This window comes from Lepisosteus oculatus, chromosome 24, assembly GCF_040954835.1.
Source record: "Lepisosteus oculatus isolate fLepOcu1 chromosome 24, fLepOcu1.hap2, whole genome shotgun sequence".
NCBI lineage: Eukaryota > Metazoa > Chordata > Actinopteri > Semionotiformes > Lepisosteidae > Lepisosteus > Lepisosteus oculatus.
Window position 1 is genome coordinate 1,000,527 of NC_090719.1, and position 230,527 is coordinate 1,231,053.

At 49.1% G+C, this 230,527-nt stretch overlaps 2 protein-coding genes and 1 long non-coding RNA gene across 8 annotated transcripts; 2 read left to right on the forward strand and 1 right to left on the reverse strand.

Moving 5' to 3' along the window:
• Positions 1-16,016: 16,016 nt before the first annotated feature.
• Positions 16,017-107,199, reverse strand: pbx3b (pre-B-cell leukemia homeobox 3b). 4 transcript variants are annotated; one of them, XM_015366769.2, is made up of 10 exons: positions 105,257-107,199; positions 104,109-104,182; positions 38,732-38,973; positions 35,894-36,084; positions 33,696-33,831; positions 32,400-32,429; positions 23,685-23,850; positions 22,615-22,727; positions 21,178-21,267; positions 16,017-18,015 (listed from the first exon to the last, which is right to left on the reverse strand). In XM_015366769.2, the coding sequence occupies exons 1-10, from the start codon at positions 105,451-105,453 to the stop codon at positions 17,923-17,925; spliced, it is 1,332 nt and encodes a 443-aa protein (XP_015222255.1). In that variant the 5' UTR covers positions 105,454-107,199; the 3' UTR covers positions 16,017-17,922. The 4 variants fall into 4 exon arrangements, with proteins under 4 accessions (XP_015222255.1, XP_006640563.1, XP_069039367.1 ...); XM_006640500.3 differs by lacking the exon at positions 32,400-32,429; XM_069183266.1 differs by lacking the exon at positions 22,615-22,727 and having other exon boundaries at positions 17,925-18,015.
• Positions 107,200-107,316: 117 nt separating this feature from the next.
• On the forward strand, positions 107,317-110,438 carry LOC107079812 (uncharacterized). Its single transcript, XR_001480718.1, has 2 exons — positions 107,317-107,609; positions 110,064-110,438. It is a non-coding gene; the product is annotated as an uncharacterized lncRNA (long non-coding RNA).
• Positions 110,439-114,858: 4,420 nt separating this feature from the next.
• Positions 114,859-205,829, forward strand: mapkap1 (MAPK associated protein 1). 3 transcript variants are annotated; one of them, XM_069183286.1, is made up of 14 exons: positions 114,859-115,060; positions 115,466-115,907; positions 121,045-121,479; positions 122,544-122,597; positions 125,904-125,993; positions 126,598-126,740; positions 143,573-143,745; positions 148,758-148,934; positions 158,729-158,838; positions 175,348-175,455; positions 176,124-176,264; positions 189,147-189,284; positions 201,445-201,542; positions 204,630-205,829. In XM_069183286.1, exons 3-14 carry the CDS (start codon positions 121,197-121,199, stop codon positions 204,753-204,755), a joined length of 1,641 nt encoding a protein of 546 aa, XP_069039387.1. In that variant the 5' UTR covers positions 114,859-115,060; positions 115,466-115,907; positions 121,045-121,196; the 3' UTR covers positions 204,756-205,829. The 3 variants fall into 3 exon arrangements, with proteins under 3 accessions (XP_069039387.1, XP_069039386.1, XP_069039388.1); XM_069183285.1 differs by lacking the exon at positions 115,466-115,907; XM_069183287.1 differs by lacking the exons at positions 115,466-115,907; positions 122,544-122,597.
• Positions 205,830-230,527: the final 24,698 nt, after the last annotated feature.

A 230,527-nucleotide genomic window follows, 5' to 3' on the forward strand; every position in this document is an offset into this window, starting at 1 on the left:
ACAGCTACCTTTGTTAGCTCTCACAGTGTGTGTTTTTTCTGGGGTAGAAATGGCATCCCTTGAAAATTACACTTTGTATTTCTAATCACTGCAAAAATATTCACAAGCTGTCAGCACACAACCCAGGGCTCATGCGAAGAACAGAATTAAATATTAATCGATACTTTAAACAAAACCCTTTCAAAGCCTCTGCCAGCAGTTTCTTTTTTTAAATTTATTTACATGTCGCAAGTAGACTAAGCAGAGCGCGGAGGCCGGTTTTCAGAGACAATGTTTTGCTAATCAATTGCAGATTTTCTTTACCAGAGCTCCGTAACCTGACCTGCTTATGGGGGAAAAAAAGGATTGTAAGGAACGTATTTAGCTTTAAATCTGAACAACAGTTTGGGATTCAGTTGCTCATGAAGACATAACTGCATTGATTATAGAACAAGAGAAACAAAGAGCTAAACTCCATCATTAAACCTGTATAACTGGGACTATATATATATACTGTAGGTCCTCCAGAGAACTCACTCGTTCTATAATCCTTGCACATGAATTTTATCAACTGCATAAATTTAGTTTTTTTATCACTCATGTATCATTTCAATATTGCTTCACATTCCAGACCCACAGAAATAATGACAGGCATTTGAAAAAGATGTGTACAAATAATTTGCAGCAGTGAGGCAGGTCAATACTGTTGAATTCTTTTTTTTTTTCCCAGTTTGAAAGCAGCTTTCTGCCCGGGATGCAAGTGGTTGCTCTCTTTCTTCTGCGTTTGGCTTTGAAGGGCTCGGGGAGCTCAGTGGTGTCCAGCACGCTGCAGAAAGGTCACATGGAGTTCCCGAATGTCGGCGTGACCCTTGACCTCAGCGCCACCTCTGTCCATGCAGTGGTGGTCACGCCTCTGAATGCTGCACCCTGCACCAGTCAGATCTGGGATGGAGCACCGCTGTTTGAGCACAGTACTTCACTCGGAACGTTCCAGCAAATGGGCCTCTTAGTCATCATTGCAGTAGAAAATGTATTCTCAATTAACTTGCGTGATTTAATAAAGGATTATAAAAATCAGGCTGGCTGCTCCAGTGTCATTGCTGGTTTGCTGCTCCATGCTGGGCAGTTGTCAGTGTGGAAGTGGGCATCCCCAGCTGTCTCTCATACCTCTGTCCTTCTTTCTCTTCCCTGCCTGGGGAAAAAAAGTCATTAACCTTCCAGAACAGTCAATGTGTACCACTAATGAGAGGCTGGGAATGTGCCTGATATGCTCTGTCATATTTCTCTTTTCTTTCTAAGAGCTGAAGGGGGACAAGAGGGTTCTATTACATCTTCTTCTTGTACAAGAAAATCAAAGAGCTGTTTTATAGGCAGATTTCCTTTATTTTTTTTTTCCATTCTAGTTGCAAAAGCTGGTCATGGAACAGCCTTGCGGATCTGTATCAAAAACCATGACCAAAATGCTCAACCCGATGTTTTTATGGCCTACCGAATAATAACATGGCTGTGTTTCAAATACAAAACTAGGATGAGGCCTTTCCTGTTTTTTTGTTTTGTTTTAGCTACACTGACCTTAACCTGTTCGCTTTGAGTCGGCCTTTTCCAAGACGTCCGGTACAAATTCATTGCTGGAAGAAAACCAGCACCAAAGGGGAGGGGTGTGTGTGTGTTGGGGTGACCAGGGGTCCGCGGGGTTCCATGAACAAGCCTGACACCCTCTGCACCCAGCTCGGCCGTTTCCAGCGTCAGACGCCAGGCTGGAGCTGTGCTGCTCACGGCGTCTCGCCTTGCTCTGTCTGCTCCAGCCAGGATGCTAATAGGATAACGACTCGTCTGTGCTAATTTGGCTTGATAGACTTCAGCCTCCATCCCTGCCTCTCCCTATGGCCACGTCTCCCCCAGCAGAGTGCGACGGGGAAGGGTGACAGGGCTGCAAAACTGAATATTTAATTCCTTCGCTCTCGGGCTGATGAGGAGAGAGCCAGGCGCGGGAGCTCACTCCCCTCGCTGAGCCCAGGCTGGCGGAGAGAGACGGTGCTGCCTGCCGGGCTGATCCTGACGCGGAGGCTGGTGGTAAAGGATCATTGCCTGAGCAGGCTGACGGGAAGAGCGATGATCCTCGTGATTTCCCGTCGTGATTGGCGGGATCGCTGCCAGATCTCCGCCAGGCCTCCAGAGGGAGCCAGAGAGCACGGCCGCACTCCTGACTACACATGTCCTTCATTATTCACACAGTTTGCAGGTGCTTCTCCCAACTGTTTAGCATTCTCCCTGTCGTAGGGTTGATGGAAAGATCTGGTCACCCAAAGACCGGAAGTCAATCCCAGTGACCCGGGCTGGATTAGGCTCCTCTTGAGTGCTCCGTTGCGGTGGTCCCCTGCTTCCCAGGGATCTTCAGGGAGTTTGGACAGTTAATTCGGAGAATTAATTCAGGTTATTTCCGAGACAACCCTATTTATCTCACCTGTTCATTTTAGACTTGCTAAGGTGATTTAGTTAGGATAACAAGCCATTGTGCTTATCTAATGCTTTTCATCCCAAAGGATTCCTGGGCACTTGGCACACAGGAGGGGACTTGTCCTGGGTGACGCGCTCAGACGCTCTGACCCAGGGTGCTCTCCCAATTAAAGAGAAAAATAGGTACTGACAGACAAATTTTACCATGAGTTGCATTTTCCACAAAATTCGAATAATGTCCCAGGTTTTTTGCAGGGGTGAGGAAGTGTCCATATTGAAATTGTCCGTATTAACTGGGGGGGGAATCGCTATAAAGTCCAGAATAACTGGCTAACTAGGAAACATGGCAAATGTACAAAGATATCAAGTCTAGAAAGCTGTAGAAAATCTAAGAGAGGTGGCAAAAAGACCCCCTATTATTCAGCAACAATAACACACGGGGGTCTACAGACAGCCAAGGGTGTTTTTTCTTAAGCATGGTTGTGCTAATGCTCTCAGATCAGGCAAACCATTGTTTTGGGTTTTTTTATAGAGAAAATGCAATGCCAGGCAGTATGAAAATGTCACTGTGAGACAGTAAGAGCGCTCCACGTAGCTGCCTTCCATTAACAAGATGAATTAGCCGAGTCCACTCGAGTGACAATGGCTACACATGAAAGCTGATCCTGGAGCCTTCAAGACCTGGGCGTCCAGACACAACCAGGAAACAGACACAGGGGTTAGAGCAAGCCCTGGAGACCAAGCAATCAAACACACACACACAAACTGAGGCAGGCCGCGCACACACTGCAGAATCAGCACTTGTAACAGGGAGGTTGTGGGTTCAATTCCTGGGTGGATTGTTGCTATTATACTCTTGAACAAGGCACTTCACCCAGATTGCTCCACTAAAAGCCCTGCTGTATAAATGAGAACAATTGTAAGTTGCTTTGTATAAAGTAATTAATAACTGCTCTGCACTTTGCACACATCAGGACTGTGGACTTTGCATGCAGTGTCAATAATACAATTAAGTAACTTCTATTAACAGAGGTTAAGCTTGAATTACAATATTGGCTCGTCCATGTTTGTTGATCAGGCTGTCCTTTTTATCTGGGCCGTGCAGGCTTCCTGATGTAGAGGCGGGTGTCGGGGACGATCTGCCAGGAAGGGATCCCCCGGAAAAGAATCAATCCTGAGAGCTTGTGGGAAGACACAGTTCGTGTTAAAAAAAAGCCCCCTGATGTGTGCGTCTGCAAAGTATTGGCTGGGTGAGCCGTTCCTCCCCCGCGCTCCTCAGCTACACGTCTGGCCAATAAACACAGCCACGCAACCCACTGAAGTCGAGCTGCCGACAGACACACAAGTCGCCACACTCTCACATCCGCGCAAGAGCTGCCGCCACCCGCTCTCCATCCTCACATCCCCTCCTCTGAACCTGAGCCTGGAGACGGACAGGGCGCACACACGCTTCAGAGCTGCTCCAGGTCTCCCGGACGCGGAGACAAGGCGAACATCCAGGGCAGCAGCCCGAGGGCTTGGAACGGAGTTTTCCACGTCATTATTGTACAGTATTTCATTTGTTTTGGTCACTTCTGCCACCCAGTTCCAGCTCTCCGCCTGCTCTTTAAGGGACCAGGAATCAGACCGCAGAGAAAGAGCTGAGTCATGCTGCTTTGTTAAAGTTTCGTCATCACAGGATATAGAGTACCATCCGGGCCTGGGCTCCAAAATGAACTCCCGCCAGTGTTTCAGAAGAGAAATTATTTTTCCCCGTGACAGTTTTTTTTAGACCTTCTGATTTCAGACATCTTGTGGAGGGGGGAGAAAGAAATCATTGTCTAAGTGAACGAGATTCCCATGGGGTACCAGTACATACATCTCTTTATAATGTATTAATATCTGCCCCATCGAGCACGACGCCAGGCAGCGGCGTCTGATCTCTCAGAGCCCAGAGCCAAATCTCTTCACCTCGCTGCCACTCACTTCCAGCCAAGTGTAAAGAAAGGTCAGGCAGTGGCCTGTGCAGGGAACGGGACGCTCGGTGCACACTGCCGAACAAAGAGACGACTACAAATTAGTTTCAATAATGAATTCAGGGCTGACGCCAGAGCACAGACCCAATTATTCAAGAGAGTTACCCGCTGCAGTCTTGACATGTGTACTGGATCACAGGGAGTGGAAGCTAGGCTTTTAGGTTTCGTGTAAAGAAATTAGACAGCCACTCACGTTGGCGTCACACACCTCAGACAGAGAGCTCGAGCGAGAGGATAGTATTCCAGTTTCTCCCGCAAATTAAAAGGCTGGTGGAGAAGCGTCGGCTTCCTGGCTGAAGCTGCAGTTCCACGGGAGGTGCAAGCCGACTGCATGTGTGTTAATTACCTCGCGTGTGTGTGAAAGCTAAGCGCTTGGAGCGAGACCTACTCCGCCAGTCTCTCATGTTCTTCCACAGCGTGTCAAACGCAGGTTGCCGAAAAGCCATGTGCTGTTCAACTGCTAAATCTTAACTCCACTGACGAGACAAAAATGAGGTTTTCGGACAGAGTAATGTATGTGCGCCCACGTGCCTGGGATTGCGAGTCTGGAGCTGGAATGACTTTGACATGTCAATCTGGCCCATCTAAAGCTCCCCCCTAATTCAATTGCCAATACCCTGGCCTCTTTAAAGAGAAGACTGAACGATACCCTCAGACCAATTAGCTGCGAGCAACCAAATGAGTTTTCCGTTCATGGAGCTCAACCAGCTGATGCTTGAAAGAAGCCAGGGTATCCGCTACAGCAGCATGCCTGGGCTGCTTGTTACACGCTCCCACAACTCTTAGGTTAAGGACCTGCTGTTCTGGGTTGTAAATGCCCAAGTAGCTTCTACCTCTGTCTTGTTTCATTGTTAAGACTGAAGAGATCCGCTGGGTTGACTTTGTCAGTGTCTTTGAGGATTTTAATTGCTTGTGTCAGCTCCCCTCGTAATCTTCACTGTCCAAGACCGAAAAAAGATTCAGTTCCCTCAGCTTGTCAGGGTAAGACAGTCCCTTAAGCCCCAGAGTGTATCTGATTGCTCTTGTCTGGACTGATTCCAGAGCAGCAAAAAAACTTTTTTGTAACTCGGTAACCAAAACCGTACACAGGATTGTAAATGAGACTTTTCTGGGTTGTTATACATCGTATACCTTGATTTAATCTCTGCACTTTTAACCATATGTCCTGACATTTTGTTTGCATTTTAATTGTTCCCTCACATTGTCTATAACATCTAAAAGATGAACATGAGATTCATCCCTTGAGATTTTTTCATAAATAAGAGTTGAAGAGTTTTCAAATCAAGATGCTCTGCTCCCAGCAGCCCAACGACACAATGCTCACTGAATCCTAACAAGACTCTCAGTCTCGCTCCGCCGGTGTGTGGGGTTTTATAGAAGAGAGGAGTTCTGTCTGCTGCTGAGGGTCCATACTGGGGGAATGGGCAGTCAGCCTGCCTGACCACAAGCTTTTCTGCAGCTGCGTAGGTCACTGCCAAGACTGTCCAGTTCCCCTGCATGGGCCCAGTGCAGAGCCTTGTGCTGCGAGTCCGGTATTTTCCCCGGCTCGTGCTTGTTGTTTCACCCCATCTGAGTCACTGGTGGCCTCAAGCTGTCTTGATAAATAGCTACTCTGGGAAGGCAAGGAGCTCCGCTCTTTGACATTGTAGGTCATGTCACCTTGTTGGCGGGCATAAGACTAATACAATGTGATGTGTCAGGTTATTACACTCCGCGCAGAGGGGCCGGCGAGCGCGGGGGGACGGCGAGGCGGAAAGATCGCGGGGGGGGGAAGGTCGCGGGACAAGGGGATGGTGGTGGAGGAGGAGGAGGAGGAGGAGGAGGAAGAGGGAGCACAGAAACAAAAGCGATGGCTCGCGCAGAAGGGCAGCGAGGGACACAATCCAGGCGGGAGGTCTCACCGGAAGGACCCCTCTCCGGCCTGGTCAAGAGATACAGGGCCCCTCTCCGGCGTCTCACACAGCAGGGAGAGGCGGAGCACGGGGATCGGCTCATCACACTCCATAGGAAGTGAGGGAGACCTGCTCCACGCAAGAGCACCGGCATCTAACAAAGGACGGTCTGGGAATCGTGTCTTCTGAGTCCGAGTCAATGGCCTGTCCTCCTAACTATTTAATGCTTTATTGAATTTAAATTTGTGTAAATTGTAAATTGAAGCGGCTGACACTTGTAATAAAGCACAACCCTAACGCATCTGCACACAAAACGCAGACAGGAAACGCTGGGACATGACATTTTAAGACCTAATTAAGATTTTTTCAAGTGAATAAACAGCAGCACAAATCCCTGGATTCAGTCAAACCGCACAGCGGCCTGCCAGTCCCAAATTCCAAGCCCACGGACAGGAAAGCGGCCCTTTGTTTTCCCGCTTCCGATGGAAACCAGCGAAGCAGTTCTGGGATTGGCGGGTGGGTCGGGGTTTGGGTTAGATCCAAAACGATCTCGGTTGTTCGTGTAAGTGAAGGCAGGCAGCCAGGGAGCTGCTTTGCATACAGTAGCTGTGGAACAGCCACAGAGTGAGAAATCATCCCAGCAAGCAGAGAAATGAAACACCTGTCAGACAGAGCTTCAGTTCCTTTAAAGACAGATGTAAAAAAAGATGCTATTATTATAAAGCCCAATCAGACGCATAGTAATTGTTTGCAGATGGCGGAGACAAACTGCAGATGTTAATATTGTGTGAAACATGCAATATGAAATAGAAATGCTGCAGCAGGGGAGGAGGGGGAAAAAAAGAAGAGAGAACAACTAATCTCGAGACAAAATGAATTCGTTCATACAGGGACTTGCAATAAAATGGAATTTTACTTGATGTTTGCTATTATTTTAAGAAGTAGCGCCATCAGACTCCTGCGCTGACAGCCCAGAGCCCGCTTCACACACTCTCGCCAGCGCCCGCGTTTCCCTGCTCTTTTTTTTCCCCCACAACTTCATTGTCAGTGTACTTTAGCAGTACAAAAGCATCCCATTCTAACTGACACACTTCTGCTGTGAGGTAAGGAGAACAGCTGTCTGCTGTCACAAGCCTTCACAAGTCTGCCGTGGCAGGGAGGCAGGAGAAGCTCTGTCAGTTTGGGAAGGAGGCAGGAGGCCTGGTCCAACAGGTACAGGCTATGATGACACCCCGGGAAACCATGGTAACGGAGAGCACAGGCGCGGTACCAGCATGGTAAAAACCGTCACTGGGGTCTAAGTGCAGGTTTTCATAACCCCTGAGAGCACTGGTGTCATCCCCTGTGCAGAAAAGCTTTGCTGTCTCGGTGAAAACGCAGCCAAGCAAATTGCTTTGAAAACCTTTTAATGGTTGATACACAGCACTGCATACGGTTAGATATATATATTACAGCTGAAAAGAGCACATGGTGTGTTGCTCCTTTTTTTTTTCTTTTCAGTGTGAAATAAGCTTATGCTTGTTCAAATTGTCTGCTTCTATAGTATAGGTGTATTATATGCAGCACACATTTTCCAGCAGAGTTTACAGTGGTTAATTGAAGACGGGCTGGAATATCATTCAAAATGAAGCAAAGGCTTTTCAGGGTTATATCCAAAAAAATAATTTAACAGCAAAGTAGAAAAAATGTCTCTTCGGGTCATAAATCTCTCGAATGCATAAATCATTCCTAAAACACCTTCCGATTGTGAACGAAGGTACAGTACAGGACTTCAGAGCGCGGCTTAATGGCCAGACCAAAAGTATACACCGCCTGACACAGTCCGTCATAAATCACTCACTTCAAACCCAGGTGGTCCTCCAATAACATTCACGTTTTAAAAAGACATTCCTTTTTTTGAATGCGCTGAGGTATTAAATTGTGGTACAGGGACAAAAAGGGTGTAACGACGTCCAAACAACTGTGTTTTCTACGATTGGATCCCACGTTGATGAGTGCCAGCCATCTTGCTAATGATCTGCTGCTGTGTCCCATTTCCCAGAAAAGCAGGCCTGATTGAAGCAGACGTCATGAGTTCTATCGCATGCTTACTCTCTTTCTCACAGTTAGCACCACCTAAAGCTGCACTGCAGTCCAATTCTGCTCCGAGTTTCTCTGTGCCTTTGTCGGGAAAGTAAAAGTGTGTTTTTACACTCTTTCTGTGGATATCTTGCCCCCTTGAGCAAGCATAATGCACGTGTATGTATTCCTCTGGACCAGTGTATGTACACACATGTGTAACAGTCAGTGTCTTGGCTGGTTCTCAAAAATACTTTACATAGAGAAAATAATAAGCTTTGTATAACAAAGATTTTGTTAATTTGCTGTTAACGCTCAATACGTTTGGCTGAAAGAAGGTGATTTTCAGCCATGTGTTTCTCGGAAGAGCGAGCCGACAGTTAAACTGATGAGGCTGCTGGAATGCAGTCCTTGTTTCACACACCTATATCTGTGGAGGGAAACCGGAGAGCCACAACTGCAATAAGGAAAGAGAACATGAGGAAATGAAATATTAAAGCAGCCTAATGAAAAATAGGAGGTTTGGCTTTCTTCTTGCACTTTCAAATGTGTTTATTAATTTATGTTTTAAATCATAACAATTTCATTTGGTGTGAGCTGTGCAGAGTAATAAGAAAGGTTTAAAATATTAATGCATAAACAATATTTCTCTATTGAAATGTAACATGGCTCTTTGAACAATGTACCACCAGCAATAAATCAAAAACAGTAGAAAATTACATTTCATATTTAATAGAATATGAACTCTGCCTTAATAAATGATATCTTCCTTTTATTTAATTGGCGTCAGCTCTGATCTAGCAGATTGCTAATAAAAATCAGGATTTCCATATTTAATGATGCATGCTTTGTCATGCTAAATTTTACTAGGAAAATTCTGTCTTTAATGAACCTTATAGGGAGCTCTAATAGGCATCTTCTTTAACAAATGTAGCCTCTCTTATTTTAAAGGTCTTTTGGTTAATTTTGCTGATTTAAACAGATGTAACCAATTGGTCCCCTTAGTAACCAGAGTGCCTTGTGTTTTTCATTCTCATCTTCCTGAGTAATGCAACTAATAATTAGCCTAGCATTTGATAAAGGCACATGTTTTGAACAGCATACACATTAGAACAGCTTCACCCTGGCAGACAGACACTCATTTTTGCGGAGACAATCCCTTGAATGTTCTTCCTGTGTAGGTGCACGAGGAGAGGGGGCGATTCCGCACGCTGGCGAGTGGTTTAGTTCTCCCTGTAGTTTCACTTACAGCATCAAACATTCTCCCCGAGTCTGCAGAGAAAATGGTTACAAATGGACATCAATTTCCATTTTAAATTGGCGACCAGTGACCCATACCCACTGGCCGCAACACCACAGACGCACAGAATCGCTGGAATTGGAGTCGCCTGACGTGCCCCGCATGCTGGCTTCGCAGTCACCCCCAGACCAGGTTCAATTAGGTTTTAACTTCCTTTCCGCTGGAAACGTGAGCTAGTGGACTGCTACAGGAGGACCGGGGGGGGTGTCCACTTGCTGCATAAATGAGCCAGTGTTCTACTATTCTAACTGCAGTCGAAAACAATTGAAAGACTTCGACAACATGATTGTGCTTCAACTTAAATACATTTCACGTTGCTTCACTTCCATCTTCACAATATCGTACAGGCTGTCAGTCGTAGTGTACAGTGTAACATCTACCGGTAGAATAAGTCAGACGTTTTCATGCGCGCCAGAGTTTGGCAGTTCCCAATGATCTGAAGCAGATATTCCAGCAGGCAGACAAGCAATTGATACACATGAAGCAGTCAGAGATGCACGAGGTTCTGACCCAGTTCTGACCCTGTACAGTAGCTGGAATATTGCACATTTCACTCTTCTGCTTTTCAGGTGGGAATTTGTCTCTGCTAGTGCATCTTCAGTTTCTGGTGGACACGCAGATTGCAGTCTTGCAATTGTTGCAAAGTTCACAGTAACATCCATGCAAAACATTATGCTCAGGACTGGAATGTATCTTAACAGTGCAACAGCGTATATCCAGCATGAAGTCTGGACTGCTGCTGTCTGCTGGTGTCTGGGAGCAGGGGTAGTAGAACTTGTTCCAAAGTCAAGGGTGCATTTTGGATCAATTCTTTTAACATTTCAGAATCCATGAAATGATCAAACGGGCTCTGATCGCAGGAGGTGAAACACCGAATGTGCACCTTGCAGCTCTCTCTCCTGGCCTCCAGCTCTCTCCAGGCCTGAGGCACGAGGAAAGAGCTGGGCTACAGAGTGAGTGCTCTGACTCCCTGCTCGAGCAAGACTGCTGGGAGTCCCTCTCCACACACAGGGGGTGCAGTCCAGTTTAAAAGGCAGGTTTGATGTTAATGCGTCACTGTGAAATGTTGAACAGGGCTTGGAAAGGAGGCAGCCACAAGCAATCCAAAGACTTAGATTTTTATTATTCTGTTTTGTGAATGTGTGTATATTTCAGATAGTACAATGCACTTATTTGCTCTCGTCGCAGTGGTTGAAAGGGGCCGTTGATGCCCAGAATTGTGAAGAACCCAGGAGAAGCAGAGCTGAATGAGCAGGCCTGGCCAGTGCTGAGCACAGATAAATCAGGCTCCTCACAAAGCCAGGCTTTCTCCAGCGTGAATGGGGAGAGCTCCGGGAAGAACAATGAGCTTGAGCTCCGCAAACAAACAATCTTGTCGTCTCTTCCAGATACGGGCTTCCATGAATGGCCTCTCCATACATCACGACCACGAATCGCCCTCGCACCTCTTTCCAAAACACAATTCTGCCAAAGCCGCAGCAGGCCTGCAGAGGCTGAGAAACCTGAAGGAGCTCCGTGCCACCGCTGCCCGTGTGCCTGGGCTGGCGCTGGCGATACAGGCCTTGGTGATGGGCTTGTCAGTGACATGCCATCCTTCACGGACTTGTGCTGCCTGCGATTACCCTGCCAGCCTTCTCAGGGGGCCATTTGTTTCCAACCTGGAGTTGCAAAACCCAGAGAAGAGGCTCCTGGTGTCGATCCCGACAGGAATACTGAGCTTTTGTGCAGAGAACACGCTTTCACTTTTTGTTTCCTCTGTCATCAATTAAGCCTCGCGAAGAATTGAGTTCAATGCTTTCGGCTTTTGGAGTGCACATTGCGTACACCCGGTGCCGATTCTCCAGGAAGCAGGGGCTGTTGGGGTTGATCGCCTGCTGGGCCTGGGCCAGGCACTGCTCAGCCAGGTGGGTCCCTTGGGTAACGGGGAAGTATATCGGCAGCTACACTCGTCGCGCTCAGCCACCCATGGGGTCTGTCGGCTCGCTGGCGGGAAAGGCAGCCGGCGTGCTCAAAACAGCCAGTCTCCCGGCCTGAGGTTATCATGTTCTGGCCTTTCAGTGCGCTGCACGCAAATATCTTCCCAGGGGTGAGAACCCGGCCGATATGAAGTCCCTGATGGAAAGGATCCGTTGGCAGTCGGGTTGCTTTAGCAGGACGATGTGGGCGCTGTTGGAATCCGCCGTCACCGGTCGAGGTTTTGCACTGGGGAGCTGCCAGCCGGCCCTCATCGTGAAACGCCGGGACCAGCCGAGGGCCGCTCCCCCGGGGCCACAGCTGGCAGCGACACGCAGGGCGGCTCGGGCGCCCCGCTATCCTGAGGGCCCAACGGTGAAAGGTCCGTACCGGAAGGCGTTTTGAAAGACGCTGCTCCCAAAAACGCCGGCTGAATCTGAATCTGTGACCTGGGTACAGATGGGAGGCGTTTCCTTCTCTGCAGCACCTTCAGACTCTCTCGGGGAGGAGCTGCTCCCCTGAGAGGGTTGAGCAGGTCGGAACGGAGCTGTGGGGCAGAGGGGATCTCGATCCTGCTCAGCGTCCAGTCAGAGACGCAGAACAATTGAAAAATAATGAGCATTTCCACCGAGGAAAATGGTCGGCATCCAGGCAGGAGGGATGCCAAAGAATGTATTTCATTGTTGAAATTTCTTCAATAGAACCTAAGAAAGGGTGATGTAAGGCTGAAGAATTACGCGTCGCTCTTGCTGCTTGGACACACAAGTTGAGGATGTCTCAAGCTCTGCCCTGAGATTTCGACAGGTCTCCTGGGTGATTTGGCACAGGTTCCCCCCGTCAGAATCCCTGCAGGCTTTAGCCGATAGAGGAAAGAGCCTTCAGGTAGACTTCTGTTGAAGGAAGCAGTACAGTTATTAAGAGTCCATTCCAGGTGTAAGTCTCTTAAGAGGACACAAATAAGCAGGAAATAAATCACTTGCAAAATAGTGAGGCAGCATGCATTATGGGATTGCACCGAAGAACTGTGAAATCGCTCTTACGGTTTTTTTTTGCACTGAAGAATTAAGAACACTGAGGGAGTGCAGACCGCTGTATCGTCGGGGTTAAGTGAGACGGGAAAATCGGTGAGGAAGAGAATCGTTTTCTTTTGCGGGGAGCATCCAGGCGCGTGAGTTTTATCGGGTTGGATAGGACAGCAGCAATTGTGGCTGTAATTCGAGGAGCCCCTCATGCCTAATGTTGTGAAGAAGCTCTATTAAAGGCGCACTAATAATGCCCGATAGGCTGAAACCGGGGAAGTGTGGCCGAAAGGATTGTTGATGGCCTTCCTCTGAACCTCATCACGCTGTGACAGGTCCTTGCCTGTGGCTACCGGCAATGTGATCAAAAAGAAGGCTGTCTGAGTGTTCATTAGGCTGCCCTGCGCCCGTGCCCACAGAGCTCCCTCGTCAAGCTGCGCCGCCGCGGCGAGCACCGGGCTGAGCCGCTGGCGCGGGGGGGCTTGCCCGGCTCCGGGTTCGAGCCGTCAGCGGCTTGTAGGACTCTGTCACCTGTACCCCCCCCCCAGCTCACTCGGGTATCGGTCCTCCTGCAGAGTACTACTGGGCTCAGATGGGCCCTGCTGCATTTGCATTCTTCAAACTGGAACGGCGCGGGTCCGCGCACAGGCTGAGCTCTAGGGTCTCGGGTTCCATCCCGGGTCGTCTCATGAGCTCACCAATGGAGGGAGGGTAGGCTCCTGCACCTCCTGCAGCTCCCCTCTGACGGCAGGGGGCCTCTGCCTGGTGGGTGTAACAACAAATTCTCAATGTTAAAGTGCAGGACTTGCCCACCATCTACTTCTGGCCCTGTACAAAGTAGCAGCTGTGCCTGGTCTCCATAGCAGGGGAGGTGAATTCCAACAGGAGCAGAGGTCTGCTTGTTTCCTGAGCTCGCCGGTCAGTTCAGCACTGGCTGTCTAGACCTCTTAGAAGAGTTCCTGGTGTCCCAGAACTGACTTTGTGTATAAGAAATCTTCACATTGCCTTGATGATAGATATTTTAATAGTTACCTAAATTGCAGGGCTATGAGTCACATCCGCTAGGTAAAGAGCCCATTGACAGTTACTGCATTGGCTTCAGACAATTTTTAAAATCCATGTTATTAAAATGTAGCTGATTATGCATCTGGTCATCCGTCGTGGATTTTACGTGAAGCAAAACTTTCAAAATCCTCTGACTGCAGAGTTGGTGTACCCCGTTTTGTCCCCCATAAAAAGCTGGAAATAACTGAGAAATATATTTGACCCTATGCAGAAGAAGGCAAACAATTAATTTATACTAAACACAGAATAAACTAAGAATGAGATATTTGTCGCGCTGATGCAACTAGAAATATCCCTCCACTAACGAAAATCCAAATTTAAATTAAAAAATAAAAATGTTAAATGAATGGCAAGTGTGTGACTGGTCGTCGGTATTTTTTTCTCGTTACTGCGGAGAAGCAACTGACTTGAATTATTCATCGGTTGCGCCCTGTATTTTCTTTTCTCTTCTATGCCAATGAATTGTAGCTGCTGTTTGGAAAGCTCTGAGATGCTTAAACTAATTTACACAGCAGTGCCTGGGAATGCCTGAGTGCTTTTTCCTTTTGTACACCTGTTCAGGTGACAGCGGCTGGTAGCGAAGGCGCAACGATGACCCCGAGAGCCGCTGTGTGTGTTCAGTGTTCAGTGTTCAGTGGGCGGCTGTGAGCGCGTTCTGGAGAGACCCGACAAGCCGAGCACCACACGCGTCCCCCGGCGCAATCAGGAAGCCTCTCGCGTGGTGAACGGTTCTGAAAACCGGTCTGCACTCGTACATTTCCTATCCAAAAATCCATTGCGCAGGAGAGGAATTGCAGCAGCGAGGAAATAAATTCGAGTAAAACTCAGACCTCAGAGACACCAAGAAAGCTACCTGCCTCCCTCAGACACAGCGACATGCAGCACGTTTGTTTTTTTTTGTGTGTGCAAATCTTCGCTTTATTACGACAGGCCTATGTACTTATTATTTTATTAAATCTGCCTTTATTGTCAACATGCATTCATCCTCACCCTGTTTTTGCTGGTCTCTCCGCTGTGTCTTCTGTGCGGTTGTGACTGCCGAGCGCAGTTTTCTGGCCCGTGGAATTTGTGGGCATTAGGGTCACCGTCTGTCCGTGCAGAGTGTCATTTCAGGTTGGTAAAGGAAGTGCTGTATAACGTTTCATCGTTATGGCAAGCCTAGAAAATACAGCTTCTTTGAGAAACGTAGTTTTCCTCTAACGAACTGCGATTTTGTTATGAGTTTTTTCTGGAACTCTGAATGCCCTCCCCGGGATGACTGGGTCGCTGAGAAAAAGAAATGATGGCACTGTCCAGAAAAATCACGTCCCTGCTTTTTTTTCCCAGAAAGCGGTTCCTATGGATGAGCGCAGATCCGCGAACACTCCCCAATTAAGCACAGTGATTAATTTAGTTGCCTTTGTCAGATCACTGAAGCCGCGATTAGCGCTATTAAAACAATCTTATGTTCTGTAGTAACGCACACACCATTTCAGACTGGACGGTGGATTTCTATCAGACTGTTGATGTTTGAATACATCAGCAGGACAATTTCAACCTGCTTCCTATGCCTTAACAACTGCATTCATTTCGTCGGATCCCAAGAGAGCCCTGAGTGCCAGGGTCACACGTTTTTGTAGAAAGTCCTGGGAAATCAGGGATGCTAGTTCCAGCTCTGTCAACCCAATGGAGGTTGCAAAAGTCAGTGGCTTCATACAAGCATTTGGGAACTGGAGAAGCAAGACGAGATGTATGCCCAATGATCCATTTCTTATCTGTACAGCTGTGTGCACAAACAACACACGTGTGTGTCCTCGACAGGAGGCACTCAAGAACAGGAGGATAGAAGCTCAGGTGAGGAGGGAGAGCCGGGCGAGTGTGTACAGGTCCCTCAGCCCCACAGCGCTCAAGCCGCGCAGCTCAGGGGCAGCTGTGCTTGAGGCCCTTCACACAAGGCACACAGACACTGCGCGCGCAAGGCAGTTAGACCACTTATTCACCTCCTTTCACTCCTCACTCTCTGTCTGCTGCTCTCCCTCATCCCAGCCAGTTCCTGCGCCAGAGCCCCTCTCCCTCTTGCTCTGCATCTTTGCTTGGCGGGGTGGGGTTCAGACCCACCTGCAGAGACCCCCACATGCACACACACACCTCAGAGGTTCAGGCCCACCTGCAGAGACCCCCACGTGCGCACACACACACCTCAGAGATTCAGACAGGGGGTTTAGGTGCCTCAAACCCAGCTTTCACTCGGCAGTTTCAGAAATGGAAACTTTGAAAAGACAGACCCGCACCAAAGCCGTCCTGTCATGAAAGCAAAAAGTTTATTCATGTTTTGAAACTACACTTAACTACCACAAGGAAGACCTTCCAGTCCAGGGTGTAGTCTGGTTAGAAAGTAACACGAAACATTTTAATACATTAGAATCACTGCCACAAATCATCTTTTTCATGACGTAATCAGCTTCGCATACAATACAAAAGAAAGAAGAAAACCGAAAGGAAAATTAAAGGCCTGACCCTGTTAGACAGGGCTGGAAATATACAGTTCCGAATACTGAAACCTCTATGCATTACAGTCATTTTATTTTTTATTCTTTTTAAATTTTTTTGCGTGGAATAGTAACAAGATGAGCAACATTCAAAATGTTCTTCAGTATTTACAACAGTTTTACTGTTCGGTGTTAATTTATGTATGACCACAGCCCCTCCTCCCCCCCTCCCCCTCCCCCCCCGCGCACACACACACACTTTTTATCATCAGTCTTTTTTTTGTTGTTTTTTTTTGTTATTTTTTTTTAAAAGTTGCACCGCCGGCAACTCTAAATTTTCTTAAAAGATTAAAATATACATTAGATTACACGGAGGGAAACAAAGAGTTTATTACAAGATGCAAAAAAAAAAAAATCAAATAAAAGTCTTTTTTAAAAAACCCAAACAAAACCATGGTGCTGATATTGTTCAGAGGTAGTAAGTGAGCGCTCTAAGCTATAGAACATGTTGAGTCGTCTATTGGTATGTATGAGTTTGCGTGAGGTAATAAAGCTGTATCTCGATTGGTGGGATGTATAAATACTCTTTAGCTACACTATGTACAACTCTTGTGTGTGATCCGTGCCTTGTGTTGCCAAGTGGAAGTATCGGAATGAGTTGCCTTTACTGTAAGACCCAGGCCATTTCCATAGCAACGAGGGGTTTAAGTCATGTAGAGCGAGGTCTCTTTCCCGTCTTGGAAGCGCGTGACGTTCAACTGATGGCAACGAATGGCCGTGCCTGTTCCCCCGTTCGTGACCTTTCTCTTCTGCGTGAAAGCTGGAGTTCAGTTCGTAAAACGTCGCTGTTTGTTGTCTTTTTTAATTTAAAAAAAAAACCCGAACGGTGGTCCTGGAGACGTGAAACTGTGCCTTTGAGCCACAACCAAGTCCGTGCGCCCAGAGCAGAGGGGAGAGGAGTCTTCCAAAGCCACCTGCAAGTGCAGTGCATCAGCCCCGTTACACAACTCAGTTCGCCAGTAATTGTCACAAATAGGTCCTTGCTTATTGGAACCACACCGATATATTGAACTTCATGATGCCAGATTTGTAGAAAAAAACCTCATAACAAAAGGTCGCATGAAGAAGTGCATTCAACAAGCTGGTGACTGAGCACGGGGGGTTATTCGCCCGATGTTTAAGTATTTTCCCCGCAAACAGTTCAAAAGCTCAGACTAACGCTCAAGCGACCCGGGTCTGTGGAAACCTCCCCGGCTCCCCACAGCGCATTCCGAGGTCTCCCAGCCCGGGCTCGGTGCAGAGGGGGCTTTGCTGGTGGGATGGAGGGGGGCTGTGAAAGACGATGGCGGCGGGCAGACAGATCCGGGGGCAAAGCAGCTGCACCTGTTGCGCCGATGCCGGGCTCCGGGGAGCGGACACATCGGCACCAAGCGGGGCCCGCAGGGCTGTCGGGTCCGAACAGATAGACAAACGCTTCACAACGTGGTGGGGTGGGGCGGGGGAGGAGCACCGGATCCACTCCTAGCAGATCGCCGAAGGGCGAAGACCCTCGTGCTCGAGTCACAGAGGGGTCCGGGAGGAAGGGGGAGGGTTTTACAGTAAAACGCGGCAGACGATGGGTTTCGGAAGTGGTGACCGTTCGGCTTCTCTGGTTGGTCCGTCGGTGCGAGTGAGGGCTCGGCAGCACGCAGGGATTGGACGGCGTCGGTGAAGGGATCAGTTCGAGGTATCGGAGTGCACACTTCCGGGACCCTCTGTCGGGGACGTCACAGAAGATGGAGTGGTCGCATCCTGCCATCCCCCGTTAGCCTGGCAGAGGAGGAAGAAGGAGGAGTGTCAACTGGGCTGCACCGGACAGTTATCCACACAAACGAACCCTCACATTGCTCACCTGCCTTTCCTGAAACCATTACTGTGGCTTAAAATTTGAAAGCAGCCCTAGCCAACATCTTCATCTTTATAAGTTTTTTAGTAGTTTACTGCAGACGCCCTTCCAACACCAAGGCCTTAATTAAGGGGCTGAATTTTGAGGCCCAGTCTGTGAGAGAGAGCGGAAGGGAGGGGTGTGAACGATGCACGGCGAAGGATGGTCTGTGACCAGAGCACGTGTTAGACATAACCGGAGCACGGAGGGGCACAGGCAGGATTTTTGTGTGCGAACGGGGGACAAGAACAACGCCTCTGAGGTGAACCGAGGTCGAAGAACATAAACGAGGTGCCGAGCAGGGAAGTGTATCACCCAGGTGGGGAGGGGCGTGTGGGGGGTTGTGAGTGAGTGTTGGGAAGGGAGTGCAGAAAATGGAAAGGCTCCCGAGCAGAACTCCCCTTCCTGCGTGTGTGTGTGTGCGTGGGCGTGCTCGGAGTCCTGTAGGAGAGGGGGGGGGGGGAGTGAACCATTTCTCTTTGATGCTGGATCAGCGCGCCGACAGCCTCTTCTGCATTAGCCCGGCGTCGCCGCGGAGAGGCTCTCGGATACAAATCTGCCTCGTGTCCCAGCCCATGGAAGCAGTTGCTGAAATCCGCGTCTCATCGGATCTCTGCGGTGGCAGACAGCTTGCCGCTACATCTTTTCCCGTCGGTCAGGGAGGCGGGGGGGACGCTGAGCTGAGGTGACGGGACGGGCCCCTCCGAGGGCGGGGACCGGCCTCAGCTGGAGCCCCGGCCCCTCGCCGCCACGCGGCTCCGTCCGCGAGGCGAAAGGTCACGGTACTGATGGACATTACGCCGCAGCTCGTTATCAAAACAATCCGTCTGCATCACTGCAAACGATGAGCTACGGCCCTCCTGTGGCTCGTCCCAGGAATCAGTATTTTGCTGATTTAGTCTTCCTGGAATAGGTCAATAAACAGATGAATCTGCTTTCCTGTGGGCTGCGGTGTCTGTTGCATTGACTGGCTCCCCCCCTACCGCAGATCATGCCTGTCATCTGGGCTCCTGCTCCTGTTTTTCCTCACTCGTTCCCTAACTTTCTTCACGTCAGAAATTCTTTCAGATACTGCCACGTGCCGGCCCGATACCGCGTCTTCTTTCTTTTCCCAAACAAAGTGAGAAACGAGACGGGCTGGCGGACAGGTTTGCTCTTGACAGTGGTTGCTGTCACCTACATTTAAGGTTACGGGCAAACGAGAAACCTCATCTTTGTGAGGCTGGCTGGCACCTCCGGTCGGGCACAGGGGGTATTAGGGCACAGAACGAAACAAAGGTCTTTGGCTGCAAGAGACCGATTTTACTTGCTGTCTTTTTTTTTAAGGAACACGTTTTTCATTCATCCAAAAACGGCAGCAGTCTAAAGCTTCTCTTTCGCCCCTGCTTCACAACTGTTTATTCTCTTGACACATTCCAGAGCCCAGCCTGGAATTCCTGCCCTAAGGGGGGACTGTGGGGTCCCGGTCACAGTCAGTGATGACTCCCCCAGAGCTCCCCAGGGCTCTCCGGGACAGTGGGGGGACATCTAGGGTGCTCTCTGCGGCTTGTGTGCAGTGAGCAGGCCTGACTCCTGGAGGTGCCCGAGGAAAGGCAGGTCCAACATCAAAGGATACCGTAGCATAGATTCCCATCTCGTTGTTCAAACACAGGGAGATGCTAAAGATGCGTACCAGGATGTTTTAATGAAAGAATAGGATTTGGAAAAGAAGCGCTGACAGGAAACTACAGCTGACCCCTAGAGAATACTATGCGTACCGAGTTTCCCTCCAACAACTGATGTGTTTTGAAATTTTTGTTTTATTTTTTCTGGAATCAAGAAAAAGAGAGCGCAAAGCCTTCAAGTCACTACTGTCCCTTTCATTTCCCCAGTAAAGCAACAAATGCAAATATTTCACTTCAGCAAACTGCTGAAGGAAAGATTGTCAGCAAGCATTTCTCTCTCCTGCTCCCCTCTTCTCTCTCTCTCTCGAAATAAATTAATCTTTACTCTGGTGGTTTCAGATTATGCACTGTATTATGAAACAGCGCCTTATCAACCCTCATCAGGGAAGATGGAATTCATGTCTGTAAAATGCTGCAGGCAATCACAGTTTCATATTTTATCATGTTGATAAGGATATGGCAAATTCTCTGAAGCATTTCAAAACAGTTCAATGAAAACGTAGATACGCAACTAAAAGGCTTTTTATACCATTTTGCTATAGGTTATTATGAAATGTTTATAAAAGCAAAAAGGAGGAAAGCTCTGACATATTCAAATGTAAAAGATTTCTTCACTCTCTCATTCTTGCTCTCTCTCCCTGTGTGTGTTAATATTAAACGATACTTTTATCCTTGCATTAACAAAGACAGCCGTCACTTTTGCAATCTGTAATCTGCCTTGTCATTTATTTGCCTCATGCTAAAAGCAGCTCAATCACCAGGGACACTGCTGCACATACAGTACTCCTTCCCTTCGAGTCTGGCTGGGCTGGGGTACAGACTGTACCCCTCTGCCTCATTCACTGGCGCAGCCCTCAGAACCCATCCTGCCCAACTGCAGGAAACGGAATCAAGAACAGCTTTCGAAGACATTCGCTCCCAGGCAAAATGTGCTCCAGTTCATTTATTATTCCAACCAACTTGCCAAAGACATTCAAGTATTTAAAACTGTTTACAAGTCTCCTCATTCCTCGAAGGCACTAATAATGTCGACCCATTGGACTTCTTCAGAATCAACAGTGAAACACGAACCTGAGGCCACAAAACGAAACTACAGGGGATGTGTATTTGAAACAAAGAACTTCAACCAGAGGGGTTCTTTGGTTGTGCTAATTTGGGGAGCTGTGGACACTTGGCTGTCAAATCCTGCTATTGTACCTATTCAACTTTATGTTGGGGTTCTTGGGAGTTGGGTACTGAGGGAGGGGGTGGTGGAGGGGAATTGTGTGTGTGTATGGGGGGGGTGTCACTCTGTTTTGCTTTTCTTCAGATCTCTTTTTGGAAACATTTCAAATTCACAAAAACGCAGAGGTTCTCCATAGAGGCGACAAAGGAGAGACTCACGTTCAAGCCATGTGGACTGTACAGAGAGTTCCCTCCCAGGCCGTCACTGTATCCTGCCGTCTGACTGATAACATGGCGCAGGGTATCCACCTGCAGCGAGAGGGAGACAGAGAGAGCCCCCGTCAGACCTGCCAGGAAGCACCGTGGGGGTGTCACACAGCACCTTTCGCATTAGAAGGGGAAAAAACAAGTGGAACAAGTAACAGGAGAAATGGAGCCATGATACTTGTGGGATGGATGATCTATAGATGTGTCAAACTGTCTATTTTATTGGTTGGTTCTCTTGAGGAGTTTTAAGGATGGCAATAACAGAAGCTGCAAGGATTGTGCAGGATGTTGGCCAATCGGAGGTGAGAGCGTCCCTTTGCAGCCCCAGAGAGAGGGGCTGCAGCTTTTCTCTCCCAGCTCTCGGGCCTCTGCGCCGCCCGGTCAGGCTGGGTCATGCCCAGGGAGCTCAGGAGGCGCTGGTCAAAGTTACTCGCCAAAAACCGGTCGAGTGTGAACTCGCGCACACAAACCTACCAAATGGCAGTCAGTTCCAGGCTCTTACCATGAAGGGCAACATCCAGTTTAACCCCAGATCGCTTCAGACTCAGGGTCCTGCGAAAGAGCCCTCCTCAATACTATCATTTTAAACGCTGCACCCTGACGGATCCCGCACACGGCCTCCATAGTGGCCCAGTGCAGTTCCAGGTGGCGCTCGGCTAGCCCCGTGACACATGGAGGAGAGAAATGACAGCATGGCGCAAAGCAGAGACACACAAGCAGGGCAGGAACAACTTCACGGAGGACAGGAAAGGAGGGGGAAATATATCTCGGTACACCGCACTCCCACACCCAACCCTAGAGCTCAAGTCAGAGCCGAATGCGTTCACATAGTATCGACTTCAATGGGGGTCATCGGCACACTGCAAGACCAACGAGTAGGTTGCGAACAAGTTAAGTATCATTAAATGTTTTGGAAACACGTCAGGTAATGAGATACAGGTCATATTTTGCAGATCAAACCTCTCCACAGATCAGAGTTGAAAATTTCGAATGAATGGTTCAAGGGGGAATTCTGGGATAATTGAACAGGGAACAATCTGTGTCAGGGGTCGGGGGTAGGGGGGGAGGGGTCAAAGCTGTCCTCCCTTGGCCAGAACGAGTCATTGACGTGAAACTGCAGCTGGGGCCACGCAGACCGAAGCACAGCTTCCAGGCGAGAGGTGGTCTTGGCTGCGGAGAGCCAACCGATCGCCCCCAAAAGGTGCGCGTCTCGATTTGAAGGCAAGCGCGTGTCGGGGTGCCCTTGAAGGCCGAGGTCCCCGCAGCAGTTGCCTGCGCGCCCCGCAAGGCGGCGGGGAGCTAGAAGCAGCTGCTGCCAATGGCTCAGTTTGGTCAGGGTCAGATCAGCCCCAGCCTGGGTTCAGCCCTGTCCCTGTTCACGTCTCCTACCTGTGACTGCACATTGGCTCCGACCTGTGCCCCCTGGTAAGAATCCCCATTCAGACTCTGCATGCTCATGAACATGTCCCCAGAGTTTGGGAGGTTAAAAGAACCAGAAGAACCTAGAAAGGAGAGATTTAAGTCGCTGAATCACAAGAGATGCTGCAAACACATCCCCCCTCCTAACCAAAGACCCCACCGCCCCCCACCCCCACCCAGGAAGAAGCTCCAGAGAAGATAGAGAGAGGAAACGACAGAAGAGGAACATGAGGTGCAGGACAGGGCAGGGCAGGGGCCTTTCAGAATTAATCAGCGCTCCTCCTCCATGATCCAGAGGCTCTTAAAGCTCTGCTCTCGTGACTGCGTCTTCAGAGATAGACCTTAGGGACTTCAACCAAACCCCCTCGCTGCCTAACCACTGTGACACCCCTAGCTGGTTTTAAGGAGCCGACCAAGCCAAGGTTTTGCTGTCTGTAAGGAGATTAGCAGATGTGTGATAACCCAGTTCGACGTATTGTCCACTGACTGGATTTCTCTTTGCTCTGCGGAGGAATGTTCATGGCTCCAAGCACCAATTACAGGAGGGGGGGGTCCAGATGAAACGAGTGACCACAACTCCGTCCATCTGAAGGTATTTTCTTCCTGTCTCTATTGAGAAAATCCTACTTTTTACAGGCGGGTTTCAAAGCTTCCCCTCCAGAGCAGAATTTGCTTCCCGGCGTAGTGAGATTGTGCATTGCACTGCAGCCGTCTGAGCTGGAAAGCCAAAGCGAAGAGATCGCTTTCCCCTCAAGAAAAAACAAAAACAGCAGCTACGGCGTTTTAAAGAGGATCTCTGCGGAGGATAAAAGCCGGGGAGCAAATTTCACACCGGAGCACAAAATGCTTTGCACGCAGGCGAGACGGGAGACTCTCAATCATCTTCGCCGCGCCGCCGTGCGCCGCGCACAGCGAGCCAGCCGGTCTCTCGCGGGGGGCTGCGGCGCCGGCGGACACGCTCCCCCGCGCCGTCGTGGCCCTGCGCGTGCGGGGCCCCGAATCGGACACCTCTCTCCCCCAGCCCCCGCCGCCGTGCCTACCGGAGTTCGGCGTGGTGGGCGAGTTGGTCTGGCTGTTCTGGACGGCGGCGGCGGCCGCGTGAGCGGCCGTGACGGCGGTTTTGGCTGCGTAGAGGTTCGCCTCCTCCTGGAACTTGCCGATGTTCTTCTTGTACCTGATGCGCTTGTTGCCAAACCAGTTCGATACCTGAGGGAGGAGAGGAGAGGGGAGGAGAGCGAGAGGAGAAGTGTCAGGCGTCAGACAGCCGAGCTACTGTGCACTGAGCAGTGTGATTGTTTCAAGATGTCACGTTTAGGTCCATCAAATACACAATTCCCAACCTTCTCAGTAATGTCCGCTGGGTATCCAGACTAATTAAGCAATAATCAAGGATCACTTGTGCGTTATTATGGATGTGAGCATGACATGGTTCTGTTTGTCTCTTGGCAAAACTGATACACCAGGGGTTGCTTGTCTGTGACAACACACATCTTAAAGTTTTCTGACGTGATTGCATTACTAAGCCTGCTGTTCATAATGAGGCTTTAGTCACTTTGTTAAACTGGAAGAGGGGGGGGAAGGGAGACGAGACCGCGCCTTTTGTTTCTGTCGCGGGCAAGGGAAAACGAACAGGGAGAGAAGGGAGGTGTTGTTCTTTGTTTCTGGGCTAAAACAACCTTGGGAGCTGTGCTGAAGTCTGAACCTGGGCTGTGCAGATAGGTCCAGTGGAGGCGATATTAATCAAAGGCCAATGAAATGTTGCTTTGTCTCACTGTGCCCTGATAAGCCCTGGAATGGAGACCAGCAAGCAAGTGGCAGACATGATCCTTCCCTTCTTTCTTGCTTTAGAAAGTCACACTGCAGACAAAGCCACACGCAGCCTTTTGCAACTGCGGAGGACTTGCTTTATCCATGTGGAGGAGAAGTGAACTTCAGTAGCATGCTAGAATATTTTATGACGGGCGTGTCTCGTTACGGACCCTGTGACTCACTGCTACTCTGCCATGTTTTCATCCCAGAGGGCTGCTACAGAAAGTAAAAGACTCTGCAATGCTCGTTCTTGAGCACATGCATTTGACAATGTATAGGTCGGTCATTTGTACAGCCTGCATTTATGGCTGTTGGTTGGAATTACAGGATAGGACCAAGCATCGAACAAAACAGCATAGGCGCACGCAACTGAGAGACTTTATTGCGTGAGGTGTTTGATTCTGCAATGCTTTCTAGTCCCTTCCTGCAGCATCGCCAGGTGCTCGTGGTTGGAGTGGGGTGCACAAGGAGCGCAAGCAGTCATTTCACCATCAGAGCCCTCTCCATCCTCCACCTGCTCTGTTTGCCAAGACCTGTCCACCCAGCATGTCTACAGCTGCCCTGTGCCGAACTGCAGGAGCAGTCAACCCCCAGGAAGGCAGAGACTGCTCCCCACCCCGTCTCTAATCTGCTCGGCTTAGCCTTGGCCAGTTAGTGACCCAACTAGAAGACGTCTCCGCGCACAACAGTGCGGCATTCCTCCATCACACGGCTGCCGCTGGCACTATTCTCACGAGCTAGGGACACCTCCATGATGTCTGAAGGAACTGTACTGTACACACGCCTCTCGGTTTTCAAACATAGCTCGTCCCTGGAAAACACTCCATGTAAAATTCCCCAGGCCTAGAAAGTCACCTGGTGTTGCTTATTGTTTCCCTAATGGAGCACAACTGCCGGATTGTTGTAGTTCGTCAAACTGCTCACTCATGTGCAGTACCGAGAGGATAAATACAATGTGTAAAAATACCCAGAGGGCAGATGCACTGACTGGAGGATATGCTATGAGGATGAGGATGACATTTCCCAATCAGCTACGAAGGACACAGCGTTACTGCAGCTAAAAATCTCCTCATGACTGCGAAAAAACGGGTGTGAAAAAGTGCGCTTTGTTAAAAATTGGTTAAACCATTATTTGTAAGTCGAAGGATGGGTGTAGATGCTGTCTTAATTGGTTTCGAATAGCAAAAGTATTAGGACCTGTACCTATGTTTCAAAGTCTTGGGTCTTGTAGGGCCCATCATTAAAGAACTTTAATGCACACTGCATTCAGGGTATGTAGCTGTTTCTGAAATATCAGCCATGCATGTATTAGAGAAACAGATAAAAATGTTAAGTTCTGAAAGAAATTGTTTCTCCCCACATATATTCCAGGGAACTGGAGGTAGAAAACCATTTATCTCACGTGGAGAATAAATGTTTTTGAAGCCAGTGGTTAATATGCTTAATAAAATTATCGCTATGGGCGGCAGAACAGAAAAATAATGAGCACATTCTTGACATCCACAGACAAACACTACAAAAATACTGTTACATGAAACTTTTCCAAACGTGAAGAAGGCTCCCGCTTAGGAGAGTCACCGTGAGGAAAGGCCCAGATTATGTCTGTTTTCCTTAATTGCCCAAGAAATTGAAGAGCCTTGTTGTCAGAGAGAATTTCCACAAGGTTCCTCATCTTCGGAACTGAAGCCTTCCTTGACCAAGCAAAGAGCAGCTGCCCTTAATGAAGGTTTATTTCATTTCCAATCCCCGCGCTTAAATTTTAATATCTGCCGCAGCCCGGCGAGGCTGTGGAGAGTGGATTTGCATGACATCAGATCGTTTCTATCCTGCAAGTCTCAGTGCTTCTAAATCTTTAATATCTAGGCAATTAAAATTAATGACCATTCAAGCGAAGCCACTGTTGGCAGTGTTTCCTTGACATCAATTGTTTGATGGGTTTACCTAGAGGTTAAACTAACAAGCAGGGTTTAATTGGAAGCAATGAAAGGGCTAGCCATCATCCTTTATACTTAACCTGCTTAGGGATCCTCCACCAAAAGAGCACCAATCTCTGTCCACAACCGCGAAAAACCCCCCACCTGAGCTTGCTGAGGAGGCAGGCAGGCTACAACATACATCTGATCTACAACTGCGGGATTATTGACTCCATATTAAAAACTCCGTAATGAAAGCTGCTTTTAAATTCAGCGCAGATCCCCAAATAACCGGATCACGAAAATCTCTGTGGCGTCACAGCCCCTAGCCATAAACAGCTAAGTCTTTTGGCTTATTGAAAGTAAAAGTCACATTAAAATATGTAAATATAAAATATATCACAAAACCAAGCATTCCTTGTGCAGTATACAAGAGACCAGAAAACAGCCCAAAAGCACAGAGCACAGAGCAGAGTGTAAGAGGGGCACAATCGGGTGCAATTTAGAGACACCACTTAACCTAAACAGCATGAGGGCAGAAATTAATCGGAGCAGAAGACAAGACTGACATGCAAACTGCAGGGAAGAATCCGCAGCCCGGACTCGAACCCTGTTCCCAGGAGCACAGACTGCCACCCCTTAACAACGTGGGCTTTATTTATTTTCTCAAATTAAATTTCACATTACAAGTGATTTCCTAGTTTAAGATTCAGCCGATAATATTTTCCAAAATTAAAACTGCTGTCTGTAAGTGAGATATGTGCATATGTGTAAATATATAGTACACATCAGCCGTCATCCCTCAGTGTAGAAGTGTTTAAACACAGCAGTAACGTTAATGCATATTCCAACACATTTTAGAGGGAAATCTTTAGAAAGAGACTGAGTGGTGCTTAAATCTTTTTTTCTTGTTTTTGAGCTAATAACAATAAATATTATGGTGCTTGTATCTGCTGCACGGTTGATAACAGCTTTGTTCAGTTTAATCCCTCCTTTCCAAAAGAAAATCCAGGAAGTCACCGGCCACAGTGCCTGTGGTAATGACTTCTGTAGGCATCTGGAAGACACCGCTCACTGCCAGTGCAGTGTTAACACAAGGGCCCTGCAATAATGAATTCTACTCAGCTTCGACACTGCAAGACACTTTTATGCATTCCATTTACAACATTATTGTGCATAATTATCGTGCGGATTACAACGAATGAAAATCTGCATAAATTAGCAATCATTTACTGGTCCTATTTTGGTCTGATTTTTTTTCTTTCTGTGCAAAGTTGTTTTTCTGTTTTGTGCGAGCTCTTGACATTTTTTTTCTTGCTCCTTTTTTTCTTTTTTTGCACTATCTGTAATGATGAAATCCGTTGGAAGTTTGTCTGCTATTGAGAACGGGGGTAATTACTGCGGGTTTAGTATGATGTTTACAGCTTTGAGCTACTGCATGTCTCTCCTTTGTAATTGCTGCTGTTCTTCCTTTGTCAATACCTCCACCCCTTACACTCATGACAGCTTTAATTGGCAGCAGAGCTTGGGAAATAATGAAATAAACCTGATGGAACTGTATTTATTAGGAGAGCAGCATCTTTAAACAGACAGGAAAATCCATGATCTACAGTATAAAAAGCAGGGGAAAATGTACCACAATAAAAATATACCTTTTCCTCCGTATTCACATTAAACAGTGGTAAAAATGAAAAGTCTAATATGTATTGTAAATATTTATTGCAGTGAAAGGCAGGCTGGGAAGGAGACGCAGCAGGCAACTCTGCATGCTCAATGCAACACAACACTCCCTGGTTATCTAGAATACTGGGTACCTCTTCCTCACCCCCCCAGGAATGAACAGGGTAGAGGAGCAAAACTCTACATACACAGCTCTAAACACACCTCAAAATGTGTACAAGAGGGCACTGTCAGCAGGACAGGTGTAATCCTGAGGGGTGACCAACCTAATGAGTCGTAGACTACGGTGCACGAGGAGTGCATGATCTGTGCACTCCATGAGGAAAATCGGCTCCGATCTGAATGTGAAATAAATAGTTCTGACCAGTTTTCAGTAGGACCTGAAACTGGGAAGGAGTCCTGTTTCAAAGGTCATACCAGACAATAACCTTTCCGGTTGTAGGTGAGCTGCACCCACAGGGTTTATAAACAAGGAGTGGAAATTCCTAGAAAGAGATAAACAAATGGCTCAACAGTTACTGCCTTGAAAAAATCGAGCTTTATCTTCTCCCTTCTCTTAAGATGCCATATCCAAGAGCCGAGCAAGCAGGTGCATCAGTGTTTCTAGACTGGCATTTGCATTGAACAAGAAACAAAACTGAATGAATGTTTGCACTGCTTGTGCTGAAAGACTGCAAAGACACTAAGTTAACAATGGGGAGGGATTCGGGGTCTTAGCACATAGCATTCGCCGGTCCCTCCAGATCAGCGTGAGCTCAAGATTGTGATCATCATCAGCAAATTAACTCTATCTTGCCAAATTTTGTATTTCCCGTAAACAAAATGAAAATGATTTTCATTGCTCCTTAGTGCTGCTGATGCCGTTGAAGCAGCACAAGAACGGCATTGGTGCCTCAGCGGTAAATGTTCCTAATGGCACCGGTGCCTGTCCACAGTGGGATGCTGTAGCCTGTGTCCTTTATGCTGAGCACCTTTACTGCAACACAGCGACAGCGTCACCAAGCCACAACAACAACACCGGCCCTTCGTCCAGCACTAAGGCTTTAAAGACATTGTGGTCTCGATCGAAAACAGAACAAGACTCTACTCTTGAATCACGAGCCGGAGAGCTGAAAAACATCCCTGTCCTTTGTGTTAGCAAGAGAGGCGCAAACTGGCTGAAACAAAAGGAATAAAAAGGAGAATAAATAGAAAGAATTGAAGGGGACAAGTGTCACACAAGGTGTGTAAGGTTTGTCTCTCAAAGTGACAGGCTTAGAAAAATTCTGCACCAGAACCCACGACAGGAAAAAAAATGCTCCTTTTCTTCTCAATGTGATACAGTGGGGAAAAAATCCCTTTTCTCCTTTATTGTGTACAGATTATTGTCATTTGTTTTCAGTAAACCTACAAGCACTGAGAAGTTTTTTTTTTTTTTGTGGTACCAGTATGTACTGTGAATGAGCCCTGCGCTTACTGCACAGGAATAACATTTATTCGACTTCTGAATATGGAGTTTGAAGTTTGCGCCGAGGAGGGATTTGAAGAGTAAAACCGAAGTGTGGAGTTCATCCAAAAATATTTCACACTTGCATGGTTTTTCCCCTCCTTTTAATTGCCAAGGAAAATGACGCAGCATCGTGTTTATTCAGGGCCATAAGAATTTAGTACCATGATTTAATTAAACTGACTACGACTCACATTTTCTTATTTAATAAATCTGACAGTGTTTTTAATTAAAAAGCCATCGCCACAGAATTTGACAGCATCTCTGCAGAAAACAAGCTTTTTATCTGTACACAGAATTTAGGATGTGTTACTACAGATTTCTGCTGGGACTGACTGGCAACAGTCAGTGTGAGTCTTTTTAGCCATTAATATTCATGGGGGCTGTTATGCCTCTTTTTAGCCACTACATGGTGTTGCAAGCTAGCCCACATACCAACCGTTTCAGAGAATAAGCTCTCCTCATGATAAAGCTCAGCACTTAGTGCTCACACGGGTTAATAAAAAGGGGTCTATAAATGTAAAAAAGCCGTAAGAGAAGGGGAAACATACAGGGATTTTAACAGCACGTCTTTTGCACCAGCAAGCGCATTAAAATCTCCTGTGCTGTGTGAGACAAAACCGGGCAGAGAGCTGAAGTGACATGTCTGTACCTCGACAGCACAGCCCTGGGTGAGGGCTTGGAAAAACAATGCATTGCTGGGGAAAGGAACTCGACGCCAAGTTTATTCTCTCTGTCACTGGAAATGGCCATATTGCCGCACTTAATAATTCACCAGCTTTCCCACCTCATCCCAGGTCAATTGACTTCTGTTGTCATTTAAGGTGAATGGATTTCCTTCCGTGCTCTCAATACCACTGGATTAATAACGTCTGCCTTGGAGACCCCTTAATGAAACCTCAAACCAGGTCTTAATTATACTGCTAAAGGTTGTTTCAGAAGCCTTGCTGCTAATATTATCAATAATAGAGTAGAATTCATTAATACTTAACAAATTAACCTCAGGCATCGTTCCTCTAAATATATCATGACTTAAAATATTGATAAGCGCCATTCATTTGAACTGTTAGTGATCAGAGCAGAGGAGTCACAATCTAGGAGATAATTCAAAGTCTGCCTTTAAATTCTCACCGCCCCGGCATTTTAATAACACAGCCGGGGAAGCACGCGCGTACATAAACCGAGCGACTCGCAGTCCGGCTTTGTGAGATTATATCAATTCTCACATAAACACTGACGGAAACCGCTGGCCCAAACAGGGCGCCTGTGTTTGTTTATTTAATGTCACACGTCGGAGTTGAGCCAGTGAAATAATAAGGCTGTGTGAGACACTTGCCGCACAATTGTCTGATGAAGTGCAGAAACTGCACGATCAACACCATTAGCTTCTCTCCGATCAGCAATGGTGGCGACGGCGCCGAAGAGAGCAAGGCCTTATTAAGGGAATCCTGCACTGCCTGCCTCTCTGACAGCTGATCTGCGTGCCTTCAGTGTGTCCTGGCTGGCTCCAACCAGAGGGAAAACAAGCCGGGGTTTTTTTTCTGTTTTCCTGGCTAGGACATGAAAGTGACTTTTTCATCATGCTGCATAAAAGGAAACATCACAACGGCTACCGCTGCCTGTTCTGCAGTTGCCAGCTGAGCCTCTTGAACACAGCCTGTGAGAACGCACTTGACACCTGAGTGAACCACCCAAACAGCAAGGCCGCAACAGTTGCAAAGCCTGCAGCTCTTCTCCTGCAAAGACAATTTCAGGATTTCAACCTTCTGAATATTTGCCAGGAGCAACTTACACAGCGGGTTTCCCGAGGCTTTGTCACACTTTAGTGTGCAATTTTCTTTGCAATGGTTTCCTTCCGATCTGCCGTGTGCTGTACTAAATCTCCTTGAGCCCTTTCCCAGAATTCATGCATGCAAATATCCGGATATTTCACATTATTCCATATTTCAGATTGGGAATTCAGCCCAGTGTGGTGCACTGGAAAATTAGAAATTGGGATCCTGCAAGCCAGAATAAGGATATTATCTCCCGTTCTCCAATTTGTGTTTATTTCTAATTTCCTCCGATGAGCTGGATTTCCAAGGATGAAGCCATACAGTTCTCAGGCATTAAGCACTTCGCTCAACTGGAGAGCTGCATCCGCGGCCTTCGTTAAGCACCTGAGTTCATCACACGGCCTTCGTTAAGCAAACCTCCACTGGAGGAACACAAGGTGTGTACACAGATTGCTAAGGAGGTCTTAAATGAATGCAGAGAGAAAAACAGCTCATGTCACAGGAGCTCTGGATCAGTGCTTCTGGGGCCTGTGTGAACCCTCAAAGCCTCAGAGTGTATTCCACATCCGGAACACCCTGTCCCCTGTCTCACCAGCAACCTTCAAGAACAGGAGATGAACCCTGAAGTGTATTTATCGCATCACGGATAGGCAGGGTTAACCAATGTTTAAAACAATGAGCAGGTAAATCCACAAGCATACATTTCGTGAATAAGAAAAGGGTGTTTTCTTATTCGGGGTCACAGCTAGAAAGCAAAGCACATCGTCTGACGCCACAGTGGGAAGAATTTGTGAGACACTGTATGAAACGGACTTATCAAAGGAGGAGAGTGGAAATAAAACTGCTGCTGACACATTAAAAGGGGGGTTTTCAGGGCCACGTAACGCTACATGAACTGGCTGGGGTTTACCATGTCTTGTTCGCAGAATGCTTTATCTGCAGCAAAGCCCAGAGCTGTGGGCATGTGCAGACACACCCTGCCTTGAGCTGCTTGCTCGTGGCCACTGCTCTGCTCCAGGAGTCTCCAGGAAATCGCGTAGGTGCACATACATACATATGAAACAACAGCAGATCAGGAGGCGCATGACATACCTGTGATACTGTGATGGTGCTTCCCAACCCCTGAAGGCAAAAAAGAACGGCTTTTACAGTATCTGACTCTCCAGTCCCCTCCACACCCCCTCCCCACAGACAAAGACAAACATTTCAACCTGAATGGAGGTTTTCATCTTTCATCTCCTAGATACAGGTATTGTGAGCTGCAGTGCTCACGGACAGCATCACCTCTGCTTTCCTTTGCAGAAGTGCCACACAGAGGCCTGCCACTTTAATATGGGCACGCCCCAGAGCCCCCAGAGCACAGAGCCGGGGTCCGGTTTTCCGACAGAACTGGAGGATCTGTCTTCTGAGTGACGGCCCGCTGCGGGTCTCGCCCAGGGCAGAGGGCTCTGCGTCAGGGCTGCCCCTTTTATTTTGGCTTGGAGCCTGAGTAGTTTAAGGTGATCAGAAGGCTCCCTGTGTGATGCCTGGAGGGAGGGGTGGCACAGGCAAGAGAGGTGCTGGTGCCATTCAGGACCAGCATGGAGGCAAGAGCCCAGCTGCTGGCCGTTGAGAATATCTAGGGGGACACGTCGTGCTTGACCTGTGTCCCCCGAAATTCAGGTGGTTTTCCTGCATCAGCTACTTGATCAAGTTCGTTACAGTTTGGGTTTTTTTCTCCAATTGGCCTGGCGGTGGAGGGAAAGCACTGTCTCTGAATGTCAATTGTCATGAAAGGCCCAGCATCCTGGAAATGTCCCCTGGCCACACGAGGAAATTTCCAGTGACGCGAAAGAAGACCTCATAGCTCTGGGGCCCAGACTCTCCGTGGAGAAGAACAGTGGCTATGCGCTTCCTGCAGCAACAAGCGAGTGGAGGTTCCTCGTGCTGGGGAAAGGACTTGCTCACCTTAAAGTTCACATCCCCCGCCCTGGGCGACTGTGTGAGGCCCCCAGCCCATACACCCCCCCACGGGTGAAGCTCCATGAGCAACTACATAAGGGGTCTTGGGTCTAGGGAGCAGAGCCCCCTTAGCAAGCTACACGGCCTTAACATTCTTGGCTTCTGTCTACTTTCCAAAAGAAAGATTTTGCATGTCATAAAACTGTGCTTCTTGGACTCGGCTGAAGGAAAACGAGCAAAATGGCGGCAGGTGGGATGGAGAGGAAAGGCAGGGGGGCCCCAGCGCGTCTGTAGGTCTCTCTCTTGGACCACGGCTCGCCCCCTGCTCTGCACGGCTGCCCGGGGCGAGTCGTGAAGCGGTCCTGCCTGCGGGCCCACCTCCTGCCCTCCTGACGCCGAAGCCCAATAGCCAGGTTCTCTGGGTCAACCCAGGGTGGCGCCGCCTACCTGTGACACTGTGATGCTGCACTTCTTGGCCAGCTCCTCTTTGGCTTCTTCGCTGGGGTACGGGTTGCTGAGGTGGGAGTAGAAATACTCGTTCAAGATTTCCGTCGCCTGCTTGCTGAAGTTCCGTCTTTTCCGTCTGAACAGAAGAAAACCCCACATAAAACAGAGGCCTGGGATATTAGCTACAGGAAACCGGAAAGATTGATCAATGACCAGATATATGCTTTTGCTTATACAAATTGGCACATCTTTAATGGTGATGCTCTAGGTTTACGGGTCTGAATAAAAACCTTTTTGTGTGATAAAGTTTAGGATTGATATTCCCTTTTCTGGCACGACCTGCTGCCTCATCGCATGATAACAATGAAGGAAGGCCGCGGTCAAGATCCCCTTTCTGCACCTGCAAAGTGCTTTTGTTTTTTTTGCAGCGCCCCAGCTGAGCTGGTCAGTGTCCAGCACGCCCAGCTGGGGGTCGACAGCTGACCGCAGAGCATCGGGCTCGGCTCCCGCAGTCCTCCTGCGGAGCTGCAGCCAGGCGGCGCGATCTGAGGCATGTCGATGGAGCTGTAGCAGGCCTGCTGGGGGGCGGGGGGGGGGCATCTTGGTGCATTATAGAAATTACTCCACGCACAGCTGAGCACTGCTCCCAGCGCACCCGATCCCCAGAGTGCCCCATTGTTACTAACTACACTAACTAGGGGCTGGTCTGGCTCCTTCCCCAGAGCTCTACTTATCTTGTTATTGAGCGTTCGCTTATTTTGCCTTGTTTACCTTCCCTCACGCGAATAATGTGCTCCAAATGTGCTTCTGCCCGATTTACCTTTCAGAAAGTTGCTAGAGCTCTCCAAAGACATCCACCAACTGTTTGTAATTACTGTAATCCAGCGCACCTGCGGATGACCTTCTTCCTGCCGAAATTACTTCATTCTTAGCTCATTTTGACTTTAACTGCTTTCAGGTGCGCGGCTAGATTGACTTAACGAAGGCGGCGCCGCTAAGTGTGATAAGAGCTTTGTCGAGCACGACCGCGCCGAGGCGCTCTTGCTGGCTGGAGTCTCTCCAGCCCGGCCGCTGGTGTTGTGGGCCGTACAAACACGTGCATCTCAGTCCTGTGGGCCGCCATCCTGTACAACCCTAGCTCTAGACGCGCCGAGGAAATCCCAGTTTTAATACGCGGGCTTTTCCCTTCCTCCGCAAGCGAGAATTGGCATGGTGGGAAATTCTTTTTTTATTTATTTTTAATGCATTTTTTTAGATCCTGGATAAGTCCCCCCGTTAATAATAAAGAATTACTCCACTAATCATCGCTTTAGTGATAATTTGTGCCTATGCAGCACCACTAATCAAATTTCTGCCTGCTGTTTCAGTCTACTTCACACCAAAGTGCTTTTCAGAATGAAAGACACTGTACCCCACTGGTCTCCTGAAAGATCTGTGCAAGCCGGCAATTTGTTGGATAAGCAGCAAGCGCAAACACCTACTGTACTGCAGTCGAGGGGTGAGCTTTTCACACCCGTGTCTGCTGAGCCCTGCACACGCACACACACACCGACACACGTTCGTTCAAGAGGCTTGTGGTCGATAAGCTACTTAAATGCTTGTGCCAAGGTGGAGTCTAGAATGGCTCACTTCTTCTTGCACTCCCTAATAGCGGTGTGAGATAATCATGTTGTCGTAGTTGGCTATATGCGAGGCTTCTAAAATGTGGTCGCTTCTTACTAAGGCTCACTAAAACCCAAATGTATTCTCTCCCCACTCAGTGGTGCACACATGTGCCCACATGGATACTTAACTACAGTTCCCTTTAGTTAATTACTGCCATGCCAGGCACCCTGCATTACCATGGAGTACAGGAAACTAAAACCCCATAGATCCAGGCTGGCGTACAGTAACCCGGGCAGGACCAGGATCGGCAACTCTTCGGGGGGACCCCAGTCCAAACCCTCAAGCCAACCACACATTTAGACATGCGCCCGCCGGGGTAGAGCTCTGCTTCCTGTGCAGCGCCGCCCGCCGTGGCCAGACCGGCCCCAAGCCTGACCGTGGCAGCGGAGACACGGATCACGGGCGAGGGGCTCGGGAGGGGCCCGCTCACGCCAGGGCGGGCCAAATGCGCCACGGCAGAGTCTCACGGTGTCGCGTCTTTGCCCTCTGGTGTCGCGCGGCCGGGCGCGAGGAGGCGCGGGGGGAGAGCGCACCTGGCGTCCAGGAAGCGGGAGCGCAGGATCATCACGGCCTCGCAGGTGCTCTGCTTCAGCTGCATCTGGATGGAGCTGAACTTGCGGTGGATGATGCCCACCATGCGCTCGATCTCCTTGGGCGAGATGGGCCGGGTGCGCGACTGCTCCCGCAGCAGGTTCATCACGTGGGTGGTGAACTCGTTGCAAGCCTGCAGGGGGGGGGGCGACAAGCAGCACAGTGCAAACACGTCAGACTTCTGGTGGCGCGGGCCGGCGGAGAGGAGAGGCCGAGCTGCCGGATTGGAGCTGCTTGTCGGCCACTGGCCGGCCCCGGGTGTCAAAATCTCAGCGTGTCGGCAGAGATCTGCTACCTGTGGCCCTGGGGCCCCGCCGCCGAGAGGTTCTGCGTTTGCATTCTCAAACAGGAACAGTAGATACTCCACGCTGAGGGCGTGCACAAAAATAAATCGTTCGGCATAAAAACAGTGCAAACCAAGGGCCTACTGGTGGAGGGACATCAGAGCAAATGAACCCATTAAAAATAAAATATAGCGATGATGCCTTTCCACGCGTTCGGTCCAGTGGCGCAATATTTATATTAAGCGCCGCTGTGCATTCAAGCACCACGTCCGCACAAAAAAATTACGGCAGCCCTAATGCTCAAATGCACGCCTGTGTTTTTGGGGGGTTTAATTGGTGTCCTGAATCAGTGTGGTGGAAGGATGGAAATAACCAGAGAGCCTTAATGATAAACTCAGTGTGTGATTTCCTTGTTCTGCTGGCCCCATCTGTGTTTGTACTCAGTGTGATGCTGCGCACTGCAGAAGCCCCCTGCCTCTACAAAAACACAAACCGACACATCCCTGGATTTCTGCGACTGCTTAACATTTCACAACTTAATAGGCGAAGTCATCTATGAATGCAAATGCCGATTTGCAATTTGGCATTAGCCCAGCATTCAGAGAATTTAAACAGCTTTTCGTTAAACCAGTAGTTCATACATGATTAATTAGAACATCTCATTTATGTAGTGCACACTTTAGCTCATTACTCTAAGTAAAATTCGTTAAGTATTTACATTTAGATAATTAAAATCTGGATACACCCTTAAGAAAGATGCATTCACTCCAGGCAAAGTGTATTTTTTTTTCTAGAGCACAAGAAGTAAATTAGTCTAATTTACAAGCCTGCCTGCTTTAGTTGTGCTGTGTTAGTGCCATCAGAGCTGGACCAGAGCTCTCTGACCGTTCGTCACAACTGAAGTCGGAGTTCGGGCATATTTATCCATGCTTCCTGTTTGTATGCAAAACTTTAAATTCATTCAAATATCTTTTTTTCCATCATCTTATTTAATGCATCTGCATTCACCCTGAAGACACTCTTGCACCCGAGAGGAGAGCATGTTTCTCTTCACTATGCAGTGTGAAGGGAAGGGAGACAACTGGAATTTGTAATACACTAGTTGCTCTGAGGGCTGGTCAGCACAGCCTGTCCTGTGTGTGCTGCGTCCTCATGCCTGGGTATGCGTGTGCAGGGTTATCTCACCCTCGTAGTTTGTATTATTAACTTTATTTATACCCCTCCATGTCATTTCCTTTATTGTGCATTTTTATCAATGTACAATGATCCACTAATTTAATTTTCATTTACTTGCAAAAGCCATAAAAGCAATTTTAATGAGTTTGCAGAGAAACTGTATTAAGGCCATTAAACGAGCTTTCAGATGAGCTAAGCATGACAGGTGCTATACACTGTGTCTCATTAATACTGAAAAGACAGATCAATATGTCTAATGCGAACTTTGAACCCATATTGCATTTATAATGGATTTTAAAGACATTTAGAAATTAATCCAATACTTCTAACCTTAATCACATTTGGTTTTACCGCTAGAGCTGATTTGTGGTTTGGGTTTTTTGACTTGCTCACATTTTACATAATTTTTTTTCTGAGCTGGCATTGCCTACTATTAAATCAAATGCATTTATTAATTTACAGAACATCATCTGAATTTCCACTCTGTGTTAATGAGAGTCGACTGGTGAGCTTATTTTGTTCTTTTGCAGGGAATCAACACTTTTTTGCTGATGACCCACATTTAAAAGAATCCGTTCAGATACATTAGGCTTTTTCATTCAGAAATGCACGTGGCTTTATAAAACCAGTGGCCGTTTGGAGAAAAACAAGTTAGTCAGAATTTAAACATTAAAACCCAAAGCCTGTACTTGTGAAATTTAATTCGCAGCCTGTTTCGTTTTTTTTTCTAAATGTGTTAGGCTCAGCAACTTTGATTATGTGTTTAAAGATTTCATAGACGGGAAAAAAATGAATTAGAGAAAATGGTTTATTCCATAAATCTGTCGCGTTCAGACTCGGAAGATGGGAGATCTATCGTTGTTTACATGAGCACTCAAAAACCCTCTTTGCTGTTTCACTATCTGAGCAGACCTGAGGATAATTTTGAGCACCCTTATTCCCTTGGCTGAATTTTAATGAAGCATTTTACACCACCGAGGTATCCAGCCTCGTGCATCAGGCACCTATCCGTCTCCACCCAGGGATTATCCCTAAAAATAGGCTCCAGACGGAGCTGTCACAGGGAAATGCGCCTCCCTGCCATGAAACACTGCCCTGAACTCCAGAAGACGGCTAATATTCCAGGTAGCCAGGGCCTCAAGAGCTTGTCTTGTAGCGACACTGGAATCTAGGTATCATAAAAAAGATGATGTGAAAATTGCTTGTAATAACACGATAATAACCGGTCTATGACACTTGTATCTGGGTGTTCCTAGGTAACTACCGTGTCGTTACAGGGGAAGCCCCTGTATGTGGGAGTCTGGCAGCGGTAGCTCTCACCTGCTCGTACTTCTCCAGCTCGGTGTGGTAGATCTGCCGGATCTGCGTGAGCTTGGCCCTGTAGTCGGAGTGCTCGATGGAGTTGTCGGCAGTGCCCCCCGAGGCGGCGGCGGCGGCGGCGGCGGCCGCGGACCCGCCCCCCTTCTCCGGCCCCGACACGCCCTCGGCCAGCAGCATGTTGTCCAGCCGCATCAGCTGGGGGTCTGGGGGGTCCTCCTCCTGGGCCCCCCGGATGCTGAGGCCTGCAAGGCAACCAGAAAGAGACGCGTGAAGGGAGGGAGCGCCCCCTTGTGGGCAGAGCCCAACCCACCGCACACACAGAGAAAACCTGGCCCCAGGGTTCGGAGCCGAAAGCGCATCTTGCTCATGTCATTCCCCAACACAGCTTCAATACCTTGCGTGGCAAATTAGGAACCAACCCCGCCAAACGCTTTCCTCCGTGTAAAGCCGCTTGGCGATTTCACAGTATTTCCCTGCTGCTCCCTTGACTCAGTAACCTCATCCCTGGCATGTCACCGGTACCACTTAGTGTTGTACTGTGCCATACCGTGGTAAGGATTTATAAGACTGCCAGGGCTGATGTTTCTGTTAAACACGGCAGCTTGGCATCAGTGCCGTTGGATTATCCCGGACCTGTTATTTTGTGTTTGTTTCTCACAATGGCACCAAGCCAGCCTGAGTGAAATGACCAGAAGCCCAATAAAAATGCCCCCCCCTCCCCCCTCCTTCAGGCACCTCTGAGCCACGCATCAGAGCACATGACCATAAAAGGACGCCTCACTGAAGAAGTGAAGTGCAGTATTCCAGCGACCAATTGATTCTGGGGGCGGCACTGTGCGAGGTTTAGGAGAGCTCTGCACTTGCCTTTGGAGTGAAAGTATTCTACTCGTAACACGCTCATACACACCCGTCCCAATTAACATCTCTGCAGCGACTCGAAATCAGGCGTGCCCCCTCCGGTTAGACACGGCCCCCGCGGGCACAGAGCTGGCACCTCGCGTCTCGCCGCCGCGTTCCTGTCGCCAGCGCGGAGCCTGTGTGTATTTACACAGTGCAGTGCACACCGTGTGTACACACACAGGCTTACATGACAGCAACATCTATAAGCTGCCAAATGTTCAGCTAAGATGTGGCATTTCTATTTTCTGAGAGGATGCTAACCAGAGAGAATATCCGCCACGTTGTTTTTATTCTGCACTGTGCCTCGCAGCTCGGCGGTGAGATGGAGCTGAATTCCTCTTGTTCCGCCTCGGCTGGGGGAGTTTATTTCTACCAGGAAGGTGGTTTTCATCCCGACTTGCTCTTGCGAGAAACACGCGAAGCCCGACCTCACCCGATCACAGAATACACCCGCCAGGTCACGTCTGGCTGCATTTCTGATCACACGTATGCAACGTGTTTCCCAATTAGGTCGCCCTGAATGATTCTGAAGACTGACCCTGGGAGAAAAATATTTATTTGCACTGCTTTTGTCAGCTGGTTATTACTACAAGCAGAGATATTTTCTACGATCTGAGTACCTCCAGTGTGGGGTGACATTGAAGGCCCACAAGCTGTCAGACACCAGCATCTGCAGTCAAAATCCTACCATGTGCACTAATTCTCAGGGGCTGTATCTTGCTAGAGATTCATGCAGAGGAAAACAAGGTATCCACATTGCAAAAAAGATCTTAATCAGTCGGTAATCACAACATCCAGTTCATTGTGCCAGTGCTTTAGGAAAAACCCCAGAAACAGACACTATTACATTGTTGAACGTTGCCTCTGGCTCTGTTATCGGGCCCTGCATTTCTTTTTTTGCATATCTTTCAACAAACCCTAATTAGCCATCTTTCAAGGCACAGTGCACCTGCCCAGGCAGACAGTGCCAGAGTCAACGTGCGCCGAAAACGGGCACAGCGAGAGGCCAATAAATAAATTGCAGGTCAAAATTATTACAGAGCTCGTTTCCAAATAAGCTCGCATTGTGCGGGGACACAAAGGGGGCAGACGCGGAAAAGTACCCCGCGCCCACTCACGCGCTCCGATTACAAGGGCTGTTTGAGTTCGATAATCCGACGGCAATTCAGGGGATTTTCAACAGCTCATTAAGGTGTCATTAATATATGGTGAGCCCATGAATTATAGATGAGGTTAGGAACCTGCACTGGCTCTATTGTGCAATAACCTACAACCAGAGAGGCTGTGCCGGGGCACTGAGTATTTGACCTGCTGGGCAGAGGGCGCCAGAGCAGAGCAGTGCCGCAGCTTCAGGTGTTGAGCAGAGTCGGCACCATTGGAATCACCTGGTTGGTCAGAGAACCACCTGAGGGGCCAGCCCTGTTGAAAATGTCAGCATCCGCACACGACACGACATGGTGAGCACTTCGGCCTCCTGTAAAAGCGAGAATCGCCCGGTCACCCTGCGCGCTCAGAATGCCAAAGAGAGAGAGGCACAACTTCCGCCTTCTCCGAGAATAAATGAAAAATCCCCACGTCACAAGGCTTTAAATACGTTAAAAGTATCTGGGCCCAGCCCGTCTAGGCTGGTCGGCCATCTTGGACGAAGGAGACGATAGCAGGAAGGCCTTTCAGTGGAAAACCAGCCGATACAGCAGCCGGGGGGGATATAGTCCAAATGGTCAACGAGAGAAGAGTGATAGAATTAAAATCTGAGAGCGGGCGCTAGCCCCTCTGCCTTTCCTCCTCCGGAGCTCTCCAGGTGGCTGGGCGGCCGTGCGCACGTTCCTCGCGTCAGGTATATTAAATCTAACACCCAGCCGCGCTGCACATGTCTGGGCCAGCCGGCTTGTCACTTTCTCTTGACTCGCTCTCTATTGAGGAAAAATGCAGCGGTGGGAATTTACAGAGCTTTTCAGTTAAATGGACATAAATCACGGGTTTCATTCAAACCAAATAATCACAGGCCATAAAGAGCTACTTGTCTCTTACCATATATTACAGAGAAGTTCCTGTGAGCAATAATGCAGCCATTCATGGCGAAGAAAAACAGAGCGAGACATTATCGAGTGACATGTAATCCTGTTAGGGAGCTGACGTGTGGAGTGGGGCTGACATTTTTATCATACATGTCCATTTCTATTTAGGAATCAGCGGAATAAAAATGATTACTCCGCCGCCCAAACCCCTGCTTCCTGAAAGAGCCCGCTGGGGTCTGTTTGTGCCAGAACATTAGTTAAGAGACATCCATAACTAACGGATTCGGGAGCGCTCCCCCGACCTGCAGCAACCTGAAGAGAATCCGCAAGCAGACTCCACTCCTGCTGCTCCTCTGCCCTCAGAAGAAGCCGACTTCCTTGGGCCTGTAGAGGCAGGGGCTCGTTCTGCTGGGGCCGCTGACCGTGTGGTTTATCTACCTTTTTCAAATAATAATAATACTAATAATAAACTTTATTTTATTTAGTGCCTTTAAGGGTGGCTTCTCAAAGCGCTTTACAGAACAACAACAACGATAAAAAAAAATACAATAAAAATGTCATCCCAACCCTCATGTTCTGTTACTGCAAATTGCTTAATTGAATATAATAATTAATGAATTGTTTTTTTACCAATTAAGGTTTGCTAGATGTACAGAGACAGCAGATCATCATTAGTGCGAATGAAGGACTACTATCGGGTGTTTTTTTAAAGGGAGTGCGAATATTACAAAGGGGCCTTGTGTTAAGACATCAATCCAGATCACTTGGCTGTGCTCCTAACTTTTTCCAGACAAACAATGTTTCCCTTTGAGCCCCTTGTGTTTTGGAAATTTGATTTCTTGGGTTTCCCTGCCTGAGGTTTTCTTTCTACTCGCATACCTTCTTAGGTACATGAAAGAGAACACAGAAAAGCCACCGAATTGGCCATTTTGGTCACTTCCAGGCCAGCAGAAATTTCAGTCACCGAAACGATACTGCAGTGCCAGACCAGGGTCGATTCTGTACCGCAGCTGGCATGAGCTCCAGAACATGCAGAGACCCGTCAGCACATCTCCATCTCTTCCTTTACAGATTTCCGACTCCGAAAGAAAATGAAAAGAATTTTAAAAAAAGACTCCACGCATCCGGTCAAACGGGGCGATTTGCAGAGGTCTGAGACTTCAGTGACGTTGCACTAAAAGACCCTTGCTAAAAATCCGTCGGGAAAGCAGCCTGGACAGGTCGGGCGATAACAAAACCCCATCGTGCGAAATCACCCCACCTTCCTTCCGGTGCAGTACTGTTGAAGGCAGCAGCGGTACCCCAGTCGTGCCCTGACAGAGCAGCCCCCCCCCCCACACACACACACACACACACACACACACGCTTCCAGTTCAGTGGGATTAGTTGACCTTTACTCTGCAGCTTGTTCGCTCTCATCACTGGAGCGCAGCGAGGGAGCCGGGCCGCAGAGACCCCGCTGGGCTCGTGCGGTCCGAGACGCCGGCCTGTCCTGGAGGCAGGGGCGAAGAGGAGCTTATGCCGTCCTGCACTGTCAGGCACGGGGGAAAGAAAAGACAATCAAACTGCTTTTATTGCCCTGAGGCCTTGCGCTCCATCGAAGACAAAAGCTTTGCAGCGCAGAAAGAACATGTTCCTTATTGTTTTTTCCCCAATTTGCATCGAAAGAGAATGGGAGTCAACGTATGCATGTATCTTTTCATCAATAATTGCCAGGACGCGTGTTAACAGGGCAGGCTCAGGTGTTAAGGACAAAATCAGGCGTGACAAACGGGCAAACCAGCTCGTGTTCTCAAATTCTGTTGTGGGAAAAAATCAAGAATTTGATATCATTTTATAATCATCGAATATATTCAGATTTAGTTATCGTTTTGTCGCTGTTTTCCACACCCACCCCTCTCTCGCCTTTTGCAACGTTACCTGATAGACTTCGCCCTCTTCCACGCATTTTCATCTCCGAGTGCGGATCTCAGTATCCAGAGGGAAATATCCACACACTCGGCACCTAATTGCATTGATCCACTGTGCCTCCAAATGCAAGCTAATCGAAGCTGAATTCATCCCCATTCGTATATGCAAAGGTCATCTCTCCTAAACTGGGTGACGATCCCAGAATTACGATGCGCTGTCGCAGATACGAGAGCACAGGTGCGTTTTAAAAACGCAGGAACGGGGATTTTCAATCCTGCATAATACAACAGTTGGCGGAATCATGCATCATCCGATAGATATCAAGTGGAATAGGCTGAATTAAAATTCTCACCACAGGCTCCTTTCTCTGTAAGATACAGTATGTCTGCTTTCACATTGTTTTTCAAAAGGGTCCAGTGTCAGAGGACTAACATTTTGTAGGCACAAGAGATCACTGCATGAACGCCTTTTGTTCTGCGAAACAAAAACATTAAAATTCTCTTTCATTGATGTCCTTTAAGTCTTTTTTTAAGCTTGGCCTACATCCACATGGCGCCATGAAGCTGAGAAAGTGCCTCAAGGCTCATCCTAACATGTACAGTAATTAACACGCCATTAACACATTAATACACATTAGCTATTCCCAAAGTTAATGGCAGAATAATTACCATACCTGATACCGTGTCAGGATGAGCAGGAGGCTGCTTAAAAAAATATAGTGCAACAAATAAACTCTTAAGCTCTGGGCCAAGAATGACATTTTGGCAGAGTGCTGCTTCTGGGTGAAACAGCAGGAGATCTATATTGTGTAAATGACATCTACCCATCCAGCAAAACAAGCTTCGAGTTCTGGGAAATACCTGTCTTTGACTGTATTCACACAAGCTGGACCGAGTTTGCCTTAAGTTCAGCACTTAAGATAATTAAAACTTGGCGGGTTTGTCAATAAGGTTGTGGACTGCAGCTCTTTGGTTCCGGACTCGTTCGGTAGCGCGTCTCGTAGACAAGTCCACGGGGAACGCTGAACGAAAACTCGGGGACCAGCCCGAGGTCTCTGCAAGATGGGTGCCCCGAAACCTCAGCGCTCCGGAGGAGGAGGATCTCACAGGGGACTCCACCGCCTGGCTTCGGGTAATGGGACACAGGCTCCCCGCTGGCACCCCGAGACCCAGTAGCAAGTACCAGGTGCTCGACGTTGAAAGGCACTGGCCTGCAGGAGCCAACAGGGATTGTCCCGGGTTCGAGGCTCCAGTTTCAGGGGCGCACCAGGCTCGGTCGGTGGGAACACTATGGTGGACCACCAGGCCGAGGCCCAGAGGAATGTGGGGCGACAACCCCTGGGGCTGCAGGGGTCCACAGAGGCCCAGCCAGGGGCGCGGAACGGCTCCGTTCTGCTGGCTTACACAGTTTGGAGCAGAAGTCCGCCAAGTGGCGTCAGGAGGGACTGTGCTGGCGGTGGTCCCGCAGGGGCTGGAAACTGTACTTTTCAGAACTCTGCTCTATGAACTTCCTCTCCCTCTCCTCTCTGTTAAAACGCATATTTCAAATGAGCTTCTGACCACGGATTTGGAGCGTTAACAGGGATTATGAAGACGTTTCCGAATCACAAAATTAAAGAGAGTAGGGCCGGTACTATTTACCGATTTCTGTAGAAGCACTTCAGGAAGCAAGTTTGCCACATCCATGCGAGACGCGTCAGTTGCAATGAACTCCTGAGTTAATTAGCCTGGTCAGCAATGAAGCCGTCCTCCAGCACAGACTCAGAAGGCTCTGTTACATTTGCATCTTCAGAGCTTGTCCGTGAAAAAGGAGCAGGGAGCCGAGAGAGACACGTCCTGGGGATGAGGGCTCTGTCAGATCAGGTAGCCTCTCTGCAATACTGATTCACTCTGAGTCCCGGCACGCAGAGGGCCTGACAAGCAATGCGCGTGTGTGTGGGGAAACACACTTGCAGGGATAAGATAACCGAAACAAACATCTTGTAGACATTTCGCCAAGCGCACCAAAATTAATCACTGCCCTGTTAGAAGCCTGACGTTTGTGGAAAGTGACACGTGAAGGGGCAGTCCGGAGGGGGGCCTGAGGAGCGCCCGGTAAACAAGGCCTGCTGTGGCCGAGAAGCCCCAAGAGCCCCAAGTCCGAGCAGGCGGGGGGCCAGGGGGCCAGGCGGCAGAGATGACCGCTACTGGGGCCAGGCTTGACCGGGAAGACCTAATGAGCTCTGTGGGCACTGGCTGCGATCTGCACAGGCACTCTTGTCTCGCTTCTGTGCGTCCGTTTTTCAATATTCCACTCATTTACAAAGCATGGTCTCCTTTCTCAACCTGCAGAGTATTCTCAGGCCAGTACTGTACCGAGCGTTCCCTGTGCCATCCCTCTCTGCCCTTTGCCTTGCTCCTGCCAAGACCTCACCTCGTTCCAGCCCACTGTCCTCGGATCCCGGCCACAGTAAGCGTTTAACAGGGCACTTTGCACAGATCTCCAGGGTGAGGTGATAAGAAACTGATAACCGAACAACACCTTTAAGTCATAAATCCCCGACGTTGCCACTCTTCATTGGCAGTAGGGCTGAGTCCTGGGGGGGCTCATCGCCACCGTTCTCCCATGGTTCACCTCTGCCCGGGCTGTTTGTTCTCTCCAGCTCTGCCAGGCTTCACCACAGGGTGGGTTTCTTACAAGGATGCCCGCCCGCTCTCTGCCAAGACCGCTGCCCACCTCGCCCACCCCCCACCCCCCCTCTGCCACGGGCCCAGCGTCAGAGGAGAGCTTCCGGAAAAAATAAATTATGCATCAACATATATACCGCGATTCCGTTTTTTAAAACCCTCCACTTTTCACACGGTTTCCAATTAATCAGAACAGTTGCACCTTATCATTCCCCCACCCTGCCAGGGCAAATCTTCAAACGAGCCCTTATAAATCATCCGGCAGCGCTTCCGAAGAAGACAGGCCACAGCGCAGGAGGCAGCCCTTCAAGTAACATTCACAGGAGCATTTCAATAATATCGGCCCTACATTTTTATAACTGCGGAGCTGTCAAAGGAGCAGCTGCTCAAGCAGAACCTTTTTCCTTTCGCCCTGGATGCACTTTTGTTTTTTTTTAAACAGGTGACATCTGACTGCTCTGAGACGATGGCCTAATTGTATTCGGGTTTATTTATTTGATCTTATTTTTCTCCAGCTTTATTAGGCAGCAGACTCTCTGTTGACGGCAAAGGTGCTGTGATTTTCTATTCAGACCTCAGGCAAGTAATGCAAATGCAGCACAGAAAACCACTCATGAAATACCCACAGGCTACTAATCTCTCCTACACTCGTCCCCGGACTTTTCAGAGCACCCTAATTAGACGGCAGAGATTGCAGAAAACCAGGTCAGGCAGCCTAGCAGGTCTTGTACAAATGTACATTCATGCAGACATTTAGCCGCAGAAATCTGCAAACTGCAGCCTCCTGGAAGCATCTGTGAGTGTTGGGCACAGCTCTGCGAGGGCGAAGGCCGCCCTGATCCCGAGGAGCCGGCTAGCCTCGTCGTGAGGGGCTGGCGAGTCTTGCGAGTTGGCGTGTCTACGAGCTGTGAAGTAACACAGCAAACCGGGGTTCGGTGCCGGATGAATTACTCCTGGCAGTGGCATGCCCACTAGAGAGGTGACAGTCCATCATTTAGATTTTGTTTGGGTGTACCCACAGACTCGGCGGTGCAGCCCAGAGGGGCTGGAGATGAGAAGCCCCCTACTGCGGTGTAATCCGTAAATCACAATTCGACAATCCGCTCTCACATGGATTAACATGGCCTGGGGTTCTGGAACAAACACAGAGGCCACGGATTGCACTCCCGACCACAACAAAAGGATCCACCGTCGACCCTGAATGAAAGATTTGTAGAATATGTGGGTTTCCCCTGCTTAGAGGAAGGTGCCACGCGTATCGGGTCGATAGGGGGTGTGTTCTGTGCGGTCCAGCTCCGTGCAGCACCGGTGGGGCTCGGGCCTGTCTCGGGCCTGTCTCGGGCGCAGAAATCACCGCGCCGGTGGCGCCAGCGAGTGACAGAAGCAGGGCAGGGGAGAGAAGGGGCCAGAGAGCCCACTCTCTGCACTGGCCGCCTGTTTTCCCCCGGACAGCTTTTAAATCTGGAGCAGATACCGTTAATAATTAATTAAGACCGTTAACCTAACCAGATACCGCTCTCTGGTCGTCACGCGGCGCTCAGGCCGCCAGAGGAGGGCGGGAACACGCTGCACGTCTGCGCTGTAAACGGAGTGCGCTGGGCCATCAGTGGCTGAACCCGGATGTGCGCCATATTTGTGTTCTTCCCAGTCCCTTCCTTCAGGATTCGCAGACTCCCAGACAGGAAGCCACTGGCAAACACAGAGCAGGAGCCAGGATATCAGTGGAACTGCTCCGGTTTAACGAACCCAAGAGGGGAAGGAGTTAATTCCGTAATTACTGTAATTAACAGTTGCCAATTTAATTGGAATGGAGCACATTAACATGGGTAACATTTGCCAGCGAACGCAGTATGAACCTTTACTGCAGAGGTTTCGTTCACACACATCTAATGGAGCCCTTCCCCACTCCACTCTGTTGTCAAAATGCTGACACAACAGCGGTGGGTTCAGACAGAGGGACCTGTCAGCAATCAGACAGAGACCGGCTAATTAGGTGCCAGGTTAATGAGAGCACAGGCGCTTGACAGCGTTTTGTTACTGTATCTGAACAATTAATGATCACTTAAACATTGCACAGAACTTTTTTTTTTTTCTTCTTCGGGTTTCAACGCACACCTCGCCACACACACAAGCCAGCCCTTCTCTGTGATCATTTCAGAACGGATTAACATTCCTTTTAAGAGAACACCCCTCACCGGGCTTATTTGTTTTTGTGCTGGCCAAGACATGAAACGGGATGTCTTGCATTTCACAAAGGTCTACCTTCACAGTTGCTTGGGAGTCTTAATGCATCATGCAGAAAGAATCTGTGTTGTTTGCTGAAAATACAAATTCTTTATAATCCCTGACCCACATAAGACCTAATAAAATGTTGCTGTTATATGTTATGGCTTAAGACAACACACCGAAAAAGACTAAACCATCCAGTTAAAAGGCAGTCCATAATCCCCCACACCCAATTTTTTCCTTTCAGGGTAACGGACACATGTCTTAAGTGTTCATTCAATGCACAGTATCATCTTTCTGAATGCGTTAGTGAAATTCCATACTGCTAACAAAAGCATGGCCTTTTGAAATTTCACGGGACTAAAACTAGAGTTTTAGACTGAGAGCTTTGATTTCTCTCCAGAAGCACAGCTCTCCAATTTTAAAGGCTACTGCTCTCCCATTATATTTACAATCCACTTATTGTACCTGTGACAGGACTTGCACTGTGCAAATCATCAGCTGTTTTTCCATTCTGTTGAGATCTTTTCCTAGTTTGTTTTTTACTTACTGTGCAGTTTGTGAAGACCCAGTGATATGAATCACAATCCTAATCACGAAAAATCAAGGAACATAATAATGATTCAGGATTAAAAGAAATAAATGTATTGGTATTTAAAACACACACCTGAGTGACACACAGCAGCCCCAGTGCATCACAGCAATTACATTCCTGGTCGAATTAAGGGGGGCTTTAAAGACTAGACCGAATAGGACCAGTGGGACATTCACCCAGGACACTGGTATAACATCCCAGGAAATTACATAAATGTCATGAAAAATGAATAAAAAATGTCTTCCAGGAAGATCGCACAAATAAGTTAACATTTTTTCAGATGAGATTAATTTTTACTGTTCTGTGCCAATTTCAGAATCGTAACCCAGGATTTCACCTGCTTTTTATTATCAGTATCATGAGTTGCGTCGCAACAACAGAAAGCTGTTCGTGCCTTCCCTAAGTTACACAGGGTTTTTTATTTTCTGCCGAGAACAAGAGCTCAGTGCAGTAAATATCACGCTGCCCAGAAACACTGCCAGTCCTGCACAACCTCCCTAAGAAAACCTGAGAAAACAGAAATAAAGTGAGAGGGGAAGATCGGCAGGGATCTCCGCCTACTTCAAATAACTTTTAACAGCCAGGGCACAGATTAAAACAGAGTGATGATGAAATCATTATTTCAATAATGCAATAACATCCCCCCTTGCTTTTCAACCCTTTTAAATAAAAGCAGGACTGCAGAGACCCCCTGGGAATTTTGTAGCCTGCCAGCAGCACAGTGAAAGGAACCCGGAGACGTGGTGGTTCTCTCTCAACAGCTCCAGGGTTCAGATGACGAGCAAAAACTGGCATTTTGTAAATTAAAAAATAAAATCCTTCAGCAAATATTGGGATGGGAATTTAAAAGGATATTTACTTTAATGAGAAAGCGCTTAAATGCAGGCAGGCTTTCTCATTTCTGATTCAGGCACACAGAACGTTTTAACACATAAGGGTCTCAGTTCTGCAGATTTGACTGAAGTCCGCTAAGAGAGATCCCCCCCCGAAACTGCAGTGAAATTCAAGGCTCTTAATGTGAACAGGAACTGGTACACGGAGCAAGTACAAGCCATGAAAGATCACGCTAGGCTGTCTTTCTCTTGGCCCTGCGTTTGCACGGGTGAAAATAGAAAGCACTTCACACAAAAGCATCAAGATGTGGGAGAGAAGGAGTGGGGGCTTTGAATTTGCTACGCAGCAATTCTCCGTTTGTAAGGAAGGGTTCATAAGCAGAATGAGCGCGCGGCCCAGGTCCAGTCCTTGCAGATCTGTTGGCCTGGCCAGGGAGAGCAGGGAGCCTGCATGCTGCGCACAGGGCTGCAGGAGCCCATTGTCTGAAGTGCTCCAGTATAAAGCACCATGTTCAGAGCTAGTAAAACAAGTCAATAAATACGCCTGCGAAGCCCAAGCTGTCTCGTACGCTTTCCTCAATGAAAACAGAGGTGAGCTGCTTATTTTCTGCTGCACACTATAAGATGACAGCGGCATTATGACTGCTCATACATTCTGACTATCATTTGCCACAAGCTATATCTGTCAGCGTTAAATAAGCCTGCATTATAAATGTAAACAAAACTCCCACATCTCCAGAAAGAGCCGTCCAGCTCTGCGCCTGCTGATCGACTCTCTATTCTCCTGCGGGAGACGGCGGCTTCCCTAGCCCCTGGACGAGAGGAGAAGGTTCGCCCTGCCCTGTTTGCGGTTTAAATGGGAAGGTGATGACACTGTCGCATCTAAATGGAAACGCCATTAAGCGGGCAAACAGTGCGCTGGAGAAAAAAAAAAATCTGTTCTCTGATTACAGGTCTCTCTCCCGGGGTCAAGGCAAGTGGAGCCGCTAACGAGTATTTTCTTTTCACGAACTGACGCACCAGAAGAGCAAATATTTTAGCAACTGCTGCCTCTTTTATCTCGTCTCCCGCTCCGTATCGTTTGCAGTCACAGATGTAGGCAGATCTTGAAGCGGTCCTTAATAATGCGTATTAAAATCACCGGGAGGAACCGCTCGACTTTGCAGGATACGCCATAACCTATCAGTATATGGAATCTTAAATGGGCACTTTCCACATCAAAATCTTTTACAATCCCTTAAGCACCGAGATCCTTGTCTTTTAATCACAGCGTAAGGCCATTTTTAAGGGACAAATATATGCCTACCCTGCTCATTTCGGGTACCACACTGCATTATGCATTAGATTTCCACTTTTATCCTCCACACACAAATACGTGTATATACAGAGAGATAAATGTACACACAGACGCTGGTTTCCGTATGTCACAGAAGAAAGGGTTTGGGGAGAGGTGACTGATGTTCTTTTCACTGGCGGTGCTACTGTGTCTGGGCCATGTCACTTACAAAGCCTACACGGGCTTGGTAACTGATGTCGAGCACCAAAAACAAAATGAAATGTTTTAAACATGTGTCCGCTTTAGACTCACAAAGCGGATATATGGTACTTTAAAACACAGGCCTGCAAACTGCCAGCACAGCACAGACTGTGGTGTTGCAGAGTGCAGGACTGGGCTAGACTTACCAGTGAGCTCCCATTACAGGAGGCTGTTTACACGCAGTGTATTCAAAGGCAGACTTGGACAAAATGGATAAGCCAAGCACTTTCAAATCTATACCCCTGTGGATCTGACCAATTAGCAGCATGCTTACAGCAAACACACTTCAGAAAGGAAAGCAAGAACGTCAAAAGCCCTGCACCCATCCAGTTTTATACGCAGGGTGGCCAATTCCTGGCTTTAAATTACCAGGGATTGTCGATTCTTTTCTTCTCATTCTTGGAGTGACACAAACGCTTCATTGCCATTGCTCCTTAAACGCTCTGCTAAATGTAGATCATTGGAAATGAATCACATCTGCTCTGATCGCGATCCTTCTGTTTGTTCAATGGGTGACAAGAGCCTATTGATTGTATTGCTCTGGGATCCCCCCCTCCAGCATCAATAGCAATCCGCGTGCCTCTGCGTTGACACAGCCCCTAAAGAGCCCCGACCGCACACCGCTTCTCAAGCGAAATCTGGGTAACTCGGCTTGAAACGTCAGATTGCATTCTCCTCTGCACTGGGGAGAAGGGCCAGCCTCGTCGCGGACCAGATGCACAGACGCGCTGGAGACACCCACACGTTGAAGAAAAAAAAACCCAAGCCTCTCTGCTCCTCCTGGGGCTCCTGCAGACTGCGGTGTTAAATGGCCAAGAGGGACTCTTGTAACCTTGGAGTCTGATTCAAAGGTAGAGGCTGCCTGTGGCACCGCGGGCAACACACTCTGCTACTGCAGAGCCCAGAGCCAACACTTGCTCGTGGGCTTTTCTGCTGAGCTCCCGAGCACCCCTGGGGGCAGCGAAGGGCAAAATGTTTGAAGCTAAAGCTGCTTTAGGGATTTCAGTCTTAACACCAGCTCTTACTGGAGCCCTTCGCTCCCTGGTATTATTGCAGGGCCTGACTGTGTGCTGCCTGCAGAGGCTAATTTCACCCTGCAGGATTGCTCACACCTGAAGACTTGACAGCTGAGACACTGTGTCTTTTCTTCCTACTTTTCAATGTGGAATAACCCTTTACTCTTCTTTTCTTTGTAATTATCATTTTTTGACATGATTTATATTAACGTCTAACTACCCAATGGGCTATATAGGCATAATAGCCTCTCTGTTCTGACCTCTCCTGTGTTCTCATGTGATTGTCTAACCTAGGACCTCCCTGTACTGGTGATTGTGACCCTAATAGAACTAAGAATGTGATTGATCAAGGTATTTTTAATTGTCTTGTGCTCCTACAAAGTTGCTGTTTTCAAGTTACCTGCAAATATTTCTAAAATAGTACGATTTTAGACCTGAAATATCAAGATTGGAAATCAAGGCTCTGCTCTGCTCTGGGATGCCTTTGCCCAACCCCTTCACTGTGTTAGTGTCACTGCCGATGTCTGCAGGAGCAGTGCAGTTTCTGAAACCAGCTTTGCATGTGTCAAAAAACTGAAGTTTGCTTGTGTTTTGGGTTTTCATTCCTGCGATTGCGGGATGAGGTCTTTCTGAAGTGTTAACGAGCTGTTGATGGGGCTGTAGCCTGAGGGCACGACCTCAAGAGACTCACGCTGAATTTCTGGTTCAGGCGCGAAAGCTCTATGAAGGAGGAAGGATCAGACCCGTCGCTAATTTCAGACACTGTCCGTGTTCATTCCTTCAGACAAGGAAGCTGCAAGGGGCTGTGCCAGATGCAAATGCATGAATTCCAGCTGAGCTCATCCCGAAGTTTATGACATTAAAACATAAGAAAAGTTACAAAGGAGAGGAAGTCATTCATCCCCTCTGGCCTGTTTGGTAGTTAGAAGTTAATTGATCCCAGGATCTTGAAAGAGGCCAGGGTTTCGGCTCCAAACACATGCCCAAGTAGCTTGTCCTACACCCCCACAGCCCTCTGGGTAAAGAAGTGCTTCCCGTTCTTTGTTGCAAATGCAAGACCGCAGACAGTAGTCTTTTATCCTGCTGCATTTTCTGTGTTTTTTCCAGCGCGATCGCAAGGCATCCATGTGCCACACAACACAACACAACACAACACAACATAGACGCACAACGGCCCAAAGGGAGGCGATGGCTGTGCAGGAATGCAGAGTGGCGAGGGTACACAAACACTGCACCAGCAGGAAGGCTGTTAAAGACAGGACCCATTTCCACTCCGCGTTCTTTCAAATAAGCCAGGGACCCTGCGCGGAGCCCGTGCGCGACAAGGCAGGCCGCCAGGGACCGGCGGTTTGCTCTGTCGGCAAAAACCGGGGAAAAAGAAATAAATAAAGGGAAACCAAACCCCTTTTCACTTGAGCTCCCATTATTACTTGTGCAAAACAAATATACAGCCCACAACCTTTAAATCACTTCAATTCCTATTTCCAAGTATAATTTAATCTCTTTCTGCAACACTTGACACTTACTTCATCACGGTGTAATGACAGATTAAAAAGTTGTCGAATTAAATATTAAAGAGGACTGCAGGCAGTTGTGAATTTTTTAAGGAATAACACAGATTGGAGATGAAATGAGAAGCCTGAATGCATATTTTATACCATAAGGAAAGAATACATACATTTTCCTCCAGGCCACCTACTTTGTAATAAAGCATAGAGCTGCTCTGCTTTTATTCAGTCTGCGACATGATAAGCCAACGTTGTGCGATTCATATCAGGAATAAATTGTTATTAGACTTTGTTGTCAAAATAAATGAGGCTTCATAAGATCATGTGACAAAGAGATAAGGATTTATTCACTAAGAGTAAGTAAAACAAATTCACTTTGAGACACATAAAGAGACCAGGCCTTTTTATGAACCTTCAATAGCCTGCTGTTGGAATAGCTGTAAACAAGACTGTGCGATTTTTTTTTCCTAATAAATGTACAGATCGATAAATCAGTGTCTTTTATTCCGGCTGGATTTAAAATAACATATCTCATATATATTTTTACGTTTCCGAAGACGCTGAGCTGCACGGATGCACAAACTCACAGTATAAAAGCACTAGATTAACATTTCAAAGGCCAGGTGCTCGAGGAACTGCTGGAAACAGCAAGGTTAAATCTTTGTAAAGGCCATTACTGAGTCGCTGGTTCTGAGCACTGAGATCATCAATTCTGCGAAACAATGTCCAATCAATACAGAGAAAGTCCCTTTCCATAATATAGTCACATTCCACAGAAAGCACCGGTCACTAGCTCAGCTGGGTCACTCGGCTGGCTACCAGCACCTGGGGCTCTCACTGCTGGGTCAGCGGGAGGTTAAAGGTCATAGGTGACAGGAAGTGCTTTATGTTCTTCCTGTGATCCAGTTAGGTGAGTGCTGATTCTGGGTTACTTTCTGCATTCCACGTGGGTCGTGTTACAATGCTGTAATTAGTATGTAATTACCGACTGGTGTGAGAGTCATAATTCAGCTTTACTGGGAAACGTCTGACTGCAACTGCATGAGTTGGTAGAAATGCTATAAAACAAAAGAGGTATTTGAGTGGAGTTCTTCTACTTTGAATCGGTGACAGGGCTCACGGACTGGGCTAGTCACTGGGCCTCCTTGAGCTCAGTTGTGTTGGACTGACATCTGGGCTTTACCATGGTTTTACCGCAACGGTCTCTAGCCAGTGACCCTGTGGTTTGGACACAGTCCTTGTGTGTAATGTGTCCAGCTCATCGCAGCTGCAGACATGCCCAGTGTTTATTCAGTTATTTTCTACCGGCGTGGAGCCAGAGGTATCAGGCCACACGGTTTTGCTCTCTGTGCAAAAACGGTTTTGTTTTCTACATTTTGTTCCCATTTAAAAGATCATTCCCTTGATCAAAAACAGATCAATTTCCTTTTTTTTTTTAATTTGAGCTGGATTAAAAAAAAAGTGTGCATCCGCTCTCACATAGAAACCACGCAAAAGCGAGCAGAGAGCTCAGTGCCCCTCACCTACCCCACCCCTCTACCCGCTAGCAGATGCCTCCGCAACCCTCGGTGCCCCCAGACGTTCGACAGCTGCCCGGTCCATGACGATCCACGAAGCCTTTCATTCTGGCTGCTAAAACCGGTCCAACAGTCTTGTGCAATCGCCTGCGCAGCACAGATCATTTCCCACAAAACGCCATGGCTGACGAGGAAGACTACTGGGGAGACCGGCCCCTCGCCCTGCCCGAGACGACGTGGCTGTGCACTGGCTGCCACATGCGAGCTCGCGTCGTTCCTGAGGTCCTGGGATCGCTCTGAGGCAGCGCTGTCGCGCGAAAGAGCAGGACTTGGCTCGCTTAAATCTAGGGCAGGGTTTAAAATTAGCACCTCTGCTTCTGCGCCACCGGCAACCTGGTGCTGCCACTGCGTTTTGATCTTACTCCTCTCTCTCTCCCTCTGACCCGATATCCCGGCACGCCACTCCTCCTCTCTCTCTGACCCGATATCCCGGCACGCCACTGCTCCTGTCTCCCTGCATCCCTTAATCCCGGCACACTCTCTCCTCTCCAAAATAAACTTTTCTTCACACCCATGTCGTCGTGAGTCACCATGCCTGCCATTAGCCCTCCGGATGAACATTAGACACCAAAGATCCGGCAAGCCATGTTAAAACACACACTTAACCCGCTGGCCCTGCGCGCCCAAGTCGGTTCTGCTGCAGTGACGGTGTCAAAGGAAGGCTCAGGCCAGGAATCTGCAGCGCAAGCTCATATCACATTCGCGACTGCTCCACGAATGAAACTCCCCGTACCACCGCAAAACGTGCTAGCAGTCCCCTTTGTCCTCCATGTCATTTTACATCGTCGGAGGCTGAAACGCTACAACCCCGGTGCTGCCGAGCTCTTGCAGGCAGGAAGGTTCGTGCACCAGCAAGTCTCCATTTTCCCTGTCTTGCTCTGGCTGGTTCTGGCCTCTCCGTTATATCGGAATGACCAGGAAAAAAATAAATAAAATGCCATTGTTCTCTCCCTCTGATGCTGCAGGCGCTGCTGCCTCGCTCCTTTCTTTTTTGCTTACATGTAAATGAACTTTAATGCTTCTCGCCCAGGCTGGTTTGAAGAGCTCTCATTTTGCCGGCGCGTTCTGTCACAGTTGTTTCTCACCAGCCTCAGACTGCATAATTAATGCAAATCCTGCCGGGGTGTCACGAGCCCGGGTGGCTCCTGGTTCTTGCCTCCACACAACACTTTGCCGAGGAACATTAACTAGAGAAAGCAGCGTCGCGCCGGGGATGGGAGATCAACCTGTCAGGCCCTCATGCGCAGCGCCATTGAGAGAGCTGTTGCAGGATTGTTTCATCAAGGTGATTGAGAACAAAAAGTACTGAAGCAAATTCGAGCTTCCAGTTAAGACCTCGGCGCATATATTATTTATGCCCCCCCCGGAATATGTCATCGTCTCATTCTCGGATATTTCTCAAGATTTCAGCAGCTTTAAGCTATATCCTTTTCGCATCAGCCTCGCCAACCATCAGACGCCGGGCTGTTTTTTTATGTAATACAGACCTGAAATTATGGATGGGCGCTTTCGCGCGGCAACAGTGTAGCTGATAGGAATTTCCTGCGAGCGGTAAACAGTGGGCCGCGCTCCGCAGCGCCTGGAGTGGGCTCTGCGGCTCGGGATGCGGGCCCGAACCTCGCTCTTCCCCTTCGCCGGGCCGGGAGTTTCTCCCTGAATTTTGTTTTTAAGGCTCCGGGCCTGCCTCTTCAGCGCCGCGGGGATGACTGAGGAATCCGTCCGCACAAGCAGGCCGGATGCAGGCCGGGGGATAGCCCTACATACGGCCAGCGTGCCTTTTCCACCTTCGGAGAGCTACAGGCCTGTTGCGAGTGGATACGATGAACCGCCAGGCACTGTCACCCTCACCACCGCTGGCGTTATTGTTAGGAATCACGATTCATCTGCCTGGCTCTCGTGCTATGTAAACGTTTTTTTTCTAAAAAGGCAGAGAATGTGTTTTACAGAAAAGAACAGAACTAGTGCTCGACATCTGATGTCTAACAGAGTGCTTTCATTGTCGACTCAAATACGTCAGGATAACATCTAATTATTTACACTTTTAGTGCCCTGCAGAGTTAGTTTTTTCCCCCCAGAGTGAACGTTTAAAAAAGTGACGTTCACTAGCAAACACTGGGTGGACTCTCTGATCGCCCAGAACCCCGTCCCAGCGTTTGCTGGAGATGCCCGGCCGTGTGTTAGACAGAGAGGGCAGGAAGGGCCTTTAGAGAGCTGCTGGCCCTGTGACACCACTGGTGCAGGACAGGACAGCAGATGTGCCATTACAGGAGCAGGCAGCCAGCAGGACCTTCCACAGAATTCCACACCCTCCCCCCGTTCAGAGGACAGAAAGGGACGGCAGAAAAACAGAGAAGGGCTGTGGAACCTTATATTTCATTGCCGGATTTTGAGCTCTGGTGTCCTTGAATCGTGCATGACTTTCCACTCAAATTGCTTGTTTGCTAAAATGCTGTGTTAGGAAAGCGATAAACCATCACGCACAGCCCAGATTATAGCTCTGAGTTTAAATAATTGATGGCCCCTATACACGTACTGTACACACATATAGGGGTGGAAACAGTATGTCACCTAGTATCAGGGAAAGGCACTGTTGTCTTAAAGGAACGGGCCCCACTAAACTGCAATTTTAAGTTCCCAAGTGTCCTAACGTCTCCAGTGCTCTGCGGCAGTCTGGCATCAGACACGTGTTCCAGAGCACACGTGTCCTGTCGTCGAAACCCCTCGCTGTTGCCGCATTCATTTTTCATTCGGACTTTCAGTAAACATCACTGTTTCTGAACCACTCTTCGTCCCTCAGTGAAAGGGCTGCCGCAGATACGAGATGTGCAGCATCCTTATCCCTGCTCCCCGAATGGCGCTGTGCGGTACTACACAATGCCCGCTAGCAAGAAGCTCCCACCTTCTTTCGGACTTTGAGCCATGATTCAAAGTTCTGAGCGTGCAGTCTATATGAGGAAGACCTGCGCACATGGCCGTGCCCGCTGTGAATGTGCACAGATTTCTCTCGTCCTCTGCACTCCTGTGGAGAACCACCTCCTAGGATTCGGTTCCTGGAAGAGGCGGACTCGCCAGTGTCTGGAATCAGGAAAGTACTTGGTCTCTTTGTTAAGACTGAGTGACTTGGAAAGCAGCCCCTGGTGGAAAAGTATGGGGTCACTGCAAATTCTCGATCACCTCCTGGGAAAAGCATACTCTTGTGTGCTCATTAAACAGTAAACACCACCCTTCTGCGGGTTTGAAAAGAATTGGATCTTTTTTTTTTTAATAGCCCAGCTATCTGTGCTCCCTTTCTCCTCACCCTGCATTTGCCTGTAGGCTTTCAGTAAATTACTCTTCACGTAAATGACTGTAATTTGCTCCCTGCATTCCCCTGCTCATGTGCAGGAAAGTTAAAAGACACAGCTGTGTGTCTGTCACTCTGCTCCCCGAACACGAAGGACAGAGTGTGTGAGGTCATTTGGAAACGCACACACAGACTCGGTTTCGACTAGCTAGCAAATTGGGTTTGAGGGCGTTTTTAACCCATCTGAACCATTCAGGAAATCCGTTCAAGTGAGTTCAAGGATCGTCTGTAGTGCTTGCCACCTCTCTGCCCTGAGCTACGAAAGTCCTCCTGTCCTGTAGCCCGAGACTGATCCCGAGGACGAAACTACAGTCCTGTTCTTCCAGTCAGGAGCATAATGTCTTATTCCTCACTTGAATGCCCAGCCTCCTTAGAGTGTAAAACATGTCTAAGGGCTATGATGTATTAATTCAATAAAAAAGCCGGGATTTCAAGTTAAGATTCAGGAATCATGACAATTTCTAAGCCCAGCTTTTTCAAAACACATTTTATTTAACACTAATTGTAATAATAACAGCTGCTGGTTCCATGACTACTCTTCCTTGGGTAGATAGGGGAGAAGGACTATTTGAAATATTAGTGTTTATGACAGGGCACCCAGACCGAACTCCTGCTGTCTGCAGTGGAGTCCAGTGGCGTCTTTATATTCTGTTTATCAAGAGATAGATTTATTTCACACAGAAGTCTTCTAAATCCACATTACTCTAAACAAGATTCGTAAACGCTGAAGAATGCCGAGGAGAACGGCCCCTTTCATCCTTATAACAGCCTTTCAGGGAAGGACAAAGCAGTGTGGAATACAGCTGTCACAGTCAGAGGTCTCTTCCAACCATTTTACCTCCCTATTAATAAAACCCTCCGTCTCTACACGCAAAAATTAATATGGAAGCCAACTCTGCAATCAGGGGCTGCACTTTGCAGTGCTGGGAATGATCTATTTCTCACTTACTGAAGCAGAAACACAGAAGAAGGAAATAGGAACTCAGAGATGTTGTGTTTTTTAAAGTGTTTTTTTTTTATTTACTCGGGCGGGGTACACTCTGACCCAGTTGGATGGATAAGTAAAAGAAAACCGTCCGTAAAATATTTGCCACGGTTCATCTGGCCGAACGGGCTCTCGGATTAAAAATCGAAATAACGGAGTAATTTGAAATAGCAGTAGCGAGACCAGGAGGGAAATTCTTCGGGCAGGCATGGAGCACTGCAGATGAGCTCTGGGCAGCATCGGGCAGGAGCTGACAGACTGGACAGAGACCAGATCTGAGGCGAAACCACTGTTGCACAGGCTCTGTGCTGAAGACTTCCACCCACGAGGAAGTAGGCAGCGTTGGCATTCACAGGGAACCACGACCGAACACGCTTGTGTTTCATGTAATGTCAAGATAACTGCAGAAGTACCCTGCCTATTTACCATGGTACCCCTGGAGAATGGCTGAACTGTTGCAGGCCCGTTGCTCCGTGTAAAGAGTCAGGGTGCAGCCAAACTGGGTGTTAATCCCCATGCTGATTTCCTGGGGCCCCCTCAGCGCTGTCAGTCCCAGCGCACGTCCTTATTTATCATGAACCTCCTGAGCCAGCGAACAGCTTGGCGCTGTGAAATCGCAGGGACACGGCCCTTCTTCTCCCAGGACGAGCTGGGGCGAACCAGCCGGCCAGCGAACCGGGCTCTCCGGTTCCGGCCTGGGCCGGCTCCGCGCTGGCGGGTGGGCGCCAGGCCCGGCTGGGCCTCGGCAGCCCGGCGCCAGCGCTCCTCTCTGCCCTGCTGCCAGCACGCCTGGCAGGGCCTCTGCTGTTGCACTCGTTCTGAAGTAGCTTTACTGTCACTAAATGGCACATTCGCTCAGCCCCAGTCCTCTCTTTCCAGGCACGGGCTTCTCCAGCTGCAGCTTAATTTCCTGTGACTTGCCTAATTACTGTAATTAAGGATTAATTGCCATTAATTATTCACACATAAGCTCATCGCAAATCATGGGGTAAATGTCTTATGAAAGCTGCCATACAAAACCATGTATAAACACACTGGGATGCTCCAGGCTGCTGAATCTATCACTCAGCCCTCGAGCAACTCTCCTTGCTGCTCTTATGAAAACAGCTATAACTCTCGCAAAAATCAACAGCCTATCCAGGTAATGGACAAATTAAATGAAACAGCTTTCGTTGAAAGAAAACAATTATTTAATTATTTCAATTTTTCTCCCCCCCCCCACACACACACTACCCATTTATTCATTTCCCCCACGAATAAATAAGCACGTTAAGCCAGGTAATGAAGCTGCTGTGTAATGCGTCATGGCCCCAGGAATATGGAGGGGTCTTTATTTCTTTCCTGGCACTCTGCACCCCAGGAGCCCTCCTCCTCAGCGAGGCAGGAGTTCAGGAGGGGGGGGAACACCCCCAGCAAGAGTACATCTCTTCTTCAAGCCCAGCCCACACCAGCGCTGACAGAGGCTCATATTCAGGGGAGGGGGGGGGACGTTTTTTTCCTCCGATTTTCTATTGCCCACGTCTTTAGGAAAGACGAGCTGTGAAAAGACCAGCGCCAGAGCTCAGGCCAGTCTCAAAAGTGTTGGAATGTAAGTGTGAGGTTTGAAAAAGAAAATACATTTATTGGCAGGCGGCGAAAATGGACGCAATGACTAAAGGATGAAATGTTTAACTGTTTGGAGACTCTAAATTCTATTTCGAATCAAGTACTTTAGGTGTTTCTGTTTCTGGATGAGCTACAGGTTGTTAAGAATGGAGAGCACTCATTTATAGGCAAAACATTCTTGCCATCATCTAAACAATAACCACACGCACCCAACAACTTCCTAAGACAATTAAAAATACCGGAAAAGCAAGAACTGGTGAAATATCTCTTACACATGAAAGATACATTTACCTCTGCTGTAAGTGGCGAGTTACCAGAGACAATATTCTCCTACAATCTGCAATACACAGTGAATTCCAAAAACACGTTTCTTTCTTTTGAGTAAGAACAGTTCCATGAGATCAAGTTACTTTACTGCCGTTTACAAATAGAAAGACCCTTTTCTGTGTGCCAAGACAGCCCCCTCTGCAGTAAGTCAGTGAGGCAGCCGGTTCGTCTGAAGGAAATGTGAAGCTCGAGGACTCTGAGCTCTTTAAACACCTACTGGAGTGGCGCACCCCAATTAAAGATTTGAATTAAGAAAGTAAAATGCAATGAGAGGAGGCCCTTTCGGCCTATCCAGGACGTCCGGCAGTTAGCAGCTAATTGATCCGAAGATCTCACCCGGTCGATTCCCGGAAGAGGCAGGAAGCGTCGGATTCGGCAACATGGAGCCCGGGGAGGAAATTCGATTGAACGTTCTTCACCCTGGAGGCAGGTCCTCTGTGCGCTCATGAAGAAAAAGGGGCTGACAGCCTGTTTTATGGGCCAGACACTCCCCCTGAGTTCCAAAAGCCTTAGTGGGCAGTTGATACATGGGCAGCACTGCTCACACTGGACTGTCACGCTCAAGGTTGTAGAGCAGACAAGCCCTTAAATCACAGCACATCCTTCTGCGTGCTTCACGTGAAATATGGAGAAGGGAAGGGAAGGACAGGGCCAGGCCCTTAGGTGAGCTTCCATTAAACATCGAGACATCTGTCACCGCTTGGCACTTCTCTGTGTAGCAGCCCTACTCAAGCTTTACCATGGTAAACCCGGAGGCGAGCAGATTAAAGCTCACGCCGCGGTCAAAGAGCAGAAGAGCACGGAGAGCCATGACCAACCGATGGGTGAAACCGACACTGTGGTATAAACGCAGAGAGCAAAGGAGAGACAGCGAAATCGCGCAACGCAAAACACCGCTCGGCGGTTCTGAGTGAATTTTCTTACAACCCGCTTGCTACTTAGCTACGCCTTCGGTTTTGGCAAATAAATGCATGGCACACCGCAGGTCTCTTCCTTCGTGCTCTTTGAAATTCGTTCTCGAACGTTTTTGCGAATTCCAGGGTTTGTGGTATAGGAAAGGCTGCCATAATGCCGATCCCTTCCAGCTAAAATATGTTGCTTGGTTGTAAAACACAGAACGATATGTGTATTAATTAATGATTCATGTAAAAGCTTTATTTTATAATCAGCTACGTTTAGTAGATCCCTATCCCAGATTATGAGAAGGAACCTGCAGAACAGGACCACCAAACCTCAGACATCTACTGACAAATTCAGTCAGAAAACACGGCTGACAGTTCCTTGAAATTCTTCAAGCAGTCCCGCAAGCTCGCTGCGTCAGCACTGACGTGTGTCTCCAGAAAGTGCTGGCCCAGGTATTTTCACCACGAACACAGCAGCGTCGGCGTAGGGGGGGTCAGAGGAAGAAGGAAGATATTGTGCTAATTGTTATGCTGCTGCCTGTACCAGCAGATTAATGCACGCAACATTTTCATTTGGGTACATAAGTTTGTTTGTCTGATTTAAACATTTATGTTAATGGACCTTCTGGCAGGTCTTTAATGTTTTACACACTCTTGTAAACAGCTTCTTAGCAAATACATCATTTAGCAATTCTATCCCCATTATCTAGCAAAATCGAGGCAACAGAGTTCCAAGGAATCGAGAGCACTGCCTGGAATTTAACAGCACCGAGACCCGAGCTGAGGACATTTTAGACAGACACGAGCTCTGCTTCCAAACCGGGTTACAGCCGTTCCCTGAAATGCCATATAAGCGAGTCGGAATCGCCTTTCTGCGGGCAGGGCCACTCACACGGCTGCATTGCCCTGTGCACATGACAGACAAACTGAACTGAACTGCTGAAGCTGACCCCCTGTACGTCGAGGAGAGGCTTCGGGAGAGCGTAGTATTTGAAGCAGAAGCACGTGGCAGACAACGGCTAAAAATCCATCTCGCAGGGTCGAGGTCTCGGCAAACCTCGTCAGACGTTGAAATCGACAGCATTGCGTGGCCATTTTTGGAAGGGAATCTGTTTTATTCGGAGCGACGAGAGCTGCTCTGCCCGCCCCTGGGAAGCCTGTGGAGGCTGTGCTAGTGTTGGGGTGTCAGCGTGTGAGTGGCGAGACCCCACAGCCTCTTCTCCCCTCCATCAGCGCGCGCTGCGTGTCCCAACACGCGCATGCATCACCATCACTGTCGTCTAATTGATACTTCCCTGTTCGGCGTCACCTTCTCTCCCTGTCAGCTGCCAAGTCTTTCCATGTCATTCCCCATTTATGGACTCCCAACTCCCTTGATCTGGGTAATTAGGGTTTATGTGTTAATTGCTGTAAATACAAAGATGGGAGTTGCAGGCGTAAATTTCAAAGCGCAGCCATAAATTGTGACTCTGATGAGCAAGGAGTGGAGGGCTGGAGGGAGATGGGGGGGTGGGGGGTGAGTGTTTCATCTGTTTAAGGCAGGCAGGCAGAGAAGAAAACGTCTCACAGGTTACGGGCTTGAGCTTGTTAGCTAGGTGCTGAAAAAAAGGCAGATTTCTTTTTCCTGCGGAGCAATAATATCTTGTGGATGTGCAACGCGTGCGTGCATGCTTTGGAAAAAGGAGGGAGAAGCTGTTTTAACTAATGCAGCAGTGGAGTGTCGTGGAGTTGTCTGACGGCCTGACAGCGAAACGCAGACATACACCAACAAAAATCCCAAATACGATATTTCTGCTTTTACTTCTCTATCCTTCTTGCACTGCGAAGCCTTGTCTGGGAGAACCTGATCAAAGCACAAGAAGAGGTGTTGTGAAATTGTCTTGTAGCTCGCTTCGGTGCCGTGAACCAGCGATTTCTTCAGCACAAGACAGATCTAGACGAGACTGAATGAATGAAGCAGTGTCAGATACAGGACAGATTGGCAGCTTAATGCTTTTACTGTCTCTTACATGGCAGGTAAACTCCATCTGGCACTTTTAAGTGTATTAAATATATATACAGGGAGAGAAACCACGCCAAAGGCACAATCGGAATGAACAGACACAACAGCAATGCTCACTGCTGTCTTGATTTGTTTTTCTAACATGCAGAATAATCTCTTAATAGTTACACTGAGCGAAACGTTTTCAAAAGCTACACCTCTGGGGTCACTAATTTAATAAATCGGGGTTACAGTGTTTGTCTGCCTTTTATTGATGGTGTTAGCTGTGGTCCAAGGCACTTGTAAAGGTGCCCTCGTTTGTGTTGAACACACACACACACACACACACACACACACACAGGGCTGTTTCCTCTCAAGCTTGCCTTTTTTTTCCTCTCTCCCACTCTTCACGTGAGCAGATGTCCTTCTGGTGGGGTTTGAAACAAAGAAACGAGAGGGAGCTGCATGTCATCAGCATTGCAATGAGCTGCTACTTGCGGGACCCTTTAAGGCACATCCTGAGCAAGGCTCCAGCCAGTACACTACCTTTTCAACTTGCAAATGACAGTGTCACCAAACGCTATCCTTCCATCAATCAAGCGGGGGTCATGAATATACAAAAGGCGGCACAGAGACTGGCTACCTCCTGCCGTTCTGCTTGGCCCAATTACACAGGCCTGCTTCTCCTATTTCTCTCTCTCTCTCTCTTCCTTTCTTCCTTTCTTTTCTGTAGCAGTCTGAAGGGTACAGTCCCAGGCAGCCTGGGGCTTAATCAAGGTAGGTCACGCATACTGGCCCTCGCGCGGACGCAGAGAGAGAGAGCAAGTTCGGTGTGGACACCAAATGTCATTCTTCTTCTCCATCATTACTGCAGTGGCGGGGCAAGCGAGGACCCCCACAGTCACCCCTGTGCTGCCCCCCATTGCCTGCAAGCCCTACTGGAATACCAATGTGCGGCCATTTTCAGATACCCCCCCCCACCCCCTCCCGGCCCAGCCAGGCCCTCTCCCCCACTCTCAGGATCCCCCCACCCCCACGCCCCCCCCTCTGCCCCAGCTGTCAGCTCGCAGGGGCGGCTGCCAGCGCGGTGAATTAGCATGCTAACGGACGCGCCGCCGCTCGCGGATGGATCGCAGGGGAAGGGAAACTAATGACCTCCCCTGCAGAAAGTGCAACTGATCGATACGGGGGCTGGGCCGGCGCCCCCCGAGAGTGGGGACCCTCGCCCAGGCAGGGAGGGGGGGAGCAGGAACCGAGGGACGGGAGAGTCACCCCAAGTTCCAGCCCAGCTGGGGGAGGGTGCATCAGCTGCCCTGCAGTGTGACCTGGTATACCCTACACACCATTTAGGCCCCCCCATGCATACCGTGGTAAAGCACAGTACTGCAGAATCAGGGCACAGAGAGGCCGTGCAGCGAGGACAAGCTCCTGTGACTGGAGCCTGTTGGGCAAGTGGCACGCGTGGCGTGGGCATGGTAAAATGACAGGCTCAAACACCACCCCCCTGCCACGAGGGACACTGTGGGGGAACCCCGCTGGGCGAGGAGTGGGAGACGTCCGCGGCGCCCCGGGAGGAAAGACTGAAGGGGCCTGTTCCGGATGAGGGGACCCCTGTATGAAAAATACAGCTATTGCCGCTGCTGTTCATAATAGATGTCAAGCATCAATTACGTGTTCCGCCAAATAATTTATGTACCCAGGCTTGCATTGTCACATTCATGGCTCCCCATATATAATCTACTGTTTAATTACAACTGATGGCCCTAATTGGTTTAATTGGAAAGCTGCTTTAACAAAGGTTACGTTTAGCACAGGACCCGCAGCGCACGCCGTGAATGCCTAACTCCGGCGTCCCTGCTTCCTCTGGCTTCAGTGCTGGCTGCGCCCCGAGACAAAAAAAAAAATGACACGTGGGACATCCGCCCCTGGGGGACCCCTGGCCCGGCTGGAGGTACCTCCCCGGGCGACGCATTCCTCACGCGCAGGGAAAAAGAAATTAAGGAGTTTCTGCTCCGACCTGCAGGCCATTTCAGCCGGGGCAGAAAAAAAGAATGGGGGTGGGTGGAATGTCCCGGGCTATCTGGAGAGAGACAGGGCTCGGGAAGGAGACCGTGGGACCCCAGGTGGGCGGCACCGCAGCAGCACAGCAGCGAGCGAGGGGTTAAAGCTGGGCTCCAGCTGAGAAAATAAATGACTTCAAATATGCAAGTGGACAGAGGAGCTCCCTGTCAGAGGGAAGGGGGTCTGTGTAAACCAACAGTCTGTCCGCAGTAATTTATAGACAGCTATGATAAATACTATTTGTACATGACAGTCACATGAAATAATAAACCTTGCTCGCTATAAACATTACCAAATCCTGACACTATTGATTTATAAAGTCTAACAGTGACATCAAACCAAACAGCTGACAGAAACAATGCTGGGGCTTTAGGAGCAGTTTGTCAACTATTAATTCTGTCAAACGGGGTTTTCGCTCTGAGCGGGGAGAGCCTGCCTCGCAGTTGTCAGCCCCTGTGCCGAAAACGTCCCCCCCTTCCCCCGCGCAGCCACTGCCAGGGCCAGCCCCCAGTTAAAACGCATGTTAATTATGCAAATTATTAATTGGGCTGGGGCTCGAGGACTTGTGTTCCTGCCCAGATCGGAGTTAATAATCGTATCAAGTGGTGTTTCAAGCCTGACCCGCGACAAGCACGGCAAGAGCGCTTCCAGCACCTCCTTCTCACTTACAAAACTGGGCTTCTTGATCTCCGGTACCAAGACCGCTGACTTTCTGCACATAGAGCACAAATACAAATCTACCCATTTTATTCAACAATGAAAATCCCCTTGTTTAATCACATCCACTATTTTGGGGAATACATCTCCGTTACTCCAGTTCCTACGCTACAAACGTCCACCTAGAGCAGAGATCTTCTCTTGTCCCTGAAGAATTCGTACGGCACTGCGTTCGTTATTGTGGTTGCTGCGTCCGGGGGTAACCCTTTTAGCGTTTGCTCCCCCTGGCAGATGAGACACGGTCACCCCAGGGTGTCGGGATTCGGGAGCAGCCTGAATTCCTTATTTCCTCGGCCCCCCCCCTCGTGAGGCGAGGTGTCGGAGTTTGCCGCGGGCGGCAGTGAAGCAGTTAACTGCCAGCCCAGATCCTCGCACCTGTGGTGGGGGAGCAGGCGTCCTGTCACCATCTGCCACTGGGAGTCGCCGGAATGTGGTCCAGAATCGGCGCCCCCCCCGTTCCCTGCTCCGGAATGAAACGGAGGATCATGGGGATGCCGCAGTGTAACACGATAGACCTTCAGAAGGAATGTTAGCCGCGCTGGCGGAGCACAGTGAAGGCCTCCTCCAGACACCAGAGCACCCAGACAAGCAGGGGGCAGAACCAGGGGAAACTGACAGAGCCCTATGTTCTGGTGCACAAGTCCTGTTGCCTGAGCCACAGTTAGTTCGCCTTGCAGTTCTTTTCTCAGTGTGACGGAGTGGTTTTCTATCATTCTACTTGCAAATAATTGCAGAAACCCTTCTCGGGCCGGGCGTGCACGGTCTAGACGGATGGTAAACAGCGCAAGACGAAAGGAGATCGAAGGTCACCTTTGTGACACGTGGGGATATGCCGAGCGCGTCCGTTTAACCAAGTAGCCCCCAAACCCCTCCAACGGCACACAGCCCCCCTGGTGGCTTCTCGGGGCGTCCCGCCCAGGGGTTTGGGCGATCTTGTGTGCAGGCAGTCAGGCTCCAAAGGGCACCCCTGAGCTATAAAAAGACCCCCCCCCCCGTCCAAAAGGAACATATTAAGGGATCGTCGGACTTCTCTTTTCCTATTTGTGTTCTGAAAGCCTTTAGGCAAGCTCCCTTCTGAGTGCCAGCAGAGCAGGCCCATCTGATTTGCCCCCGGTGTGAAGCACAGATTAGAAAAACATGCTGAACAATCAGGCGCGCGGTTTTCTAAGCGCTGAAAGTCCATCTCTCAATCCCCTCTCCCCTGCTCTGTCATTAAGACGAGTCTGGACTCGGGTCTGTTTGTACTGCAGCAGGGTCTGCGCTCGGGTCAAGCAGTACTTACTGCAGGTCACCACGTTTTATTAATTCTGCTCTGGGGTGGGGAGTAGTTTTGCATTTGTTTTTAGTGCTACCAATTCAAATGCCCACGTCCAGTACAACACGTCATTAACCCTCCCCGGTCTACAGTCCACAACACAACGAGAGGGACCGGCTCGAGGGCGACCCCGCCAGCAGAGAGGAGAAACCCAGTCGCAAGAGCCTGGTCCCTCTCACAGCAGGGCCACAGGAACGGACGACTGTCCAGGACAGCAGGGCGTTTAAATCTCCTACTGCCTCTGCTGCAGTATACTGTAATGTATATCTCCTCCAGCGCCACAGGGGGACAGATCACACAATCCCACACCAGGTCCTACTACTTGGTAAGAGACTGCAAAATACTGTTTTGGAGTGGCTACCTGCTGAACATAAAAAAATAATTGCTTTGGTAGAGGCTGTTATCTTGAGGTATCTTGGGCCATCATTACATTGAGGAAAGATATATATATATACAGGATATCTAGAAAAGCCCATAGCCCCCAGCCTCAGTCATTCGTCTGTTACAGCAGGCGTGCAGTTTGCACAGAGTTGAGACAGTTACGAGAGCATTAAGGTGCTTTTGCTCAATGGCCCTTGAATGCTATTCAAAATGTGAAACTGCTCTCTGATTTCCGCTTGATGCCGAAATCCATCCGCACAGGAGTCCCAAGGCCTTTGCTTCAAAATAAAGATGGATGAAGAGACTGAGGAGGGAAGAGCCCCCGATCAAATGCGCAGAGCTGGGAGAGCACCTCCTCGGCAGTTCAGGCTCCGCTGCTCACTCCCCGAGATTTAAATTACAGTTTGATTAAAGCCGCAGAGAAGGCTACTGTAAATTCTCGCCGCTGCGAGCGGGCGCTGCAGTCCTTCTGAAATGGGATCTATTGATCAACTTGATTTCCCAGGATACCGGAGGAGGGGGGGAGAAAGAGAAAGTTTTGTTCCTGACACACTATTACCACCCCGCACGCACCCCAGCGTCTCAGGCGCTATTTAAATCCGGTGATGGAGAACTGACCGCCCTCCCTCCAAGTCCAGCCTTGCTCTCGTTTATCTGAGGTTTAAAGAAGCGGGAGAATTATGCTTCCACCTCGGTGACGTAGCGGTATTCAAATCGAACAAAAGGAAGCGACCTCGAAAAGGCCCTGCCGGTTAGATCTTCAGTCTCAGGGGCGGCCCTGAACTTGAAAACGCACTTTTCCGGGCGCCCCCCGTTTTTCCGTTTCCGAAACCCTTTCCCGGCGCGCCCTCTCAGTCCCACTCCCCTCTTCCGTTTCCGCGAGCGACCACGGAGAATCGGCAGTCCCGGCATCCGCTTGGAAAACAGGGCTCCGAGCACCGCGTAGGGGGCACCGGGGTTCGTGCGAGTAACCCAACCTCTGTTTCACTCCCCCCAGGCGCCCCGGAGCCCAGAGAGGGTGGGGTGTGTCCTTTGGGTGACCACTGAGTGTGTGCGTAAGGGGGGCAGGCTGCCTCAGCACAGACCCCCCCTCCTCTCCACTGACTGACACACAGCTTTCCGACGGGCTGTAATGTGATCTTACAACAGCCTCAGATGTGGTTCTTGGAAACGTCTTTTTTTCCGGGTGGGGTGGGAGCCCTTTTTTCTGTGCCCTCCCTCACTCTCCCTGATTCCCTTCTTTTGATGAAAAAGGAAATCCCCCGCACCGGGCAGCAGATCAAAGCGAACTGTCCCACTCGGCCCCCTCCTCCGCGGTGCTCCTGGCCAGACCACGGCGGGCGGCTTCTTTGTTCTCATGAAAGAAGGGATTAAACGCGAAGGCATCCCCCCTGCCAGCGCAGGTGAAGCCCCCCGCAGCCCTGCGCCTGGGCAGCGCTCTCTTTCCTGCCGTTGATCCTGCTGTGTGAACTCTCGCCTCAACCATGGGAACGACGCGTTGCCCTGACACGGTGGCCCAGCGACAATATTTACAGCCGCTGATATGCAAAAGACAGTATTGATTTATATGGGTTTATATTACCGTGCACAACTCTGTGATAGTCCTATTATCGGTGATCTCGGAGATAAGAAGGGAAACCAGGAAGTCTACCATACGTCAGGGCCCTTGACTTAAAAGGTCCCAAACTCATATCGGCTTTTTCTGGCTCGAACACGGCACAGGGCGACTGGCGACCGCTGTCCCTGTCCCCTATAAAGATCGTCTCATTCCTAAAGGCCTTCCTTGGCCTTACAGGGTTTTTTTAAATCCACGCATGCATTCCTCTGGTGGCACAGCGAGGAAGAGCTCCTACTGCTCTTCGGCAGCCGCCTGCAGGATCGCCAGATGCGGTCGGCGGCCAACTCTCGCCGGCTCTGTTCCAGCGGAGCTGGGTACCCACACCCCCTCCCCGCCCGGCCCCGGGCGCTAGCGCCGAGATCGATCCCAACGCCCAGGGATCGGTCGATACGCCGGACGTTAATAAACAAAGTCGGGGAAGAATCTGTAACAAAGGCCTTGGATGCAGCGCAGCTGGCACCGAATGAACTCTTCTGCACAGCGCGCGCCAGTTTCAAAGTGCCCCCAGCGTCATTTGTGAGCCAAGGCAGTAAACAGCTTTTATCAGCAATAATGATGGCATAATCCCAGCTAAAAAGGAAAGTAACATATGGCTTCAGCCTTCCAAGTACAATCCCAACGAAGTAGGGGGCATCTTTATTACACCGTCCACTTGACGGAAAATCTGCCCGTTTTTTTTCTCTCTTTTAGATTTTTTTTTTTTTTTGCAGGTTATCATCTTCCCTGTTTGAGCTGAATGGGGCACTTGGGAGTTTTTTAAGTAATGAGTTCATTTTGTGTCTGTTTCTCTTCCTGGAGAGCCGGGGGAAGCGAGGGGCTGAGCAGCCCGTCGGCGTGGGAGAGCCGCCGGGCGAACCTGCGGGTTCAGACCCCGAGCTCAAGGAGTCTCAGCTCTGGGCCCCGTTGAAACCCGTTCTCACACGGGGGGGGGGCGGTGCAAAGAAAGAGCAAATCCAACGTTCTCGGTATCCGAGGGTACGCTAAAAGACCCGATCGTTTCCTGGCGTGGGCCGCTGTCCTCTCCATGTCCTGCAGAAGGCGGGGGGGGGGGGGGGGGGGTTAATTTCTTGGCATGTCTGAAAGAAGCTCAAAAAGCCTCGGAGGTTTCGCGAACACTCACCCGAGCCGAAATAAATGGCACGCAACTGCCACGCGCCTTCAGTTTCCAAATCTGCACCCGACACCCGTGTGTTTTGAGCTATACGATCCCGGTTTGATGTATGACCCTAATGAATTCAAATAGACTTGACGATACCATAACACTCCATCACTGCAGTGTGAAAGGCAGATGGAGGGTTGGTTGTGTGTAACAGCTTAATGTGTCAGTGTGTGCGTGTGTGTGTGCGCGTGAGGATACAGTGCAAGTGCACCGGAGACAAGGTCGCGGCCCCTCCTGCCGAGATGCAGCAGCACCAGGAAAAGCATGTCTCCCGAGCCTGAGACCCGCGCACGGAAACGTATCACAAAGCCCGGGGAGGGAATTCGCAAGGCAGCCGCAGATACAGCCAAGCCAAGCAGAGGTGCCCTGTGAGCAGGTCCGAGGTATGGGAAGGCTGTGACGGCGCCGTTGACATCAACCCTTTCGTTCCAGACTGCCTTTCCTTCCGAGGAAATCAGCGGGCCGGCCCGCGCGGCCTTTGTTTCAAAACGCGAAATGGCGAAGTGATGTCATCGCTCACGCCCGAGCCGCATGCCAGCGACAGGAACAGCACTCCTCCGCCCCCGGGGGGGCTCGGGAATTTAGAATCCGAGTTCCCGGATCGGGAGCCCCAGAGGAACTCCAGAGGAGCTGCCTGATCAATTCGTTTGCGAAACCCCCCCCGGCTGGTGGTGGTGGTGGTCCTGTGAGAGAAGCCTGGCGACACCGGGCGGAACCTCAGTTCCAGCACCCCAGGCCGACTCGCGGGCCTGACCGGGCCTGACCGGGAGCCAGGTCGAGTGTCTGCATGGGGCTCCCTAACGACCTGTTTTTAAAAAAGCGCGCGACCGCTGTTTGCTGACGTCAGTGATTAAGATGTATATCCCCAATCAGCCAGCCCGGGCCTCACTCGCTCCTGATGTGTAATCCACTGAACTTCAATATCTATATTTCTCCTGTCAGGTTTATAGTATCTCCCTTCATTAAACCTATCAAGCTTTCCCTTTGATCACACACCCAAGGCCAAAGACAGATATCTTCCTGGAACACTGTGCGCCTGCCAAGTTGTTCTCAAGACCGGCTTCAACCTCCCCATTGATTTTGTTCAACACTGTGGCCATTCATTGTTTGTGACATTCTCCTGTCGGCTCTTTAACACTCTTCAACCAAATCAATTTCATATTTTTGTCAATGCCTTGCTAGCGGACGAGCCAAACGGGGAGAGACTTCACATGATTTAGGACGTCGATTTTCTGCAACAGTTTTATCTGCAGTTTTTACAAGACTTATAAAGCCGACACAATGTGTTCATTTAAGGACATATAATAGAGCAGAAAAAAACACACCCTGCTGTTCGTTGCGGCTTTCAACCCAGAATTCTCCTGAACCGCAGACACAGACGCCAACAGCAGCAAAGCCTGTGTCTGTCACTTGGAATCGAGGCTTCACTGAGGTGTCGCATGAAACGTTGTTTGCCAATTCCAATTATATTTGTGTGTCAGAAATTGTCGAAACAAAAACTAGTCCGAAACCACCTAGGAGTTTCAAACTCCACAGTACCCTGTTAATAAAATAAGCTATGAGTGACTTAGTCCCATGTGATCTCTATCAGGATTCCAGGATTGCAAAATTCCCATATTTGGGAATTATTTCTGCAGGTCTGATTCTAAAGGGGAGGCTGACTAGATCTGTGTTTTTAGACAATCGATTGCCTCTCCTCGACTTTCACTCCGGCGTTCCCTTCCTCCCGCACGTGCAACACAGAAAAAACAGGAACGGTTTCCCCCGACAAAGTTTGGCGCGATCAGCCCCTTCCGGAAGAGGGACGCCCGTCGAACACAGCGGAGCATGTTCAATTTGATTTTTCCAGCGCCTGCAGCTGACCTGCTTTATTAGTGCATGTTTCGCTGGGAGAAGATAGGATCTGTAATAGAGTCCAAACATGACAAGCTCTAGACAGTGATGCTCATGAACATTTGCAATACAGATGTAGAGGTTCCTGTGTGTCTGCTGTAACTGAGATGAAGAACAGGCCTGCAGTGGCTGAGACTGTCAGGGATGTGAGAACACACCACTGGGACAAGGCAGCACAATCAGGCAAGGAGGAGAGGAGGAATTAGGATCAAGAATCTGCATTGAAAAACAGCTTCAATTAAATCCAACTAGACAGACAGACACTGACTCTGGTCGACTGTGCCCTCTCTTTATTTTTGGGCTACCATCAAGAACAAAGGCTATGGTTTATTTTTAAGAGCACGCTCTGCTTAAAAGCAAAAGGTATTAATTCAGAAACAATGTGCATTATTTACACACATGCTATCTGAGAATGCATTTATACATCCATCCACAGTATGCGTGTGTAGGCACATTCATTTCTACTCATGCTATTATTAATATTAGCACAACAAGGACAATAATAACTGCAAACATCAGTATTTTCATTAATAATAATAGCAGGAGCAGCAATAATAACAATATTCCCTATTTAGCGCGGACAGCTCTGGGACAAATTCTGTGGGGAGAGCTGCCTGGTGTAGCTACATGCTGGTCACTCTTAGTCTGTCAAGCCTGATTTATTGCCTCCTAGCTGTTCAATTTCACATTTTGTCCTCGTCATATCCCCGGCTCATGATCATTCTGTGCTGACCCTTGTAGGGCAGGCAGGGAATATTGATAAAACAATTATCTGCTCGCCGTTCATTTGATTTTCCATTTCAATTACGGATTGGATGAGGCAAAAAGAAAAAGATTGGGGCATTGATTTTCCTCTGCCTTACAACAGGAAAAGGGCCGGCTCCGATGCCATCAAATGAGCGCAGGCTGCACTGCGCGGTTTTACTGTTAAATGCTTTGTTTTACGGCCTGTTTTTAAATGAAATGAAAAGCACTAACAGAGCCCGGTGATGGGGTTTTTAAACGTAACAAGATGGCGATCATAAACACACAGCAGTAACAGAGGGGGAAAATGCACTATAATGCAGTCTATATTTTACAGATTTTACAGCCATCTCCTGAGTGTTTCCTCTGAAATGAATACCTTACGTGCTGTATATATAGGGGTGTATATATACATTCACTGCATATATAGGGGGTGGAGAAAGAAACCCTGAGCATGTGCACAAATTAACCGGTATTCCGAATATTTCATGGGGGGCAGCACTGGAGAATGGCTGTCTTTTCCAGGCAGAAACCCCTCCAAAGGATAAACACACCCACAAACTCTCCCTGCGAACACAAGCCTGCTCTGAAGTGCTGGTCAATCGTGCGGGCTGACCGCCGAAGTGGGAGACGCACTGCTCACTTGTATCCTCACTACCGTTCGGACACCAGGGGGGCTGTGGCCAAGGACCAAACTCGGCTGGATTTTAGGACCATGTTCTGGGCGTTTTAGAAGGCGGGCTGACGCCCACAGGGGGCGACAGAGAGCCGGCTGGGGCCCGTGGCCCTCCCAGAGTCGGATCCCACGCCGGTGTCCCCAGGACACAGGTAGGGGCCGCCCCAGCGCAGGGCCCCTCCGCCCAGCCTGGCGTTGCCACCGGAGGCGTCGTGTCTGACAGCCTCAGAGCCCCACATGCGCCTCTCGCCGCCTCTCGCCCCAACAGAGCTGCAGCTCCCTGATGACGAATGTCAATGACTGTGCCACACGCTGCCCTGTAATATCACTGCCTCAGCCACAGAGCAGCTAAACGGAGGCCTCAGACAGTTAAGGGCAATTATAGCTCTACACTTAGGAGAAGAAAGTACACTTTCTTATAGGGTCTGCTGACCTTTCCAGTGATGAATTGTAGCATTTAATGTGTGAGAGATTTTGATATATTAACAACCAATTCCTTTTTTCGCTTTTTTTCCTCGGCTGCAATGTTAGATCACTAGACAGCCTGACACAGGCAGGAGAGGCACAAGGAGCCAGGGAGCACAGCATTACAGCCGACTGCGGGTCAGGGCTTGACCTCAGACACAGAAACCTCTGCTTCATTCTGCCGAAGCAAACCCGTCTCGTTCTCTCATTAGCTGTACCCTACAGAGCCACGTTAGACAAATGCTTCTTCACCAGGAAAAAAAAAACGTTGCATCTATAACAAAACGCTAACACAAAACCTAATCTGCTCGTAGTTCTGTCTGTTATCTACAGCTCGACTGGCACGACTCTCCTCAAATACAAATAATCTCTCTGTCTTGCAAGGCAAAACAAATATACCATTAAACAAAAGTGAGCTCTGCCACAGGTTCGAATGGGAACTAGTCCGAGAAAATGCCTTTACAACAGAAGTGCATTATATATGTGATGAATAAATCTGTGCCCTGTATTCACTAAAGGCACACGGGATTTGCCGACTTGCTGGAGTAGGACTTCGTGACGGAGAGAGATGACCATTCGCAGCGTTGATTAGAATGCCGATCTAGGGAAAGAGTGGGAGAGACCCCCAGTGAGAGCCTGGGAAAATCAGTTTCGGCGGACCTCACCGGCCGCACATGCAGGGCAGGGAAGACGTGGTCTTTATGAAGGAGGCGGGAGGGCGTGCCTGGACGCCTTCACCCATCGCCAGCGCGAAACCTGCAGCGCGGAGCGTAACCGAGCCAAACTTCGGCCGGCTCGAGAGCCAGGTGGTAATGCTGCTGTCAGCCGGTGATCCGGCCAGGACTAGTGCCGTAGTACCCTCCCCGCTCCGTCCGGTTCAGCGCACCGAGCGGCGCCGGCGGGATTTTCACACGGCTGACCTGAAGGAGGTTGGCCTTTGATCAAGGCCTAGCCTTCCTGCTCCGGCTGAGGCCTGGGCTGCGGTTCGGGCCTGCCAGCCGGGGCCAGGAGCTGCTGAGGCTGATCTCTGCAAAGCCCCAGAGTTTATTTCACAGGCAGGATTATGCATGGCAATTAAGGTAATGAACTAGCTAATGTAACAAAACATAATGGTCTGTTTTATCCCGTGCCATGGTTCCTACATAAATCTATAACCTATCGCCCTTCCAGGAGAACTCTCCTGGTTTTAGTGTGCTGCTGCGCACAGTACTGTACAGGAGAGCGGTTTGCCATGCTGCCATCTCAGCATTTCCTCACTGGACTGGGGATGATCTTTCCAAAATGAAAAAAGGGCCGTTGTCACCAGTGCGACCGCCGTGAATTTCTAAACACTGAAGCACAGGGCGAATTGCTTTTGACTCGCAGGATAAGTGTCTTGGGGCCACGTGCAAAAAGACACATCCTGGGTGCCGTTACTTTTAATGCTGACTTCCTCCAAAGATTGAAAAAGAGTGCTGCTGTCTCCATCTGATCCAGTGTATTAAAATAAAAACCGTGCTCCTCTCTTCCTACAGACAAGCCTCTCTGGTTTCTGGCGCGGACTAAATCGCAGTTTCTTTGAGGCAATGACAGCGAGAAGCAGAAGGAGGAGGCAGAAAAAGAAGTCACACAGGGGCAAAAGCCCCCCCCCCAGGCCCCCCAGCAGGGAAAGGCCAAGGCCCTGCCCCGATTCTGACACAGGGAGGGCTGTGTCTGCAGTCAACCCCCACCGCAGTGTGTCTGTGAGCTGCCTTTTCATCTTAACACATTTTCCAGCCCCAAATTTCACTTCAATCTCACCTCATCTCTCCATACTACATTAACCCCTGGCAATTGCCTTCCAAATGACCCCATTAAGCTGTAATTGCCTCAGCAGGCCTGCTCTCTCGCTTGTAATTCTGTGCCACTCACCCAACAGACGTTCCCTCTGCATCATTTCATGTTCCGGCTCTCTCTTCCACCAGCGCAGCTCACGGCCTGCCGCTAACAGCCCCACCGCCAGACCTGCAGCCCCCCACAGTCCCCGGGACCACCCCCCACCCCGCCCCCCAGCTCGGCGCGGAGCGGCCGCGCCTCTCTGCCTTCCTGGAGAGCGCTGGGCGCCCCCCGTCTTGTGAAACTTGAAATTAATTCAATTATAATGGTGCTCTCTTAGCCACAGGACAAGGGGAGGCATCCTGGGCCGCAGGGCGCACGGTTCAAAGCAACACGCACCAGGCCAGAGACACGCTCCCAGCATGTGTGTCATATTCTGCCCGTACGGTCCACCTGTAGATCTGTACAGGAAACAGATGTGTATTTTAGTGCTTGTGAACGAAATTCTGAAAACATGTTTAAGGTAAATCACCTCTCTTCCCTACTCTCCAAGTAGAAAGAAGTGAGTAAATTAGTGCCTCGCAAGCGATTCCCTTCTCTCCAGCTTCTTATTACCAATACTGCGTGACAAGAGCAGAGCCCCCCGGCACGAGAACAGGCGGCGTGTTTTCAGGGGCTGCCGACACCCCGACACCCCGACACCCCGAGACCCCGGCACGCCGCTCCTCATGTTCCTCAGGCGGGCGGGGGGCTCACACGCAGCAGCCCGTTTCTCACACGGCGACGCCGCGCCTCCGCCGTCCTCCCGCGCACGCCACCCCTGGAGTCAGCCAGCAGGCCAGGACACCCCGAGAAACAGCCGGCGGAGAACACAGCCACATTCCCAGCACGCCCGGCGCTCGGCAGTTCTCCTCACTCCTGCATCTCCCACAAGACACAGTGGCGGACTGCTGCCTGTAGGGAGTCCCAGCCTGTCGAGTCTGGGCTGCGGACCTTTAATCACAGCGCAACAGGCAAGGGTCTCCGCAGTGAACCCGAGTCGGGCCCTGAGCAGAGTCCTGTGCCCGAGAGCAGCGTGTCGGCCCAGCTCAGGGCATGCCGTATCCTTATAGCGCCCTTCCCAGCTGATCTCGTTATTGAAGCCTCATCCTTCGCCGAAGGGACGGTCTGTCTGTCCCTTGGTGACCTGCTCCTCCTCCATGAACACTCCGCGGCCCCAATGTCAAACACACCTGTCGGGGGACCCCGAGTCCACACAAAGCGAGGCAGTGAGGCTCGTCGTCCGGCGGTCTTGTAGGGGCAAATTTCAAGGAGCGGAAAAGACCGACAGAAGACTGGGCTCTGCAGACGAGTCTGCTTTCAAGCACTGTAATTGGCCGAGCAAGTTCTACTGGAGCCCTGCTCTCACGCTGACTGAGGTGTGATAAAGGATTCCCACCCAGTGCTGCGAAACGATAGAAACGCATATCGCTGGGCTTCATTAACTTCTGCGGCTTTCAAGTCTTAACTCTGCGTTTTCTAAGCCTTAGGTCCACTGGTGTCTTCACTCTCAAACTTTTTTTTAAAGAAACCCACTAGAGTATTGCTGTACAGTCCTGTTAATGTTGCATGCTCACGAGATGGCAGGTAACACATACAAGATTAAAAAAGCAAGTTTAAATATGACGCCAGTCACAGTGGCGCAACAGATAAGCGCCGGCCATCCTGCATGGTGCAGTATGTGCTCACACGTGCTGAAATGCCTGCACGTTCACAAATTCAGAATTTCTGAGCCATGTTTACAGCAGTGAGGTCAGGTGTAAGGAAAGTCTCTCGAACCTGCTGGACCGCGATTTTAGAATCACGAGATACCGGGGGGAACCCCTCCGACTTCACGTGTCCGGTACCTCGCGTGGAAACGACTCTTCAGAGCGGGCAGTTGCGGGGTTTGAGATCGCCCGCCTCTCTGAAGCTTGAGGACGCGCAGGAGAGGGAAGGGAGAGTCGGAGTGAGAGGGGGGGACGGGATGCGGTGCCGAAGTCTTCAAAGCGAGCGAGCGTTCACAATATACCCCCCCTTCAGTTTTAATCAGTTTCCGTGTCGTGAAAGCGCAGCAGACAGTGACGCGAGACGCCGCGCCCCCCAACATCTCAACATCGCTTCACCCTTTGCGCTCCCGCCGGGGACGCCGTGTCAAGACCGCTCAGCTCTTCCGACGAGCGGCGCGCCGGGGTACCTAACGTGTAAACGCAGATACTTCTGGAAAGCGATGCTGACAGTGATGTATGGCAACTGGTTGCAGGTGTCGGCGGAGGAGGCACCCGGGGGCTGCAGGAGCCGGGGGAGGAGCCGGGCTCCCCGACCAGGGCGCTGCAGAAGCACCGCGCCTCCGCCCGTCACTGCCGAGCCCGGGGGCTGTCGCTCCTCGCCCCTGTCCTGAGAGTCTCCCTCTCCGCCCGCCCTCCTCCTCCCTCGCTCGCTCGCTGCCTTTTCCTTGCCGTTTGTTTTGGTGTTTTTTTTTTTGCAATTACAGCTGACATATTTCCACTCGGATTCTTGGATTTGTCAACAGCGATACAATGCGCGACTCGGAATGTGTCGGGTCGAAGCGGCAAGCGCGCCTGGACGCCGCGTTAATGTCTCCGGGAGGCGGTAGAAGGAGTTAGGAACTAGGCTTGTCCCAGCTTTGCCTTCACCGTCTCCTTTGTTTTCCATCAAAAAGCCACGATCCTTACAATATTTTTTTTTCCTTTCCGTTAAAAAATAAAACAGGATCGCCCAAAGGAATAACTCCCTTACTCCTCCTGCTCTTAACGCAGAGGAGCGCGGCTCGGTCGTTCCGGGGACAGGACTTGCGTAAAAACTTTGTACACGAATACCACTGTTTCGTGTCCTGTTATTAAGTGTGTTTTGGACTGCGGGGTGGGATAAAAAAAACAGTTCGTTTTGTTTTGCACCCCCTGAGAAGAAGGAAAAATCAGTCGGAGCAAGTTTTACAGCTAAATGCACGAATATTCATCAACTGGAAGCTCCTCGCCTAGGTACTCGCGGCTCAAGGGGGACAGAGCCCAGTGCTGCCTTCCCCACGTACGTGTAAACAAGACAACACACGCGCGGGACCAAAGCCACAGATCCGAACCGAGCTCAAAACACGCTCCTGCTCGCCTCGGCCACTTCAATTCTCACGTTCTTGCGCCGCAAGGGGCTTCTTTGGTTGCAAAGCTGTAACGGACCCGGGGGGACCCTGATCAAACACCCCCCCACGACCCAAGCCAGCTCCCCCGGTCCGCCCCCGGGCTGGGTGCGCGCTCCGAGACCAAAGGCGCCGCGGCACCGAGAATGGGCCCCCAAGACAGAGAGACCATCACCACGCTGACCGGTGTGGCGCTTCAGTCAGACTCGATCAGGTAGCAGCGTTTTGAAATGCGTACACGCAGAGGATCCTTTTTTTTTCTCCCAAACAAAAAAAAACATGTCAAGTCTTTTCGGTTTTTTTTTTTCAACGACTCCCTGTGTGCTTTTAATGTAATACTAGGCTTATCTCTGGACCGTTTAAACTTGACATTCCAAGCACTTAATTGTCTCCTTATTAGAGGCTCTGTCATGCCAAATTGCTGCCAGCCCCCACCCCCACACACACACGCACAAAATGCCCCAGTAATGCAAATTTCAAGTCTGGAGACTGGATACCCCTTCAGAACCGTGATACCCCCGGATACCCCTTCACTGCCGTGAGGCTATAGGTGTTCACGCAGGACGAAACAACAGCCCTCGAGCATGAAAAAAAAACGCCACGCGTGTGCCCAGGCGGCCCGGGTGGGTACAGCGCTGGGCTCCGGCACCCCACGGGCCCCCCAGAACTGGCTCGTGCGCCAGGAGCCCAGCTGGCACGTGACCCCCCAGCGGCGCCCGCGACTGGCCGAGCGCGCAGATACGGCGCTAATTATTTTGGAAAAACTATGTAATTCTTTCTGGCAAGGTTTAAAAATAACTCCACTATTAATATAGGCCCCCTTATTTAATCACAGGCTAATTTACTTCTGACAGAAAGTAAATTCCAGTATTTTCTGTGAGGCTTTATGAAATTGCCATCATTTTTAATTAATTCTTAATTAAAATATATTACACCACAGCTTCTACCCATCTCTCTTGATATTCTAACATAATCAATTCAGAACCATTTACATATCATTAATTAAAAGCCTTCCTCTCTCATCCTTAAAATCATAATGAGGCCCTATTTCTCATTAACAACCTTTAAGGGGGAAAATAACAATACAATTGAGAGCGGATGGCAATTTTCAGAACGCGCCCGCAGACTGCCACTTCCGAGTTGCTCCTTTCCGGCCCCCCGCCATCCCCGCCGGTACACTCCTCCGGGACAGGGCCGCGCCGCGCCGCGCCTCGGACCGGCAGCCAGGGTCACTGCTGTGCACAAAGGATTGTGGGAGTAGGCAGCAACTCGCCCCGCCTCTCAATGCCTGGCCTGCAGAGCTGGCCAGTTTGACACGTGGGGTTGGAGCTTTGCTCCCTGATATTAAATTCATCTGGGAATGTGGCACTTGGGATGGGCTGTGCCGGGGTCATTCGTGGATGCAGCTCGGGAGCCTGGCTGTGCCGAGGCCGTGCTCGCGGCCGCCCTCAGCCCTGCAGAGGGGCTCACAGCTGGCATGCGTGACGGAGAGCCGGGGACTCGGGAGAGAGGAAGATATTGATTGAGGAGACAGGTGTCTTAGATTTCCTGCTCGTGAGCTGCCTGCATTCGTACCGAAACACCGCCTCTGTTTTTTTGGGTTTGGTTTTTTGCGGCCCTGTCGCCAGCCGGGGGCCGTTTCGCCTCCGCCGGTCGGGCCGGCTCACGGAGAGGGGGCTCCGTCTCATTCCCCCCCCGGCCGTGCCCGCGTGAGGCTCTCCCTCCCGCCGGCCCTCTGTGTGGCCCTCGCCCTTGTCCCCGGTGCCCCAGCAGCGCTCGTCAGGAGAGCGTGGGCGGGGAAAGTCCCTGCACTCTCACCTGGCTGGCTGACAGCAATTTATTTGAGTGCTTTGTCACAACAGGCGCTGGTTTCAGGGGGCTGCTCACTAAAGGTGCCAACATTTCTGCAGAGCTCAGTGGGGCTGTCATACACCCCGGGCCGGGAGTGAGAACAGTGACACTTTTTTTTAATGATTCTGCCAGCAAGCCAGCCCCCCAGCCCCCCAGCGTCGCGGCCCCCCAAAAATCCTGGTGCCGCTCCGCGCGGCGAGGAAACAGGCCGCGGAGCTCCCTCGCTCGCTGCAACAGGAGGCGCCCGGCGACACAGCGCGCTGGAGTCAGGCCATTAAAGAGGAAAAACCCCGCCAAACAGCACCCGCTCCTGCTCGGAGGAGTGCTTCCCCATCTGAAAACAGCCCCAGCTGAGTGGGAAATAAATAAATCTATAAAAGGAGGAGCGCGCCGGATTAAGAAGGAGATGTTTCGAAAGTGGGTGCAGTGCCTGCGCAGGAGGAGTTTCTGAGGCTCCACCGTGGACACCTGCCAGCTCGCAGGAGTGTGCCCTGGGCCGGGCCCAGTCCCGGGCGCGGGGCGCGCAGGTCTGATGGCACGCAGACGCACACACACGGGGGGGGTGATTCGCTCATGTGAAACCACAGACACATTACCCGGCCCCTAAGTGCCGTGAGCGAAGGGGCTGCTGGTAATCCTAGAGTTGAGCCGCTTGTGCAGCTACAAGCTGTCTGGCCATTTGCTCCGGCTCCCTGCTCTAGTGTTTCAGCTGAGCTCGTCCCAGCCCGAGTCAGACTTACTGATATACAGTATATTTATACACACACACACACAAGTCCTGCACAGACACACACGCCTCGTGCTATCGGTTTAAGGGGCCCTGGCGCGTGTTTAATGCAGAGGACATTGTCAGCCGCAGGGGGGGTTGTCCAGAGCTCTGTGGAAAACAGTCAGAGGCTTCTTCCTGCACCACAACATGCCAGGTACCACTTCAAAGTGCTACTTCTAAGACACAGAAACGGTGCTGCTGGTTCAGGTCTACTCCAAACCAAAGAATTGAAGTCCACAGGTCCAATGAATAAGAATTAGCCATAGACACGAGTGTTTGTATGTTTGTTTGTTTGTTTCCCGGGCTGCGGGTGATGCGGGAGGCGCAGCGACCTCCCGCAGACCCCAGCGACACGAACCCGGGACTGCAGCTGCGCAGCCCTCCGCCTGCACGGCGCGCGAGAGGGACTCTGGGCTCGCGTCTCCAGCGGTTTGAAATCAGCTGTAAAGTTAACGAAATCCACGCTCGGTTACCGAACTGTGTCATTATTAACCGCCTTTCGAAGCGGACACTGCATCGGTTTCATTCCCATGCAAAATAAGTTCTAATTGTTCAATTTATGAGATGAGATACTACTGCTCAACTATTTGTTTCCCAGGATTCCGTTGTATATGTGTTTAGAGCTCTTAATTCGCAGAACCCAAATGAAATAATAGCTGGTTTCTTGGAGGAAACCAGACCAGGGGCATTCAATTGCAATTGTTTCTATAAGGTCTGTGCTTTTACATTAATAAACGCACAGCGTGATTGCTACTCTCAGTAATTATTAATAATGATTCATGTTTTTTTTTCCCCTTCCTGGCGGTTTTGCCTTTCCACAGAAGCATTCTTTAAAAACAATACAAGACCGGGCTTCGCGTAAGTGTTATTTATAGGATTACACATAAATACAGCGCGACTGATGCATAAACAGCTTTTACATTAAATATTTACGATAAGAGGTTACAACTAAAATCCCTCTGCGGCCAGGAAAGTTCTTTTTGGCAGAAAAAAAGGCGAGTTTGTTTGTTTAACAGAATAGCTGCGGAATCTCTCAGAACAGGCTGTATTCTGTGTTCTCGAACTATTCTGCACTGGGCCGTCAGGGGCTTATTCCTGCTTTTCTTGCTAGAAGGTTTCGTTTCGTCCTTAAAAAAAAGGGGGGAGATTTATACCCGCATCTGTAACACGCACACAGATAAAAATATACTATACGTATAAAACTCCGCTCATAACCCTCTATGAGGATCTGACAATTGTGTACACAAACCAATGTCGGCCGAGGTGAGCCGTTTCTCTCTTAATTAAAACGCGGCTTTTTAAACTGCCCGCAGTGAAAGTTTACAGCGTTTCACGGCCGGCAGTAAAGACAAGTTAGCGAGGCAGCACCCGGGGAGGGGAGACGTACCGGCGTGTAGCCCCTACCTGGGAATTCCACACAGCGGCATTATATCTCTTAACATCGCAAAATCCATCAAAGATTAGGTAATGAAATATGCACCGGCCCCAGTTACTTCCTACACCCTCACCACACCTTTGACAAATCACACGCAATCCGAAATCTCCATAAATCACGATTAAGGACAAGTATATCATCACCAACGCATATATCTTCCCCAGTCTGACCCGCAGACTAATGAGAAAAGGCCTAGACTATCTCGTCTGATTAATTAATTCAAAATGTCGGCTGTTATTCAAATGCAGGGCTGGTGTTATTTGAATAACACTTGACAGCGACGCCTGAAGAAATCATTTCTGCGTTTTGTAGCGGCTCTGCAGCGGTGCTGATGACGGCTGACGAAAATACTGTAAGGAAGCCATGTTCTTGCGCGCTGTTCAACCCCACCACCACCACCGCCGCTTTATTTTTTCCAATCATTACGGCGTTTGGAAGTTTTGATCGCTAAATCCATCCATGAGGGATGCTTCACGTCTCCGCCTGTTTGCTGCAATTTGATTTCCTTGTTTCTCTCTCCGGGGGTCAGCGCTGGACAGGCTGAGCACTGAGCACTGACCACGGTCACGCCGAGCCCCGGAGAAGCACACTCCCAGCACTCCCAGCACACTCCCAGCACAGTTCACCCACAGCGCCCGATGTTAACACGACAGCATCTACCATTTGATTTATAATCCACCGTACTCCTTTGTGCATTTGGAGCTAGCGCATTATCAGGCACGTACTGTTCGATTATTGCTTAATCGCCCTTTGATTACTGTTTTCCTGTAACGACGAACCGTCACTCGTCACCCCAAACAATTCCCCCTTCTCTAATTGAATTATGTGTTGGAAACATCTCAATTTCCATTTGTAGACACCGATCGTGACGTTATTTTAACTTCCCACGGTAAAGAATTTTCACAACTCGAACGAAACATCTCCAGCGCGGGGACCTCTGGCGTAAGAGGCTGTCCATCATGCCAGTCTGTCAACAGTCCCTAACAAGAGTCCCTGTTCGACTTCTCAAGACTCCAGTGTCTCCAGCCTCCCTTTCAGCTCCTAGTACTACGAAACCACACCAAAATGCAGGCCCTAAAACAAATATAAATCAATCATCTTGACACAAGTAGTGCTTATTTGAGAGCCAGAAGTGAGGAAAATATTCTGTCAGCAAAATGTCTCCTGTCAAAACCTGCTCTTTAAATTTTCACTGCAATGTGTGGAGACAAATGTCCTTGGCAATTCTTTACAAGATGCCTGGCATCCTCCTAATGCCTAGTTTACGTCTCCATTACAGAGAAATAAAATACTAAGGAAGCTAGAAAAGAGGTTATTGGAACTACTGAAAACAGGTGGATGAAACGGGCTCAGTATATCTACAGCAGGCAGAATTAAAAATTAATACGTTTCCTCGCGTGAAAGGAGTGTGCATGCACTTACTATTCCAACTAGCAATCCAGTTCTAATCTTCCGAGGTCTTTTCAGCTGGATTTTTAAAACGTAGAAATATATAACATCACTGCATTTGGTGTGAACGGAGAAAGAAGAAATGTCATGTTTCTAATCCACCGATACCGTGAAATTATTATTAAATACTGTTAACAGCGAATCGGGTACTTGTTCTGTGCAACTCCTCAGTAAGAAACTTGTCTTGGAAATAAACATTTTGACATCTTAGTCTACAGCATTTCTCAGAAACGACTGCAGTATCAGAAAGTATAATTTAACCAAATCAGCCCCCTGATTCAAGCTTCAGGTTGATTTATTTATTTTTACCTTGAAATTGATTGAAAGGAATATAAATGAATGCAACATGCAATTAAATTGTTCTCTTATATATAACTATATCTAATTTAAAAATATAATTAATGCATTATTGATGATTAAACAACAATGCTGTCACGATCCATTTACCACAAAAATAAATTAAATCCTTTTTTATTAAAAAGCACAACAAGAAGTCAGGGCCATGATTTATCCTTCTATTTCTAAAAAAACGACTTTGTTTATTTAACACTTGAGATGAAATCTGACTTCAAAAAATGAGTTTAAAAAAAAACAAATAATTGTAAATAATTCCTGGATGGTATATATTGACAGGACAAATAACACCCCTTTTAATCTACTGCATACAACGGGTGTTTCTTCTGCTGGTATCCTTCAATAAAATTACCACGAGAGAAAACATCTAAAGTCAAGTGTGCCAAGAATCATAATAAAATGAATTAACAAGTAACCGACACCATCGTCCTATTTATTTTCAGCTTTCTCCCAGCTCCCAAGTGTCACACGCCTTCCCGAGCTGGGAAGACAGTGGTCTGTCAGAAGCAGCAAATTGCATCTTGCAGGGAATTTGTGCACAATGCAAACACACACACACACACGAATGCACAGACACAGCTATACAAATGCGCGCACGGTGTAAATGGATATTTTATTGATTAATGACGCGCACGGTAAGCAGGCTTTCATCTGAAAGAGGAGCAGCGAGCTCGTTATTGCCACGCGAGGGGCATTAGTTAATTAAAAATGGCAAACCGGGGGCTTTGGGTCTCCAGTTTACTCGACACGCCGGTGAGCTGTCAGGCGTGTGTGTAAAACACTCGAGTGGGGCGTGTGTCTGCGTTGCCTGCACACCATGTGTACAAGCGACGCACCGGGGCGCTGGACCAGTTGCGCCTGAAGAGCGTACGCGTGCCTCCTCTCCTGTCGTCCACACTTGGAGGGGACAAACAGGGCGAGAATTAAACCAAGACGCGCCGTAGCCCTTGTGTGTGAGAGCCGGGGGCTGGGTAATCGCTCTGCCGAGGGGCCGCAGAGCCCGGGCAGGCGCGGAGGAACACGGCCGTGGGAGCCGCCGCGAGTGGCCCCAGCCGGAGGGAGACAACGCTCTCGATTGGATTTATAGACCTACCCCGCCAAACATTGAGAGGAAAACTAGCTGTAATGCACTCCGGGGTGACCCCCGCTTTCTAAAGAGAATAAAACCCGGGCCTTTTCGCTTTTCAGTCCCCATCAAAGCGGACAGCGCTTCCCCGATCACCGTCATTAATCACAGCTCCCTCTCGGAGCAAGTGCGTATTAATTTCTGTCATCCCGAACAGCTCCGCGCTCAGTGCTCCTCCCCGGCCGGGCGCCCCCCTCTCCTCCCGGCCGGAGCGGGAGGAGAACCCCGGTGTTCGGCCCCCCCAGCTGACCCGAGCGGGGTCTCTCTGTTAACAAACTATCTGGGGCAGAATCTTCCTGCTGGGGGGGACTTCCGAGTACAAAATACAAAATATTACAAATCTGCAAACGGATTAATCATATGTGTATGGGCACAGTGAAAGGCATTAAAAACCGTCAATCTGCACGTGTTATTTCTAGCGCCTCTCTATGTACACTATAGATGCTGCTTTTTTAACATGGATGAAACACCTCGTAACTTTTTTCCGAAAGCAAATAGATTTTAATTCAGTTCCTGGTATAATGAAGCGGCCAATTTCTCGACAAATCAGCAGTGTTCACTTATGCAACAGACTGTTTTTTAAAAAAAAATCACCGTCCTAACTTTTGACTGGCTCAGGCATTTTCTGACGTGAAGACATGCCAAACAAACAGTGCAGAGGACACACAGCCTCGTGCCGCACAGTCTCACTGTGTGTGCATCGCAACTGCTCTCCTGTGGAACAGTCACGAAAGCTGGTTTCCCCCTTCATATCTGAATAGTAATTGTAAGACAGTGCACCGCGGGTTTACAGGAAAAATAGTGCACACCAATGTAAATCATTTGCATTTGCCAACACATTTATTATGGATCAGAGACTAAATGTCAGGAATGCAAGCATGGGAGGGGAACACCAGAAAGGTCCTTTTGGAAAACCATCTACGGTCGGTTCTAATAACAGAGCAAGACAGGTCAAGGTTCGCCCCATATCACTCGTTGGCTTTCTCCAGAGATAACTGAGCTAGGGTGCTCATCCTGCCCCTTCGTGATAGAAGCCAGGGTATCAGCTTCAACGACATGGCCGGGCAGTTGTTCCAAACCCCTACCCCCCTCTGTGTAAAGAAGAGCCTCCTGTCCTGACTGGAGCTGGCTCGTCCAGCTGCGTCTTGAGAGAAGCCAGGGTATCGGCGTCAACAACACGGCCGCGCGGCTTGTTCCCTGCTCCCACCACCTTCTGTGCAAGGCGGCAGTCTCATCTAAAAGATATGTGTGTGGAAAGAGGCTGCTCTCTGGCAGCCGTTTTGAATGGTCCGTGCTGACGCTGGCCAACGTGACCCGGCTTCGACTGTGAAGCGAGGAAACGCTGGTCAGCTCTCTGTTGAGCCTCCCCATCTGAGTCAGTCTGTCTGGGAAGAGTGACCTTTGACATCCGAGAGCTGACCTGGGTAAGGGAGAGCGGGGCGATGAGGAGGAGGACCCCGTCAGGCCTCGCGCCCGTACGCTCCCCGAGACTGGATCTCGCCCGGTCGTGCCCCGTCTAGCGCCCCATCACGAGAAGGCAGACCAGCTGCTCTTCCTGTGACTGAGGGAACTGCTTTCCGCGTAGCTGGCTGGTTGAGTCACTTAGCACGGCCTGTGGCGATCGCACACGCCGGCGCCTTTGCCAAAGCTCGGCCGTGAAACCCACACCGACTCCGGGCCACAGCGGGACGGAGAGCCCCCAGGACCCGGCCGGCGCCTGCGCGCCCGAACCGGCTGTCATTCCACTGTCCCATGAGCGACGATGCAGCCTGGGATGGGAGTAACAGAAAGTGCCACAGCTTGCAACGTGTTTAAAAAAGGCAAATAGTGATAAATAAATAATGCCCCGCGCAGTTTAATGAAAATCCTTGCCGTTCAGTCGATTTTTACGGACTGCTTTAGATCTAGTCGTGGAGTTGGTTTTGGACATTTACATCTGCTTTTAAGTTTTTATGGTTGCCTCTTGGCAGGCTGCAAAGTGGTGCTTGTCAGGGCTGCGGCAGGAATAATGCAAGGTTTGTTATGAATTAAATATTAGAAACCTTAACACAGCAGCCAATAAGAATGATTTGCCTTATTAAAGCAGCAGAAGACGCTGATTAAATTTTCATTGCATTGCGGTCTTTTTTGCCTTTTCTGCCTTCAGTTTGTCATTCGAATGCATGAAAGGCACGTCGAACAATGGCGTGGAGACTTCATTTCAGGACTGCAAACACGGGAGGGGAACACCAGAAGTGCCTTTTTGGGAAAGAATATATAGTCGGTGCCAATAAAGGGGCGTCTGTGCAGAAGGGCTCCAGCGGCCCACCACCTCCGAACACCCCGGGAACATGCAGGAATGCGACACACATCGTGTTGTCATCACAGACAAGGAGCCACGCCTGATTGATTGCATTGACATCTTAATCAAATCATTCATTATTAATCGCGCAGACAGTCTCGTAACTGTGCTTTGGAGTGATTGAACATTAAATAAGACTGGTTCGTCTTCAGTCTTCCTCTGCTTTCCGACGCAAAGTCCAAATTTCCAAAGTTGAAAACAAATCAGATTTATCTCTATGACACTGATTTACAAAATGCATTTTCTTCCTTTATTATAAATGCGTCACCTTTTTAGCTACAACGCATGCTGTTATCACATGATATACGAGTTACATATATGTATGGACAAGTAGGGTCAGCATCTACATTGTTAGCATAGACGTGGTGCAGTAAGTGCTGCCTCTTGTTACTCGTTTTAAACAGCATCGATCCTATTTAGCACTTAACAGACTGATTCAGAACAACACACTGAATGTGATTACAAAAGACACTAAAGTAAACAACAAGGAAGATTTTAATAACCCATCGACTGCACCAGGAACAGGTTCTGACTAGATAAAACCAACGACCACAGCGAGCAAAATCACAAAAGAAAACAAGTGCTCAGATAACTGACAAAGTAGAAATTGCGATTTCGGGGGGAAAAAAGACAACAGTAAGGACTTCAGGACATCCTTCCCCCCAAAAGCAGCGTGGCGTTCATGTCCTAGATACCTATCCTATATCGAAGGTTGTTCACATTTCTACGTTTAATGTGTATCAGAAAGAAAATGAACTTCAAGTATCTATTCCCCCTAGAGAAAATCTCTTCCCTGAAACTCTGGAGCTAATGAAATGGGGATCTATAAATAGCAGTATCATTACTGTGAGAGTACTTGCTTTGTGCCAGCCTTCACATCTGACCCTCTTTACACTAATAACTGCTTGACTGCAATATTGCCTCGCCATCTGACGAGCAGCATTAAAGACACTAAACAGCACAGGATGTAAATGAAAAACTTCAAATATTCCCCCATCTTGGGTTTGCCAGCCTTCAGAGAGTCTGTTCTCGGCTCACACTGGGCATCCCCCTCCCCCCCACTGCAAACCACTGGTCTGCAAACCACAGCCATCGCCAGGCCCTGGCCTGCTCTAACCCTGACACTGGCCCTCCCAGCCTCCCAGTCCTTCACATGGGTCCACACTGCCGGGACAGCAACCTGAACAGGGGATTGGAGTGTCAAGGCTTGAAATAAGTAGTATCAAACAACCTAATATTATTATAATCATAATTCATAATTGCTTACACCTCTATAGCAATTTTCTGGATGCTCCACTCAAAGTGCTTTACAGGTTTACAACAATAAAATAATAAGAAAAATAGCGCAGTACTCTATTTCCAGCCAAATCTCGCCTCTTGCTTCTCTGGAAGCACAGATCAGTTGTGTATTTGTTTTATCTCTGTGTAAGACGTAACAGAGTTAGAGCAATTCCATTATCCATCATTACAGGTGGGAACAGGCCTCTCTGCACATCAGAGATGCAAGAAAAGTTCAATTGCTTTGCTAATTTCATATCTTGCTCCATAAAGCGCAGTGTAAACATTGCGGTGGGTGGAGGAGAGTTAAAGCTTTTATTCCCGGTGACAAAATTATTGATGACAACGCATCACAAATGGCACTTATTTCATATACACATGTCAGGGGAAAAATGTAAAATATTAAAACAGCAGCAGCGGGCGGAACATTTACTTTTTTTAAATGAAAATTTAATGTTTCAATACCGAGCACAATTTGGTTAACCCGGGAAGAATAGCTGACAAGTCCGAGGTGATGTCAAATTCATCACCTATCTCATTCGGGCCTGAAATGCGCACTGCCCGGGAGCAGATCAGCGCAGAGCTGATGAAACGCAAGCAATCTTCTGCATTTTCATGTCCTGGAACTATCTGAAATATTCTCCGCTTGCACAGAAAAAAAAAGAAATGCCAGGTGGCCTGGAAGGGGTCACTCCCTGACCTTTCACCCCTAGTCGCTCCAGTCCGGCCCCCTTTCGGCCCACTGGGGGCATACTGGGCATCATGGGAAAGCCTGATGACGCCGTATGTGTTGCTGGGAGGTACTGCTTCAGTCAGACACCCTTTAAGTGAGCTTGTTGGTCTCAGTGAGCCCCCAGTTAACGTCACCGAGGGATAAAACAATGGCTTTTCCCTGTGGACCTCTGTCTGACACCACGAACACCACATTCCTCCACAAACAGGTGGAGAAACACATCAGCACGAGGTCAGCCCTGAACCTGTTCAGAGTGAGGTCAGCCCTGAGCCTGTCCACTCTGTCCCTGACCCTGTCCAGTGTGAGGCTAGTCCCACAGCCTGTCCAGTGTGAGGTCAGCCCTGAGCCTGTCCACTCTGTCCCTGACCCTGTCCAGAGTGAGGTCAGTCCCACAGCCTGTCCAGTGTGAGGTCAGCCCTGAGCCTGTCCAGTGTGAGGCCAGCCCTGAGCCTGTCCACTCTGTCCCTGACCCTGTCCAGAGTGAGGTCAGTCCCACAGCCTGTCCAGAGTGAGGCCAGCCCTGAGCCTGTCCAGAGTGAGGTCAGCCCTGAACCTGTCCAGTGTGAGGTCAGCCCTGAGCCTGTCTAGTGTGAGGCCAGCCCTGTCCAGCTCAGGTGCAGCCCTGCAGGAGAGGAAGGCGGGTGGTGAAGGAGGGGAGGCTGTTGTCTGGCTCGCTGCCCCTCAGGAACACAGCTGGCCCGTTCGGAGACGGGCCGGCCGGCGCCTCTGCAGCAGGACGCGGAAGCGGCCGAGAATGTAACCCTAGAAAGCACTCTGGCCGCTGCTGAGCTGCAGACAGCTTAACCCCTTCATCCTCCTCTGCGAGGCTGAAGCTGAAGGCCGTATCCGAGAACCTTTTATTAGATCCAGCACTAAAATGACTTCTTTTGTGGTGTTGTCCTTCCAACCCTGCTCTCACTGCAGTCTCTCATTAGCAAATCAGTTTCTGTCTAATTTGTTTAACCTTGGATACCTCTGAGGTAATGCTCACTGTGTTTGTGCACGTATGTGAGCTCACCGTGTTTGTGCATGTGCACGTGGGTGAGCTCGCGGTGTTTGTGCATGTGCACGTGGGTGAGCTCACTGTGTGCACGTGTGTGAGCTCGCTTTGTGCTTGTGCACGAGCATGCGTGAGCTCACTGTGTTTGTGTACATGCGTGTGTGAGGTCACTGAGTTTGTGCACGCGTACGTATGAGCTCACTGTGTTTGTGCATATGCACGCGTATGACCTCACTTTGTGCTCCTATGTGCGCTTGTACGTGAGCCAACTTCGGGTTTGTGCACGAGTACGTGTGTGAGCTCCCTTTACGTTTGCTGTACGTGAGTTCACTTTCCATGCCCACACCTCCCTCGAAGCAAGGAGTTCCGTTTCGAGTTCACTTTCTCCTCACGACACCACGAGCAACCCGGAGGAGAAGGTCATCAAGTGCAGGCGGAGTTCGCCGCCAGGCGCTGGGTCGCGCTGAGCCGGCGCGGGACCGCCGGCCGAGGGCACGGCGGCTCACGACCGTCCCCTGGGGTGGCTCGGAGGCCGTGGCGGGGCGCCCCGAGCCGGGAGGGGTCGGGAGCAGCTGTACTCGACAGCAGCCACACCGCCGCCGCGGCAGCCCTCACATCCAATCAATCGCTGCTCTTTGCAACGCAGGCAGCAGCTCCTGCCTGACACCGCCTGAAGATAACTATTTTACCACCTCTGTCAAGCCTAATTAACAAGTCAGATGTACAATTTAGAAATTTCGCAATTAACCTGCTAAAATATTGTTGGAGGATGCTAATTGTTATGCCAGTTGCCATAAAGGCTCATTTGCATAACTTATGTGAGAAAAACAATTACAGCCTGTGTTCACAGAGGAGCCCAACGAAACGCTCCCAGCTCCAGCTGATGGCAGGGGAAGAAAGAAGGGAGACGCGGGCTGAGGGGGGGGGCAACGTGGAAACAATCAAATCGATTCATTTCCCTCATAAAACAACCCCCCCACCCAGAGACACCACCTTGTTTTTATCAGCTTATCCTGCAGTGCCGCTCGGCGAGGGGAGGGGGACGGAAACCTCACGCCAGCGATCAGCAGTGCCGGAGATTACAGGTCCCTTCTGGGGTTCGCTGACCCCCCCTCCCCTGCTGTGCCAGGAAGGGGTTTGGGTGCCCCGGAGATAAACGCCTCGTCTTCACGCTCCCCTCCCCTGCCACAGAGGAAGCAGGAGTGGCATGGTGCCACCGAGTCACCAGGCGAAGCCTCTCCCTCACTATCTAGTCAGTGCAGTCGGATCGCTGGGGGACCCTTCAACAGAAAGCAGCTCAAGTCAATTGTTTCTCCAGTGAATGGCTTTCTGTTCCCTGGCATACATTTACCCAGGCATTTAGAGCAGATTTATGCCATTAAACCGAAGGCTGAGGAACAAGGCAGTCTTACAAATATTTACATTAGATCTCTGTCCAAGGCCTCACTGCTGCTGTGACTGTGCAGCCCAACAGATACCTGCCCCCCCCCCTGTGGTTATTAACCCCTCTGCCCCCAGCAGTTCCAGGCCCCCCGTACAGGAAATCAGCCAAAACGTTTTCTTTTTGTTTGCTCCTTTCTTGCGCTGTACTGGAGAGGGCTCTTCCCGCGGCCCGTGAGGAATAGATCGGGGAGCTGGTCGGACTGCCGAAAAATATATTTTAGGAAGAACTTCCTGAGATAACTTTGAGCGAACAATTCGAACGGAATTTCTAAGGTGGTTTATTGAATTTAGGGGTGCAGGAATCCTGCACAATAAAAAAGTGTCTGGACCTCCAACATTAATTTGTGCTTATTTGCATTCATAATAATGATGATGATGATGATGATGAACTCTTTAAGATCGGAAAGGAAAAAAGTCTTTGTAGTTTGGGAGTTGACTCCCACACACTGAAACAAACCACAAGCATTCTGATCTCGCCTGGTCAACATTCCATGGCACCAATCCTTTAATACCCTACCAACTGATCACCTTCTTCCTTTAGAAACACAACTTTGGAACTGGATAGCCTATATAAAATGTAAACAGAGTTTACCAATAATGGCCCCGTAGACTTATCCGTGTCCTCAGCTCTCTGGCAATGCGACTTCCAGGTCTGGGGTGATCCCAGTTCCTTGATCCCAGCGCTCCAGATATTCTAGGTAATCCTTTTAGCTAATCCCACATTTCTCGTGCCAGGCCTCGCCACCGACTGGGAAGGTTGTACAACACAAAGACGCCAGTGAGCAACACCCCCCCTCTGGGCAGATTAATATCTGTTTCAGACCATCGACAGGCGCATTCCTAAGATCCACCGCAGTGCACAGAACTCCGGGCATCCATCCCTCAGGGTGGGGACCCCTGTCCCACCAGAATCCCGTTTCCACACTTGATCGGTCAAAGGTCAGCAGAACAACAAGCCAGCCCACCTCACACCCCCCACCCCCTTCTGAGAGGGGCACAAAAATCACTTGGAAGAGTCTTTAAGGATCAGAGGAGTCCGCTCCTACCCGCCCCACTGATAGTTTTCTTTAATCTCAGTCTATTGATTAAACCTCACTTCAAAGAGGAACCATGCTGAAGAACCTCTCTTTTCCTGGTAAGAAAAAAAAACATATGGAGCTAATCCTTCGCCTCTGTTGCCACTGGAGCGGCCACCGGAAAGACTATACAGATCTGAGCGCACGGAGGGATCTGGTTTAATCACAGCCGAACCCCGTCAGGTCTGGCTTCGGCGCTGCAGGACCCGTGCCTGAGTCCTTCGCAATTACCGCACCGTGCATTTGCAAATGGGTTTACCTACGAATCGCAGGCGGTGTATTATTTTCAATACACCCGCTTTTAATTACACCGCAACAGGGAAACAAGACGGATCACAGTTTAAAAAAAAAAACAACGCAAGCTGTATATTTCTTTTTTCTTCAGCATACAATCGGATTATGCTCTGTCCAGGGGGTTAAAACATCTGCAACGTGATTTTTAATTTCTTTTCAGGCGGGATACTGTGCACATCAGGCAAACGGAGCCTATAAAAATTAATATCTGTGTTGCCTTACATTTTCCCTACATGAAAACAGCTGGCTGTGACAGTTATTGGCGAGTACGCAGGACGCAGGCTTGATTATGGCTAGACACTCCAAAAAGGAACTTCCAGCTTGTACACAATTCACCCTTCAGTTTTTGAAGACAAGTGACAAGGGCGTCAGAAGCACCATGGAGCATGCTTCTCCGCTGCTGTATAAACGTGTTCCATTTTCTAATGCTGGTTTTGATCATTTGGTAAATTAGAGGCGGAAGCTATAATGGAAAAAAAAAAGAAATAAGTCCTTCAGGAACGGATGTCTACGTCCCTAATCTGTTTAGTGTTACTAAAATTAAGTATCGAACAAACATTTTGACAACCAGCGCTCAGTGCAATGTTTTACAGTGAGCGGAATTAGCAAGGTGTTTCTGTTGGGTACCGGCAGCTAGGTTTTACAATGGAGCCGTAATTAGTGCGAAACTTGTCCGTCTTGAGACGGCGACCGCAGGCCAGAGCGATCGGGCACCATACAGAATCGCACACCAAACCTGCACACCAACACAGACAAAACTTTTGCACCTGTGCAACGACGAGCGGGTGATCCTGGAAGAACGAGTCGTAAACAAAAACACTTTGCAGGATGGTAGTCAGTGACAACCAATTGCTTTATTGCGTGTTAATTACAAGCCTATCAGAAACTGCTGACACCCTCACCCCCCCCAAAAAATGGGAATAATTTACTTTCCTCGCTCTTGTTCCATGCTCCATGAAATGCCACTTCACGGGGGAAAAGAAAAGGGAGGAAAAATAACAAAACGGGAGAGGAAAAAAAATCCCTTCAAAACGGACCCAGGGAAAATTCTAGCAGCTTCTTCTCTCGCACCTCTCAATCAATTCATTTAAATGCAAAACCAAGAGAAACTGAAAAAACAAACCCTCCTGCTAAAAACGCTCAATTTACTGACAGGCAAATGGCTTCATGCTGCCACTTAATCTCATTTCTTGCATAATGCCCTCTAATTAGCATATCAAAGTGAATTAATACTTCTGGGGCATTAGCATGAGAAAATCTGCTCTAGGCTTACAATAGCAGTTAGGAAAGAGCGAGGACTCTTCCAAAACACCACTGACCACTTTGCATTGCAAAATGCTTCCAGCTCACCCTTCTCTCTGGGCTCTTGGCCTGTTTTTTTTTTATTGCCGCACAGCCGAAGCCCCGGGTCCGATCGGACAGGAGGCGTCACAGGGTCCTATCGGGTAACAGGGTACAGCCGCCACACCACCAACCTGCCCGCCCGGCGAACACGGGCCCTCGCCCGACCTGGCCCGTGCTGACCGCCGGCACTCTGTTCCCCGCAGGTGAAACAACGGCCCCCAGCTGCACCGCCAAGGTTTAAGCAACACAACAACAAAAGCTCTGCAATCTTCTGTCCTCCCTTCTTCACGGAAGCTCCGTTGTAAAAAGAAAAAAAAAGACCAAGAAACGCGCCGAGTGTGCTCCTTCCTGTAGTGCTGGAATTGACTTTTTGTAAACGCCTGAGCCCGTCGACGTGTACTCCTAGCGCACGGGGAGCATTTTCCCGATGCCCACTACACTGCGGCGAGTTGGGGGGGCTGGTCATGTCAGCACGGCTCCAACAGACGACAGTAAACGTTATTAAAAAGAGAGTCGCCATCGGCACAGGACCCCTCTGCTCCTTCGCACGACACGGCGGTGCGCGACGCCCTCGCAGGCGTGGGAGCCCGAGGACACCGGCGTGAACCCGGCTGGTTCCGGTCCAGCCGGGCCGACCCGCCGGGCCGCTGGCTCTCCTCAGACAGGAGGGCGCAGCATTAAAGCCAGGGTTTGCTGCCCAGCTGAAAATCTGCATCGCGCTCTTTTTTTTACACAGTTTGGATCATGACATGAAAATTACGCTGTCAAAAATCATCTAATAATCACACTGCTCATGGTCTTTAATCTAACGCCCCCCCCCCCTCTTTCTAAACAGATGTACATAACAAAACATTTTTTTTCTGTCACTGTTTGCATGGTTACCAAGCAAACATTTCAGTTTCAGTTTACCACGTTTGGAATCTAAGCTTTCATTAAATCGAAACACAATATAACAATGGAAGTCTCATCTCTCCCCTCACTTTGTCAGATTTGTGTTTTTTTTTCCCTTCTTAATGATATAAAAAGCCGCTGCCCCTCGGAGCCCGGCAGGGCCGGGACCAGCCCGCCTCTCGCTCACGGTCCCCCGGACCAGCCCGGCCTGACGGGCGCTTGTCTGCCCTCTGACACGGCAGGAGAGCGTGTGCGTCTTGTGTAGCTATTTGTGTGCAGCTCTTTCTTTTCTTTTTTTTTTAAATGATTTTTGCTTCTCCAACATGCTCTTCTGTAGTTCTCAGCCGCTAGACGTTACGGCGGGTTGCTCTCTGTTAAACTCGGCGAGCAGCGGAGCGCTGCCTTTGTAATCCAAGGAAAGGTCGGGGACGAAGCCGAACGGAAAACCTGAGAAGACGGGGTTTTGAAATGTCACCCGCGAAGCGCACTTGACAGCCACCGCAGATCCGCTCAGACTCGTCAGCCGAGCGCCTCGGGTACGGGGGCCTGCTGTCCGGACCCGCGGTACAGGGGCGACACTACGGGTCAGGAGGTTCCAGGAAAACCAGCCCCCCGAAACTAAAGTTTCACACGGCGCTTCCAGGTCCTACAGATATGTCCTCCTATAAACCTGAATATTTCATTGCGGGTGTCGTTTAAACCTGATATTTTATATGGTCAACGAAGGGCTTGAAACACAAAAACAACAGGCAGAGCAGCACGGTGACAGAGAACTGCAGTTTTAGAAATACTGTACTGAGTGTGTATTGTATCAGAGGTATACATATTAAAAAGCTTTATTGTCCAAAGCAAACATTTGGAGTGCGCTGTTAAACAGCTCGTACCACGGTCCTTTTTTTTACCCGAAAGGTTGTTTTTAGGCGATTGGATTTTGTTGAGAAAATATCTAGTTCTCCGCCTGAGGTGGCTAACCACTACAACACAATGTAGCTCAGGAGTGGTGGCAAAACGCACACACACGCGTTTTCTTTCTCACACAGGTGGAAAAGAGAACTGCTTTCAAGAGGAAGGAGTTTATCAAGGGAAGGTTCCCTTATCGCCCAGATAAGAGTGTGTCATTCAACAGGTCTGCTGAGAAAACAAACACAGCCCGGCTCTCAGAGGGAGAATTCGCTAAGTCAACACACAGGGTGAGCTCTCGCAAGGGAAAGCTCTTCAGACGAAAAGGCACAAAAAGACAAGAAAGGCCAGAACCTTGACTAGAAAGACAGTTTAACGGGGTCTTAACACTAATAAATTTGAAGGGGGGGCGATTAGGATTAACAACAGACCAATTTAAAAGAAAGTAACAAAAAAAATACCTTGTTAGTACTTTAGCCCCTGCTTGAAAGCAAACCTTTCAGACAAGCTGCATCAATGGGATTATAGCAGATTACAGCACCTCATCTGGTAAACAAGCTCATTTAAATAATTAGCATACTTAGGGACTCTATTCTGCATGCATATTTAATTAGTGCTCTAATACAATATACAGTATAGAAATGTAATCTATGGAACCCTATACGTGCGCATGCTCCGGCGAGGGGGGGCGGGAGAGCGGGGGCCTCGCTCTGCGGGTCTGGAGAGCTCGACACTGCTCCCGGCTCTGCGGAGGATCCCCCGGACAGGGGGCACGGCTCTGTGCCAAAGGCAGATAAACCGCCACGATCTTAAAACCACCACGTCCACAGATCACGGACTTCCTCACTCATTCAGCACCTCCTGCTCAGAACACAAGACAGACTCTCGGGTGCGTGGTGGCCTGCGTGTTTTCCAATATGTTACGTCCAAACAACTCCTAGCACTGTCCAGGTCTCGGGATAACATAACGTTCCAAAGCCACAGTTGTTCATAAGATGCCCTTTCAGCATAAAGTGTTATTGGTAACAAAACGTGCCACTTTGAAATGTAAAACTGAGTAAACGGCACGACAGCCATCGCAGTTAGTGGTCTCCCCAAGCAGCAGAGTGGGGTTCGTGTGCCTCCCGAATTCTGTGTACCCCCACTATAAGGTGCCACTCTTCAGGCTACTGTCCTGGTATTCCCGGCATTCCCAACAGACCGCAGACTGCATTAGGAGAGGGGAAATCAGAAGCATCAGAAAAAGCTGCAGGAAACCTCCTCCTGGGCAACTCGTTGACTTTATCCAAGCGCAGTGTTCCTGGCTGTCAGCACTATGTGTTTTCTTTAAGCAAAATGTGTTACAGATTGAACACTGGTGAGCTACTCTTGATAAATCTGTCACCATTTATAAAATCCAGATCAGCAATAACAGGCAAGCACAGATACAGACGAACATGAATGTGCAGTATATCTACATATCAGCATGCACTTCGAGCAGATCGTCCCGGACTATGAAATGTGTGTATATATATATATTTTTACACTACAACTAATAAACCCTCCCGTGCTGGAACAGCGTGGGGCTGCTGACAGCTGCGCGGCCCCACGCATGTCACTTTCCCCCTCGTCTCCCACAATTGCTCTGCCCTCCCCTTGTGAATTCTTCAGGCTGTCACCCCGGGGCTAAAACATTTAGTGGTCACTTTCCTCTCTGCGCTCTGAAGCACACCTCAAGCCAGCCCGCCCCAGAGGACACCTCCCGCAGCGCACAAGTTCATGAAGTTTGATGATCTTTCCCCAACTCGCTCCGGTTTAGGAGCCGTGACGCGCGCGATTAGCACGGCGCAGTCAAGGGGTGTCTTCGGGGGCCGGGGTCTCGTCAGAGTTTCCGAACACCCCCAGCACCCCCCCCGAAAGCAAACAACAGGACTGGCCCCCGCACAGCCGACCCGCCTACCGGCCAGCGCCCAGGGTCACCGGCGGGACTCGTGAGCGCATTTCAGTGTTGCACACAAGCATTTTGCAAAGAAGCAAACCGTCCGGACCTTTCGTCACTCCAGTCAGGCCTACAACACAATTGCACGGATATATATATATGTTATGTGGAAATACTCCGTGAACTTTTTGTCATCTTTAGTGCGCACTCAGGCTATGTCTCAGTAATGAGATACACCCGCTAACATCTCTGTCCCAGCGCACGTCTCCACAGCAATGCTCACCCGAGACTGTCCCTGATCAGCACCCAGCAGAGGGGCAGCCCGTCACGCTAATCTCTACCATCCACACCTCAGGAACAAGCTTCGACGCGCACTGCTCAAAAGTCAGTCTTTTTGTTTTTTCTCTCCAAACGGGTTTAATTATTTTTTTTTGTCGCCCGCTAGTTTTTTTTTTTTATTTAAAAAACAAAAACAAAAACGCATTACGACGAAATGTCCAAACCAGCCTAGGCTGGAGAAGAGAAGAGAAGAGACGGACAGGCACGCGGGAGTAACCCCAGCGCCGCGCCACGCGAGTGGAGTCCCGAGTTCTTGAGTCTTTTTTCGGCTGCGCCTCGGCCGCGCTCACCGCTCCTCTCTCTGGGTTTCGCTTCTGGAGGGCAGAACGGTACTGAACCCGCTCGCTATTAACACAACGAGACCAGACGCCCAGTGTCCGGATCATTCTCCCCATGAACTGCTCTCAACGGCAACCAGGAACACCCAAACTCGCCTGTGTTACTGTGTTACTTGAAGGGAGGGTATTACGAGTGATGTTAACTTTCTAGGTAGGGCTCAAAATGACATAACTTTCACGTGCGGCTCCTGCAGATGCGAAGGGTCTCTGCTTCGTCTTGCTCACCCAAAGCAATCTGCTCGGGCTGACGGTGAGACAAGCCGGCCCCGCACCCCTCGGCCCCCCGCCTCGCCGGCAGACCCCCAGCCCCCCCCCCACACACACATCCCGGCTGCTCCGGCACGGCTCACCTCTGCGGCCGGGGCCATGCGCGCCCTTTCCGGGAATCCCCGCGTCCGTCCGTGCCCCACGTCTGTCAGTCTTTCTCTCCTTTGGGAATGGGAGGTCGTGTTTGTAATCAGGGGAGCGCCCCCCTCCCAGCACCCCCCCCGTGTCAGTGCGATAAAGCGGATAGGAGCAGCAGGGATCCCAGCAAACTTTTGACTTCCCCTCCTGAGTTTGGATCCGCGCTCCTTGTGCAGCGCTGAGCGCCCCGCGTCGCTGCCCGAGAGCTCGTCTGATCGCGGACTGGAGAGCTCCATCAAACACCCCCGGCTATGGTGAAGCAGTGACAAATGTTAATGCTTTGTGTCATCAAACCTATTCCCGGGCACTCGCCTCTCCCCTCCACGCTCGGGCTGGGGGTCCTGACCGCCCCAGATACCCAGAAGAATCCAACCCGAGCCTTCACTTGCGCACGACGCAGCAGAGGCTATTCTGCCGAGGTCTGGGGCTGCAGAGCGGCCTTGCTAAATATTCTGGCAAAATATTGCGCCAGCACACGCAGAAATGAATCGCCACCTCCGGCGACAAACAGACTGGAGCAAGAAGAATAAAAATCCCCAAAGTCACGCACAATATCTAATCATATCATCTCTACAGACACAGCGAGTCGAAAGCTTAATTGTTTAAAATTAAAATGCAGACTTTTTTTTTTAATCGAGGCATTCTTAGATTTATTTGATAAAGAAATATTGCAACAAGAAAAAATATACACTCCTTTCATTTCCGAGTGAGAGTTCTATTAATATGTTTAATTCGGGGGAAACTGAACCGCCGAGGGGAAAAAGCTTTCCGCCTTCAACACCTTCAGCTAAACACCATTTCCACGCGGTGCTTATCCCGGCATAACTTTTAATTAAGCCGGTTCTTTTCTTTGATTGATTTACCAAGAATTTGGTACCGACCGCAAATGCAGTTTTGCGAATTTAAAATGCAAAATATAAAAACACGCGATTGCAGACCCCCGGACGGAGAAAAAGAACATATTTCTCCGTGACAAAAGCTGGTGATATTCAACATCAGCGCACCTACAGTGTGTGACACCCTCTGCGCGTCGAACACAGTATTTTCCACATTCCCCATGTTTTCATGTCTATTTCATAACTCTGGTCTCCGTGTGAACAGAATTTCTAATTCAACATTTTTATTCGGTTTCAGTCATGTCATTTCTTAGTATTTTTTTTTTTTTAGTTCTGCACGAATGACAGTTTAAATGTCAAATTCCAACAGGACGTCAGCCCGCTGGTTTGAAATTATTTTCACTTGGTGAACCAGGAAGCAGAGTAACTTTCTCCTGCCTGCTCGCACTATGTGACTGTACCCCTCTGCCGAGTTCAGTCGGCCACCCTTGAACACAGCGTATATATGTACTGACTCTCCCGGTTGTAACTTTGTGTAGCATTGTGTGCAAACTGAAACCTACCAGAGCCGTTCGCCGGGTTTGCTCGGGATTGCGGGAATAAAATATAAACCCGTAAAATGCATTGCACTAAGACAAGTGTCCTGACTGGGTTCTGCTTTGCAATTGAATAACACACGGATTTATATATATATATAAGAATTGACGCAGAGCTTAAGTGCTGCAGATTTGTTTGAGAAATCCTAACACACACCACCTTACAATGAGAGACCGTGATTTGCACACACACACGCACACAAAAAGAAACAGTGGATTCTGCGAGTGAATGGGAAGAAAAAAAAAACAGATGATATGTGCGGCTCGCGTTTCAATCGCAAATGTGTGTGTGGGTTTTTTTTTGTTTTTGTTTTGACAAATACAATAAAAACCGCCTGGAAAACGGGGGAAACCGAGCAGCTGCTCTCCGCTCGGCTGTTTTCCTCCTGTCCGAGACACCTCACATACAAAGAGGCGCTTCGGCGAGCGGGTCTGCTCTTCCTTCCAAACCGAGGAGCCCCGGGGAAGGCGGGTTGTGCTCTCTGCGTGATGTACTATCGTCTTCATACACAGTTTCATTGCGCGGCGTGTTATGAATTGTACAATTGACTTTAAATGTATTACGTTTTGTGATACAGGAGGAAGGCGTGGGGAGAGAGGGGACAGGGGGGAAAAAGCAAGATGGCGGCAAAGACGCGTTTTCAATTGAGCCAGGAGAGTGCTGCCCTGCGCGTCCTCGCTCGTTACTTCTCCTCATCGATTTCTGAACATGAAAACAAAAATGTGCCTTCCTTACCTGTTTTCTCTTTAATTTCGCAGAGGACGCTGAAGAGCGCAGGTTTCATCCTGTGGCAGTTCAATCCGTGTTTCCTATTACAGTATACGGCAAGAAAAAGAAAACATGATATACAACACTGCAAAACAACTTTAAAAACACAATACTGTGCACATCTCCTCATTTCCTACCCGCCCGCTTTAATCATCCCGTCTAGCGAGCATTAAATGAATATTCCATTTATTTATTTGTAATAATAATAATATTGCCTATCCCTGATCAAATGAACTCTTTTCGGCAGGTGACGGGCCACAAAATTCAGATTCTCGACATGAGCGTTAAATTCTGCTGCAAACAGTAATTTCCAAAGAACCTAAAATAATTGATCAGATCCTCAGATCCTAGTTTATTACAGCGTTGTTGTTTTACAGTGAGGCTGTAGCTCAGTGGGAAAGAGGTGACAATCGGGGGTAAAACACAGGTTACACAAAACCACACGCTGAGCAATTGAACTTGAGCTTGAACAAGTTCTTATTTAGCAGTTTGAAACGTTGTATTTTTTTTTTTCAGTAAATAGAAATTATTCAGCCTGTTTTTAGAATGATTTCTATACTTTCGGACCAGGCGTCTCCGGGTCTTTAACAGGTAACAGTCTGTAAAATGCTGGGCTACAAATGTATCTTGCACGCTTGCTTGTTTTTACACTGTGCACACACATGTACATAAACATCAGCACCAGGGCACTTTGCAACAATATTTCTACAATTCCTCTGCTTTTCAAGATTTTAAAGACACTACTCCCCGCCCCATAAATAAGGACTTCTCCGTGAATTTAAAAATAAAGAGATAAAGAGAAAATCCCGATTATTATTTTTTTACTACGATGACAGCCGGGTGTACATCCGAGAAGCAAGAAAGATACTTTGCCTCCCGAGAGTTAAAGAGAAATGGCACAAGCACTACAATATAACTTATCTACATTTGCCCCCTTGTCCCGCTATATTTAAAAATATATATATACCACACAGCCAATAAATATGACCATTGTGATCCATGCGATTCTAATTTTAGTAGCGACAGCATAACCACTAGACTGGCTCTAAAGGTTCATAATAGGTTAGCAACCATACATGCAACAAATCTGAGGTAATTTTAGAAAAGGAACCAACTTTGCTTGCGCCTCGTCCAGACTTTGGTCAGTAATGGTCATTATTTGGTGCAGAATGTCCCCGATGTCTTGTTTCCTGCCGTCCCCGTCCGTCCCTTCGTGTCCGTGCGGGGGAGGCAGGGACATCCCTCCCTGCACCGAGTGGCCAGCCAGACTGACACCGCCGAGAGTCTGCATTATCCGGGACTGCTCGTCCATGCTCTGCCGCAGCACAATCAATGCGTTTCTCCGGGAGAGACAACGCTCGGAGCCAGCAAGGAAAATAAAAAAGGGGGGATTTGCGGGACAAAATCACATACAAGGAGGAATTCGGTGGGCGCGCGGGAAAGAAAGAGAGGCTGAGAGGAGGGGAAACGGATCAAAAAATTAAAAGAAGCAAAACTAAGAATCTCTATTTGTATAGCAGTAATTGTACCGGCAGCAATCGCGTGTCCAGAAATCACTTTTTTCGCGTTTGTGGGGTTTTTTTCTCCCTCGATCCGAAGTAGCTTTAGAATTGCAGGATCAATTTTATGCTGGTAGTTGCATTGAGGCACCGATATCAATTCTGTACTTCAGTTATTGATACTTCGGCAATCGGATGACAGCTCGCGTGTCTTGACCGTCTTCAGACCTTCTCGCCGGGTTTTGCGTGCGATTTGGCGTCTCGTGCTATAGCTCCCTGCACATTGTTTTCATGTGTTTGTAGAGTCTTCTTTCGGCTTGTTCTCCCCGTGCAAATCTTCTTGCAAACTTGCCAGAATCCCCATTAAACCAGCAGGGAACCCCCCCAAAAAGACCTTTCCAAAGCTAAAGTTGCACGCACAAAAAAAAAAAGAAAAAAATGAAATAAAAATTAAAAAGCACAGCAAAACATGCTCTACCTGTCTACAGCGTGCGTCTTGCTATGTAACAAAGGGTAAAAATACCCAACACATAAGTAAAATCAAATTTGAGAAAAAAAAATATAGATATTTTAAATGCCCAGGACCAGCGGCGGCGACAGTAAGAATGATGGTGATGATGACAACAATTAAAAAATAAAAACACAAAAAAAAAGTTTTGGAGCTTCTTTGAGGGGGGCGAAAAATAACAGAGGCCCCAAAAAAAAAAAGAGAGAATCGCCAGAAAAAAAATAATAAATTAATTACACGCTGTAAAGCAATGCGCAAAAAGATCTGGCTGTTGAAATTTATGAGCCCGGATCCCTGACTCTGTGTGCTTTATGGTGTTTGATGGCCGCACTAGTGAGCGATTGACAAGGTGCCAATGTCACTCACTCAGTGCAGACGTGTCAGACCGCGCGCAGAGAGGCAGCATCCCAATGAGAGCGCGCGGCCCGCCCACGAGAGGAGGGGTCTGAGTCCGTGGCGCCGCCGCGCGCAGAGACCCCGGCGAAACACACCGCTCGAGCCACGCTAATGGCCACAGTGATGATGATGGTAATAATAATCACGACACGCAGGGAACGCGTTAAATAAAGGACGCGTCCTCCTCCACACCCCCCTCTCCCTCTCCCTCTCTCTTTTTTTTTTTGGTTTTTGTTCTCCTGGCTGCACTGGAAGGCGCTATATATGCAAAAAAAAATGCCCCGTCGGCTGACAGCTCTCACCAGCGCTGGACGGGCGCGCTGTGCACTAAAACAAACACAGCCAAGGCAGGAGGAGGAGGAGGAAAAAAAAGTCCACACACTTCAAGCCCCGAGTTTTATATGGTTTGATACAGAAGTGATAATGAATTGCTCGGGCTCTCCGCTTTTCAAGACCGCGGCTCTGCCTCCCCTCGCCCAGTGCTGCTCGGAAGGTGGGCGGGCGGGGGGCCATGTTCTCGTATCGCGAAGAGCCGCCGTCCAATCCCCGCCTCGGTCGGGGCCTGACTGACAGCGGCGCCGGCCAATAGGCGGGGAGCTCTGGCAGGCTCCAGCCCGCCCCCAGGGTCCGCCACCTCCAGCATGGCCGTGCAAGGCAGCCGGCAACTTCTGATTGGCCGTTGCCACGGGTGACATCAACCGCACGCGCAGGCGGCGCTGCCCTGTCCCTTGCTACAGTTGCTATGGCAGCAGACGAGCAGAAAGGAGCGGGGATGCGAGGATGTGCGCATGGTAGCACCACGAGCAGGCGTGCTCGCGCGGGGCTCTGCTCGTGGGGTTTTTCCTCAGTAAAGGTGACATGTTCTCCAAACCCTGACCTGACCGCTCGGTAAAGTCATCCCTCCGGACACTCAGAGTAGACACTGAAATGGCATTTTTTTTTTATTCTTTTCCTTTTTCAAATAGATTTTATTCTCTGAAAGCTACACACTTTTCTTCTAACGCCCCCAGACAAACTCGCCGAGGTATTTTCAAGAAGAATTCACTGTCGCCCGACGGAGAGAAAGTACGTGGTAAATGTGTGTGATGTATTTATGCATTAGTCCACTTGCACTGTTAAACTGAAAACGAGTTATTCTTTGTAACTTTTAAGGGTTATTGTTATCACCGAATATCCCATCGTTTATTCCTGCAATCAGACCTTAAATAGAAAAAATACTAATGAATTATTATCATTAATGCAAATAAGCAAAAACTAATGTTGAGAATTCAGGAAAGATTATATTTGAAGGATTCCTGTTCCCTGATTTCAACAAACCGTCTTAGAAATTCAATCGGATTTTTTGTTGTTATCACAACACGTTCTTCCTAAAATATATTTTAACAGTCCAACCAGGCTAGTGCACCAGCTCCCTGTTTCTGTACAATTTTAGGCTGTACGTTAAATATTTGTTCACATTTAGGTTTTTTTTTTTAACTGTGTTTTACGTGTGACTCACTACAGCCGACAAGAGGTACAGAAGTGAAGTTCTGAAGTTAATTTAGCGCTTGTTGGTCATCCAGCGTTTTATAGTTTTGTGCAGAGCTGCCAGAAACACACGAAAGTACAAACACACGCGTGTGTTATTTTTGCAAAGTTGGCAGGCGGTGGGGTTACACGATGTTCCGCTTACTGGAATAAACGTTAATATTTTGCACATTGCTAGTTTTTATTTATTCTTACTTTTGAAATACCGTTAGGGAACAATTGCATTACAAATAAGTCCTGTAAGTGTCTAAAATCAAATTTTACGAATAAAATAAATGCTTGATTTGGAAAATTAAAATAAAAAACATACAAGTACGCCCCAAAAATAGCGCATTCGGATAACTGGATAATTTTGCAAAATGGGATATATGTTATTTCTGACAGTTATATAATATAGCCCATTTATCGACTGTGCAATAAGCCGGACGTTTCTGCTCCGGGGTGCAGCTGACTGCCGCCTCGAGCTGGGGCGTTCCGCGTGTCTGCCTGCACGGGGCTGTGGACCAGTACCGGCTGCCCGCCGCGCGCGGGGAGGACCCGGACCGCGAGCCGCGGTTTGAACTTGACCTCGGGAGCGGAGGGAGCGCGCCGCTCGCCAGAGGCGTCAATAAACACGGCTCGCGGGTGGGCGCCTCGTTCAAGTTGTAGACGTGAAACCGCATCGGTCACCTTTCAAACCCACAGCCGCCGAAGAGCTAGCTAGCTGCCTAAGGGAACCAGACCGACTTTTCAAAATCCAGAGGACCCGCAGGGATCTTTGTGTGCTTATAGGCGACGGCCACAAGCCAGGACAGTATGTATTAGCCGCCGTCCGCAGCGCAGACACAGCAAGGCCACACGTGTCTTCCACCGATTTTACACACGTTTTCCATCGAGATTACCGGTAAAAACAAAACATTCTGAGCTATTGATTTTGAAAACCGTTGCCACGAGAGTGGGAGAGACAATTGTCATTTTTGTGTTTGTTTCACTTGACGCTCAATTTCTTTCTTGGAGAGTGCGTTGAATAATTTGTCCCATATAGTCCAGGAAACCTATGATTATTATAAGTCTGCCCAGCTTGTATTCACCAATGCAATTCCCGGTTCCGAAGCGCAGAGCCTAATTCCAGTGCTCTATCATCACTATACATGCTTGAACAGTCAGACGCGTTCAGATCCCCCGCAGAAATCCTAACTTACTGCAGAGTGCAGAGTAAGACACAGTGCGGGCTTGAAACCCGCGGCCGCTCGGCCCAGGTCACAGCCCGACCTATCTGCTCCACTACAGAATGGCCCTTAATTATTTAATTGGGAATGAGCAGGATCAATATGACAATTAAGGAGCTGGCGGTATTACAGCACGGCGATGGAGCGGCCGGGAAGCCGAGCAGCCCTGCCACAGTCTGTCCCCGTGCCGGCGGAAGAAAGCAGGGCTCTTTTTTTTTTTGATGATGATGGTGGGAGTAATTATCTAAAATTAGAGAGAGAGGAGGAAATAAAGCTGTTAATTGGAATGCACTTTGAAAGTCAATCAGACATAGTTCTGCAAATGCGCGAACACAAGACGGTACACTGAGAATTAGCAAACGCTGCGCCGATTCACAGACCGCGGTGCATGAATTGATTCCAAAGCCCTGCAGGCTGCCTATCCTGACACATTGTTACAAGGGGAATTAACATTTGATAATTAAATAGCAAATAATCAGATATGCATGGAGTAAAACTTCCTTTGGGAAAATCCTGTTGTTGGGGATAGAGGAACGCCACATTTTTTCCCCCTCTTCCTCGTAAGAAAACGCAACACTCCCACCAGACGACGTGCAAGTGTTTCAAAGCTGCGAAACGCGGTGAGGTGAATGATGTTTTCATTTGGTCAGGATTTTGGAGAGGGGTCCACATTTTCATGTTTTAATCTCTGAATTCCCAGGTTTGCTGAAACACGGAAGGTGAAAGGGGTGAACTCTCCTGACGTCGAGGACAGCAACAGTAATGCTTGTCGTTTGCATTTCAGAGACGAGAGACTTTTCTCTCCGGCCACAGCAGACAAGGGGGGGCATCTCCGAACTCTGCAGGAGCTGCGCGGCTCCAGTATTTTGCTTAAATACTCCAATTCCGGACGCCACTGAGGAGATCCTGCTGAAGGAAAGGATTCCTGTCTTTTCTGCCATTTTTTTTTCTAGAGGTCAAAAAACTCCTTGTTCTGTCGTAGTGGCGTTTGATTTACATGAGTCTTTATATACAATGCATGGATAGGCCCCTGAAACACTTTGCAATCAACCACATCACAAGATTTATAGAGGCCAGTATGCTTAAAATATTAGGAATTTATATTGATTCAACTGTTTAAGTCATTGATTAAATGCTGTGGCATGATGTTTCGACCATATATTAGTCATTTTGTGTGTTTACAGTGTAACTGTGGCCTGAGAAAGAATAATGCATTTGCCTTTCTGTGTATTTGTCACATCTCACGGACAGGGACAATGCAGGGGCCAGATTTTATTGCTGCATCAAAGCAAGTTTATATTTTATCACCCCCTCCACCACACACACACACTTCCAGCTCAGGACAATTGTGTGTTGTTTGTTTCTTAATTGATTGACGGTGTTACTAATTTAGTAACATGTTTCAAAGCAAGCGGAGTAAAACAATTTAAAATTTCAGAGCTAAGGTATGGGGGCGAGCAGCACTGGGGAAAAGCAAAGCCACTTAATATTGCATTCAGCGCCTTATACTTTTAATGAGGCTGGCAACCGAGATTACCAGAGGAATTAAAAAAAAAGACGCTGCACTAGTTTCACTGGTGATTTAAGAATGCTGCATTTCACAGTGAAAAATAAAAAGCAACACATGAAAATACATTTAAAAATATATGTATAACGAGGAAGAAATTTCAGATCAAAGGAAGCCACTGTACAGTACAGGCACTGACAAAGAAACAAAGCAGTGCGATCAATTCCTTTTAATGCAATTTCATGACACTTAATATGGAGTTCTTACTGTATAGATAAATTGGTTATGTCCACGGTTGTGCAGTATTTCTATTAGGCTTTATTCTGCCTAAATTAAATTTCCCGGTTGGGCTCTTTAATTGAGCCCTGTTCCCTAATGACAGAAGAGTGAGGACTTTAGAAGGAAAAAAAAAAGATTTGCTGATAGAAGAGCCTTTGATTTTTCCTGGTGTTTGTAAAAAGCATGTCATTTTAAATCCGTCCCCAAGCTGTTCATCCAGAAAAACGGCCTTAAACCAGCAACTCAGAAGAATTTGATTTCGGCAGTGGCCTCTCCTTTTTTCCACAGTTATGGTTAAACCCTCAGCAGTGCACGGTTCTGATCGGTGTGAGGGGGTGTAAGCTAATCACTAAGGTACACTGGTACCCTGGGCAACTCATCATGTGTCTTCTTCCCCAAATATTTTACCTTATTAGCTTCTAATCCTTGCACAAGATCGTTTATTTTTAGATGCTCATAATCCTCAGGGTGAACAAATTGTTAAGGCATCATGAATGCCCTGTGCTATGAAGCTCAAAGCGTACACAGTGCAGAACTTAGTCATGTGAAGTTGATCTCTGTTGCCAGAAGACACTTGGCGCTTAGTGTTTGCTGAACAAAACATAGGATGTCAATACATAAAATGCTCCAAAGTGCATTAACTGGTATAAAGCGTTGTACATTTTTTAAATTAAATTGCTTCCTCCTTTGTGCACATTTCAGAATCTTTATCAGGAGAGAGCAATTTAAGCAATCCATCATCACTCTCGCTGTTTTGAAAAGCAAACGTTTCTAGCATTGCCATCTTCTAAAAGGGCTTTTAATTATGAAGACAAAGGGGCAGTCAGAAAGTCTTTACCTCCAAAGAGCCATTAGCATCTTTTTTTTTTCAAAGGGCAAATAACTCACACTGGCCACACTAAAGCCATTTAGTCATGAAAACAGTATTCTCACGATATAGCCATTAGTTCCTCTGTGAGCTCTAGTTGAGGAATAATGTTGCTAAAAGCTGTGCTCAAGTGTTCCAGTCAGCTGATGTGTCCTTTAACCCTTTCGTTGTGGCTTCATGCCCTGCATGCTTTTTCAGTAAAGGCTGAGGGATGAGTCATTGAATTCAATATAAATAATACGAGCAATATTGGTTATAATAATGATCTGTTTACTTCACTGTAATATGAAACAAGCCCCTGTTTTGCATCAGCCTTCTTCCAGATTAGGCATCAATTGACATTTTTTTTTAAATCACAGTGTTAATTTTTTTTTTCCTTGAGATTATGAGGGCTCTGTGCAGCACCCCTTTTTGTGAAAATGAGGCGGTTTACTCAAAGCAAACACAGCCTCTTCCGGGGGCGGCGTGGGGTGCTCGCCCCACTGCTACACAGGTCGCTCAGACGCAATAAAAATCTTAGCCGGGCTGGGGAAGATGGCAGAAACGGAGCAGCGCTGCTGTACAGCAAAACAAGTATTCTGCCAGCTGTTCCAACTGTTGCAATTGCAAGGAAGCAGAAGGGAAAGGCAGTGATTTAGCGAGCTGTGTGGTTTCGCTCCTTCTTATTCACTTGACCTTGAAGTATCAGCTCAGCACACTCTTGAGTTCAGCGGATGGGAGTCCCAGGACTACTGCATTTATCATTGAAATACTGAGCTGTCAAGTCGCACTGCATACCTGTCAAGGAGGGCTCATAGGTACTGCGAGAGCTGCTGTCCTCTGGTGCAGTGCATGATTCTTCATTGCGCTAGACTGCAGGCCTGCTCCCAGCCACTTCTAGACACCTCTCGGCACAAGGCACTTCCTATGCAACACCTTCCTCCTCCTCTCCCTCCTCTGTGGCCTAAAGGCTTTAAGATCTCGATGCCATTGCTGGTTTTAAGACCTCCGTGGGATTTTATGCATTTAAGCCAGTGATTATTTTAGGATTTTTAGTTCATTGGCAATTGAGACAACCCCCTTTTTTAATTTTTTTTTTTACGACTGTGTGCGCTTTGCTCCGGTGGTTAACGGTTTTGGAAGCCGGGCCGTGCCACAGGGGACGAGCACCAGGGAAAATAAAAGGAGGGGCTGAAGAGTGAACTCATGAGTTGCGATGCACATAACCAGGCCAGTGACGTTGACGTGATTCAATATGTTTTATGACACCAGTTACAATGTTACGTCTTTTTGGTTGCAAGCATATTTTACAAATATATAAACTTTCAATTTTATATCATGGAGTAATTATAACAATCATATTCTTTCTAGAGATGAATCCAGCTAATGATCCTATCTAAAGTGCCCAGAATCAAATTGTTTAAAAAAAAACAAACGGTCTCTGGGACGAACTAGTTTTTCTACAGGAATAAATATATGGTGTATACATATATAATGCGTTTGATAACAGCTGTGATCTACCTCTAATGACGATTCCCAGTTCTTTAAAATAGTTTCCTTGTGTTTTTTTTTTGTGCTGTTACATTTCATGTCCTTTTCTTACCTTCATGAGTGTTTCCAAAAGTGAAGTGGTTTCAATCTGAGATGAAAAACATCAGATGAGAACAGTGTGCTGCTGTGGTTTGATAAGAAGGATGGAGTTCTTCATTTATCACACTGAATATGTATTTCATATAAATAACATATATGGAGAGTAATAACTTTAGTCTTCGAATGTTGTGCATGCTTTAAAATACCGGATTTTATCCATCCTACTGTTTTCCAACTGCTTTATCCAGCACAGGGTCTCAGGGAAGCCTGAATGTATCCCAGCATCCAACAGGCACAAGGCAGGACACACTCTGCACGGGGTGCCAGTCCATCGCAGGGCACACACAAACACACACACTCCGATTTCCAGCAAAAGGTGATTAACCGACCAGTATGTCTTTGGTACCCTCTTTTTGACAAGATGTGTGGTTTGCTTTTCTTTCCTCTCTGGTCAGTGGCTGTGGATGCCATGTTTAAAATAAAGGGGGTAAAAAGAGGATGTCTTAGGACTGTGGGAGGAAACCGGGGCACCTGGAGGAAACCCCCTGAACACGGGGAGAACATACAGACTCCACACAGACAGACCCCAGGGTCCAGAATGAACCCAGGGCCCCAGCGCCGTGCCGCCCAGTACTGCAGTTATTTTGTCGTTTTATATTTTTATGTGTTCCTAGGTGGATGGATTGAAATGTGATGTAGCTTAAACAAAATCAAACAATTCCACGTTTTCCTACTCATCTCACACACCCTGTGAGCAGTTAGCTGTCACCAGGCTCATGTCACCTGACACCCTGTTGACAAGGCCTCCAGCTGCAGAACGATCTGAATACGATGAGGATGTTGCTCCACTTTGCTCTGATGACTGCAGAAAAAGGCCTGCAGTTTTCTTCCCACCCCAGATCTTCGAAAACATTGCAGTGTCAAAGTAATCGGACCAGAATTTATCGAGAAGATATTTGCTCCCCCTCGTTGTTTATTTGTCAAAATATAAATATGGTCATAAAAAATGCCAATAACTATTATTCTGTTTCTATTAATAATAATGTTAATGATGAGCAGGAAGAGGAGGTTTGCGCCCTGTCTGTGGGGCTGGTACTATACTGACCAGCAACCCTGCAGGGGAAAAAAAACACTTTTTCATCAATTAAGTGTCATTCCTCACACTAGCCCCGCCCCCTCAGCGCTATGCTTCGGGGCTCGCCAAGTTCCGCCCCCGCTCCCGCCTTCCACGGGCGCTACGCTGGCCTGCCGTTCGCTCACGCCGGTGCCAATCATTCCTTCTTCGCCTCCCATTGGCCGGCTCCAACGTCAACGAGCGCCTCTGACGCTTTCCATTTGGCTCGACGGGCAGAGCCCTTCCACTTCCGCTGTCAAGGTAAACCAGTGAGAACTGCAGATGGAGTCTATAGAGGAAATAGGTTTTCATGGAGTTTATTAAACCTGCTGGCAGCAGAACTGTTACAGTGGTAAAAACAGACCGTTTCTAGCCGGGGATATGCGAAGCTGATACCGCGTCTCCCTGCTATCTCTCCCTCTCTTGGAAAAGGCATGCGTTACGGTACGTTGAAATCAATGTTATTAAGATGTAACCCCGTTTCTGTCGCGGGCAAGGCCTACAGGACCATCTCTCCGCTGTGCGCTGTCCACACGGCGACGGTAGTAAATATAGGGGCTCTGTCGGGAAACGGGGGCGGTTTTGCACCACACGTCCGTGTCGGCCCCCGGGACGAGCGAGTGTGTCTCTGTTCCTCGGGTGTGACCTGTGTCCAGGGGCTGGCGGAGACCGCTGCCGCCTGTGGGGGTGTCAGCCTGCTGTCCGAGACCGGCGACCCGGGAGAGTGCGGGACTTCACTCGGTTGCCTTGCCCTGGTCTCCTGCCGGACCCGTTCACCACCGGGGGAGGGCCTGACACGGCCGTGTGTGTTTTATTGCATGATTATCATTTGTTTCCTCTTTACCACAGCCTGTGCTCCGGCGGTCTCGGCCCCGGTGCTGAGACTCGGACTCCCATAAGTTACCAGCCGGCACCCGTCCCTCCAACGGGCGCTTCTGCTGTTTGTTTTTCTTTGGTCGACTCCCTTGTGTCCGGCGCGGTGCAGCTCCCGTGACCTGTTGACCTGGGAGGGGGGGTCCCACCTCCACTCCCCCCACAAAAAACACGGGAGAGCCCGCTCCCAGCCTGCGCTGTCGCTCCGGAGAAGTGCCGAAGTCATTCATCCATGACAACACCCTATGTCCGCAATACAAAAACAACAACAACAACAAAATAATAGCGTGCAGCTTCCTAACGCCGTGAAAGAGTGAGAAGCCCCGTTTTAGCGAGAGACTGCTGATTGATGAGTGAGCTGGTCCCGGGTGCGAGGAGGTGGACTCGGACACCTGGCTCTGCGTGCTCTCCTTACTGAGTGAGTGACCCTGTGTTACCTGCCTCCAGGGAAACACACACACACACACACACACCTTTTGTATTGCAGTAAGTCTTCTTTAGATTGGGAAAGCTCCTCCGTTTCCTTCAGAAAGACAATCCAGTGTTTGGGGACTTTGCAGTCCTTATTTCAGCTCATACCTGGCATCCGGCAGCTGAATGTAGAGGACCACTGTGGGGAACACGATTGCGTGCAATGCAAGAGGGGGTCCTGTGATGCTGTGTCCTTCCAGGAGTACAGGGGCCAGTCGCTGAAGGCCAGTGCGGAGAAGGTGTTCATCTGCGTAATTTGTCTTGCGCGCTGCTCTGGAAGTTCAGGAAGCTGGGAAGACGTGCTGGCAGTACGTCTCGCCGCTGTCGGAGTTGGAGAGCCTGGCCTGTGGCCGTGCTTGTGTTTTTGCTGCCTCGCTGGGGCTCCGGTTTCGATTCCAGGCCTGGGGTGCTGTCCGCATGTCCGTGTGGGTTTCCTCCCACAGTCCGGAGACCGGCCGGCGGGTTAACTGGTTTCTGGGGAAGCCGGGCCTGGCGCGAGGGTGTGTGTGTCTGTGTGGGCCCCTCTGCAGGGAGTCCCTCCTGCTGCCCGTTGTTTGCCAGGGTAGGCTCTGGCTCTGCCACAACCCTGTAATGGGAGAGGCAGTCAGGAGATGGATGGATAGATGTTCTCTCACGTCTTGAGCTGGGCTATAATTTTTTGCAGAGTTGCTCAGTGCCCCCATTCCCCTCTCCAAGCCTTTTACATTTGAAGTCTTGAAACTGCAGAGGGATGATGGACCCCAGCGCATTGATTCCTCAGCACAGCGCCGCCCTGCTGTTCGCACTGAGACACCGATTCACTCAGCACAGAGCCGCCCTGCTGTTCGCACTGAGACACCGATTCACTCAGCACAGCGCCGCCCTGCTGTTCACACTGAGACACCGATTCACTCAGCACAGAGCCGCCCTGCTGTTCGCACTGAGACACCGATTCACTCAGCACAGAGCCGCCCTGCTGTTCGCACTGAGACACCGATTCACTCAGCACAGAGCCGCCCTGCTGTTCGCACTGAGACACCGATTCACTCAGCACAGCGCCGCCCTGCTGTTCAGAGCTGAGACACCGATTCACTCAGCACAGAGCCGCCCTGCTGTTCACACTGAGACACCGATTCACTCAGCACAGCGCCCCCCTGCTGTTCAGAGCTGAGACACCGATTCACTCAGCACGGAGCCGCCCTGCTGTTCATAGCTGAGACACACTGATTCCTCGTCACAGTGCGGCCCTGCTGTTTACGGAGAATAAAGATATCCCACACCCGGTGTTGGCTAGCCGTAAGGCGTTTTTAATGGTCAGGCTGAAAATGAGGGTGAAAACAAACAGCAGAATTATATTCCTGTCTCCAGGTTGCACTGGAAAAGGTGAAGCCTGTTGCTCCCTACACTGCTGGTTCGTCTTGGTTAAACTTTTATGTGCTGGTCCTGTTCCAGGCTGTCATTACCGGTGTGTTAGCAGGACTCCCCAGATGGGGGCTGTCCTGGGCCTTGTTGTGGAGCAGTGCCCCTGGGGGCTGACCAGGCCTGGGGAGGTGTTGTAATTGTGTGGAACGAGCGGAGTGGCTCTTGTTTGGACCGGAGGCATACGGATTCACTGGGAAGAACTCGGAGCGCGACACTGAGAATATTGGACGCGGCTCTCGGAGAGCGTGCCGGCGGGCGTCCGCTGAGTCTGCGGTCGCAGCAGCTTCCCCTCGGCGTGCCCGGAAGCAGAGGTCCAGCGGGCGGCGTGCCCAGCTGTGCCCCAGGACACAGCCCCTGCGGTCGATCGGGGGTCTGGTACTCCCGGCGTGCGGGATAATTCTGTGTCCCGGCCGGAGGAGGGGACACGTCTCTCTGGCCCCGCCGAGCTGCCCACGCGTGTGCGGGTGACGCAGAGTCGTCTGGAGCTCCGAGGGTTCGGCTTTCGTTGGGGACCGCGCCTCAGGAGCGAGCGCGCGCCCCTCTGTGCCGGTTTCCACGGGGCGTCTCAGCCCCCCCCGCCGCCTCTGGAGCTGCGTGGAGATGAAACCCTGGAGCGGCGCGGCTCAAAGTCTCTCCCCTTTCCCCACTTCACTAGTAATCAAGCGAAGTCTTGTGAAGGCAGCTCCACCTGTCAGGCGCATCCATACCGTTCTGGAATGTAAAAAGACGACGCTTTGTCATCTGTTTAAATTGATATTGTACTTTTCGCAGTGACAGCTAAAAAGACCCACAGGTGCCATATAGAGCAGTGACTGTGTTGTCATATTTCATTTAGGCATCCCTCTGCAAAGCCGTAATTACCTAATTAGCTTGTTAATTAGCAGATTAGCATTTCTCTATACTGATAGAATGCTTTGCAGAGGCACGATGGCTGGAATTTATGTTTCAGGATGAGAAGTTTCACGTGCGTGTGGTCTTTATGACCCTCTCTTGTGACAGCACCCCCTGGGGGTCTGACAGGGGTATATTGAGCACCGGAAAAAACCTGTAAGGAGCTGGTTTTTGTCTTTATTCCTTTCTATAGCTCATTTACTGTTTACTAGCAGGATTGAATTAGCTGTGTTTTTTTGTGTTCGGCTTATAGGCGTTTGTGTACTAAGCCGTTGCTGATGAGCCGGGTTGGGTTTCTAGGTGTGATTTTCGGCGTCGAGCTCCTGGTGCTGTCTGTGGCGTTGGGAGTGTGACGGCGCGGCTGTGGGCTCTAACCGGCCGGTCCCGGTCCAGTCGCGCACGTGCCGTGTCGCTTGGCGTCGGCCCGAGAGGGCGTGTGGAGGGCCACCGCGGGCGGGCGGGTGGTCCCTGCGCCCCGTGGGAGTGGGTCTGGGGCGGGAGATAGACAGATCCACGGCCCACACTTTTCGTGCCGTCACTTTGGACCGAATTTTCTGTCGGGGGGGGGGTCACACCGAGGCCAAAGGTCACCGTGTCGCCTGGCCTAGAGGAGATGAGAGCCGTTGGAGCGCCGGCGTGGGCTTGGTTACCCTGGTAACAAGAACACGCCCCCAGGTGACTTCCTGTTACCAGTGGGCTCCCTGTGTGGAAGTGGGTTTGAAAGGGAGGGCCCAGACTCGTGGGGTGATGGCAGTGGCGGGGAACAAGCTGATACCCCTTGCCGGACGAGGTCCCGCCATCCGTTAGCTTCTGGCCACCCAGCGGGCCAGATGGGCCTCACAGCTCCTCCGGTCTGGGACCTGCCTTCTGCTCCTTTCTTCAGGTGTGCGTGCGTGCGCGGGGTAAATGGCAGGCTGCGCGGTGTCCAGCGGCCCACCTCGCTCCCGGTGTCCCCCCTGCGTGCTCTTCTGCTGCTGCTGACGAGGAGGTAGTGAGTGGCAGCCTCTCCCTGTTCCTAACTGAGTTACAGCCCGTGTGTTTATGTACTTATCGATTGATTTGCTGCTGCTGCTGCGCGTGGTCTTCTGCCATGACGCAGGAATAACGCATGAGGAGAAGGAGGAGAGGTGACACCGCCTGGATTCCTTCCGGTTCCTGGGCTTCTGTCTCCCTGTGTCGGAGCGCAGCGGCGCCAAATCACATGGCAGACCGTGCAGGACCTACACTATCCACACATATCCACGGATATGCGTTTGCTGTTAAGGAAACCTGAGGACCTCAGCATCTTTTCTCTATTTCTGTCGCTGCGCGTCAGAGTTTGTAAAAATGTTTTCTTTTTATTGTCAATATGGCTTCCTGGCCAGCCTTGCTGCTTTGCTGTGAGGGGTTTGTGTCCCTTCCGTGGAGGAGACGGCTGGGATGTTGCGAATCGCCAGCAGGGTCTTTAGGTCTGGGGGCCGAGCTAGGACTGTGCAGTGTAGTGTGGCGGCTGGTCTACACTGAATTTCCTTTCCTCACGACTTCCAGAGCCGCCTTGGCCTGCTTAAAGCAGTTCGCGTTCCCGATGCAGAAAGAGCAGGGGCTGTTTCGCCCAGCGCTTAACCGTGGGGGGCGACAGCGGGGGGGGGGGTCTGTCTGCTCCCCTCTTTCTTGGTGTTCTCACCTGTGACCCCGACGCCGGAGAGCCGCCTTGCGCAACTGCACTCCGCGCAGAAGTGAAAACGGAAAGTCCTGCCTCTGCTGTTACAAGTTGTTAACTCCCTCGGCAGTCATTAACTCATTTCAAGTCCAATAACAGTGTGGGAGGTAAATTAGCAAACCGTTAACAGTGTTATAAACACACAATTAGCATGCCGACATTTATATGACACATTGATGGGGCGGCAGTAATTTCCACTTGGGAGTTTGCAGCCCCTTTAGAACCTGTCAGGCTTCCATGTGGTTGGAGCAGGTTCCCGTGGCACAGCGACACGCTGGGTGGATTTAACGGGGCCCCAGAAATGTGAGACCGCCCCCCTTTCCAGCCCCCGAACCGTAGCTCGAGAAAAGGGGAGCTGTCAGTGCTGAAGGGTTTTTCGGAGAGCAGGGATCAAGGCAGAGGGGAGCTGGCAAAACGGGCAGAGCCCGTCTACGGATTACCGCAAACGCCTGGGAAGTCGTCCTTCTGCAATCGTAGGAACTTGTATGAAACTCGTCGCCTTGGGGCTTGAAACGCGTGTCCTGGGGGGGTCGGAAAGCCAGGCCGGAGCTTAAGCGGGCAGAACGGGCTGTCCATCGCTGTCACCGGGGTGTGAAGGACACTAAGGCACAATGAGGCGAGGGGGACATGTCGGAGAAACCTCAATTTCCCATTTCTGGCTTTGCAGAGATCGGTTGTTATAGAGCTAACCGAGTTGTGGTGGCCAGGTATCCGGTTGTTATACTTCTGCTTTCATTATTCGTTTTGCACATTTCCAGAGTAGAGCCTTTACTTATGCATTTCTCTTGGGTTTCCAACACAACACGTAAAGCCACAGAACTTAGCCCAACTGAACAATAGCGTGTTTTAATATCGCTCAAAGCTAAAAGCCGTGCTTTGAGGTGGGGGGGTGTGTGGTCCATGATGCTTCACTCCGTATTTCAACCTGGCAGCTGGAACAGTGGTCTTCCGGTAGCCCCTGCCCTGCGCGGGTTCGGTCCCGCTCACTCGGGGGCTCCCAGCATGCACCCTGCTAGTCCCCCTCCTCGCCGTCTGGGCTCCCGCCAGGGTGTCTCATCTGCTCCCCCCCTGCCTTTCTCTCCCGGCCGTGCAGGCGAGCACACATGGTACAGCGAGGAGAGGAGACAATAACTGGGAGGGGAGGAAAGAGCCGCCGACGCCACCGAACCCACAGCCGCCGCCGCAGCAGCAGCAGCTGATCCCTCGAGCGCGCGAGTGAGCCAGGGAGGAGGCCCGGGCGAGAGCATGGCCTTCCTCGACAACCCCGCCATCATCCTGGCGCACATCCGGCAGTCGCACGTGACCAGCGACGACACGGGCATGTGCGAGATGGTGCTGATCGACCACGACGTGGACCTGGAGAAGTGCCAGCCGGCGGCCGCGCCCGGAGGCGGGGGCGGCGGCGGCGGCGGCAGCACGGGCTCGTTGCCGGGCGACGGCGGTGGGGAGGCCCAGGGCTGCGGCCTCTCCCAGTCCGTCGACATCACTTCCAGCTGGGACTTCGGGATCCGGCGGCGGTCGAACACAGGTAACCCTCCCCCCTTCCGCGCGAGAGGCCGAGACTGACTGGTTGACAACGGCACAGGGTGAGCGGACATGTTGAGACGCATCCGTCTTCCTCAGTGTTGTTTAAACACCGAAGGAGTCCGATTTGAATTCCTTCCCCTTGTCTCCCAGTCGCTTGCGCTGCAGTAGTCGTAGGAGGCTTCTTTCCTGGAGTTGCATCAGTGTGCTGCAGGTGCATGACCTCTGCTTCTGGGAGCCTGTTGTCTTGGCGTGTCTTGATGTCGGTGACTGGCTCAGCACGTGTGGGCACGAGTCCAGAATCGGGCGTGGGGCGGGTGATTGTGAGCGACACCCGGGACGGCCGCGCCGGAGGGCACTAGTTTGCGTTGTTTTTCCTTTTTCCGCCGAATCACGAACGAACCCTTTCACTCATGGGAACAGCCGCGCGTGCCCGGAGCACCGCCGGAACCGGCCTGAAAAGTGACCCAAACCTTCACGGCCAGAGCTCAAATCGCCTCGTTCCGCAAACCCGTTCGAGAGTCGCAGAAGCGACTCCTTCTCTCTCTCTGTCAGCGGAGAGTGCCGCCTGAGGAGAGTGCGGAGGAATCGGTCCGGTCCGGTCCGGTGGCGGACGCAGCCTCTGGGAGCGGGCGAGGGCCCCGCGTGTTCATGAGTGGAAGGGAGCGGGGGCGCGTGCAGGCCTTCAGGAAGCATCGCCGCCAGGTCCTGTAAACCAGTATCTTCTCTGACCGTGTTCTGCAGCTCCCCACCCCCCCCCCTGTCCTGCGGACACGCGCACGCCCCACCCCCCCACCTGTTGACCCGGGACACTGGCGGGTCAGAACTCCTGGACAGCGGACTGCTCCCCTGTGGGCCTGGACGGCCAAATTATTCTGGGTTTGGAGCCAAAAGAAAGTAAAAGCTAAATTCCTCAGCTTCCAGCCGGGTGGCAGTGTGGGCTCCTTGCCTAGTCCCAGTGGTCTTCTGTGGGTTTCGCTCTTGCGCTGTCGATGACGTTCTTTCAAGGCGAGACGCGAGCAGCAGAGGCTGTCTGAGCGCCGCCGACGGTGATGTCTGTCTCTCCAGGACGTCCAGACAGAGGCCAAAGATCAGCCAGTAAGCTTGAGGGGAAGGTGTCAGGTATGCTGACGCGATACGCCTCCGTCATCCGGAACGTCCGGCTGAGACTCGCGCCCGGACCACCCTCCCTCCTCCAGATCTCCGCTCAGGCACTGTGCACAGCTCTCAGCCTCGCTGGCAGTGCGATACAGCAAGCCCTGCATTCACTCGGTTAGCTTTATCATCGGCACAGACCACCCCTGTCGTCTCTGACTTGCTAAGCACTAGCTCTCGCAAACATTGTTTTGCTAAGGGCTTGCTTCGACAAAGGCGTTTTACTTCCAGATAACATCATTGATCTGCCAGGTGTCTGGCGAATCTTCCTGATGCCCTTGTATGGAATTACCTGTCCTAATGTGTCTGTATGTGTTTGCATATATATATGCTGTAGGGCAGCACAGTGGCGCAGTGGGTTCAGTTCTGGACCTGGGGCGCTGTCTGTGTTCTTGGGAGTTTCCTCCCACAACCCAAAGGCATGCTGGTAGGTAGGTTGATTGGCTTCTGGGAAAACTGGCCCTGGTGTGTGTTTGTGTCCCTGCATGTCCTGGGATGGGCTGCTGTCCCATCCAGGGTGTATCCCACCATGCGCCTGTTGTTTGCCGGGATAGGCTCCAGCTCCATGGCTATTCGGTAGTAATAATAATAATTAATAATTGCTTACACTTATATCGCGCTTTTCTGGACACTCCACTCAAAGCGCTTTACAGGTAATGGGGACTCCCCTCCACCACCACCAGTGTGCAGCCCCACCTGGATGATGCGACGGCAGCCATAGTGCGCTAGAACACTCACCACACACCAGCTCTCAGTGGGGAGGAGAGCAGAGCTATGAAGCCAGTTCATAGATGGGGATTATATTAGGAGGCCATGATTGGTAAGGACCAATGGGAAATTTGGCCAGGATAGGATAAAGTGGTTTGAAGGATGGATGTATACTGTATTTCTATATATGTATATACATTTAACATTTAACAATGTGGCCCCTTTTGTAATCTAGAAGGGAAACGAGTGAGGGGGTAGCAGTTAACAGATCAAAACATTGCGTTTCTGGTTTGCCTCCGTTGTTTCCTTCCAAACACTCCCATTTTTTAAAGAACTTCTTTGCCAATCAATAACATTTTCCCCACAAGGCTGTTGCATGAATAATGTATTCCGTGCACAGGTCACCGCGGTGCGCACCTAAATCACTGTGTGCGATTCACCCTCGGCTCAGGTGCTGTGGAGAGGTCCTATTGACATAATGCCAGATATGACACCATAATTCAGCAAAGCACGATGGTCATTTGATAAATGGTGCCATAAATTGTTGACAAAACAATTTGTGATGCATTATGTTACTGATAGGTTGTACTCCTTATCAAATCAAGTAATCTGGCAGTGCCATCCATTAATCACACTTCTCATTGGTGTGTGCTTTTGGGCTCCCGGATAACAGGAACACCCCAGGTCAAAGGGCACAAACCTGCCTTGTGCGCTGGGGAGCCCTGTGCGATGTCAAAGAAGCAGCAAAGTGGGGGAGCCCAGGCCGCTTCGGGGACGCAGAGCCCCGGTCCGTTAAAGAAATGGGCGTCGGCCAAACGCGTCGGGTTTGGGGGGGGGGGTTCAGGCCCTGGGCGTGACCGGCTCCGCCCGCCGCGCGGGAGGCACCCCTCTCGGGAATCGCAGAGCTGAAGGCGGGCAGGGCTCACCACCACTTCCTGGGATGTGGCCTGTTTTTTTTTTTTTACTAGGTATTGACCTCGCCTTGCTTGCAGAAGCCGGCGGACAGGGTTCAGGACTCCAGTGCAAACTGCTGCAAGTGCAGCACAGCAGCGCCTTGCCGTTGCGAAACTGCGTCCTCAGTCAGTCACCATCGTCCTCGGCGCACAGGCCGGCCATCAGCGACTCTGTGCAGCAGCTGTCCGTCTGGACAGTGCTGCTGCTGTGTGTGTCTTTTCAGGAGACCGTGGCACATGGCTAAGCAGACTTTTTTTTGTGTGCTAGTTGATGGCTAAACGGTTTCGTGTATCTGAGATTGCGGTCAGTGTGAGGGTGTACGTTTTGATTTTGAACATTAAATTGTATTGATTTCTAGCGGTCATTGACACTGTCGCAGCACAATGACCAAAGCAGACCAAGTCACTGCAGATTAATAGCAAAGGTTAAAAAATAAATGAATGATTCTCTTTCAGATAGTCAAATAAGGGAAATAGAAGTATATTCTGTGGACAAAAGAACATCTACATGAATTATCTAGACCTTGATATTTTTAAAATAGATATATTTGTACTTGAAGTCTTTCCTTATCTCTGAGATCCCTCTGGGAAAGATTAGTGTTTCCTCCCTTTATTTAGGAGTGGTTGTCCCATAACTTTTTTTTTTTTCCCGGGACGTTGAAATCTATTTGGGTCGCCTGTACATTAGCATTTCACAAAGAACATGAATAATGATTCATACATCAAAACTCCTATTCATCACCGAGAGGTTTGCATTTTATTATTCTCCCCCGTGTTAATATTGTTTTTATGGTATCTTAAAATGGTTTATGATTCTTTAATGGGAATTATAAATTACTCTTCACAAAGAAACATGTATATTAAAATTGGGGAAAGAGAGCGAGACATATATAGGGGACGGCATTTTCTGTGTATTTTACACCGTGAGCCTCTGTACAGGAAGTGGATCACTGCTGTTGTAAATAGTGCCCTAAGTATGTGTACAGGGTATATATGTATAAGCATTGGTACAGAAATCTGCGTTTGGGATTGCATGTTAAATTGGTTACATCTTTAAAGGGAAACATCAGTGGATTTTATTTCTGTTGTAGTAGATTATAAATCAGATGCAAACAGTAGAAACTGATGCACGATGGCCCTGAGCTTGCGAACACTTTTTTTTTCCGGCAGTCGCTCACAGAGATGACTGCAGTCCCTCCCTGGCGAGCCTGCCTCCGGAAGGGCCGCGCTCTGTACCGCGGCCTTGATTCCCCAGAGGAAGGCACGTCCTTGTTTTATTCAGGTGGAGCTGCTGCGCGTCCTGCTCCCGGGCTCTCGTCCACGGGCGCGGACCAGCCTGCTCCTCCCTCCCTGCCCTGCGCCTCCCGGTCGGGGGGCTTGGCGACCTTCGGTGTGCCGAGACTCCTGACAGAGTCAAGCAGGGGAGGCCGACGGGCCATCGGGAATCGCGCGTCCGGATCCTTCCCGCGCTTCCTGACACAATGTTGTTATCCGGAGCGGCAGTCCCAATGTGACGGACAAGCAGGACACGTCCCTGCGATGAGCTGGCGTTGGGGTGTAGTGCGATGCCTGGTGCCGTTTTCTCACTCGAACCTTTTCATTTCCTTTAAAGCTCAGAGGCTCGAAAGGCTCAGGAAGGAACGACAGAACCAGATCAAATGCAAAAACGTTCAGTGGAAAGAAAGGAGCTCATCTCACTCGGGTACGTGAGTTTTGTTTTTCCCCGCAGGGCATTTACTTTATGTCTGCCTTCTGGGAGCTCGGTAGTGAAGTTAGGAAACAGGTTTTGTTCAGCCAGTCACAAGTCTCCAGTCTTTTATCCACTCCTACAAAATAATTAAAACATCTCCTTTCAGCTGTTAAAAAAGAGCCCCTCTATATTTGCATCAACAGAAGCTTCAACCATGGTTAGTGCTGATGAAAGTGTGCAGCGACGATGAGGTAATTGAGTGGTTTTAAGGTGACCGACTCTCCCGAAGAGGATTTCCTCTTTGTCCAGCTGGCCGAGACCTTCTGTGGGTTAGAAAAGGGGAGCAGTGAGGCCAGTGGGCTTGTGCTGCTCCTCAGAGGCCTGGCGTTGCACGCTGTCGTCTTGTTTCCCTCACAAGTGTGGGCGCAGAGTATTCGCACAGCTCTTATTTTTCTTAGAAACTGATCTGGCATAGATGCCACCTTTTCATGAGTGGATTTCACGATGAGGACTTGGGTCCCAGCTGCTCGGTGGTGGTGGTGGTGTTCTGATTTGATTCTGATTTTTTTTTTTCCCTCTCCCGCCCGTCTGCCCGTCCCCCCGCCTCCCGTCCCAGACCTGGGCTCCCTGTTCGAGAGGAAGGATTTCAAGGACAGGCCGCGGAGTGGCGGGAAGCAGTCGGCCCTGTCCCTGCGGCTGGAGCAGTGCCCGCAGCAGCTCAACAACCCTTTCAACGAGTACTCCAAGTTCGACGGCAAGGTGGGTCGGGCGCGGGGGCGGGCGCGGGGGCGCGGAGGAGCCCCGCCCTTGCACTGCCCCCCTCCCCCCCCCCCATTTCCATCGGCGCCCGCTGCAGACCGGCACTTCGAATTAGGCAGGATGATCAGATGCCCTCTAATGCACTAATTAGTATCCTGCCAAACAGGCCTGGAGATTTATTAACGGAGCTGGCTGAGCCGCCATAAGTCTCGCGCGAGCGTACGGCCGTTCAGCCGGGCAACCTTGGAGAGGAAGTGTGCAGCCCGAGGGGGTTGCGGCAGGTATTCTGCGTGGATTAATTAAAAAACTGGATTTTTTTCCCCCCAAGAGAGGGAAGCACAGGATGCTCCCAGCCTGAGCCCCGGCCGGGAGAGACCTGCACTCTCTCCCTGAAAGCTCTGGAAAGCAGAGGAGCGTCCTCGTGCAGCGTGATTCGTTGCCGACTGGTATCATTATTATTATTTTTTTATGTGTAGCGAATTAGGGAAAATTGCTGATTTGAGAGCTTTGCGGGTCTCCTGTGAGCGCGGCTGCAAAGCGCGGTAATTAAGCCCAGCTGTCACTCTCCGGTGGAGAGGAGAGGCAGGCTGTGCCGGCGTGGAGCAGGGAGAGAGATGATGATCTGTACGTATTGACATCTGGAAACCCTGCCTTAAAATCCTCTTACAAACATCATTTCCCAACCACCAGTGCACATGCACTCCTGAACAAGTGTGTGCGTCAGCAGATTGTTTTAAGAAATGCACACTTTAACGTGTAAACACATAGCATAAGTGTCTGTCAAGGAAGTAGAGCACTCTTGCATACACTGGAGAACAGATCCAGTATAAATTGGTACATTTCTTCTGGTTGAGGTACAGTATGGCTATGTTCAGGAGCTGGAGGCCAAGAGCAGATTCTAAGTGTGGAGCGGTTTGCACACAGTACTGACTACAGCAGGACAGACTCACAGCAAATTCATTTCCCCTGTGCACAGAGTCCAGGCCTAGAAAGGACACATTGCAGTATGCATAGAATTAGCTCCTGGCCCCCTGTTCCTGAACATAGCTATACTGTACCATAACCAGAAGAAATGTACCTGTTCATACTGGAGCTATGGAGCTCTCCAGTGTAAGATATCCTAGGATGTTGAAAATATTGTATTTTTCATCCAAATTCAACAACTTCCTTTATGGTTCACCCACGAAGTATAATCAAGAAACTGAAAGTAATCTGAAATCTGCTGCAACTCAGCCTGGGCTGTAGATAGTTACAGCAGGACTGGCTTATATGTACGTATGTCTGAAATCATTTTCAGTAACAGTACAGTATTTTGCAATCTTAAAATAAAACTGATTTTATCTTTAAGTGGTGATCAAAAGAAAAAGTCTGAGATCTCTGACCAGTCTGTCCGGCAGGGCTGTGCATGTGTCGATTTTAACGCTGTTTAATTACATTCCTGGCTGGAGTTTTCACTGCTGTGTGCTCTGTGGTCTTTCAGGGAATTTTATTATTTTTAGGGATTTTTGTCCCCTGGAAGAAAATGCGGAAAGATTCACAGAGACGACCTTTTCCTTTTCCCAGTAAAAGGGAGGATAATCAGGGAGGTTTAGAAACGGCAGCATGCAGTGGAAAAATAACGAGGGTTCTGTCTGAATTCAACACGGACACCGAACGGGGCAAGTGATATAGGGCAGGCAGCGGATTAGTCTTGAACTGGTGACCTGACCTCACACATGCAATTTCACCGCTGAGGCTCGGCTCCCTGTAATTTACCTGCTGTGTCTCGTGTCTGTGAGCGGTAAGACGCTTCTGTCTTGCCCCCTCGGGACACTCTCGCTGTCCGGTAGGGTGGGACAGGCGAGGGTGCTGGATCTCACGGGCACTGGCCCGACTCACAGGGAGAGGTCACAGGTCACAAGGGTTCACCTTTCACCTTTCACCCCTCACCCCTCCGATGGATGGTCAGTCTGGGTCAAGTGTTGAGGTTTTAGCTGGACCCTCTAAACCAGTGGAATCGACAGACTTGAGTTATTTCTGCAGCGCCTATGTAAAAATGTTTTTAAATGCCTGAAAGCCATGTTTTTTTAATTAAAGGAAATAAGCATGAAGGCCGTTGTAAGTTTTAGGATTATGAGCCAACATTTTTTTCCTAATCGTTACTTACATCTGCGTTTTGTTGCCTGTTCTCAGTCTTTTAATTTTTTTATTTTCTGGACCTCAGTTATTCATGACACAGAAATATGTAAATGATTAGTTCTGCAGAACCGTACCTTCCTGTTGTCTGAATAAGCAGAAACAATTTTGTTTGAATTACTTACCTAATTTTAGGGTGTTAAAAACCTGGAAGTTGTTCATACTTTTTATGAACTGCTCAAGAATAATTTCTTTGTTCAGAATTCATGAAACATGCAGGAGTGGGCAAGGCGTTCATGATGAGAAAGGAATTTCACCAATATGCCACCTGAAGGATTAGTCCTTTGTGAGCTCGATCCACAAAACTGAACTTAAGACAGTTGTGCATACAAAGATATGAGTTACTCTTCAGAAGGTAATATTTTTGGTGGGATGTAACTTGTTTATTCAGTAGTTAGCATGACAGAGATTTGTCTTCAAAACATCATGCTGATTCAATAGTTAACCGAAAGGATCCTTAATGAAAAAGGAGAGCAAAAGACAAACAGCTTCTACTATGCATCTAGTTGGCTGCTTTGGCCTAAAGGGTTAGAAATACATTGATGTCACTGCTGCCAAGAAAACTGTGACATGTAACAGATTTTTGTGTGTTCTTCCGGTTCTCAGTAGCTCAGGCACAGTTGTAATGAGGAGGCTGTAATAGGACTGGCTGGTTGGGGGGGGGCAAGGGGACTTATTGAGTGCTAATTGCTTAGTTGTTAATTTTCATAAGTGTTGAAAGAAGCAGTTCCTTAAATTAAACTTTGTTTTAAAATGTTGTCTGGGGAAATATTGAGCTATATCAGACCTGCAGTCAAAATTAATATGAATGCAGTGGCAATTAACACTTACTGGATAATCGCTTTCAGCAGCATTTTGGGATGCTGCATGCCTTAACTCCTCTTCCTGCATATGGAGGCTGTTCGTGGCAGCGTAATTACTTGATATGAGGATGGATGTGTTGGAACCATGTGCGTCTTCAGAACATCTTTTATGGGAGCCGGAATAATTGAAGATGCTTTTTCCATCTGTGGAATTTCCGGCTGCGCTTTGTCATGGATGCGCATTCCTTAGAAAGCACAGCGAGCTTTCATAATGAGCTTATTATTATTATTATTATTATTATTATTATTGCCCTTATCCATATTGCTTGCTGCTGTTGTTTTTGTTAATCAAGTAGCGTTTGAAGCTGTGAGTTTGAGTTGTACAGAATGTGGGAGATATCTCCGTGGCAGTTTCGGGTACCCCGGTGATATTTGTGTTTAGAAAACATGGATGCCCAAAAGGTGGTCGTCCGTTTTTTTTCCCCCCCGATGCCTGTGAATCGTAGCCCCTGCTTCGGGAGCTCGCCGACATCGGAAGGAGAAAAGCTGCGGCGCTGCTCTGCCCGATTCAGGAGCACCGGCGCGACACCGGACTTCAGGTGCCGTGAGCCCGGCCCTGAGGCTCTGCAGCCGTGTGGCAGCTCGGCTATCGTGGGGGGCGGCAGCCAGGCTCTCAGCAGCAGTTCCCCTCTCTTGTGCCCGGCTCTGCAAGGCGTTGCGTGATTTAGGGAAAAGAGCCGAGTACAAAAAGTAGTGAGCCGAATAAATGTCACGATGAATTATTCCTGCTTTTGAAAGAATTTGTTGGAAAGTACAAAGGTTGGCTGGCTGTACAGCTCTGGGTGATACTGCGCTTTTAAAAACGCGGCGACCTGTCGGGAATCTAAGCAAATGTTTTTCTTTTTGCTGCGGAATTCCTCATATTATCAGGGTTCAGATGGAAGTCAATTAAGCATCAAATGAGTTTTATAGACTGAAAAGGCTGGGGATCGCTGTAAACTTTCATAAACACCCACTTAAAAATCGATGGCTTTTTTATGTATTTATCTGTCCGTTTAATAAGGGAATCCTCTTCAAAGTGTTTCCTGTGCAAATGTATTCTTGCCGTCTCAGAAGAGGCCTCTTCCAGATATGGGAAGCTCTCTGAAAGCGTCCTTCTACGGCGAGCTGGAAGTTCGGAGATGACAGTGTAATGTAGTTTTGTCCTGTAGGTTTTTAGCTGCAATTCATTTTAATTGTATGTATGAAGTTAAGGAGTATTAGTGTCAGATAAAGATTCATCGCTCTGGTTTGATATAAGGCTGGGCTAATGGGAAGCAGGCATGTCTTCCGGCAGATGTTTACAGAAGGCTCAGTTGTTTTTGACAGCAGTTAAAAAGTACAGTTGTGGTAATCAAATTGTGGTGCGCCAAGTCTATACAAGGGCCAGATCGAATTAAACTGGGGTTTAAGATTTATGTAGGTAGCAGCTAGTGGTACAACAGACTTTCACTGTTTTATTTGTGCTCTGCGTTTTACCAACTCCGGGGTGTGAAACCTGCTGTTTTGAGTTTAATTGGGTTTCGGGTTTCTTTGGGCTGGAAATTGGCCGTGCAGTTGCATGTAATCGTGTCTTTAGAGCATGGTTCTATTATTAGCGCTTGAGTGTTCTTACAGGGGCAGGTCTGTCTCACCAGTCTGGGTTTGAGTTCCAAATAGGGCTGCGACATACTACAGGTGTACATGACCACAAGGGCCAAACTGGATCAGTGCTTCTGTAACCTAAAACCTTTCTACCTTGTTGGGTACTGTAGCATTCTTGAAATTGAATTTGTGAATCCACGCAGCCTATATTGGCTTTACATTGCATTTTTCTCCTATCTTAAAACGCACATTTTTCCTGTTAATTTAAAAGAGGCTGCCGCTGTGGACATGCAGCTGGAGAAGGTAAAGAGGCTTTGCTGTCATTCTTTCCTGTCTGTTTCATTTTAAAGTGTATCATCATTATCACGGGGCTTCAGGCTCTGTGTCTTGGCTCGGGGCTCCCGCTGTAAAAGAAAAGGCAGAGGATTTCAGGAAAGATGAAAGGCTAATTCAGGTCTGGTCTGGTTCTCTGACAATGAGGTGGTTGTAAAAAGTTGATTTTGCAAAAAAAAAAAATCATTAAGGCCCTTTCTGGGTGATTGCAGTTCTAAAAAGAATGGAACCGATAACAAGAGAACATGTGACACGCTGCTCAATTGTTTAAAAATAATGCCCATCATATCCAATTTTGATACGGATAGAAAAATGATTGTGGGAAATGAATGTGATCTTCAAAGGCAGGTTTCTTTAGAAGGAGAAACGGATATTATCTCTGCAAAAGGAGACAGCATAAATAGGTCTGTTGACCATGAATAATTTTTGTCAATTTTGCTACTCCGGCATATCCTTCATTAAGCGTTCAGCATTAAATTAAACTAGAACCAGTTTCCAATAGTAATTAACTTGAGTATATCGGGAGGCCATTATTCACATTAAAGTAACCTTTTAATAGCTCAGCCTTTAACTCGACTGCAGGTAATGACTTTAAAGAGCGCTTATTAAAAGAGAAATGGTAATGAGCTTTAATAAAGCAGAACAACTTTGAAATTAAGAACCATTTTCTGTGGAAAAGGATGTAGGGGTCTGACTCTTGCTATTCCATTAATGGGCCTAATAATTCTTTATCAAGTCTCTTATGTGTACATGAAGTTAACATTAACAGTGATTGAGAACAGATAATTGTGAAAGGAAAATGAATTCTGCCACGTTCAGAGAGAGAGAGAGAGAGAGAGAATCTCTGCTTGAAAAAAGGAGAGAGCCCCACTAAATACGACGAAGGTGGGATTTAATAACACAATCCGAGTGACCTGCAGCACCAAAGTATATTACTTGAGTTTCGGGAAATGGCTGGCAGAGCTGCTGAATAGCTGCAGTGAAGGCAGCAGCTGGCTTTGAGCGGGCGGAGGGTTGCAGGGCTCTCAGGTACTTCTGCTGGAGCAGAGCGAGATGGGAACGAGAGGACAGGTGTAATGCGTGGATTTCTAATGTGGGGCTGATCCCTGTTCAATTCGTGGGTCTTTCCAGACATTTTCTTTTTATCCCAAGTCTTGACACGTTGAACTGAAACGATTGTTTTCAGTGAATTCGTTGTGTGGTCAGCCTGACAGCTACAGCAGGGAATTAACTGTCTAAAGCACTTGCCGGGATGCCTGAGCATTGAGTCACTGCGTATGATGACACAAGTCTCAATTTTAAAAAATGCATGTTTTCGACTGGGGGGAAAAAAAAGTACAGAATAGTCAAGTGTCGGATACATATGTCCCTTTCACCTTGTGTTTCCGGCCCAGCCTCCAATCGCTGGAAACTGCAAGGTGCCGACCGCAGACCCGCGTTTCTCAGAAGATCACTCTGGAAACATCAGAATGTGAAAATGTGGCATATGATTCTTGAGCGAAGCTTTTTAAAACCGCGCTGTAGATGCGCGGAAGCAGGTTTTGAAATGATTGCTCCGCTAAAAGGCACCGGCACTAACCGAGGCGTGTGTTAGCCCAAACACTCGCAAAGTGTGCGAAATGGTCTCGTGCACCGTGCTGTATTTAAATCTCTCTCCGACCACAACTAAGCGCCAGCGCAGCCTCCCCATTCTTCCTGCGGCTCAGGTCGGCTCGCCCACAGACGGGGTGGAGCATGGCTCCTCTGATCAGAGGTGAACCCCAAACGTGCTTTCCAGCGTGCTGCTTCAAATTGGGGCCCCCTGGGCTCCCCGAACCCCAGCGGCGTTCCCATCACCAGCGGTTCCTGCGCTAGGCCCACGGATCTGCTCATGCCAGCTGCTGGGAGGGGCACCAGCTCGCCCCCCGACACCTGTAGATGGGTTTGCGGTCTTGCGAGGCACTGCAAGCCTCTTTTTAACATCCAGCCGCCTTCATTCTGTGGTTTGCAGGGCTGGTGCAGTGATCTGGAGGGGGGCCGTGAGCCGTCGGTGTGCTTGTACGCGTGCGAGTGTGTGGAGACGCCCGCGAACTGCGTGGCTGGTCGCCCTGGCCCTCTAATTTGCCTGTCCTTTGGCAGTGAACGCGCTGAAGGAAACGGGTAATTTTCCTCAAGGAGCTGGCAGTGACAGAATTAAAGATGAAGGTACCCCCTGAAAAGCCAGTTCATTACAAATTAACAGTGGTCCTTGCAAAACAGCGGGCTAAAGGCGTGTCAAGCGGCTCTGTGGATAAAGAGCCCAGCATTTCAAACTGTCACTTCCAGGCGCTGCAGCCGCAGCTTGGAACAAATTAATCACACATTGTCAGCGCAAAAGTTGCATCAAATTAACACGTCGGTCTCAAGTGTGTCCATCCGTTGGAGAATTTACCTGCTTATTACTAAAACCCGGCAGCACTCTCTTTAATGCACAGATACAATTAAGCGGCGCCCAGGAAGCGCGGCCTTTGGAATGTCTGTGCCGGCTCTTGTAAGGTTTGCCGTTGGGGTGGGCTTTTATTTCCTTTGGGAGGGGAGGTGGGTGGTGGGCAGCGCCGGAGGAGTCCTCCCGCACCAGAGGGGGCGGCTCCCCTTGCAGGAGCAGGGACCGGACGAAAGCCCCGGCGCGTCGGGGCCGTATCGACGCGCCGGGCTGACGCCTCCACCCGGGCCCCTGCCTCCCGGCGTGCTTGCGGAGGAGCCGGTCAGCCTGCTGGAGCTCGTGTCCCAAAGCCGGAGCAACCTTCAGGTTCGTGTTCCTGTGGGATCCAGCAGAGATGAGGGTCACAGGCGCGTTTAGGTGGGATAGCTGTGCGAATGACAAGCTCTGTGGGCCATGCATGGGGGGCGGGGGGGCTTCCGAAAGCTGTTGACGGTTCGCAGTGATTTAGTAACGGGGCCCTGTTTGCGCAGCCAAGCATCTTGGATCTTGCTGGCCCAGTGTGCAGAGCTGGTGGGCTTTGGACTGGTCAGCAGTCCAGCTGCTGCAGGGTGCCCAGCTCCAATGGACCGATGAAACAAGTGGCCGTCAACATCTGTGCACGGGCTGGACAAGCAAGGGCCTGAGCTGCACCACTGCCCGAAATATAATCTGAAAATGTGTGTTATGATGGAGATTGCAGCTGCAGGGTATTCAGAGGAAAGACCCATCCCAGTCTAAAACCGGTGGAGAAGTGTGCGTGTTTAATTTACGGCCTGACGACGAGGGCTGTGCCGCTCGTGCTGGGAGCAGAAGCGCCAGGGGGTTTGGGGAGCTGCAGATCCGTTTCAAGACGTCCGCACCTCCCCGAGCTGACACACTTACAGATGTGTGGTGAGCAGTGCGCGCGGGCCGGAGTCAGAGGTCACAGCCGCTGGCTGAACCACATAATTGTCGGCGGAGGCGCTCCAGAACCACACGTCGACCTCGGCGCTCCCGCGGGCGCAGGGATGAGAACCGTCTGGGCATAATCCGCCTCGCCGCCAGAGACTTCTGGATGAGTCGCTCAGACCACGCCGGTGTGGAGACGTTGCTGCGGTTTTAAGCTCAAGCCAAAAAGATCCCCAAAAGAAAAAAGATGCTGCAGCAGCAAATCAGAACCTGGTGAGAGCTGAGTTCCGTCTTTGGATCACTGGCTTTCACCCTTTCAGAAACGGAAACAGTGGATGCCTTTTTTTCCACGAGGGCCAAACGGCTTTTGAAATGTTTCAGGAATTTTGAGCTTTCCTGCCGACGGAGAGATAAGGCGGACGTTAAAATTCACGTGTGCCATTCCCTTCTAGAAGCTCTTGCAGTCTTGGCGAAGCCCTTGAGCTGCGCCCTGCGAGTCATTCTCTGCCTTTCGGTGTTTCAGCTCGGAAGATGCATTTGCTTCCTGAGCAAGAAGCTCCTGGGAGGCGGCGAGGACGGCCAGCGGACGTTCCCGCGCGTCGTTCCTCTGCAGTGGGGTCGCGGGTTCGAGTTCCCCGACTCGTCCCCCTGCTCCTTCCTCCTGTGGGGCGGAGGGGGGGCGAGTGTCATCAAATCCGCCGTCTTCCCGCTCGGAGCAGCTCCAGCCGACACTGGCACCTGCGCGCCCCGGCCTGGGGGGCGGTGGGGGGGCCCCGCCACGCCCTCCTCGCCGCCCCCGCCCGCGCCACAGCCGGAGGTACCCGAGCCCCGGGAGCGCGTGCGGACTAATTAAGGGGATGATTTGTGGAACACCGGCTATTTATTTAATTAATCACCAACACAAAGCCATAAAAGCCATCCGTTAAAAAATTCTTGTTAGTTTGCCATGTGCCATAATCTATTAAGCACATTAAGGAAGTGACATGGTGATGTATTTTAAAATATTGCACCCAAAAGCTGAGAAACTTCCCGATATTTTAAGCCTGTCATTCCGCTAATGCTGGTGTCGTCAGCAGTCCTGCACAGCTACAAATAAGCCCTCCTATTAATTAGGGCTGCTCTCCTGTTAATATTTCAAAGAACGTTTTTTTAATTGTTTGATTTAAGCACACTATGTCAGATCAAGTTGCATAAATATGTATTATCCATGCGCTGTGAGCATTATATATTGCCCACTTTTGGTGATGTTCCTTTGACTTATATTAACCGCCCAGGAAAGATGAGCGCATCGGGGAGAGACATATCTTCAAATGTAATTATATATTTATTTTTGAGATCATACAGCTCCACCAAAGTCCAGCTCTCAGGAGAACGCTATTAGACGAAATTGTGTAAAAAGATATTTTGAGCCTGGATGATGAAAAGTTCAAAATACTTAATATTTAATATGCCTTTCAAAGCGCGAGGCTTTAAATCCATTTATTTAAAAAATGGAGTTAAAGGGCACGATTTCTGTGCTTTACTGAATTCTTAGGTCAAATGTGGCTCCTAATGTAGAACATTTTTTGTTTAAATGTCAAGCTATAGAAGTCCAGTAGTCAGTGAAATTCCTAAAATGTTACTGAAATACAGTTTGAGATTAAGCAAAACTAGTCTTTCCTTTAAAATGCAGTAGTATGAAGGAGCAGGCCGATCTGGTGAGTACAGCTCGGTGTTTATGCTTTACGCTTTGATCTCATCATTCACATTTTTTCAAAGCCCTCTGATCCGATTCTTTCTGCAGCAGAGGTGGGTGATTAAATGTTAACAGACCAAAAATTTGTTTCAGATATTGGTGGAGGAAGACTGAGTGTGAAACCCCCGCTGATGTAATTTGGTGTCTTTGCTATCAAGATTAATTCAGCATTGGGGGTGATGAATGGGCAGCACTGCATTGCCTAGATGCATCAGTGTCACTCTGGTTACTTCTGAGATATTTTTCATGTAAGTTAAACGTTTCGAAGATTAAGTGCAGTATTAGTCATTGTTTTTGGAGAAGACCTTCTGCACTAATTTACAGAGAAGCAAGTGTCTAGGCAGTGCAACTTCCATTAGCCCTGGTATCACAGTGAGGCAGTAAAAACTCATTATGATGAAGTAAACTGACCAGTGCCTCCTCTCCTAGATAGCCCCTTCAGTACTGCAGTTACTGCACTTGCAAGTCGGAAAGCAGCGGTGGCGGGTGGTGCATTTCGGCTCCTCTGGAGCGCCAGGAAGTTCTTGTGTGGGGAAAGAAATGGTCTGTGTCTCAAAATATCCCGGTGATAGCTGCCTTTCTGTAGCTTCTCAAGGGGTCTGGCGTTACAAGATAAACGACACCGCTTTCTTTTGGTTGGCTTAATAGATAAGTGATTGGAACACACTCCGCGCTAATAGAAATGTATATCTCCCCTGCCCCCCAAAAAAAAGCTATTTATTTGTAAATTTAAGAATGCATTAAGTTTGCCTAGCTCCCAGCGATGTATTGTATGTAGTATGTGGTGCAGAAGATATTACCTGTTCTGCTACAACAGAGGAGTATTATTATTCCCTCGGAAATGATAAAAAATGTGCCAGGAGCGAGCGCTGAAAGTAGGCTAACTCTGCATGTGGGCTCACTGAGGGCTTCTGATTAAAAATCTTCATTATTTTTAACAGACCCCCCCCCCCCCCAGTCACCCCCTCCACTCTGGAAAACAAACCGGGGAGAAGCCTACAAGGGCACCCCACCGCACCCCCCTTCTCCCCTCGCTTGCACAGTGTGTGTGAGGGGGTGGGGAGCCCCGGGGCAGACTCCCTGCTCCAGGGGCAAGAGCCCGCTCGTCCGGACACTCGGACAGCTCCCTCGGGCATCTCTCCGAGAGGGGGGGGGGGGTGTTTCACTCTGGAGCGTTTTTTTGGGGGGGGAAGAAATGAAAATGACACAAAAAAAAAGATCTCTTCCCAGCTCCTCGCCGCCGTGTCTCTCTTCAAGAGCCAGTTCATTTTAACACAATTTCGTTTGTCGGTGACCTTTAAAATCCCAATAAAGTGCACTTACGCGAAGTGTTTTTTTTTTTTGTGTGTGTGCTTTTGTTGGTGTGTATTATGGCGCAGCTTATTGATTTTCCTGGCTTCTTCCTCTTCCCGGCCCTCGCCGCTGCGATGGTGGCAGTCTGGAGCGCGACTGGATTAGGTTGTTGTTGCCTCTCTGCATCACAGAGTAAATAAATTCCGGGCTCTGGCGGGCTGGCATTGTCTTGCAAGCTGTATAATTAAGCGGTACATTAGAAGGAGGGCTGGAATAAAACATGAGTATGTAAATGCAGCCTGGAGCTGATGTTGTAGTGATTATTACAATGCAGATAAAGCATTTCTCATAACTGCCTGTGTCTACTGGAGCCTCCAAAAACATCTGGACCTTTTAATTGAAAAATAGCATGGTGCTGTGCAGTGGTGGGGCTCACGCTAAGTGAAGTCAACAATTAAGACAAAAAATATAATTGATAAAATTGCATTACTTTATTATTGGTGCTCCAGTCAGACGAAGCGTTTTATACATCATTATTTACGGGCCGAAGGAAAAGGGCCAGCGACTTTGTTTTCCCCGTTATTATTAAAAAAAACAATGAATGCATCATTTAAAAAATTACTGCTTTCAAAGCGAAGCATGACGCGTGCATAAATATCTGTTATGTGTAGAGCTGTAAGAAACGGGCAGTTTTAACGCACTGCGAGTTTGTGTTTGGGGTTTGAGTATTCAAGGGGGTAAAAGCCACGTTTTTGCCTTGATTGCATAGATCACCCGGAGTTCAGAGGTGGGAAAATTTTAATTTTGTGTAATTTGATAGGATGCGTGTTATTCATAAGCCACACTTGGTGTTAAATATTTTATATAAAGAGACAGCTGAAATTTTGATGGAGTGCCTGGAGGTGGCAGAGGGCACTGCTGTATGTGGAATTAATACTTTTCTGCTGCTGCAGGAAAATGAACGTGTGCTTATTGCTGTTTATTGTGAACACGCATAGTGGCAACAGTGCATGGAAGACTGCTAATGTCTTAGAGTCAAGTAGGAGATTTACAGTTATACGAAGGAACTGTTTCTTTTATATTTGTATAGATGTAGACTGAGGCCCTAAGTCACGCTTGAGTGTATATTATGTTTGCACACACATTGCATTTGGAGGGCAGTGCACAATAAATGAAGGTATTGACCCCTTAGGGTTGTTGCATTGGCTTGTTTCGGTAAACTAAAATGCTACATTTCACCTGTAACCGAGTAAAACAAAGCGAGACGCACCAGCATCGACGACCTTCCCGATAAGCAATTAATTCCCACCATAATTGCACAGCCAGTGTGGGAAAGCTTCGTACTTGAGCTGAGGGTGATATATTACACGCGAGTCCTTCCCAAGTACAAGTCTTGGTTAATGGCATGACATCATCTAGAAATGAGTGCGCGCCCCAGCTTCTCAACGAATAAACAGAGGCGTATTGCAGAAAAAAAGCAGTATGAACGTGAAACAGGAGTTTTTGCAAGAGACACTGGAGCTGGACACTGGTAGTTACCGGTAAAACAGGATCGGTCCACGCCTCCTGTTCTTAAGGGAAGCCGTGCATGGGCACTGCCCCTGGCCTGCGAGCACACCTGCAGGTCGGTGTTCGATCTGCGGCGAGATGGAGCGGGTGGCGGATTTTCCTGTGACAGGAAGCCAGGTGCCGGACAGTGGGCTGGTTCAGGCGCAGCCCCAGCCCCGGCGTTCTCCACCTCACCCCCCCTGTGCTGTGAGCGACACCTCGGGGCTCTCGGATTATTTGACTCGTCGGTCGCGCTCTGCAAACACGCGCTGATCTGTCGGGGAGGGGGGCGGGGGGGTGCAGTGTCTATATTTCATGGCGTTACCTTTTAGAGTCGGGGGTTCGGCAGTCTGAGCCTTGGGGAACGCTCTGTCCCAGGCAGGCGCTCGCGAGAGGAGGGATCAAGTGATGATCATTCGGCTGCGCGGCTGCGTTTTAGCAGCGAGTGTCCTATATACTGGCATCCCCAGTGACCGCACTTCTGTAGCGCTCAGCAATCCGCCAGCGCCATGCGGGTGACCTCTATTTCTCAGATGCTCTGTCAAGCTCTCACCCCCTTTCCTTAGTCTCTGGTAAGCCTGCTCCTGCTTAGTGTTTAAAGCGATACCGTCCACATCCCTGCAAAGCATTTTAACGGAGAGCTAATAGCGGGTTTTAAAGTGAAAGACTTGCAGTTGGACATACTCACAGGCAAACTGTGCAAAATACAAATAAGTGAAATGTTACAGGGGGAGGCAGAATCCATCCACCCGTTCTCTAGCTGCCTTATCCCAGTACGAGGTGGTGGGGGAGCCGGAGTCTGTCCCAAGGCTGGATGACTGGATGAGCCAGACCGGCCTGTCTATTAAGTAATATTGAGGAAATGATCTCCAGGCTTTCTTGCAAACTTTTCTCTTCGTGCGGCTGAATGGAGCTGAGATGGAGCGTGCTCCTGTTTCCGAGAAGCCGAATGATAAATGCGTGTTGCATCGAGCATTCTGTCGACACGCTGTTCCTCCCTGTCACAGCTGTTTGCAGACGGAGCTGATGTGGAAGAAGGGACAGGACCCCTCCGTCCCCCAGCCTGCAGCTGGCAGCTCAGTGCAGGGCCAGCAGGCATGGGTGTGGCGAGGAGGCGTGGCAGAGGGAGCAAGTTACTTTTCCATGATACTGGATATCGGATATCGAGCTCATGTGAAAATCGGAGGAGAGGGTGCCCAGCTGCAGAAACCCTGTTTGTGCCATTGCTGGTGTGAAGTGCCTCCGCATACTCTTGGATTGCCTGTGTGATGAAGCCTTGCTTCTTAAGCTCCTTAATAGCTTTCTTTAGTAACTCGGAGGGTCTTCTCTTGGCATGAGTGGGGCGAGGCAGATGATGACATTACCCTCCTTGATTTACACCTGCGTTTTCTGTCTCCCCTGCCAGGCTTACCTTCTCACCCCATCATCATGTTTAATTGCCCCTGGACTGGATTCAAGATCCCTAATATTATTTTATTTCAGGAAAAAATGAAAAAGGCGGAAAAAAATTAGGAAGCTTCAAGTACTTCCGTAATTTAAGAGAGTGTTAATGACTGGATTGTAACCTTTCTCCAATATACATCATCTGGTAATGGAGGAAACGATATCTTCTCCAATAGGCTTCATTAAAAACTTTCTATTAAATCTAAATGTGACGCCATGTACCACTGAAATTAATAGAGTTTGAGAATGTGTAATTCATCCTTATGGTGTTAAAATCCTCCCAGAACATTTTAACTGCATCGATTTTATTATATAAATATGATTTAATAAGACAGGGGTGCTTAAAAGTGCGTCTGAACAATAAAAATGCTCCACTGAAATCAATTGGCACTGATGTTGCATCATTAGTATAGAATTTGGCATTACCATTATAGATCACCTCTAGACCTGAATTATTTATATACTGAACGGTCTCTGGATGCGGCCGTTTTGAATTAAAAGGAAAGAATAAACATTTAATTCTCTCCCCTTTTTGAGAGACGGTCACCCGGGACGTGTGGCTGTTATGTCTCCCCATGTGTTTCCAAAGAGCTGAATTCCTCTCTGAAGTCCTTCCTCTTCTTCCTTCTTGATTTTCTCTTGAGTCTGCTTTATCTTCAGACCAAGCACCGTGTCGTGCACTTGTGTGTCTGATTAGTTTCTGGTGCCGTCGTGGCAAGTTTTCCGTCACTGGGATGTCATGAAAAGACATAAGAAAGGTAAAAAAAAACGAGAGGAGTCCGTTCAACTCAAGTGTCTCATCCAGCTTTCTTGAAAGAAACCTGGGTCACGGCTCCAACAGCAGGGCAGGGAAGCCTGTTCCATACTCCCACAGCCCTTTGTGTAAAGAAATGGCACCTTATCTCAAATTTAAATACCTTTCCACTTGGTTTGCATCCGTGTCCTCTCGTTCGCAGTTCACTGTTCATTCTGAAAAAGTCCTCCGGGTTGACTTCATCAATGCCTTGGATGATTAAATCTCAAAGTCTTCTCTGTTCAAGACCAAAACGATTCGGTCTTGCCAGTGTGAGACTTTCCTTCATGCTCAGGACTGTGGGCGGTTACTCTTCTCCAGACTGATTCCAGAACAACAGTCTCTGTATTGTGGCGACCGCAGTCGCCCGCAATATGCCAAATGAGGCCTTATTAGTGTGTTCTACAATTTCAATATCGTAATATCCCTTGATTTAAATTCTACACTTTTACCAATGTGTAGAATCCTAATGCCATTTGCCTTGTTATTGGAGTTAATAGCTGGGGCCCGCAGGCCTCCGGCTCGCTGTTCCTCCTGCCCGTATTGATCGGGAAGCCAGGCTGCCCTGCTCTCTCCACTTCCTTCCTGCTTCCTGGGCTGTTTACTGTACGACTGGCTGCTGTTGTGACACTGTAATGATCGCCTCTCTCCCTCCCCTGAAACACCGTAGGTGGCTCATAAACAGACTTGCCTGTGATTATGTGGTTGTGGGCCACATTGCGATGTAAGAGTAAGCAGCAGTACTCAAGGCCCGGTAATTACAGTAAAAATCCTTCACTCTTTCATGATGGCTGGGATAATATTTTGAACACTTTCTTAAAAAAAAAAAAGAATAAGCAGCCATTGCAGCAAAGCAGGGAAATAAATTGACACCACCTCAGACAGGTAGCAATTATGTAAAGCAGGTGGTTCTCTAGACATTATACAGTGCAAGATAAAGGACTCATGCACTACACAGTAGGTACCTCTGCCGTGCTGGGGACAGATGCCCGACCACTGAAAAGGTTCCTCTTCTGTCGTGACTTTCTGGACAAAACGCACAGTGCAGGACTATGGCTGTGACAGTCCCGTCAAAATTCACAACTTATGTGCATCGGAAGAGACCAGTAACTGTTCACGTTTAATGTGTATTGGATTCCAGCACAGTTACAAAAATGCAGTTCCTGCGAGTTGTGTTTTTGTAACCAGCTTTAGGAAAACAAAGTGCTACGTTATGACCTTGCTCATACTGCTTTTTGTGCTGTAGCACTGATGGTTCTAAGGTACCTGGTAATCCGGGATCTGTCAAACCAGGTCAACCCTATTTTTAAGAAGTGAGTTAATTTATAAGACATGATGCAATCCGTGTTGGATTAGTCTTATTATCTTCAGTGCTGACTTTATTTAGATGTCCTGTGTTGCAGTATATCTACAGAAATACGTTTCAGAACTGATTCAGATTTGAGCTGAACCATTGAATAAAAAATAAAAAATTGAATGAAACTCCATAAAATATGATAGACAAGCAGGGTGTTATTTTGTGGTGTCCAGATGAGATGGGTGTAATTGGTGTGTGTGGAGTGAAAATATTTTCTGAAGACACAGGTGCTGATGGTCTCGTTGTGTTGCCAGACAGGGATGTTCTCAGTGTAGTTTTTCTTCGGCTGGAATGAAGTGGAAAGCGTGTTTCCAGGTTCACGTACAGGTGGTAACTTGAAATCTTTACACGGGAATGTGTAAATTGACTTGTTCTGTCTGTCTGGTTTTGTGTTTCCACAGGGCCACGTAGGTACAACAGCAACCAAAAAAATTGAAGTCTACCTCTCAATGCAGAGCGTGCAGGAGAAGCCTCACCCCATGACTGTGGTCACCATGGCCAACGCCAGAGTGCACGACCTCATCGGGCTCATCTGCTGGCAGTACACCAGCGAGGGCCGGGAGCCCAAGCTCAAGTAAGGCCAGGGGCTTCCCTGAACTCCATCCCTCTGCCTGGCGCCTGCTCCTATCCCTCTGCCTCGATCACCTGCCTCTCTCCTGCTCCTATCCCTCTGCCTCGATCACCTGCCCCCCTCCTGCTCCTATCCCTCTGCTTCGATCACCTGCCTCTCTCCTGCTCCTATCCCTCGATTAGCTGCCTCTGGCTGTCCCTCTTGGTTGACATGCTTATATTCTCCAGCCCTGGAGTCTCCACACTGACTCTCTGTGTGTTGTACCTGCCCACAGGCACTGCAGCAATTTGAGGGTACTTTGTAAAAAACAAAAAAAGTTACATATTTGACCAAGGAAAATGAGTATAAAACCTGCAAAGTGCAAAATGATGTATGTAGGGTTAAATAAGTCCAGCAGCAGTGTTGCCGAGAATGGAAAAGAAGAGGTTTGTCTTGGGAAAGACGGGCGTTGTGTCCGGCTGTCCGCACGGGATCCCCGCTGGGCTGGGAGGCCGAACAGCCGAGTCTTAGAGCAGTTCCCTCGTCATAAATCACAACAAGCTGGAGAACGGGATTTTCTTCAAAACCCTGCTGCTGGGGAGCCCGTCACCATCCATCATGAGAGCAAGAAGACAATCCCTTTCTGTTTATTTACCACCCCCCCCCAATCCTGGTCATTTGTTCCAGCCTGTCTCAATACGAAAGAGCAGACAAACCTCCCTCCCTTAGTCACTGTGTACGTTTCCGACTTGAGAACCCTGCTGGTCCCGCTAACGCCTCTTCCAGCAGCAAGCCACCTTAGTTTTTCCCAGGAGGTCTCCCCTCCAGGTGCTGGCCAGGCTCACACCAGCGCAGGTGTGAGAACGTCCCACCGCTCCAAGCCTTAAACCGCCCGTTTAGGAAAACGCAGCGCTCCAGCTGCCCGCACTTGCTCCTGAAGATCCCGGAGGTCGCAGGTCGCCTCCTGGATCCGCTGGAAGGAGCGGGACGAGCGGTTCAGGATCCTCGGGACATCCAGCCCGGCTCTCTGACCGCGTCCCACCCCGTCCGCTTCCTTTCCGGCCTGCCTGACGCCCTCAGCCAGCCGGTCAAGGGAGCCGATCGAGGTGCGCCCCCCCCCCTCCCCCCCCCGTCGTTAACGATGCCGCGGTACGTGGAAGGGAAAGCAGCTGCCCGAGGGTACCTTGATGTGATTGGCTACTCTGGGCGCTGCGCGTCGCATTCAACTGGCATGTCTGGGGCATGTCCTATAAAAGAAGAGCGGAGTTGAAGACGCACATCTGTGGAGGAGTATTGCTGCCTCTCGTTGCCAGCAGTGCGTATCATCGTCAGCGATGTCCCTTCAGAGCTTCCTGAACACAGATCCATCCTAGTGAGCAGAGGCAAGATCTCCAGGTGAATTAGCCGGAGTGAGTTAGGAGTCCGATGATGGACACCAGAGCTCTAGAAGATAGGGTATGGCTGACAATGCATCCAGTTAGTTCACCTGAGCCACGGGCGAGTCATTCTTAAAATGGCATTAGCAGAGACGAATCCGTGGAGTGAATGTAGTGCAGGCCGCAGTGTCGTGCGAAGGATTCTGCCCTGTGCTCGGGCACGCCGGAGCGCTCGAGTCTCGCCGTGCCCGGCAGTGGGGGGGGTTCTGCCAGGGCGGGGGGGGGGCGACGGGGACCCCCCCGCCCGGGGCGCAGCTGCTGCCGCCTCGCTCTGCTGTCCGTGAGGGCGCGGAGCGGCGTGGGGCGCTTCTGTTGGCACCGCGGGAGGGAATCGCTGCGGCCCCTGCTCCTGCCGACGGCGTGTCACCCCCAGTTTGGGCTGCCGGGAGAGCCTGTAGCGTTGCCAGCCCCCGTCTCCCTGTAGGGGCCGATGCGGCGTGCCACTACCAGAGGAGGCGCTGTTGTTCTTGGCTGGGCTTCCTGCGTCTGAGGGGGGAGCGCTCTGCCTCGCCGGCATGAGGGATGGCAGCTCAGCAGCTCCCCCTGTTCTTCTGCAGCAGCCCGTTTTAAAATCCGGCCGTAAATCAGCAGGCAACGCAAGGAGAGATCTTAGTTAGATTTATCGTCACGGAGCCTTGTAAACAAATATTGAAATAAGCCTTAATGCACATGGAGCAATAAGCTTTTAAAAGTGTTTTGGAGCAGTTTGTCATTTTTTAAGGTTGCAGCTTTTTCTTTGGCGAGACAGTGATAAAAAAAAAATGTTTTAACAGACAAAGCAGAAGGTCATAAAATTTCTCTCTTTTTTTTCTTTTTCCTTAAATTAGTCATTCAAATGTACTTGCCTGTCTCTGGAAAGGTGCTGTTCAGTAAGCAGGGCAAATGGCCTGGTTGAGCTCAGCATTACTCAGTGCGGTGGCTGCTGTGAAATATTTCTCCGGGTTTGAATGGTTGAATGGTGTGATTACCACTGCAAATGTGTTCCCTCACCTAGATAGTCACCTACCTTTTTTTGCATCTCGTTGTAGATTTGTGTCTTTAGCTGTTCTGCAAACTTGTAGAAATTTATAGTGACAAATGCAATCGGATTACTCCCCTTTAAGTCGCTGAATTAGAAAATTTACAGTTTACATTTATATTAATGCATCATTATTACCCGGTTCATTTAATAAATAACTGCTGTGGTGACAGCGCTGGTGTAGATCACCTGGTTTGAGCGCTCGTAACAAAAATGGTCCTGTTAGAAAGGTTTGTGCATTAATTGGGAAAATTGCAAATCAGGTAGTCAGCCAAATAATTCATTGTCACATCCAATCAATAAACTTTGTAAATCAACTCACTTAATTTATAAATGATCTATATAGATCAAACGACCAATTAAACAATTAGCATACATTTCGCAATTAATTAATTTAACCATTAATCACTTAATTAAAGTTCAAAATTTAAACACTGAGTTTGGAAACAATCTGACACATGAGCGTTTAGGCAATACGTCATGCCTTCAGAGAGCAGTGAGACACTGGTAGATTTACTGTGCTAAAAAGCATTGCAATTAGCAGAGAGGATCTGGAGGGCAAGACGGGTTGAGCATACGGTCTCAGTCTCCCGTTTTAAAAGGAAGGAAATTGGAGGCTTCCAAACGCTCCTGCTTATTTGCCAGAGAAATGTGCTGTATTGAAGAGTCTAAAAACCCTGGGCATTAAAACAAATGCTGCTCCCATCTTTACTGACTCTTCCCAGACTGTTGTTTCGTTATCTGAAGCACAGCAGTTAAGATTGTGTCTTAGCAGGTCTTTCTTTGCATATTGCCGACCGTCCTGTGTAGCTGCAAAAGGATGCACTGGGTTGCATTATGTTAATGCAACACTAATAAAAGGGCAGGCTCTACACAGCAGTGGGTGTGTCTGGTGAAGGCCTTTCGATTTTTTTAAAACTAATACCAAAGGTGTCCAAAGCAATTTCAAAAGACGTGAGTGATACTGTTCATTCTGTGCACCTTATGGCATCGCAGTGTCCGCCTTCTGAGGCACCCTAGATGAGGCTGAAGAAATTCTAAGTGAACAAATGACTATATTCTGAAGTAAAATTGTAATAAAGCACAGTAAAATCATTGTAGAGCACACAGAGTTATGGTAGATTTCACCACAAACTATGGAAAAGCATGGCAAAGCAAAGGCAGGGCATGGTTAAAGCACCTGAAAGTGTGTGGAATGTGTTTGTTCCCTGATAAACTGACTGTATGGAAGTGAAAACAAGACTAACTGACAGTCGCATGACCCCCCCCACCTCGTCCAAGGAAGGACATCCAACAGGAGCTGACAGAACTGCCGTCAAGAAGTCTTTACCTCCATGATCTAATCAGGGACTTTCTGCCAGGAGAAATTAAGGGGTGGTTTAATTGCGGACACAGGGAATCCCCAAAAGCCCTGACTGTCATACCTCCCAGTTCCACCCAGCTGAAACGCAGAAGACGGATGTTGAAACACCTTACGGTCAGATTTCTTCTGTTGCTGTCGATTCAGATGTGTTTGCGCTGCCTGCACAAAGAGAGCAAGGCAGGACCTCCTGCGAGCAGAATTGTATCTTGTCGGCTCTCGGTTTTATAAGACTGTCTTCAGGCGACGAAGCTGTTGGCCTTTTGCACTGTTGCCAAATTCAGTTTGCATTCAACAAAATAAAGTAGGCATGTTCAGGGCAAGTAGGAAAATGAAAGCATGTTACATGTTGAAAAGTGTTCTTAGGCTATAAACCCTGAGATCAGGGCCCAAGTATTGAACGGGAAAGGAGTATCCAGTTTAGCTTAACTTCTTCTTGGAAGTGAGGCTGTGTAGCCTGGGTGCGGAGAATTGAAGGGTCTTGACAAAGCAAAAGTTTGCCACCACCGCTAATAAGTCACCCCAGGAACCCAGAAAACTGAATGCTGAGTTTCAGGACGCCTCAGCTCCCACACCGAAGGCACAAGCAGCTGACCAGCTCTTCCGCAGGGGCTGGAAATGAATGTTTTGTTATTTTTCAGGATTCTCTGTACGTAAGCTGATCCCCTTTTAAAGCTGTGCAAAACTGCTTCACGACGGCCTTTTTTTCTTTTCTAAAGAAGCTTAATTGCACTCGGGCATAAATTGTGCTCCGTTGTGCCTGTGTTTTGTGTCCCCTGGGTTGTTGTGTCGTGCGAGATGGTTTCTCTGCCTCTTCGACGTGCCTGGCGACGGGGTGGGAAGGTAGCCAGGGGCCGCCGTGGGCAGAAGTGGGCGGCTGTTTGTCTTCCTTCTTCTGCGCCGCGGTGTGCCGAACGAACACAAAGGCCGGCTCTCCCCAAGCTGCCGGGTGTACCAAGGGGAACCGGGCCGGAGTTGTGAGAATGTGAATTAATGAGAGAGACCCTGGGATGGGGCGGCGGGTCCCGTTGATGTTGGCGCTGGTCGCGGCCCTGCTGCTGACGGCCCAATCAGTCTTGCTGCCTTCGGCGGGAGCCGATGGTCGCGGCTCCGAGCCGCTGACCACTGGCCTTGGCTCCCTCTCCGTCCACCTGTCTCCCCCCTCCTCTGCGCCTGCTTCCCTCGCCCACCTCTCTCTCTCCGTCTCTCCCTCACCTTGCAGCGAGAACGTCAACGCGTACTGCCTGCACATCGCCGAGGACGACGGCGAGGTCGATACGGATTTTCCGCCTCTGGATTCCAACGAGCCCATTCACAAGTTTGGCTTCAGCACCCTGGCGCTGGTGGAGAAGTACTCTTCACCCGGGATGGCAGCAAAACAGTCTCTCTTTGTGCGGATGTAAGTGCCTCAAGCAGGTTTCTTTTCCTTCTTTCATTGTCCCCTTTTTAGATTCGGTTGAACCGTTAAAGCCCAAACCGTTTTAACATTTAGAAGTGAAATCACATGCTGTTTTTGGGTTGGTAGTAGTGGCGGCGGGGGGAGGGCTGTGTGGGGGGAAAGGAGAAAGGAAAGAGAAGAAATTATTCTGTCTTCTCCCTGGCAGGTTTTTGGGGGTTGCAGAGTGCGCTGCCGTGTGGTAAAACTAGTTTTCTGCTCCGCGTGATGGGCTTTCGTTGCGAACAAATAATCACAACAGCTGGCAGATGGGGGTGCGGGTGAGCCATTTATTGCGCCATGCGTTTTGACAACAGCTCTAAGAGTGCTCCAGTAGTCTCTGTAGAGCGTTCTCTTGTGGCCAGATTGCTCCGCCATGTGCTGCTAGATGACAGGACAGGCCGGAGGCACATGGCATCGCCTGCCCAGGAAGTGCACCAGGGGTCCCCTGGGTACTCTTGACCCCATCTATTCCTTCTGTTGGAAGGAATGCCGGGTTTAAACGGGCCGTTGCGCTCTCTCGACGGTAGGTCTTCGATCCCGCGTCTGTGGGGTTGAGGGGCTCGAGGGCTCTCTGCAGGCCCGCAGCGGGCTCGCGCTCGGCGCCGCTCGGGCTGAAGCTTCCGCCAGGGGCTCGGCGCAGAGCGGGGTCCGCCGCTGGCCGCGCGGGGGTTATCCGCCCCTTCCTCCTCCTCGGGGGAGGGGAGTTTAGGAGACAGGAGCTGGGGGAATGGAGAGACGGTGTTTCGGAACGCCGAGGGGTTTTTTGGTTCTCAAACTAAGGCCTACAAGCAGCCATGTCGGTTTCATGGTCTTTTGTCCTCATATTTTGCATCTGAAGCAGCTTCAGTCTTGAAATTTGTCAGCTGTAGTGCCGTAAGGTAATAGTAGGCTAAGGCACTCCGTGGCTTGGAAGCAAAAATAACTTCTTAAGGAATTTGTCAGGGAAGATGGGTCTGGAAAAACGGGCACATTTTGAAGGCAGTGATTCAAGTAAACGTCTATGTGTGTTTAATTCAGTCCAGTAAATCTCATTACCCCGCGCTAATTACTGAACTTCATAAGCTGTGCTTCTGCTTGGTGAGGTGAATGTGTTCCATGGGCCAACTGAAGATCCAGAGTTGCTCTGCAGCTGCGAAGGATAAATGTTTGTCGTTGTTATTGCACTGTGCCAGAAACCTGCCATTTTTACAGATGGTTCCACTCTGTTCTACTTGTCCAGGGTTCCCTCCAGGTTTTTTCTCAGCTTTTCACTCGCACACACACACACTTTGTTTTCCCGAGTTTGTTAAAAGCTGTGTGATGTGGTTGCTGCTTCAAACACGCGTTCATCATCGGCTTCCCCCCGAATCGCTGCTCAGCTCTGCTCCAGAGCCTGCGTTCTGAAAGCTGGTGGTTTTGTTCGAGACATTGCAGAAATGAGCTTCAACGAAGGAACTTGTTCTTTGGTTGTTTCTGAGCTGCGCAGGGCTGGCGAGGCCTTTCAGAGAGCAGGCCCACGAGGTGTGTGCTGTTGAGGGTGGGGAATGGCACAGCTGGGTTCGGCCGCCCCAGTGAGAGGGAGGCTCACTGACAGCAGATGGTTTCGGAGTCTTGCGCCTCCTCCTGGCCGTGAGGGGGGTTCACACCAGCCCCAGGGCAAGAGGGCACGGGCGTGTCGTGGCACTGAGTGTCTGTGCAGGCGAAATCCTCCCGTGCCGCCACACTCGGCCCTCATGTGCAGTTCACTGCCCTTGGTTTACTTCGCTTTTTAAAAAAAAATCAAACAGGGAAAGGGTAACCCTAACTCCCAGCGTTCCAGGGTGCAAATGCTCTGCTCTCTGAAAGCTGACAGCGATGCTTTGCAACTTCATTCTTTCTGTCTCGCTGGGTAGCAGCCTGGGTGTGGAACCTCAGGGCAGGGGGAGGTGTTTGAACCCGGCTCACAGAGGCAGAGACTGGCACAAAAAAAAAACCCCAGCAAGTTTCTAAAATAGTTCCTCAGCAAATAAAAATTCAGTTACACCTCATTTCCTTCTGAGTGTGGAGGGGACCTGCCCGGGACCTGAGACAACAGAGGCGAAGAAACGCAATTACTGACACACTCACAATTATAGTGACAGGTGACAACCACAGCAAACTTTTAATCATCCTAAATGCCGTTTTAAAGAACCGTGTGATGAGACATTACAAAAGGGAGCATTTTCTTCTTACTTTCACTCCAGTTGACAGTAAATGGGCTGTGACACATGCGTACCACTTGTTTCCTGCATTCCTGCATGATAAATGATACTGCTGAAACATAATTACTCACATTTGGAATATATCCCTTCTTTTTTAAAATGTTATTTTTATTTCTACTACATTATAAACTGAGAGAAAATATAAAGAGTGCTCTAAAACTGTACACAAAATCATACAAAGATCTGCTCACTGTTAAAAAGCCATGCATTTAAGACACATCTTATGTTCCCAGCTGTTAATAATTGGCTAATGTGATTCCCAAATCATGTAAACTAAATGAATTTCTGTCCCACTGCATGCAAATATCTTTCCTTAGATGTGTTCTGTATTTTTTTAAGTATCTCTCAGTTGGAAAAAGAGACTCAAAGCCCAAGAATGCAGAAAAGTTTGCAAACGAATAAAAAAAAAAACGCCAAATGAGAAATGTGTCTGTCATTAGTTGCTAATGCAAGAAAGGAAATCGCGGACAGTTTTCCCCCTGTAAACATTCATCACTTGAACAGAGAATATTAAAATCCAGATGTCTGTCATAAGCAAATATATATGTTGGATTACAGTTTAAATTTCAGAATTCTGACTTGGTTTCCTTTTTGGCAAGAGAGCCTGTCTGGAAAAGAGCTGCTGTGCTCTGCCTTTCTCTCTCCTGCCCCCCCTCCTCCTCCTTTTCTTTCTGTAGAAATCTTGGTTTTTATTTAGGGCTTTAAACACAGACTAAAGCAGAACTTTCCAGGATAATGGGTAAGCACGGATGAGGAGTGTCAGGTGGAGCTCAGCGAAAGACATTTAACGTATCTCATATCTGTGTCTCTGAAGTGTCCAGGAACGCTTGAATCACTCAGTGTCAAACAAGTGCTGCGTAATGAGAGTAGCCTCTTCACATCTTGAGATTCACACGTCTCCCTGCTGTCATTCAGGGGAGCGCAAAGAGAGAGATGCTTTCAAGTCTTTTTTTTTTTTTTTTAAATGGCTCCCGCTATGATATTAATGCTCTTTACATCTTGAATCTTTACATATTCCGTCTCGTTTCTGCGGGGGGGGGGGGGCTTGCGGAGTCGCTGGTGGGACTGGATCTTTTTCAAGTGTTGAAGAAGACGAAGTAATTATCATCGTGGGGCGGGGGGGTATTTCTTTCTCTAAACTGCCTTGATTGTTATTATAATAGGAAACAGGGTCGTGGGTTTAAAGCTTTTGCGGTTCTGTCGGCGTAATTCCCCATCCTCTGACTTTTCCTTTTTTCAAAGAAAAAGGGATCTGGGGGTATTGTGTGCCGGGAGAGGAGCTGTGAACTCCCAAACAGCCGTTAGATCACAAACATGTCTTCCCGGGTCCCTTGAGATGCCAAATATCTGAAAACTCCCATCACCCCTTTATTCTCGCACCCCGCTCCTCCCCCTCCCTTCCTTTCCCGCTCCCTGGAGACCTGCCTCCCAACGTGCCGGTGGACTCGGCCGGAATGTGGGCCTGTGGGAAAGCAGAGGCGGGGGGCCCTCGCTCCGTCGGGCCCGTGCCAGCGCAAGCTGTTCGCCGCCCTGCCCCGCGGCAGCTCTGAGCTCCGGCCAGCGGCCAGCGGCCCGCGGGGCGGCCACTCCGCTGTCACACCTGGTACACGGCCGACTTTGAGCAGGGAGCGCGAGTGCTCGTCATGCCCCACCTGAGCCCAGCTGCGAAGGCAGGGTCGCGATGAAGCTATTAGCTGTCTTTCCACTGGCACCACCAAGAGTTCGTATACATCTGTGTCTTATTTTCTTTTCTGGCACAATCAGTCGCGCGAGCTAAGCAGGCATGACCGGATTTGGCGAGTTCCAAGGACTTTGGCAAAGTTGCGCAAGGAGAAGGCCGGGAGGCAGGGAGAGCGAGGGAGAAGAAGGGGCATACTGTGCTCTCCGTGCCCTCCGCTGCGCTGGGTAGAGCAGGGGCAAACGCCTTATTGCTTCACCGCGGACGCCGGAGGGCCTAAAGGGGCCGGATCCGCGCTTTGGAGGCCTTGGCGTTTGGCATGGTCTGTCACGCCAGCTCGTGGGGCTGTCACGCCGACTGGCACGGGGCCAGTTTTTTTTACTCACCCTGCAAGCCCCCGACTCGCCTCGCGAGCGAGGAAGAGGAGGGAAGCGAAGGCGTTTTTGCGGGCGGCACAGTTGCGCCCTGGCGATCGGCGCCGTGGCTGCCGGCGGCGCTCCTGCGAACCTGCCTCTGTGTGGCTCGACTTGGGCCTTCTGAATAAAATGAGCCTTTTGAAAAAAGTCTTTGAAGTGCACGAGCGTTTCCTGAATCCAGGAGGAAGTCAGAAAAGCTGTGCAGCAGCATCCCTCGGGTGGAGAGCCTCCTCTGGGAGCGGGCGGGGCTCCAGGTCCTTTGTGCTGGTGCAGACTGTTCGACTTGACAGTGACCCCCCCCCTCACCTGCCTGGGGGGTCTCCGCTCGGCCTGCTGGGAGGAGGAGGAGAGGAAAGTGTCCGGGGCCATCGCTGATAACTGAGCTCGAAGGGCCCGTTCGCCCTCTGCCAGCGCGCATCCGCGACCGCGAGTACATGCGTATCGCTGAACCTCAGACACGCCTAGGACTCGCGCAGGAAACGCGATCATCTGAGTGATTTAAAGCTGAATTCAGCCTTTAGCTGGCATGCTTTTAGTTATTTCTTCTCCGAATTGCAATGCCATGAGACAGCATCTTCCAAAGTCTTTCCTACGGGCTTTGTGTGTGTGTGTAAGGGGGGGGCGGCTGGGTGTTGTCTTTTATTTATACGTAGCGATGCAGCTTTTATATATTTATATTTATTTGCACCCCGAGCGTTTGTTTTCGTTTCTCTCCCTTGAACCCTGCCACCCGGGCTCTGCCACGCCGGCTGTGGAGGAAGATAGAGAGGCGGGCTGGCTCAGAGTGATCACTATCATTAACATTCGCGGGGGGTTCACTTATCATTCCTGACTGCAGGGACATGGCAGCCATTATGAGACGTCCGCAGGTGTAGCGTGATGATACATATTGCATTGTGCCACAATGGATTTATGTATTCGGTAACAAAAGAAAAGTCTAATGAAAAAATACAGAAGGCAATCCTTTATTCCTTGCTTTTCGCTCCCTCTCCGCTCGGATCTCTCTCTCCGTAATGCCCGACAGCGAGAAGTGCCAGGGAATCCCCCCCGCGCGCGCGCTGTTGCCCGGCCATTGGGCGCCTCCCCGGCGCAGGCCTGGGCTCCCGCTGCTGCCCCGAGAGCTGAGCCGAGCGCAGGCGGCTCGAACCCGGCTCCTCACCGGGGACCCGAGGCTGGAGAAAGTGAGCTCGGGGCAGCTGATGGCAGGCCCTTCGATCGGGGGGGGGGTGTCGGCTCTTTATTCCTGGGGTGGCAACCTCAAGCGTTCCAACAGCCTCCGTTTTCATGCTTTCTTTTTTAAATAAAAACATTTTAATTCAGAGCGCTGCGTTTTCCAATCGGAGGAGGCCGTTTGACCCGACTACCTTGCTTATTGGTGGTTAATTGATCCCAGGAACGCAAGGGTATCAGTTTCAACACCACTGTTGGGTGGATTGTTCCACACTCCCGCACCCCTTTGTGTACAGATGTGCTTCCTTTTCTGCCAAGAGGCGTTCGGAAGCCGGCGCTGGCGTGTGGGCGCTCTCCGCGGGCCTTTGATCCAATGACCGAGCAGAACGAGACCAGCCGCCAGCCGGCCGAAGCTCGGGTCCCGCTGCTTGTTCGGTCTCCAGTTGTAGCCGATTGACGGTGGCGTGTTTTGATTTAACATCCAACCTCATCGTAGTAATTGCCAACAGCTGCGTTTTCTGTAATTTTTTAGCGCTGTGTTTCAAAGCGGGGTTTGAGGTGGTTGTAACCCAGTTCTCTGAACAAAGCCTTTCTATTGGCGCTGCTCCTGCGTGGCCAGTGGTATAAATAGAATCCGTAATGGGCAGGACTGAGGTGCCATCACTCATCTCCACTCACGAGCGGAGACCGGGATCAGGTCTTTCCTCATTTTCCTAATGATGCTCTTGTTTGGTTTTCTTTTTAGTTTAAGAGTTTGCAGAATTCCCGACTAATGGACACTATTCATCAAAGACTTTGGCCCCCGAGTCCACTTTTCCTCCGTAACTGGTGAAAGAAAGAAAAAAAAAGACTCAAAGACAGAAGTGTAGTGGCTTATTTTCAAATGAGGCAATTAAAGAAAACAACAGTGACACATTCGGAGTGAAGTCTGTTCTGAATGAGATGTCCCCGGCTGGGGTGCTGTTGGTCATTGCTTCCCAGTGCTGGCCCTTCATCTGAAAGCTCAGTTACCTAAGTAAGGAATAATCATTTCTTTTTAGGTCTCTTTTTAAAATGTTTTCAGCCCCAAAAAGTTTGGTTGTAAGCTTCCTCTTAGACATCTTGTTGAAGCTCGAAAACCTACACCTTTTTAGTAGGTCTTGTGAAGCTGTTTAGTTAATGGTTCAATAACACAATTATGAGTTTAGTCATCAAGAAACCCATCAGGCACTGCATTCCCAGGCCCGGCAAGCCCAGTTCTGTGGCGCTGATCAGACCGCACCAGGCCCGGTGAGGCCCGTTCGCATGGTGCTGATCAGTCCACACCAGGCCCGGTGAGGCCCTTTCGCATGATGCTGATCAGTCTGCGCCAGGCCCGGTGAGGCCCGTTCGCATGGTGCTGATCTGTCTGCGCCAGGCCCAGTGAGGCCCGTTCGCATGGTGCTGATCAGTCCACACCAGGCCCAGTGAGGCCCGTTCGCATGGTGCTGATCAGTCTGCGCCAGGCCCGGTGAGGCCCGTTCGCATGGTGCTGATCAGTCTGCGCCAGGCCCAGTGAGGCCCGTTCGCATGGTGCTGATCAGTCTGCGCCAGGCCCAGTGAGGCCCGTTCGCATGGTGCTGATCTGTCTGCGCCAGGCCCAGTGAGGCCCGTTCGCATGGTGCTGATCAGTCCTCTAGCGCTGCTTCCTTCTACTTGTTGTTCTTAGGCCTTCTCCTTAACAAAAGCAAGCCAGCAGGTGAAACGTCCTTCATATTCTTATCATTCAGCAATGCTGTGCAAGAAAGCAGTGGTGACTTAAGGGTTTGACCTTGAACAGGGAACATGTGGCTCTTTAATCTCAAGTCTTGCTCTGCCAGGGCTTGATTGAAGTCCGTCTCTCCGAGCCAGATTCCCGTACAGGTACGCCTGCGGTTCTATTTTCCTTTTCACTGGAGTTCTCAGGTGACGTCTAGTTGTGCAGTCACAGCTACCCAGCAAGCAGCAGGACCCGGAGAGCTGCATCACCGGCCAGCCGTTCTGAACCAAGTCAGCTTCAAGAGCCGTCTTCCCCCCCCTTGTAGGTCATCAAAGCGGTCTTGGATCTTCAGCTTTGTGCTTCCTTTGCACCGTGGTGCTCAGCAAGTAATACTAATCAGTTGTTGCGTTAATTTATATTGAGGAGCCTTGTGAAGCTCCTTTTTTAATTATAGTGGCTAATCGGGTTGGAAGGGGCTGCCTGTGCCAGGCAGCTTTGGCACTAAGCAGCGAGCTTGTGCAAATGGCACCAGCAGAAAGACTCCCAGCCCGAAGCCCCCTGGTTATGCCACTCCAGCGTGCGGTAGATTAAGCTTTGGCCCGTGACCAGAAAGCATTAAGCACCAGTTCCCTGGTTTGCCTTAGGCCTCGCGGTGACCTGCCATCCGGCAGCAGCACTTAAAACGCATTTCAGCTGCGGAAAACAGCTGGCTCTTTGGCTCGGGCTGCAGTCCTGAGCAGGCAGGGAGCAAGGGGGGAGCGAAGCAGGGCTGGAGCCGGATTCCCTGCGTCTGTCTCTCTGACCTGGGCTTGGCGTGTCTGTCCGTCCGTCCAGACATCGGTCTACCTGGTCTGCACGAGCTCTTACCGAATTGAAAGGAATTGAAGGCGATTGGTCGCAGGAGATGGGAGAATGCATCGCAGCGTTCGTGAGGCTCTGATTGCGTCGGCCCCGAGTTACTGCACGAGAGCAGGGATCTGGGTTTTCCAGCGCGTTCGTTCTTGCCGCGAGGCTGTTGGAGCTGTTTTACTTTCGTTTGCGGGTTTATTCGCATTTAGAACTTTGCACCAGCTGTGGCCACTTCATCCGATTATAGGCAGGCCATGATTTTAAACCATCATCGGTGAAGCAGTTTCAGTATCTTGGAAGACAGGAATTCGACGTTCCCTTCCACACCTGGGTTTTCAGTTGGCATGTGGATATTTGCACCGTTTCTGTTGGGTGAAGAAAGGAGTCCATTTTAAAAACTTTAACCACGGCACTACTTAAGGAAAATTTTATTACAACGCGGAGATCCGTTTATATTGTCGCTAACCTGCCAGCTGACGAAATCGAAGCTCCTGTTATTTGGGTCACGGCAGACCTCACCGATGTCATCTGAGTTGTAAAGGGCGAGACTTGTAGGATCGAATCTGTAAACGTGCCCTAAATCAGCTGCCTTTCAGATGTAGCTGTAGGGAGACCTGTATTGGTCTCCCTCGGCGATCAATTCTACCCTTCGCACCCATTGTTTTGCCTTTTCAATATCGCCGTGTATTTCTAGACGAGATTTTTTTTTCCCCCTTTTCTTTTTGCTTGCTTTTTGTTGTGCAGCGGAATAAACTTCCAGACACCGTTCTGGGCCGCGTTCCAGCTCCTCTGGTGAAGAAGAGCCTGGGTTCAGCTGCCACAGTCTGGCACGGGAGGCAGCGGGGATATTTTGACAGGCGCTGGGCAGCTCCTCACCCAGGACGAAGTGACCCAGGTTCAAATGGACTTGCGAACCCGGGCTTGTGGGAAAGCTGGCCCTGGTGCCAGCCGAGCAGGTGACATCACTGGTCCAGCAGCCTGGATGTTGCTTTCCCCCTTGTGCTGGTCCTTGAGTCCGGGTTTCGGCCCTGGTTGTAAACGTGGAGTCTGCAGAATGTCATGGGGTTGCGTGCGTCTTTGTTCCTGTGTCAGCAAGGCCTGTGAAGTGCAGAAAGATGTAAGAAGTGAGGGGACACAGTTAACTCTCTGACTCGGGGCGTGTCGATAGCAGTGACGGGCTGGGAGGGGAAGGGAAGACAGGTTCTGTGCGGTGGCCTCGCCTGCCACGTGAGGTCGTCGCGACCAGAACCGCATGTACCCGGGCCCAGGACCCGACCCGGCCTTGTCGCGGTGCCGCCACTGTCTTCGGTGGGCATAGTTGCCTCCAGAATAAGCGGATCTTCCATAGTGCGGTGCATCATGTCCGTTTAGGAAACAGTGGTGTGTTTCGGCTTAACGCACAGTTTTGGCGGATTGTTTAGCAAGTTGCTGCCGTGTGGGTGAAATATACAGTTAAAGAGATCATTGTTAAATGCATCCTGCCTTTAAAACAGCTCTGAATGTGAACTGTACTTCCAGACAGATGTTATCAGAAACGTCTGTGATAACAAATTGTGCCTGACTGCTTGGTTTGGACTCGGAACGGTGGCCCCCTTTAATCTTGATTCATTTTTCCCAGCAGAAGATGGCTGTGGAATGGTGTTGCTGCTGTTTCCTTTCGGGGACACGAGTCATTTTCTCTCCTCTCTGTCTGGCTCTCTTTCCAGCAACGCTGCTCATGGGTTCTCTCTTATTCCTGTGGACAGCTTGAAGGTAACCATGAAGGAGATCCTGCAGAAAGCGCTCAAGAAGAGGAAGGGATCTCAGAAAGGCTCGGGTAAGTTATTTGTTCTGTGCAGTCGGCCGCTAGCCTGGGGTGAGGGTTCGGGAAAGGGGGTTCCCTTGTTGATTTTCTCTAGGACCGATCACTGCGGCCTGCGTTAAGCTCCAGCCACAGGAAGAGACTGTACCCACTCAGAGCCCATCGAAGACTCACCTTGTTATATCTTTTTTTTTATCCCTTAAAAAAGAAGCTGCCCTTGATAGTCTTTGACCTGAATGCTTCCACGTTTTTCTGTTGGTTTTTCTCTTTTTAATATTTCATTGAGAAATTCAAGCCAGTTAAGTGTCCTGGGAGGCTCCACTGACAGGTGCTAAACAGTCGTTCACACGAGTGATCAAAATGGTCTGGATCTTTTTCTGATCTGGTTTGGCTAGATTTATACCCATGTGTGGATCTTGAATCCTTTAAGAAAAGATGGGGGGGGGGGGGGACTTTTTAAGTTTGCAGCAGGCCCTGGATCAATGAATGTGATCAGAAGTGTGTGTGTATATTGGGGATCAATGACTGTGATCAGAAGTGTGTGTGTATAGTGGGGATTAGTGACTGCGATCTGAAGTGTGTGTATGTTTAACGGGGATCAATGACTATGATCAGAAGCGTGTGTGGCGGGGATCAATGAGTGTGATTAGAAGTGTGTGTGTAGCAGGGATCAATGACTATGATCAGAAGAGTGTGTAGCGGGGATCAATGACTGTGATCAGAAGTGTGTGTGTGGCAGGAATCAATGACTGTGATCAGAAGTGTGTGTGTGTAGTGGGGATCAATTACTATGATCAGAAGTGTGTGTGTAGCGGCGATCAATGACTGTGATCAGAAGAGTCTGTGTAGCGGGGATCAATGACTGTGATCAGAAGTGTGTGTGTAGCGGGGATCAATGACTGTGATCAGAAGTGTGTGTAATGGGGCGTTCCAGTCGGAATGGAGGGGCAGCAGGTGTCTGGACGTTCAGTTTCTCAGTAGAACCTGAGCGTGGAGGAGCAATCAGAGCGTTCGCCCGCGTGCGCATATTTGTACCATGAAAGACGCAACAGACAATGCGAAGCAGCGAGGAGAATGCCTGAAGACCGAGAGGAGGCAGGCCGCCACGCTGGAGTCCTGCGCGCGTCTCCCCGCGATCTGGCCGGCAGCCAGAAGCCATTGCTCCCCCTCTGCCGCAGCGCCCCGGTCCAGATGTGCCAGCGGCACGTTTCGGATTTTGCCAGCTGACTGCACCGTTTGATAACCCGCTCTCTGGATGCCCATCACCGGCCGCAGAGATGGAATTAAATGATGATGATCTTCCCACAAGTTGGGAGAGGAAACAACGCATATAAATCTTGATTTCATCTCAGCATGAGAAGTCTTTATCCATCATCACTCTTAATGAACAAGTCATTAGCTGCGATGAATGGCGCTCTGGGTTCCCTTTCAGCACCGCTTTTGTTCACATTTTAGGGGCGACTTTTACGCCCTTTCTGGGGGTCAAACTTACTTCCTCAGATGTGGGGGAGACCCCTTTAATCCCTGAGGTCATTCTGAAAGCGTGTTCCTGTCTTACAGGGAGGGGGGGGGGGGGCGGAGATCCTCCTTTTTTGGGGGGGGTTTGTTGGTTTTTCCCTGAAGCTTTAAATTCTCGTCCTCCAGCCGCCCGTGTGAGCAGCCTCTGTCAAGATGGTTTTTGTGTGCACAGTCTCCCACCTGCTTCAAGCTCGGAAAGTAAATAGAAGCTGTTTTTTTTAGAACTGTTGTGAACCATATAGCTAAGAATCTGCTTTCTCCTCTATATATTAAATTATTCAAAATCATTTATTTTCTCAGACACAGGCGACTTTTTAACCATCAGTGTAATTAAGATGTCTTTCAAGCAGTGTGTTATAATTTGTTTATTCTTTGCTGTGTTGGCTTGCAGTCAGCCTTTGAACCGTGTGTTGAGGGGCCACAGGGTCCTGTCTTGCAGTACTCCACTGCGTAGGAGATTAGCACGCAGTGCCACAAAATTTACATCTTTAAACGTTCTTCAAGAAGCCGAATTAAGTGCATGCGCTGATTTTCAGCATGCTAGGTTTTACACAGCATTAGCTTTTTATTTCCTCTCTAGCAAAAATAAAAATGACCTGGAGCTCCTCTTTTAAAGCATGAAATGCTTCTCGCGTGTCTTTTATGACGAGTCTCGGTTCAGCTAAAAGCTTCTTAAACACTTTAATGGCACGTATACCCCCAGGCTACCAAATGCAGATCCTCATCCACCTGCATAAAATTTGAATGAAAGAGTTGCAGGAGGCCCGGCTTGTCTGTGACGCCACATCGCTGACGGGCTCTTTCAGAGCTTCCTCGCAGAGCCAGGGCGAAGTACAGCTGAGCGTGGCCCACAAGAAGGCTTACTTACTGCACACAGCTCCTCATCACTGCGGCTTGTTAGTGACCGCTAGTGTGTTCCGTTGCAGAGCGACTGCTGAAGTGATCCAGCATTAAACAAGTAGGAGAGGTTCCACACAACGTAGAAGAGAAACCTGTCATGTACATAAACGTGTAGCTGGATATCATCAAGCGTGCTAGTCACAAGTGCAGTTTGGTGGCACTGTGGCTCGTCTTGTGAGGGTCTGGGTTCTACAGAATCCTTGGGTCTCCACAAACTACAGGGCATTTTTAAATTGCCCCCCCACCCCCCCCCACCCCCCCATGGGTGAATAAAGTATTTTCAGTTGAACTGAATTATTAGGAGGCAGCGGAAGTCGACACTTTTGAGTCCACACTTGCCGGTTCCCCCCAGTCATCGTATCGATTTCTGAACGCATGTGTAGGATTTTGAAGGCGTGAAGAAACGTTGTTGTGTACAACCGACCGCTCCAGAGCAGTTGTGACTCCAGACCTAGGAGTGGAGCGGAGCACTGGTGTCTTTCGTTCGCGTGCTCTTCTGTCTCGCGCCTGTCTCGTCAGGGGTTCAGCTCGGAGACTGTAGGCTTGTTGTAGACGAGGCTTCTCTCGGCGTTTTCTCATGCAGAAACAGCGGCGCAGCTCTGGTTTGAGCAGGGAGTTTCATTGGAGCTTGTCAAGATACGAGGCTACCTAACGGCAGGCAAGAATCCTGGGATGCTTTTTCTGGAATGTTTGAAATTTCTCCTGTTATTTCTCCTGGTTATCGAGTCTTTGAGAGGCAGTGCCTGGTCCCAGCACCGCGCCCTCATGTTCCTGCGCGTCTGGAACTGGGGTGGGGTGTGTGTGGAGGAAGACTCCTGGGCTTGGACCTGGACCGGCTCCTGCTCGCCGCTCGTCTCAGTCCGTGGAGCAGCTCTGCATAGCTGTGCCTCGGCACCACTCGGCTTCCTCCGGGGCACAGCGGCGCTCGGCTGGAGCTCCGTGCAGGGCCGGCTGTGGAAATGAAAACGTGTCCTCCGTCCTCCCGTCGTCCTCCTGCTTGGAGGTCTGCTCCTCCCCAGGCTCCGCGTCCCTTGTGGGCGGCGTGTCCCTTTGTTTGTGTGCAGAAAGGACAAACACCCATTACCGCGTGTGTCAGCTTCATAAACAACAGCAGCTCTTCTGCGGACATCAGTAGGGGGTTAATAGAAGCACTGCATCACTGTTCTGCGCTCATGACTTGAAGGAAGCTCACCTGAACAGAAGAAATGGATTGAAGGGAGGGGGGTGTGTGTGCGTGCGTGTGTGTGTGGAGGGGGCAGCTCTCTAGGGCTTAAACCTGTTTGGGAGACACAAAAATCTCTTTTGTCAGCAGTGCTAAGTCATAAGAGTGTTTATCTGAACATTTCCAAGAAAAATGCAAACAAAGCTTAGAAGTTTGCACAAATCATTAATAGTTCAATAAAGGTAAAGCTCTCCCCTTTGGATTGTGCATGTGTCCTTGATACTGCAGATATCCTGACAGCAGAGCACAGAGCAGCTGCCTGACCCCTGGGCAGACTGCCTCTGACCCCCAGGTAGCCTGTCGCCCTGAGGGATCAGGGGAGGGATCGTCAGGCGGGCAGTACCTGCAGAAGGCAGTCTGTGTGGACTGGAGCATGCAAGGGCTGAGCCCAGTCTCCACACGAGCTCAGAATGTGAAGCCCATGGCACCCTCGGAGCCTCCTGTGGTTGTCAGGGGTGCGCGGACAGCCCGTGGTCGAGATGTGCAGACAGGCGTGGGGGGAAAGCTCCCCAACTCTGATCATGCCCCACACCCCTTTTTAAAGATAATTCAGGAAGACAGCAGTCCTATTTACGGTTCTCATTCTATAAAATGATCCCAACTACAGTCTCTCGTGACCAGTAATGTGATAGTGCCTAAGGCACTGTTTTCAATTACTCACAAACACAAGAGCCACTCTGCTTCTCCCTCACAGAGGAGACCTCGGAGTCCTGATTGAGACATGGAAAACAAAAAGAAATCCGAACTTTTTTTTTTTCAATTATTGATTTAGTACTTGCTCTCCATGTGGCTTGTTCTTTCTTTCTTTTAAATGTGCAAGTGTTTTTTATTTGAGTCCTTTCTTCTGTTGGCTTGTCGTGTCTTAAACGCATGTGTGTAATCACTGCAGATATGGAGCCGGCAGAAATAGGCATGTTATAATTAATGGTTTTGTTTTTTGTTCTATTGATGGTGCTCTCCTTGAACTTTCAGAAACTTAACTGAGCTGGCAGTAATGAAGGGAGTTATTGACTTTCAAATGGGCTCGTCGGGTCTCTCGTTTGTAATGTTCCTTGTGTTTTGAAGTGTGTACTTCAAATTAAAACTTCAAAATTAGTCATGTTGACATAAGAAACATTAAATGAAGCTGCCTTGTGCATCGCATTTTAAGCTTCATTGACAAAAATGTTGCAAGGTACTCCCAGAGTCAGTGCCTGCACTGTGCTACTGAGTCAGTGCCTGCACTGTGCTACTGAGTCAGTGCCTGCACTGTGCTACTACCCGAGTAAGTGCTCATAACACTCCTTCTCTCAGGATACAGGTGTGCCTCCATCAGGTTGCTCAAGTGTTCTAGTGGTGAGTTTAGTTGCCAGCTCTCTGACACCAAAGGAACTGGTCATGGTGTGTGCAATGGAAAAGCATTTTAGATTTATTTTTGGGTCAGCGTAATACCCTGAGCATTTAATAGGAGCAGGCGACCAGTGTGGGAAAATAAGATATTAAGTTAAAAAAATATATATACACACGGAGACACAACGCATCTTATTTTTAAGGTGCTTGCAGCCGGCAGAAGGGCGATCAATACTGTCTGTGGCGTTCCACAGCAGGAGAGATAACATCTTTGCTGGGTGGGGAAAAAACACTCCCAGCTGGGAAGCAGTGAGCTGCTAGTATGGTCTCTGTCGCTCACCCTGAAACCCCATTAAGAGCATCAGAAAGGTGAGAAAAAAGAGGGGGCCAGTTGGCCCATCTAGTCCATTCTCCTCCAGGAGCCGGATCTCCTCCAGCTGTGTGATGAAAGAAGCGCAGGGTAGCTTGTTCCAAACTCCCACAACCTTTTGTGCAAGGAAGAGCCTCCATTCCCCCGTTGCACAGCAGGCCCCCCTGTGCGCTGCTGTAGAGGACTCTGCCTGGCGCCGAGTGCAAGACCTTGAGCTAACGAGCAAGAAGTGCAGAGATTAAACACGAGCAGGAAACCTGAGTGACCGAGGTGGATTAACTGCTTTAATGGGGCCCTTCAGAGGAGGGAGGAATTTAATTTCTTAAGACAGCAGACGACCTATGAAATGCTATTAGAGAAAAAAAAAAAAGAAGAAAAACTAAAATGATAGCTGAGATAATTTTGTTGCACCTATTCCTAGACATGACCTTTATTTTCCACAGTCTGTCATGATCAACGGCTTGGGGGGGGAGGTGCAGTGGTGTGATCCTTTTAAGAATGATGATGACTAATGCTTTGGATTTAAATGAAAACAGCTGTGGTAGAATAACATCAGGGCCCCCTTTGTGCTGTCAAGATTTCAGGTTTTTAATTTTTTAAGTTGTGTGAAGTATCGGTTGAAAATGGGTTTGGGAATCGTCTGTAAATCTCACTCGGGCGGATTAGCCTGAGCCTGGAGGAAGCCAGAAAGTAACTGAAACCATCGACCGAAGTAACAGAATTACTCCGGTATGACAGAGCGGAAGACACAATATTATTTTCAAGGCTTTTTTTTTTTCATCTCTCCATCTCGCGTCCCCCTTCTTTCTCATTCTTTCCCTTTGCCCTTGCCAAGCAAGTGTTTGAAATTATCTAATTTGGTTTAATCTTCATAATTGATCATTTAACTGAGGAAAAGGGACACAGTTGTTGTTCAGTCTTGCAGGCGGAGGGTGTTCTTCCCTCGATTGGTGGTGTATGTGTTCCCCCTAGTCGTGCAGTTCATGTGGCCCTGGAAATTCACACATGTGCAGAGAGATGGGCAGACGGACAGCTAGGCAGGCCTGTCGAAATCCTAGGAGTCGCAGACAGCTGATGAGTGGTTCCCAGCCAGTGGAAGCTGTTCTTATGGAAGGTGATGTTCCCAGTTACTGAAGGCTCCCCTTATGTTGTGAGACCTGTCTCTTTAGCATAGATTTTAGATGAGACTTGCTCGTACCTTACAAGTAGATGGATCTATTCCCAGCGGAGGGTAGCTGCTGAGCCTCCTGCGAAGGTAATGGAAGGCAGAAACTATTTTAAATGCTTTGTACTGCCATTCAAAATCACTGTGAAAGTACCAGAGCAATAACCCCTGCTCAAACATCTGTGGTGGCTCTTATTTTATTTTTTTTAGCAGAAGAGCATTCATTTTGGTGTTACTGCACTGCTAGACTAACGCAGCACTTAGTGTTCATTAAAGGATGATTCTTAGAATAACAGTGGTTTGGGGTTTCACGTTAACTCCAGAGTAATAGTTTTAAGTCAGCAGGACTGCTGTAGAAACAGTTCTTTAACCTCTGAACAATGAGAATACTGTTTAAGACTTGCATGTAAGAGGTCTTGTGAAAGAAAACTCATTGCCTAACATTCATTCCTCCTGTAAATCAAAATGTGCCCATTCTAATTCCTCTAATCAAGTGCTTTAAATTTTTTAATTTCATTAGGTTTCTAAGTGGAGTGTTCTGGCATATTTAAACCTTACAAAACCGCGACTTCTCAAAAAGAAATAGTCCTGGCTGTAAAATGTTAATTGTTGTTCTAGTAATATGTTTTACAGTTGTACTTAATAAACGGAATGAGCCGTGTGCTGTCAACAATGTTAGATTATCACGTTACGTTTTTTTCATCCTGTTTCGCATGTAAGAGCCTGACTTTTAAGTAGGACGTGGCAGAGGATTGGAAAATTCTTTCTTAATTTCCAAAACAAGTTGCTTTGTCAACAAGCAAAGCGTGCAGAGATTGTAGGTGTGCTTTCGCTGGGGACCTTGTGTGGATTTCCCCCATGTGCACTTCTGCGTTTTTGACAGCTCTGTCTGTAAACAGGTGTCTCCGAATTCTGCGCCATGCCTCTCTGGTTTTCCGGCTGCAGAGTGATGCCTGATGAGGAAGCCTGTTTCTCAGTATAACTGAGACGCTGGCAGATGTCACCACATTTTCCCCCCTTCCCGTTTTCCTTATCATCTGCTGCACAGCTCCGGGGCTTCGCTGTGGAATATCCAAACTCAGGCGCGATTGGAAGAGAGAGTGATGCCCGCTTGCGTTGTCGAGCCCCAAAGAGATGTTTGCAGCTGTTGACATTTATTAAAACTCTGTACACCCGTTGTTTCACTCCAGGTTGGCTTTGATTTCTTTGTTTGTGTTTGTTTGTTTTTGGTGCTTAAGCTTGATTTTTTTTTTTATCATCGCTTAGTCTGGGACCCCGTGAGGTAATTGTCTGGGGTTTGTCAGAGAAGTCAGGTGAGATCCGGTGGACGAACTGGATCTGCTTTACAGATCTCCTCTGAAGTGCGTCTTCCTTTGTTTTTTTCTTTGAAAGATGCGTCTTTCCATTCAGCGGCAAGCACTTAACAAAGAAACGCTCGCACAGGTGCAAAGGACAGCATGCCAGTCCCCCCTCCCCCTCTCCCCCGGTCTGGGCTTGTAGACCACAATCCTTCAGAGGAGCCGGCCTGCTGTCACTCCGCAGAGAGGTGAAATTGGTTCGAGCTGCAGCCTTCCTTAAGCCGCTGGCCGAGGTGTCAAAATCCCCTGACTCTGGTGGAATAGCTGTCGCCCCGGATTTAGAGGCTGAGCCGCTGAGATGGTTCCCTGTCCTCTCTGCCGGACCGGAGTTGCAGGAGCCCGCGGGGCTGGCCAGAGCAGCATGGTGCTGTGTCCGGGTACCTGCTGCACGCCTTCATTACTGTGACAAGTCTTCGGGGGAATTTGAGGTTCTCCGTCTGGGGGCCAGAAGGGGGATCCCGAAACTCCGGCTTCATTCCTGGCCCCCTTGGCCTTCGTTCCCCCGGCCCTGCCGAGGCCGCGCTGAGCAGCGAGTGACCTCCCTGAGGGACCGGCCCAGGTGGCCAGAGGTTCGAGCAGGTCCCGCTGTCTCGCCCGACCGGCGCTCCTGTCCGGACTGCCTGCACGGCCCTCGGTGGGCCAGGCTCGCGCGCAGCAGCAGTAAAAGTGGTAACAGATGTGGAGAGAGGAGAGCGACAGCTACAACACTTCCTTCCTGTCAAATTATTTATCTATGGATGTTTCTTCTTGTGTTGTGGATGCCTGTGAGACAAGGTATTCCCATCTGCCCGTTCCAATCGCAATATGCAATATTTGTTTTTTTGCAGAAGGCTCGTCTAGAATTGCACTGACCTCTGGGAAGGCCCAGTGCTGTCTGGGTTAGATGCAGGACACTATTAGCTCTGAGGTCAAAGGTACTGCATTCCTTTCTGTCCTTAGCCAACCTGTAATATATCCAGCAGAGGTCAGATTTTAAGCCAGAATAGCGAGGTGTGAAGTGTGGCTCGGTCATGTTTTCACGGCGGTTTATTGCAAAAAGAAAAGGCCAGTTAGTTTCTAAGTAGTGTAATTGTGTCTCGCATCAGTAAAGAAGCTGAAGGCGAACTTTTCCCTGAACAGAAGAAATAAGCACGATTTCACTTCGCTTTCCTGAACAGATGGGTAGACGATTAATAGGCCCGGGTCGTTTGTCTTGCTGTAGACCTTTTTCTAAACTCTTGTTTCACAGGTGCTGTATCTGTATTTGCAAAGCAAACGATTTGGTCAGTTTTACCATCAGGATAAGGTGGTGCATGCTGAAGGAACCGATAGGGAAAAGTGGGAAAAAAATTGTGAAAAATACAGCACTTCCACAGCTGGGTTCACGTACTCACTAATTTTTAAATGTGATACATTGCCGACCGTCGCAATACACCTTTGTAAAATCTACAGTGATGTCTTTTTTTTTCTCTTTAGATCAGAAATAAAGAAGAAAATAAAAACCTAATCAAACTAAATTGCATTCCGCGGGACTTGATTGTTGTCAGTGGCTATCCTAACTTAGTTGATCCCAGGCGATCGCTTCAATTTAGTTATGTTTTTTATCCATTAAGTGAGAACTGAATGATGGTGATTTGTTTGAGGCTCAGTGTCTGTAGAAAATTGGGTCGCTGATAAAAACCCTGTTATCAAAGGGGGCTACTTTCTCATTTACATTTAGATGAGTATTGATTATTTATTTACTCAGTGGAGAAGGATTCTTTTCCAATCTTATCTCCCTCGTCTGTGCTTGTCACCTGAAAAAAAAAGAGATAGAGTTCTTGACACTGTGCTAAGATAACAGCATTTTGTTGAACAGATAAAACTTGGAATGGGGCTTTTTTTTCTTTCTTTTCCTCTCGCTTTTGACAGAAAGAGAAAGTTTTCAAAATTAAAACTGATGGCTTGTGTGTTGAGAAGCTCCCCCAAAAAGGCTCTCAATTCGCCCTGGTAATGAGGAAAATTGGCTGTCCAGTAATGGTCGAAGTCCTTCTGGAGAGCAGATTTGTCTAAATTGTCTAAATTGTATTGGAAATGGTCTGTTTTTATCATTTAATGAAAGTGACTTTCTGTGAAGAGTATCCTGTAATAAACGGCGGTAGATAATGTTTTCATAGCACTGGCTCTGTGTTCTAGAGAGGTTTTAACTTTGATGACTGTGGCTTTCTTCTCCTCGTACTCGGCTCTTAATGTCTGTGTATGCTCCTGTGGTTGTTCTTCAGTGTTTTCTGAGCACAAAAAAAAGCAATATTCTCAAAAGGCTATATGAAAGACCTGTTGAAAGTGATTTGATCTTTGATTTTTACTGTACTTTTTAACCTATGGATAAATCTAGAGTATTGGGTGGTACAGATTGTTTCTTGGAACATGTAAAGGGAGGAAGAGATTCATGGTGAAACAGGAATGTGTATTCAGAAGGAATGTGCTGCTGCATGACCGCATCCAGTCACGAACTGTGGGAGCTTGGAGAATGGTTGTTGGAAACAGGGTGTTTTTGTAGTGTTACCCAGTGTTCTCCACTCCAGAAATCTTAATACAGAGCTCTCGGCAAGGTCTTTGTGGTGTTGGTGTTGCCAATGAGGGGTGGCACCTTGTTTGATTCTCCGAGCCCATGCCACCATGTGGGTATTTTAGTTGAGATGCCATTAACAACCCCCCCCCCCCACCCGCCACTGGCATTTCAGGCTTACAGAGTGGAATGGAGAGACGCAGCCTTGGTTTAAACTGGTTTTCGATTGATATCTTGCAGTTTTTTTTTTCCTTTTCTTCGGCACCTTTGGCCCAGAATAAATTCAGCCCCTCACGAAGTCTCTCAGCACAATAACAATAATTACTGTAATTCGATGCCAGATCTGTCTGAATACAGCTTGATAGCTTAATAGCCTCCCACACCCCCCTCCTCCTCCCTCGCTCCCTCTCTGTCTTCCCTGGTCTCGCTCTTCCTCGTGTTTTTCGGGGGGGGGGGATTCTGAAGCAGTATCAGGGAGAAGGCCGTCTCCTCCAGCACGAGGCAAGAGGGACCAAGTTCCCCACATACCTCCCTCCGCTGAGCGGGGACCAGCGTTGAGAGAAGTGGCTGGACTAGGGAGCTGTGGGTGTCCGGGTTCACGTGGTGTGTGATCGTGTGGGGCGCGGGCGGCTGTACAGAAGGGTTGCTAGGAATGGGTTCGGGGTGATGGAGGAGGAGCAACTCGGGGGCTCCCGGCTGCACAAAAAAAATAGGGTCTCCCAACAGGGCCTGCCACATCTTCTCAGGTATTGAACGGAGAAGCGGGGCTCTCCAGAGGTAACCCCTGTCAGCTCTGGTTTCCTTCAGAGGAAGGCAGCCCCAGCTGCAGCGTTCTCATCGTGCGCCGCCCCATCTCCCCACTGCGCCCCTGGCCTCCGGAAATCTACTTTCCTTGGTCCTGCTCCGCTCTCCTCCCCACTGTGAGCTGGTGTGTGGGGAGCGGACTGGCCCACTCTGGCTGCCATCGCTTCATCCAGGTTGGGGTACACACTAGTGGTGGTGAAGGGGATCCCCATTACCTGTAAGGTGCTTTGAGTGGAGGGTCCAAAGAGACGCTTCATGAGTGTAAGGAATTATTATTATTATTATTATTATTGTTGTTACATAATTTCTTCACTTTCATTTGCACCTGGGGATTCCTTTTTCTCCTACCACGTTTCCCCTCTGTCCTAGTCTTGTCAGCAAAGCAAACTACAGGAAGTCTCTTTTCTTAGTGCTCTCTGTGAATATCCGCTGTTGCTAAAGTCATACTTTATCGCATGCATTTTAAAAGTGCTTTACCTATACTCAGTGAAGTGATTTGTATTTGAAAGTTGAATAAAAATCAATGAAGTATATGTAAAGAGCAACCCTGACATATCACCCTCGTCTTAAGGTCAGTCCTAAAGCTCAGCGAATTACTGAACCTTGCCTGGGGCCCAGTGCCTCACATATGTATAACACAGCGGTAATTGTGACAGGTATTTATTTAACTGCTGAAACTTTTCATTTCTGCAGCTGGTAAATAAGACCCGCTCTCTGATGTTCAGGTGTTTCGTTTTAGCGCCTTTCCTGCTGGATTCGGAGAGTCACGCAGGGGCTCTGTGACCTTGTGCTTTTAAAATGCTAGCAAGCCCCTCCTGGGATGGAGAGCACAAAAAAACCCATTAGAAGCCCCGTCGTCAGCCAGGATGACCGGGAACAGTCTCGGCAATGACAGAGATGACACCACGGCGTGCTCGGAAGGTGACTTACATTCCTGCTCAAGAACGGGATCCCATTTTTCTTCGTTAGCCAGTCAGTCATTAGCCTAGTTGCACATCTGGATCCCCACAGCAATTTAAGGGATATGGACTGTTCCTTCAAAAGTGTTAATTAGCCCAACTGGAGGGGAACATCTTGCTTTCCTCTCTCCCCTAATGTATTGGACAGATCAAGGTCTTTTCAAATGCAAACTTCCGGAGAAAGAGCAGGGGGAGAACCCTGGAATCGGTCTCCATCTTCCCACCTTTCCCTTTCCCCTTTCCGCCTCAGATAGCTGAGAGCAAACCCCTGTCAACACAAAGCAGGCTAAATAGCAGCTAAAACACACTGAGACTCATGGGAGTAGCGAGATCTGTTGGGTGCTTTTTGCAGATTTGTTTTTTGTGCATTTCCCTTAAATACTGCGCCTGACGACTGGCCATGTGAACTCTGTGCACCTTGAGGTTGGATGCCGGTGAAAGGTTTAGACATAAAACTTGCGTTCTTGTTGCAGTCATCCATCCAAGGCAGCTTTTTGAAGCTGGAAAGCATCGCCTGCGTCTGCAAGGTCAAATCCTGTCTCCAATGGAGCTGTGCTGGATTCTCTTGGATCTCTTGACTAGAGAACGTAAAGGTCACTTTATGCGTTTGTGTATTAGCTGCAGTATTTGCTCTCTGATGCAGATTTGTAGCTCAAATGTAAAGAGATTATATGGCTTCTTGTTTCTTGGTAAATACTGTGCTTAGCACTTTCACCTCACACTTCACATCAGTGGTGCTGAAGCCTTCCTGCTCTTGAATATAGGCTTTCTGATTTGTCACAGAGACCAGCCCCGTTCCCTCTTCATGAAAATAGTTCAAATTTGCACCTACGTCAGAAAAAGGTCTGTGTCTTCTGCCGCCAGAGTTTTGCCAGTTATACACAGATTAAAATGTATTAACTGTTATATAGAAATTGCCCTGGGGGGTCTGTAGCATTTCCCTTTCTTCTGTGGAGGTCACATACTTTTTAAGGTTCCCGTGACATTTTGGAAACTACTTGCAAAAGGGTAAACACTGCCCACAGTCTTTGCCCTACTTAGAGTGACAAGTTTTTTTGTTTTTTTTTGGTATTTTTCAAAAAATAACTATGAAACGGGTTACTTGTCTTTCGCAGATTGTGAAATTGCTGCGAATTCCCTGCTGTCTGCATGGCGATGCTCTGATGGGCTCTCTGTTGGCGGCAGCGATGTCTACAATCTGCTCTGTCGTTTAAACGTAATATGTATTGATTTATAAGGACAGTTCGTATTAAATTATATATCCTGAAATAATGCAATGTTCTAGACCAGGTCTCCTGTGCTCTTTGCTAATTCAGTCTCTTGGGGTCACTGCTACTTTAATAAAAATACAGTTGCCTGTGGCACACACACACAGAAAAACAGGCGCATTACAACAATTACTTTCCTTACAGGGTTAAGCTCCTGCCATTGAATTTCATGATATTTTGCTTCTCTTGCCAGCACAGTGTTTTCTAACACCGCTAAGAGAAAACACTTACCGTACAGCAACACGCTGAATCAGATCCGCCTGGTGACTAAGATGTAAATAACCTGGTTTCAATCACGGATCTAAGGACTTTACGGATCTGTGTGTAAGGGCAGTCAGGAAGCGGGTGGTAAGCAAGCCTGTTTCTTAGGCCTCCACCCTGATTGCGCCGCTGTGTGTTGAAGCTCTGTCCTGCCCAGGTGCCAGTGCTGCTGGACGTGGTTCAGGTGGCACTAGCTGTGTCAGGCAGAGCAGGGGCCACAGGCAGGTGGAATCTGGAAGAGCCCTGTAAGCATCCCCTTGTCTTTGTTTGCTGTGTTAAGCTCTTTCGAGCTCCACGCCCTGTGAGAGCCTGTGATTTATTCTCGGGAGATCTCTGGTGCTGGACTGGTGAGTTTGCACCAGCTTGGAATAGCCCTGCCCTCTGCCCTTTGCCCTCTGCCCCCTGCCCTGCTGTTAATGCTTTCTGGAAGACCCTGCTGGTGGTTGGGAACCCCCCGAACCCCCACTGCGGCTTTCTCCGGAGTCCTTAAACGGAGCGGCATTTTAAAAACCTCTCCTTTATTCTCTCCCCTCCCTGGATGCCATTAGAAGCCAAAGCACTGTGGCGTTCAGGGAAAAGTAAATGAATTTCAGCTGATTTCTGACCTAAAGTTGGCCGAGCCTGTGTTTCAAGTTTTCTGCCCCCCCCCCACCCCCTCATTCTCTTTTATTGTTCTCCTTCTCGCGACATAATTATGTCTGAAATCTCTGCGAGCCAAAGAGGTCACCGAAAAGGTTCTCCATTTCCATTGAGATGAGTACGGCCTCTTAAGACGCGGCGAATCTGATGGCCCTCCCCTGCTGCAGCCCCCTGGCGTGCACACCAGCCTCTGACCTTGACATGCGCGGAGGGGAGCTGCAGTGAATCCGCCAGGCCCGGCCGCGTCTCGCCCTGCTTGGGCGTGCAGGAAGCTGCTCTCTGGCACTTCCTGTGCCCTCGGTCACGTCAATGCTGTGCTGTAGTGGGAGAGCGGGGCGGGGGGGACGTGTCCTGTCGTAGCACCCGGACACTCATGGTTCCCACTTCTTCATGCTGGGGTTTGTGATAATGGACTGCGTACTTTTTGCTTTCGGACTACGAAGGATGTTTCTTTGCACAATGCCAAGACCTGTTTTTTTACCTCCCTGTTGAAAGTAAGAACATTTGAGCCAGCGAGTGGTGACAGACAAGGAGAGGCCTTTTAGCCCTTTTTTTATCCCTTATAGGTTGTTTGGAGGGGCGGTTTTCTGAGTCTTAAAAGTTGCCAGAGAGTTGGCTTCAAAAACATGGCTGGATGGGAAAAAAAAAAGTGCCTCTTGTTTTAAGTTTTTGGTCATTTCCTCTGGTGATCTTGTGGTATTGTTGAGTTTGATGCGGTCTCTTGGGTTGGCTGTATAAGGAGTGGTTTTTAAGGGGTTTTAAAAGATCTGTCATGTATCCCCTGTCCTCAATGTACAGCAAGCTCAACAGCTCCTGTCCCGATCTCGGGTACCTGGGTGGGAGACCTCCTGGGAAAGCTAAAGTTGCTGCTGGAAGAGGTGTTAGTGGAACCAGTAGGGGGCGCTCACCCTGCGGTCTGTGTGGGTCCTAATGCCCCGGTATAGTGAGGGGGACACTATCCTGTAAAAAGGCGCCGCCCTCCAGATGAGACGTAAAACCAAGGTCCTGACTCTTCGTGGTCGTTAAAAATCCCGGGACATTTCTTGAAAAGAGTAGGGGTGTAACCCCGGCGTCCTGGCCAAATTTCCCATTGGCCCTTACCAATCATGGCCTCCTGATAATCCCCATTTCTAAACTGGCTCCGTCACTCTGCGGACTGGTGCACTATGGCTGCCATCGCATCATCCAGGTGGGGCTGCACACTGGTGGTGGTGGAGGGGATCCCCAGTACCTGTAAAGCGTTTTGAGTGGAGTGTCCAGAAAAGCGCGATATAAGTGTAAGCAATTATTAATTATTATTTAATAATGCACAGCAGCGCAGCACCGTGGTTCAATGCTTTTGCAGCAAAACGGTTGCGAACAGTTGCGGCAGTAATTTCCGAGGTTTCCGGGCTCCACACGAACACCGAAGGTGCGCCGAGTTTGTGAGCGCGCGGCCGGTGTTGGTCTCCAGCCCTCATCTGGGGAGCGGAGCTGACTCCACTTCCTGGCCCTCTCGTAGCGCTTGACAAACAAACACCGGCGCGGCGCGGCCCAGCTCCGACAGTGACCCCGCATTAAAGTCTCATTAGCGCTAATTAAATCAGAGGTGTGTTGGGGAGGAAAGCAAAATATCAATTAAGGTGATAAGTGGTAAAAAAGAAATGCTTAAATGTTAATCAATTTTAAAATTGTTCTGTGGTCCCGCGCTCCCATTCATTCAGTAAAACGTGCAGGAGGTGGGCGTTTGTTTTATGCTGTTTTCTTAGTTGCTGTTGTTTTTCCGATATGTGGATCTTAGGTGCGTCCAAGGCCTGAGGACCTGTGAAACGTGGTCTGCCTGTCTTCTCCCTTTTTCTCCTTCATTCACTGCAGCCAGAGTTTAGGCGAAACGTTGCCACGATCACGAATCACCGTCGCAATGAGGGTTTGTCTGAGCTGTCCAAGGCCGTAACTCATCTGCAGGTCACCCCACCCCACCTCCCCCTTCCAAAAAATGAAATGTTTGGAGTGTTACAGGAATTTATTGTTGCCCCTCTACTTGGAAAAGCTATTGAGCTCGAGTTCCAGAAATTAAAGTGAAATCCAGCTGTTTTTTTTTTTCAGTGTCCAGATGTTTTGCAGGATGCAGAAGTTGCTGAGCTTGGCCGATTCAGGGATTCCGAGTGTGGGGGGGGGCTACTCGGCACCCCTGAGCTTCATGGCATCTACTGTGTGTCCCGCAGGTCCCCAGTATCGCTTGGAGAAGCAGAGCGAGCCCAATGTGGCTGTGGACCTAGAGGGCACGCTGGAGAGTCAGAGCACTCTGGAGTTCTGCCTGGTCAGGGAAAACAGTAAGTCTTCAGAATTCAAGTCATGATTTACAAGATCACAAGAAAGAGCCACAGAAAGTTCCATATTCAATTACTTGCCATCATTAGTATTTAATGACTTAAAGCAGATAAGACCATGATGGATTAAAGTGGGGAACTTTGTTTTCTTCAATAACACATTTCAAGAAGCCCATCCAAACACAAGGTCTGGGGAGCGGATTCGTTTCAACCGTCTCTGAATGAATCTTTCTGGAGCGACTTGCATGAATTATCTTAGGATCCGAACATGGGACGGATGAATAGAAGGCCTCCAGTACATTACAGCCTGACCTTTGGTACAGCCAGCTCCCTGATTATATCACCTCAATGGACAAAATGTTGGACACCTCCACCAACTGATGACCATTAACTTGAACAGCATCGTCACCTGTGGTCCATCCCATTCGCTGACTGCTCCCAGCCCATTCTTCTGTCATCTGAGGTTGTCATGAGGGGAGGGGGGGGGCTATATTTCTGCTTGTGAATGGAAATCAAACTGCTTTGAAAAAGTACTGGTTGAGCCAAATTCCTGTAATGTAACGAGTTGGAAAGGTGGCTACTTGGCTGCTTTTGTCAGAGGATAGTAAGCTCTCTCGGTTTTTCACTTTGGCACAAATCTGTGAGCGTCGCCCTCCTCTCCCCCCCTGCAGGCTCCCGTGGGGAGGAGAGCTCGGAAGAGGACCCCCCTATCGACATCACCGCGGTGCAGGACATGCTCAGCAGCCACCACTACAAGTCCTTCAAGATCAGCATGATCCACAAGCTCCGCTTCACCACCGACGTGCAGTTAGGTAGGTTATTTTTTCCCAGGGGCTCTCTCGCGGGCCGCTGCTCTGCAGGGCTCGGACCCCCTTCACGCCCAGGCTGAACTCCGTCCTGCTGCTGTTCTGGGACTGTGAGCGCGACACAAACATGGGAGCTGTGGAGTGGCGTCTTCAGGGCAGAGGTGGCAGCACTTGTACAGAAGCACCAACACGAGGGATGTTTTATTCCTGGTGACCATGTTGGTGCTGTACTTCATGCAGGAACAGTAATTCTGTCGTGTGCAGGGCTCAGGGGTGTCCCCGCTTTCCCTCTAAAGCTCTTTCTGAGTGTCACTGCCGGATTTCTCCTTTACAATGTCTGGTGCCACCAGGTTTCACTTAAAACGGACACAGTCATATTAAAATCAGTTAAGGGCTAGATAAGATCATGCAGCTTTTTTTATAAAATTTCAATTCAGGATCCAGAGCAGTCATCCACAGCAAGCCCTCTGATGACAACTTGAATGAGATCACATCTGTGGCCACTTCACACATTTTCTCTGCGCAGTGCTGAATGAATGACATGTGACAGGCTAAAAATGTTTTACTGCAGGTTCTGCATTACAGTGTTGCGTGCAGTAGGTCACCTGTCTCACCATGTATATGAACGAGAGGATTCTTGTAGGTTTCTAATGGCACGATACTCATTACAGCTGCAGCAATGTATATTAATGTAATAATTTTGCACAGTTATTGATTGAGTTTCCTCTACTTGCAAAGGACAGCAACTGTTGCTTTCTACCTGTACAGACCACCAGACAGGGACGTATTCTGCCTGTCGATAAGCAGATGCATTTAGGACGTCTCCCTGCAGCTCTGGGTGCCTTGAACTTCCTGGTCCAAAAATAAAAGGTTTTAAAGGTTGCAAAACAACAGTCGCTTTAACAAGCGGTTAACATGAAACACCTAAATAAACTACAGTATTAAGAATCTGTACAATCCTTATAGGCTAATAAGAGAAGATCACTTTATTGGCCATATACAATTTCGTGTATCAGGAATCTGTCTTTTCGCAGACCCCAGCTTGCTCTCCATGAGACACACAGACAGGGAGAGAAGCTTGGGGTCAGAGCGCAGGGTCAGCCATTTATACGGCACCCCTGAAGCAGCTGGGGTGAAGGGCCTGGCTCAGGGGCCCAACGGAGTAGGATTCCTCTGCTGGCTGCGGGATACGAACCGGCAACTTTCCAGCCACAGGCACAGATCCTGAGCCACAGAGCCACCTCACCGCCCCGAATTGCATAATTCTTAGGATAAATGTTCTTTAATGTCATTATATTGTGGCACATAGAGGAAAGGTGCTGTTTGTATCTGCTAGGAGTAGGCCGCTGTCAGCTTAGTGCAGCCTGCGTGGGTCCCAAGCAGATGTGAAAAAGTGGTGGCTGGTTGGGTTACACGAGTTAGTCTCTTGTAAGGCAGAATAATCATTGTAAAATATATTTTTTTGTTAATATCTCATTGTTTTGCAAGGTGTAATGTGAAGAAGTCCACAAGTACTGCAGTAGGTGATTCGTGTTTCGGTTATCCGACGCGCACCGGTATTCGTGGTTGTAACAGGCCGCTGTCCACGTTATGGATGTCCAGTCTCTTTGTGCCATTATTCAGCCGGGGTCAGAATCTGTCCTGTGATCTGTGTGGGTCTGCGCCGTGGAAGTCAGACTGAGCCATGCTGCAGAAATGAAGGAAACAAACCTGCAAAGGAGCATGGTAACGCTAAGTGTGTTTGACAGACCTGTGAGCCGTCCTGTCTTCTGGTTAAGCTACACCCTGACCCCCTGAGGCATCTGCCTTTCCAGGCTCTAGGCCTCTCCGCGTGGCAGTGTGGGCCTGTTAGCAGCTGTCCCAGGTGAGGCTCCTCCAGCACATGGGACTGTCGATGCCGCCCGAGGACAGGGAAGGAACCTGCTGTGCTCTGAATCCCAAATCGGTGAGAGGGAGACCTGAAGTACAGGTCTATAAACAGAAACGTTCGGGGCAGCCACGACAGGCTAAACGCCCACCTCCGACGCTGGAGCTGGCTGCCAGTCTTGTAACGCGGAGTGTTCGAGAGGCACGCTTGTCACTCTCCCTTATTTTAACCATGTATGAGCCCTTGTCTCGGAAATGAACACCGCTGATGAAACTTGAAAACTGTCTCAGCCTATTTGGGTAATAGGGGCTCAGTTCGCTGTATCCGTTTCTTGAGTGTAGGAATGTTTGCCTGTTCTGAGCTTGTCACGTCGGAGGAGGATTTATATTGCTGCGCCAAGGCTGGCCAGTGTTCGGCTGTGAGCTCCACGCTTGACAGTTTATGTGATAGTTTGCTTCCAGTGAAGTTTGACTCAGAGTATCTGGAAGCTGTCTGAAGAGAAGGCTTGAAAAGGTCATGGCAGATCAGGAAAGATAAATGGTGGATACAGAGGACAGCTGTAAGGGGGATGGAAATAGTTCAACGTGTTCGAGAGTGGAGGGGCCGACCCCTGTCCTGAGACGCGAGGGCTGTGCTTCTTCCTTCAAAAAAAAAAGGCTCGGCCGGTGAGGTTTATTGGCTTTTTCAGATGAATTACGGAGTCTGGCAGTTCCTTCCGAGACTCCCTCCTCGTAACGGCACAGCCCGGCAGCGCACCGTTCGCAAAGCGCGCTGTAACGTCCTAATTGAACCAAATTATAAAAAATGGCAGTGGAATTAATACAATGCTGCTGTTTAATAAAGCTCGTTAACTGCGTTGCGGAAAACAAATGGGGGGAATTAACGTTATGCTTATTGGAAACGTGTCGTTTCTCATTAAAGGGGGAACAACTCACTCACTCTGTGCTCTGCCTCCTACCCATCAGGACAGAAACTGCTAACGGGGTTTGAAAGCAAATATCGAACACTGATGCGCAGGGAGAAGGGTGCATGTGATCTCTAGTTTTGTAGATATGATATCCAGAACAGCATGAGCCTTCTGTCCCGCCCTTAACTTGAGCACGATCTTAGTCTCCTCTTGGGCGGTGTGTTGTTTTTGGCAGCCGAGAGAAGCCGGCCAACGTCCAGACAGTTTTGATTTTCGATTAATGACATAATGGCGGTAATCACAGAGGTAATGGCTTTCAGGCAGGCGTCTGGCCGAGTCCGTCACGGCATCATGAGGGTGGCAAAGTGCCGGGGAAGCACGGGCAGCTCCCGGCGGAAGAAGGGGAATGTTGGGATCACGGGAGCCGCCAGCCTGCTGGAATGTCCTTTTGCTTGGGGAGGCAGAAGAGGGGCCGGCGAGGGGGACTGGGGTGAAGAGCGAACGGGCCTGCAGGGACTCTGGGCCGGGGTGACGCTGGTGAAGAAGGGCCAGCGCTCAGCCACGCGGCCCGCTTTGTCTGGGGGCAGTGCGCTCGACTTGTACCAGGAAAGCAGCAGGGCAGCTGTCGAGCTCACAGTGCAAAAGCACCGCTGTCGTGGACGCCAGACGGCGATTGTGTGTTCCTCCTCGTGCGTGTGGACCTGGTGTCCTGTTTCAGGCAGGGCTGCCTGGTTTGCCTCACCCTGACTGCAGTGATGTGTGTCAGCTGTTTTGAGTGACACCTCTCCAGCTTGCTGGGCACAAGACCGGTTGTTGTCAGAGCGTGTCTCTCTGACGGAGGCCATGTGAAGCCCTGCGCTGCTGGGAGGCAGTTGATATGTAACTGATCATAAAGAAGAAAAAAAAATGGGAGCAGATCAATTCTTCCTGTAGGCCCATGATCACCCAGTGCAGCCAGCTCCCAAGACAGGTGTCAGCAGCAGGGCAGAGCTGTGAAGATGCAGAATGTCAGGTTTAGGGATCTTCTCCACAAGACATTGAATGGGAACACAGCTGGTTCAAATAACGGAGATCATTTTTGTGGCTCAGAAAACATTCAGATTCATTTAAAAAGGTTTTTACTTAAATTTCCGATAAGCATGGTCAGCTAGTAAATACTCTGTCCTTAACATTTGGGTAGTCGTTTATGACCAGTGCTCATACAGTTTCCAGTGTTATTTATTACTTCGGATGCTGTTTGTTTAGTGATCTGCAACATTTTTACAGTTATATACTGGCCAAGATAATAAAGAAGTCATAAACCAACTTCAGTAATCAGCAATAAAAATACCTTCTTTATAGTCATGTGAATCGGCGTGTCGGGTTAAGTGTAGCGTCAGGCAAGATTTCAGAAGGTGTCCTTGATTTAGACCAGCCGGTAATGTCTGCTCCGTATCGAAGTCCGCTATATTAATGAGCTGTGCACTAAAAAGCATTTACAGGGTTAACAACAGGGCACTCGTTTTTATTGCTGTTTAAGAAAAAAAAGCCACATTTCCTATGTGGACAAACAACTAGGGATGAACAGATTTGAATGACATCATCTTTTTTTCAAATTGGCTGTTGGTTTTCTTTCTGCGGAAGAAGGCGCAGGGCAGAGCAGCGACTGCAGTGGGCTGCTGGTGGGGACAGTAATCAGGCCAGCGACAGGCTGGAGTGGCGTCTAGCGTCGCCTACCCGTGACCAGGGTGAGAGCTGGGCCTTTTTTACACTGCCTGATCAGGGGTGTTCGGCAGGGTGACAGACCGGGAATAATTTTTTGGTTAATTGCGCCACGACGAACATGCAAACACCCTTTTATAAAAATAACACACAACACATGAGCGACTCTTTTCTTTAACGGTTCCTCTCGTGGGTCTCTTAGATGTTGTGTGCAGAGTGCTTGCTGCCCCTGCTGTATGAGCTCCTGGAGCACAAGGCAAGACGAATTGAAATTAACGCGGAGCGCAGCTGAAGGTGGGGAATGAGCAGGTGCATTTTTCCTGCTCACTATGGTAATGAGCCTGGGCCATATGCAGTTATTGAGATCATGGCCCTGTTTCTCTATTTTGTTCAAAGTAATTCCTCCAAGGAGACACGGTCTAGTAAACTGGACAGTTTTGTTTGGACACCGAGCAGTTTCTCTCAAGCATGTCCTTCAGGCAGGATCCCCTAATCCTGGCCATTCGGGGTCACAGTCGGGCAGGTCTCCAGGCCTGCCGCACAGCGCCAATGGAGAAGCTGGGCTCGTTGAGTCTTTATCAGTCTTTAAAAGTCTGGTGAGCTCTGCATCACCTAACACTATGTTCTCCATTCCCTTATATGTATTAACATCCAATTCCGCTTGATTTACTGAATTCATATTTTTTATAGACGTTTTTGCTCATAGGTGAGGTTACTATAACTTGTGTATTGACTTGCAGCGTAGAATATCCAGTTCATATACTGTATGCTGGATAGATTTAGAAACAGCTGTTTCTAAAGAGGTGTTCAAGTGCTGTGATGCCACTTGAGAGAAGAGTAACATTGATGCCTCCGAACATCACCAGAAAGGCACATATCCTGCTGTATGTAGCCTGTCTCAGAAGCACAGGACACCAGGCAAGATGGAGCCCCTCCAGTCCATCTCTTGGCCAGAGCGATGGGGACAGTTTAGAGCAGCCAGTCAAACCCACCCCACATTCCTGTGGGAGGTGGCAGAATAGAAAGACACGCTGCAAAAACCCATGCTGACCTGGAGAGAACACGCAAACTCCACACAGACAGACTCCTGGACCCTGGAGCTGTACGGCAGCAGCAATCACCAACAGTAAATAGCAAAAGATATTAATTCTAAGGGATGCAGTGACTAGTGGTACAGTTTAACGGTTTGTTATATGGTGCTCATTAGCCATTCCAAGCTGGTATAAAGTCCTTTAAGAACTGGAGTCGAGGACGTGATTCTGCGTGAGGATGTGACACTTTGTGGAACATGTTTAAAAAGCAAAACTGGGGCGAAGGCTGGTGTCCCACTGATGGCTGGAATCTCCGTTTACAGCCCAGAAGCCAGCTCTGTCACCCAGCATAGCTCAGCTGCACTAATATATGACTGAGCTGTGATTTATGTAATATGTTCAAAATTAAACAGTATAAATCATTCTTATTTATCCTCCAGGTGATAAAGATGCTGCCAACTAATGTCATTGGAGCATAATTTTTATCGGGTCAATGCAAATTGTTATGCAGGATAAGTCCATCAACTAAAGCAGCTCTTTTTTGCTAAAATCAAGAGCAGAATGCAAAGATCCTATATCTCAATTATAATATTGTAAACATGTTATTAACATGACAGATAATAGGGAACTTCGGGGCTTTGCCGTTTATGCAGGCAGCCGAGAGGAGTGATGGTCAGGGCAAAGGGTTTATAACTAGATGGTTGCAGGTTCAAATCCGAGGTGAGGCACAGCTGTTGTGCCCTTGAGCAAGATACTTCACTGAGATGGCCCCAGTAACATGCCTAGAAACGCAAGTCAGTTAGAATAAGTGTCAGTCAAATTAATAGGTAAAGTCTTGATAACCGATGCCAAGCAGTGACACCAGTACATGATTACACTATATCTCTGCCATTCTGGGATGTTGTAATCTTAAGGAATAGAGCCTGTATCTAGATGACAAGGTAAAACAGAGCTGAACTTCTATGTACTTGTTTATTTCTAAAGATGCAGTATTCAGTCAGCGAACTCTGCTTGCTCAACTGCTTGGTCTTTTGCTCAAACTCCTGTTGAGCTTCAATAAATGAAAGCCAGTCCCGTATTTTTATCTCACACTATGCTGGCGCAGCTCTCTTGAGGAGAATCATGCCCTCCTGCATTTCACTTTCCAAACTATTTTATTTTAGGCCTGTCCTAAATTTATTTAATCATCATATTTTGGGAACATCCCGACCAACCTTGTATTCTCCCAACGGCACAGGTGTCTTTCCCTGCAGGTGCCGATACCTGGATTTCACTGCGTGTTGGAGGAAGGTCTATACAGATCTCCAGTATGTAGCCTCGAGCAGGTTTCAGATCCAAAATCACTTTACAGTCACTGGGTCAGGTTCCATCTTGTTAGCGAAAATGTGTATCTTGTGTGCTGTATGGACTGCTACTAAGTATTTGTACTCCCCTGAATTATTCACCAGAAACTGCAACTCGGTAAAGTCTGAAGAGTTTTAATTCTCACGTAGTTAACAGATTAGTGAAGAACGCTGGAGATTCACGAGGGCAAAGCATCGGCAGTTATATGTGTTCTGCAAAGACTGCTGTGTGCTTTATTTTTTCAGGCTGTACATAAACGTTGACGGAGTTAGATGTTCAAGACCCCGGTGCCTTTAGGAAATGCACATGCTGTCACTTCGGAATTGGTAGTGACAGGCCCATCTCCACAGCCCTGCTGCGAGCTCAGTAATATGTGGATGCAAGCTTGTTGCGTCTCTATAGCGTTTTACCCAGGAGTTTCTGTGCAGAGGGGACATCTCCAATCGGACTTGTACAGTCGACAACACTAAGGTCCTTCCAGACTGTCAGAATGCTTAATTGAATTTCAGCCCAGCCACCCAGCCAGACGGTGACATTAATGGCATCATCAGTGATCTGAATGTCACAGTTGTGATGTCATCCACATCCGTTTTAATATTGGGTTCCAGGCTCGCTCTCCACTGTCACAATGTGGGAAAATTGCCTCATATCATTGGGAAATAAATGGACATTTAAAGAAAGATAGGAATTGAGCTTTGTTGGCTTGGTTTTTTGTCAGTTTGCTTTCCTAAAACAAAAACAGCTTCTACACCGAGTTACTAAAACCTCACATTTCCAGTGGATAGAATGTTTGTTTTCTCCTTTTAGAACTGCGGTTTAAATGTGGATAAATACAGCACTTAAGTTTTTTTTTTCGTATGCTGAAACCTAATACACTGTAACAGTGGTGCTTTTCTGCCTTCTCTCGTGACTTAACCTGAGTTCAAGTGGCAGAATATTTTTCAGTGATGAATGGAATCCATGTCCATCTAGGTCTCTGGAAGTCTAGATGGTAGAACTGGGATAGAAATGTGGAAATGGCATCAGTTGTCCCTTTTGAACAGCGTTTAAAAACATTCCACTCAGTTTACACTGATGTTACATTTCCTTTGTGCCAGATGGAATGAAGTGAACCATGAAACCGTGTGTTATGTGCTCGAGCCTGGAGCTCTGAGGTGAGAGAAGGAGCTTCATGTGAGTCATACCGAGATACATTAATATAGTTTATTGTTCGTTCTTGTGTTTTTCTGCCTTTATCTTAGGTTATGTTACCTTAATTATATAACTTCTATGTTTTATAAATAGGTGTTTTTATATATTTTGGGTACTATGCATGTTGTTTTTAGATTCTTTCGAACTCTAATTGACAAAAGAGAGCCATACCTCCTTGCTGTATTATGGTTGTGCATATAGTTTTTTACTCGCCACTTAACTCAGGCTCAAGACAGACAGATGACAATATAAGCGTTACAATTGTGAGAAGGCTGTTTCTTATCTTGCTCATTTGGTTGCTAGTCGCTAATTGATCCCAGAATCTCATCAATCATCAAATTACCTTGAGTCCTTTTCAGCAGCATGGTAGTACAGTTTATTTAAGACGGTCACTACTCTCTGTGTAAAGAAAAGTAATCTGCTTCTCTATTTTTCTAAATACTTTTCCTCTTAATTTCCATTTGCGACCACAGATCTGTGTTCCTTCAGTCACCCTTTCAGGTGGGCCCAAATGTAGATGTTCGGTTTATTTGACTCAGCTGGAGATGTTTTAGAGTGTAATAAGCCAAGATATCGCCAGCAAATTTGCAGCAGCACACGGGAGGAATCTCACCAGGCTGCCGAGAAGCTGTGGCTTTTCAAAGGTCGGATCACGAATTCACAGGACCCCAAAGTAAAAGCTAATGTTTCAGCAGCTGTCTTCAGCGTTGAGGTCAAGGCTTTGCGTTGTGGAGAAAGAAGGGTGAAGAAGAATTGGAGAAATCTCGTGGTGCGGATTCACCTTGGAGCGATAGCCCTGAAAGTGTTAAAATCTGCACAACCCTCGGAGCCAAGCGCCAAGGAAAAAGAATGAGGTTCGAGGAATGTTTTAAAGATAAAAAAGCAGAGAGAGAGAGTGAGAGAGAGAATAGAAGTTGAATATATATTTCACATGATAAGAGAAAGATGAAGCGTGGGTAAAAAAGATTCTATTACAGCTGAGACAGTTACAAAACTGGTGCCGTGAGAAGTAGCCTCTGTTGAAAAGATTGATGCAACTAGGACTGACCTTGGCTTGGAGCAGCAGTCGGTGATGTATGTATGAGCATCTCCCTGCTAAATGGACCCAGATTTGTAGCACTAATATACATGGAAGCCCAGTACCAAACTCAGGATGGCAATAAATCAACAGCCACTTTGGGTGTCATTTCTGGTTTGTATTCTACTATTGTTCTATCGCTTTAATTCATGTCACTATCATCTGTTCATCTGGAACAGTTTTATATAATTTTCCAGCGGACTTACCTGACAAATCCCATCAAATTAACAAGGTACATTAACAATATTGACTGGCTCCCTGGCTTCTGCAGCCATCGGACCATAGAATGAAATTTAGAAGCAGGTCCCCAGCTAGGGGAGTCGTGTTAGGAGCTTATTTTTTTTAATGCTATGGCGATGGATCACTAGTCCTTAAAAAATGAGCGTGTGACAGGACTGCCAGACAGTGTGTTCTGGGACCAGAAGAAGACGGAAGCTTAAGGGTACCTGTTGTGTATCCCCTCCGCTCCAGTGAGCCAGGGCTACTCCTATTGCAAAACTGAATGTAGCTTGCATGCTTACCGAGGCCCTGAGCAGGCGTTGGGGGCAGTGAGCTGAGCGGTGCACTCTGTGGAGTCTGGCATCCCTGTGCAGCCTGATGTTGCCTTGTAGCCCTGTATTAAAATGGCTGGCTTGTAATAGCACGTTGACACACTGGGAAGCCACAATCTCCACATCCTCAGTTTAAGATATTACCAGTAGCACCTTCCTTATGTTGGTATAGACACACACTGTACAGAGCAGAACTGGGATAGAAATGTAGCAAGTACTGTAACTACAGCAACCAATTTTAAACCGCATTAAACATCAGGTTTTGCAGTTTGGCACTGAATTTACAATTCTTCTATGCACAGTAGTACCTACTTTTGTGCAGATACCTTGCCTTTTTTTGCCTCTGCAGTGCTTACAGCTGCCTCTACAAGCCCATGCTTGTTTTCACAGCAGCTTCTGCAATCCCCCACCTCACGTGGGACAGCAAGGAGGACTTGATGGCGGGGAGGTGCGGGGGGCGGGGGGGCGTTTTGAGTGCTTTTGCGTTTCCGCCCGGTCCTGAAGCGTCGCTGGGATGCTCGGGGGTTAAAGACAAGGGGCTGGTGGTCTCCAGAGTGATATTCGTCAGGCTCTGTCTGAAGGGGGAAGCCTTCAGTCACAATAATAACCCTCCTCAAATGCAGCGCCTTTAACAAAGCTATTTCACAACCATGTGTTGGGCTTCTCACACAGCAAATTGGAAGGCACAGTTTGAAGCACCATTAATGACAAATTATGGCACAGAAAGGCCATTAATGACAAAGCCACAATCATTACAATGATACACACTAAATTGATTAAACAACTGATTTTACTTGTAATTGACTACAGGGATGTCTTATGTACAAATGGTCTCTAAGCAGTTTTCAAGGCTTTATATGAGAGCTCTCTCTCTGGGCTTGTGCTGAGAATTCTGTGTTATGTGGTATATGCATCATACATTACAAAAATATATTATGCAAACCTAATATGCTTTTCCAAATAAAATTGTCACTTAGGAGAACGCAACAGAAGTGATACATTTGTACATTTAATTCTTAAAAGATGTCTCCAGACATCTACTGGATCTCATCTTATTTCATAAAAGCTACTGCGGTGCCTTTATGTTCTTCTAGGAGTAGAATTTAATATTCCTGTGTGCAGACCTGTAATAGGAAGACCCCCTTCCCCTGCTAGGCTTCAGGTGGCCACTGGCTGTGCTCTCTGCAGAAGAGGGTTGGTGCCCAGTGGTGGCTGGGGGTGCATCTCTGATGCTTTGATCCTCGTTCTGCGACTCAAATTCATTTGGCTTTGTTAAAGGTGAATGATGCTACAGCGCAGGGGGGACGAAGCTTGGCCTCTGTTTTGTCTCCTGGCCGCGCTGTGCCCCTCGTGTCCGCTCTCCTGAGGCAGAGGTCCGTCATGGCTCGAATCCTTGGCTCCAGGAGTTTCTCATTCCCAGGCATGGGTCGGCTGAGGAAGGATTATTAAACTCAGACCCTAGCGCTGGGATGTCGGAGTCGGATCCAGAGCTCATCTTAGCAGTTAGTTCGAGCACATGGGTCAGGTCCGAGTGAGCGTAACTACCCACGGAGAGGAGGCTGGAGACGTCAGCGGTGGCTTATTCACACGGTTTAGTCATTATTGTTTATGAAGCACCTCTCCAAGCCAAGAAGGCTGTACATAGTGATAAAGGAGAGAAACGTACAGTAACAAATAAAAGAGCACCCAGGTTTATACAGCTGGGATTGTAGGGCAGTCGGACATGGGGCCAGGGAGAAAGGCGAGTCTTGGGTTTGCGGAGGAAGGGCCTTATTGTGAAAGAACAGGGCAGCGTGGGCGTGTTCGGTTCTGCTGCGCAGGGGGTGGAGCCGCGGACTGCCACAGGAAGCACGAGACAAGGAAGCAGGACGCGTCTTAGTCAGACTGACGCTCCCGCGCGTTAACTGGCTCGACAGATCAGCCGGGGCCTGGAGCTAGGAAGAGCTGCTGTGAGCGACGTGTCCGTGACTTCCTCTACCATGATCCTCTCACTGTGAGAAAGGGGTGAAGGGAAAGTCGGAGCCTTGTGCCACAGGAATGAGGTGCCCAGGTGAAATGCCAGGATGTTGGAAAGGCCCAAGCTCAAAGACTACACCAGATCTAAGCAATAAATAACTGCTGAGCCACTTCTTACCCTGCTTTGTGACATCTTTCTCTTGCATCCTGACGGAGAGTAACCTGACCCACCGACTGCGTGTTTGTGTTCTCGTGCTCAGTAATGAGCTCATTTTGAATGAGCGCCGTGTTCTTTCAAGATTGAAAGCAGTAAAGGGAGCAAACCTAATAACCTTCCTTACTGGGGAAGGCTTGGATTTCCCAAGCCTTCCCCACACACCATGTGAGACAACATGGTTCTGGGGAGAGTTAGGAAGATGGCACAGACAGAAAGGAACTCGCTCATGGCCGCCAGGAGAATGACAGTGGTATGACCGAACAGTACTCGCATTGCCATTACGATGATTCCTGTATACCCTTGAGTAAGAAAACTCCCTGGGCTGATGCAGGGGTTTCTGCCAAATTTGGTGATGATACATACAGAAACAAAAAGTGGGGGGGTCATGCACTCAGTAATCTTGAAATTCTTGAGTCCGAGGTGAGGATCTGTAGCTCATTCAGTGAGAGTTCCCCCAGTGACCCCAAGAGGCAGAGGTGGAACAAAGCTCTTGGCCGGGAGTAGGACCACAGGTCTCTGCAGCAGGCAGGAGGTGAGCCATAGCACCAGTGTCAGTGTATGGCGGGAGACAGACAATCAGGCAGGCCAGAGTGTGGAGCATAGAGCGCAGGAGCAGCAACTGTATGTGGCAGGAGACAGACAATAAGGCAGGCCAGAGTGTGGAACACAGAGCGCAGGAGCAGCAGGACAGGCTACAGCCGCAAGCACAGGTCACAGGTTGGACAGATGTAGCAGTCGCCACTAAGACAAATGAGTCAACGAGTATAACAACAACTATAAAAATATAAATGAGGAAGATGAGGGGCAGGAATCACAAGGTGGTAACCTTTCATGTTTATAACCCGCTCACCTGAAGCTTTGTAACCTAAGAAGGACGCATCCCCCAGTACAAAATTGAAACTGCATTTTTTGGGTTTGAATTCCTAGTGTTTGTGCACCCAGTTTGCCGTGAAAAAGGTGTATCATGAGGCCGACCTGAAATCGCTTGTGCGGCTGACTGACTCTCTTCCCCCCTCCCTCCCCCCTCGCTTCCCCACCTGCGCAGGTATCTCTGGGGAGAAGGTGGAGATCGACCCTGTGACAAACCAGAAGGCCAGCACCAAGTTCTGGATCAGACAGAAGCCCATTTCCATCGACTCGGACCTCCTCTGCGCCTGCGACCTTGTGGAAGAGAAGAGCCCCAGTGAGTGTTGCTGTCCCGTCTCGCGTCGCCTCTGTGTCGGGTTCCGAATCGTGCGCCGTTAACAGCGAAAGTAAAAGCTGATCTTCTTCCACATCGGAGTGACCGCAGGCTTTGCTTTCCCTCTGGCTGCAGATGAAGAGAAGCTGCCGCTGTGAGCGCGATGTGCCGGCGCACAGGTTTGAGTGGTACGGCGGCGTTTCTGTAATGTCCCATCCAAAGCTATTGTTCGCGTGATAATGTGTGCGTATGCGGGTTGCATTTAACCTAAAATCCGTCTCGCCCCGCCTGTAATGCACCCATGATCAGTCTCTTTTCTTCCAGCACAGCTTCAATTTTGGCGTAGCATGGAAGTTATTTAATCAGTGTTACCGTCCTGTGTTCACAGTATATTACCAATTCCGCCTGCGATCTCTATCAGTGCGGTGATGTATGTATGAAGCAGATGTTACAGTGGGAAGAGAAAAAAATCAGAGGGCATGAATTCATGAATTATTAGAAGCCAGGAATGGGAGAAATAGATATGGAATTGTGAGGCCTGTAATATGTTTGGTTTCTGCTCCTTATCTCGCCAAACAAAAGTGTCCCTTATCTGCCTTGCTGGGGACTGCGAAAACATCGCACGACTTGAGACCTTTTTTTATTTCCTTCATCCTCCTGCTCTTCTTGGGAATCAGAGGAGTGTGAGTGAGACGTGCGGCCAACAAATGTGGTACCATACCAAGGCGCGTGGTGTTTCTGTTACACACACACTGACACCTGCTGGTCGAGGGCTTGTTGGCCCGCAGAGAAATAGCATTGTTTTGGGGTTTTGGGCCAGTCTCCCCATGCTTCTCCAGGTTTCCCAAGATTATGATAATTATAATAATAATAAGATCCTGTGCACAGCCGCCGATCTGTGATCGCGGTGGTCTGGTGGGTGTGTGTGGGGGAAACTGCCATCACATCTCTGTAATATTATCCTTTTCCCAAGTCCTCCAGCGTCTTATATGACGGTGTGACATTTCCATTTTACTTGAGTTTAATCTCGATCTTCTAAATAAAACTCTCTAGCCTGCAGGCCTTACCCAGCCTGACCTAGTCCTACTTTAATCAAATGAAATTAAATAACTGCAGATTACCGCCGCGCTGGTCCTGACAGCTGGCCTGACGAGTGGATTGGATGGCAAAGTCCCCGAAGAAAAAACAAAAATTGAGAAAGAGAAAGGAAAAACCACGAACCTGAAAACGAAATTACCGGGTACTTCTTTACCCAAATACGACAGAGAGACGGTTCTCTGCCACCCGTCGGGGAGATGGCATTATTTTCACTTTCTGGCTGTTCGAAATTTGTTGGAATTTTTACGGGCTGTTGCCTGGGCTGTGGTGGGCATCGACTGGGAGGGAAGGGTCCGTCGCTAGTGTTTTTTTTTTAGATCTAGCTTTTTTTTTTTTGCCGTGCGTGTTTATTTGGACCTTTTTGCATGAGAAGCCGTGAATGCTGGGTTTTAGGTTTAAGACCCGGGCGTCAGCTGCCTGGTCGCCATGGCGCATCGGGGCCAGAGGCGTTTGCTCGAACCTTCCCAGACAGATTCCCCGTGCTCTTCGCTGTGACGCACAGTTGCAAAGTTTCTGCCTTGCGCCCCAAGCGCAAGTAAACGGGGAGCCGTGTACGTGACCCGAAACTCCCCCCTCTTGCTCGACAGTGCTGCCTCGATAAGGGGTTAATGCTGTGCAGCAAATGAGGAGATTCGATGTTGAGTGCTTCACAGGTCAAAGAAATATCCAGGTAACTCACGGCAGCTTTTTTTTTTTTAATAGCATGTACTGCTCCCTGTAACCCAGATCTCCTCCAAGATCTCATTCCTTTGTTGCACTGGGGCTGAACACTATGTTAACCTAGTAATTGGCATTGGGCCTTCCCCATTATATGGCTTTCTATCGAGCGGTTCTACATGACTAGTTAAAGAAGATGGCATGAAGATTAATGAAGGCGAGCTAATACAGAAGAGGGTACCTTCCCAGCACTTCCACTGAGGAGATATTAGAGCTCGACGAGAGCCGGGCTCTTTTTTTCCCTCCCCTCTCTGTCTTCTTTTTTTTTTTTGCCTTTAACCTGCGACCTTTGGACCTTCCTTTTTCTTGTGAGCTGCCACTTTGGCCGCAGCTGTGATTGATGTTGCTACACCAGTCAGTCCTTTCTCTTAGAACTGGCGGTTTACAGGGGGGGCGGCGGGGGGGGGGGTGCCTTTCCAGCTCAGTCCAAGCTGGCGGCTCGTGATCGGCGCATCGATGGCAGAAATCCTTTCATGTAGTATTCGTTTAAAACCAGAGGTAGCTGCCGCGCAGTAATCCAGTTGGCCTCGCCTGCCTCTGTTTTTTCCGTTAAGATTGCTTTTATTCAATTCTTGCTCGTGCCTCAAACAAATCCTCCTGATAGACTCTCTGAGATGCAAGTTCAGAAGCACCCAGGAAGACAATGCAAACAAAACAAAGGCTCCTTGCCCAGCCTGCCTGGTGCATCGTGGTGGTTTTTAAGGGAAAGGGAAAACCTTGCACTGAATCAGTGTTCTGACAGAGCATTACAATATTGTCACACTTAACATGCTAAAATATTTATACTGTTTAACTTTTAATGTATCCTCCGTTGATTTTGAATGTATAATGTCCTTAAAACGAATGCACTTTAATGCATTCATAAATACGAATTATATTTTTTTCATCCTTCGTAGGGCTTCCTAATACAATAATCCACAATCAATGAGGTCTGAGCAGCCAGTGCATCTGTGTTATGTTGTATTTTATCCTGTGTTTTTGTTTAGATTTAACTTAAATGTAATGATCTATTTCTGAACAGGGTTTTAGCAAGATTCTCTGGGAGTGTGACATAAATAACAAGGCAAGCAGCAGTCCTGGTGCACCCATCCAGGAGATAAATTAACAAAGCTATCGGGAGGTTGCGGTAACGCTTTGCTGAGATGTAAACTGCCTGGTATTTGGCGTTAGGGTTTGGAAAGACTTTGTGATTCCTGAGAATGCAGCCTGAAAGGGCGTCTTCTTCGGGGTCTGCCTTTTGGAGTCTGTTGTGTTTGGAGGGAGGAGGTTTAAAACCAGACAGAGTTATCGAAATTCTGCAGCACTTAAGAACAGTAAATGACTATAGTGAAAAGGACTCTGGAATATGCTGTGGGAATGTCAGACAGGGTCCTGTTGGCCTATTGCAAAGCAAGGAGAAGGTTTTGCTTATTGAAATGAAATTGTCAAAGCGCTTGCAGCTACAAAAAACTCACGTCTTATTGATACTCCACCTAACCACCTAGCCAGGTGTGCGCAAAATCAAGCTGTCGAGAAGCTAAAATCCACCCTAATGTGCGATTCGCAATTGCCCCACTGCACCCAGTGTGTGTCTCAGCTTTGTGGGGCGCAGCAGGGACGGGGGACTTTTTCTTTTATTCAGCGCTAAATATGCAAGCAGGATGCATTGAACTTTCTGAAGTGCTGTGCTATATATTCATAAGGGATTTAACTGTGTTTTTCTGCTTTTTTCAATCTGCTCCAGTTTGTTTAGCCTTTACCAAGCAGGTACATGCCACGATAGGGGCAGCGCAAGAGAAACCTAGCCTGGGTTTTTTTTTTACTCTTTCTAATCATAAATGAAATTGTGACACATAAGGGCGCCCAATCATATGGTACATATTGCCTCATCCTTTTAACAAATACGTTTCATAGCCCTATTAAAAGGGGTCTTCATCTGTCCTGTCAGCGCCAGTCTACCGGGGTTTTTTAGTTTAATTACACTATCCAATTAAAAAACTCTTCGCCGCATTTTGATTCGCCTCTCCTTGGGTTTGAGTGGATATGACATTTACAAGGCTTGCCTTTCAAGCAGACAATGGTGTGATTGATGAGGTGCAGACGCTATGAAGGAGGCGATTGCCGTGTGGAAGCAGTGCTTAGTGCACTTTGATTTATTTATCATCTGTTTCTGAAACAAGGCTGCCTGGTCCCGCTGGCTGGTGTCGACACGCCGGCGGGGGGCTAGGAAGGTGGGCTGAGCCGTGATTTACAAGGGGGGGGGGTGCCGAGTGGGGAACCAGGGTCCAGGGTGGGGTGTTGGGGGCGCAGGGGGGTTGGCAGGCAAAAACCAGAGCAGTGGGGACGTGTTGATCGCAGCACAGCGTAGCGCAAACCCCATTCGTTCACACAGCAGCCAGGGCGCGTGCGCGCCAGGCAGGGGGCGCTGTCGGACCCTTGGGCAGGTGGTGTTTGCAGTGTGGCACCGGCTTAGTCTAAGACGTACGGGGGCTCAGAATTGGAAGTTTGGGCTTTTTTTGTTGTTTTGTAAAAGCAACAGTATGCAAATAGCTCTTCCCCAAGTACCAAAGCGAACACAGATGATTGAACCGGAGGTGTTGTGTGCCATTCAGGCAGATCAAGTAGTTATTAGTGATTGATCTGCTTTCACAGCGCAGCCTTTGTGCAGGGAGAGGCAGATGTGGCCGGGAGTGGCTGGGATGTCCCGTTCCCTCTCCGGGGTGACAGGAGGAGCTGTGTGGTCAGGCGGTGTTGGTGACCACGGTGTTCGCCAGTGGGAAGTATTCCCGACTAGCGCCGCTGATTCACAGCTCTTGGGCTCACAAGTTCGATTCCAGGCTGGGGAGCCCGCTGTCTGAAGTTGGCATCTCCTCCCCACATTCCAGTTGGTGTGCTCCGGGTGTTTCGTAGCTATCGGAACAAATCAGTCGTGTGTTGTTCCGTCATCGTGCTTTAGCGAATTTGTGTGGAATTCACAAGATTTCATATCGATGCAAAAGATGATGAAGTGTCTTTTTTTTTTAAAAAAAAAGCTTTTTTCCCAGCTCTCTGCATTTCATCTCTGAGCTCCTGAATTGGTGTCTGCTTTTGTGTTTTCCGTTTGAGATGAATTTTTAGGATGCGAATAAAGTCTACCAAGGATCCCAAGACAGCTTCCTCTTCATACATATTTATAAAAGTCTAATAAGATAAATTTTCCTCATTGGATGAATTATAGACTTTCTAAACATAGACCAGCGCCCTGCCCCTCTCCCCCACTCTCTAGGGATCTTTCTTTTATTTTCATTTTTATTCATTGTAGTAAGAATATGGTAACCTGTATTTTCAGACTCGCACAGGGAATATGTCAGAACATGTGAGCTAGTAGTGAAACTTCATTTATATTGATTTAATTATTAGCACTAGTATTATTGCACTTACCTCGATGCAAGTAGGAAACCCCTCCTCAGGTGATCTGCATGGCTATCAGGTTTCCTGTTCTCCGTTATTAATGACACGGGTAGAGAATGATCCTACATGTCTCCCCAGGCTTGTTTTTCAGTGTAAAGAGAGAGGGCAGAAGTGCTGCGCCTATCCAAGAAATCAGTGCCTCTGTATCGAATTGGCTTTGTCCCGTGAGCCCGGCACCAAATGCAACTTCATTAATTAAAGCAGAGGACTCTCTCTCCCTCTCCCTCTCTCTCTCTAAAAGACAAGGCTGCAAACTTTATTAAAGTGTGCGGTAACTTACACTTCACTAGAGACTTCCATTAATTACCTGAAGAGAGAGGAAGTCTGCAGCAGGTTCGCCTCTCTCTCCGCTTCGTTCGCAGAGCAGGGGAAAGGGCTGATGGGAGAAAGATTCTTACAGTGCAACACGGTCCACTTCATGACGTACATGCAAATAACCAAATCTCGAAATGTTTTGGATGTGCGTCTTGCTTCTCGCGCATTTCTGTATGTACTTAAAAAATACATTAACAGGCGTCTCAGAAAGCCTTATTTATGTCCTCGAGCTGCCTCATGCCAAGTTATTGAAGGCTTAATGGGGGGTATACTTGCCAATTTTCTGCAACTGTACCTTCTTCTGCTCTGCCAGCATGGAGCAGATTGCGTTCAGACAGCGTAGACGAGACTCCTCTTCAGCCACGGGTAAGCAGGAGCTGAATTCTGCAAACCCGATGTTCCGAGTTTCTGGAAAAAAATTAAAGATCGTGGCACGGGGAAGGGGTTGATGCTCTGCCCACTGACTTTAGCTAGACTCTCAGAGACATAATAGAAAAGGATCTCTGTAATAGAGCTGTTCTTACAGTAATGAGAGGGTACATAAATCCCTTGTCAGAGCTAATGAAAGACTACACCGTACTCCACAGCACAGGCCCTAAACAGTGCCCGATGGAGTGCCACCGACTGCTTTTCATAATTTTCAATTGTATTTTTTTCCCCTTTTATTATTTTTTGAACCATTTGTCACGCTTCGTCGCGTTATCAAAATTGTCTTCGGTTTGCGGAGGGAGGGGGGGGCGATGGTGGGGGCCGTGTCTTCTCTTCCCTCTGTTCTTGAGCAATAATGGTAACATCTTGGTTGGAACATATTGAATGGCACAGCTGCATTGAGGCCCAGCGAGGCGTGAACGCTCAATGTACTACCTGAAAATGTCTAATCAGGATCCTCTGATGAGCTCCCCCTGTCTGCTTTTTCTCATATTCCACAGCTTGCCATTGTTGGGTAAATGACTCATCTCCACTGTCGACTGTGCTGAGCTTAACACGCTGCGTGCTGGGCAGGGAGCTCCGTGCTGGGCCTGCTGTCCGGGGGCGCTGGCCTGAAGGACCACCCTGCTGTCCCAGGGCGTTCTAGTTTTTGTGGGTGAGGAGGTCGCCCTCCCCAGAACCAGGGAGATCCACCTTGACTCATGACTGGGTTATGAGCCTTGTGGAGTGGATGCTCCCAGCGCACAAAAACATTTAAGCACAACCCAGGGCGAAGCAGGAATAAATAAGGTCGGGTGGACAGGCCGGGCGCTTCAGCAGGGCCGAGCCACAGACGGCTGTTCCTCTCCAGCCCTGGTACTGGGGAGGCAGGTTCTGTTCCGTTTCCGTTTTTTTAAGATTATTCTAAAATCCGGAAAAGAAAAGGAACAGATGAGCCGGTCCGGAGCCGAAGACCAAACCGCGTCTGTGGCCGGCCAGAGCTGGGGCTGGAGAAGACAAGCAGCAGCGGTTTCGCGCCATTGTCAAGGCGCACAGATATACTGCTTCGCACACTAATCCTCAAGGCGTGTGCTTGATTTGTGGCAGCTGTGCAGTTTTATACAAGAGAACCTTCTTTGGGCAGATTTGTTTCATGTTAAGATAAGTAAATCCTGACAGATCTGTGTTTTATTGCATAAAATGCGGCCTTTTAGCTTCATGGGAGCGCGGAGAGGAGCCGGTGATGTTCAGGACGAGGAGCCTCTGACGACAAGCAGGCCAGTGAGGTCTGAGTGGTGGGAGCAGCAGACTCCCTGCCAGCGCGCTTGATGCCGGCTCTTCCACTGTACTTTACCTGGAGAGGCCGGCGAGGTCCTGCTTCTGAAGGAGTGTGAGCGATGTGAATTCAGGATCACCAGATGACAAACTTGCTTCATTCACAACCAGACTGGCCTGTGTGAATAAGAATCAAAGAATTTTGTTATCGTAGGCAACAGCAGTGGAGGCTTTTAAAGTAAATGCCCAATGGTGATAATATATAAACATAACGCCTGATTGATTCTCGTACATGTGAGGCTTTAGTGTAGCAGTGTAAAAGGACAGCATGTCCCACCAGTTCTGAACACGCCGACCCTGGCTCATGGGTTTCAGATGTAAAGAGACCCCCTGGGCTGTCTGGGACCTGCAGCAGTCGGCAGCGGACCAATGAAGCTACTACTGTTCTTAACAAAAAGCAAGATTCCCAATTAACCGATGGGGAAAATAGGAGTCCCTGCAGTTTAACTGTTGCTGTGCTGTGGCTGTCATCTGGTTTAACTCTGGGATCGTGCGGAGATGGATACTGCGCTTTTCCCTGGGGTGGAGGGGGTGGGGGTCCGTCTGTCCCTTAAATCCTGCGGGATTGTGCAGGTTTCCATGGAAACTGTTTAACTCTTTAACGGGGGTGGTCACAGGACCATGTGCGAGGTGTGCTGCTGCAAACTGCAGGGTAACAAATCCGTACGTTCCTAGCCTGTCCGCCCGACCTTACGGATTTGTGCTTTGCCTCGGGTTGTGGCTAAAAGTTTTCATGCGCTGGGAGTGTCCACTCCGGGAGGCTGCGAGTTTAAGAACTTAACGCTGCGAGTCCTAAGCTGTGCAGCGGTTGTGTGTCTCTGTCAGTTGTGCGGCGGGGCTGCTCTGCATGGTTATTCTCCCTGACGGAGTCGTGTTGGCTGCGCTGTGCTTGATGACCGCTCACAGTTGTTTCCAAACGTCCTTTATCTGCAGGCACACTTGGCTAATCAGCTAAATTGTGATGTTTCTAACCTTTAACCTCCTGTCATCTGTTTCTTGTGTTGTTTTTGTTTTGCCTTGTGTGGAGCGTTGTAAACAGAATTATTGAGCTGGATGATTGAAGTCTGGCTCCCCGGCTTGCTGGGAGAATCCGGCGTGGGGAGGGTTAACCCAGCACGTGTGAGCCTGTGTGTGAGGGGATAAACAAGCCCAACAGGAAGCAGGGAGAAGGAGCCATTCTGTAGCTTTCCAGCATGTGCGGAGCAGACAGCTGTTTCGACATTTTTCACTGTTTCTCGCTCGGCAACATCTGCCGAGACTGGTTCCGCCCACGGTTAAATGAAAGGTTATCTCGGAGGCTGTCAATAGACTGCAGATTAATAGGAGGGGAAAACACGAATAGGTTAATTGATTAGAAGCCCGAAAGTTTTATGCAGGCAGTGGGTCCTGTTGGTGTCCCCAGCCTACTGAGGTGTTAGTGGGGCCAGCAGGGGGTGCTCACCCTGTGGTCCATGTGGGTCCTAATGCCCCAGTATAGTGATGGGGACACTATACTGTAAACAGGCGCCGTCCTTCGGATGAGACGTAAAACCGAGGTCCTGACTCTCTGTGGTCATTAAAAATCCCAGGGCGCTTCTCGAAAAGAGTAGGGGTGTTACCCCGGTGTCCTGGCCAAATTTCCAATTGGCCCTTACCAATCATGGCCTCCTAATACTTCCCCTCTATGAATTGGCTACATTACTCTGCTCTCCTCCCCACTGAGAGCTGGTGTGTGGGGAGCGTTCTGGCGCACTATGGCTGCCGTCGCATCATCCAGGTGGATGCTACACATTGGTGGTGGTGGAGGGGAGTCCCCATTACCTGTAAAGCGCTTTGAGTGGAGTGTCCAGAAAAGCGCTATATAAGTGTAAGCAATTATTAATTATTATTATTATTATTACTGACTGAGCAAGCCCTTGCAGAGACCTGCAAGACGGAAGAGTTTCCTACCTGTCCCAGGCATTTGTGGAACAAGCTGGGTTCATGACTTCCATTGCTATGGAGTCCCTGCTTGCCTGTTTGTTTTCACATAAGCTAACCAGAAATGCTGTGGCTTTACCAGCGAAGCACTGTGCACAGAGCCCCCATCGCACAAATACTCAAGGCAGCACAATGCTCAGTGTTCTGTTTAGGTTTCTTGATCCAGAGATTATCTTTTGAGTGGAGGTGCCCTGCTTCAGATACGTGAAATCTGTTTTAAAGTAAATATTTCGAAAGTCTTGACAGTTTTGTTCTGTTTAAGGTTAGAGGTTAAATAATGTGGATCCAACTCTCCATCTTTTATAGAGGCAAAACCAAGTGCTGTTATAGTAAAGATGTTCTAAAAACATGTCTCACTCTGTCTGTATATTTGTTGTTTGACCTTAGTTTTAGGTTAATTTGAAGACGGACAGAGGCAGTTTTGGGAGGAAAGTGTTAACAAAAACTGTTTCAGTCGCAAATGCAAAAAAAGATGTTTATTATGTCTAATAGGTAAATTCATGTAGGGGTTGTGATGAACAATTACTTTAATAATTGAGCTTTCTATAAAAAGATTGATTGCATAAAAGCTGTTTTCTGTTGAAAATCCATTAGCAGAAGCCATTTTTTTTTCAGTTTGACATATTGTCTTTGTATTAATTTTTATTTCCCAAGATGCATGATTCTGCAGCACTATGCAATGTAGGCTGTGCCCTCTTTGAAGAACAGCGTATTAGAAGAAAAAAGAAAAAATGGACTAACCACTTAATTGCCATAATTGATTATAGTCAACTGCAAACTGAAATATAAAAGTCACCATTTGGGAATTGGAAAGATTTCCATGTGCTTGGAACCTCTGGATTGGAGCTGCTGGCGAATTTACATTAGTTTGCATGAATATGTTAATTGTTAAGAGTGCAGAGCAGCGCTTGAATATGGAAGTGCTCTGTTTGAAGTTGCTGGCCCTCGCAGAACAGATATTGGGGCTGTCATGGTGAAAGGGAAACACATTTCTCCCCCCACCAGTGGTTTTTCTCCACTGTGTTTCTAAATCAGCTCGGCATCCTGATCTCTATCAGCCACCGCAGAACGTGAATATATTAACATACTAATTAGCCTTCAATTAGGAAATTCTCCTACTTTAGTTTTTTTTTTCTTTTCAGCGAGACTTTTAGAATAGATTGGACGTTAGCACCACCAGAGGCTAATTTGTCAAGTGCTTTAAAGGTTTTTTAATTATTAGACAATTTCTGGATAGGGAATTTATGTTAATGATTAGTGTATCATAATGGTGTTTAATTAACATATTATGATAAAATGCTGGGGCCTCTGCTGTTCTGACCACAGATTCGTCTGCATCCAGCATGCGAGATGTGCACTGTGTAGAGTGTACCCCTCCCAGGAACACACCGCCTCCTGGTGTCGGGAGATCTAAATCCCTTTTCTTCCCCCATCTTATAATCTTATCACAATTCGCCACCCCCCTCTTCTCCCCGCCCCACCCCCCCAAAGCGCTCGTCCCCGTTAGACAATATTTTCCAGCTTAATTAAATTTTGTGGCATTCATCGCTTTGAGTTTCTTGAAAAGTACTCATAAATAAAATTGTGTTACAATCTAAAACTTGAAAGCTGTGGCCTTTAGCACCACTGTGTGCTGATGAGACACAAAGATGGAGGAATGTTCCGCCTCCTGAAACAGCCACTGCTGTGAGGGGAGTGTGTGTGTGTGTGTGTGTGTGTGTGTGTGTGTGTGTGGGGGGGGGAGAGTGTAGTGTGTGGAAGTCATGAGAGCTTTTAGAGCAGTAGTTGGGTTTTGCTTTCATAAGAAAAACAATTGTGCAAAGCCAGCTGTGTCCCTACCCTGTCCCTACCGTGTCCAGGTCATGGGGTTTCCCACACTGCTGTTTCTTTTGGACTGAGCTTAGAAAATAAAGGACACGAGTAAGAGGAGTCTGTCCAGTCCGTGGGACCTGCCCAGCAGTGAGCACAATCTCAACACATCTGTGTGGCTTCTTCCCTGTCTCGTGTCCACATGCTGGGACCCGGCTCTGGCTGGGTTAGTGTTGAGGCTGGTCTAGCAGCTATTATTCGCGATCTGTAATGGATCTGCACATTTCCGAGATCAATGCCAGCACAAGATTTGCAGAGACAGAACTTTTACTGCTAAAAGCTCGGCAGTTGTGAAGCTTTTCTTTAGAAATGAAGTATGTACTTGTGCACCTTGCAGTCAGTGTGAATTTGTAGGATTTGTTTTCCCCAAGATGTATTTCCTTGTTTTTACAAATGCACGTTTGGCGAACGTGAAGCAGAAGGTGTGTGATTTTTAGCTGTTAAGTGTGATTGTGCGTTGTTCTGTGCGTGAGCACCTGATGCTAGTCGCATTGAAACCACGTCAGGCTGTGTGAATGGGAACATTGGCCGGCATCTCTGTGCTAGGATGTCCAGACGTGAAGGTTTTTTGTATCTCGTGTCCGTGCCACACCGGGCAGCATGGTTTTGGGGCGAAAGGGTGGAGTAGATGGGAGCCCCCTGGGCACCCCGACACACCTGAGCTGCAGGTCCAGCGTTGTGCTGCGTGAGTTCTGTTGGCCCAAAGCCAGAGTGTCCCTCTCCCTCCCCTTTCCTCCCCGCCAGCACCACCCTCCCAGGGGCCCGACGACCCGGATGATTGATTTTGCGTTTCCTGCGCCATGACGAGCCGGGGTTTGGAGTTTATTAAAAAAAGGGGTTCAGCTGCCGTGCAGGCGAGGGGTACCTGGAATCGGAGTGACAGGGAAAGGCTGTCGCCGTCTCGCGCGATCCCGATCCGTCTGCTGTGCTGACGGGACACCGGGGGGACCATCTGTTTCTGCGCCCCAATCCCCCGCCCTGACTTCCCGCATTCCTGTTCGCCGTGCTAACGCTGCCGTTCTCTTCCCTGTAGGTCATGCAATATTTAAGCTCACATATCTCAGCAATCACGACTACAAACCTCTCTACTTCGAATCCGACGCTGCTACCGTCAACGAGATCGTGCTGAAGGTAAGGGGGCCACGCCCACTCTCCGCGCCACCTCCGATGCCCGTCCTGGCTTTGTCCCCTTTCCTGTTCGCAAACCTTTGCAGCCCAGAGCCCTGCAGACCTTCTCGGCTCATCTGAGTGGCCTAAAAACTCAGCAATGTTTGAAAAAGACATTTAAACGCCTCACCTTTTGCACAAAATCCACTTGAAATGGTTCGATTCGCAAGTGGTGTTGCGTCGGAACTTGCAGGGAGGGAAAGCATGTCCGTCTGTTTTGTTCTTAACTTCTTACCGGGCAGATAGCGCTGCGTGAGAGAGGCACTGGGGTGTTAGGGGTGGGGGTGGGACACTTGGCAGCAGACCTGTCTATCGTCTGTTATTGATCCTCCGCTTCAGCAGTTAGTCAGAAATTGGGAATCCAGGAATAAATCTTTGCCCTAATGGGAGTAGGGGCTGGGTGGTGAGGTGGGGCTGAGCGGAGACCATGTGCCTCCGGCGTCCTCATGGCAGGTAAATCCTTCCATCCGGGCGGCGATGGGCGGGGCCGGGGACAGACCTGGGCGCGGGCTGCCCTGTCTGTCAGCTTTATGAGGGCTCGGCCGCCTCTCTCCCCCCCGCCCCCCGCTGACGCCTGTCCATCCCCAGGGCAGGCCGGCGTGTCCCCGGTGATCTGGGTTTAATATGTGTCCCGCCCCTGCGCTGGGCCTCTCCGTCACCCTTCCCGGTGTCCCTGACAGGCCACGCCAGCCCCCGCAGCTCCCCCGGGGGGCCGTGGGTTATTAAAAAGACAGCAAGGGCGGGAATGAGCAATCCGAAGCGAATCCTGATAGGCTCCTCCATAATCCTGCCGCCAACAGAGCCAGGTTAGGAAACCTTACTGCCTGGCTAATGCCCCGTCCATGTGCGTTGTAAGTAGCGAAATAAGACTGATGGAAGGATAGGTACTGCAGATGTCAAGACAGTTCTTCCTCTGTCAAGGGCAGTGTTTTCAGTAGTAGTGGATGCCAGTTGCTCTTGCACAGTCATGAGGATAAGAGTGTCTGAAACAGTCCGTCAGTGAAGTTCAAAACATGAGCTTTTTTAAAACAACGCATATCATCCTAAGGGCAGACTTTTGTTTGTGGAAATATTTTCTTTGGTGTGTTTTTTTTATAAATGCTTTTATGCGGCCGGCATACGGTATACCTTCCGGGTGACAGAGAAAAGGCGCCCCAACATTAATAATAAAGTTGCCAATCCAATTGAGTGTAGTTTTGCGGTGCCGTTTCCTGGTGGAAGCAGCCCATGTCCTGGATATCATCCTTCCTCGCGGGAGCTCAGCAGTGATGGCGCGGGGCCTGGCCGCGGGCAGCGCAGGAAACGCCGTCAATCCGGGAGAGAAGCAGGGAAGGGGAAACGCCGGCGCGGTTTCCTTCATCGCACTCCCCCCCCCCCCCCGCGAGCTTGGAGCCCTCTCGCCCATTCCGATTGAGCGGGCCCGTCCCGGGAGGGCCGGCGGCTTCGCTGGCTGTGGAGATGTTCGCTGTGTCTTTATGCCTTCAGCTGTAAAGCCTCATGAAAGACGGACGCCCCGCGGTGCATAAAACCGCCGCGGTTTCAGCTCTGCAGGGTAGAGCCCAGCTGACGTGAGGCCAAAGGACCGTTTTTATCTCTGGATTTCTGCATTAACCTTCCATTAAAAATTATCTCCGTTTTGATCACCTCGGATCTGCGATGATAAATCCAGGCTTTATGGGCCGTCTTAAAGCAGAATTACTGTTATGTTACAGTTAAAGTAACATATGTTCCAATTTAGTGTCGTCTCCCGGCTCAGCGTCGGTGATCGTTTCGCACCTTCGGTGTTTCACGGCCCTCAGTCCTGCGCAGCGAGAGGCACGTGGGCCTTGTTGGTCATGCGACAGGTTCACTGCAGGCTGGGCATCACGGGGTCCCAGAGCCACCTGCTTCCTTACAGTAAGGAGGATGTTTTTTGCAAAGGTATTAAGAAAGTAACACTAGTTTTTTTTAAGACTTTTATCATGCCCGGAATATGTTGTGTCAAAATGCTAAAAAAAAAAAACTAAAAAAATACCGATCTCTAACAGCAGGAAGGTGCTGGTAAAACTCAGTGTTAGCAGTTGAGCTTCACAGCTCTTGTGGTTTGTCGCTTCTTTTGAAGTCCAGGTCCTTTAAAGTCCTGCAATAAAAAGCTGCATCACAGAGGTAGAGGTTTAGATTTAAAACTCCCCAACAGCCAGTGTCCAGCGTGCACTGAGGATTGGGTTTTTGTAGTAACGGTTCTTCACCGGACTAAGGGCCCGAATGGAGCAGGCTCTGGCCCTGCGGGAGAAAGCATCTCGGCTGCCATTCATTAACGCTGTTTCCCCTGCACTGTGTGAGTGCGGCACCAGTCTCCGAATATCCTGGGACTTCCCCTTAGGACAGGAGGGTGATCCCGTTCGTGGGGGTCGGGTGCTGTTTAATACAGAAGAACCCGACGCTGGATTTCCCTGGATGGGTGGTGTAAAGGAGAGTAAAAATGGAACCTCAGTTCCATTTGAAATGTAAGAATAGACCTGTGGATTGAGATGTCCCAAACCTGTCCAGGCCCCCGTGTCCTCCCATTCCGACAGCAGCTCATCCGGTCTATCAGATCCAACCAGCATCCAGTCCTGTTTTCACAGTTCACATTGAGCATAAAGGCTTTGTACGCCTTGTATTTTTCGGAGCACGCAGTGTTGGATTTATCTTGGTCGAGCTCCGAGATTGCAGGTAAGAGCCTGGATAATAGCCGAGCTCTTCCCTGGATTCTCCAAGCCTCAGCGCTTGATTGGCTGAGCATCACCACGTGTGTGTGGGGGGGGCGGGGAGAGGGTGGCGCCGAAGCTCCGCTCCAGGAACGCAGCGTCCGACATGGTTAAAGGAGGGTGGGTCGGGGTGGCGACTCTCTCCCCCATGTGCAGTCACAGTGTTCACGGCTGAATAAACGAGGACTTGCCATATTCGAGATCAGGTGGATATCGCAAACATCATCCCCATTCCTAGCTTTTTAGAAAGGAGGCGGGAGAAAGAGCAGACACGCGGCGTGGCCGCGCGCTGACGCCCAGTCCTGTTGTCTCCCCGCGGCAGGTGAACTATATCCTGGAGTCGCGAGCCAGCACGTCGCGGGCGGACTACTTCGCCCAGAAGCAGCGGAAGCTGAGCCGCCGCACGAGCTTCAGCTTCCAGAAGGAGAAGAAGATGGGCCAGCAGTGACGCCGGTTCCGTCTCGGCACCGCGGGGAGCCCTGTCCACTAGAGGGCGCTCAAGAGGGGACGGGCCCTCGGGCAGGCCGAGCTCAGCCGGCTGTGGCGACACCAGGCCGGACCGAGGGAGCCAGTCTCGCCAAACCAAGAGCTAACAAACCTCATGCCACGGGTGCCCACTTCGCCACGAGGGGCTCTCCACTTCAGCCATATCCAGAGCGTCGCAGAGGAAACTGCCAGGCGCCGCCGGAACCACAAATACTGTTCGGACTCCTTCTCTGAGATCGCGGAGGACGCAAAGCTTTGTTTCGTTTCGTTTTTTGTTGTTTTTCTTCTTTCTTTTTTTTTATACCGCTGATTTCTGAGGAGTGTTGAGGACTGTAAAAAGACACACACACAAAAAAAAAAAAAGGTCAGTGAGCGATCGCCCCAGTTGGTCAACAAAGCTTCTTGTACAGCCAGTAGTACAGAAACGTGTTCCGGACAGGACGAGAGAAGACTGCTCCCCACTTTTCCTGTCTTAAGGTATTAAGGTGTAAACTTTATCAGGGTTTGTGTGATGCAGAAAGGGAACATCCTTCTTGCGTTTTTATTTGTATATAGCGATCGCATTCAGGGTTACTTCAATAATACAACAAACCTGCGCTGGCCATAGCTCTTCAGTGCCTCAAACTGTGTGATAGGATATAAATGCGAGAGTTTTACAGATGTGCTGTTGTATTTTTTTTAATGCTCCTACCTAGGACTCAAATTCAGTACCAAACTCCCAAATCTTAGATAAAGCTTTCACCTTAATTATGTATGGAAAATACTTTTAACAGAACATTTTTTTTCCTTGGCTGGTGAAATAAAGGATTTTTACAACCAGAGAAATAAATACCTGTACTTTTTACTGTGATCTTATAAAACGTTTTCTGCATTGTTACCTGTAAACTGTAATATATTGAAAAAGCACTGTCTGTTAAACAGATTGAAGCTGACACTTGTTCAGGCTGTCCAGTCAGAGACAGTTAGGGAATGTATAACGTTTTTACAAGTTTTTTGTTCTTTTTGTTAATGTGATAAAATTTCTCCCATTTCCAGATCCTATTTGTTTTTTCTTTCCTTTTTTGTTGTTGAGGTTTATTTTCTTCCTCTCTGCAAAAGCATCTGCACCAAGATTCCAGATGGTTTGAAAATCTATTCCTTGCATTCATTTACTGGCTCAGGTCTCTGCTTTCCTCACTCCTAGAGCTGATTCTTTTTAGTTTTAATGAACGGGAGGGCTGTGTGCTTGAGGAGGAGGAGCAGCCAGTGTCTCGTGTGAACACATCCCCTAGTAGGCTTGAGGAAGGGTACCTGTAAGGTCCCACACCGGAACACAAGAGTAACGCTGAACTTGGGAAATGAGTGTTTCTTAATCAGGTGTGCACTGGAACATGCACTTTCATATAGCCCCTGCCACCCATGCTGGGGACGAGGGGGTTGCATTCTGTACAGTGCAGAGCGTAAGAATTGTTTTCTTTGTAATCTTTAAAATCAAAACATGCTTTGAACGCATGTCTGTGAGAGCTTGAAGGCATGTCGATCCTGGAATAAAGAGACGGTGCCCTGTGGAATTTAGACTGAGAATCCCGCCTCGAAAGGGGTTGAACGTGAGTACCTCATATTTATGAATTGACCATCATCATAATGCTTCTGATGATGAGAGTTACTGGAGTTAATACAGTGTTTTGTATTGCCCAAAGGAGTCCGAAGTGACGCAGTTCATCCGCCACTGAGGTGCAGCCCCGCCTGGGTGACGCACAGCTTCCACTCCGCACCAGAGAGAGACCGCTCCACCAGGTAAACCAAGAGGGGACTTAATGGAGGCCGGAGCGTTAGTGGGGGCCCCAGGGTGGCGTCTCTCCTGAAGGGCGGATCATGATTGCTTTGCAGTGGAAGGAAGAAATGAAGGAAGAAGGAGTGCAAGCAGAAAGGAAACTCTCCTGTTGGCTGCTGCCACAAAAACCTGGATAGATGCAGCCCCCCCCCCCAAAAAATGAAGGCAGCTCTGATTGCAGCTGCCTCTCGATCGATTGGAAACGCAGACTCGATCTCCAGCCCCCCGGTCTCGTCCCCTGTCCCCGCTCCGGGCCTCGGGAGCTGCTTGCTGGAGATTTATGCGTCACGCCTAGGCGGCTCCACTGGGAGTTTCCATCATTTCTTTATTCCGGAGTGAGGAGAGGTGCACTGTGTGTTTGTTCCACTTCGTTATTAAAGGGGCACTTCTTTAGCTGCAGGGCAAATTACCAATAAAGTCGTTTTAGGAAGGTGGTGGTGGGAGGGGGGGGGTCTTCTTTCCAATAAGTAGCTGAGCAGCAATATTGACCCCTCACCAAGCACTCCCAGATCTCCGGCAGGAAAGGGGCAGAATTAAAGGGGCAACGGTGTTTCCGGTATTGGAATTCTCCTGGTCCCCTGTAGGGAAAAGGCTTTTGCGCAGAGGTTATGCTTTTCAAATCTATCGTTTTTCTTTGTTAAAAAAGAGACGTTGGCCTTTGGGCAGTATTGAAAACTGCGCAAAGGCGTAACTAATGCTGTGGGACTCTGGTGCTTCGTCTTGCCTGGTTCAGGTAGGTTTGTCCGACTGCGGTGACGCTCCGCTCTGGAAGTGAAAAGCGAGGTTCTTCACTTCAGCTTGTGTGCAGGAGGGGTCCGTGTCCGGGAGGGGCCCCCTCGGTACGGGCGAGCGACCCCCGAGCCGCGGTGCCCGCTGCAGCCTCCGCGGAGGCCCGCCCCTCGCCGTCCTGCGGCGCACCTGCTTGGGGGCGCGTGCCAGCCCCCCTCGCCTCGCCTCGCCTCAGCTCGCCCGCTCCCTGCTCACTGGGCTGAGTGAAGCGCAGGTTGTGCCCAGGGCCGCCTCAGGCTCTGCCATGTGTTCAGGCCTCGGGGGCGGGAGTGCCTCGCCGCGCTGCCTTCTGCCGCCTCCTCCTCCTCCTCGCCTTCCTCCTCGGGTGCTTTGCCCACATCTGCGGCGCTCGAGCTGTGCAGAGCCTCGCTCCCCTTATGTAGCGACCATAAAAAATCTGGACGGGCTCCTTCATTTCTTTTCAGGTGGTTTTAATTCCTTGCTCACGTTCGTCCGCCTCCTGCTCCTGATTAACACCTCGTAAAACCGCGTGTTCCTGCAAAGCGACCTGCAATTGAGCTTGACCGTTTGGCCCTCCTGTGACCCTGGGCTGTTCCCTTCTCCTCTGAAGGCCAGTGCAGCAGTGAACCATGTAACGGCCCTCTTCTTGCAGAGAGCACATCAAGAAAATGTGCAGCAGTCCTGCCCTACTTATGGGACTGGTTGCACATAACCGCACTTTGTGGGATTTGTTAATCTCTCTTAGCATCTGCACTCACTGGTGTAATTTGCTTTAAGAACAGGGGCTTAATTGAATGCTGCACACACTCTGAGGCACAAGTCAATGTTCTTGCAGCATGGGAGTCTTGTAGCAAATGCATACCCCCTGCAAGCGCAGGTTTCGAGTCCTCGGTTGTTCACTCCTGCTGAATGCTTGAGTTCTTCCGGGCTCTCCGGGTGATAACCATGTCAAAGTCCATTAAGGGTGATGCTCATGAGCTGTGGCACCTAACTTAGCAACCTCTTTAACAATTCTGAGCCATGCACTCAGCTGTGCATGTTGGCCCTTTCTCCAAAATAACCCCCTTCTCCGGGTTGGTTTTCTGAGAAGTGCCTGCTCTTTCCAACGTGCGCGTTTCCCAATCCGAATCCCAGCATTAACGTTAACCGGGGAAGAGCCGAGCTCCCCGGGTATCCTGCCGGCCCGGCTACCCAAATCCTGAAATAAAAGCTGGTGGATGAGTCAAGCAGGGCTTTGTTTGGTGCGTGCTGTTGTTTTTGTAGGTGATTGAAAATAAATCACTGCAGGGCTGCAGTGACCGAGCTTTAATCCAATTATTATTTCAAACGCTACAAGTGTCGCATTGCTACGGACAGGTCTTGTGGCGAGCACACTAAAATGGATGGGCTAATTTCCAGTCTTATTGACATACACTGAACAATGAAACCCCTTCATTCTGTTAACTCTTACAGTGCGCACCTGTCCCACCAGACGCTGGTGCTGTGTGCTTGTTTTGATTTTTCGGGGCGAGTCCTGCCGGTGTTGGCCGCGCGGCCAGTGCAGTCTGGGGGGTGGCTGCTGCTTTTGTCAGGGAATCGGCAAAGGGCTAAAACAATAGCTAATGAACGTCTGCTCCCTGTTGGGTTGGCGTTTCCAACAATGCGGCAACATCTGCGCTTGTGTGCTGATGCAGCCTCCCCTGGGCTGCCGCTGTTACAACACTGTTGTTGCTACATTTACTTGTCCCCTAACGAGAGAACACCCCGGTAAAGCACAGTGATTCTTCGCAAAGCTGGGTTAAGACTCGTCGGGTTGTATCCTTTCTGAAAGAAACGGAGAACTGAAGATGAAGTCGACACTTTTGTTTGAGTCAAGCGCACCTCTGGTCCCAGGTCCCAGGTACCAGGCTCACCGCCGCTGTTCAGCCTGTATCCCAGAATCCTCCTCTTCCTGCTGGGGCCTGGTTTTCATCTGCTCCTACAGCAGACTCGTCCTGCACCCCGGGAATCGCCGTCCTCTTCCTGCGCCCGCCCAGGCTGGGAGCACCTCGACGGTCAGCTGGGCCCCCTGCTGCGGGCGCCGACGGGCTGCGATCCTGCGGAGCAGGCAGGCGGGCGGAGGAGCGGCGCGGCTCTCGCTGGGAAGAGCACCCCCCCGAGCAGCGGCGCTCCAACGTGCCAGTTCACTTCGGGGGCGAGTCCTGAAAAAATCCAGATCTTTGCGTTTGAACCAGGAGTTTGTCCTGAGCTGCCGCGGGTAGGAATGGGCATGTCCATCCTGATCTGATTTTGTTTTTAGAAAATGAATAACGGCGGCAGAAAAAAACAAAACGAAAAGCCATCGGTTCCGAGTCGGGCTGCCACACGACCGGGGGCTCCGAGCAGGAAGCCTACCTGGTAATTAGAATGCAGTCCTGGTCCCCCCACCCCCCCCGACCCCCCTCCCCTGAGCGCTGGCAGCGCCGGCGTCGCCCGAGACCCCGGAGGTGAGAGGCGCCACCTGCACTGCCGCGCCACCTGCGCCTGCTTCCCGGTGCCTGCCTTCATTACGCCGGGAATTTATAAAAGCGCTGCCGGCCCCCAACCAGCCGATTCTTCACAGAGCTGCGCTAAAGCGGCTCTTTATTAGAATTAATGTCGCACTTCAGAGAGGAGCCGGCGCGCGGGCTCGGCCGGGGTGCCACGAGAAAGAGTCCCCGGCCCCCAGCTGTCACTTCGAATAAAGCTGGGAGGACGAGCCGCGCGCGGGCATGAGGCTGGACAGCTCGTGACAGAACTGTTTTGGGGGGCCAGGGGAAAGCAAGGCCATTTTTTACAGCAGAGCGTCATGACTATCTGTCATTGCACACAGACATAGATGAACGGGCCACCTTATATATACATAATGATGGCAGGCAGAACAGATAGACACATATGCACAGACGTATATATCTGCGTAGTGTGCCGTCTTTATTGTGTTGTAGAAAATAAATTATGACATTATTCCCCGAGGCCCACAATAACACAAGGTGTTCTTTAAGGTCTCTCTAAGCCAGGTGCAGGCCTTTGTTTTAATCTGTTCTAATCCTTCTTGCAGCGAGCAGGTCGGAGTGATGGGGGTGGACTTGGGTGACTGATGAGCGCGTGAGCAAGGCGTGTCGGGATGTATCCGCTGCACACTGCAGTCATCCTGTTGCAGAGCTGGGGGACAGGGTGGTGGAGAGGTCGCGTTTACTTGCATCAGGTCCGTTTTTCCCCGTCTCATCCTGAACCCGCGCTGTTCTGTCTCCCGATCTGCCCCGGGTTTGTGATCTGCACCAGCTGCAGCGCTGTGAGGTGACTCGGGGGTCAGGGGTCAGCACACACCAGGGCTTCAGGGCGCCCTGGCACTCCTGCCGAATTCCAGACAAGCCCAGGGCCCGTCCCGGACAGGTCGGGCTGTGGGGGCGCGGCAGGGTGAGCTCGGGGGCGCTTGTGATTCTGTGTGGTGGCCTGGTCACTGTTCACAAGTTTCACTGTTTCACACTTAGTCTTGCCAGCTCCTGTCCAGCTTTCCCAGGCCTTCGCCATGCCTTCGGTGAGCTTTGGCACACTTCAGGACATCTCACAGTGGAAGCAGAGCCATTGCTGACGTGTCTTGTTCTAGAACAGAGGCTGTTTGTTTCCGTCGCTCTGCTGGGACGGGTTCACTTGCAATCCAGGACCGTTGGGGAGAGAATGAAATTGTGTCCCCGTGGCTAAGGGGATCAAGAGCTGAGCTCCACTCCACTTTCAACAGGTTGTCCACTTCCCCGTTGTCCACTACCGTCACGGCAGCTGTCCGGTTTTAAGCGACGACTCGGCTGATTTTAAAAACTTCCGCTCAAAAGCGGCGTGTGGTGGCCGTTACAAAACCGATCGGGGTTTGAGGCCTCCTCTAGTACGCACCCTGAATTTCACAACGGACATGTTCGTGTGCACGTCGGCCGGCCTAGGACTGGAGGGGCGTTCCAGCGTGGCTCTGCCTGAACACCCCGAGAAAGCTAACCTTGGAGGGAGGGAATTTTTTTTCCTAACACAAGGTGCCAAACCGGGTTCTGCGTTGCTGAAAACATCCCACCTGCACGCAAGCAGGGAGAGAGTTACAGGCCGGGGAGCTGGGAGTAGGAGTTAACTTTCTGCGCGTGCTTGATGTGCTGATGCACACAGGCCTGCGAGCGAAGCAGGAGCTTTAGACAAACACTGCTGGCTGGCAGCGGGGGCCCGGCGGAGCACGTTTGAAAGGAAGTGGGCATCACTCACCGCTCCCAATTAAACACAAATAGCCGGATAAAGGTTCCTGTCTTTAAATGTGTTTTATGATCTTCCAAGCACCAGGGGTTTTTAAAAATACATCAACTTGCAGTTCTGTAATGCCAACAACACTTTCCCCACTTCATTAGTGTTAAAAAATGGTTAAGCGTTTTAAGGGCAAATCTGCTTCTTTAGTCTTATTAGCTTCTTGCGATGTCGTTAAAGGGCAAAGCAGGTTCCAATTAAAACAGCCGTTGTAAAAGAACAACCTTGGCGCTGGATTAATGTTGAAAAGCAAAACTTTTTTTTAAGTTACAAAGCAAATGCAGATATTTGCAAAAAAATTTTCATTCTACCAGTGCATACTATATACGTCATTGCCTGTTTCCAAAAGATTAGCAGGGCTGAAGGGCTTTGATTAATGCAACGCGTCATAATTTCAAAGGTTACAATGCAAATATACTGTGTTCTGCTTAATTCAGGGGAACAGTTGTTAAACATCATGTGCAGTTCCACTTTTGCAAGCTTTATCTGAACTATTGAAGGCTTTATTTGAACTGCTGGGAAGTGTGGGTGCCACCAATGGCAGAGCTGTGACAGTGGTGCCACTTCTGCAGAAGGGAGTGTAACAGATTGCAGTATGAACGTTCAGAGAGGACTTGAGCGTGATGAGAAAGGAACAGCTGGAGGAGGAGGAGGAGGAGGAGGAGGAGTGCAGCGAGGAAGAAGTCAAGAACAAGCACTTCACACCGATATGGCGCTGAGACCAGAGCCCCTACTACACCAGCAGCCTGCCTCCACTCCCAGCAACAACAACACAGTCTCGCCTCTGTCCTTCAAATCGCACACTGAGAAGAGAGCGCCGAGCACAGCCTCTCCTGCTCGGGAAGGTGCACGGCAGACTGTGTCTTAAATCTGGTTACAGTCCTGTCACTATTCATTCCAAGTGTGCACCTCTGCTTAGCAGTAAAATCTCAACAGGGCATTGTTCATGATAGGAAACAATGAGCATGATTTGTGAACTCTTGCAGTCTTTGTAATTTCATCAGTGTAATGGGATTATATTTCAAATCACCGCTCCTTGTTCATTACGCATTTAAACTCCTTTGACAGAAAAAAAACTTAAATAAAATGTGCATGTCAGCCCTGGTTGACTCCGCTGGCTCCTGCTCTTGATTAGACAAACACTGCGCCCAGCTTCTGAATGGGAAAAAATAATGTGCTCATTTATTCATTTTTCCGACGAGTCACAATAGATTTTTAACTACCAATGTCTGACCTCCCTCAGGTGTTCCACGCTTAGAGGGTTAATAAGGCTGAACACTCCCGACTGGAGCGAGTGGGAAGAGTGCACTGGGATCGGAGTCGGCCACAATGAAATAAAGAGGGACAAAATCGAGCACAAAACAGCCTCGGTTTTTTCTTTTCCAAAGGGAGCCGTGGAATTCCACTTAGATTCCAATTCCGGAGTCCTCTCAGGGACCATTAAACCCAGCGTCGCAGAAGCTCTGCTTGTTAGCGCTCGACTCCGGGCTCTCGGCAGCGAGGGCTGCAGCCCCAGATCAGGCCAGGAGCCCCGAAACGTGGCGCCGAGGTTGGGCTGCCCCCCCCGTCGGGTGAGCCCGGTCCAGCCGCCACCTCAGGCCCTCGGCGCAGGGCTGCTGTCGCTCGGCAGTCACCTGCCCGGGTCTAGGCTGTGACTGGAGCACCAGGGCGGATCTCTATCCTGGCCTGTGTGAGCCACACAGCTTGACTACCGGCAGAGACCGATTCTGGGCCCTTTTTAGAGATGACTCTCTCAACCGCAGAGAGGCCGGAGATGCAAAGCAAATGCAACCCGCGGAATTTCGTTTTTACGGTGATTTCTCACGTTGTAGAACGCGAGGACAGCGGACACGAAGTGGTGCGACCTCAGGAGTTGTGCGATTTGTGCTGCAGTTCTGCTCTGGGCCTGCGGCCCTTTGGCGAGTCCTTTCACAGATTTGTCCTTTTAATCAGCTCAGAGACGAACAAACGTTATGAAGTTAAATGCCAGTTCTGAACTGGAGCAAAACATTAAGGAGGCAGAAAGTGACATATCCGTTTTTTCCATTTGATTTTATTAGCAGTATTATTGGGAGTGTTTTGAATTGCTACTGTATGACATTTTCTCTTATGCTACGTGGGCAATGGTTTGTCTTTTTGATTCCCCTGGTTGTGTCATCTCGTATTTTGGACTATTTAAAATGAATATGCACGTACATTGACTGGGAACTTTTAAGACTGCGCAGAGTGTAGGCAGGAACTGCTGCATGTGGTAGCTTACAGAGTTGTGAAATTCAGGATGAAAAAGTGGGGAACGTGCTGAGTAAAGTTTTGTTCAGTGTATCTTCCAGCATCTGCAGTAGCTGATGGAGATACATCTGTATTCTCCCAGTTGAATAAATGAAACCGTGACTTATTAAAATGAGTAGCATGCATGAATGGTATAGTTGTCCAATCATCACCTCATGTTTTTGCATTTTTCTACGTCGAATGTGTAATCGTCTGCATCAGGCCCTGCCTTCTGCACAAGGTCATGCTGTCAGATGCAGATGTGCTTGTTGCAGCTCTGTTATCTCTGTCAGTGCTGCGTGTTTTTCAGCTGGCAGGTTACTGTGTTGTAAAGCAGCGTCTAAAATGATTCATGCCCCCCCAGCCTTGCACACAGAGGCTGGTAGACAGTGTTTGTACTGTAAGTCATTTGTAGGTCATGCAAGGCTGGTGTTAAGCATTTTGACCACAGGTGCACGTTCCAGGAGAGGTGATCATGTTGACATCGCTTCTGACCGGTCCAGAGGTTCGAATGTCCAGCTGAGGCAGTCTCAATTGGTTGTCTTATTGGCCGCCACTGCGCAGATTTGAGCTGGGAGAAGAGTTGTTGCTTGTAGATGCTGATGTGTGTGTGTAATTGCTGACGAGCAACTTGGTCAACAGCATGAATGCTTTGAATACATACTGTGCCAAGCGCGTCCTGCATCATTTGTCCCAGGTAAATGGGTAGTCCACTAGCCAGACTGACAAAGCAACATGATTTTCACATTGGGTCCGAATCAGATCTGCAAAAGAACAGCTTTATAGTATGTTAGAGATTTATGAGCCACGGTTTGGGATGTCCCTGAGAACAGAACAGAAAGCCTCTGGGTTCCCATCGGACGTGTCAAACGTTCAGGCTGGGGGTTTTTGGTTTTGGGACTGATTACCTAAAACCACGATCAACTGGCAGACAGGTGCCAATACAGTACTACAGAAAACAAGTAAGAAACAAGACAGCTGCAAAGTCAGGACTGGTTTGTAACATTAAACGGCAAAACAAACAAGCCTTTCAGATGTAAGAGTCAATCAAACACACTTCCTGCCTCGCTCTTCTACATTGGCAGATGCTAATTGCTTCTGCACGGGTTGCAGTTTTCTGTAATTCACCCTCGGTGTCCTTATGAAAGTTTCCCAGGCTAAAATTGAATGGTGCCATAGTTCTGCTGTACTGTCAAGGTGTGAAGACGCTTTAAACAGAGGGAGGGAGAGAGGAAAGAAAGGCTCATCCTTGGACGAGTGGACGAGGTCTGCTGGGGTCAGTCACTTCTGCAGCTGTGTCAGGTCCAGCTCTCCTAATGACCACAGCTTGTCCAGATGCCCATTCAATTCATTGTGTCAGTGACCCCAGTGACCCTGCCATACAGGGTAAGCCCTCTTTTTAAAATTATTATTATTAATATTATTGTTATTGTTCTGTTCTTCCATTCCCCACTTGCACGGAGCCTTTGTCAGTGGCCACTTGGGATGGGAGAAAATTACCGACTACCTGGTAATTAGCAAGGTTCGGAGTGAACGAAATCTGTGCCACAGGAGCTCCTCTCTACCAGCAGCTTCTCTTAGCAACTAATTAAGTCCGCCTCTGAGGTTTCAGACAGCGCCGGCCGTAGATGCTGCAGCAGCAGAATTAAAAAGAGAGAGGGAGGGAGGGAGAGAGAAGAATAAAAATGACACCACTGATCCTGGGGGGTTATTATTGTTTCACGCATGAATGGATTTTTCAAATAGAAATAACAGTGGTGGTCACCATTATGCACAAGCCCAAATAGCACAGCCCACTCTGTTCTTAATATTCTTTAATTATTATAATGTCATTCTCTATATCCGGCAATGTAGCATGAAAATGGAACGCTGAGGCCCACTGGGTATTAAGTGCAGGTTTTTATTCTTCAGTTTGCGGAATTAAATCGCTTTTTAAAGTGGCCATTATCAGTGTTGTTATTATTGTCATTAGGAGTGAGTTTTGGGGGGCTGCCTTCTCAGGCTTACATGTAGATTTCCAGCTTTAGTGGCGTGGTTTTTATGATGTTTACCGATCGAATTTCTTAATAGTTGTTTTATTGTGGAGTTTGATTCTGTTCAAGCCAACTGGCTTCCAATTGCAGTGCAGAGCCCTGGGATGCCGATGGCCACTGTACCTCAGCCCCTGGCACTGGGGGGGTCTTTTCCCCATCACTCCGCACTGTTCTAGGGGGGCCAGAACCGAGCTCATCAGCGCACACCAGTCCTCCTTGTGCACATGGTTCTGCAGGACATGTAAAGCAGATTTTTCATTAATGCTTGGAGGTGACGGCTTCTGTGTTTCTCCTGCATGGAAATGGCAGGAGGCAGAGCTCTGAGCTGGTCTTTGTGTCTGTTTGTATTTTTATACAAACACAGTGCACATGCGATAGGTTTGGCTTGATATTGTGGTGTGGGCATTTCCTCCTGTGCACTTCTGTTGATGCACATTTGTTGATCCCCAATCAGATGACCTTCCCCTTCAGAGCAAGCAGAGTTCAGGGCTTCCCATGACAACTTCAAATAATATCACATAACACCCTGCATGCGCAGCCCGACAGCACTCTGTCGGTCTGGGGGTTGCCTGACAATCGGCCCAGCGGCACAGGGCTCATCCTGCAGAATGTGGTCCGTCTCTTCTTTAGAAATCGGGCAGTTCGCAGACAGGCTTGGGAATGAGGTGGAGAGTGGGCAAGCAGAGAAGGATCTGAGCCATCAGACGTGGCTGGACAGAGAGCCTGTCTTGTGGAGCCCCAGGTGCAGAGGGCTGTTGGGCAGTAGGGCAACAGGCATGCTTGTGGGATGAATCACTGGGGCATCAGAGACATGGGAAGTACAGGGACTGGACTTGTTTACAGTAGTTCTTGAGCTCATACTCCTAGAAATAAGTGTGTGGGTAAAACTGTCTAACATTCAACCCCAGACCATCTCCTGCGGGTGTTAGATCAGTTCATTATATTGAAAAGGAGTAAAAAACCTCCTTCCTCTTTTTCTTAGCGGCTGTGAGGCTCGGGTGCAGTGGAATTCATGAGACGCCGAAACTAGGTAAGTCGTCTTTCTTTCTTCGCAATTAGGAAACACGAAGTCCTCGATAACGAGCTAAAAATGCCACATAATTAGAAATACACCAGCAAACACCATTATTGTCAGGAGAACACAACAGTATAATGAAGCAATTATAAATGAGCTGCTGTGTGGTTGTCATTAATTTAAGCTTTTAAGGATCACAAGATAAGTCACGGCTAAATGTTAGAGTGAAAGAGAAATGCTAAGTTATAAACAAGAGGAGTCACTTGAGGTTGCCTCTGCTTCGAGACAACCCAGAGAGCTCCCATGGGCACCCAGCCTTTCCCAGAGAGTGGGGCAGGCGGCGTGCTGAGAGATTTCATTCTGAAGGAGCCATCAGTATTGTCGTGCCTGATCTGGGTCAGTCGAAAGTTCAATTGATTGACTTCAGTGACTCAGGAATTTCAAACTGTCTCTTTCAGCCACAGCTGTCCGCAGTCGGGAGAGTGGAGTCGGTGTGATTCAGTGTAATGACGCAAACTCTGTTTTCCCATTTCTGATTTAAATCTGTGGGGAAGGTGTGACAATTATAGGCTGTGCAATACTAATAATGCTCAAACGATTAGTTTAGTAGTTGCAAAGGGAGATTTGACACTGGAATGTCCTCCTATGTTACTGGATTTAAACAATTTCTGTTTGGCTCGTATGCTAATGCATATGAGCCATTTGGTGGCGCTTGGCTTTCATTTACTCTGTATGACTCCACTGCTCAGTTCTGAAAAGCAATATTTTGTTTGCCAACTCCTAACTGCTGAAGCAGACTGTGCATTCATGAAAGAGCGAGGGAGCTGGGCTCAGCTTTTAAAAGCTCATGGTGGCTCTGCATTTGGATCCCATTGCAGTAAATGTCTTCTGTGTATGGCCTCACTTGAAAATGACACCAAGAACCCATCTTGTGTTGGAATAGATACTAAGCTAACCTTAAAACACTACAATTCGCATTTCATTAAAACGTTATCTGCGGTTTCTTCTGTAACGCAAAGCACACTAGACAAGTACTGAGTTCACTTTTATTAATGAGCGATTGCTTTGATTTTACCCACACATTCAAATTGCCAGTGACACACAGTACTCCCAGGTCCCCCTCAGTACTTGAAGAATTTCTTCTCCTTGGTTACTTGCTTGCTCTGAGGCATCAAACAACAAACATGAGCAAAGAAGAAAAGAGGAGAAACGTCCCTCCTTGTCTATGCAGGGAATTAAACTCCAAAGTAATTGTCCTCTTCAGTTAGAAATATTCACAATCTTATTAATAGGCAGAAAAAGCACTAGTGAGCCCCACTACATCCTAATTGTCTAGAGAAATGCAGCTGTATAGCAGAGCAATTAGACCCAAGAAGCTGTGAGGTTGCCATTATTTTAGCATTTAATGACCATGCAATAAGGCAGAGCTTGATGTTGAAATGAGGAGTGAAACAGTAAAATTATGCATAATCAGGCAGATCTCAAGGTTTTTTTCCCCCATGTTTTTTTTTTGTCTTGAATACATTTACATAGAAATGCTTATTTCTGTAATTTAGGAAAGGCATCGGAACAGACATTGTGAATCTCACCATGAAAGACATCAACAGGATTTTTCATCATGGTATTTGCCATTACCTCTGCATTAGGTTAAACCTGCAGATATGTGGATTGTGCACATCAGGGGATGTGTGCTGGTCAAGTGTCTTTTGTCTAGGAACTGAGAGGGTGCATGCCTGAACACTTAACGGCAGTGAAGCCTCCTGCTTCTTCTGGAGGCTCTGTTGTTTCGGAGTCGAGCCTTTACAGCTGTTTAAGATTCATTCTTTCCTTCCGCCTTGTGAGCAAGTTAGGCTTCATTTCAACCTCAGACAAGAACATGAGAAGGGGTATAAACCAGAGAAGACCCCTCCGTCTCTGTGTGCACTGTCTTTGATAGTGGAGACAGGCAAGGGGTCACAGCTCAGCTCAGTGCAGGTTTGAAAGAGGTTTTATGTTGTAACAAAGAGAGATCAGACTGACAGTGAGTCTCTTTCTATCTGATTTCTAGCTGCTTTTCACAGTTCACAAGCAGCTTTTACACTTTTTTAAAACCTCTCCCCTGTGTATCCTCGTGGTATTGGAAAACACGTATTTTAGGATCAGTATATTTAGAGTTCATCTCTGATCTTTCCTACAGATGACCACCTATGAGAACAACAGTAAGCTTATTAAGTCTGTCAGAATCTTTGAGGCAACAACTGCGTCTGTACAGCATGTCCTTCACATCAGAAAATTGTGCACACAGAGCAACTCTTGCACAGAGAAATCCTGTAGAGTAAACCTTACACATAGAGAAAATCCTACAACCGTATTTAGATGCCTATTTGTTTTAATGTTAACCCCTGTGGAAGCATTTCTGCGGAATATCATTAGAAAACTAGTCAGCCGAGGCACATGACTGGTTTGCAGATTTCATTCATGGACAGTGGGGCATTCTTTCCTGCACTTGAAGAGCAGTTGCAAATGTTTAAAGGGGGCTAGACTGATATCATCCTCTAAGATAGAGGTGTTTGGGAAAGAAGTGGGGTTCTGAGGTGGCGTTAAGTATCTATGGATCCATTATCAGACATAGGCCAGCCCCTTACAGGGAAAATATCAGCATTGATGAGCTCTAACTGTTTCACAGCATTAGATAGCAAAACCATCTGCCCAGACCTGAAACTTGTACATTCCATTAAGTAATGGCATGTGTACATTACGTCGGGACAAGACTTTTCTCTTTTTCTCGCCCACGACTGTACCCTGCCGTATGGTGACCACTGAAATGTTGTTAACACACTGGTTGTAAGCAGCACCATTTGGGGATGTGTTAAGAGCAAGCCCAGGTTTCACCGACTGATTGACGGATGATGAGTACCATGTACAAGCTCCTGCATCACGCCCGCAACAGTGTGCTATTAGGTGATCCAGACATGGGTATGATGTCATTAATAAGACCCGGTACGCTCCCTGTGTCTGGCCTCAGCAGTGGCAGTTAACTATAGCTTGTCAAGGCTGCTTCAGCTGTACAATATGTACCTCATGTATCTCCTGTCACCAGGCATAATTCCTTCTCTCTGGCATACTGCTGATTTGTGCATAAGTGATGTGAGCAATCCAGCAGAGTTAGGAGTTGGAGTTTTTTGCCCCTGAAAGATGTTCATCATTCTTGATCTGGGTCTGTCAGGACCTAGTGTTTCAGTGCCTCCCGCGATTAGGCAGAATTGACAGGCCACGAAAGCAGCGAATAGCAGGAACGTGTGAAATTAACAGGGGGGGAAGTGAAGTGGAGTGTGGCAGTCAGTTAATCTGCAATTTATCAGCTGACGCCACGTCGTGCAGCGTTCGGGATATAGCATTCCGGAGAAAAGGGCTCTGCTGTCTCTGAATGCTGGGCGGCAGTGAGGATGGAGGAGGAGGAACCTCTTTATTATTATTATTATTATTATTATTATTATTATTATTGGTGGCTGCTGTGCTGCCCAAGGCTGTGTCACAGCTGGGCAGGTGGGTAGCTGGTCGGCACAAGCGTCTCATCCAGACATTGTGGGGAAAGATGCCAGAATATCGGCTTCAACAACACGGTGGGCGAATTGTTCCACACTCCCGGTTTTTACAAGTGTTGTACCGGGAACCCGGGGGGAAAAAGCAATCAAAATAAACGCCCTTAAACAAGCGTTTGCTTTGACCGTGTAGTATTTATCCCTTGAATAACCCCTACTCTGGACGTGTCTAGTGACATTCCAGGGCATCGCTGTCTATTGAGGGTTTGAACGGTTTCTATTACTTCACAAGAATGAAGAGCGATATCATAAGGCCATTTTACCACGGTGGTGACCCATTGGCTACCATTGCAATATGTTTCCATTTTATAAGAAAATTCCATGGTCTTCCCAGAATAAAGGCCTGATTTTGCATGAGAATGGAATATGCTTACAAGCAAACTGCTGTGTCACCGGACTTTGTTTAAAGCAGGAGTGGGCTGGGATATTCCGGGTGGAAGTGACTCCGCTGTCACAGCGTGCACAGTGGGTAAACGACCAGCCCACTCGCTGCCTCCCAGCGCCCGGAACACGCTCCAGCAACGGTCTCCCGAGTTGGGATCCCGAACAGCATTCCTGCGCGGACAGTGCCTAAGTGAGCGGAAGGCCGTGTACAGAGCTGTCACCCGGACTGTCCGCTCAGAAACGGACTCAAACGCTGTGACTGCAGCTGTGTGAGAAAGGAAAGACGGGGATCTGGCCCGAAACGGGACTAAAGCACTCTGACAAAACGGCTGAGTCTCTGGAGTCGTTTTCTGCCCCCTCTGCCTGTCTCCAGCTCACCCTGCAGTAAGAGGAGGAGTATACAGGTCAGCTGAGTCTCTGGGAAGGCCCAGAAGCCTCAATCCATTGATAATCCATACCACCAGCCCAGAGCTGCAGGTCTGGCACTGTGTGCCTCTGCTTTGCCTGGGCCTGGGGCTTCGTCTCCACCCATTCCTGCACACAGGCCAGGGGACACAGTGAGGCACAGCAGAAGAATGAAGATGTCATCTACAGTAGCCAGAATCATCCACCCCATCTCCTAACCTCTCCATCCAGTTCAGGGTGGCCTGGAAGCCAGAGCCTATTCCAGCAAGCAGCGGGCGCCTGCAGGGACACAGGCAGACACCCACACTCACACCAGGGCCAGTTAACCCAGCAGCGTGCCTCTGGACTGCGAGAGGAAACCCATGAGAACATGCAGACTCCACGCAGAATGCTCACCCAGTCTGGACAGGGAACCCAGGGCTCCAGCGCTGTGAGGCAACAATACTGACGCTGCACCACCAGGCCCCCCAGTAGCCAGAATCAGGGGTTTGGAATTTGAACTAATCAAAGTGTGGGGGTTGGGGATTTGCCTTTCTCTCTGGTTAGTGAGTTAACGACACCCTGCAGGGCAAGTGTCCTGGGTGTCGGACGGCCCCACACAGTGGGAAAGAGCTGGGAAGGGGCAGAGGTGAGTACGGTGCAGGTGCAGGGGGTATTTGGACTGTGACGCACCATCGTCACCGAGCCCTCTGGAGCTGAACCCCCGAAATGTCCTTGTGCTTCTCTGTGTGTCACACAGCCGCCTCCTGGCCTCCGCCCCCCTCCCGGAGTCGGCTGCTCCGTCACATCCAGGTACCCCAAGGCCCCAGTGTCTCCAGGCGGAATTCGCCTCCGATGGGAAGACAGGTGGAGTGAGGATTGCAGCTCCCAGCCTCCTCCGGGTAAGGTTCACTGCGCAGGGGCGTGCTGAGAGGAGGGTGGGGGAAATACCTGCGGGGCAGAGAGGGGAAGCTCAGACACTGCCCATCCCTGCTGCTGCGGCTCTGGGGTTTTTGCGGCCCTCTCCTGCGGCTTGCAGCTCTGCGCCGCGCTCGACATTTTCCATCCGGTATGGCGGCCTGACCGTCCCGCTCGAGACGCTGCAGAAATACCCCAGCACGCTCCCTCTCTCCTGTTCGGCGGCAGCTCCAGGAATTCTTCTTTTTTTTTTTAAAGGCTCTGTCTCCATTCATCCTGCTGCACAAGTAATTAGAGGTTCACCTTGGCTGAAATTGTTGATCCGTCTGCAGCAGGAGTCAATACCCAGAATGGCAGCAGCAGGGCTGTGCGGTGTGCGACAGAACAGAAAGGGGCTGATGAGCATGATCTGCTCTGACTAATGAAGGGTGTCATATTGTCATTGCAATCCTCAGTTGAAATCGACTGTTTATCACTGTATGTTTTCAAAGCACCCAATCATCCCAGTACTGGCTCTTTCAGTGACTTGCTGTAGTTCTTCATTCAGATCCTCTTTAAAGTGCCCCCTTTCCCTGCTGCACACGACTGTGCCGCTGCAGTCATTCCCCTGACGAAAGTTCACCATGGCGAAGCTAAAGTCCTGTTCTTCGAATTGCGCTCAGGCTGCGCATTAACGAGTCACTGCAGTGCCTCACTTCAGTGCATGCTGATAGTCAATAACAATCAAAAACAGATGCTTCTAGAAGCATAGTTTACTATGGTGCAGCACACGTGTGGCACATCAGACCCACTGGACCCCGGGAAGGGCATTGTGAATCAGTTCTGACCAAACGCACAGCAGTAATCTTTTCTGCAAAGGCGAGTGTGCTACCTCCCCCTCTCTGGAGAGGGCGCCACCTGCTCTCGCCAGGCCCTGGCTTCTCACGGAGCTGGCTGAGCGCTGTGTGCCTGGGGAGGTGCGATGGGGGTCTTGTGATCTGAAGGTTTACACCTCTGCCATCCTTGTGCTGCAGCTTTCAGCGTCAGTGACCGTTGTCACTGCGCCCAGACGGTCTCCAGGGACAGGAGCTGCTGCGTCTGCTTGGACTCACGGCTGTGAGGCACCCGGGTTTCTAGAGTTTGTTGAAGATGTGTGCTTTTAAAGATGCTGCTGCATATGCAGGTGAGTGCTGGTGAAGGGGAGTGTATAACTGTAAGGATAGTTGTTATTATTAATAATATTATTTTAAATTAGAAGTGAGGTCTCTCTGCAGAACAGTCCCTTATTCTACAGCGTGCTCATCCAGGTGCAGAGAAACTGCTGGCCTTTCAACCGCAGTTGGGAGAGTCTAGCTGAAACCCAAAAGGAACTGCAGTGGCGCACACAGATTACACATCTGCAGCAGCAGGACGCCTTTAGCTTGGCAGAATGTTACCTCTGGTTTGTGACCAGCGCTGGGCATGTCTACACTCGAGAAATACGTTTTCCAGATGTGATCCTTCTACCCACAGGCAATGGGACACGGAACTTCCCCCGGATGTCTCTGAGAAGTGAAATAAAAGTTCCTTCCTGAGACGTGAATTTCGTTTTCCTGCGATGAAGACGTGACGGACTCATCTGGATCGCTGGTGTCAGGTCAGGGCATTTAGCCTGATTGAACCCCCAGCCCCAGACAAACACAAGTCCTGCTCACCTGTGGCTTCACTCACAGCTGCCCCCAGCAATGTCCAGATCAAAATTTCGGGGTTCGTTTTTGGCCTCTTGGCTTCCTTGTGTGTGGAGACGCAGGCCAGAGGTGCAGAGACACCTGCTGTCAGAACAGACGAGACTCGCGTCAGGCCAGTCATTTCGAACCACAACAGGACAAGCACAGACACAGGGGAGGCAGGAGAAGAACTATTTCAGCCCCCGGTGGAGTCCAGCCCCAATCAGGTAACGAAGGCATCCCCACTGCACCACAGACCAGACAAACTGCTTCTCCTGGCGAATTAAGGGTCATCTTAAAAGGGCTCAACTGTGCGGACAGTGGAAGTCTGTCGCACGTTTCCTGTGTTGAGCTAGATTTCAATAGGGAGCTCAGTCCTGAATGCTGGTGGGATTCCTGTCCCCGGCGTCCCCTGTATCTCGAGGGGTCACGTCAAGCTCCAGTGTCACATGACTGCGGAGAGGATGAGTGGGATTCGCAGGGCTGGGTCCCTTCCAGAAGGTTCCGCGTGGTTCCGAAGAGCCGCAAGCAGACGTGGGAATATCCGAACATGCCAGGAAGCTATATGCGCAGTTCAGGTTGGGCTCCACATATAGTTTTCACGCAGGACGAGTGGGTATAACTCACGGGGAACTCACGGCATTTAACAAAATCCTCAAAGGCCCCACAGAGGTTCCTCTTAAGTGATTAAAAGCAGGAGAAGGAAGGAACTAAAAGACATATCGACGTTAAAGTTCGCGAGGAGAGACGCGTTTCTGAAGGGCTCTTTTAATACAAGTCCGACAGACTGCTGACACACGTGTCCTCCGAACTTCGCTTAGCCTGTGGAACCGCAGAACCTTCCGGTTTCTACTGGGTTTTTCACTCGAACAGCCACCAGATTCTCACGGCTGTTTCACTCGTGTCCTCTCATTCCCCCCACTCCGCCTCGCCGCGGGGGTTTCTTTTTTGGTACAGTATGTTTCTGACTCCTGAGTTGTGCATCGTTATTGTTTTTGTATCGGGGCAGTAGTAGCAGAAGACCCAGCAGTAATGTTGGTCTTAATAGGACTGTTAGTCAACCGAACGCCCGAGTAGCGCCACACAAAGGCGAACCGGCACACAGGTTCGGTCCGGAGGTGGTCTCTACCTGCCAGGCGGGTGTCTGTCGGCCCTGGCGCGGCTCTGGCGCATCTTCAGCCTGGACGTTCAAACATTTCAAGGTTCACTCCACTGTTTCCGACGCTGCCAATTGTAAGAGTACTAAAGACTGTGCATCCCTGCACGCGGCAGCAAAAATGTTGCATTGACCAATATCCAAACTACGGAAACGTACAACAGAATATTTAAACTCAGTAATATGCATTCTATTTTATATATTTATTTATTTACGTGTGCGTTTCCTAGCTCGCCATCAGTGCTGCGTGCGCGTCTGGAAATTGATATTAAAACGGCCAGACCTGCTCTCGTTACGCGCGCGTTTACAGTAAACGCCAGGGAATCCGAAAAGTTCTACTGACGATCAGGCCGGTGTAACCCGTTCCTGCAGTTACAGAGGCATCGCTGTACTTCCTGCGATGCCTTGCGACTCGCACAGGCCCGGCGCTCAGACAGGGCCGGTTCCGAGCCGAGCGCCGAAACTGGATCCCGGAAGGACCTCTTGCGAGTCGCCCGGTCTGTCCTCGGCGCTCTGGACTGCTGGCGTACCTGCCTCAGGACTGGGGTGGGGGGGGCGGGTAAATGTGAGCACTGTCGGGGTGTAGAGTTATATTTTCGTCCTTTCCTTTATTGTTTCTATTACCTCAGCCAGCAATTTGAATGCACTGCTTAGTGACGGTAATGTGCATTAATTTGTAAATAGCTGTGACTGCGACGGTTTCAGCAGAGTGCAACGCTAATGGTGAACTGCTTAAATTAATGGTGACGCACACCTTTCATTATTGCTATTAGATTAGGTGGCGCCGATTGATGGATACACTTGTTGCTCACCTTAAAAGCATTAGCGCGGTTTACATCAATTGGGTTTTAGAGCAAATTCAGGTCTTGATGTCACGACAGGCACTACATGCTGAGTTGCTCTTTGCCAGCCGTTAATTAATTGGAAGAACATCTTTCAGGAGCGTTTTGCGTTTGAAGGCCCTTTGTTGGAATTTTCTAGAAAATGAAAACGTTCCCTTAGCTGGGCCGGATACGGCTCGGCGCGACACTCGGCGGCACCGGTCCAGTTGCGTCGTGGGCGGGGGTGGACCTGCCCGTGCTGGGAGAGAAAAGAGAGAAAAGTGTTTGTTTTATGCGCACTGTAGCTGGAGTGAAGCTTCCCCTGGATAATAAATAACGTGCGTGTGTTTATTTTTCAAAAGAGGCCTCTGAAAATGAAAAAAAAAAATCTTTACAACTGATGTACACGATGAATTCACTTAAGAGATATCAACCGGAAACGTCTTAAAATATTGTGAGTGGGGAAAAACGTGCCAGAACTAATTTTATGCATAATATGAATATCGATATTAAATACTATGGTGACATTGCTCTGTTTTAATGAGCATGCAGGACAGCATTGGTGATTAAAGATTAATCTATGTAGTTTTTAATAAATAGAACCCTTTGCAAAGCTAAGTGACTTATGATCTTAGCTTTTTTTATTTTTAATAATCCTTAGAGTTATTAAAAGTTAGAGTCCTAACTGGTTTATCCTAAATTTGAACTGCTGTCCAAAACAAGATTGTTTTTTTCTATATCATCGTGTTGTACTACGTTGCAGTACTAACACCCTAACAACAGCCATTTTAAAAAGACAGCAGTCTGAGATGCGCCGTGTACTGTAGTTTGTATAAATCCTTCCTGTCTTTTATTCTGAAAAACAGCTGTGGGCTGGGGTCAGTCTGAGAATGAACAGTATCTGCCCAGAATGTAACTTAAAATTAGAGATGCATAGGTTTTGTACATAATGCAGTCTTTCAAGCATCTGGTAGAGAAAAATAATTTTAAATTCACTGCAAACTATCAAGAAGTCAGGTTGTCCTTGGTTTGGGTTGTACACAGATTTATATTAAATTGCAGAACTGGGTGTTCGACATCCAGTGAGTGCTTTGTGAGGCTGCGGACTCTGTTTGCAGGCCCTGTTAGTGGGCTGTACACAATAAAAAGACTACACTCTGCAAGATGGCTTAACACCACTGAAGATACGACATAATGTACTCAAAGGCACGCCTTCGCTATAAACGTAATTAAAGAAAACGACAATAGCCGCCTACAATAAAATGGAATTTTTCATTAAAACATTTAAGGCTGAAAACATTTTTTTTTTCACCGAGTGAAAATTAAGTATTGGTCTCCAAAACCTGAAAAGCAATTTCTCAGTATTCAGAACACATTTAATTTAAGCGAACTGTTGTAGTCCTGTGTTTCAATCGTTCATTAAGTTCCTTAATTGTCTTTTTGTAACCTTTCTGCCCACGACTCTCTTATCTACAAGTCGTTGTCGAAAGTTGTTTTTTTTTTTTGCACGGCGTTCAATGAAGTAACGTGCGCATAATGCATTACTGCCTAATTAAGTTTTATGCGAATTGAATATGTATTTTTAAGCTCCGTGGAATGTATTGTGATATTCAGGTCGAAATGTAATTCATTCTCATGAGAAATAGAACAGAGAACATTGTCGGGGAATACGAGTACCGATGCCAGTTTTCCAGAATATTTTGAAGTCTTTGTTATGGTTTGTAACCGAGGCTGCTGCCTTTTTGAAAGTCGCTCGTTTTCTACGTTCAAGAACATCAGTAAAGGTTGATCATCGTTACTGAGTTCACAAAAGGCCTAATGGCTTTTACTAAAAACAGACTACGGATATAACGCCGTCGAAGTGAAATAACTTGCTCGAAATTTTGTTTTTGTTTTTTCCCCTTCTGTTTTCGTCTTCCAAACCCGCTGTATCTGAACACGGCCTCAATGAGCCCATTGTCTGCGGCCGTCGCGAATGGTACGAGCGCCACCTGGAGGCGAAACCGGGGAGCGCACCGGGCCGCGGCGCCACGCCACGCCACGCCACGCCGCCGTTTGCTCGCGGTGCGAAGTTAGCGAGAGGTCTGGCAGAAAACAGAATCTGTTATTAATGTTCAGCTTGTTGACACGGAATAAAACGGGGGAACTGCGAGCCGTGAGGGCCAAATGAGAGTTCATCTCATCCCAGCTCCACGGCTAGCGCTGTTAAAATGGAGTCACCGCCAAGCGATACCATGTGCGTCAAAAACAGGTTAAACCCGGTCGATTTACCTGTCGCTTTCTATTCCGTGACACATGGAGAGGAGGTGTGTGCGTGTTGTAACGGGATAATGACTTTATTATTGATAATAATACATGTAAACTGTTTGTATGATCTCCCCCCGATCAAACTCTCTGACCTGATGGTTCAGAATCAATATCCCGCCCTTAACCGACCGCACGTAAGTTTTTACAAGGCGCAGGACAGTAACTGGGCCAGGAGCCGAATTATCAGTAACCACCGACTCTGCGATATTGTATTTCGTATTGGCTGGTTATAAGTTATGGGACCATTTCCTTCTAAACAGTCGGAGAAGGAGCTGTGTCCAAAACACGCTGGAAACAAAGGATTTTCCCAAGTAATTGTTGCCCGGTGTACAAGCCGGAAACGGGCTGCTCGGCCCCGTGTGCGTGTGCGCGCCCTGGTATTGGTCAGGTTGAGTCCTCCGCACCTGCTCTGGCGAGGCCGGGCTGTGAGGCCGTTAGCACACCCTGGCGTTGGTTAGAAACGAGAGGGAACATCAGAACTACCAGTTGCTCTGATCTCTGGAGCGTTAAATAAACTTCGAAGAGGCATGGCGGAGAAACATCTAGGCTTCAGCGGTGTTTCTTACTAGAAACAAATGACAGACAACAGGGTGCCAATACCACCCCTGTGGCCGGCTCAGACTGTCCCTGGACTAGAGACTCCCTCTGCAGGACGGGCAGCAGACCCGTGTGAGGCAACGGGCTGCGCTGAACGAGCTGTCGCCCCCACCCGCCGGAGCCAGAGAAACGAAGAGAGCCGGGAAGGCGCAGGTAGAAGACACCACTACTGCACGACGAAACAGGTGACTCCGGCCGCGCCAGGCCTCGGCGGGGGGGCGGGGGGGGTTGTTCGGCACCGGGGTCAGGCAGGGGGGACCTCGTGGAAATTAGGGGGGCGGTCGCCTCCGGGAATCGCGGCTCCAACATTTTTTTTAAAAAAAAATTGACGTATAAACATGCGTACTGCAATGAGTGGTTTCCAGCTTAACCGACTCGTCTGCCGATGTAAGAAATACCAGCTCTTCGTGCTGTTTGCTGCTTCGAGCGCCTGTGCTGGCTGTAGGTTTCTCCCAGGTCCATTACACCAGTACTTCTAATCGCAGTGTATATCTTATATGCATAAGCATGGTAGTCAATTTATAGATAGTGCAATAAATTCTAGAATTTGGATACCCATTATTGATACGTGCATTCTGCATACAACGTCTGTATCTGGCCCTGCATTAGACACAGGCCTGTTCCTGGTACTGCAGTGCTTGTGTCTGTGTTTTGTGCTCGGGATTGTGTCTCCCGTCCATAATTGTGAGCCAGCCTGTAAGCTCAGTGTTCTTGAGCCTGCTGTGAGGAAAGCAGCCATTGCTGGGGCAGTCTAAGCCAGACGCACACAGCTCTGCTCCTCCAGAGCCACGGACTCCTCAGGCTTCCTTGGTGTCCCAAGTTCTCACCTGTGCGGCTGACTTAGCTGTCGGACCGAGCGAACCGTTTTCAGGGATCGTCGGCTGTTAACCTGGAGGGACCTGGAGTGGCCCTGAAACACGACCTCTTGCTCTGCGAAGATGATGCTCGCGTTGGCCCCGGGTGTCTCTGGTCTCCCTGGAGAGCCGGCGCGCGCTCCCGGCTGGAACAGCGAGCGAAGGAGCTGGACTGTGTGTGAGTCCAGTGACATCTGTGGAAAAGCCTGGGGCTGCTCAGATTCCGCCAGCAATCTGGTGTGTGTGTGTGTGTATAACGGAGGGAAACCAGGCTAAGCTTTCTCAGAAGAGAAAAAACGACCTCCTTAAAACACTGTAGACTATATTAGGTATCTTTTACCTTGTGTTGGAAATTTCCCCTCTTTGTCTTCCTGTGTATCTGTGTCCCGGGTGAGAACACACAGGCGTGGAGGTTGCTATGTTGTTGCCAGCACCTGAGAGGAGACTGTTCTCATTCAGCTTAGCGGAAGTCATTTTAAAGGGGAGATTTGGGGTTTGAAGAATGTCTTGTAGTTGCATGATACCTAAAAAGCAGGCTTGGCGATGTGATGTGTATAAAAGGTCTTGGCCATTGGCCGGCAGGAGGGAAGGTGTTGAGCTGCTGCCTGTCAGGTGGGCACGGTTTCTCGGCGCTCCAGTGTCATGCAGACGCCCTGGATGAGTTGTGTGTCACTATCTGTGGGCTCGTGTCTGGTGCTCCGAGTGTGCAAACCGAGAAGCACATCGCCCCAGTACAGTCAATTCTACCAGCTTCTGGGTCGATGGTTTATTAATAAAGCGAATTAAGCCTGCTGCCCAAATTTCAACACGCACATGCACAGAATAACAGCACAGATATCTTCAAGTGAAAAAGGCTTCCCACTGTGCTGTTTGTTTGAGGCAAAGATGACAAT

Excerpts from the sequence above, each read along its gene's own strand:
- pbx3b (XM_015366769.2), bottom strand. The coding sequence starts at position 105,453 with ATGGACGAGCAGTCCCGGATAATGCAGACTCTCGGCGGTGTCAGTCTG. Across the intron at positions 104,183-105,256 it reads CTGGACGAGGCGCAAGCAAA|GAAACACGGATTGAACTGCC; the intron begins GTTGGTTCCTTT and ends ATACTGTAATAG. Across the intron at positions 23,851-32,399 it reads GCACCATCACAGTATCACAG|GTATCGAACTGGTTTGGCAA; the intron begins GTATGTCATGCG and ends CTCCTCCCTCAG.
- mapkap1 (XM_069183286.1), top strand. The coding sequence starts at position 121,197 with ATGGCCTTCCTCGACAACCCCGCCATCATCCTGGCGCACATCCGGCAG. Across the intron at positions 122,598-125,903 it reads GCTTGAGGGGAAGGTGTCAG|CTCAGAGGCTCGAAAGGCTC; the intron begins GTATGCTGACGC and ends TTTCCTTTAAAG. Across the intron at positions 176,265-189,146 it reads CACCACCGACGTGCAGTTAG|GTATCTCTGGGGAGAAGGTG; the intron begins GTAGGTTATTTT and ends CCACCTGCGCAG.